This window comes from Gopherus flavomarginatus, chromosome 8 (assembly GCF_025201925.1).
Source record: "Gopherus flavomarginatus isolate rGopFla2 chromosome 8, rGopFla2.mat.asm, whole genome shotgun sequence".
Taxonomy (NCBI): domain Eukaryota; kingdom Metazoa; phylum Chordata; order Testudines; family Testudinidae; genus Gopherus; species Gopherus flavomarginatus.
This window is the reverse complement of record NC_066624.1, coordinates 62,672,591-62,930,884: the sequence shown is the minus strand read 5'-3', so window position 1 is coordinate 62,930,884 and position 258,294 is coordinate 62,672,591. Positions and strand designations below refer to the sequence as shown.

Below are 258,294 nucleotides of genomic sequence, written 5' to 3'. Positions count from 1 at the left end.
TCTACGCTGCCCATGGCATCATAGCCCCTCCCCAGCCTGCCCATTCGTCCTCCTGACCAGAGAGAACTGAGACATAATGCAGCAATTCACCTTGGACACCTGCACACTCCGAAACCCAGCTACTCGCTGCAAGAGAGAAAGCTGAGCCAGTACTGCCAAAGGAGACAGATGGGTGGCAGTGGACAACAAAACAACCATGTGTTGGCAATACAGTATGTACAGCCAATAGTTAAGGGCTGAGTTTGTGGAGAAGCGTCACATCACAGAGCAGGGGAGAAATAGTTCTTCTATGTGGAATCTTTCCAATGAGTCCAATAAACATTAGCTCCGGCTGTAAACGGTTCTGGTGCAACTGCCTTGGGAATATTCAGTTCTGTTCTTAGCTCTCATGAAGCATAAGAACTGAGAGTTTATTGTTATCATGGTTCTATGCACCTCTCTGGCTGATCTGGTGAAGGTCTTACTCCCAACTTGATGGCATTTCTCTATCCGAACGTCTGTCTATAATGTGGTAACTTTGGAACACCACATCCAATCAATGCCAAAATTTCAGAGAATGCTCTAAGCATAACTGGGCAGAGCTCAACTGATTTGTGGGGAAATTGGAAAAACAAAAGGGGGAGAAATGGGGCCCCTGCCATCTGATTAGCATAGCCACAACTGCAAATACCTGTGCAATTGTCTATAGATAAACTATGGCACCAACTGACACCTTCCAGCATAACACTATTCCCAATAGAGTTTCATCCCCCCAATAGCATTTATTACATTGATACTCTGAATGATTTATCACCCAGGTGGAAAGAAGATGATGGGGGAGCAAGGTGAGGAATGGAGCTGTGCACACAGCCCCTGGCCTAGGCAGGGAGGGAGAATGCAGGACCTCAGTATGGGGGGTGGGGGGAGGAGAGAATGAGGAGACACACAGACTAGGGTTGCCAGGTGTCCAGTTTTTGATCAGAAAGTCCAATCAAACAGGAACCTGTACAGTGTCCAGTCAGATGTACTGACCAGACACCAAAAGTCCGGTTACTGTAGGGGGGGTGGGGGTAGGAGGAGGTATGGATCATCAACCCACACCTGTCCCTGCTCAGCCAGGACCACCTCCTACCTGCATCTCATGAGCAGGCAGGCTTCGTGCCAGCAGCTGCAGTTCCCGTCCCAGCCCCAGAGCAGAGGGAGGCCAGCTGGTGGTGGGAGAGAGGTGGAGAGGAGGGAGCAGCAAGTGTCAGGGGAGGGGTGGAGAAGAGCGAGCAGGGGGCAGGGCATCCAGATAAGAGGCAGGGCAGGGGGAGGTTCCAGCATTCCTGCTGCAGTGTCCAGTTTTCAGAAATTAGAAAGTTGGCAACCCTAGACCCCCAGGCAAGAGGAAGGTTGGGGGGAGTTGCAGAGAGGTTGGAGGAAAAGGAGGGATGCAAGAAGCCCCTGGTATGTGCACTGGGCTCAGCTACACAAGCTAGGAAATGTGAGACCCCTGACTTAATAAAACAATAATATCAATAATAATCCTTACCAGAAAGATACTGGAAGTCAAAACCTAGTGAGGCTAACAGCAAGGAGCACAAACTCTAGCAGGTTAAGTGTTAAAGTATAATAAGGCAGGCCAAGAAAGAATTTAGGAAGCAACTTGCTAAAGATGCAAAAACTAACAGTAAGAATTTTTAAAATACATTAGAAGCAGGAAGTCTGCCAAACAAGCTGTGGGGGCACTAGATGACAAAGGTGCCAAAGAAGCACCCAGGGAAGGTAAAGACATAGCAGAGAAACTAAATTAATTCTTTGCATCAATCTTCACGGCACAGGATGTGGGGGAGGTCCCCACATCAGAGCTATTCTCTTCAGGTGACAAATCCCAAGTATTCTCTTACATTGATGTGCCAATAGAGGAGGTTTTAGAATAAACTGATAAATTAAACAGTAATAAGTCACCAGGGCCAGATGGTATTCACCCAAGAGTTCTGAAGGAATTCAGATATGAAACTGCAAAACTACTATGTGTTGTATGTAACCTATTACTGAAACTAGACTCTGTACCAGGTTACTGGATGATAGCTAAAGTAACATTAATTTTTAAAAAGGGCTCTAAAGGTGATCCTGGCAGTTATAGGCTGGTGACCCTAACTTCAGTACCTGGCAAATAGTTTGAAATTATAGAAAAGAACAGAATTGTCAGACACGTAGATGCACATGTTGCTGGGGAAGGGTCAGCACAGCTTTTACAAAAGGAAGTCATGCCTCACCAATCTATTCAATTTCTTTCAGGGTGTCAACAAGCACGTGGACAAGCGTGCTTCAGACGATATAGAGTAGTTGGATTCTCATGGATCAGTAACAGATTTTCACAATGGAGGGAGGTAAACAGTGGTGTCCTCCAAAAATCTGAACTGGAACCTGTGCTGTTCATTAATCACCTGGAAAAGCAGGTGAACTGTAAAGTGAAGTTTGCAGATGTTACAAAATTATTCAAGATAGTTAAATCCAAAGCTGACTGTGAAGAGTTACAAAGGGATCTCTCAAAATAATACATACAAAATGATGGGGTTTAAATTAGCTGTTACCACCAAGAAAGAGATCTTGGAGTCACCATGACTTCAGCTCAATGCACAGCAGCAGTCAAAAAAGCTAACGAATGTTAGGAATCTTTAGGAAAGTGATTGATAATAAGACAAAAAATATCATAATGCCACTATATACATCCATGACACGCCCACACCTGGAATACATTTTACGGGTCTCATTGCCCCATCTCAAAAAGGAAATAGTGGAACTGGAAAAGGCTCAGAGAAGGGCAACAAACATGATCAAGGGTATGGAATGGCTTCCACACAAGGAGAGACTAAAAAGATTAGGACTGTTGAGCTTAGAAAAGAGATGAATAAGAGGGATATGTTAGAGATCTATAAAATCGTGAATGGTGTAGGAAAAAGTGTTATTGCCTTTTCCGACAATATAAGAACCAGGAGTCACCCAGTGAAATTAAGAGGCAGCAGGTTTAATAAAAACAAAAGGAAATATTTTTCATACAACGCAACAGTTAAGCTTTGCAACGCGTTGCCAGGGGATGTTGTAATGACCAAAAGTATAACTGGATTAAAAAAAGAATTAGATAAATTCATGGTGGATAGATCCATCAATGGCTGTCAGCTAAGATGGTCAAGGGATGAAACCCCATGCTCTGGGTGTCCCTGAACTTCCAAATGCCAGAAGCTGGGACTGGATGGTGGGGATGGATCACTCAATAATTGCTCTATTCTGTACATTCCCTCTGAAGCATCTGGTACTGACCACTGTCAGAAAACAGGATACTGACTAGATGGACCATAGTCTGACCCAGTGGGGCCGTTCATATTCCTGTGTCATTAAACTAATTCAAAGGAAGCCTGGAGAGAGGTGTGAGAACACATAAGTTCAGAGCAGAGTAAGAGGAGAGCTCTGTGCTATGTGTGTCCAACCTTTCCTAGCAGAGGGGAGTTTGAAGCAATTGCTCTCCTACCTTGGGGCCCTGTGGGGGAATCCTGCAGAGATCTATGCCTTCACCCGTCCTGTTTCATGGGAATCTGTGGCTTTTGTGAGAGTCTGGTTTTGAAGTTTTTTTGTTGGAGTATTGTGACTTTGAGGTCTGTAATCGAATGACTCCAACAAGAAACTGCAGAACTGGAATTAATTTGCAAACTGGACACCATTAAATTAGGCTTGAATAAAGACTGGGAGTGGATGGGTCGTTACAGAAAGTAAAACTATTTCCTCACGCTAATTGTTTTTTTCCCCTGCTGTTACTCACACCTTCTTGTCAGCTGTTGGAAATGGGCCATCCTGATTATCACTACAAAAGTTTGTGTTTTTTTTCTCCTGCTGATAATAGCCCACCTTAACTGATTACTCTCGTTATAGTTAGCATGGCAACAGTCATTTTTTCATGTCCTCTGTGTAGATATATATATATATATATATATATATATATATCTTCCTACTGTATTTTCCACTGCATGTGTCCGATGAAGTGGGTTTTAGCCCATGAAAGCTTATGTTCAAATAAATTTGTTAGTCTCAAAGGTGCCACAAGTACTCCTGTTCTTTTTGCTGATACAGACTAACACGGCTGCTACTCTGAAACCAGTATCAGAGAGAGACCCTGCCCACTTATAGACTCTGTCCTACTTTTCTGCAGGATAGAAAACTTTCCATTCTTTTCTGTGTTTTTCCGTTCTTCTCAGTGGCTGAGAGCTACAGGCTAGCATTTAATTTCTTGAAAGATTTCAATTTGCTTAGAATGGGCTCTGTCCTCCACAACGCTCCGTCGCATTCTCCCATTTAAAGGCCCTTTCCCTGGCACCACTCTGTTCTGTGTGGTCACCAATGGCATGGGAGTCATCTCTGACTGAAGTTCTGGTATATTGCATCATGTAAATATTTTATAAGATTAACAGTAACAGAAGAGCAGTGCAATTAACAGCCACAAACAAGCTGGGCAGGGCGTACAAGGGTGCTCATTAAAACCATCAAACCTAATCTAAAGGGAACCACTGGGTTTGAGAGTGCTCAGCCCAAACTCCCGCACCAAAATCTGATAGTCTCGCTCTCTGACAAGAGGCAACCCAGTCCTAAACTAGCCTACAGGTCTCCTTCACCCCAGGGAAGCGAAGTCCTGGAGTGTTCCTGAAGAAAAAACTAGCAGAAAATAGGAACAACTAGGAACTTGTCTGCTCATGTTGTCAACACACTCCCCAAATGTAGAAAATAGCTACAACAGAAACACCGCAGCTTTGATCCAAACCTCACTGATACCTGTGGGAGTTTTTCCACTGACTTTAATTAACTTTGGATCAGACCATATGTGAACATCAATAAGATTGTTTTGAGACGTTGTTACAGTTCAGGGAAAGGAAAATCTAAGTGTAATTATTTTTAACATACTTTAGAAAAAATGGAAAGTACATTATTCCTAAACACCTAAGTCACACAAAGCCGAGGTCAAAGTGATCAGTAGTCTGCCTCTGTTGGCTATTATGAGAGATACCAGACTTGAAAGGCCATTATCCAGGGTTCTAATGAAAGGAAGCAACACAAAGAATTTTGGTATCAGGCACAAAGTTGGGAGGAACAGCCCTCAGCCCAGCTCATCATCTGTAGAGAGCATTTGGAAAATGATCACTTAGGCAAATCTTATTTATGCCTGAGTCTTCTATTAATTATTTTCTTTTATCATGGCTAGCAGTGAGTGTCTGGTCTAGTTATCTCCTCCAGGCTGAGCTGCGAGATCATGTGACTGCTCTGCTTCAATAAACGGGAATAAGCAGATTCCAAAAGTTCTTGCATTTTTTGAAGGGAAAAGTTGAATTGAATTTGCTGGCTTTTCCTGTGCTCCCAAAGAAACCTCCCACCCATCAGAACTCTCTGTACGCTGCTACCAGCAGGATTTTCCTCTGATCAGCTTTCCCTTACCATTCTGTGTGAAGCTTGCAATAATGCTGCTCCTTGTGCTGTCCCTGTTCTATGGATCAACAGAAAACTTCAGCTTACATGGCTGTTAAGCCAGCCCCCCATTCTGTGTGAAGCTGACAGCTTTATGGAGTTATGACGAACTCTCTCAGTATGTTTTAGGTAGTAAATTAAGATGGACAAATAAAAGGGCTCATAGGTAGAAAGAAGAGGGTTGGAGTTAGGGTAGGTGCTATTCATGGCAGCTAATGAGTGGAGTGTCTTGGGGCTCTCTGCTGGGAGCGGTATTTTAAATGATGTTGATCAGTGCCTTATAAACAAATGCAATATGTACAAATTATTAAATTTGCAAGGGACAGTAAAATAAGAATTGCAGTTAAGATATGAGAAATATAACTATTTTATAGTTTACACATCATATACTAGGCAAGCAGGGAAATCCATTTATTCATGACTGAATATCAGTGACATCATAACACAATTTTCTGAAGACTTTGTTAGCCATCGCTAACTTCAAGTGTTCAGCAGCTAACTTTGCAATGATCTTGCTGCACACTGTCCATCCATCTCCTTGCTGGTTGTCCTCTACTATGAAGTCCCTTCACAATTCCGTCAATAATAACTGTCTTAAGATTATTTCCAGCTATAGGCATAATGTGACTAAAGTATGTAAATTTGCATCTGTTGATTTCTGACATCAGGGGCTGCTTCTCTCCAGTAATATTCCAACATAGGCATTGGCCTTTTTTTCCATCCAGGAAATATGCAATATCTTCACCAGCACCGTATTTCAAAAGCTCCAGGTTTTTTTGTTGTCAGCAGCTCTAACTTCCTGTGATTCACATCCATAAATAGCTATGGAAAAAACTAGGCTTTGCATCAGTCCCATCTTCATACATTACAAGATGCCACAGTTTCCCCAAACTTCTTAAAGAAGGTCACAGCTGACTTAGCAATCCCTAGTCTTCTTCCAATTTCCTTTGAACAGCCTCCTTGGCTGGAGATATGTGATCCCAGATCATTAGATTCATCTACTGCTGCTACAGCTTATCCCTTAATTGTGACATCCACTTACACCCCGTTAAACGAAGCAGAAGTTAGCTAAGTGCCTAGATATGATGTGAGGCCCTGCAGTAAGCATAGTTTATGCCAACTGACAGCAGTGAGAATTGCACTCACATTTGACAATTGCCTTAGCTAAACTCTCATACAGAACAGAGCAATGACCTTCATTTGTCCAAACTTGAGGCTTCTGGGGAGCACCCCTTACAGCGGGGGCAGGGGGGAAGGGGAGGGACATATTGGAGGTGCTGAACTAGGCATCCCCTCCATACTGTACTGGGGGCACCCCATTCACCACCACCCCTGCCTCAGGCAGCACTTTTCCCCTATATTGGGGGCACCCCAACACCCCCATCCAGCTCCTCTCCCCCTATAATGGGGGAACCCCATACACTACCACCTCTGCACTGGGCAGCCCCTTCCTGCTTTACTAGTGGCACCCAAACACCCCCATCCCCTGCACCGGGCAGCCCCTCACCCCTGTAACTGGATGCACCCCAAAACCACCATCCCCTGCACCAGGCAGCCTCTCCCCCTCTAAAGGGACTGTGACACTTTCACCCCTCATCAGGGTATGGATGGGACAAGCCCAGACCAGCCTCACAGGAACAAAGGACACTGGCCCAGGCAGCAACAAAGGATCTGTTGGACTCTTGAGTGAGTCACCCCGCTTCCCTTGGTCAGTTTGGGACTACAGTGAGGTAATGCTCACCTGACTCTGAAGGGCAGGGGGCAAAGCCAAGAGGAAAGAAAGAACATGATAAAAAGGAGAGATGTTCGCTATCTTCTCTCTTTTCCACCTCCATCTACACACATCACCACCAAGGAACTGAAGCACTAATCAAAGGGGGAGCCTGGCTGAAGGGCAACCAGCCAGCCTGCGGTGAGATGCGTCTAAGTTTGTAAGGGCATTGAAGGTGTTAAGATCAGCTTAGAATGTGTTTTGCTTTTATTTCATTTAACCAAATCCAACTTGTTATGCTTTGACTTATAACCACTTAAAATCTATCTTTCATAGTTAATACAGATGTTTGTTTATTCTACCTGAAGCAGTGTGTTTGGTTTGAAGTGTGTCAGAGACTCCCCTTGGAATAACAAGCCTGGTACATGTCAATTTCTCTGTTAAATTGACAAACTCATATAAGCTTGCAGCATCCAGTGGACGTAACTGGACACTGCAAGATGGAGGTGCCTAGAGTTGAGTCTGTCACCGGATATATTGGCTACTGTCAGGCACTTGCAAGTAGCTGGGAGCAGCTGCCATGCCAGAGGCTGTGCGTGAACAGCCCAGGAGTGGGGGTTCTCACAGCAGAGCAGGGTAAGACTGGCTCCCAGAGTCAAGGATTTGCCTGACCTAGCAGCTCACCCATCCAGATAACACGAAGGGAAGGTCACAGGGGCACCCCAACATCCCCTGCACCAGACAGCCCCTCCCCCATATAATGGGGGCATCCCAAACCCTCCCACTCCCTGCACCAGGCAGCCCCTCCCTGTTACACTAGGGGACACCCACACGCCGCTATCCCCGCCTCGCAGCAGCCCCACCCACCCGTGGAGACAGCAGTAGCCCCGCCCCTAGAGATTAGCAGCGTTGGCCCCGCCCCTGGATACACTGGTTCTGGCCCGCGTCGCGAATGACCCTCTGCGGCCCCCGTCCCGGCAGTGGGCGGGACACCAGAGGCCGCGCAGCCGCTGCCAGCCCGGAGCCGGAAGCGGGGAGGCGTTGGGATGGCGGCGGCGCCCGGCCCCGCCCCTGGAGACGCGTCCGCCGCGTTGCCCCCGCCCCTGGAGACGCGGCGCGGCCGGGCCGGGGCTATGAAGCTGACGCGCAAGGTGGTGCTGGCCCGCGCCAAGGCCGCTGAGTTGGACAGTGTCCGCAAACTCAACTGCTGGTGAGGGACCGGCTCTGCCCCTCCCCCCCCCGGGACTGGGGACAGTGGGCTGAGCGGGTGGGGGCCCGTGGGCTGAGCGGGGGGTGGGGTAACGGGGTGGGGGCCCATGGGCTGAGCGGGGGGTGGAGTAACGGGGTGGGGGCCCATGGGCTGGGGACGGTGGGCTGAGCGGGGGGTGGGGTAACTCGGGAGGGGGGGCCCGTGGGCTGGGGAGGGGCACACAGGGTGGGGGAAGGCACAGGCCCATGGGCTGAAGGGTCATTCATTGCCCCTCCTGGTGTGTTGGCTGACCCTGAAGCCAGCAGACTCCACTAGCAGGGTGGCTGGCTGGTTATTCTGGGGCATTGCTGGAGAGGCCCAGCAGCAATCCCAACCATTCATGCTCTCTGCCAGGGTGGGGATGATTCAGTGTCCTGACCAAATGGGGTCTCATTCTGAACCCACGCTTGCCAGTGTTGTCAAACCCTTCCCATGGACCAGCCAGCCCCTCTCCCCAGGGCTACTTTGCACCCAAGGGGATAAAGTTTACCCAGCAATGTTTGTAAAACATGTTGAGGATAAACATGTGTAATACAATTGGCGTTATGGGAATGATCGCACTTGTTTGGCTGGCTACCAGTAGTTACTGATCCCAATTTGGCAATTATTTCCTCACAGAGTGCAAACCCAGGAGGATATACACATTTCCTTCACTCACACTGACATTCTTACCTATCTTCAATAGAATAGTTCAATAAATGTGTCATAAATTATATATGTTCAGTGTTAAGCTTGAGTATGTAATTGCTTACAAGTAAAATAATTGTAGTCTAGGAATTTTTGGGGTGAAGTTTGGTGGCCTGTGTTATACAGGAGGTCAGAGTAGCTGATCACAATGATCACTTCTGGCCTTGGAATTAGGAAGATATGAATTTAAAAAAAAATTCCGTAGCAATGTTGGCCATGTTTCCATCCTATCTAAAGAGACACACAACAGTCAGTTGAGGGAAACTGTTGCTTACCAGTGCAGGATAAGCAAAAGCCCAAATCATATATGTGAAATGAAAGGATTTACTGTCAGTGAAACTGACTGCTGCTCTGTAATTAAATAATCTTAGGTGCATTGATAGATCAGTAGATTAAAACAGAGGCTGAGGTGTGTCTTGCTTGTTTTTGTTTAAATTCAATCAATGACAGAAAAATGAAGCTTTAGCAAAATGTGAGCTGGACAGTGAAAATTCTCCTCTGGCTACACTAGATCAATTGCATCCTATTTTGTACTGTGGAGAGAGTGCATGTGCTCTCCTGAAAGTGCAGAATTACATATGAGGGCAGGTCTTATTTTGGACAGTCATAGTTTGTCAGACTCTCTAATCTGAGATTCAGATTTTCCTTGGACAAATTGCCTTTGAGGTTTTTAAATGTATTAGATTCCCAGCATAACAGCACAATGAGTAATCAAGAAATGCTTCCTTTGGCTGACAATGTGGCTGAATCGATATTGCTGAGAGAATTGAACCTTAACTTTAAATGTTCCTGACTTTGGGTATTTAATACAATTTAAAGATTAAGAGTTAAACATGGTCTTTAGCATTTAGAATTCTTGGGTTTCTATATCTGTGTTTAGTGTTGCCTTAGCTGGTGCAATTATCCCCACACATGAAATGAAACTCATACTTGGTTCAATGCATACTGCCCAAATATTGTATGTGGGGAAGGAGGGGAAAAGTGCCTCCTACATGGATTTCCTAAGAGTAATTAAACACAACCCCCGCTGAACTCTTTGGCCAGCTGCTGAGGATAGGAACAAATCATGATGAACTCAGCTTGGTCCTATCCACATCAGCTGATCAAACTGTATTATAAAATGATCTACAGAAAACAGTTTAAACATGGCTGTATGATCAGAACTGGCAGGATTCACACTTGCTGACATGACAGATGGTTCTGAATTGTCTTGGCAGTCTGGAAGGAAAGTATTTACCTTCCAGCCACATGTTATGCTCATAAGGAGTAGCTACTGAGTGTGTGGAAGCATAGTTTTATGCAGCTGAGACTACAGGGGAGAGTGGAAGCAATAAAACTGTCGTGCCCCATTTGGGCTTTTGCAGAATCTTTATTTAGTGCCTTATGGAATAAAGCACGATTTGAGCTTGCATCTTATGTGGTTGAAGGATGGTTGGGGTGGCAGAGATTCCTTAAGGGTCAGAATTGGGAGGAGGGACAGGAAATGTTGTGATACTTGGTATTCCCTGTTGCTCAAAAAAATGAAAAGACACCTCTGAGAATCCAGTTCTTTAAGATAACGTACATTTTAAAAACACACTCTTGCACTCAGCCATAGCTTTTTCCATACATTACATCTTTTCACTCGATGTATGGCCTCTCTTTAAAATATTTCTAAATTAATTCTCTGCTTTCTTGTCACTATTCAAAGTGGTTTATTTTTCTCTTGCAGGGGCAGCTGCCTCACAGATGTAAGTACTATTCTTGCAGTTCTTAAAATCACCCCTTCCCCAAACAAATCTCTAACATTTCCATAAAGTCAGGTATGAGTAAGACACATTCCTTGAGATCTAGGCCCTTTTTTGTTGGTAGAGCACTGGTCATTGATACAGTGCATAGCAAATTGCTGCCAAGTGTTGGGGTGGGCTCTGCTGCCTCACTTGGGAATGGAGGGAGCCAAGTATCCCTTTGATGTGCTTGGGAGTAAGAGAGCTTGCTAGTCTTACACCTCTCTACAGCTGTGAGAGCTTGAGGACTAATTTAGGGTACATCTACACTGCAATGGGAGCATGCTTCCTAGAATGGGTAGACCCACGTGCTAGCTCTGCTCGAGCTATCTCACTAAAAATAGCAGTGTGGCCATGGTGACTCAAGCTACTGGCCCAAGTACAAACCCTTCCAACATGCTGGGTCACCCTTGGGTGGCTAGCCCAGGCCACCACAGCCACATTGCTATTTTTAGCATGCTAGAGCTAGTGCGTGTCTGTCTACCCACACTCAGAAGCACCCTCCCGCCTGACATACCCTGAGGGTACAGATCCTCTCAGTTGGGAAGGTCATGTGCGAGGACAGCTGAGCCCTTTGTGTGGGTATTGGTGGGGGATCTGACAGCACCAAAAGCGTATCAGTACAGTGAATACTTGTCACATGTTCTGCGCATTTGGAGGAGAGGAACAGAACCATGTCTTATTTTCCATGCACAATATGAGCGTCTGATTATCTGTGTTTCTGGGCATGGTGGGAGAAGATGGAATAGATACTGGCTACACTGTGCTTGGGGACTGAAAAAGAGGAGTGGTTGGGTCCAGAAAAAACTCCCTTTGTACAATCAAGTTAGACTGATATTGACTTAAACCCATTAGAGTATCAAATCAACTAGCACATTAGTGGAGCTATATGAATAAGCACCTGATTATAGACTGACATCTTCAGAAAAAGTACAGTTCTTTATTGCGTCTTTCTCTGTCTAGATTTCAATATGCCGTGAACTACCAAACATTGAAGTGATCACATTCAGGTGGGTGTCAAACTACCAGCCTGAGAGCAGCAGCTGATAGAACAGAGGAAATCTGGTGTCATGCAGATGACAACAATCTTGCATTCTGCCTTTGGTACTTTACTCCTTACTGACCTTGTGACCATGCCTCTGCCTGCTTGATCTCCAGTACTGAGTCAGGCTGTGTTCCCTCGGGGACAGAGGTGCAGAGTGCATTTATTTCCAAGGCTATCTGAGTCTTTCCTGTAAATCTGTATTGAGGGGGTGGGAAGTGAGAATTCATTTTGGGAGGAAATAACTCTTGAGGTGCAGTGTAAAGCTTCATAGTCTCTGTGATGGGTTCAGTCGCAGAGATCATCTTGGGGCTGTCACCTGATGTGCTGAGATTATCTCTGAGCCTGTTTTTCCTGCCAGCTTTGGACTCCAGACCCTTGCCTTGTTGAACCAGACACACTAGCTGGTTGCAACACAGACCCAGGTCTGGTCCATGCCTCCAAAGCTGCAGACTTTAATCAAAAACTGCTTAGCAAGTCACCTATCTCCAGCACCCAGACAGCCAGCTCCCACTGGGATCCAAACCCCAAATAAATCTGTTTTACTCTGTATAAAGCTTATACAGGGTAAACTCATGCATTGTCCACCCTCTATAACACTGATAGTGAGAGATGCCCAGCTGTTTGCTCCCCCAGGTATTAATCACTTACTCTGGGTTAATTAATTTATTAAGTATAAAAAGTAGGATTTAAGTGGTTTCAAGTAATAACAGACAGAACAAAATAAGTCACCAAGTAAAATAAAGCAAAAACATGCAAGTCTAAGCCTAATACATTTAAAAAACTGAATACAGGTAAATCTCACCCTCGGAGATGTTCCAATAAGCTTCTTTCCCAGACTAGACTCCTTCCTAGTCTGGGCTCAATCCTTTCCCCTGTGGGCAGGCAGTGGCAGGGGGGCAGGTGAGCCAGCGGCTGAGGAGGTGAACGAGCAGGCAGTGGCGGGGGGCAGGTGAGCCAGCGGCTGAGGAGGTGAGCGGGGAGGCAGTGGCGGAGGGGCAGGTGAGCCAGCGGCTGAGGAGGTGAGCGGGCAGGCAGTGGCAGGGGGGCAGGTGAGCCAGTGGCTGAGGAGGTGAGCGGGCAGGCAGTGGCAGGGGGCAGGTGAGCCAGCGGCTGAGGAGGTGAGTGGGCAGGCAGTGGCACGGGGGTAGATGAGACAGTGGCGGGGGAGGAGGCGGCTGAGGAGGTGAGCCAGGGTAGGGGAGCTGAGGATGCAAGAGGGCGGGCAGTTTTTGGGGGGGGGGGGGCAGGTGAGCCGGTGGCAGGGGAGGGGGGCTGAGGAGGCGAGCGAGGAGTCAGTGGCTGACCTGTTCTTCTGATCTGATCTGGCTCCCAGCCCCTCTCCAAGGGTTGCAGCTGTCTGGAGGTGCTGCCTTCCACATTCACACCTCATTCATTCAACAGGGCAATTGATTACAAAGTTGGGGGAAGATCTTATTCTACTTCTAGCAAAAAGACAGTTTTCTTTTACCTTAATTATACTACCTTAGGGGCCCGCTATAACATATTACCAAGGTTCAATACCGCTGTTTCGATGGGGCAGCACTGAGGAAGGGTTTGTTTCCACGGGGCAGGTGACACTGGGGAGTGTTGTTTCAGGGGGGCTGGGTGGCGCTGGGGGGGGGGCGGTTCCATGGGCTGGGTGGTGCTGGGGAGGCTGTGTTTCAGAGGGGCTGGGTGGCGCTGGGGGTGGGGTCGTCAGGGCCAGGTGGGCTTCAGCCCTCAGCTGTTTTCTTTGAAGTAATATGGCCCTCGCTGCTTTACGAGTTGTGCAGGCCTGTTCTAAATGGAAAAGCACCAGGTTTAAGATGGATTCTAGGATTATGTGACATGGTCACATGTCCTGTGAGATCCTAGCCTTCATTCTTCCAGGGCTGGCCTGCAAGTAAACAAAGCCATTCACAACCAATTCTCCTAGTCAATGGGAGCCATCAAGATTCAAAGCCACCATTAATGGCCCACACTTTGCATGATTACAGTAGGACTTCAGAGTAATACTTCATATTTCTAGCTTCAGATAGAGGAATGATACATTCATACAAATAGGTTGAACACACTCAGTAGATTATAAGCACTGTAATGATATCTTACAAGAGACCTTTTGTATAAAGCATATTCCAGTTACATTATAGTCACACTCATAAGCATATTTCCATAAACATGGAGTGCAACATCACATTTTCCCTTATACCTAAATCCTATTCCATGTTCTTGACTGGGTTCTGTAGGTCTGCTGGCCCCACACGGTGTCATGAAACTTGTACCAGGTTGGAGAAGGTTTGTGTTGAAATTCTTCTGGATTCTCTCTCAGCTTCTTGTGGCACCTTGGAAAATAGATCTTGCAAAACTATACTGAAAAATCTGTGAAGCTTCTAAAATCTTAACCTTAAAGCCATTTGGTGTGTGGAGCATGCATGAACTGCTCTTGGGTGTGTATGAGGAACTTCTGCAGAAAGAGGATGTAACAACCAATAAATGGTTGTAGTGAGCAAGAGTGTTTACAGAATTAAGCGAGGAGCCAGGAGTCTGCTCATCTCTGTAACCCTATGCCCCTTTCACTTTTTCAAAAAGAAAAACCTCTTGGCATTTTAATTCAAAGTGCCTCGTTAACATTAGCTGCTTATTGCTGCTTTCCGCCTCTCCCACTGACATACCTGCTGCCTTCTTCAAAACAGGTCTCTGGCTCCTGCCAAATTAGCCCCTGCCTTTGGATCTCAGCCATACCTTGGAACAGTGGTGGGCAATCTGCGGCCTGCGGACCACATGTGGCCATTCAGGGTAATCCACTGGCGGGCTGCCAGACAGTTTTACATTGACCATCTGCAGGTATGGTTGCCCGCAGCTCCTAGTGGCCATGGTTCACCATTCCCAGCCAATGGGAGCTGCGGGAAGTGGCAGCGGCCAGCATGTCCTACAGCTGCCATTGGCCGGGAATGGCGAACCGTGGCCACTGGGAGCTGTGTGCGGCCATGCCAGCAGACGGTCAATGTAAACAAACTGTCTCGCAGCCTACCAGTGGATTACCCTGATGGATCTCAGGTTGCTCACCACTGCCTCGGAGTGTCTGCATAGCTCCACAGCCACCCCACTCAGTGCTTGGGCCCTGAAGCATTCCATGCATTGAAGATGCCTGCTGCCATGGCTCAGGGGAGAAGCTATAAAGAGAAATAAGCGCAGGATGAACATAGTTCCTTCTTGGAAACTGCTTTTCTCTTCCCCACTGACCTGTCCCTTGGAAGCAGGAGCCTGTGGAGCCCATCTCAGCCTCCATGCTCAGGAGTGCTGTCTCAGCAAAAGTGTATTTTCAAGACCAAGAGATGTGAGTGATGGTGCTAACATTAAAAGGAAAATACTGGAGGGAGAGGAGGGGAGGAGTTCCAGAAGCAGTGTGATGAAGTGAAGCGTTCAGAAGGGGAAAGCAAGCTGGCTATGTTTATGTGAACCTGTTTCTGCTAGCTGACTACTGGATAGTATTTTTAAGGCCCTAAAAGTAGCACAATTGGCCTCCCTCTGGTTGGTAAACTATTTTTTGTTACCAAATGTTATCTCAACCTATTTGTGTTTGGCAACTAGGCACCCAGAATGCACTGCACCACCTTGGAGGAGGCTTTCAGGCTCCCACTGTAGGGATGATGCAGAAACGGGGACTGAAGAGCTGCAGTGTTGCAGAAGTCCTGCTTCTGCCTGAAAATTATATTGAGGGTGGAGCTGGTAATTTTTAAGGCTAGAAACCAGAGACTCATTTCTGAGGTCTGTGTAATCTCTCTCCAGTGTGAACAGTATCTCCAGCCTGGAACCAATGAGTCAGTGCCAGAACCTGAGTGAGCTCTATCTGAGGAAGAACAGCATCCTGAGTCTGAGTGAGCTCTTCCATCTGAAAAGCCTGCCCCGGCTGAGGGTCCTGTGGTTGTCTGAGAATCCCTGCTGTGGTTCAGACCCCCACCACTACAGAATGACTGTGCTGCGCAACCTCCCCAACCTTCAGAAGCTTGACAATCAAGGTGGGAATCTCAGAATAGAGTCAGTGGTGGAAAGCTTCAGAAATACCAGGGTTCTGAACTGCCCTGACCCTTAGGGAGAGTCTTGGTTGGGTTTGTTGGAAATTCAATGTACACACCCTAGAACAGCTGAGTACTTTACGTAATAAAACTCTCTCTGTTGGCTCTTGTGTGGGAAAGGACAGCACAACAGTAATTCCCTCAGCAGTGCTCTGTGCAGAATGGCGCAGGTAGCTCTACCTATGTTTTCAGCCAGTGTTTTCAAACTGTCCTATCCTTTACGCTCTCTGCACAGCATAGTTAACAATACCACACAGGGAATTTGTGACCAATGTCTTCATAGTCATTATCTCAGATACTGTGCCACCAGCTAGTTTGTTACAGGACTCTCGTTTGCTCTTCCAAAACACAGATGCTGTAACTGGCTCTGCTCCCACCGTCAAAGAAAGTAGGACATGTTGTTCTGTTTGGTAAAGGGATTTTCTGCTGTCAAAACAAGACCTTATGCATCCCCACAGTCTCTGTCTGCAGATCCTGCTGCTGGGGAAAAAGGGGGGAGGGCTCCAAGAGACCCCTGTGAAACCTCTCCTTCAGTATCCCTTTTTATATGGAGGAGGTAGGACTGCCAGAGACTTCCCCCTTAGGCTTTGCTGCAGAAGAAAGGAGGAAATGATGACAGGCTGATAGATAGGGGGTTATCCCTTATATCCCTGCTCTCATACAAGCTGACTGTACATGCTGTCACGTGTGTAGTTCGTTATACTACTTGTTGCAGTAATACATTCCAAATTAGAACGATCTGTTTTCCATGGTGATAGAATTCCCTAGAGCATCAAACTGGGCTTCTAACATATGCTTGTATGTTTTTGGAAGCTGTGACAGAAGAAGAATTGTCACAGGCCCTGGTAGATGGGGAGGAGATCATTGCACCCCCAGCTAAGCGAGTTCTGGAGAATGGCTGCCCAGAGGCTAATGAATCAAGTACCACTGAGTGCACAACGGAGCCAAAGAGTGAACATCTGAATTTCACCCTGGAGGAGACAAAGTGAGGGTTCGGTTATTAATTGTTGGGATTCCTTTGCTAAACTTGTATGTCACATGGGGGATCCTATAAAAAATACTCCTGACAACCAACCCCAACATACCATGGGCCACAGCTGGTCAAATCCACATAGCACTGCTGAAGACAATGGAGCTGTGCTGATTTTACACTAGCTGAGAACCTGGCCTTGTGCATATGGAATAGGTCCTTCCAGAGGCTGCTTCCTATTTTGCAGTACATCAGCTATGTGTATGCATGAAAGGGGAGGGATCTTCATATTGAATTGTGAATTATGGTCTATCTCACTTACCCTTTTTAAATGTGCCACCTGTTATCCAAATGTGCAGTGTAGACTCAGGTCTGTGGTCCCAGTTAGCATCACTCGTCTAGTTCCAGCATTAGGAATTGGTTTCTGTCATTCCAGACAGTGCTGGGGGCAGGCTCTTTCTGGCCCTGGGTGCTCTCATATTTTGTGTACTGCCTTTTTTCCCCCACAGCAAGATTCGGGAGCAACTTGGCATGAAGCCTGTTCCCAGAGATAAATTTTCCTCCTTTTCACCCAGGGAGACTGATGGCAGCAGGAAGAAGAGGGTGAGTGTATTTAAAGACTAAAGTTGCTGCTTTATAATGTGTCAGGCAAATTTAAAGAATAAATCTCTGGATCCAGAAAATGCACAACTTTGTACTACCAGATTTGGGTGCACCCAAAGCTGCATAGAACTTTCCGGGTGGGAAGTGGGTGCTGGTCGCATGTCTTTGGGATAAGTGTCTTGCAGGCTGTTGATTTGTGGCAGAAGTGCTGTTGAGCTGTGGCTAGCTAGTCCCTGAGATCCATCCTTAGGCGTTGGGGGGAGCATACACTGGAGATTAGCCTGTGAATCTATGATACTGTTATGCCATTAATAAGAAAGGGGGTCAGAACTGATCCTGTTGGATAACCATAGGTTAATCTCTACTGTCAATTTAATAGCCATCTTTCGTATAGAAAATATGGCCTTGATTTTCCTCACCAGTTGTGGCCAGTGGGTGGCAATGCTACTCTATGGGAGTAAGTTTCACAGAGCACGTATCTGGCCTGGATGGGACTCAAGAGTGTGGCTTGGGCTCATTGCCGTCACCTCAGGGAATAAAGGAAGGTCAGAATGTGTTCTAGACCGGTCTTGGTCTATTTTGTTTCTCCCTCTGCAGTGGTACTTGTCCACAGAGCTGCAGATGTCTATTCTGCAGGCCTTGGATTTGGCACCCAAAGGCAGTGGCCTTCTCAGTAGAAGGGCACTGTCTTCCTACAGACAGGCAGAGGAGCAGGGAATTTAGAAGGGTGCAAAAAACAATCTAGTAACCGTTGAAAATCAGCCCCTAAATGACTCATCAGCTTTCTGGGTCAGAGTCTGTACCTCTGTAGTAGAAACAATGTCCGTCCTGTCTTGACAGAACAACATCCTCAATGCTATCCTGCTGCTCATGAAAGAGCTGGACACAGAGGGCCTGGAAATCATCCACCAAACAGTGGGGAAGAGACTCCAAGCCTTACAGAAGAAGGAGCTTCAGGAAGAGCGATAGTGCCCATTGCAGAATTCTCTAAAGCAGCCACTTTCTGGGGCCACAGAACCGGAACCAGACCGGCAGCACCAGTTCTGCCCACACGCACTTCAGGCTACAGTAAAATCCTGTCTAGAGCCTGCTGCACTTTACCTGGGGTGGACTGGGAGGGGATGGTACTGACCGTAGGAAGAAACCAACTCTTGTAACACATGACATCCCCCTTGGCTGTGCATGCCATGCCTGTGCTGGGAGCTTCTGAGCCAATCTTGCAGCATGCTTTCATCCCGCATAACAGGTTCTATTATGCTCATAACTCACATGGCTGAATCCATGCAGTCTAACTCGGTGCTCCCCTAGGACTCACAAGGGAGTCAGAAAAAGGTGATCTGGGGTAAAGCAACCGGTGAAGAAGGGAGGGGAAAGATAGCTGTGCTTGTGCTGATGAAAGGGAGCGGAGGACAGACCTGCCAAGCAGCTACAAATGCCATTGCTATTAGGCTTGTTCCAAGAGCGGCTTTATCAGAGTAATGCTTGGGCAAAGCCCTGTAGTTCCTTTCCTCTGCCTCTCTGGTAGTGTAGTATCACAGCAAGGGCTTATGCCATGCCTTCAAGAGTGGGAGGAGACTGAAAGCAACTTCTGCCAATAAAGATGAGGTTTCACAGAAACAGACTTCTGAACAGACGTCCTAAAAAGAATCACTAACTCTTAAATTTTTGGTGTGGTTTTGGAAGCTCAGTGTCAAACTGTTAGTTTATTTTCAACTCCTACCCTTTCTTAGTCAGCAGCTTCTTGTCCGGTCAAAGGGGTAAACTCCAAAAATTATCTTGTTGCAACTGAGCCTAAATTCAAGATTCCAGGTGGTAAATGACTCTCTCCTGTGTGCTGAAATTTCTCTGCTTTCTGACCATGGTAGCAATTGAGACAAAAACAAGCTGGGACTGTTTGCTGGGAGATCTGCCTAGACAGGAGGGTTGAACTGTTCTTTACGGACAAGGCTGAACTTCTTAAAAGTGTACAGAACCATTAAATGCTAAATAAAATGCTGTCCCTATTAGATGTAGTCTGTCAAATCATGTCTGGTGCTATTTAGGGTATTTGGAATACGGGTGATCAAAGTGAGTATGTTAAGCAGTACACATACTAACCTCACTCTGCATCTGTGAAGGGGAGAGGATCCAGGCAGCCTCAGCTGTGCCCTACCAACTTGGCTATGTAAATAGCTAACCCTGTTGTTGCAAATATCACATGCACCTATTACATCTGAGCTGCTTTGATTATTTCTCAAGGTTGGAGCAGAGAATCTGGGTATGTCTACGCTACATGATTATTCTGATTTTACATAAATCGGTTTTGTAAAACAGACTGTATAAAGTCGAGTACTCGCGGCCACACTAAGCACATTAATTCAGCGGTGTGCGTCCATGGTCCAAGGCTAGCGTCGATTTCCGGAGCGTTGCACTGTGGGTAGCTATTCCATAGCTATACCATAGTTCCTGCAGTCTCTCCCGCCCCTTGGAATTCTGGGTTGAGATCCCAATGGCTGATGGGGCAAAAGTCATTGTCGCGGGTGGTTCTGGGTAAATGTTGTCACTCATTCCTTCCTCCGGGAAAGCAACGGCAGACAATCATTTTGCGCCCTTTTTCCCTGGATTGCCCTGGCAGATGCCATAGCACGGCAACCATGGAGCCCATTCAGCTTTTTTTTTACTGTCACCGTATGTGTACTGGATGCTGCTGACAGAGGCGATATTGCAGCACTACACAGCAGCATTTATTTGCTTTTGCATGATAGCAGAGATGGTTATCAGTCGTTCTGTACGGTCTGCTGCCATTGTAAATTGGCAATGAGATGACGGCTGTCATTCTGTACCGTCTGCTGCTATCATGAGTGCCCCTGGCTGAGGTTGGCCGGGGGCGCAAAGGCAAAAATGGGAATGACTCCCCGAGTCAATCCCTCCTTTATGGTATCTAAAAATAGTCAGTCCTGCCTAGAATATGGGGCAAGCTTACTAGAGAACCAGTGTATCAGAGAACCAGAGAGCACAGCTGCTCTGTGTCAGATCCCGCAGAAATGATGAGCTGCATGCCATTCACGGGGGGTGCCCCTGCAGCAACCCCACCTGTTGCTTCCCTCCTCCCCAACCTTCCTGGACTACCGTGGCAGTGTCCCCTGCATTTGTGTCATGAAGTTATAAAGAATGCAACAATAAGAAACAGTGACTTGTTAGTGAGATAAAATGAGGGGGAGGCAGCCTCCAGCTGCTGTGATAGTCCAGGCAGAACATTAAGTGGTGTGGGGGAGAGGAGCCCCGCATCCCGCTGCTATGATAGTCCAGGCAGGACATTAAGCGGTGTGGAGGAGAGGAGCCCAGCATCCCACTGCTATGACAGTCCAGGCAGGACATTAAGCGGTGTGGAGGAGAGGAGCCCAGCATCCCACTGCTCTGATAGTCCAGGCAGTACAGAATCTTTTCTTTACACGTGAAAGGGAGGAGGCTGATTGAAGCTCAGCCCCCAGTTGCTATGATGAAGACAGTTACCAGCCGTTCTGTACCATCTACTGGGAATGACCAGGAATCATTCCTATTTTTACCTAGGCTCCCCCCCCCGGCTGACCTCACCTGAGGCCAGCCAGGGGTATTCAGCAGCTATCAAGCATATTGTACCGTCTGCCACCGGGGAGGGAAGAGGAGCAGATACTGCTCTTCACTGTGCAGCATCGCGTCTACCAGCAGCATTCAGTACACATAGGGTGACATTAAAAAAAAGTCAAGAAACGATTTTTTTCCCTTTTCTTTCACGTGGGGGAGGAGGGAGTACATTGACGAGCTATACCCTGAACCACGCCGGACAATGTGTTTGAACCTACAGGCATTGGGAGCTCAGCCAAGAATGCTAATACTTTTCGGAGACTGCTGTGGACTGTGGGATACCTGGAGTCCTCAGTACCCTCTCCCTCCCTCCATGAGCGTCCATTTGATTCTTTGGCTTTCCGTTATGCTTGTCACGCAGCACTGTGTAGCCTGGAGATTTTTTTCAAACGCTTTGGCATTTCATCTTCTATAACGGAGCTCTGATAGAACAGATTTGTCTCCCCATACAGCGATCAGATCCAGTATCTCCCGTATGGTCCATGCTGGAGCTCTTTTTGGATTTGGGACTGCATCGCCACCCGTGCTGATCAGAGCTTCATGCTGGGCAAACAGGAAATGAAATTCAGAAGTTCACAGGGCTTTTCCTGTTTACCTGGCCACTGCATCCGAGTTCAGATCGCTTTCCAGAGTGGTCACAGTGGTGCACTGTGGGATACTGCCCGGAGGCCAATACCATCGATTTGCGGCCACACTAACCCTAATCCGATATGGTAATACCGATTTTAGCGCTACTCCTTTCGTCGGGGAGAAGTACAGAAACTGATTTAAAGAGCCTTTATATCAATATAAAGGGCCTCGTAGTGTGGACGGGTGCAGCGTTAAATCGGTTTAATGCTGCTAAAATCGGTTTAAACCTGTAGTGTAGCAACCGGGGGTGAAAGTAACTTACTGGTAGGACTTATCAAAGGACTTACTGGATTCCAGAGTCCTGAGCAGGGGGTGTGGCCTCAGCCGGAAGAGGTGGGGCCTTTAGAGCCGGGCTCCGGCTGCAGTAGTAGTGGCTGGGAGCCCTGGGCTCTTCAAATCACTGCCAAAGCTACCAGCTGCAGAGGCAGCTGGGAGCCTTGGGGCTCTGGCCGCTGCTACCATGGCAGAGCCTAGGGACCTTTAAATTGCTGCTTGAGTCCTGCTTCTGGAGCCCTGGGGTAGCAGCGGTGGTGGGGGCTCCAGTGGTGATTTAAAGGGCCCGGGCTCCCAGCTGCCACTATTGCCTTGGGCCCTTTAAATCTCCGCTGGCTCCGGTAGTGGGCCTCTGGTGGCAATTTAAAGGACCCAGGGCTCCAGCCACTGCTGGAAGCCCCAGGCTTTTTAAATTGCTGGGCAGATCCTATGTACTGGCTCTTGCCAGTACCCTGTACTGGGGTGTACCAGCTTACTTTCGCCTCTGGCTGCAACTCAGTCTAATTGGCTGGCTGGAAGAAAGCTGAGGCTCTTTCTCTCCTCTAATGCAGAGCTCAAGGCTGCAGTTGTGTTCTACCTCGTGCCAGGGATGCTGCCCAATGGAGTGAGGGGCTGACTTAATATAATTTTTGTGTGTTCTTCCAAGTGCGATGTCAGCCCCAGCGCCACATGGGTACCCTCTCTTTGGGACACACAGCACAGGGTGCTGAACGGATTACAGACTAGCACGGGTGGGCAAACTTTTTGGCCTGAGGGTCACATCGAGTTTCATAAATTGTATGGAGAGCCGGTTAGGGGAGGGGGTCGTGGCCCAGCTCCGACCTCCTAGCTGCTCCCCCGCCAGGACTCCTGCCCCATCCAACCCCCCCATTCCTTGATGGTCCCCCAGGGACTCCTGCCCCATCCACACACTCCTGCTCCCTGTCCCCTGATCACCGCCAACCCCCAACCACCCCATCCAACCCCTTCTTTCATTTCTGATAGCTGCCCCGGGACCTCTGCCCCATCCACACACCCCTGCTCCCTGTCCCCTGACTGCCCCCTACTGCCCCATCTAATCCCCGCTCCTCCCTGACTGCGCCCCAAGGACCCCTGCCCCCATTCAACCTCCTATTCCCCCCGACCACCCTGAATCCTATCCACACCCCCACCTCCTGACTACCACCCCGAACTCCTCTGCTCTCTATCCAATCCCCCATGCTCCATGCCCCCTTACCATGCTGCCTGGAGCACTGGTGGCTGGGGGTGCTACAGCCGCACCACCCAGCTGGAGCCAGGTCATGCCATTGCCACCACCACGCAGCACAGAGACCGGGTCAGACCGGGCTCTGCAGCTGCGCTGCCCCAGGAGCTCATAGCCCCGCCACCCAGAGCATTGTGCCGGCGGTGGAGCGAGTGAGTTGCTGCAAAGGAGGGGCCAGAGGCTAGCCTCCTGGGCCAGGAGCCTGGGCAGGATGGTCAGCCCGTGGACCGTAGTTTTCCCACCCTGGACTAGCACAACACTTGCAATGTGAGCTTCACTAATACCACCCTGCTCCTCAGTGCCCCTCTCCACAGCAAGGTCGGGGACTACATACTGCATGGTTCCATTGGCCAGACCTCACCACAGTAGATGTAGCATGGATGTCCTTCCCTGTCATTGCCAGGCTTGGGGAGAGGATTCTGGTCCCTGGTGTCAGGGAGGTCCCTTGCACGTGGCCCATTAACCTGGCCTTTGTATAGGAAAACAGTGTTTGACTTTGCTAATCTAGGTCCAGATCCTCAAAAGGTATGTAGGGGCCTAATTCCCATTGATTTCAGTGGGGGTTCGGCCCCTAAATACCTTAAAGGATCTAAGGCTCTAGGCTTTTAGTCCACACTCCTGCACTCTGTTCTCAGGGTCCATTCCAAAGGCTCCAATCCCGTACTTCCATTTTTTCAGTGCTTTTTCCTGCAGAGCTGAACAGCATTTCTCAATCTCCTTCACAACTGTCCTGTAATCTGTGCAATTGAAATCAGTTCTGTTATTTCTCTCCCCACACTAGGAGAGTCTGAAACAGCTACAGGTCAGAACACATGAACCATAAAATGATGCTATCATCTTTTGTAATTCTCTAAGTAGCCAAAAAGATTAAATTCTCTTTTCTAATTACTGCTGTTCATAAATATATAATTGTCTGTTCTGTGGAGCCTAGTGTTAATGGTGCTTTTCAAAAAAGAAAATCCACAGCTCTGTAATAAAAACTTTCCAGCCAAGCCCACCCCTATACATTTCTACAATATCTATATTATGCAATGTGGTGCTTATTGCATAATACAACAATCCATACTTTAAAACTAAAAGAGCGTATCATGAGATTAAATTAAAATGCAAAGCCACTTTTTTTTTTTGAGACATTAGGGCAGAGGTGGACAAACTTTTTGGACTGAGGGCCACATCGGGGTGGGGAAATTGTATGCAGGGCCGGGGCAGGAGGTTAGGGTGCGGGAGGGAGTGCGGGGTGTGGGAGGGAGTGCATCCAAGGTTTGGCCACAGAGTTGCACTGGGAGTTCAAGTTTGGCTGATTATTTACCATAACCCTCAAATCTTTTTTGGAGTCGCTGCTTCCCAGAAGAGAGTCCCCCATCCTGTAAGCATCGCTGACATTCTTTGTTCCTAGATATATACAATGACAGTTAGCCGTATTTAAATGCATATTGATTGCACCCAGCTCACTAAGACATCCAGGTTGCTCTGTATGATTGACCTGTCCTTAACATTTCACTCCCCCAATTTTCATATCATTTGCAAATTCTATCAGTGACGAGCTTGTTTTCTTCTAGGCTATTGACAAAAAAGGTCACATAAGGTAGAGCCAAGAACCAAGCCCTATGAGACCTCGCAAGAAACACACTCACTTGATGATTCCCCATTTATAGTTACATTTTGAGACTAAGCAGTTAGACAGTCTTTAATCCATTTAATGCATGCATGTTGATTCTGTATTAATTTTTTAATTAAAATGTCTTACCATTCAAATCAAATGCTTTACAGAAGTCTAAGCACGTTACATCATGCGACGGACCCAAACCAGTGGGGTGTGGGAGTCTGGTAGAGGGCAAATATACTGGTCACTGGGTGAGTAGTTTTCTGTTCCCTGAGTGACCAGAGCAGGGGCTGCACTAGAGTAATCAGGAACTTGCTAGAACCAATTAAGGCAGATAGGCTGATTAGAACACCTGCAGCCAATCAAGGCAGGCTAATCAGGGCACCTGGGTTTAAAAAGGAGCTCTCTCCAGTCAGGTAGGGAGGAGCTAGAAGAAAGGAAGTGTGTGTGTGTGTGTGTGTGTGTGTGAGAGAGAGAGAGAGAGAGAGAGAGAGAGAGAGAGAGAGGAGCTGAGCTGAGCTGAGCTGAGCTGAGAATGAAAGGATGTGCTGCTGGAGGACTAAGGAGTTCAAGCCTTATCAGACACCAGGAGGAAGGTCCTCTGTTGAGGATAAAGAAGGTGTTTGGAGGAGGCCATGGGGAAGTAGCCCAAGGAGGTGTAGCTGTCATGCAGCTGTTACAAGAGGCACTGTAGACAGCTGCAATCCACAGGGCCCTAGGCTGGAACCCAGAGTAGAGAGCTGGCCCGGGTTCCCCCCAAACCTCCCAACTCCTGATGAGACACAGGAGGAGTTGATCCAGACTGTGGGGAAGATCACTGAGGTGAGCAAACCTGCCAATAAGTGCAGGACCCACCAAGGTAGAGGAGGAACTTTGTCACAGGTGTAAATAATTACATTCACAGTTTACCCGATTTGGGTGTGAAATCATACAGAAATGATATTAAAACATGGTTTCTTTTGGCAAAGAGATTTTCTTCATTTCGAACCCCTATATAATGACACTGGTATGGGGATTTGGTTGGGGAATGAAATCTACCACATGCCTCCACATATAGTGAAGGAGATATGTAGCCAGCCCTTTATCATCACATCAAAGGGTGGTCATGTATCTATTTTTTCTGTATAATGCTGTACTAATCTCCAACTGATAATCTTTGATTGAATAATTCCAACTGAACCTGGTACTCCACAATCTTGAGTCATCAGTAACTCAGACCTGCAATGCGGGCTAGAGATGTTGTCTACTATCCTCTTTGAAAATACCATCAGGTACTGAGTTGGGACTGGACTTCTTGCTCGCAGCCCAGAGATGGCAAACTTGGGGGAGCTGCTCCATACAAGCTCTACTGTGAGCATCCCCCTGACTCCATGAAGAGGAGACATGCATGTGAACTCGCCCCATTATCTTGAACTCTGGGGGAAGGGAATAAAAATTCCTGCCAAGAAAAAACTGCATCTTTTGGGCTGTTTGAACTCTGAAGGGCCAGAGAAGTTAAGCTGAAGCCAGAGAGCCTCCTGGGGCAGCCCTGAAAGACACTTTGAATCGATGGGTCATTACAACTCTGTCACTCATAGGATTTAGATGGTAACTCATTGGTGTGGATATCTTTGCTTTACCTGTAAATAACTCACATTTCTTTTTCCAGATGATTAACCCTTTATATAGTTTGCTACAGGATTGGCTACAGGTGTTCTCTTTGGTGTAGGATAGGATACCAATTGATCTGGGATAAGTGACTGGTCTCTTGGGATTGGAAGCAACCTGACTGTGGTGTGATTTTTGGTGTAAGTGATGTTTTATTACAAAGTCCAGTTTCCCTGGGCGGCAAGAGAGGCTGGACAGGCTAAGGGGACTGTCTGTGACTCCATGGGGAGACTTACGGAGTTCACATTTGTTGCTGGCTTGGTGAAATCTAGTGCTAGAACACACCATCTGAGGTCGGCAGTCTTGGTTGTGAGCCATACCAGGCAGCACTGAGCATCACAATGCCAACATTAGGCACTTTGAAAATCAGTGGGATCCAGAAAGCCTGAGTTAGGCACTGTACACTTGTGCCATCCCAGGGCACCCCTTCATGCCCTACACACTCTGCCTCAGTTTCTCTCTGAGGCCCCAGAAATGACTTACAGCAAAATGTGTTTAAAGTAATATTCCCTCTCTCTTGGGATCTGGTTTATTAAGCACCACCAACCCCCTGTGGGCACTGGCTGAAAGAGCAGAACCTTGTACCCCCACTCCCACCCCTACAAAACACCTAGTCCTGGCCCTTAAAGAAACAGTGGCCCAGGATGGCCCTATGCCATTCTTCTCCCAGACACTGACTACTCCCCTGGACCATCTTCCTCTTACCCAGTGCCTGCGTCGGTTCTTCCCAACCCCTGGAACTTGGCTCTCACCCTCCCTTAAAGGGCCAGGACCCTGCTAAAGCCACCCAGGTTCCCTGTAGAATGCATGGAGAGAGATGGACACCTGTGAATGGGATTCACACAGCCAGTACGCTTGGTAGGGAGCTGCCTAAGCCAGCCAATGGGAGATACCGCTAACAGTGTAAAAACACTGCTAGGGCTAGTGGTTGGGGCACTCACCTAGGAGACGGTGGACCCAGCGTCCAGTCTCCTGCTCCAAGGGTTATTTATTTATTTGCCTTCTCCTCTGGCTGGATTTGGAGCAGGGTCCAATCTGGCAGGTGTGCTCTGAGCAACCAAGCAGGGACTGTGTGGCTTTCAGCCACCACCCAGGATTTGGGCACCGAAATCCCTATCCAGAGCTGGGCCAGAATCTCCACTAAGACTTTCTCCAGCCAACTCAGAGCTCCGTCTGTGTCGCCCCCTATGTGGGGCCCATCCCCACAGCCTCCTTGGAGCTGTGCTCAGAGCAGCAGGCCTGTCCTAGGTCCCATTCTGTGTGCTTGTGCAGTGACAGCTGCAGTAGGAAGGATGCCAGATTGCTGAGCCCTGTAATATTTTTTTTCCTGTGCACTTCCAGAGAACAGGCTGTTGCTTCTGAATATCTGGTCTGGTCCCCATCAGAGCTTCCTGCCTGAGTGCTCTATTTATTTGGGATCTTGCCACATCTGTGGCCAGGACTTTATTTGGTGATCTGATCTATCCGTGAGAAGGAAAGTTGCTGGGTAATGTTTATTTGAGGTATCCCCACAAGTTTCTGGCCCAGATATGTTTTTCCAACCATAGGATGCATGTGTTATCTGCTCTCTAGGAGGAAGCAGAGCTCATCATTTCCTAGGAATGTATTTTGACATCCATGTGTATTTTTGCAAATTGTGAGGGTCAGAATTAAGGTGGGAGAGCAGTGAGCTGGGAGGACAATGGTGAGTGATGAAGGCGTCATTGGCATTTGGCCCAGAATCCTTCCCAGACTCCTTAGTGTTTCAGGATGTATAACGTTGTAAAGGTGAAAGCCAGCGTGCGGGTGTTTGCTGAACTCCACTGAAACACACTGTGATGTTATCTGATTAAAATATGTTCATATAGATCACTGTTGCAGCCACTGTTATATATTTGGAACAAATCTTGTATAAAATGTGGGATGTAAGATGTCTATGAAAAGGTTGATTTGCTGGTTATGATTATGCTATATGTATGCATGTATCATTTCTGTATTTAAAGTTATGAATATTGGCTCTATACCTCGATCTTAAATGTTTGCTCCTGGGGTAGCGCTCACAAGGTGGTTGGCCAGCACACCTTGGAGGAACTATCAGGGGCGGCTCCAGGCACCAGCACGCCAAGCGCATGCCTGGGGCGGCAAGCCACAGGGGGCGCTCTGCCGGTCGCTGTGAGGGTGGCAGGCAGGTTGCCTTCGGCTGCATGCCTGTGGAGGGTCCGCTGGTCCCGTGGCTTCAGCGGACCTCCCGCAGGCGTGCCGTTGAATCCGCGGGATCAGGGACCTCCCGCAGACAAGCCGCCAAAGGCAGCCTGCCTGCCGTGCTTGGGGTGGCAAAATACCTAGAGCTGCCCTTGGGGACTATTCAAACTGAGTGGCCCATCAAAAGACCATTTAACTGACAATGAACCATAAGAGACGCCTATTACACTTTATGGAATTTCCTGCTGTAACTAGGCAAAATGCATGGACATGTGACTCCAACCACCATCTTGTTACTAGAACAGGAGTACTTGTGGAACCTTAGAGACTAACAAATTTATTTCAGCATGAGCTTTCGTGAGCTACAGCTCACTTCTTCGGATGCATAGAATGGAACACACAGACAGGAGATATTTATACATATTGAGAACATGAAAAGGTGGAAGTATGCATACCAACAGGAAGAGTCTAATCAATTGAGATGAGCTATCATCAGCAGGAGGAAAAAACCTTTTGAAGTGATAATTAAGATGACCCATAGAAGGTGTGAGGAGAACTTAACATAGGGAATTAGATTCAATTAGTGTAATGACCCAACCATTCCCAGTCTCTGTTTAGGCCTGAGTTAATTGTATCTAATTTTCATATTAATTCGAGTTCAGCAGTCTCTCTTTGGAGTCTGTTTTTGAAGTTTTTTTGTTGCAAAATTGCCACCTTCAAGTCTGTCACTGAGTAGTTAGAGAGTTTGAAGTGTTCTCCCACTGGTTTTTGAATGTTATGATTCCTGATGTCAGATTTGTGTCCATTTATTCTTTTGTGTAGAGACTGTCCGGTTTGGCCAAAGTACATGGCAGAGGGGCATTGCTGGCACGATGGCATATATCACGTTGGTAGATGTGCAGGTGAACGAGCCCCTGATGGCCCCTGTACTTTTCCACAGTAAAAACAATGGGATTCTCTCCACATGGCAGGAGCTATAAAAGGCACTGGAAACACCTCCATTTTGCCTCTTTCCTGCCCAAAACTCTGGACTGTACTAATGGGAGCATTATAACCAATGGACTGAGGACCTTCCAATGATTTGGAAGCAACCAGAGACTTGACATAAGCCAGCAGTTTATTCCATCACTTCTACAAGCCTGAACCAAGAACTTTGTTATTAGTGGATGTAACTGATTCCTTTAACCGATTTAAGCTCTCATCTTTCTTTCTTTCTCTTTCTTCTTTAAACCTTTAGATTTTCAATACTAAAGGACTGGCATCATCGTGATTTTTGGGTAAGATTTGAGTTATATATTGACCTGGATATGTGGCTGGTCCTTTGGGATCAGGAGAAGCTTCTATTTAATGATACTGGTTGTAAAAAACCACTCACCTTAAATCTAGAGGTTTTGGTGGTGATAAGAACTGGAATGCCTCAGGAAACTGCTTTTATGACTTCTTGTTAATCAGTGTGGTGAAACAGAAGTTTACTTTTACATTAATTGAGATATCCTATCTTCTGGAGCTGGAAGGGACCTTTCCAGCCCCCTGCCTCCACTAGCAGGACCAAGTACTAATTTTTGCCCTAGGTGGCCCCCTCAAGGATTGAGCTCACAACCCTGGGTTTAAGCAGGCCAATGCTCAAACCACTGAGCTATCCCTGCTGGCTTAGTACAGCCTATGGGTGGGGACTAGCCACCTGTCTTGCAGTGTATCTGCCCTATTTCTCTGCAGTTTGTCCTGAATTTGGCATCCTCAGTTGTGGCCCACAAAGGCATGATTGCACACACTTGTAACCTTAACGCCTTAGAGCTCAAAACGCATCACAGATGGCGCAGAATCATTAGCTTCTGAGCTTGCATGGTCCTAGTGCCAGGGAACTAGCCTGGGAGGCAAGATGTGGTCTCTGGTCTCTGTTCTCTTCCAGTGATCTGCTCTAGGGCCTTGGAAGAGTCACAACTTCTCTGGACCTGTTTCCTCATGTGTGAAATGATGATCATTGTGATGCTGGCAGACCTGGTGCCAGCTCACACCAAAGCTCTGGACCAATTCATGTGTGTATTAGCATAGATCAGGGGTCTCAAAGTCCCGGCCTGCAGTTCATCTGCAGTCTGAGAACTGCCCCAGTGTGGCCCGCGGGGCTCCAGTGCCCCAAGCACCCCTGTGGCCAATGGGAAGCTGCAGGGGTGGTGCCTGGGGGAAGCAGTGCATGGAGGCCCCCCGGCCCACCCCACCTTGGAGCCCCAGGTAAGCACTGCACCCCCCCGATCCCCTCCCAGTCCCTGTATCCCCTCCCCACACCCCCCGAGTCCCCAAACTCCCTCCCAGAGCCCAACCTCTCACCCCTTCTGCACCCAAACTTCCTCCCAGAGTCTGCACCCTGTACCCCAATCCCCTACCCCAGACCTCCTCCCCCACCCAAACTCCCTCCCAGAACCTTAGGACATGTGGGAGGTGGAGTTTAGGGGAGCAGAATTTGGGGCAGGGGGGGTTCTTCTCGATGGCATGAGTGACATTGGCCCATTGGGAGGATTTGAGGACTGGCCCTGGCCCCAAGGTAAATTGAGTTTGAGATCCCTAGTGTAGATTAAAGCAGTTGTTAAGTGTATCAGAGTGTATTTGGTGTTTATTGAAAACTAATGGGATGTTACATGCATTTTCACTTAGCTGTATCCTGTTACGATGTAATAAATATTTAAATTGCGTGTACCCCTGTAACTAAATAACCCATCAAATGAGTAAGAAGCCTTATGGAATGCAAAGAACTTTAGCAGGGAAGTGCTAATTCTTGTGCATTTGAAGGCAAGTGGTCATTGTGTGCGATGATGAGAGATCGAAGACTCTACACATGTTCTCATCTCTCCACCAATCAAAGAGCCCACGCGAGTGGTGACCTGTCAGCTTGTTTTCTGGGTGAAGAAGTTGTAAGCATGGACTCAGGGAAAGTTCCTGGATCTCTGGACTCTTTGGACCCTTACAGGGAAGGGTACTCCGTGGTATGGGGCCTTGCCCATTATTCCTGGACAGCTGCACAGAGTGCTCAGAGCAGACACCTAGCACTGAGCAAAGGCCCACGGCAGGCTGCAGAGATGCCGTCTACGCACTGCGCATGCGGTTGACGCTTAGCCAAACCACAGCCTCGCCTGGGATTTCATGTTGCATCGCTGCCCTGCTTCCCACCGAGCCAGACACCATGCTGAGGCCTCGCTGGGTGGGGTTTCAGAATCTGGATGGACAAGAACACCACAGCACGGGGGCAGTGAACAAGTGACAGCAGGGGAGAGGGGCCTGTTTTCCAAATTAGCTCACCCCCTCTACAAGCTACAGCCCTTCTCTCTCCACTTCAGTGCCACGGGACTCCACCAACATGGAGAGCTGGGAGTTGTGCTCTCCCTCAGTCCAAGCCCCCATGGAGAAAAGCCATGCTGGTGCTCGGCCACATACGCAGGGGCGCAAGCACCTCTTTCCAGACACAGGTTTGGGTTCAGCGGGTTTTATCACTAGGAGACACAAGCAGCGTCACAGACAGCACAAGACACGGATTGCACAGAGAACACCGGGACACAGCACAGCCAGCGAAGGTTTGGCCACAGCCATGGTGACTACCCCCCAGCGTGCACTGGACATGGTGGCTCACAAGGAACATCAGCAAGGGCTGGGAAGGGAGCTTATCACCTCGGCCATGCTAGGAGCCTGTGTGGGAGACCACAGAAGCCAAGCACTCGTTTGAAACAATGTCTTCTGGGTGCTTGCTGCTCAGCACACAGCTGGGCTGGGCTGGCGCTCAGCGCCCAGAGAAGACTCCAGCTGCCAGGAAAAAATGCAATTTAGCAAGTGTCCCAACAGAGGAAGCGAGTGGGAACATGCAGGTGAAACACGTCTGCCAAGTTGGGAAGAACAGAAGGGGACTTTATTGGGTGCCTACATAATGGTCAGAGAAAGCCACTGGGACGCGCCTGTGGACAGCTGATGCTCATCCCTGGTCCCTTCAGTTCATTGCAGGTGACACTAACACCTTTTGGCCACGTGAGTGAACCATGAAGAATTCATCAGATGCTGAAGACATTAAGTAACGGGAACAAAATCCGAGTGTGAGCTAAAGGATCTGCCCTGCGCGGACTGGATGTGAGCACACGCCTCCCCCAGACACCAGTCTCCTGGGCCAATCTCTTCAAGTGGGACGAGCCCACCAGAAGAGCCTTACAGGGGCCTGGCTTGGGGCCCAGATCCTGAAGGGTCTTTAGACACCTACATCCCTCTGAAACCAGTGGGAGTTAGGCACCTCAATACCTTTGAGGGTCTGTCCACAGAGCTTGCTGAGAATCAGGCTCCTGTAAGGTGGCTCTAGCCAGACACCCAAAGCACTGATCACTGAACCATCGGTAGGCCTGGGATCCTGTAGCCCACACCCAGCAGGGGAGAGGCTGATCACAGACCTGCTCTGCAGGCCGGGTGGGAGAGAGGAGTGTCAACTAATCTCGGAGGTGGGTTGAAATCCCCAGAAAGCAGGAGATCCTGGGAGTCACGCTAGCCAGCGTGCCCAGCACAAGCACCTGGTAGCCCCCATCCTAGCACCGGGGACTGGGGTTCAGCTAACACTGTGTGGAAAGGCAATAGAGACATGGGGGAGGAGGGCACTACAGTGTTCCTGCAACTAGGGGGCAGTGCTAGAACCCCTTCTCGATGCTGAGGGTGCGCCGAGTGACGTGCTCCATCTTGCCAGAGATGTACTCAGTCAGGCTGATCTGGTAGTTGGCCAACATCTTCAGCATCAGGCGCAGATTGAGCCACCACTGTTCCTGCGGCAGCCTGTGCCTGTGGGGAGAGGGACAGAGATCAGCCCTGCAGGGAGCCGGCTTGCAGCAGTGAAGGGTCTAGCCCAAAGACTCGTGCTCCCGGCAGATGGACAAATCCTCCCACCCAGCCTTTCCAGCCCATGAGACGTGCTTTCCCCGCAGTGGAACAGATGGCTTTGCAAAGGGAAACTGGCCATGTCTTGGAAACCCCAGTAACCCCAGGCTTTGAAATGCACCAGGAGCCCGGCGGGTGGAAAGCAGGTTTTCTGAGGGAGTCAGACTGGGGAGATTAAACCAGGCTGAAAGGAAAAAGTGAGTTCTGCTCCTGAGCTGCAGCATCACCCAGCCAGTTCTGTCAAGATGCTTGGAACACTGCTGCCCTGGCCCATGTCTGCTTCAGGCCAACTCTGGTCCCTGCCACCAGCGCATGAGAGATGCATTGCTGATGGTTTGGCTGGCAGAGGCCCCGGCTCCCAAGCAGGAAGGCGCACTGGGAGACGGGAACCCCCCTTGCTCCCAGCCCAGTACTCACTCAAAATCGGTGACTTTCTTGAGCTCTGTCACGGGGCTGAAGGCCACCGTCTTCTTCCTGAGCCCGATCACGCAGGCTGAGTCTGCCGAGTTGGCGAAGACGCGCCCTGTGGGATCACAGGTGAGGCGTTAGCAGCAACATGGACATAGCCACGCAGGGTCCTGTGCCTCCCCTGCAGAGCGCTGACTAACCAGCAACACAGCTCAGCCTCGGCAAGGGGCTTCCAGAATGCAGGGGCCGGCTCGCTGCACCATCAGCTGGGGCTACCTCGTAATGAGCCACTCCAGGCCAGGACTGACTGAGCTGTGGGGCCTCTGCTCCCCTTTCACCTCTAGAGGCTATTTCTGCAGGCCACGGCTGGGGCAGATTGGGAAATAGCACAGGCACTTCCCCATGCTGAGTGGGTCCCACCGATCCCCAGGGCTGGTGGGGCCAGAGTGACCAGCCTGGCTCAGCCGCTGGACACGTGCCCGGGGACTGGGGGGCGGTGGAGAGAAGCCTGCCCAATGGACCCCAGGGGCTCAGTGTCAATGCCTTGGCAGGCAGAGCGTTCTCTGAGCCCAGGGCAAGCACTGCATCCTTGCCCACGTTCCCCGTGCTGCGACGCTCGACCTACCCTTGCGATAAGCCTCCTGCAGCTTCTCCGACATCCACAGCATGGCCTTCACCCCCAGCTTGGTGCCATAGTTACGGTCAAAGGGGGTCGGAGCTCCGCCCTGCAAACGGAGACGGGTGGCCCCACGGGGCACAGAATTAAGCCAAGAACAAAGGGAGCTTGTTTCACAGCTGTGGGGGGAGGCACTAGGCAGGGAGGGCAGTAGTGGCATCCACTTATCACTGTGTAACACAGGAAGCAGGTGCCCTGGAAATGGCCATCCACCTCTGGGCCATACACAGAGCATACAGCCCAGGCAGCTGCAGCACAGCATATGCTGCGCTTTCGAAGGAGTGCGGCCTGCAGAGCGACACTCAGACCGGCTAAGCACAGTGAGTGGAGGCCTCCGCACTGTCGTGAGTGCAGGAAGACAGTGAAAGCAAAGGAGTGGCAGGGCCTAGAGGTGACTAGGCCCCAGCCTCTCCTCCTGAGCTGAACAGGAGCCCATCTCTGGCCCTAGCTGCCTGCCCGGAGGGTTTCCAGCCCAGCCGGGGAAGCTGCCGCCTACCTGCTGGAGGTGTCCCAGGACGTTGATCCTGCAGTCGAAGATCCCTCTGCCCTCAGACGAGTACAGGTTGTAGAGGAACTCAGTGGTGTAATGTTCATGGCACTTCTCGTTGCTTGGAGGAAGGCAAAGGAGAGCGCATTAGTGGGTCTGCCTCCCGTGATTCAGCAGGCCATGGCGAGGGGCAGAGGATCCTACCCACAGCTTGCTGCGCCATGGGCAAAGCAGGCAGGGAGCTGCACAGTGCTTAGAACAGGGGTTGGCAACCTTTTGGAAGTGCTGTGCCAAGTCTTCATTTATTCACTCTAGTTTAAGGTTTCGCGTGCCAGTCATATATTTTAACGTTTTTAGCAGGTCTCTTTCAATAAGTCCATAATATATAACTAAACTATTGTTGCACGTAAAGTAAATAAGGTTTTTAAAATGTTTAAGAAGCTTCATTTAAAATGCAGAGCCCCCCCGAGGCCAGGACCTGGGCAGTGTGAGTGCCACTGAAAATCAGCTTGCATGCCACCTTTGGCACACGTGCCATAGGTTGCCTACCCCTAGCGTAGAACAATAATCTATTATCCCAAATCCCAGCACGACCTGGTCACCGCCACCCTCGGTCGGGCTGTCTCTGAAACCTTCCACAGTTACTAAAGCTTGGCAGGTCAACAGCCCAGTGCAGGAAATTCTCCCTGCCCTGCGTGCCAAGCCCTGACTTGGGGCCAAAGCCCTAGGCATTAGAGATGGAAAAGCTCAGTGAGATCTAGCCCTACCAGTTCCAGATTGCCCCGGCTGTGTGTCAGCCAGCTCTTTGTGGAGCCTTGCTTCAAACATCTCACGGGATGGGCCTGCCACCTCTGCCTAGCCAAAGAAATCGTCCTGCTTGGGAACTTTCCCTCCTGGAGGCTACATCTAATTCATCCCGTTCTTAGACAATCCTCTGGGCACCACTCTGAGGAACTTCTCCCCAGACTTCCACCCGCCAGGCACCGGAGCTGGTGAAACAGTCACTGCTCAGCTGTGCTAGATAGTGGCAGCTCCCCAAGGGTGGTCTCAGCCAGGACAGGCGAGACAGTCCCCGCACTGACCACACCGCACGGCACAGCCACATCTCACTTGCTGACCTCTACCACCCGCAGGTCTCACCCCTTGCTCCTGCGGTCCCGTTTCCTCTCCCTCATTCACATGCTTTCTCCCACACTAGTTCGTCCCAGTTATTTCCTGCTCAAGTTTCTAAGCACTGGGGGCTTCACTAGGCTGATTTGGGTTAAAACTGCCAGGTTTGGAAATAAAAGCGTCTGAAGGCCAGAGGTCAGAGCTTTTTATTGGCCCTCAAATAGCTAAAGCTGTCACAGCTCCCTAAAAACAGCCTGGTGCTTGGGGTGCTGCTCTGTGATGGGGCTGATTCCCAGCTCCAAGCTCATGTCTTCAAACTGGTTCATTTCAACTCTTTGTGGTTCAACCACAGCCGCACCAAGACCAATGTTCTCCACCATTGCATAAGTGATGGCTTCCCTTGAGAGTCCCTCCCCGATTCCTGTGTGCGTGTGTAGCCATGCAATGGGCAGCAGCCAGGCTGCCTGGAGGGTCAGGGCTGTGTCCTTCAGCCGGCACACTCCTGAACCCTCTACGCTCCACATGTGCATCCCATGGGGTACTCTCCTCAGCAGCAAAAGGGTTAAAACTACTGATCCCTCCCCCCAAGCAGGATTTAAGCAGGGCCACCCCCCTGCCCAGCTCTGCGGCAGCTCTCCAGCCTGGCGCTCAGGGTGCCGAGGGGGCTGGCTGGTGCCCCACGCAGTCTGGTTGTGGGCTGGAGCGTGGAAGCTGGGTTAGTTTCACAGTGGTGGTGCACCCTGCAGAGCTGCACTGCCACAGAGAGAAGAGCCCCGGGCTGACTCACCGGAGCACCAGGCCCCTCTGAATGTCAGTCTTCATCTTCTCAGTCAAGTGCTCAACGTTGGCCTACAAGACAGACATGGGGTGTGCTAGTACAGCACTCGGCACCATCCCACCACCCAGCACCTGCCCAGCCAGGGGCTTCCCACCCCAGAGAAGGCCCTTAGCCCCACTCTTGCCTTCCGTCCATTCAAACCTCCAGCGCAGGGCAACCCCTGCCCAGAAACACCCTTATCCAATCGGCATCATCTCCTCCTCCTCCCGGCAGGGCCCAAACAACGGCTGCAATGTGCTCTCAGGCAGGGAGAGGAAGCTGATCCAATGGGGGCATCGCCTCTGCCCGGTGCTAGTGCAGCCATGAACAAACCTTGGCTGGCCCCTGGGTATTGCCTGGGGGAAGGGAGTTACCAGGGCTCATTCCACTGCCTCCCTGGGTAAGCTGTATTGCTAGGGCCTCTGACGAATCATCTTCTCACCTCCCTGACAGCTCAGGCTCTTGAGACCTTTCACCCTCTGCATCAGAGGGACCCAGGGAACCTATGCTTGTAGCAGGAGGTGATACCATCCTCACGATGGGAGGTTACCACACCTGCCTCTACCACGGGGCCTTTGTGAATCCAGCGCTCAGATTCAGATCTGATGAGGCAGCCATTCGTTTTCCTCTGCTACCTCATGGTCCTTGGGCCCAGGGATCCCTATCAGACCCTCACAACCCCATGTCCAGCACCGTGTCCTTCCTCCCCCATCACATCTACAGCTGATGTCCTCACCGAATTCCCACTGGTCACCCCCACACTTAGATCTCCTCGGTCCAGTGAGTGAAGCAGAGATCACGGCTCTTTCTCTCCCAGGAACTATTCTGTGCTCTCTCTCCTCCCTTTAATTAATGGCGCTGCAAATTAATTACATGTACTACATCTGCCCCAAACACACTAAGGGAACGCTGGAGCAAAGCCACCTGCTGTATGCTCTTCCTGTTCCTGTACATATCGTGTGGCCACATCACGCCCACAGGGAAGGACAGGCTCTGCACAGAGCTGGGTGTATCTCCGCGGGAGCCAGAGAGCGAGCTCACCTTCAGGTCGTGAATGGTGAAAGGATCCTCGTAGACGTAGGCGGCGTCCGCTCCCACGGCGATGCCGGTCACTGTCGACAGGTAGCCGCAGTAACCCCCCATGGTCTCCACGATGAAGACGCGGCGCTTGGTGCCAGAGGCTGACTGCTTAATGCGGTCACAGCTCTGTGCCAAGGACAGAAGAGAGGGCTTGTTAGCACAGACGTCAGAATTGGAGCAAGTATGGGATCCCCACCCCTGGGTCATGGAGAGCTGGCAAGGAGAACCAGCCGTGGGTCAGAGCCATATCTGCTGTCATCCTGAGCAGATAAGCTCTCCTCCTCCAGTCTGGCAGCCGAGGATAGCTTGGCCTTTCACAACCCTTACAGCACCCCTGAAACACTAGACCTAACTTGCATGCACAACCCAGCAGGACAGGGTCCTTGATCCTCGGTTCCAGGCAGCGCTCTGCCACTCATCAGCAGATGTCTGCTCGGAGTCAGGGTAGCTCTGGGGTCCAAGCCCTGTGCTGGGGAGGTCCCCGCTGTCTGGCAGCCCATGGAACATGGCGGAAGCACTGCGCAGGGCCCAGGCCGAGCGGGAAGAGGAAGGGAGGGGAAGTGCCCCTTTGTCCCCTCCCCTTACTGTACATAACCTGGTGACACAGGCCTGGGTGGAGGAACCTTTCTGTGGTGGAAACTTTCTGGCTGACAGGGCCAGCATGGTTCCCAGGGCCAGGCCTCAGGTTGGGTTAGCTCTGAGCAGAGCGTATTGCCAGCGCGGGAAGGGAGGACAAGGTCCCACACAGCGATGGGAGGAGGAAGAGGCTGCTTCAGGGTGCAGGAGGCTGTCAAAGCTGGCCCCAGTAGGAGCCTGGGCTGCAAGGGGTGGGTCTCTGTGCTCTACGCGGCGAGTGAGCAAGTGCTCCCCAGACAGTGTGTAGAGGGGAGAGGGGGAGGATGGGGCTGTGTGGGTGACCCACGCTGGAAATGCAGAGGAGGGTGGGCAGCCAAAAGGCACTGCCTTCTTCCCCACATTTCCCTGTTCAAAAGGCGGCAAGTTATTGTGCTGATGGCTCCTAGCTGCACTGTGGAATTTGTCAGGGGGTGGGTGAGAGCGCCTGGAGCCAGGGGCCTGGATGCTGGGACTCACCCTGCAGGGGGATGCCCGACGCACTGGACCACAGAGTCATGCTTGCTCCCTCTCGGGCCCTGGCAGGGTTCCCTCCCCACTTTGAACTTTAGGGTACAGACGTGGGGACCCGCATGAAGACCCCCTAAGCTTATTTCTAGCAGCTTAGGTTAAAAACTCCCCAAGGCACAAATCCTTCCTTGTACCTTGGATTAGGTAATGCTGCCACCACCAAGTGATTTAAACAAACATTTAGGGAAGGCCACTTAGAGCCCTACCTTCCCCAAATATCCCCCCAAGTCCCTACATCCTTTTTCCTGGACAGGCTTGAGAATAATCCCCCAAGCTCCTACACCCCCTTTCCTGGGGAGGCTTGAGAATAATATCCTCACCAATTAGTACAGGTAAACATAGACCCAAACCTTTGGATATTAAAACAATGAAAAAATCAATCAGGTTCTTAAAAGAATTTTAATTAAAGAAAAGGTAAAAGAATCACCTCTGTAAAATCGGGATGGTAAGTACTTTACAGAATAACAAAAGACTCAAGAACACAGAGGATCTCCCCTCCAGGCAAAACCTTAAAGTTACAAAACCAGGTATAAACCTCCCTCTTAGACAAAGAAAATCACATGCCAAAATAAAAGTAAGCTAACACATTCCTTCCCTACTTACTAATACTAATGGAGTTGGATTGCCTGCTTTCTTGCTCTGTCTCTGGCAAGCACACAGAACAGACAGACAAAGAACAGACAGACAAAGCCTTTTCCCCCTCCCCAGATTTGAAAGTATCTTGTCCCCTTATTGGTCCTTTCAGGCAGGTGCCAGCTAGGTTACCTGAGCTTCTTAACCCTTTACAGGTAAAAGGATTGGGTGCCTCTGGCAGGAGGGATTTTATAGTATTGTATACAGGAAGGTTGTTACCCTTCCCTTTATATTTATGACAGGCCCAATGACGCTGGAAGCAGCAGCAGCCTAGCTACCAACCTCGGGCTCTGCAGATTGCAGTGCTGGTCCCGGGGTTATCTGGGTAACTACAAGCTAGGCACTGCGAAGCTCAAGACCCTTTGCAGATCCAGGCCTGTGATGGGAATGCATCTCCCAGCAGCGACATGTCTCCTGCTCACCTTTCAGGGAGCTTGTAGTCATGCCTCCCACCCACCCCCCGATCCCAGGCTTGCCTCACCTCCATGGCAGCATTGACAGCTGTGTCGCAGCCCAGGCTGAAGTCGGTCCCAGGCACGTTGTTACTGATGGTGGCCGGGATCACGCACATGATAATGCAGAGCTCCTCGTACTGACCTCGTGCCTCCACCAGCTGCAACACCCCCTCGTATGCCTGCAGGGGGCAGCACAAGTGGAAATGTAAGGACATGGCAGAGACTATAACCCACCCTCACCTTCACCCCCAGAGCAAGGCCAGTTTGATGCTCCGTGAATTGACATGCTTACAAGGGTGCTGGGGTTAGCAGAGACTCAGATCTCCTATCTACCCGCCAAAGCAGCAATGCGCATACAGCAGCCACAGGAGCTCCCCAACTGCCTGCTTCAGCGTTCCACAGGGTAAGGCCTTTGGGATACGGACTGTCGCTGTTCTGTGTGTGCTGCAACTAGCACAGCGGGGTCGTGGGCCATGGCTAGGGATCCTAGACACTACCACAATATCACTAATAAATAATAATAATAGTGCTGAGCTCAGCCACTGGCTTTCCCTGCTGAGCCTGCCAACGACTAATCCCAGTGCTAACACCAGCTCTGTAGGCCTTTGGGAAGATCACTCAACATCCCTTCCTAAAACATGGCTGCAGTGGCTTGGGGAACCTGTCAGCGTAGAACTGATTTTATGAACTCTCTGTATAACTATCTCTGTATATTGAATCAGCCATCTGCTAATGGGGTCTGTCACATTCCACCGAGACCTGGCTACAAGGTCATTAACCTTCCATTCAGGGGAAGCACCCTAGAACAAAGAGATGGCTGCAGCAGAGGAGACACCAGTTCCCCAGAATGGCTGCAGGAGGTGGGGTTGAAGCCATGGAAAATCCCCAGCAGAAATGAAGGAACAAAGACAAGTAGTGTTACGAGTTGCTGTTAAAAAGGAATATGCTCGCTGGGGGAAGTGGGACCTCCTGATGGCTGGAGAGCAACAAGGTAAAGGGAACTTATTTAAAGAGTCAGAAGAAACGCCATGTTCAGGAAGAGAAGACTGAGCTAGAGGAGAGCAATCCCAGAAGGCACGGACCAAAATCCAAGGAATGCTCAGAGTTAGGAGGACCCTGAGGGAGGGAGCGGCATACATCTCTATATCTCTTGTGCTTTGTCTATCAGCAAAGTGCGATTGGTTTAGAAATTCGTCTGCAAAGTCTCCATGCAACTTGCTTCAATTGTCATGTGTCCCTGAAGGGTTAAACTATAAACCTGAGTGTCCATTGGGGTGGAGCCCTAGGGAGGGTGTCCTTGAGTGACTGGGCTGTCTTGGGAAGCCAGCACTGGTCCTGGAGGCTCAAGACAGCTGGGCCACAGTGGCCTATTCCTTAGAAGTGGCATCAGAGTCTCGGCCTGAGAGGCCAGAGCCAGAGAAGGTGGGTCGAGCCTGCCTAGAACCAGACAGATCCAGCGTGTGGGTCCAAATACATCTCTGTGGAGGGGCCAGGACGGGGACAGGTTAGTAACACATACCTGCCTCACATGGGGGTTGTGGGGCTCCATCAGCTGCAGAGATTGTCAGTGCTATTCTTACGTATGACTGACAGGAGCAGTGACTGCTGCCATGACTCACACCCAGACTCCACGCACAGAGCGTAGGGGCAGAGCTTTACCCCAGCTGGTTTAGAAAGGAGGCTTGTGGGCCCCCTGAGGGGGAGAGAAGCATCCTGCATGCAGTGGCCTAGAGCAGGAGCTGGTGGAGCCTGCCAAGAGGGGGTGCCTTAAGCCAGGTTACAACAGCGCCCAGCGGACCCCAGGGCTCATGTCTCACCTCACGCCAGGTGCACTTTGCTAAGCACATGCTCCATCCAGCTTGAACGGGTTCAGCCTTTTGTGATCTTCTGACCCCAAGCAGGATAGCTGTGGTCCCTACCTCACAGCGTGAGGCTGGGGTGTACCCAGGCAGCTGCTGCACATGCACAGCATGTCCAGGGCCATATTGAGCACCCACATTTTGCAGTTTGGGATACACACAACATCACAGAAATGGGTCTGTGGCTAGAGCACTAGGCTAAAATGCAGGTTCTAGTCCCAGCTCTGCCACAGACTGTCCGTGTGACTTGGCCAAGGTGCTTAATCCATCTGGTCCTCAGTTCTCCATCTGCAACATGGGGCTAGAACACCCTTTGCCTGGTCTGTTCAGAACTGTAAGCCCTTTGAGGCGGAGACTGTCTCCTACCATCAGCATGTCTAGTGCCTAGCAGCAGGGCCCTGCTCTCAGCTGGAATACAAGTACAGTAGAACCTCAAAGACCCAAACACGAGAGTTATGGACTGAGTGGTCAACCGGACACCATGTGGAACCAGAAGAACATGATCAGGCAGAAGTGGAGACCAAAAAAAATGGCAAATACTGTACTGTGCCTGCACAGCACCTTAAAAGTAGGCACATCTGGGCTGCCTGTTCCCACCCTCACCCCACACATGGGCAGCCATTTACAGCTAGGAGGTGAAGATGCTGAGATTTGTAGGCACAGCACTGAGCCCCTGCTGGCAGCCTGAGCCGGCAAAGCAGGAATAGCACTGGAGTCTGTGCCCCTTTCCTGTAAGCTGTGGGTGCTAGTTTCATCCCCTCGGTCAGAAGGGGAACAAGCTTGCAAGCTCAGTTTGAGCCTAGGAAAGAAGCTGCTGCTGATGCTACAAGGAAGGCGCTGGGGCGGGAGCTGCTCTCTTGTGGCCAGAGCCTGGCCCGGAGTGTGAGCAGCTGGAGTCGGAGGCTGAGCGGCTGCCAACACACTGGGCTCTGGAGGAGCATCTCAGTTTTAAGGGGCCACAGTTGCACTGCACACTCACTGACACCAGGATGCCCAGGGTGCCTCACTCTTCACACTTGCAGCCAGGGGGCTAGAGCCAGCTGCCTGTCCCCACCCCCACATGCAGGGCAGCCGCTTACAGGTAGGAGGTGAAGACACCAGAGTTCCAAACAACCTCCATTCCCAAGGGGTCCGTAACTCTGAGGTTCTGCTGTCATACAAAATAATTCACCAGCCCCCTTTGCCCAACAGACGGTTGAAGGGGCTGGCAGCCTCACCCCACCTCAAAGCCTCCAACAACAAGGAGGCCGTGGATGTTGAATTTCCGCACGTTCTCCACGATCTTTTCCATGGAGGTCTTCGGAAGAGTTCTGTGAAGCGAAACAAGGAGGTGTCTGAGTGCAGAACATACCCCAGACACTACACTGGTTCTACAGCCGGGAGCTCGGCTGGCCACACCCAGGGAAGAACACACACTAGTGAGAAGGAACCCACTTCATCAAGGGACAGTCACCTGACATCTGAGCCCTGACTGGATGGCAAGAGAATTCCCTCCCTGCCACCCAGGCATTAGTGCTTAATGGCTATTAGCCAGGATGGTGTTCCTAGCCTGTTTGCCAAAGCTAGGAATGAGCGACAGGGAATGGATCACTTGATGATTACCTGTTCTGTTCATTCCCTCTGGGGCAACTGGCGTTGGCCACTGTCAGAAGACAGGATATTGGGCTAGATGGACCATTGGTCTGACTCACTGTGGCTGTTCTTATGTTCTGTTCAGGATGAACAGAGCCATGATAAGGTGAGAAACTTGTCTGGAAAGATGCTCTAGCTCAGCCACAAGATATGGGCTTGAAGCAGGTACCACTGGGTGGCGATCTCTGGCCTGTGTTATATGGGAGGTCACACTAGATCAGGGGTTGGCAACCTTTCAGAAGCGGTGTGCTGAGTCTTCAGTTATCCACTCTGATTGATTTAAGGTTTCACGTGCCAGTTATACATTTTAAGGTTTTTAAAGGGCCTCTTTCAATAAGTCTATAATATATAACTAAACTATTGTTGTATGTAAAGTAAATAAGGTTTTTAAAATGTTTAAGCAGCTTCATTTAAAATTAAACTAAAATGCAGAGCCCTCCGGACCGGTGGCCAGGCCCTGGGCAGTGTGAGTGCCACTGAAAATCAGCTCGCGTGCCGCCTTCAGCACCCATGTCATAGGTTGCCTACCCCTGACCTAGATGATCACAGCAGTCCCTTCTGGCCTTCACATCTATAACAGAGGTCTGCATAGGGCAGTGGTATCTGGCTATTGCCTGAGATGCCCTAGGAGAGAAAGTCTCTCTCACAAGAACATGAGCAGACAAACACACAACACACCCCTTCACTGGTCCCAGAGCATTAACTGCACTCTTAACACCCCAGGGAGCAGTGAGACCGCAGGGATTGTTAAACTCACCTGCTCCTAGTCTCCCAGGGATGCTAGCAGCTGCACTCACAGCTCGGTTTGTCTGGGCTGGGAGGACACCGATAAGGATGGCAGGGAAGCCAATCTGCCAGCTTACCGAAGGCTGTCCTGCCAGCCCCACCCTGCAAGTGGAGTGAGCTCGGCTCTGGACTCCAGTGCTGGGTAGTGCAGAAAGAGTGGGCCAGGTGAGTTTACTCTCTCACTTGTGTTATTTTCTAGGACACACTGGCAGCCAGGGAGAGGTCCGGCGACCATGCTGGGATGCACCAGAGCCACAGCCCAGTGAGAAGGTACTGGAGACTATCCTGGGGCCTGGGTCTCCGGCCGAGCTCTGCAGAGCTGCGGTGCTCCTAGCACTGAAGCAGACGCTCCTTGCCAGGCACAGCTCCGCGCAGGACTCAGGCAGGCTCCCCAGCTGTCACCCAAGAGCCCACATCATGCCGCGTGCCTGGGGAGCAGAGTGAAGACAGGAAGGAGGAGAGAAGCCTGGTGACCCAGCTAGGCCCAGGGATCTCAGGCCATTGCACCAGGACACCTGACAACTGAGCCTCAGGGTCTGATTTGCACCTTGTGCAAAAGGCATGGACAACACAGGCAGCCTGAGCAGGCAGCGTTTGCTCTCGTTCCACACAGGTACCTGCAGCTACCCTATGAATTCACAGCCGAGTCGAAGGGATGCACCCTGCAGCAGGATCCCAAGAGGCCAGCTGCTCCCCCGCCTCCCATTTTGGGGAAGTTTCCTTTTCACACGAGGCCTTTTCTCCTTTCAACAGCAATGGGAGATGTTGACTCCAGTGAACCCTGGAGTGAGCCCTAGGCTGCCGTGGGGCAACCCCAGGCGTGAGCTAGCAATGGCTCTGCAGCAGGCAGGCCAGTTCTAGACACAGGTTTTGCTTCAAGGAGATTAACGGGTGTTTGCTCAGAGTACGTGTGAGGCCAGCCCTACCTCAGTGGGTCACGGAGTTCCAGAAGCTTGCGCTTGGCCCTGTCTCTCTGCTCCTGCCCTGACACTTTTCTTTGTGCTTAGCAGCAAGCACTGCTCAGATTCACCCAGCCTGTCCGTGGCACTTACCGCTTGGTGCCCAGCATGGACCCGCCGCGTCCCAGCCAGCCTGCTACGTCGTGCCAGCCCACCTTGCGGATCTGCAAGGAGCAATGTCTTGGTTCATGCTGACGACAGCCTGAGACAACGGTCAGCAAATCCCCTGGCTCTGGGCAGTGAGATGATGGCACGTTTTGGAGGGGGCGCATGAGGATGGAATTCGGCTGTTTATGCTCTCCACGCTGGCTGAGCTCGGCCTGCCGATCTCACTGAACGGGGCCAGCTTACTGACGGCTTGGTGACATGGCAAATACTCGCCAGGGGTGTTAATACGAAGCCACCCGTATTAACACTAGGTAGGTTCCCCAGAGGTACATGCCGATGTCTGCCCCTAGCTGCCCCCAGCTGCAGTCAAACAGGAGAGGTGTACCTGCCCCTTCGACAAGCCTTCAAAGCCATCGTTCACCACGTAGACTGTGTGCCCCTGGGAGATCCCAATGCGCACTGCCGACCTGACAGCTGCATTCATGCCGGCCGCCGGGGCGCCAACGTTCAGAATCGCCAGGCTGAAGTGAGTCTGTCGGAAGGGAGACAAACAGCACCAGTCGGCGCAGACAGCCGCAGCAGGGAGAGCACATGTGTGCCTGGGGCACTGCCACACTACATGCCAGCCAGCCCCAGCCCAGGTGACCCCCAGCCACATCAGCTGGATGGCACCAGGGGCATTCTGTTCCATGACCCATGGGGGTTTGAGGCTCCAGGGATCACTGTGACCACAAGTTCTCTGGATCAGCCCTGTCACTGTGGGAAGGGGCGCTGCCCCCCAGCAGCCCCAGGAACCACTCAGCTGTGAGCCGGGGGTGCTGGGAGGGGCAGCCCACGCTTTCCTGCTGCAGCTGCTCACCAGCTCCCCACTGATGCGGGAAAGAGTGCAGAGTAGGTCTTGCTGCGCCACGGCCTGTTCTTTGCTGTTTGCGGGAGCCCTAGGGAGAGCAGGATCAGATACTGACAGGCTCTGCCTGTCCCTAGGGAGCCCCTAGCACATTTGGCTCCCCCTCCCTGGCCCAGCCCCCTCCAAGGACCACATGCTGCCAGGGACAGCCAGCATGCAGCTTCCCCACTAGGCCCCTGGCCACCTCCTTAGCGAGATCTCCATCCCTCTTAACAGGAGGGGTTTCCGTCACTGAAAAGCTACCTGAGCTAAGAGTGAACCTGGGCTCTGCCTCCTGATGCTTTTGGGGGATCTGGGTGCGCGACTGAGACCAGGTCTGTGTACGCATCCATGGGTGGGTGTGTTGGTGCACCTGGTGAGTGTTTTGGTGCACATAGGTGGGTGAGTCTGTGCATGCATGCAGGTGGGTCAGTGCACGCGGGTGGGTGCATTGGTGCGTGCGTGTGGACATGTTTGTGCAGGCGCATGGCAGTGTCCGTGTATGCATGGAGATGTATTGGTGCATGCGGGTGAGTGGACACCTTTTTTTAGTTTTTAATAACTTGCAGTCTATGCTAGATTAGACCCAAGAGCCCAAGCACTCTCTGCACCTTCTGCCCGCTCCCTCCTCGACTTACCTTTTCATGGGCTATTTTCTGGTGTGCCAGGAGCTTGTAAATGTTCCAGTTATTTTCAAAGCTCCTGGAAAGAAAACCACTCTCAATGATCCAGTCACCCCAGACCACAATCACATCGAACCCCCACCTGCAGGATCCACTCCAGAGTTAGCGATCAGCCCCAAGCCGGAGATCACAGATTTAAACAGGGAGGGGTCAGGGCCATGGACCTAGGAGAACAGCTCCAGGGTGTCTGTAGGAACTGGGTGTTCAGAGGGGAGGGGGGGAAAAGGGGGTAGAGCTATGCCAACATAGATCATAGATTATTAGTGTTGGAAGGGACCTCAGGAGATCATCTAGTCCAACCCCCTGCTCAAAGCAGGGCCAATCCCCACTCCAGCTCAGGGTGTAGCTAACGAAGAGTGAGCCCCGTATCTCGGCAAGTTGTGCGTCTGCATTCCCCAAGGAGGTAAAGGCTGGACAGTCGATGTCATTATGCTATCGTACTTCCAGAATTTAAACTAGTGTTTTCCATTGCTTGTGCATGAACATTGGACTACTTTGAATGTCTCTCTCTCCCAGATCCTAGTTAATTCGCCCATTTAGAGCAACCCCCTGCCAAGTTCATCTTTTTTTAAGGCAGTTTTGGTACGTTTTAGTACTCACAAAGCCTTGGGAAATGGCAAAAACATTTTCCTTTGGTTAAGTTAGTGTTAAACTCATCAGAATTCCAGGTTCCCGCCTTATGAACGAGATTTTAAGTCATGGTAGCTGAGTGAGAAGAACTTTGCTTTTGGGATTTTCTAACAGAAATGCTGAGTAGCTCCACGTGCAGATTTGATTGCATGGGATGTGCTACTAATTAACTGCCCGCCAAAATTTGCTAATGAGTGAAGGTTGCCGAGTGGTGCCTCATGCCCTTCCAGAATGATGAGCTGTGCCACACACACACACACACACTCTCTCTCTCTCTCTCTCTCTCTCTCTCTCCTCTGCCCCCAGGAGCTGGCAATAGCCAGTGCAAATGACACCCTCAGGCTCATGCGATGAGAAGCAGCCACGAAGAATGACCAAGAGAATCTTTCATTGTCTGTGTTGTGTTGCACAGATCTGAAATGCAGCATTTCTCTGCATGCCCCCCAGCGGCAGTCACTGTGCTAGCAGTAGCTGTAGTGAATGGAGGGGGAGCAGTTGGAGCAGCTGGCAGAGCTGTTGTGGTGACAGTGCACATGCACTGTGAGGATCAGGGCTGCCCTGAGCGCTGGGAGCTGCAGGGTGTGTCAGTGGCAGGGCACAGGGACTGCATCATGGGACTGCTGGCGCTCCACTGGCAGAGATGGCAGTGGTCTCTGGACTTAGCAAGGGGTCAGTGAAGGCAGTATCTCAGAAGGGCTCCTTGGGGCCAGGGCGAAAGGGAGGGAGCAGCAAGTTGGAGGGTTCTGTGGAGCAGGCTCAGGCCGGGGTAGGTGGCTCCTGTTCGCCGTGCCTGGCCTGAGCCTGAGAGTCGTCTCAGCAAAGCGAGGCTGTCTGTCTGTCCCCCGCAGGGCTCGTGGGCTGTGTCCCCTGCGTGTGCAGAGCACTGCTCCGGGGGCGGGCAGCAGGCTGGGACCACGCCGGTGGAGGTCAGGGGAGGCTGCAGTGCAGGGCTGGCGTCACTCTCACTTGCCAGCTGCTCTTTGCAGAGGCAGAGGGTTAGCTGCCCTCCAGAAGGGCCCCGCCCCACCAGGCAGCCGGAACCATGTTTACCGATGCTGCTGCAGTCCATTTCCTTGGCTTTCAAAACAACTTCTCAGCCCCTCCCCATGTCCCACGGCCCAGCTGTCCCTCTGCCCAGCCTCTGGTTCTGTAGCAGCAACTACCCAGCCCCACCGTGCCCTGGCTGCACATAGCGTTCTCACTGCCCTGTGCCATCTGCTTGTCGCCCCTGTCTCTGCCCCGCACAGCCTTCCTCTCTGTGGGCAGCAGGTGTTGGCTGGGAACCCACAGTGTGAGGGGCTGGGCAGAGGACATGGAAACAGCACAGGGACTAGCATGGAGCTGGGGGGGGGGGAATTTTGAAAGGGGGACAGAACTGAGGGGCAGGGATGTGGGGGAGTTGGGGAGAGAGCAATAAAACCTTCCCAACCTCACCCACTGCACAGCTCTGATCCCCCCTTCCCACCCCATTTCTCCCTGCACAGCTCCCACCCCCACCTTCCCTCCGCCTGCTCACTCCCTCAGTGCCACGAGAAGGGCCAGGACCAGCTGAAGGCAGGGAGGGGCGGAAGAGTGGAGATGCAGAGTCCCTGTCCCTGCTCTGGGCCTCATGCACATGCATTTCACTCCCTTGGGCGCATCAGTTTAGCTCTCACCCCCCTGCAGTTCCAAATTTCACCTCTCAGTAACTGTCAGCATCTCTCCCCCAAAGTGCCAGGGGTGCAGTGCATAAGCTGAGATCAATCCCAAGGAGTGAGATCGGTTTGGGGAGGATCAAAGCCATCGCCTGGGCACCAGATGTGCACAAAAAACGTTAGAAGAACCAGGTGTTTTTGTAAATACATGATTTCCTTGGGGGGCAGAGGGACTGCAGTTTGGAAACCCCTTGCTCAAATGACCCCAAATTTGCACCACTGACCCTATGCCACATCCCCATGAGGCACAGCAAGTTTCAAAGCAATCTGAGTGAGCATGTGCATTGTACAGTAGCTAGAATAGTCATCTTAAAAAAGTGAGTGACTCTCCACCGTAGCCATTGCAGAGCTGCTGCTCCGCCATAATCAGGGTGCCTCACCTTCCCCGGAGCTGGATTGCCTCTTCGAACCTCTTCTCATCCATCGCTTTCTGCACTTCCTTTGTCTGGGCGGGCGGGGGGAGAGAAAGTGATGGAGAAGTTTCAGTTAGAAAGAAAAACCCACGTAATTCAAGGGAAGTCAGCGAAACGTGAGACACGGTTGAAAATGAAATGACACTTGGCAGATTATCTCTTAGTAACCCCCGAGCCTGGCTAGGGGGCAAACAGGGCAGAACAAGGCCAGCAATGGATTCTCCCCCCACACACACAGACTCAGGCTGTGGATGACAGCAGAAGGGATGTACTGGGACTTTAAATCTCGAGATACAGGGGATCTGTGTACATCGGACTCCAACTGGCTAATGACACACAAAACCCCATCTGCGCATAGCTAGAACAGACCTCCAGATACGCAGATCTCTGGGGCCATCCTTCATTTCTTCTGGACTCTAGAGTGCTGTTTCTCCCTTGCCAATTGCTGTCATGTGCCACAGCAGAGTACAGTATAAAAGAGAGGGAGGCCAAACTGAGCAGTAGAACTTGTCCACCAGAGCTGCCCCATATACTCACCACCTGGACACACTCCATCAGGGGCAGGCGGACAGACTGGTTCCCGGAAAGGCTCACCACGCAGGCGGGCGTGTCAGGCGTGGCCTCCAGCAGCGCCATCACGGCCTCCATCCCCATCTTACTGCTCTGTGGAGGACACAGGAACCTTGCTAAGAGGGCTGATTCTCTAGTGCGGGCCTGCTGCTGCCACGTGCCCCGCTGCACGGCTCAGCCCACCTGTCACTGGCAGCCATGCTAGCGGGGAGCCTTGTACAGACACGCCAGTGGGAATCAGAGCATCACGCGGGCTTGGCTACACAAAACACACCACATGCTAAGGAGAGACTGAGCTGGTGAGGCACAAATGTACCTGACCACTGCCACTGAAAGATCCTGCAGACACCCACACGCCAAAGAAACTCCCAGGGAGTGAGCCCCTGCCCCACACATACACCAACGGAGACAGGTGCTGCTGCAACTCCTGCAGGGGTGGTTTTAATTCTGTGCTCGAGCACCAGACAGTACAGCTACATTTCCCACTTGTTAACTCATTTCCCCACACAGGTATCAAAGCCACGGGCGCCTGGACAAAGCTCCGGCATGGCCCCTCCGAGGGGGCAGGGAAGAGATGGGTGGATTCTGTGGCTCAGTACGTTTGTTTCTCTAATTTAGATGATTAGGATCCCAGCTCGTCACTAGGCTATTTAAGACTAGGACAGTTAGCAGTGGACTAGGAGGGGGCCGGTCTCTGTTCTGCACAACAGGGTCAAGTGCCAACGAATGCTGCACTGTATGTGACTCCAGGCATTCCCCCAAGCCTGTAAGTAAGTGCACCTTGCATCGGGAACCTTCCAGGGGCCCATTTCCTGCTCATCATGTTGGGATTTCACCATCCCAAATGCAGGCACACCAGCCCCGTCACTGCGATCACACAGGGCCTGCTTGCATGCAAATCCCCTCTCAGCCAAACCGACTGTACCTACCAGCACACGATCGAATGCCGAGGGGGTCCCGCCACGCTGCACGTGACCAAGGACGGTCACTCGGGTGTCAAAGCCGAGGCGCTGGACAACCAGCTGTTCAGCAGAGAAAAGAGAGCAGGTTTGTTACAGGTCAATGTACTTCCAGAGCCCCCCAGCAAAGAAGCACACGCCCAAGAGTGCGTCACTTACATCCTTCACGTAGCTGGAAGAGATGGGTTTGCCATTCCTGTCGATGGCGCCTTCAGCGATGATTATGATGTTGAGTCGGGACCCTCTGCTACGCGTCTGCCACAAGAGAAAGAAACAGCTAAACTTAACTGGAGTTGGCAGGAGCAGATAGACTGGCTCTGCTAGCTGTTCAGGGAGCCCATTGGTGCTCAGCACCGATCATTTGCTACCTTGCTGGGAGTAGGGAACCGCAGGTTCCTTGGTAAACTGATGGAGAGGATGCACTGTGGCTGTGTGTTTCTGTGTCCTCTGCTAAAACGCAGTGACATTCCTCACTCAAGTCTGGGAGATCTTTCAAAATCTTCTGCGGCCACTGCAGCTCAAGGCCAGAATCCCACTGCCCAGCAACGTGCTGCTGCACCCCAGGGACGCAGCACGGCGCTGCCTGGTCTGCAGAACTCTAGAAAGCAGCCCCCTCCTCCCCACAGAGCTCCATTAACTTCAATAGGGCCCTGCCTCTGTGGGATTGGGCCCTACCTGCCAGTCTTCTCTGGGCCTCCCAAGGCACGTTTCAGGTGGACTTGTGTTCAGTAGCATATTTTGTTTCATTAAAGAGACTGGCTCAACCCTCCACATCCTTTTTGTAGTGTGGGGCCCAAAACTGGACACAGTACTCCAGATGAGGCCTCACCAATGTCGAATAGAGGGGAATGATCACGTCTCTCTATTTGCTGGCAATGCCCCTACTTATACAGCCCAAAATGCCGTTAGCCTTCTTGGCAACAAGGGCACACTGTTGACTCATATCCAGCTTCTCGTTCACTGTAACCGCTAGGTCCTTCTCTGTAGAACTGCTGCCTAGCCACTCAGTCCCTAGTCTGTAGCAGTGCATGGGATTCTTCTGTCCTAAGTGCAGGACTCTGCACTTGTTCTTGCTGAATCTCATTAGATTTCTTTTGGCCCAATCTTCTAATTTGTCCAGGTCCCTCTGTATCCTATCCCTACCCTCCAGCGTATCTACCACTCCTCCCAGTTTAGTGTCATCTGCAAACTTGCTGAGGGTGCCGTCCATGCCATCCTCCAGATCATTAATGAAGATATTGAACAAAACCGGCCCCAGGACTGACCCTTGGGGCACTCCACTTGATACTGGCTGCCAACTAGACATGGAGCCATTGATCACTACCCATTGAGCCCGACAATCTAGCCAGCTTTCTATCTACCTTATAGTCCATTCATTCAGCCCATACTTCTTTAACTTGCCGGCAAGAATACTGTGGGAGACCGTATCAAAAGCTTTGCTAAAGTCAAGGAATAACACACCCACTGTTTTCCTCATCCACAGAGCCAGTTATCTCATCATAGAAGGCAATTAGGTTAGTCAGGCATGACTGCCCTTGGTGAATCCATGGTGATTGTTCCTGATCACTTTCCTCTCCTCTAAGTGCTTCAGAATTGATTCCTTGAGGACCTGTTCCATGATTTTTCCAGGTACTGAGGTGAGCCTGACTGGCCTGTAGTTCCCTGGATCCTCCTTCTTCCCTTTTTTAAAGATGGGCACTGCATTAGCCTTTTCCAGTCATCCAGGCCTCCCCCGATCGCCATAAGTTTTCAAAGATAATGGCCAATGGCTCTGCAAATCACATCCGCCAACTCCTTTAGCATCCTCTGATGCAGCGTAACCAGCCCCATGGACTTGTGCTTGTCCAGCTTTTCTAAATAGTCCTAAACCACTTCTTTCTCCACATAGGTTTGGTTACCTCCTCCCCATGCTGCGCTGCCCAGTGCAGAAGTCTGGGAGCTGACCTTGTTCATGAAGACAAGCAAAAAAAGCATTGAGTACATCAGCTTTTTCCACATCCTCTCTCACTAGGTTGCCTCCCTCATTCAGTACGGGGCCCAGAGAGGAGGGCACAAGAACGAGGCCAAGCCCAGAGCATGCCCACTTGTGGAAACCCTAAAGGGAGAAGCAGGGTGCTCGCCCCATCAATTGGCTCTGTCCGAAGACACTGTTACCATCACACTGTCTAACCCAAAACAATTACAGAAGCTGGTTTTCAAGGAAATGAGCCTGTAGTGGAAACTCTAGTGGAAAAGACAAGGGTTGTACACAACCATGTACATGTACATCATTGCATGTGACTTGGTGGAGTCCGGGTGGGCAGGCAGATCTGCTGGCATGAAGCAGAGCGCAGGATTGGGGCCCTAATACAGATGTGCACCCTATTGAGGGGTGCCCATTATAGAGTTAACAGAACAAATGACCAGAGATCACGGCTTGGTGAAGGACCAGTGAAGACAAAATATTAAGCATTTGAGTCAGCCTTGCCCACACGCTCCATGAGCATTCTTTCCAAGCACCTGAGCAGCCTTCTGGTTCCACAGTGGTTTTGAATTGAAATTTACCAGGTGTTTGGCTGAGAACATTCGACTGCTGATGCTAAGAATAGACTCCTGCTTTGAAATGGGGTGCGTCACTTCATTAAGATCCTTTTTGCCCAAGTGGCAGGACTAAGAGAAGGGCAGATAAAAAGGAGAGACCAAGGAAGAAGAGTAGAAGCTTGGAGTGGCATTTCTCCTTGGATTCCCTACCGAACCGAGCTCACTTCCCCAGCTGACAGAAGATGATTGCCGTGTCCCAAAGAGGACTCACCTCCCCAAGTCTCGCGCACATGAAATCCTCCCAGCCATCCTCAGGAGGGGCCTCTGGGATGAAAAGCCAGTCAGCACCCGAGGCCAAGGCAGACACCAGCGCCAAGTACCTAAGGAGGCAGACTCAGGTTAGCAGCCATGACTGTCATCCTGCCAACAACAGCACACAAAGGAGGTAAGAACCGTGTGGCTTGGGATCGAAACAAGTTCAGGCCTCTCATGACTTGGGAGTAAGCATGAGAGATCCTGTCCACACAACAGCACCTGACAGAGTTAGTGGCATGGTTGGCTTGCAGAATGCCTTGTGCCTGCACACACTATGGTTATGATGCTAGTAACCACAGAGGCTGGCAGCAGTCTCCTTTCCACCAGAGCAAACCACTGCCTGGTTCCCATTTGCCCCGGGGTGCATTGCTAATTAGGGACTTCTCTTGGCTGTTGTGCAGTGCATTCCACACAGCCCAGACCTCCCACTGCCCTCAGCACCACTTCCTCCCCTCCTACCCAAAACCCACTCTCTTCTCCTCCCGACATTGCCAGCAACCATGCCCACCACACGCCCCCAGTTCTCCCCCTCTCCCAGACAAACACCCTCGCCCTCCCACCTCCGAAGAGTGGGGGCCTCTCCTTACCCACAGTGTCTGCCCATCACCTCCAGCACAAAGGTCCGCTGGTGGCTGCAACGAGAGAATGAGGATTAGAATTTGGGGAGCAGTGTCTCTCTACTGCAAGGCTCCTTGGCCAGAGTCACGTTCAGTCACCAGAAGCCCCCCTCCATCGCATCCCCCAAGACTCTGTCAGAGGCGAGGGCTGTGCAGCGCCAGGAGCTCCGTGTTACTGTTCAGTACGGAGCTCTGGTGCTGGCCCTGCCGAGCTGGTACACCCTCCTGTATGTTCTGCGAGAGGGAGCCAGCCGCGAGGGACTCCCCGCTCACCTCTGGGCTGTGGTGGTGATCGCGTCGATCACCTCCATGATGCGATGCAGTGCTGAATCTGTGCCAATCGTCATGTCGGTGCCACAGAAATCATTGTCGATGGAGCCCACCAGGCCAACGATGTTCAAATGACAGTATTTCTTAGCCACCTCCTCGGTGATCTTACCTGGGGTTAAACACAGAGAGGCTGCAGCGATCAACTCCCGACTTTCCCCGCACCACAAGACACTGATCCGGCTGCGGGGCAGAATGGGCCCTGTTTATTGGCATGCAAAGCAAGCCGTTACTTTGACAATGCATGTTAAATCTAGGTATCCTTGTTCTGCTTGAACAGTGTGAATGGAAAACGCCATTGTCCTGAGTCTTCCAAGCCATTTGCTTCAGACAGCAGGAAGCAGCCATGCAGCTCCCAGCTGATCCACCAGAAAAGCAGATTTTACAAGTTGCAGAAAGGAGAGTCATATAAAAAAGGACCAGCCTAGAAACTGTGGTTAATTTCATGGTGATTTCCTCTGTTAGGCCTTTAAAGCCATCAAACCAGCTTCACGATCACACCCCACTTTCTTCCTGGATCAAATGGAGAGCTACATCCTGACTAACTCCTTTCTGATATAATTTCAAGACTTCAGGCTCACGTTCGTGATTTAGACTTCGCACCTAAGACCACGTGTACCTTTGCGCAGAGAAAGGCAGAACAAGAACCCACAGTTTGAAGCTGATGCCAGGCAAATTTAACAGTGAGGGAGATTCACCATTGGAACAGAGGGCCAAGGGACATCTGTCAATGTCCTCACATCCAGACTGGAGGCCTCCCTGGAGACGCTTTAGCCAAATACAAGTTATTGGGCTCAACGCACTGAGTAAATTGTAATGACCTGTGATGTACAGGAGGTCAGATTAACTGATCTGATGGTCCCTCTGGCTTTAAAATCTATGAATCTGATGACATCTCATGCCCAAGCTACCTCTCCTTTGGCTTTGGCCCTGGGGATTAGCACAGTGCTTGTATTACACTGCAGTTCAGACTGCAGCCTGTGCTGGCACGTACCGTCTTTGACCAGCTCCTCCAGCAGGCCACCCCATTCCGTCCGGAAGATGTTGGCCCCCGTCAGGCTGCCATCCCCCCCAATGACGCACAGGTTGGTGATGCCGTGCTGCACCAGGTTGCAGGCAGCCAGGAGGCGCCCCTCTCGTGTGGTGAAGGCTTTGCAGCGGGCACTGCCAATGATCGTGCCGCCCTACAAACAGCAGAACAAGGTGAGAGAGGAAACAAACGGCCTGCGCAGCTGATGGATGCAAGAGGCCAACTGGGTGAGACCGACCCTCAGAAGCACAAACTCTTGGGGCAAATCCACCTGGGAATCAGTCATGGGAAGCGTCCTGCCCCTACAGCTAAAGGATGGGGAAGGGTGAGCAGGTTACCTGTGGGTAGAAGCGAAGAAAGAGGGTGCAGAAACCTTATTCTGGCCCATGCCCCGGTAGGCCAAGATTCAACTGTACCCAGAGCTCTGGAGGGGTCCAACACCTGTGACTGCTAACATTGCACTGGCTGGAGGGGATGCGGTCTTCCAGCTGGTGGCAGGCTCTGGCCAGCTGTCCCCTCTGCTGCCCGCTGCAGCATGCACTAGCCAGGGGAAGATGTTGCTCTGCGTTTCCACCTGGCCTTCCCCAGAACCACCTGCCTTGAGCTAGCCTGTGCTGTGATGGCAAACTGCCACCCCTCCTCCCACTGCAGCAGCGTAGTTCAGGCAGGATCCATCCAACATTTCCGTTTCAAATCTACCCAGTCTCCTTTGGTCCCAGGGTAGAAAACAGCTGGGGCAGAGTTAACCAGCAACATAACGGTTCCACTTAAAACATGCCACCCACTGCCTCCCTGACCATGCCCCTCGCGTCCATTTGCTAGGATCTTGACTCTTCGCCGTCCAACGGAACAACACGGAGTGAGGGCGGCTGTCCTCCTGGGAGCCGGACTGAGCCAGCTGGGACAGGCCTCCCACAAACTCTTCACCAGGCCGCCAGGCCCACAGCTTTCATAGCCTCTTTGCAGCCTTTATATTTGTCTCAGGCACTTCCTCCAGCTCCGATTGCAAATCAAGCCCAAAAAAGTGGTCGCAACCTTCCTGCCCCAAAGGGTGCTAATGTGCCCCCACCCCTTTGCACCACTAACGGCCTGTTTCGCTGCCAGACGGCTCTCCTTTCGGAAGCAGACTCTCCAAAAGGTGCTGGCGAGAACAAACGCTCCCTTGGGCACTTGGTGGCTTGGCTCCTGGCCCATCCCCTGAGAGATTGCCCTGTTTTGTTCTGGGTCACAGCTCAGCATGCAAATTGCTTCTGGTTCATTTAGGGGCATGTTCCAGCAAGGAGCCTGCCTGTCTCTGGCTTGCACTTGCGCCTGGGGTTTGCTACAGTTTAGCTGATGTACCTTAATTAGCACTGTGAGGCCTAACTGCTGCTTTTATCCCCATGGATCCTGCTGCCTTGCTATGTACTCCCAACCCTGAGCATGGAGGAGAGTTAGGAGCTGGCCTGTTCTCCTCGTCACCCCACACTCACAGCTGCATAGACAGCAGCTCCTGGGTCAGTAGCACACCCCACACCCATAGCGGTAAAAACACTGGCACGTGCAAAACAGAGAAGGGCTTCGGAGAAGGAAAGCAAAGGAGGGAAGACAAGGGAGGCAGAGAGACAAAATGCCATGGATTTCAGGAGCTCGCTACCACGGTTGGCTTTACCGCTTTGGAAAGGCTTGGCGTCAACGCAGGGGGACATGCCAGGTCCCTCAGGCAGAAGTGGCAGGGACACCAATGTGACATCCCTACCCCTCTCCCCTGGAGCCAGGCTTCTGAGGTCACTCCCCACAGATGAGCGGGTGGCACTGCCAAGCGAAGCAAGGCGTGGCATGCTGAGTACCAGCGGCTGTGGAACAGCAGCACACAGACGGGAGTAGGGAGGGCATGCAGCACCAGAGCATTACCTGTGAGCAGGGAGACACACTGCTCAAATCAGGGAAGATGCTAGAGGGAGAGGGGAGAAACACAAGAGAATGGAATGAAAGGCTCAAGGAACTGAGGGATGCTCCCAAGTAGCCGGCATAGCTGGCTGGTTTCGGTCCTGGCTACACAGCAGTTACAGCTTTCTTGGGCGCCTGGTAGATCCAAGCTGGGAACCAATGGGGCTAGCACCCTATCTGGGTCAGTGACCCAAACTGGGACAGACAAAGCCAGTGTTTCCAAGGCAGAGCCCTCCCCTACCCCATTGAAGATCTTGCCCCTTAAACACAGGCTAAGACGGTATTTCTGTAAGAGACGAAGTCCCTGCTCCAGGACCCCCACTTCCCCAAAGTCTGTTACACCAGGTCCTGGCAGAACCAGGTTATTTGCAGGGTGTGTGTGGGGCTGAACCATGCTTTAGCCCAGGCCTCTGTGCTACGCAAAGAACCACGCTGACATGCCGTTGGGAAGCATTTTTGTGGCCTTGATTGGTTGTGTGTTTTCATGCTGCACAGCTGTGTTTAAATGTGGCTGTTTTTGTAGAGTAGGCGGGGCCTAGAAGGGGACCTAGCAAGGAGAAGCAATAGGGCTCAAAGGAGAGAAACCACTGGGAAGATACATCAAGCTGGTTGGTTTTGGAAGCATATCTGGGAGGGGATTGGATACTTGCTTGTTTCTGATGTTAGACATTCCAGTCCTTCTCTCCTGTGTTTCTAGCAGGGCTGTGACACCATGCCAGCAGCACCTGTTTAAATCTCCTTCAGCTGGATCCCCAGCCAGTGTAAATCAGCGCTCCCCACTGACTGCAGGGGAGACTGTCTGTGTGATTTCAACAGAGCCATGCTGATTTGTGCCTGCTAAGGATCTGGCCCTTTGGTTTGTTAAAGCCTATTGAACTCAAATGCCTCAGAAACCTGTGGGAGACAAGATGGCTTTAGGTGCCTTTATTAAAAATTCAACAACCTCTTGTTCACTGAAGGACCCAGAGAGCCTCAGTGCTCATGTGAGACCTCCAAGGAGACTTCCAGCAAACCAGGGTAAGCTCAGATGCGACAACCCAGATACTTCAAGGTAAAACCGCAAGCAAACACACAACTCAGAACCACATCTTTTACATGTCAGAAAGAACCAAGATAGAAACACAGACCAGAGTGCCTAAACCCAATTCATCTCCCATCAGCTGGTCCCCTTTAAGCTGGGGTCCCATCTACACTACAAGTACACTGTGAGGGGCAGAGTTTCCACTTTGCAATGTAGATGGGCCCTAACCTTGTGTTCACCATGAATCAGAATCTCGCTACGGCCCAGGTCTGTCCAAGCTTGCAGCCCAGTTCAGGGACACAGTTACATACAAGGTTAGGTCAGAGCAAACTGTGGCAGGGACAGTGGTATTGCTGACACAGCTGTCTTCACAGTGTAGGGTCAATGGGTCCTTAAAGAGCCAAGCATGTTTTTAACACAGTTTGGGGCTGTCTACACAGCTGACAACAAACCTGTGTTATCACACCGATCGACCACAACTCAGTGCACCAGTCCTCGATTAGTCTGGCTGTGCAGTCAAGACCAAAGCAGCTGCAGGACCTTGATGTGAGAAGCACAGACTGAGTGGGAAGGCAGGAGAGATGACTCATGTGAGGGGGAAGGAGATGTCTAAATCATATAATGAAGTCAAATCAACCCAAAGGCGTGTTTCAGTAGGACATGAATCACCGTTACCAAGAGGGACAGAGAAAGAAGACCTGCTCCCTGCCTCAGGGGCCTTGGGAAAGGGGCACGCACAGACATGGATGGAACGCACACGCAGTCATTTAGCAAGTTTAATGAAGTGTCACCCCTGAGATGGCCCCCTTCCTGCTCTCAGGAGGAAAAGGGCACAGCTAACACTGTTTATCCGGCCTTGCTATGCTGCCGGATGGCTTACACTGACTTCCCCTCCAGGGGAACAGCCTCTTTCCAAAAACACTTTCTCCACACTGTATCCTACTAGCAGAGAATGGAGCAGACACAGCGCTGTATAATCAATCACACTCTACTCCCAGCGTGCCCTGGGCCTGCAGCTGCAATCATTAGGGCAGGAAGAATAGCCTCTATCCCCAGGCTAAAGAGTGTGCCCTGGTGTTCAACATGTGCTAGATGGATCCAGCATCTAGACTCCATCGAACTGGACTAGAACATGGTTTAGCTTTGCCCAACATGACCGGCCAAACTGAGCTATAAAACCAAGCTCAGCAAACTCAGTGTGAGCCAAGTGTAGATGGGACTGTGGGGAACAAAGACTAGGATTTTATATGTTATTACTAAATCATTTCAGAAAACCCTCTCCAGCTCTCACTCCTGCAGACCGGAGGAAATTGCAACACTGGGCAGATGTGTCAGAGAAGCACATGAACTGCACAAGTTAAAAGGGAAGGACTGAGAGGCCTTTATACTCACAGAGGGCAGCGGCAAAATTGCTTACCAGCTGAATGATGTTCGAGACGCTCAGCCAGTTTGCTCGCTTAATGTTCTCTCCTCCTTCCACTAGCCCCTCATAACCCTGCAAACAGAAAAGCAAAGGAGCAGACGTGAAAGGACTGCCTCGCTGAAGCAGGGCCTGGCCAGCCAGCCAAAGCCCAGCAGCTCCTGTGCGGCTGATCACTGATCCATTTTGGCTACGCATCTCTCTGGGCCTGGGTGAGGGATCGGTGAGGCAGGCACCTCATGAGAGGGTGAGACTGTAAAACAGCTCCTTGGCAGGACCACAGGTAACCCTTGTGTGAGCCCCATAATGGCGACCGCACACTGGGGTTAGTGCAGAGCCTGCTAGGCGCGTCCAAGGCAGCAGGAAGGTAACTAGTGACTGACAGTTTGGGTTCAGGGCCTGGCGTCGGTTACTGGCAGTCAGAAATTCCTCCCTCAGTCACAGAGTATCTCCCTGTGCCCACTAAGGGCTGAAACAGACCAGGAGGGACATAGCTGGCCTCCCCTCTCCCGTTCCACCTCCGCGTCCCTGCCTTTCTCCCACAGGAGCGAATGGGGCATGGAAACCCTCACATCTCACTGTGTGGGGGGGGTAGGGTCGCCAACTTTGTAATGTTTAAAAACCAGACACTGCAGCAGGAGTGCTGGAACCTCCCCTGCCCTGCCCCACCCCACCTCTTCCCTGAGGCGCTGCCCCCCATTTGCTCCTATTCCCGTCTCTCTCTCACTCCGCCCCCTCCCCATTGCTTGCTGCTCTTTGCCTGTCCCCCAACTCTGCTCAGGAGAGATGGTTTCGCCTGTTGAGCCAGGACTGAGGGGCTGGGAGCTGCAGCTGCCTGATGCATGTAGAAGGCGATCCTGGCTGAGTAGGGGCTGGTGCAATGATGACCTGGCACCTTCCTGCCTCCCCCGCCCACAGTGACTGGACACTGTCAGGTCCCCTTTTTGACCAGACTTTCTGGTCAAAAACCAGGCACCTGGCCATCCTAGTGTGGCGAAAAGGGAGAAGTTAGCTTAGTTCAAACATTTAAAATAAAAAACTAAGAGCCAGATCCTCAGCCTGTTTAAAGCCAATGGAGTAAATGGCACTGTGCCACTTCACACCAGAAAAGGGCCTGGTTTCCATGGCCCTGCGGTGGGAGATGACTCTCATGAGCACCAGGAGGAGACCAGGAGCACTAACATTTTACTGCACAGAATCCACCCAAGCTAAAAGCTGCTATGAGATGCTTTGGCTGCTGGAGTGGCTGGAAGCAGCATGGAGCAGTCCCACGGAAGGAACTCGCACAGAAGGAACAGAACAAAGCTCGGGATGTCCCGAGAGTTCAAGTGGGGATCACACCCCACACCCTCCCATTGACCCTTACTGGGCAACAGCTGCAGGGGTGAATGGCTGTTAAAATTTCACTAGCTCTCCAAGCAGCGAGCATTTGTAATCCAGTTCCTTGTGGGGAGAGGAGGGGTGACTGGGATGGGACAGGGCTGAAAGAAGGCAAAGGGGAGGTTCTAAATTGCCTCCTCCCCAAAATAGCCAGCTGCTGTGTTTCATCCACTTTTACATACATTTGCTAGTACATGAGCTCAACAGCCCAGATCTGACTTTGTTCGTGGCTGGAGGAGTCCAAGGAAAAAGAGCAAGGATCATAACAACGAAGCGTGGTTAGATGTTGCTGCGTGTGTGTTTATTTAGGGTGCAATTTCAGCTTTGGCAGACAGCGGAGATAGCCGACCTTAATTAAACCGCCCACGTCAAGGTCACCAGTGAGGTTAGATGTTGGCTGCACATGTATTTATTTTGTGTATGGTTTTCACTGCAAGTCTGGGGCCAGCCCTTGTTGGCAAAGTGAGCTAGGACTGCACCTTCCATTTGTAACAGCACAGTGAGAAAACCCTCCATCCCCAGTGGCACACTAGCCACTGGGCCAATGGGGCCCATCCCCGGGGGCCCCACCCTGTCAACCCACTCAGCGCTCCTTCCAGGGAGTGGGGTCGGAGCACAGGGGCTTGCCTCTCTCCGTCTGCCGCCCCAGCGCTCCTGCCAGGGAACAGGGGAAGCCCCACGCCCTCTGCCCAGCAGGGGCATCAGGCAAAGGGGGTGGGGTGGCATGTCCCCGTGTCCAACCCCCTTTCCCTGGCAGGAGCGTGGGGGAATGGGGGGGTGGGGCGAGGCCCCCCAACTTGCTCTGGCCCATGGACCCACAAAAGCTTAATCTATCTCTGTCAATCGCGACTGGATGTGGCAGCACAACCCGGCTGCGCACCCAGGAGCAACTGTGCCAAGAACCTGGCAACTCTCTGAAGTCACCACAAATGAAGCTGAGCAAGACTATGGGAGTGAAAGGGGGAGGGGAGAGGGGACCCTTGAAAAGAAACGTCCATGATTGTAGGGATCATGATACCATCATGATACCAAGGAGCTGCCCAACAGCTCTGCCAATGAACCTGTCACGAGCTATAGCTAACCCGTCTATCCCAGTTTGGGGTTTCCCCCGGGAAGAAGCCACTAGTCACATCAACTTGACATTAACACACTGGAGACTAAGAGTCACGACTCCTGGGTTCCACCTAGGGCAAGTCCCTTCTCCTCTTTTGCCTCCAAGTAATCATTTGCAAAGCAGGGGTGCGATCATCCTTCCCTGTCACAGGCAGGCTCTGAGCAGAGGTCACTAGAGGTGAAAGGATGCTGCACTATCACAGCAGAACCAAGCCCCAGTTTATTTCCCCCTCCAAGTTCCATAGGTGGCACTTAGCCATTTACAGGACAAAGCTATACAATCTCTACCCCTTGAGAATGACAGAAAAAAATATTGAATCAAACCTCATAGATCAGGAAAACTTTTGCTCCAACGTATATTCCCATACGAGTCACGGCACGGACGGCAGCATTCATACCTGGAAAGGGAGTACAAAATAAACCACAGTCAATACTGAGCACTTGGGCATAGGGGCCACAAAACAGGGAATGGTCCTTATAGTCCTGAGTTTCAATATGGTTCAGGTTGCTATTGGATCAAAGCTTCCCAATTTACAATCTCGATAGCAATCACAAAGTTAGGGGAGTCAGAGTATAGGTTTATTACGATTTCTCACCATCAAAATGATGGACTAAGGCAATTCAACAACAGATACATACCTCAGGAGTAGGAAAGCTAGCCACACTTAATACAAGTAAGTAGCTTTCATGTACAAGAAAGTAACACATTATAAATAACCACTTCCTCATCTACAGCTAAACCAGACCCAATAGAATAAATAGGCTCACAGTACCTCAGTTCCCCCAGACTCCTCTTGCATTGTGATTATACAGATTACCAGGCCTTCCCTTCAACCTTGGGAAGAATTATAAACCTTGCCCTCAGAACCTTCTGTGTCTTTGACAGTGGGTGTTAGCTCTTGTATTGCCCAGCATGTGGCTAAACCTCTTGCCTGCCTGGCAGGGTTAAATAGAGAACCCCAGATGGCTTCTGGGAGAAAAAGAGAAGAGACTGAAATGAAGAGGAGGGGGGAAGGAAAGCAGAAATGAGAGAGAGAAGGAATAAACAAGAGGGGATGAGGAAGGAACCTGTGAAAGCTAAGGTGAGGAAGGAGAGAGACATGAGAGCAAAACCAAGGAAATGAGAAAGTAATTTTAGGAATAATGGGTTTTTGTTTTGTTTGGGGGGGGCAGGGTGTTTGCTTGTTTTTTGTTGTTTAGTTTCTTTCAGCTACTGCTATTAGACTGACAACCATAGCAAATTTCACCATAAAGCTTCTCACCTAAAGCTTTGCAATTCCTCCCCCATCTGAAAAGATGTGAGAGTGGGGAGTGCACCAGGCAGAAACTATCAAACCCATTTGTTACAACCAAAATTAAAGTGACCACCTGTGAAAGTGCTGGACTAGAAGGAGGGTGGATAAAAATCGGAGTTTTTTAAAAATTAGCTGTAAATGTGAAACATGTTTTGATAGGTATCCAAAACATGTAAGGTTGTTTTAGTACAAATAAACTTCACATGCTGTTGTGTGTGTTTAATTAAATTCCAGTCACCATCCTAATGCAGTTTGATGCAAATCATGCACAAAAAGTTAATTATCTAGTATAAGTATCTCACAGTCAGTTAACAGCCTTTCATCTTCAAGCAGTTGGCATCAACCTGATTTAGGCCAAAAGTCAGATGATCTGTAACCGCCTTACTATTTATTCCAGGCTCAGACAACTCCTGCTTAGAGACAGCCAAAGCAAGTGGTGCTTGTGAACGAACATCACAATGGACTAGGATGAGCCCTCCAGAATCATTTGACTTTTGACCTAAATCAGATTCATCGCCAAGCAGTTGGAGTCAAAGGCTGTTAACTGACTGTGAGATACTCCTCTCCATGGCTGGTTCCACACTAGGTTATCATATCTGACCATGATTAACGTTACGTAGTGTAGAGCAGGTTCCCCTTAACCCTGTTCCTTCACATCTATCCCTCTTTCCTGTTACTTATCACAGCGCTAGAACTGTTTGGTTCCTCCCATTCCCTATGTGTGCTCCTTTCAACCCAAGCCTATTTCAGGCCCTTGGAAGATAATGTAGCAAGTCTCATCTGTTTTCCCACTTGATTGGGCAATTTCAGTTTCAGATCCCACAGCAACTGCTCACATCAGGCAGTCCTGTGTTTGGCACTGCCACTTTATACCGAGCAAACTTCATTGTCTGTCCCTTGGGGTTAGAGTTCTGCCAATGGGAACAGGATGGCTAGCAGTTCTTTGAACAAACCTCTGTGTCCTGATGCTTCCTATGAAGATTCAGGCTGTATTAACTTTGGCTCAGAGGACCACACTGCCAAACAAGCCAGCCTTTCATTCATATTCATGATGGGCCAACTCCAGTGACATTGCCAGAGATTAATCTGACCCAATACATTTGTGTGTGTTAAAATGCATTAAAAACCACTTTTCTTTGTTAAAAAAATTAAGCCAGTCACTCAGAGCAAAAACACAACTGGCCAGGTGAATCCCTGCCCAGACACACAATCACGCTTTATCAAGGGGCAGGCCTTGAAAATGTACCTGGCATATACCAGCCAGAGGGCTTAGGCTACCAGCTATGGCAAAACACATTGGAGCTAGAAACGTTGTTTTTTTAAGTGACAGCTCAGATTCTGCAGAACCCCAGTGCTGCAGGAAATTGAACAAGAGGATTTCTCAGATATCTGCCAAAGGGGATCCTTCTAACCTTTGTTTAGAGGTGACATGCAAAAGCACTGCTCAAAGTTACAAGCTTGCCCACAAAGATGCCACAAGAAAGAAAAATGGAGATGGGGCTTTATGAAGAGAAGCAGTGCTATACTGTCAAACAACACCCGAGATTTACCACTGCCTTGCAATCCAGAGAAATGTGAGCTGCAGCCCTCCTGGGGCTCCTCGACACACAGAGTGCCATGCCAGCTACCCTGAGCAAAGGCAGATGGAAAAAAGGGTTAGAAATGGAACAGTTTGTTCACGCCTTAGCCCTGGTCTACATTACAGGGTTAGGTTGAATTTAGCCATGTTAGGTTGATTTTATAATGAATATGTCTATACAAGCAACCCTGTTGTGTCGACCTAAATGGCTCTTAACATATTTCTGTACTCTTCCTCGGCGAGGAGAGTAGTGCTAAAATCAGCTTTGCTGGGTCAAATTGGGGTAGTGCAGATGCAAATCAACGTTATTGGCCTCTGGAAGCTATCCGAGAGTGCTCCAATGTGACTGCTCTGGACAGCACTTTCAACTCCGATGCACTAGCCAGGTACACAGGAAAAGCCCCGGGAACTTTTGAATTTCATTTACTGTTTGGTCAGTGTGGCCAGCTCAGCAGCACAGGTGACCATGCAGTCCCCTCAGAATCACAAACGAGCTCCATCATGGAGCGAACGGGAGACACTGGATCTGATTGCTGTATGGGGAGAAGAATCTGTGCAGGCAGAACTCCGATCAAAAAGAAGAAATGATGATATATATGCCAAAAATCGCACAGGGCATGATGGATAGAGGCTACAACAGGGACACACAGCAGTGCCACGTGAAAGTCAAGGAGCTCAGGCAAGCCTACCAAAAGACAAAGGAAGCAAATGGTCCCTCTGGGTCAGAGCCCCAGACATGCCGCTTCTATGATCAGCTGCATGGCATTATAGGGGGGGACCCTACCACTACACCACCACTGTCTGTGGACACCTGCAAGGGGGGAGTCTCACGCAACATGGAGGAGGATTTTGTGGAGGAGGAAGTGGAGGAGGAGGAGAATGCGCAGCAGGCAAGCAGTGAATCCATTCTCCCCGGCAGCCAGGATCTCTTCATCACCCTGGAGCCAATACTTTCCCAAGGCGGGATCCCCAACCCTGAAGGCAGAGAAGGCCCCTCTGGTGAGTGCACATTTGTAACTACAGTACAGGGTTTCAAAGCAACAGTGTTTAATGTTTGATTTGCCCTGAAGACTTGGGATGCATTCATGGCCAGTACAGCTACAGGAAAAGTCCCTTAACATGTCTGGGGATGGAGTGGGAATCCTCCAGGATCATCTCCATGAAGCTCTCCTGGAGGTACTCTGAAAGCCTTTGCAGAAGGTTTCTAGGGAGGGCTGCCTTATTTCGTCCTCCACGGTAGGACACTTTACCATGCCAAGCCAGTAGCAAGTATTCTGGAATCATTGCAGCACAAAGCATGGCAGTGAATGGTCGTGGGTTTTGGTCGCATTCAAGCAACATTCGGTCTATATCTTTCTGTGTCAGCCTCAGGAAACTGATATCATTCATGGTCACTTGGTTGAAATAGGGGAATTTTTGTAAGGGAACAGTTAAAGGACCCCGTTCATGCTGGGCTGTCTGCCTTTGGCTAAAAGGGATCATCTCTGAGAATAGCCATGCGGCGGAGGGGGATCATCCCAAATAGTCACATGGAGAGGTGGGGGGAGGGGTGTGCTGCACATCCACCCAAAAACCACAGCCCCTCCTTTTAAATGGCAAACCTAACTGGCATTGGTTGCTATGGGAAAGGAGGGTGCTGCAGTTTGAAAACATTCCCACATATTATCAAGGTGTTAGAAGCCAAACCCGCATACCCTATGGCTTACCATAGCTGCCTGGAAACCGAATTCTGTTGCCCAGCATGTGTGATGTGTCACCATACCGGCAGGTGCTCAATATAAAAGGCAAAATGTGACCTTGTACCTAAAGGATATGTGCTGTCTGCTGTGAATTGCTTGATTCACTGTAAAAGAGTCTCCCTTTTGTTCTCAGAAATGTATCATCTTAAATTTTACTCTCCCTTTTTATCCCCCCATAGGCACAAATGTTTCTATGCTCCCCCTATCATCTCCGTCCCTGAGGTTATTGCAGATTAGAAGGCGACAAAAAACGCACCTCGCGATGACATGTTTTCCAAGCTCATGCAGTCCTCCCGCACTGATAGGGCACAGCTGAGTGAATGGAGGTATTCAGTGGCAGAGGCCAGGAAAGAATTAAGTGACCATGATAAGAAGAGGCAAGATGCAATGCTGAGGGTAATGGGGGAGCAAATGGACATGCTCAGGCGTCCAGTGGAGCTGCAGGAAAGGCAACAAGAGCACAGACTGCCGCTGCACCCATTGTATAACCGCCTGCCCTCCTCACCAAGTTCCATATCCTCCTCACCCAGATGCCCAAGAATGGGGGGGGGGGAGGAGCGAGGAGGCTCCAGGCACCCAGCCACTACACTGCAGAGGATGGCCCAAGCAATAGAAGCAACTGTCATTCAAACAGTTTTGATTTGTAGTGTGGCTACAATAAGCGATGTGGCCCTGTCCTTCCCTCCTCCCCCACCCCATTCGGGCTACCTTGTCAGTTATCTCCCCTTTTTTTTAATTAATAAAGAATGCATGGTTTCAAAACCATAGTGACTTTATTTCCTTTGTCAGCTGTGATCGAAGGGGGGAGGGTGGTTGGCTTACAGGGAGTTAAAATCAACAAAGGGAGCGGGTTCATATCAAGGAGAAACACACACAACTGTCACACTGTAGCCTGGCCAGGTTTTCAAAGCCTCTCTGATGTGCAGCGCACCTGCCTGTGCTCTTCTAATCGGTCTGGTGTCTGGCTGTTTAAAACTGGCAACCAGGCGATTTGCTTCAATCTCCAGCCCCGCCATAAATGTATCCTCCTTACTCTCACAGATATTATGGAGCACACAGCAAACAGTAATAACAATGGGAATATTGGTTGTGCTGAGGTCTAACCTAGTCAGCAAACAGCACCAGCGAGCTTTTAAACATCCAAAGGCACAGTCTACGCCCATTCTGCACTTGCTCAGCCTGCAGTTGAACTGCTCCTTACTACTGTCCAGGCTGCCTGTGTATGGCTTCATGAGCCATGGGAACAAGGAGTAGGCTGGGTCTCCAAGGATAACTATTGGCATCTCAACATCCTCAACAGTAATTTTCTGGTCTGGGAAGTAAATCTCTTCTTGCAGCTGCTCCAACAGCCCAGAGTTCCTAAAGATGCGAGCGTCATGTACCTTTCCCAGCCATCCCAGGTTGATGTCGGTGAAATATCCCTTGTGATCCACCAATGCTTGCTGCACCACTGAGAAGTACCCCTGGTGATTTATGTACTGGTTGGCAAGGTGGTCCAGTGCCAAGATAGGGATATTCATTCCGTCTATCGCCCCACCAGAGTTAGGGAGACCCATTGCAGCAAAGCCATCCACTATGACCTGCACATTTCCCAGAGTCACTATCCTTGATAGCAGCAGCTCAGTGATTGCACTGGCTACTTGAATCACAGCAGTCCCCACAGTAGATCTGCCCACTCCAAATTGATTCCCAACTGACCGGTAGCAGTCAGGTGTTGCAAGCTTCCACAGTGCTATCGCAACTTGCTTCTCAACCGTCAGGGCAGCTCTCATCTTGGTACTCCTGCACTTCAGGGTGGGGGAAAGTACCTCACAGAGTTCCAGGAAAGTGGCCTTATGCATACAAAAGTTTCGCAGCCACTGGGAATCATCCCATACCTGCAACACTATGCAGTCCCACCAGTCCGTGGTTCTTTGCTGGGCCCAGAATCAGCGTTCCACTCCATCAATCAGCCCCACTGCTGCCATGATGTCCCAATTGCCACAGCCCGTGCTTTCAGGAATATCTGTGTCCATGTCCTCATCACAATCGTCCTCATGCTGCCGCCTCTTAGCCAGGTTCTGCACATACTGCAGTATAACGCGTGAGGTGTTTACATTGCTTGCAACAGCAGCAGTGAGCTGAGCGGGCTCCAGGCAAAAGGTGTGAAATGATTGTCTGCAGTTTCTTTCACGGAGGGAGGGGAGAGTGACGACATGTACCCAAAACCACATGTGACAATGTTTTTGCCCCATCAGGCATTGGGGAGCTTAATCCAGAATTCCAACGGGCAACTGAGACTGTGGGAACTGTGGCATAGCTACCCACAGTGCACCGCTCCGTGAGTTGATGGTAGCCACAGTAGTGAGGAAGCACTCTGCTGACTTAATGCGCTTTGTGGGGACATACACAATTGACTGTATAAAATCGATTTCTAAAAATCGACTTCTATAAAATCGACCTTAGTTAGCTGTTCTTTGCGCTGTTACTGACTCTGGCAGCAAAACTAGGACATAAGCAGTTCAGACTATCGGAGAACACAGTGATGTCACATGAACATTAATGTTACAGTAGTACCTGAGGCCAACCGGATTGGGGCCTCATCATTCCAAGCACAAACACAGAAGTGACAGCCCATCCGCCCAGGAGTTTACAATCTAGGTGAATGAGACCGACAGACTAATGGATTAGGGTGGGGAAGAGAAGGTAAACAGCTTAAGTGCAGTTCTCAATTAATCAGGAACAGCAATAACAACTTGTCACCTGCCAGTGCCTAGCTGTTTTCAGGTCTTGTTAAAATGAAAATTCTAGAGCAGTGGTTTTCAACCTTTTTTCATTTGCAGACCCCTACAAATTTTCAAATGGAGGTCTGAGGATCCCCAGAGGTCTGTGGACCACAGGTTGAAAACCACTGGCTTAGTTACACAGGGCCAGATCTCGCAAACACTTACACATGTGAATGGCTTTACTACGTCTATTAACTTCTCCGGGGCTATTCATGTGAGTTGAGTTACTTACCTGCTAGTGTTTGCAGGACTGGATCCACTGTGCCTAACTACAGCTATGCACTGTACTTTCATCATTAACATGCTCTTTGCCCTGCCAGACAAACATCAATGAAGTAGGATTGAAGTTGCAAGAACAGATTGTGCAAGCACTTGTCTACAGGCCAGAGGAGTCTTAGAAAGATCTCCTTCAGGGCACAGCCATTCCCAGAATTCCAGCGAGGAGTCTTCTTGCACCTTAAAGATTAACAAATTTATGACAGCATAAGCTTTCGTGGGCTAATACATTTGTTAGTCTTTAAGGTGCCACAAGACTCCTTGTTGTTTTTGATGAAACAGACTAACATGGCTACCCTTCTGAAACTTGTCCCAGAATTCTGGCACTTAGCAGAATGTAAAGTTGACTTTTTAGCTAATCCTTGGACTGCAGCACATAAAACAAACTAATCCACATGAGACTTAAACAAGCTATCTACAGGTTTAGCCTATGGCTGAGAATGAAATGGCACAGAGGAAAAATACAGTAATCCCAGCCATGTGGATCTGAAAGAGAAAATGCATTGGCAGGATATCAGTAAGTGCTGGGCTGATGGCTAGGGCCCCAATTCAGGAAAGCATTTTAGCACATGCTCATAGACCTAACTTTAAATATGTGCTTAAGTGCTTCCCTGAATCGATATTTGGGGAAATGGGGTATTTTCTACCAGGTAGGCAGGCTCCTCCTTCTCTGGTTTCATTAGTCCAACACCCTACAACAAAGCTTAGCAAGGTTAATTTAGGCACCACCAGACCTCTGTTTTCCAACCTATCACTGCCATTGTCACTAGGGAAGAAGATGAATGTAAAAAGGGCTTGTGATATTTATAATAGTAGGAGGTGCATTATCTATACAATAAACGTGCTGAGTCAGATCCTCAGCTCATGTAAATCAGCATAACTTCATTGAAAACAAGGGATCTATTCTGATTTACAGGTTGAAGATCTGGCCCATAGTGCTCAACATGTTCATATTGCATGCAAATAAATTTTACTGCAACAGTAGGATTCAGAAATCGAGGCACAAAGAAGCCAAGAAATTATGAATTAAGGCAAGATTAGGAGATCTAAGGGCTTGGCTACATTGGAGAGTTGCAGCGCTGGTGGTGGGTTTACAGCACTGCAACTTACTCACCGTCCACACTTGCAAGGCACATACAGCGCTGCATCTCCCTGGCTGCAGCGCTGGCTGTACTCCTGCTCTGCCTGGGGTATAACGATTGCAGCGCTGGTGATGCAGCACTGCTCCGACAGCGTGGCCACCAAAAGCGCTGTAATTGGCCTCCAGAGGTATTCGGAGGTATCCCAGAATGCCTGTTCAGCCACTCTGCTCATCAGTTCGCACTCTACTGCCCTGGCCTCAGGTGACCTGCCCTTTAAACGCCCTGGGAATTTTAAAAATCCCCTTCCTGTTTGCTCAGCCAGGTGTGGAGTGCAATCAGTGAATCTTTCCAGGTGACCATGCCTCCACGAGCCAAACGAGCCCCAGCATGGAGCAATGGCGAGTTGCTGGACCTCATCAGTGTTTGGGGGGAGGAAGCTCTGCAGTCACAGCTGCGCTCCGCCGTAGGAATTATGATACCTATGAGCAGATATCAAGGGCCATGCTGGAAAGGGGCCATGACTGGGACGCGGTGCAGTGCAGGGTTAAAGTGAAGGAGCTGAGGAGTGCCTATTGCAAAGCCCACGAGGGAAACCGCCGCTCCGGTGCTGCCCCCACAACCTGCCATTTTTACAAGGAGCTGGACGCGATTCTTGGGGGTGACCTCACTGTCAATCCGATGACCATGATGGACACTTCAGAGCGGGGGGGAGGGGAGGACAGGAGGGGAGGGGGAGGAAACCGAGACTGAGGGTACTAGGGTGGGGGGAGACACCCCGGAGTCCCAGGAGGCATGCAGCCAGGAGCTCTTCTCAAGCCAGGAGGAAGGTAGCCAGTCGCAGCAGCCGGTACTTGGTGAAGGACAAACAGAGGAGCGGGTTCCTGGTAAGCAGCTTTTATTTTCAGGATGGAAATGTTTCGGGAGAGGAGGAGGGCTTAGGGCTGCATGCATGCATGCCTAGATGTGGAATAGCCCATTGATGTGGTCTATCAAGTCGCAGTAATCAGCCTCGGTAATCTCTTCAAAAGTTTCAGCCAGAGCGTGGGCAATGTGCTTGCGCAAGTTTATAGGGAGAGCCACGGTGGTCCTTGTCCCAGTCAGGCTAACATGTCCACGCCGCTGTGCCGCGAGGGGTGGAGGGACCATTGCTGCACACAGGCAAGCTGCGTAGGGGCAGGGCGGAATCTGCATTGCTGTAGAAGACCCTCCCCCTCTTCCCAGGTGATCCGCAGCAGCGAGATATCTTCCAGGATTAACTCCTGTGGAAAATGTTGGGAGACTGTTCAGTGTAGATGCCCCCTGCAGTAGTTTGCTTTCCCCAATGCACAGAAACCCCTGCACATCCCTGAAGCAATCAGTCCCCCTTACTCATCATTTCGTGGGTTATGTGCGCTCTGTTTGGTATGGGAAAAGTATGCTAAAGTGAAGACTGTAAACTCATTCACTGTGTGGGAATAACTGTCTGGGTGAGATTATAAACCATGCTGCCTCTGTTAACTGTTGCCATTTTTGCCTTTCAAAAAGTGTCCTTGACTACTCGACTGCCCGTATCATTGACTGCTCAGAGGCTACAAAACCTCAGGAAGAAGCCGCGAAAAAGCAAAGAAGACATGCTGAAAGTAGTTATGGATCACTCTGCCAGAGAGAGTGAAAAACTGCAGGACTGGAGGAAAAAACTGCAGGACTGGAGGGAAAGGGAAAGCAGGATCTGCCAGAGAAACACAGTGGCTAAGAAGAAAAGCACAAAGCAGCTGATAAGCATCCTGGCACGCCAAGAGGACTCTATCCAGTCACTCGTAGCCATGCAGGCAGAGCACTACCATGCCGGGACCCCCCTCATCCCAAAGCTCTTTCCCTTGTGCCCCAATGTCAGCTCCAAACCCCATTCCCCAGCATCCAGGTTCTTACCACCACCAGCTGCCCCCAACACCTGTACGTTCACCAACCAGCCCTGAGAACTACGACCTTACCCTCTGCACTCAACCCCTATCACCCTGCAGTATTTTCATCCTGAAGTACAGCAGTCATTGCACAGCACTTCAGACAGGACATATTCAAACCTGTGACTGTACAGTTCACCACCCCACCCCCCTGCCCTTTTAGGTTCCCAAAATGTTGTGTGTCTGTCAAGAAAGTGATTTTCTTTTCAATAAATGAATTCTTGGCTTTGAAAACAGTCTTTATTATTGCAGAAGTGAAAGATACCGTAGCCCAGGAAAGAAACAGGCACTGCAAATCAGCTAGGAAAAACAGATTCCTACTAACATTGTAACCACTGCACTTCACTCCCGTGCAAGGCACCAAACATTACTGATGGTTTTCAGCCTCAAATTCCTCCCTCAAGGCATCCCTAATCCTTGCAGCCCTGTGCTGGGCCTCTCTAGTAGCCCTGCTCTCTGGCTGTGCAAATTCAGCCTCCAGGCGTTGAACCTCGGAGGTCCATTCCTGACTGAATGTTTCACCCTTCCCTTCACAAATATTATGGAGAATACAGCACGCGGATATAACTGCAGGGATGCTGCTTCCCCCCAAGTCTAGCTTCCCGTACAGAGATCGCCAGCACCCTTTTAAACGGCCAAAAGCACACTCCACAGTCATTCGGCACCGGCTCAGCCTGTAGTTGAACCGGTTCTTGCTCCTGTCAAGCTTCCCTGTATACGGTTTCATGAGCCAAGGCATTAACGGGTAAACGGGGTCTCCAAGGATCACAATGGGCATTTCGACATCCCCTACTGTGATCTTCCGGTCTGGGAAAAAAGTCCCGGCCTGCATCTTCCTGAACAGGTCACTGTTCCGAAAGATGTGTGCATCAGGCACCTTTCCAGGCCAGCCTGTGTTAATGTCAATGAAATGCCCACAGTGATCCACAAGCACCTGGAGAACCATAGAGAAATACTCCTTCCGATTAATGTACTCAGATGCTAGGTGGGGTGGTGCTAGAATAGGGATATGCGTCCCATCTAGCGCCCCTCCACAGTTAGGGAAACCCATTTGTGCAAAGCCATCCACAATGTCCTGCACGTTCCCCAGAGTCACGGTTCTTCTTAGCAGGATGCGATTAATGGCCCTGCAAACTTGCATCAACACGATTCCAATGGTCGATTTTCCCACTCCAAACTGGTTCGCGACCCATCAGTAGCTGTCTGGAGTTGCCAGCTTCCAGACTGCGATAGCCACCCGCTTCTCCACTGGCAGGGCAGCTCTCAATCGCGTGTCCTTGCGCCGCAGGGTGGGGGCGAACTCAGCACACAGTCCCGTGAAAGTGGCTTTTCTCATCTGAAAGTTCTGCAGCCACTGCTTGTCATCCGAGACTTCCATGACGATGTGAACCCACCACTCAGTGCTTGTTTCCCGAGCCCAAAAGTGGCGTTCCACGGTGCTGAGCATTTCCGTGAATGCCACAAGCAATTTAGTGTCATACGCGTCAGGCGACTTGATATCATCGTCGGACTCCTCACTGTCACTTTGGAGCTGAAGGAATAGCTCAACTGCCAAACGTGATGTGCTGGCGAGACTCATCAGCATACTCCTCAGCAGCTCGGGCTCCATTTCCCACAGAAATCGCGCTGCACAGAAACCGTTGGGAGAGTCACAATGGCGCCAAACGTGGACAGAAAAACAGTGACTGCTGGGATGTGAAGCGATGCATCACGGGGCGTTGGGACAGGAAGTGGAATGACCCGCACCCTTCCGTCCCCTTCCCACAACCCACGGCGCCAAAATGGGACGAGGTGCTCTGTGGGATAGCTGCCCATAATGCACCACTCCCAACAACACTGCAAATGCTGCAAATGTGGCCACACTGCAGCGCTGGTAGCTGTCAGTGTGGCCACACTGCAGCATTTTCCCTACACAGCTGTACGAAGACAGCTTTAACTCCCAGCGCTGTACAGCTGCAAGTGTAGCCAAACCCTAAGTGTACAAAACTTTGCCAAATGATTACTAATAGGGGAACATGATAACTACAAGTATTTGAAGGATGTAAACAATAAGGAAAGAGGAATTGTTTGGGAGGGTTAATGTCATGAACGGATCCCCCGAGCTTCTCGCTGGGGAAAAGGAGAGCAGATTGCAGGAGAAGTGCAGGAGCTATACACCATGCCCTGGAGATTGCTAAGAGCCTGGCAGGGAAGACATTCCCAAAACCCCCAGCCAAGCTACATGTCCAACGAGGATGGTTACCAGTCCTACAGCAGCACCCAGGAGGACTAGTACGGATGCATGTTTTTCCAAGGGTATGTCTACACTACAAAATTAGGTCGATTTTATAGAAGTCAATTTTTAGAAATCCATTTTATACAGTTGATTGCGTATGTCCACACTAAGAACATTAAGTTGGCCGAGTGCATCCTCACTGCTGTGGCTAGCATCAACTTACGGAGCGGTGCACTGTGGGTAGCTATCGCACAGTTCCCACAGTCTCGGTTGTCCATTGGAATTCTGGGTTAAGCTCCCAATGCCTGATGGGGCAAAAACATTGCTGTGGGTGGCTTTGAGTACATGTCGTCAGTCGCCCCTCCCTCTGTGAAAGCAACAGCAGACAATAGTTTCGCCCCTTTTTTCCTGGATTACCTGTGCAGACACCATATCACGGCAAGCATAGCTCAGTTCACTGTCACCGCTGCTGTTGTGGGCAAGTCTACTGTGGGAGCTGCTGTGATCCAAGCAGCCAATGCAATCATTGATGTTCTGTTGTCAAGGGTAGGAGCATCATATTCCTGTCCTTTGTCACTGGTGAAGAAGTCTTGCAGCCGTACATTCCAGTCCAGTCGGCGCTATAACACCTCATAGCACTTCTGTGGTTGACACATGTAATAACTCCAGGGCTCTTGCTCTTTTGCCTTGGCCGAGGTACCTTGCCCTACCCAGACCACAAAGCATTCGACACAGAAGCACCTGCAGCAGCTGGCATTGCTACACAGCAGCAGCTCCTTACCTTCGCAGCATACGGTGCAGTAGGACTGCTAACCATTGTCATCCACCGCAACTCTGCTCTCCTGCTCTCCAGTGACGAGCTTGGGGGATCCATACTGGTCCTCCTGGGTGCTGCTGGCAGCAGACTTTGCAGTAGGACTGCTAACCGTCGTCATCCACCGCTTCCGCTGCAACTCTGCTCTTCTACGATGAGCTTGGGGGATCCGTACTAGTCCTCCTGGGTGCTGCTGTAGGACTGGTAACCATCCTCGTTGGACATGTAGCTTGGCTGGGGGTTTTGGGAATGTCTTCCCTGCCAGGCTCTTAGCAATCTCCAGGGCATGGTGTATAGCTCCTGCACTTCTCCTGCAATCTGCTCTCCTTTTCCCCAGCGAGAAGCTCGGGGGATCCGTTCATGAAGCCTGGACAGTAGTAAGGAGCAGACCAACTATAAGCTGAGCAAGTGCAGAATGGTGGTAGAATGTGCCTTTGGACATTTAAAAGCTCGCTGGCACTATTGGTCAGATTACAGCACAACCAACATTCCCATTGTTATTGCTGCTTGCTGTGTGCTCCATAATATTTGTGAGAGTAAGGGGGAGACATTTATGGCAGGGTGGGAGATTGAGGCAAATCACCTGGCATCCAATTTTGAGCAGCCAGACATCAGGGCGATTAGAAGAGCACAGTAAGGTGCGCTGTGTATCAAAGAGGCTTTGAAAACCAGTTTCATGACTGTCCAGGCTTTGGTGTGACAATAATGTGTGTTTCTCCTTGATGCAAACCCGCTCCCTTTGTTGATTTTAATTCCCTGTAAGCCAACCACCCTCCCCACTTCGAAATAAAGTAACTATTGTTTTGAAACCATGCATTTTTTCTTTATTAATTAGAAAAAAAATGAGAGAACAGACAAGGTAGACAGGTGGGATGGGGAAGAAGGGGAGGATAAGGCCAGTGATGAGCTGTCAAAATATTAACAATAGGTTCCCTCCTCCTCACCCCATGAGGGGGTTGTGCCCCCCTCCAGGAGGTCGTGCCCCATCCAACCCCCCATGTTCCTTGACGCCCCCCCCGGGACCCCTGACCCATCCATCCCCCTTCCCTGTCCCTTGACTGCCCCCTGCCACCCCATCCAACCCTTTCCCTCATTCCTGATGGCCCCCTGGGACCCCTACCCCATCCAACCACCCCTTCTCTCTGTCCCTGACTGCCCCCCACCACCTCATCCAACCCCTGCTCCTTCCTGACTGCCCCCCTGGGACCCTTGCCCCCATTCAATCCCCCTATTCCCTGCCCTCTGACCGCCCCGACCCCTATCCACTCCCCCCCACCCACTGAACTCCCCTGCCCTCTTCCAACACCCCCTCCCCGCTGCCTGCCCCCTTACCGCACTGCCTGGGGCCAGGGCTGGGTCCGCTCGGCTGGGATCAGGACCAGGAGCTGCGGGGCCCAAGACTCCCCGGTCCGGGCCGAGTCCACTTTGCTGGGACCGGGACCGGGAGCCATGGGGCCCGAGACTCCCCGGGCCGGGGCCAGGACCAGGAGCCACGCTGCGAGACTTCCTGGGCCGGGGCCGGGACTGGGAGCTGTGCCGCAAGGCCCAAGACTCCCTGGGCCGGGCCGGGACCGGGAGCCGCGACGCGGGGCCCGAGACTCCCCGAGCCGGGCCGGGATTGGGAGCTGTGCCGCGGGGCCCGAGACTCCCCGGGCCGGGCCGGAGCCGCTCGGCCACGACTGGTGCTGTGGGGCCCGAGCCGGGCCGGAGCCACTGGGGCCAAAGCCGGGGGTGCTTGGCCGGGACCGGGCTGGGGCGGCTCGGCTGGGGCAGGCCAGGGCCAAGGGGAGCCGGACACGGCTGCGCCGTGCCACATCACACCTCCCTGGAGCCCTCCTCGCACCCTCCAGCCCCAGCTTACCTGCCTGCTGCTGGTTTCAGGCTTCCCACGAACATCTGATTCGTGGGCAGCAGGGGAGAGGGAGGAGAAGGAGGGTGGAGTGTTCAGGGGAGGAGGGGGATGTGAGCTGGGGCTGGCGGTGGGGTGGACAGCTGCCCGCGCTTTTGTTAAATTTTAAAGCTTTTTTGGAACTGGTTGTCCTAGAACAACCGGTTCTAAAAGGGTGTCTAAATTTAACAACCGGTTCCTGTGAATACGTGTGAACCGATTCCAGCTCACCACTGGATAAGGTCACATTGCTTATTGTAGCCACACTAAAAACCAAGCTGTTTGAATGACAGCCTTCTGTTGCTTGGGCCATCCTCTGGAGTGGAGTGGCTGGGTGCCCGAAGCCTCCCCCCACCCTGCATTCTTGGGCATCTGGGTGAGGAGGCTATGGAACATGGGGAGAAGGGGAGGCGGTTATACAGTGAATGCAATAGGGGGCTGTGCTCTTGTTGGCTTTCCTGCAGCTCCAACAGACGCTTCATCATGTCCGTTTGCTCCACCGTTAGCCTCAGCATCGTGTCCTGCCTCCGCTCTTCGCGCTCACTTAATTCTTTCCAGGCCTCTGCCACTGAATACCTCCATGCATTAAGCTGTGCCCTATCAGTGCGGGAGGACTTCAAGAGCTCGGAAAACATGTCATTGTGAGTGTTTTTGCCTTCTAATCTGTGATAACCTCAGGCACGGAGATGATAGGGGAAGTGTAGAAACCTTCTACGCTCTACGATTCTGGAGGGGCTGCACAGTTGCCTGTGCTGCTGAGTTCGCCATGCTGACCAAACAGGAAATGAAATTCAAAAGTTCCCGGGGCTTTTCCTGTGTACTTGGCTAGTGCATCGTAGTTCAAAGAGCTGTCCAGAGTGGTCATAATGGAGCATTCTGGGATAGCTCCCGGAGGCCAATACCATCGATTTGCATCTGTATTACCCCAAATTCGACCCAGCAAAGTTGATTATAGCACTACTCTCCTCGCTGGGGAGGAGTACAGAAGTTGATTTTAAGAGCCCTTTAGGTCAACAGAACAGTGTTGGTTGTGTGGACGCATTCATTTTTAAATTGACCTAACACAGTTAAATTCGACCTAACCCCATAGTGTAGACAAGGCCCAAGGGACATAACTAGTAGTATTATGATGATCTATATAACACTGCTGGTGTGGATGGCCATTTTAGACAAGTGAGAAGACAAAGGTTTTGCCATAAAGTTTTACAATCTAACTTAGACAGATTACTCAATAAGAAATGACAACAGATTATGGAGGGAGGAGTCAACTGAAAACAAGGAGAAAAAATAAACATTTGCATAGTAACCCCATGTTTTCAGTTGCTGACAGTTTTCCAAAACTTTCACCTTTCAAGCTCAAGTTTTCCAGAATTGTTCTCTGTCACAAGGTGAAATTTCTGGAATGCCTGGGCACAACTGGTTCCACCCCTTTGGAGTGTGAGAATGAAAATATAAATGATACTGTCACCATTATAAAATCTGTTCTAGATCTTTATTTTAAACCACTTTAGTGCTCACAGGGCTGCGGTTGTGAAGATGGAATTGGCAGCCTAATATTCTCCTTATTTTAGAAATACCGTGTGTGGAGCAGCTGTTGTTATTACATGAGGATGCATGGGGCAGATACAGACACTAAAGCTCATTCTTCATTTTGGAAGGTGGGCATTGGACTGCAGAAGTCAGAGCTGACAGTAGCAGGCTGCAGATTTCCCATGCCCTTGCTGCTGTGTTAAACAATGTTTCTTTAAATCAAAGGAATCTATGCCTTAATAAGAACAGCACCCTGTGCTTATATCATTATAGACTCTTCTAAGGGGAGAGTTTAGATGGACTCTTGCCATTTCTTGATGTTTCAGTGCTTATTATTATTAATCACGGTTATGACAGTAGGGCCCAAGGACTAACCAAGACCAGTGCCCCATTGTGCTAGGCACTGAACAAACATAATACTAGACAGTCCCTATCCCAAAGAGCTGACAATTGAAATACACCAGACAGACACAGGGAAGGTGTAGCTCACGCAAGCAGAGTGGACAATGTGATGGCAGTAAATGGCATGTTAGTGCCCTGATTTTTTTTACCCATATATCAAAGGTGAACGGATTAAAAAAAAAAATAACAACCACCATTTAAGGCTCCTGAAGATTACATTTAAAAACAAAAAAGATACAATATAGGAACTCCGTTTCTTTACATCCTGACTGTAACTGAGCAGATCTTTCATTACTCTGAAATCTCTGCTATCAGTGTAAGCACTCAGTACTACAATCACCCTAATCACAGATTCAATAACTGTGCCATAAAGCGGTAATACACTGATCTCCTAGTAGGGACAGCTGTAGACTGTTCCCTTTATTTCCAATCCCTACTCAGTTTCACTGTAAGTCACTCCTGGGCCATCTGGTCTGGCTCACACACTTGACAACTATATAAGAGAAGCCAGCAGGGCAGCGTAACCCCACAATGGCCACTAGACGAACAGGCAGGCCACAGACAGGCAGTAGGCACAGCTGCCGGGGGCAATGGGGCAATGTGCCCCCTACGTTTCACCCTGCTGGGTTTCTGGCCCTCATGGCAGCTGTGGGGCTAATACAGCCCTATGGCAGAGCTGAGGGTCATTGGGGCGGGCTCTCAGAAGTGCTGAGTGCTCGCAGGTCCAGGTGCTCAGTCCATGTGACCAAGTGCAGGGCACCATGGCCACAGGCAAGGTCTGGGTGCTGCAACTGTGTCAGGGCAAGAGGGGATCCCCACCTGGCTCCCCTGCATTGCCCTGACCTCTGTGCCAGTGGCCAGGCCCTCTGCCCGGGCAGGGCCCCCAGCATGTCCCGCTCTGCCCTCCAGGACCCAGGCACTGTCATGCCACCTGGGCTGGGAAGGGCTCAGGGATCGACTGGCGATGTCTGGCCCCCACACGGGCTCTGCGATAGACCTCTCAGGGCTGCCCACCCGGCCATCGAGCGCTCTGGGGGCGATTACAGTGGCGCCCCCTTCTCCGCGAGGCTACTCCGCCTCTGGGATCTATTGCTCATGCCGTTCGCCATGACTCGAGGCACAGTCACCAACAGCACACGTGACTCGGGTTTGGGCACGTGCGAACCGAGACCCTCGACCCCCTCGGGGGAGGGGGGAAGCGCGCGAGGAGCGAGCCCGGGAGGCGCCCGTGCAGCCCCCTCCCCAGGGACGGGGGGGCGGATTGGGCGCAGCCCCGCGGGGAGGGGATGGGGGATGGGCTGGACGCAGCCCCCCCGGAGCGATGGCCTCACCTTGTGCGTCCCCCCCGCTGGTGAGCACCGCCAGGGCCATACCGGCCCCCGCCATCCGCAGCTTCTCCAGGTCCAGCGCCGCCGCCATCCCGCCAGCTCAGCTCGGGTAGCAGCGAGCCGAGCGCCGCCTCCCCGCGACCTTCAGCCTCGCTCCGCCCTGCCCGGGCCCCCGCCCCGCTGCTGCTGCTGCTGCTGCTTCTGCGGCCGGGACACCCGGCTTCTGGCAGCCCCGCGTGTGGAATCATCCCAGCCCCCGCCCCCATATAGAGACAGCCACGATCCCCCCCCCGGGCCACTGACACCCCCTCCCCAGCAACCCCCACCTGCCCCCGACACCCTGCCCCCATAGAGACAGCCCCGGCCACTGACACCCCCTGCAGTGACACCCCCTCCCCAGCAACCCCCTCCTGCCCCCGACACCCTGCCCCCATAGAGACAGCCACGATCCCCCCCCGGCCACTGACACCCCCTTGCACTGACACCCCCTCCCCAGCAGGTGCTTGGGGTGGCAACTCCAGAGCGGGGCGGCACTTTAAGGTATTAGGCGGAGGGTACCTCACTCCCACTGGGAGCTAAGGACCTCTCGCTGAATTGTCGCAGATCTCGTTTGCGATTGCGGCTTTTTTTTTTTTTTTTTTTTTTTTTGGCTGCTTGGGGCGGCAAAACCGCTGGAGCCAGCCCTGGTGACACCCCCTCCCCAGCAACCCCCATCTGCCCCCAACACCCCTATATAGAGACAGCCCTGGCCACTGACACCCCTCTGCAGTGACACCCCCTCCTCAGCAACCCCCACCTGCCCCTGACACTCTGCCCCCATATAGAGACAGCCCTCACCCCACCCCCTGGCCACTGACACCCCCCTGCACTGACATCCCTGCCCCACCAACCCCCACCTGCCACTGACCCCCATGTCTCCCACTTGCACCCCCACCCCAGCAAACTCCACCTGCTAATGATACCCCCGCCCCCATATAGAGGCAGTCCCAACCCCCCTGGCCACCCCTCTGCAATGACCCCTCAGCCCACACAAACCCTTGTTTTCCAACGATACCCAGCCCCACTTCAGATACATCCCAGCAACCTCCTGCTTCCCACTGACACCTCCCTGCAGTGATACCTCTGCCTCAGCAACCCCCCTGCATTCCAATGATACCCAGCCCCAGATACACCCCAGGAACCTCCTCCTGCCCCTCACTGACACTCCCCTGCAGAGACACTATGGCCCCAGCAAGCCCCACCTGTCCAGAGACACCCTGATCCCACCAACCCTCTCTCTGCCACTGACACCCAGTCCACCCTGGCCCCAGCAACCCCCAGTCCCGAGGTGCCCCAACCCAGTTCTTCTCCGTGCCAGTTACACCCAGCCCTTTTGCAGAGACACCTCGACCTCAGCAATCTGCTGCCTAGCAGTTATACCCAGTCTCAGACATTGTCCCCCTTACAGACCTGGGCCCAGTCAGTACCACCCCCAGCACTGCCACCATATCACCTGTGGGTGAGCGATTGAACAAAGCAATCACCGTGTTTGACTTCAGTCTTCAGCCTCAAAGAAACCCCCAACACTTTCACAAGAGGAGCCAGCCCCCAGCCTGCTCTGAACCTGCACTACACCCTGCTGGCCCTTCCCTCCCTTAGCCTGGGCCAGTCTCTCCCCCATGAGCATCTTCCCCCTTGGCATTTGCCCATGCCATTGGCTTCCTCAATCCCTCCTGTCTATTCCCCTGACTACTACTACCATCCCACTTGCCTCCTCCTCCTCCTCCTCACCATACATGCTGTCTGCTCTGCTCCTCTCCAGGGCCCCTTCAGTCCAGCTCCCCTGAAACAGCCCCCACCAAGGGCAACAGTCACCCTCTCCCAGTCAGGTCTCAAGGCCTCTTCCACTCCATCCACCACCTTCATCCTGGTCACACCCTCCATTCCCAATAGCCTTACCCAGAGGAGCTTTTGATATTTCTTGTGGTAACCTGGACTATGTCACATTGTCACCCTGTCCCTCTAGCACAGGGATGGGCAAACTTTTTGGCCTGAGGGCCACATTGGGGTTGCAAAACTATGGAGGACCAGGTAGGGAAGGCTGTGCTTCCCTGAACAACCTGGCCCCCACCCTCTATCTGCCCCTCCCACTTCCCACCCCCTGACTGCCCCCCATAACCTCTGACCCATCCAACCCTCCCCCCACTCCCTGTCCGCTCCCAGGACCCCCTCCCCAACTGTCTCCAGGGCCTCACCCCCACCCAACCCCCCCTGCTCCCTGTCCCCTGACTGCCCTGACCCCTATCCACACCCCTGCTCCCAGACAGGCCCCTGGGATCCCACGCCTATCCAACCCCCCTGTTCCCCGTCTCCTGACCCCTATCCACACGCTGCCTGACAGGCCCCCCAGGACTCCCACGCTTATGCAACCCCCTCTGTTCCCCATCCCCTGACTGCCCATCCCCCAAACCTCCGCCCCATCCAACCGCCCCCTGCTCCCTGTCCCCTGACTACCCTCTGAGACCCCCTGCCCCTTATCCAACCCTCCAGCCCCCTTACTATGCTGCACAGAGCAGCATGTCTGGCAGCCGCACTGCCTGGCCGGAGCTAGACACGCTGCCACTCTGCCGCCCAGAGCACTGTCCACGTGGCGGGGGATGGAGGACAGCAGGGGGGGCTAGCCTCCCTGGCCAGGAGCTCAAGGGCCAGGAAGGACGGGCAGGCCATAGTTTGCCACCTCTGCTCTAGCGAGCGGTAGACTGGCCCATTGGAGCTGGGTGTTAGCACCCAAAGACTGCCAGCCTTTCAGCCACACAAGCACTTTCCTCTTGACTATTCCTTGCAAATTAACAATAGGTGAATCCATGTCCCACTGAATCATTTCCCTGGGATATCCAGCTCCTGACACTGGCTACTCACAGAAATAGCACCATCCTCTGCCCCTGAGGTGCAGTGAACCCCAGTTTACCAGTGTTACCTTAAACCACCATTCCTCACACAGCACTTATGAGAACTTATAATAAAACAAGTAGGGCTGTCAAGTGATTAAAAAAATTAATCGTAATTGATTGCACTGTTAAACAATAATAGAATACCATTTGTTTAAATATTTTAGATGTTTTCTACATTTTCAAATATATTGATTACAATTACAACACAATACAAATTGTATAGTGCTCACTTTATATTATTTTTATTACAAATATTTGCACTGTAAAAAAGATAAATAATATTTTTCAATTCACCTGATACAAGTACTGTAGTGCAATCTCTTTATCATGTAAATTGAACTTACAAATGTAGAATTATGTACAAAAATGCATTCAAAACCAAAACAATGTAAAACTTTAGAGGCTATAAATTCACTCAGTCCTACTTCTTGTTCAGCCAGTCTCTGTGAGACAAACAAGCTTGTTTACATTTGCAGGAAATAATGCTACCTGCTTCTTGTTTGCAATGTCACCTGAAAGTGAGAACAGTCATTCGCATGGGACTGTTGTAGCCGATGTTGCAAGATATTTATGTGCCAGATGCGCCAAAGATTCATATGTCCCTTCATGCTTCAACCACCATTCCAGAAGACATGCGTCCATACTAATGATGGGTTCTGCTTGATAAGATCCAAAGCACTGCAGATCAATGCATGTTCATTTTCATCATCTGAGTCAGATGTCACCAGCAGAAGGTTGATTTTCTTTTTTGGTGGTTCAGGTTCTGTAGTTTCTGCATCAGAGTGGTGCTCTTTTAAGACTTCTGAAAGCATGCTCCACACCTCGTCCCTCTCAGATTTATGGAGTCACTTCAGATTCTTAAACCTTGGGCCTAGTGATGTAGCTATATTTAGAAATCTCACGAACAACATGTGCTAGATCATCATCCAAGACTGCTATAACATGAAATACATGGCAGAATGTGGGTAGAACAGAGCAGGAGCCATACAGTTCTCCCCCAAGGAATTCAGTCATAAATTTAATTAACTCTTTTTTTTTTTAATAAGTGTCATCAGCATGGAAGTATGTCTGGAATGGTGGTCGAAGCCTGAAGGAGCATACGAATGTTATATCAATGGCAGTAGAAGGGATGCAGTGCAGGTGACATCATTTCAGATTCAGGGTGAACCCATGATCTTCCTCGAGGATGGGCAAGCATACCAACATCTTGGCATGGTCACGGGTTTCCACGTCCAGCAGACACCTGAAGATATCATCACGGAGATCCTATGAGATGTGGGCAGGATTGACTCCTCCCTACTGGCACTGTGGCAGTAGATCAACACCTTGATCTTCCCGTATCTCATTCATCATGAGGGGATCTGCAGTGATGAAGGCACCTCTTAACAAGGCAGACAACACCATCAGGCAGCTAGTGAAGAAGTAAATGTTTCTTCCCCAGAGAGCCAGCAATGAACAGGTGTACATTAGGGGGGAGGGATAGCTCAGTGGTTTGAGTATTGGCCAGCTAAACCCAGGGTTGTAAGTTCAGTCCTTGAGGGGCCACTTAGGGATCTGGGGCAAAATCAGTACTTGATCCTGCTAGTGAAGGCAGGGGGCTGGACTCAATGACCATTCAGGGTCCCTTCTAGTTCTAGGAGATGTGTATATCTCCATTATTTTCTTAGGTTGGATATTAGGAAAAACTTTTTCACTCAGAGAGTGGTGAAGCACTGGAATGGGTTACCTTGGGAAGTGGTGGAATCTCCTTCCTTAGAAGTTTTTAAGGTCAGGTTTGACAAAGCCCTGGCTGGGATGATTTAGTTGGGAATTGGTCCTGCTTTGAGCAGGGGATTGGACTAGATGACCTCCTGAGGTCCCTTCCAACCCTGATATTCTAAGATTCTATGATTCTACATCTCGCACAGGCAGTGCAGCACCAATGTCCCTTGTATGAGTGATCTCTGTGACATTGCGGTGATCAGTCCTGCCTTCCATCTTCTGACGTGCCCTGATGCCATAGTGAGGAACATTGCAGAAAGTGCTTTGTAGGATGTCTTCAAGAAGCAAATTGCAAGGACCCCTCCAACCAAGATGTTGCCACCTACCTGAGTAGCTCATTGGAAGGCAAATTTGGAAGAGACGGAGAAGACTTTACTTCGCTCTGGACTCATGCCTACAATGCTAATCGACAACTGGAGATGTGTATAAGCTGCCACTGGATGTGGTGTGAGGAATGCCAGGAGTTAGGAGTCCTGGTACCACAGGTAAAGAATGCAGAGCACACAGTGTCACTCTGAGAGTTAGAACCATGCTGGAGAGGACCCTGAAGAATTCCCTCTGCTGCCTATATGTGGAAAATCTGAAATGGAAGCTGGACCAGGGCAAGGCATTTGAGGTTATGTGCAAGTGGGATTCCAGCAACCACTTCCTCCCCGGGGGCAGCTTCACCTGATTTGCTGACTGGAGGTTCATCAACAGAGCCCAGCTCAACTGCGTTCCGCTGAATGAGCTGTCCACCATGGAAATCTGGACAAGTGATGCAGGAAGTGCGGCTATGTCAATGAGACCCTACCCCACGTCCTGTGTAGCTGCAAGCCCCATTCCAGAGCCTGGCAGCTGTAACACAATGCTAACCAAGATCGCCTAGTCAGAGCCATTCCACCACCCGTAGGGAAGGTGGCTGTGAATTCCACCATCCCTGTAACCAACAGCCAACTGCAACCAGACATTGTCATTACCAACAAGGACCAGAAGATCATGATGGTGGACATCACAGTGCCCTTCAAGAACAGGTTCCTGGCCTTCCATGATGCCTGAGCTCAAAAGGTGGAGAAATTAGTTGAAACAATAGTAAATTAGTTGAAACAATAGTAAAGAATAAAATTTTCAGACACATAGAAGTAAATAAATTGTTGGGCAAAAGTCAACATGGTTTCTGTAAAGGGAAATCATGTCTTACTAATCTATTAGAGTTCTTTGAAGGGGTCAACAAACGTGGCAAGGGGGATCCAATGGACATAGTGTACTTAGATTTCCAGAAAGCCTTTGACAAGGTCCATCACTAAAGGCTCTTACGTAAATTAAGTTGTCATGGGATAAGAGGGAAGATCCTGTCATGGATTGACAGGATGGTTAAAAGATTGACAGGATGGTTAAAAGACAGAGAACAAAGGGTAGGAATAAATGGTAAATTTTCAGAATGGAGAGGGGAAACTAGTGGTGTTCCCCAAGGGTCAGTCCTAGAACCAATCCTATTCAACTTATTCATAAATGATCTGGAGAAAGGGATAAACAGTGAGGTAGCAAAGTTTGCAGATGATACTAAACTGCTCGAGATAGTTAAGACCAAAGCAGATTGTGAAGAACTTCAAAAAGATCTCACGAAACTAAGTGATTGGGCAACAAAATGGCAAATGAAATTTAAGGTGGATAAATGTAAAGTAATGCACATTGGAAAAAATAACCCCAACTATACATACAATATGATGGAGGCTAATTTAGCTACAACTAATGAGGAAGAAGATCTTGGAGTCATCGTGGATAGTTCTCTGAAGACGTCCATGCAGTGTGCAGCAGCAGTCAAAAAAGCAAACAGAATGTTTGGAATCATTCAAAAAGGGATAGAGAATAGACGGAGAATATCTTATTGCCCTTGTATAAATCCATGGTACATCCACATCTTGAATACTGTGTACAGATGTGATCTCCTCACCTAAAAAAAGATATACTGGCATTAGAAAAGGTTCAGAGAAGGGAAACTAAAATGATTAGGGATTTGGAACAGGTCCCATATGAGGATAGATTAAAGAGGCTAGGCTTTTTCAGCTTGGAAAAGAGGAAACTAAGGGGGGATATGATAGAAGTATATAAAATCATGCGTGGTGTGGAGAAAGTGAATAAGGAAAAATTATTTACTTGTTCCCATAATATAAGAACTAGGGGCCAGCAAATGAAATTAATGGGCAGCAGGTTTAAAACAAATAAAAGGAAGTTCTTCACACAGCACACAGTCAACCTGTGGAACTCCTTGCCTGAGGAGGTTGTGAAGGTTAGGATTATAACAGGGTTTAAAAGAGAACTAGATAAATTCATGGAGGTTAAGTCCATTAATGGCTATTTGCCAGGATGGATAAGGAATGGTGTTCCTAGCCTCTGTTTGTCAGAGGGTGGAGATGGATGGCAGGAGACAGATCACTTGATCATTACCTGTTAGGTTCACTCCCTCTGGGATACCTTGGCATTGGTCACTGTCAGTAGACAGGATACTGGGCTGGATGGACTTTTGGTCTGACCTAGTATGGCCATTCTTATGTTCTTATGAGAAATATGCCCCTCTGGCCAAAACCTTGAGAGCTAAGGGTTACCAGGTTCAGACACACGTGCTTATGGTTGGAGCCCTGGGCACATGGGACCCCAGTGACAAGTGTTGAGAGAATGCAGAATCGGTCAGCGCTACGCTTGGCTGATGCGGCAATTCATGGTGTCGGAGGCCATCAGGTGGTCGAGAGACTTCTACATAGAACACATCACCGGACATGGGTAACACCAGGAGAGATGAGCTGAAGTGGGGATGAGAAGCACAGTCAGGAAAGTAACTGAAATATTTTCCTCATGGATTGTATTTTCGAAAAGGACAACCAACTTTAAATTCTCAATTACTGAGGGACAATCTTCACTCATTGATATATTTGCTTTCCATAACCAACTCTCTGTATAACTTTTCACGAGTGATGTACCCAAATACTTGGATGCTAATATCTAAACCAGGGGTTTCAAAGTCCTGGCCTGCAGGCCATTTGTGGCCTGAGAATGTCCCCAATGTGGCCCTCAGGGCTCCAGCCATTTGGAGGCCTAGTCTATCCTCTGGCCCTGCCTGCCACCCCCAGGCACTCCCCCACCCCCCGGGGAACCCCCAGGTGATTTTAAATGGCTCAGGGCCCTGCCCACCACCGGCAGCACAACGGAGATGAACAGCTTCTTGCATGCTCACTCCACGTGGCTGCCAGTCTCTCCCTGCTGCCCTGGGGCAGGGTGGGGCTGTACCTCCATGTGCTGCCCCCGCCCTGAGCACCCCTGTGGCCAATGGGAAGCTGTGGGGGTGGTGCCTCGGGGCAGCAGCATGCTGAACCCCTTCTCACCTGCCCCGTCTTGGAGCCCCAGGTAAGTGCTGCATCCCCCTACCTCCTCCCCACACACCCCCTCCTGCCCCCAAACTCCCTCCCAGAGCCTGCAGCCCCTCCCCCTTCCCACACACCCCATCCACCCTCAAACTCCCTTGCAGAGCCTGCACCCCTCCCCCTCGTCCCTCCCAGAGCCTGCAACCCCACCTACTCCTCCTGCACCTCCACCCCCTGCCCCAGCCCAGAGCCTGCACCTCAGACCCGTTCCCCACCCAAACTCCCTCCTAGAGCCCAGCCTCTCACCCCTTCTGCACCCAAATTCCCTCCCAGAGCCTGCACCCCAATCCTCTACCCCAGACCTCCTCCCCCACCCAAACTCCCTTCCAGATCCTTAGGCAGGTGGGGGTGGAGTTTTGGGGGATGGGTTCTGGGCAGCATTTATCTCTCATAAGTGTGAACAAACTCATTTGTCTTAGTGATTGGCTGAACAAGAAGTGGGACTGAATGGACTTGTAGGCTCTAAAGTTTTACATTGTTTTGTTTTTGAATGTAGTTATGTAACTAACAAAATCTACATTCATAAGTTGTGCTTTCATGATAAAGAGATCGCATTACAGTACTTGTATGAGGTGAATTGAAAAATACTATTTCTTTTGCATTGATTTCAGTGGGTCAGCTGACACTGCCCTTTACTGACATAGTGATTAAAAACAAATCCTGCCAAATCTAGTTGTACTGAAGCAGTCTTTTTTCTTTATCAATAGACAGGGCCACCCCTGTCTGTTGTAATTAGGGAGACCAGATAGAAAGTGTGAAAAATTGGGATGGGGGTTGGGGGTAATAGGCGCCTATATAAGACAAAGCACTGAATATCGGAACTGTCCCTATAAAATCAGGACATCTGGTCACCTTGGTTGTAATATTCCTTGTTGACCTCCAAGGGTTTTGATTGTTTGCAGTTGTCTTTGATGGTTTTCCATTGATGGTTCTAGGATGGACATTGCCAGATAACTGAGCCTGGCATTACAGTGCTGGTTGACCAGGGAGGGGTGGCCACGCCCTCTGCATAAATAGGCTGTCACTGAGTAATATTGCTGTCTGGTGTCTCCTTTTAACCTTAAGACCATTGGGGCACAATTTCAATATAGTTAAATTATTCCTTAAAAGACCTTAAATATCACCTGTACGCACATCGCACCAGGATTATGAACATCCATAAGCTGCAAGTGTTCAGTAGAGACCTGAGCTGTTACCCTTGCTGGGCCATTCCTTGTATGCAATGGATTTGACATAGCGAGTTTGTCAGGTCTGAGGCAGGCATTGTTTGCAAAGAGCAAGGGATCCACTGACAAAGGGGCCTTTGTGGCACAGAGCTGGCAGATACTTTTCGGGATGAGGCCAACCCCTCTACCCCACCAGCCTGTGGAGACTTGTTCCTCCTGCAGGAGCTCATTGGATCATCAGCCATTAACCAAAGCGCAAGAGGACTGTCTAGACTCATGGGGATCAGCTTCTAGCGATGAGGGGTTGTGAAGTACCCTGCTGTGAAACTGTGGTGTGAGGAGCAGTCGTGTGAGGTAGGGAGCCCCAAGGCTTGCTGTGGGAATCCCAGTGAGCTTCCAAAGGCCCACAGGGAAGCCAATAAAACTTTTAAGGTCTGTAGAAGGAGTAAAATCCCCCCACTCCACTGCTAACCCATCACCCTTTCTTCACTGCCCTGGCCCATTCTCCTCTTCTCCCTGCTGTCTCCCCTTCCTCCCTTTTCCGCTGTCCCCACACTCTGCTGCCACCCTCCATGCCCTAAAGCTCCACTCTCTTCCTTCCCAGTAGGGCACTTGGGACATGGGTGAAGCAGGAGAGCAGGCATGCCCTCTCTCTGATCCGGCAAAGGAGCATTAGCAGAATTCCTAATGGTGCTGAACACACTTTTCTTAAAGCATCCTAGTTTACCAACAATCCATCTGGTGAATGTCAGTGTTTGGGGAAAATTCTCCTCTTCCCATGGAGAGGCCTCTGCGAGGGGTCAGTTTAAATGCTGAATTCCCTTTTTGTGGGGTATGGGCCGCCAACCACAGATCTCCAGAGTCCTCTATCCTGGGCCATTCGCTCTAGCTGGTTCCAGGTATAGCCCATTTTTTTGCTATCAGCCTGAAGGTCACGTCGCCAGGTGTTTCTTGGACGGCCTCTTTTCCGCTTGCCTTGGGGGTTCCACCGCAGTGCCTGTCTGGTGATGTTAGTTGGCTGCTTACGTAGTGTATGTCCTATCCAACCCCACCTTCTCCTTCTGATTTCTTCCTCTGCTGGGAGTGAGTGAGTGACTCAATGGATGATCTGTTTTACAACAGCTGTTGAGCATTGTCCCGCTGTCTGGAGTGGCTGACGACCCTGAGTGCCACTCCCAGGGCATATTGTCAGAAAGCAGGGCACGAACCCTGAACTGGCGGTGTGTTCTAGAGTTAGATTTCACCAACCCAGTAACAAGAGTGAACTCAAGCGCTATAACAGCCTTAACACGGAGTCACAGACAGTCCCCTTGGACACTCTGATTTATCTTGCCCCCCAGGCAAGCCTGCCTTTGTGATAGATGGTCTCTTACACCATCAGAACAATATTCAAGTTACTCCCAGTCCTAAAGGGCCAGTCACTTACCCCAGCAAGTCAATTGCACCCTAGATCTCTTACCAAACTAAACGCTTGTAGGCAATCCTATAATAAACTAACTAAAGATTCATTAACTAGGAAAAGAATTGAGAGTTATTTACAAGGTTAAAGCAGGTGAAGATCCACACACAAATGAGATAGTCTCAGGTTCCGAAAGATGATAGCAGCTGCTATAATACACATGCTTTATATGTCCTTTGCACTCAATCGGGTGCAAGGTAAACAGCTCAGAACTCCTTGCTTATGCTTAGAAACTCTTGCCCCTCAGAGTTCAAGCAGCACAGGAATAAAGTTTCTTCTGGTCAGGCATTTTTATTGCCTTCCCCCAGAGTTCAAACTGAAAGAACAAGCGACAGAGCCCATCTCCTTTTCATGTGAGCGGGGCAGGCAATCGACAAAAGTCTTTGTCCTTTGATGTTGCACAAAAGCTGTTCATAATGTCTAAACACTAAATGTGTTCTTATCAACTTAACATCTAGTTAACAACACTAACACATAGGTGAACCAGACTGGTTTCCAGCTATACATTTGTCAGTGCTCAGTGAGGCCTAGGAGCATTGGCATGAACAGGCCCCTGGTCTGCCAGGGTCACAAGCAAATTCTGATATCAGTCCTGTATTCAAAATCTTAATCACTTTTAAAATTAATTTAAGCAACTAATCTTTGTTCTGGGGCACTAGATCTCTGCTAGGTGAATTGTCCAAGCTATGGGTCACAGTCATGGTGCTGGCTCGCACCTCTGTCCCCTTCCTGGTCTCTGTGCACACCCCTTACCAGTCTGAGAGTGGAAATTTCCAATTCTCCCACTCTCAGACTGGGAGCTGAGTACCCCGTTTCTGGAGGAGCGTTGACTAGTGCACTCCACAGTGGCTGTGTGTGACATAGCAGCTATTTCTTTTCTAGTGCCCCCTGCTGGTCAATCTGGCCCCATGTTGTTCCACCTCTTCTCATGATTCAGCCCTCCATCCAAGTCATGTTTTAGTGCCCCCCTTTCCGGCGGAACAGAGAGTCCAACAAACAACAAGGCTTGAGCCCAGGGCCGGCTCTGGCTTTTTTGCCACCCCAAGCAAAAAAAAATAAAAATGGGGGGGGGGGTGGCTGGAGCGGCAAAGCAGAGGAAAAAACAAACAAACAAACAAACAAAACCTGCGGCACAGCCAGAGCGGCAAAGCAGGAGAAAAAAACAAACAAAAAAGCCACAAACATGGCGCAGCTGGCAAAGCAGGGGAAAAAAAACAAAACAAAAAAACCCTAGAGGGCGGCTGGAGCCAGGGTGCAGGGGGACTCCCTGTGCAGCAGAGTGCATGCCCGGTCTAATGGAGGGGAGGGGGAGGGAGTGGGAGGCAGAGAGAGAAGGGGGGCTGCCAGGGCTTCAGCAGGGTGCTCGCCATGAGGACCCTTCCACCATGCCGCCTGCCTGGTGGGCTCAGCGCCGCTCCGGTCGGCTGGGAGGGAAGGACAAGGGCTGCCCTGCCGAGTTTGCTGCAGGGCGCTCCCCTCCTCCAACCCCTACGGGGTGGCCAGATTGGGGAGCCAAAACAAAAACAAAACCCGGCCATGCCACCCTAGGATTGGGCAGAATGCTGCCCCATAGAATCTGCGGCCCCAAGCAGAAGCTTGCTCAGCTGGTGCCTGGAGCTGGCCCTGCTTCAGCCCCAACTCTGGGCCCTGTGTTTCTTGCACCCTCTTGTGGCAGGGCTTTCAAATATCCAGATCCCCTTATATCATGAGGCTTCACTCCACCTTCCCAGTGGCTGGTAGGGAAACCCAGGCTCTCCCATTACACTAGGTTCCAGTCCAGGGACCCTAGGACAAGCAGCCATGGTCTGCTCCATAAGACACCTTGCAGCTGATTTCCTGGACTCTCTCCTACCATTAGCCTTTCTTTAGGCCTCTCCCCAGCCTCTTTCTGGGGTTTTTGTGACAAACAACATCTGCCAGGGCTCCTCGCCAGAGTAGATCTGGTTCCTGACCCTGTGTCAGGCAGAGGCAACTCCAGGCACCAGCAAGCCAAGTGTGTGCCTGGAGTGGCAAGCCACGGGGGGCACTCTGCCGGTTGTCACGAGGGCGGCAGGCAGTTTGCCTTTGGCTGTATGCCTACGGAGGGTCCGCTGGTCCCGCAGTTTCAGCAGACCTCCCGCAGGCATGCTGCTGAATCCGCGGGACAGGGGACCTCCCACAGGCAAGCCGCCAAAGGCAGCTTGCCTGCTGTGTTTGGGGTGGCAAAATACCTAGAGCAGCCCCTGGTGCCAGGGTCAGCCACAGGAGTTTGCTCCAATCCTGTGTCTTGCAGGCTTCTTCCTCCTCATTCAGGAGACTTCCTGCTCCCCACCCAGCCCATCATTCCCTGATACCTCTCTCCCTGCAGCCCCCTTCATCTCATCAACATCTTCTTCTTGGGTTCGTGGTGCAGTTACTCACTTCCTGAGTCTCTGGCCACCATTCACTGGACTCTGTAGTTATGACTTACATTCCCCTACCTTTCCCAGTATTCTTAAAGAACTGCAGAATAGCTTTTTTAATTGGGGCCCATTTTCCTTGTACAGTAAAACCTGCCTTAGTGACCACCTCTGAAGAGAGACCACCTCTCAGGAGTGACTACTTGCAGAGGCCACAGAACTTTTTCCCCTATCATTTGTCTGTGAAGAAACTCTGAAGAGCGACCACCTTGCATTTGCGACCAGTGACCATATTTTCTTTCTTCCTTCAGAGCCGGATGCCTGGCCAGCAGCTGCCACTCTCTGCTCTGCCTTCAGAGATGGATGCTTGGAAAGCAGTGGCTGCTTGCTGGGTGCCCTGCTCTTAAGATAGCACAGCTGCCGGCAGCAGTGCAGAAGTAAGGGTGGCATGGCATTTCCACCCTTACTTCTCTGCTGCAGCTGGCCATGGCGCTGCCTTCAGAACTGGGCACCCGGCTAGCAGATTCCGCTTTCTGGCTGCCCAGATTTGAAGGCAGCAAACCTTTGAAGAGAGACAATCATTTACAAGTGACCACTTTTGCTAACTCCAGTGAGTGGTCACTCTTGGCAGGTTTTAATGTATTTGGGAGAGGTGATGCAAAGAAATGTTTGTTACTCCAAGGCTTCTGCATTTTCTATATACAAATATCTCCTTTCACTGAGACAAGCTTTACAATTCCACAAGAGATGATCTATTGTTTCCTGGACCATACATGTTTTGCATAGCCAATCTTTACTTTTGTTTATTAGCAATAGATTATTATTAAATTCACATTTACCTGTTAAAATTCTGATCAGAGTCACTTCCCTCTTCCCCTCCGGGCCTTGGCTCATATCAATATTTTCAACCCTTGGGCGTGCTTCACAGAATTTATCCCCTTCATTTCATGTGCCCACATTCTTCCCATATCTTTCTTAGCTCATTTTTGATTAAGTCTTTCAATTCCAGTTTGCTTAAGGGGATCTCTAGGTCAGCTTGTACCGTACATGCTAAATGGCATTTTTTGCCTCTTAGTCTGCCAATTTGTTGCCAGCTATCTCAACATGCTGTGGGATCCGTGTTATTACTATGGTCACATGCCAGCCAACTGGGCCATTTTGGTCATTAGCAGTCATATTTCATTACGTGTATCATTTCTGCTGTCAGACTTGCCATTGTATGGTGCCTGCCTCCCTGATAAGGAATTGGAAAAGGTGGCCAGGTCAGCTGGCTGCACATCTAAGGCCCAAGTTAGTGCCAGCAATATTCCTGTACGCTCAGTCATAATGACAGACATAAAGTTAGTTAGTGCCTGAATGTGAGCACTCAGAAAGCTACCTTTCTGCCTGTTCCTTCCTCTCTGGAGCCACCTGTGTACTGTTGGCAACTGCATCCCAATTTATCACAGATATATTGGGTTTTTCTATTGTGTATATTTATCATTTTTCTCCTTTTGTTTATTTGATTATATAATTTTATGTCTCTCTCTGGAGCAGGGTGACGGGGAGGGAAGGCAGGGAGGAGTTCTAGTGAAAGAGTATTTTCCCACAGCTACTTTAAGTCTTTCTTTTCATTGAGATTTATCCACTTCTTTACCATACTTGCATAAGGAATGCTGAGTTTTTGTCCTGACCGGTCTCTGCTTAATTCCTGTCAGTCGGTGTATATTAGTTTAGGGTTATCTTCAATAATCCCTAGTATACTGGGCCAGAAGGGGAACTCTAGGCATTTCATTCTAAGAGTGATAGACATTTCTCTAGCTCAGGGGTAGGCAACCTATGGCACGGGTGCCGAAGGCGGCATGTGAGCTGATTTTCAGTGACACTCACACTGCCTGGGTCCTGACCGCCGGTCTGGGGGGCTCTGTATTTTAATTTAATTTTAAATGAAGCTTCTCAAACATTTTAAAAACCTTATTTACTTTACATATAACAATAATTTAGTTATATATTATACACATATAGAAAGAGACCTTCTAAAAATGTTAAAATGTATTCCTGGCACGCGAAACCTTAAATTAAAGTGAATAAATGAAAACTCTGCACACTACTTCTGAAAGGTTGCCGACCCCTACTCTAGCTGCTATCTGCAGTACACAGAGAGGCATAGTAATGAAGGCTATGCTCTGTATGCCTGTGCTTGGATACAGTCTAGTTTTCTCAGGTTTGTTTTCCATGCTGACCTAAAGGCCTAGCAGCCATACTCAATTACAGGTTGGGTTAGCGCTCTATATAGCATTATCACCCTTTTCTTATCTGCGCCCCAGGAGGTTCCAGAGCAGGGCCAGCTCCAGCTTTTTTGCCACCCCAAGTGGCAAAGCGGAAAAAAAAAAAAGAGGATAAAGCCAATCGGCGGCCCTTCGGTGACAGCTCAATCGGGCCACTCCATTCTTCAGCTGCAGTTCAGTGGCGGGTCCTTCGCTCCCTCTCTTCCTCTTCGGCAGCACTTTGGAAGCAGCTCAAAGAGGAGGAGACGGACTGACGGACCCGTAGCTAAATTGCCGCCAAAGACCTGGATGTGCCGCCCTTTCCCATTGGCCGCTCCAAGCACGTACTTCCTTTGCTGGTGCCTGGAGCCGGCCCTGTTCCAGAGATACTTTTACGTAACTTGATTCTTCCTTTGCACTTATTTATAATATTTTCAGTAAGATCCCTCCATGTGAGCTTGTTATCAAATATCTCATCTAAAAATTTGTCCTTTTTTTGCTATACTTATCTGCGGTCAAATATGTATGTATGGTAGATAGATAGATGGATAGATTTTACCTCTTTTGAATCATCTGTGTTGTGAAGATCTTTCCCTTAGTTTTGTCAGTGGAGAACTTGAAGCCCCACCTGTTTCCCCGTTCTGTACTCTGAAATCCATCCTTGTTGCTTTCGATGGCACTTTGAAGGTTTCTGCTTTTCATCCATATGCTACAGTCATTAGCAAATCATGAGATGCCTATTCCTGTACACATCTTCTTTGGAAGGTCATTTGTCATGATGACAAAAAGGGTGGGGCTAATCATACTCCCCTGTGGAGTTCTCTTGGTCACAGAATAGATGGTGCAAAAGCTTTCCCCCACATGGCGTTGTATAACTCTTTTGCTCAGAAAAAGAACGAGGTGTTCCTGTGGCACCTTAGAGACTAACACATTGATTTGAGCATAAGCTTTTGTGGGCTAAAACCCTCTTCATCGGATGCATGCAGTGGAAAATACAGTAGGAAGATATGTATATACACAGAGAACATGAAACAATGGGTGTTGCCATACCAACTATAATGAGAGTAATCAATTAAGGTGGGCTATTATCTCAGGTGCCACAGGTACTCCTCGTTCTTTTTGGGGATGGGGGAATGCGAGGGCCGCGGAGAAGAGAAGGGGCAGCATTAGGTTGGGGTCTCAGGGGGAGGGGGCAGTGTGGGGAGGCAGGACCATGGTTCTAGCGCAAGTGTCCCCCCCCCAAGCCTTTTAGGGCACTTCCGCTGCTCCTGCCAAACAAGTGATGTCATTGCCAATTACTGACTTCAGCTAAAACACAGCTTGAGACAACTTCTAGCACCTCAACTGCTAGAAGAGGGCCTCATCCTCCCTGAATGAACTAACCTCGTTATCTCTAGACTGATTCTTGCTTGCATATATATACCTGCCCCTGGAAATTTCCACTACATGCATCTGATGAAGTGGGTATTCACCCATGAAAGCTCATGCTCCAATATGTCTGTTAGTCTATAAGGTGCCACAGGACTCTTTTCAACTTGAGACAGTTCACCCTTATTTCCAGTCTTAATCTAGAGCAGATTTACAGCCCCCTTTTTGCCCAAGATGGCCTTTCCGCCCTGTCTCTTCCTGCTGATCAACAGCTTTTCTCTAGCCCCTGGGGTCACGCCGGCCCTGGTTTTGGAGAGAACACTGCTAGTGAGGTGGGAAGGGCATTGTTGGCGCTTTTTAAGACAGAGTCTTTTTGTCTTTTTTAAAATCATCTGCAGCCACCCCTATTGGTCAGATCCTTTCTTTTTAGAAACCATCACTTATTTCATTCCTTCCTCTTTGAACCAGACATCTTCCCTGCTTCCTTCCTTCTGATGCATAACTCATTATTTTCTAGGCCTTCCTTCTACTTGCTAGTCGGGGTCCTGCCTTACAACACAGAAATTTCCTTAGCCAAACATAAGCCATCTCTAAGTCTTTAATTTCCTCTTTCTTCTACACCACGGATGCCACTTTATGTAAAAGTCTCTCTCTCCAAAACATATCGTAGGTTTTTTCAAAGTGCAGAAAGGTTACTATCAGGTAATCTTTGCTTCTCCAGCTTTCCGTGCTCCTGTCTCTATCTGCACAATGTTATCAGTCGTGCTCCTATCTCTTCTGAACCCATTTTGCTCCGATTTCTCATTACGTGTGCTGCTAATCTCACCATCACCAGTTTTTCCATCATTTGACGACAGCATGCAGGGAGGGCAGTTGGTCGGGATGCCTGAGGTGTGGAGTGCACCTGGAGCAGGTGCGTTAGCTTCAGTGCCCTGCCTCGATTCCAGGGGAGTTAATTACATGCTGCTGCACAGCTAGGTGCCTCTGGCAATTTCAGTTGGAGCAGTGCAGAGCTTCCGTGACTAAAGCCAAAGCCAGGTGAAACTCATGTAGCATCAGATCCGAACACGCAGGTGAAACTAGCCACGCTTCATGCAGAGCAGCGTGAGGTCCACAAATCTCTTGGCTGGGTCTGGGAAGGCAGGGTAGTTTCAGGCCTGGGTCTACAGTTTTGCAGGTAACAGGCTTCTGGGCCAATGACTGGCTGAGCCTCCCTTTAAGCGGGGCAGTATACCAAATGACCATGCAGTAGGCAGCTGATCTGTGCAATCTGTCACTGGCAGTCACAACCTTGGGTCCGGAGGCAGGGATGGATGGAGGGCACAGGGCTTGCTCCATCCTGGAGCTGTTCCTGTTTCTAAAGTGGGGTGAAAGGCCACATCTGCGACTAACCGTGATAGCAGCCAGGAGGCCTGACTGAACCTCCACGCAGTAGAAGCAGGCTTGAAAATTCATTATTTGAGGCTGGCGATTATTATTTTACCTAATCACCAGGCCAAAGATGATTATTAAAGATGCAGTATGAGATCAACAAAAAGAACTCGCAGCAAAAGGCCCACAGTGCCTTGATACAAGAGACATCCCTTTCAAGTGGCTGTGGCTGCCGTTAGGGGAGTGGGGGAGGCAGTTGTATAGATTGTCCCATGCTGGAGTGTGTGTGTGTGAGGGGGGAGAAGCACCCAGGTCCCACCCCTGCAGGGTCAAAGCCCAGTGGGAAGCCAGGGCATAAGCAGTTATTAACAAGGATTCACATGGACTGGAGTGGGTCCGAGGCCCAGGCTTGTGCTGGCTACCAAGATGGCAGAGCCAAGGGAGCAGGTTGCCAGGGAGCATCAGAACACGTGCCCTCGCAGGCCCTGATTAAAGTCTGAGGTGGGAGTTGTTGCCGACACAGAGGGTGCCCGGGGCAAGCAACAGTGGTTCGTTGCCCAGAGTGCATAGCGCCAATGAACACACACCAGGGTGGAGAAGCAAGCAAAGTTTATTTGAGATCTCAAAGCAGTGCAAGGAGACGAACGCCTCAAATCATGCACCCCTACACAAGTGGCATTTCCCTTTTTATAAGTTTTTTTTCTCTTTCTTCTTTCTTCCCCGCCCCCGCTTCTTCCCCCCTGTAGCAGTTACGTAAGCGCAGGTGCATTAAGTAATCTTGGCCGCAGCAGCTCGTTAGTAAGTTTTCCTTCTGCAAGTTATCTTGTCCTTCTGCTAAAGGTGCACAGGCCTTATCACTACTGCTTTAGACCGGTTTTAGCTGTGCTGCAACTGATAACTTACTGTTACACATTTAATTTCACAGCTGCTAGCTTTCTAGATCAAGTAGAGTTCAACATGGAGGAGCTTTGGTTCACTGAGGCCTAGATTTATGCCTAGTGACACCAACAGAGTGTTAAGGGCTGATGGATGGTTTGATGTCGTGAATGATGCTCAGCGGGGCCCTGGGGGCAGTGGACGGAGATTGCTCCCACAGCACATGCCCAGTGCGAAGGGCACCAGACACAATGCCACCCAGCTCCCCTTCTTTACGGGCTTGCTTCTCAAGCCTTTATCTACAGCAGGATAATTGCCCGCATCCAATAGCTGGAGGGCAGCAGGAGGTCCAGAGGGATTCACACAGAGTGGCTCAAGACATGCAGCATTCAGCACTGCCTCCAGGAGCAAGAGGCAGCTGCATCTCCATCACTGGGTGTGACATGATCTGATTAAAATATGAACATTGTTGCAACCACTGTTATATATTTGCAGCAAATATTGTACAAAGGTTGTCGAGTGAGGTGTCTATGAAAAGGCTATCATTTGCTGGTTATGATTATGCTATCAGCATGCATGTATCATTTTTGTATGTGAAGTTATAAGTATTGGAATATCCACCAGCTTTATGGGGATTGTGTGCCCCATTCTTTGCAGTTCACACTAATTGAGTTACCACAGTTATCCCCCACTGGGACACCGGTCACAGCCAGATATGCCATGTAAGATATCTGCAAAAATGTTATATTTTGCCAGATATGATAATCTTGTTGATATGTTTGTATCACTTTTGTATTACGAGTTATAGATAGGCATGTGTCATAAACAGATAGCTAAGGGTTAATGTCTCTTTCACCTGAAGCACCTGACCAGAGGACCAATCAGGAAACCGGATTTTTTCAACTTTGGGTGGAGGGAATTTAGTGTCTGAGTCTTTTGTCTGTCTGCCTGCTTTCTCTGAGCTTTGGAGAAGTAGTTTCTACTTTCTAGTCTTCTGTTTCTAAGTGTAAGGACAAAGAGATCAGATAGTAAGTTATATGGTTTCTTTTCTTTGGTATTTGCATGAATATAAGTGCTGGAGTGCTTTGATTTGTATTCTTTTTGAATAAGGCTGTTTATTCAATATTCTTTTAAGCAATTGACCCTGTGTTGTATCATCTTAATACAGAGAGACCATTTGTATGTATTTTTCTTTCTTTTTATATAAAGCTTTCTTTTAAGACCTGTTGGAGTTTTTCTTTACTTCAGGAAAATTGAGTCTGTACTCACCAGGGAATTGGTGGGAGGAAGAAATCGGGGAGATCTGTGTGTTGGATTTGCTAGCCTGATTTTGCATTCCCTCTGGGGGAATAGGAAAGTACTTTTTGTTTCCAGGATTGGGAACAGAGAGGGGGAATCACTCTGTTTGGATTCACAGAGCTTGTGTCTGTGTATCTCTCCAGGAGCACCTGGAGGGGGGAAGGGAAAAAGGATTATTTCCCTCTGTTTTGAGACTCAAGGGATTTGGGTCTTGGGGTCCCCAGGGAAGGTTTTTCAGGGGGACCAGAGTGCCCCAAAACACTCTAATTTTTTGGGTGGTGGCAGCAGGTACCAGGTCCAAGCTGGTAACTAAGCTTGGAGGTTTTCATGCTAACCCCCATATTTTGGACGCTAAGGTCCAAATCTGGGACTAAGGTTATGACAGCATGTCTGTCTGTATTTCAACAGTTTGGCATCAGCACTGCCTGGCCTGCTTGATGGCCCGTTAAGGACCATCAGCCACATAACTGACCCATTGAGAGAAGGCAGATACACCTTATAACTCAGCAAGGCATGCAGGGACCTGCCTATGGACAGAACTCTAGGCTTCCAAGCCATGTGCTGGGCAGCTTGTGTTTGAAAGAAAGGAAGCAGATGCCACACGGCAAGAGATTATAAAAGGCAGCTGCATCTTTATTTTGTCTTCAATCCTCCTTCTTACCTCTGAAGGAACTTTGCTACAAACTGAAGCTCTGAACAAAGGACTGAATAATCCATCCAAGCTGGGGATGTACTCCAAAGGCTTGAAGTAAACCAGCAGTTTATTCCATCACTTCTACAAGCCTGAACCAAGAACTTTGCCATTACTGGATGTAGTTGTTTCCTTTAACCAATTTTAACTCTCATCTTTCTTTCCTTCTTTCCTTCTTCTTTCTTCTTCCTTCTTCTGCGTGATTTTATGGTAAGATCAGAGTTTTAAATTGACCTGGGTGTGAGGTTGGTACTTTGGGATCAGAAGAACCTATTATTTGATGAGATGGGTGTGAGGAACTGGGAATGTTTTCTCTGAGTACTGTGTTGGTGCCTCAGTGACCCCATGGCAGTTCTTAAGTATCTGGCAGAGCAAAGGGCCAGTGCACCTAAATGCCTGATGCTCTGTCTCCTAGCAACTGATGGCCTGGGCCCCTCCTCTGCAAAGGTGCCAGCTGAAGGTGTTGGAGTCAAAGGGATCAGGTGACCTCCTGGCCCGGGAAAGGGGCTGAGGAGAGAGGAGGGGCTGGGAGGGGTTGTTAGTCTGGAGCTGGCTGGGGTTGAGTGAAGTGCAGACCTGAGGGTCTGGCTCACTGACCCCCAGAATGGACCCAGCCGAGGGGTCCGGTTCGCTGTATCTACAAGCTCTGTTTTAGACCCTGTTCCTGTCATCGAATAAACCTCTGTGTTACTGGCTGGCTAAGAGTCACGTCTGACTGCAAAGTGGGGGTGCAGGACCCGGTGGCTTCCCCAGGACCCCGCTGGGGTGGACTCGCTGTGGGAAGCGCACGGAGGGGCAGAGGATGCTGAATGCTCCAAGGAGAGACCCAGGAGGTGAAGCCGTGTGAGCTTCTTGCCCTGAACAAGTCTGCTCCAAGGGAGAGGAGGCTCCCCAAAGTCCTGACTGGCTTGGTGGGGTGCAGTTCCAGAGCATTGCCCGGTGACTCCGTGACAACGGGTTGTAAAGAACAACTCATCTCTGAATCCAGTGTTTTTGGTGGTGATACACTGCTACCTCGATATAACGCCACCCAATATAACATGAACTGGGATATAACGTGGTAAAGCAGTCTTCCAGGGAGTGCGGGGGGCTGTGCACTCCGGTGGATCAAAGCAAGTTCAATATAACACCGTTTCACCTATAACACAGTAAGATTTTTTGGCTCCCAAGGACAGTGTTATATCGAGGTAGAGGTGTATAAGAACTGGAATGCCTAAGGAAACTGCCTTTATGTTTTCTTGTTAGCCAGTGTGGTGAAACAGGAGTTTATTTTTGTGGCTGGTTTGGTATATCTTCTAAAAGGATTGTTGTCAGATGCTACCGGTGTGGTGCTCTGCTCTGTTCAATGTTGATATCACTCGGCTGCGATCGTGTGTTCCCTCTGTGTGCTGTCCCAGCTCTGCGCAGATAGCTGACACAGCAGATCTTGAGAAACCCCCCAATGACCACAGAGTCCAGTAAGGTACGAAGGCTCGTCGGCCAGGTTTATTGTCAAACGAAGCGCAATGATAGTTCCCCTAGATTGTTACTCTAGTAAAAGGCATTCTACTAATATGTGCCCCCTGGCAATGGACTCAGCTCAGTCAGTGGCGGGACTTTCCACTGCCCCCTCGGCTGGACAAAGACACCGCCCAGGGATGCATTCTTATACACAGGTACAAACAAGTTACACATCACTCCTGACGTATTGAGATGCAACCCTTCCATGTAGCAAGGTACAACCCCTCTACGTAGTAAGGTACCGCCTCTCACCTTGTACGTGTTGGTTCAAACAAAACAACTCTATCCATCATATTACCCTTTTGGCCCTGTTATTGGGATGGGTCAGCCTGTTCCTTGTTATCTGTGTGGAATGTTTAAGTATGTGAATGTTCTGATCTCTAGTGTTCAGTACCTTTTAGGTACGTAACTTCTTGCAGCATCAGCCCTTTCCTTGCCAGCTTGCGTGAGCAGGGCCTGCCTCTGGCTCAGAGCTTCACTTTGCTTTATGTTAGCAAAGTCTTGATCATTACTTTAGTTCAGGCCTCAGGCCTCATACCGGGCCTTTGATACCACGGTTTATATCTTAGAGCCTCCTCTTACTACAAGGATAACCACCAATTTTGGGTTGTTTGCCCTATTTCTCAGCAGTTTGTCCCGAATTTGGCATTCTCAGTTATGACCTACTAAGGCATGGTTACACCGTGTCTGATGGGGCAAGCCAAGCAGCGCCTTGGCATTGGCCGAGCCTTATCTAACTGCCAAGTGTCTGTGATGGGTGGGATGAGGGCTTTGCGCCAATCTCGGATGCTGGCCCAGGACTCCTCGATGAGGCAACCCCTTCATCGTGGCAGATGAAATGGCAGCTGCAGGTGTCCAGCCTGAGGATGGGCATATTCCAACTCCTGCCTTCAAACAGGGCTGGAGAGCTGAATGGGGGAGGGGATACATCTGCTTTGAATGTTTTGGGGTTGGTCATACTGCCACTACATGTCTGTCTGTTAGGGGTTCCCTTTGGTTGCTTTGCTTTGCCAGGATTCCTTCATACAGCTCTTCCTGCTGGGGCTCAGCATTGCCACATGGGGCTGGACTTGGTCTGAAAAAAGTGGAGGTGACCACCATTTTCTACAGATATGAAAGAGATAGCACATCTGTTCTGCCCCTGCCCCTGCTCCCTGTCTGTTCTGCACCCACATCTGTCCTGCCCCCCAGCAACCCATCAGTTCTGCACTCCCATCCATTCTGCCCCCCAGCAACCCATCAGTTCTGCACTCCCATCCGTTCTGCCCCCCAGCTTCCCATTAGTTCTGCACCCACATCCGTTCTGCCCTTGTGACGCTCAGATCCCCAGGAAAACACCGAGCCCCTCCCCACGATGTTCATTCTTGTAAAATGAATGTGGGTATCCAATGCAAAGTTTCTCATGCTGGGTGTCTTTGGAAGGCTCATGATGCACTGAGCATGGTTGTTATAGTGATGTTATAGTAATTATTACAACAATCTTATGTTATAGGTTATAATTTCATGTATATAGTTATGAGGCTGAAAATGTATCCTCATGGCTCAAAGCACGCCAGGCAAATACTCTCTAGGAACAGAGAGGCAGTTCACACCTCATCAGGGCAGGTATGGGACAAACCCAGCCCAGCCTCACAGGAACAAAGGACAATGGCCTAGGCAGCAACAAACGAGGGAGTCAGCCCCCTTTCTTTAGTCAGTTTGGAACTGCGATGAGGTAATGCTCACTTGACTCTGAAGGGCACGGGGCAAAGCCAAGAGGGAAGAAAGGACATGATAAAAGGGAGAGACATTTGCCATGTTCTTTTTCTCTCTTCCACCTACATCTACAGACACCACCACACCAAGTGACTGAAGCACTGCTCAAAGGGGAGAGCCTGGCTGAGGGCAACCAGCCAGCCTGTGGTGAGAAGCATCTAAGTTTGTAAGGGCATTGAAGGTGTTAAGATCAGCTTAGAATGCGTTTTGCTTTTATTTCATTTGACCAAATCCAACTTGTTATGCTTTGACTTATAACCACTTAAAATCTATCTTTCATAGTTAATACAGATGTTTGTCTATTCTACCTGAAGCAGTGTGTTTGGTTTGAAGTATGTCAGAGACTCCTCTTGGGATAACAAGCCTGGTACATGTCAATTTCTTTGCTAAATTGACAAACTCATATAAGCTTGCAGCATCCAATGGGCATAACTGCACACTGCAAGATGGAGGTTCCTAGGGTTGTGTCTGGGACCAAAGATATTGGGTAGTACCATTCACTTGCAAGTAGCTGGGAGCAGCTTACATGCCAGAGGCTGTGTGTGAACAGCCCAGGAGTGGGGGTTCTCATGGCAGAGCAGGGTAAGCCTGGCTCTCAGAGTCAAGGATTGGAGTGACCTAGCAGATCACCCATCCAGATAACACCAGAGGAGAATGTCACAGCCCCCAGCTCCCCATCAGTTCTGCACCCACATCTGTCCTGCCCTCAACTCCCCATCAGTTCTGCACTCACATCTGTTCTGCCCCCCAGCTCCCCATCAGCGCTGCTCACACATCTGTCCTGCCACAAGCACCACATCAATTCTGCACCCCCTCTGGCACCACCTCTACTCCTCCTGCCATTCTTACCCTTCACCTTGCAGGCCTGGGGGGTGGGTCTTTGGCAGGGTCTCCTCCCCTTGCAGGTTGTGGGGGGTCAGTGGGGAAAGCAGCCACTCAAAGGGTTGAAATGTGGCTCCTCAGCTGGCTGGAGTCATAGAAATGTTATTTGCAGGATCTTTGTCCCCTGGGAACCTGGCGAGCTTGAAGCAGAGGTAGTAGAACCTGCCCTGGACGCCTCCATTCCCCAGCCATGGAGACAGCTCTATTGCTAATCCCAGGCATTCCCAAAGAACTAATCAGGCTTCAAAAGTCATGAGACTGGCTTCAAAATAATAAACATTATCTCCCCCAAAATATCCCAAGCCCCTTCACTCCCTTTCCTGAGGAGGCTTGAGAATAATATCCTCACCAATTGGTACAGGTGAACACAGACCCAAACCCTTGGATCTTAAGAACAATGAAAAATCAATCAGGTTCTTAAAAGAAGAATATTCATTAAAGAAAAAGCAAAAGAATCACCTCTGTAAAATCAGGATGGTAAGTACTTTACAGAATAACAAAAGACGCAAGGACACAGAGGATCTCCCCTCCAGGCAAAACCTTAAAGTTGCAAAAATAGAGATAAACCTCTCTATTAGCATAGGGAAATTCACAAGCTGTAACAAAAATTAATCTAACACATTTCTTTTCTGCTATTACTTCCTATTTCTGCAAGACTAGATGCTTAGTTCAGATATACTTAAGAAGATGGAATTTCCCTGCCTGGTTTCTTGGCTGACACCAAGAGACCCAGACCAAAACCTTCCCCTACAGACTTGAAAGTATCTTCGCCTCTTACTGGTCCTTTTCTTCAGGTTCCACCCAGGTTATCTGAGCTTCTTAACCCTTTACAGGTAAAAGAGGAATTAACCCTTTACAGGGTAAAGAGGTTTTATGCTACCCTTAGCTGCATGTTTATGTCAGAGGGCTAGAAACTTAGCTTTTGTAACTGAAAGCTGAGGCTGGCTCCCTCTGACCCGCCAGTGCTGGGAAGTCTAGCCCCAGGCAAGGGGCTGCTGGAGTGGTGGGGCGGGCAGGGGATCCCCATGGAGGTCACAGCTGAATGGGAGCCAGGGAAAGCGAGGCCAGAAAATCAGTCATGCTGCAGGCCCAGCTGCAATGACACATCTTGGAAGAGCTCTGAGCAGGCGCCGCCCATGGCACAGCAGAGGGCAATGGGCCAGCCAACAGCAGGATCACCAGGGAGAGAAGTGAGCCCAGGGCACATCCCAGTCCTCACCGATTGCTTCTCATCTTGTAGCCCACTGGGAGTGACGCGTTGTCCCTTCTGTGCCAGAGGGGTGAGCAATGTAATGCCTGGCCCAGGCCAGAGAGAAGACAGGGGCCCACAGGGAGCTGAGCAGCTGTGCTGAGGGCCAGCCATTGCCTGACAAGGCAGAGAGGGGCTGGGCTGCTCCAGGGGGTGACTCCTGAGCCAGCCAGCTCTGTGGTGCTCCGCACAGAGCCAGAGCATGGCCAGGATTCAAGCACGGAGCAGGCTTCTTTGTCCTCTCTGGAGAAGGCCATCCAGGGATCACTGTGCAGTTCATAGCCAGCCTGTGTGCTCACCCCGTGCCTCATATCCCCTTGGAGGGTCCACAGCCATTCTAGAAAGGGGAAACTGAGGCACAGAAGTGAGTGACTTGCCGAAGATCACTCAAGGAGTCAGTAGCTCTGGTGGGCATAGAACCCAGGACTGCTGCCTGCTAGTCCCCCTGCTCTAACCCATTAGTCCACACTCTCCATCACAGCTTGGAGCAGAACCCAGGAGTCCTGCCTCTGTCCATCACCCCAGTGTGAGCCTGGGAGTGAAATCCAGGAGTCCTGACTCCCAGCCCACTGTTCAGCCTATCAGAGCTTGGCCTGGCAGCTAGGGTTAACAAACACTCCCCTCTGCGGGGGAAGCTGCTGGGTGGGAGCTGGTACATCATATTTGCTGGGGCTCCATTTCACTCATTACATATGTTCAGGGGGGTCTCCAGAGCTCAGGGCCCCGGAATACTTCCTCCCCCCCGCACATCAGCCGTGGGTGTGTGAGCTGCAGTGCCCAGCCCAGCTGCGTTGTGGGGACAGCAGAGGGGAGCCAGGTCCTGGGCTGGCAGAGAAGGGGTGTCAGCAGCTGCGGAAATGGAACAGAGCTGCAATAACAGAGCTGGACTAACATTCCCGCCCTCTTCCTCCCTGCCAGCCCCAGCTCCCTCCCACAGCTCTGACTGCTCCACAGCACTGCCCCGACATTCACATCCCCTGCACTATTCGGCACAGAAGCTTGAGACACAGGGCCCCTGCCATTGCTCTGCCAGGCTCCGGGACCCCCCCATCTCCTCCACCAAGGGCACCAGGCTAGAACTGAGCAGTGACTGGGCCCCCCAGCCAGCTTGTGAGAATGCTGCTACTTCTGCTCCTTGTCGGTGTTCTCTGCCACCAGGGAGATGGGGCAGGTAAGAGGGGTCCCCAGCACCCCTATGCAGGGCTCTTGCACCCTGGGGGAGCTGCAGAGCCACCCAGTCCTGAGCGGCTCTGAGGGCTTGGCCATGGAGACAACCCCTCGCTCTGATCAGCCCAGCTGAGAGAGAGAGAGTGTGATTCCCAGCGATGTGGCCAAGGGATGGGATGGGGTCTACTCTCAGGCCAGGGTTTCCCTGCAGACACTGTAACAACCCCCATCCCCCTCCAGCCCCTGTGACACAGGGAAGTGGCAGGTCCCTTCACAGCTTAAATGCTTTTCCTGCACTCGAAGCACCACAGGAAAGGCTGGTGCCGGCCAGTCTGAAACGGCCCCCGCAAGGAGATACCAGCGGTGCTAGCATGACTGAGGGACTGGCAGTGCTGGGGGAGGTGGGCAGGGAAGCCCTGCGATGAGTGGAGCAAGGCAGGGAAATCCCAGCATCTGCTGAACCCTCCTGCAGGAATTACCTGTGGGCTTCTCTTTCCCATGCATGGCTGAGTGCGGGGGAGCCCGAGCAGCTGGCCAGTGCTCCAGCAGGTGAGGCTGGGGGCTTGCTGCAGTGATGGAGGAATGCCTCCGGCCCCCTGGGAGGGAGGTCCTTGTGTGACAGGAAGCCCAAAGTCAGTGGTCAGGGGGATGTGGGTGGCCAGTGTCCTCCGACTTTCTGATTCTCTGGGTGTCTGTCCCTCCCAGCCCTGCACACGTTCACCATGATTCAGCTCGCCCACCTTCCGAACAGCAACACCATTGAATTTTTGGGGAACGCCACTCTGAACGGGGTACTGACCCACAGCCTGCAGGGCTTCAATGCCAGCCAGCTGCTCCCGCTGGAGCCCCCAACGCAGTGGCAGGCGATGGAACGCAGCCTGCAGACTTACTTACACGCCTTCCATATGTTGGTGCAGGTGATCGCCAAGGAGAGGAAAGTGCAGTGTGAGTACTAGAGCGGGAGCGGCGCTTGAGGGCATGGGCCCCTCTGACACCTGGTGCTGGTGATATGGTTCGGGGGGTGGCAGCAAAGTGGAAGAAACAGAGTTTGCATCAGCTGGATGGCACAGGGGGGCATGCATGGTGTTTGCTACCCATAGATGGGTCAGCCAGGCAGGGTGCTGCGCTGCCCCCCCCCACCCACCGAGCACTGTGTATAATGTGGGGGCAAGGAGGTGGAGGTGCAGCAGGGGAGAGGGTGTTTTGTTTTACCAGGATTGCTAGGAGAATGTTTTTCAACTAAGTGTTTTTGGTTGAAAAAATGCATTGGCTTTGAGCCAACTCAATCCCCATTGAAACAATCTTTTCCCTTGCATTGTTTGATTCCACAAGCAAATTGGTTATGGTTCAGATTGAACCCGATTTTTTGTCACATTTTTCAGTTTGGCCCCATTCCCTGCTCAGCCTCCCACTGCCATAGCCTATCAATAGCAGTGACTTAGACCTTGGCCAAAAGGAAACAGTGAGGCAGCCCAGAGTCAAGTCTCTGTGAGCGAGCGGTGTGTGCGTCTCCTGGCTTCAGACTGCGCCCACTCGGCGAACAAAATGGCAGCTGCCACCCAGCTTTCCCAGGAACTCTGAGAGTACCACGAAAGGAGAACAGAGACACATCAGTTACCTGGCAGTGTGTGGCACCGGCTGGGGTAGGGAAGCAGAGAGAGTAGGTGTGGGGGCGTGGAGATAGCAGTGGGGAATGGGAAGGGAAGGAGGAGGGTAGGGGGATCAGGCCAAGGGAGAGAAAAGGGGTAAAGGAAAGCGAGTGGGGGACAGGTCTGGGGAGCACAAAGGGAGTGGGGGTAGAATCAGGGGAAAGAAGTGAGGGGACGGGAAGATGGGGCTGAGCCCAGGGAGCAGATAGAAGTGAGGAGGAGGATGCTGACTGCCCCCCATCTGCCGGAGGGTTGCTCTGGCAAAACAAGGAGGGGTTGGGGTGCCCTCCTGACCCCTGCACCTGGGCCATGCCAGCCTGACCCCTCTGGCTCTGCCCCCTCACAGACCCCCTGAACTTGCACTGCAAGCTGGGCTGCCAGCTTTCCCCTGATGGCGCCTCCCACAGCTTCTACGAGGTGGCACTCAATGGAGATGACTTCCTGAGCTTCCGAGCGGCCAATGCCAGCTGGGTGCTACCGGGGCACAAGGAGGAGGACAAGCTGGCCACATTCGCCCATGGCCAGGTGAGCCGGTACCCAGAGACCACTTCCAAGCTGCAGTCCTTCCTGGAGACAACGTGTGTGGAGTTTGTGAGGCGGCACAGCATGATGGATGGCGCCAGGACCGGTACGTGAGGGGGGATCAGTGGGCATGGGTTTCCCAGGGGTGCTGCATAGGGACAGCACTGCAGCCTAGCAATCCCTGCGCCAGCCCATGCTGGCACCAGGACCCTCTGCCCAGCAGCAGGAATATGAACCCCCTATGACACTGGAAGGGGGGGAAACATGGGAATGGAACCTGGATCAGTCCCATGCACCAGGCCTGGCCCCCACTGTGCACGGCCCCTGAGAGCAAAGCCCGGCTCTGAGCCCATTCCTCTTGTCTTGCAGAAGGACAGCACAGGCGCTCGCACACCCCTCTGGCGCTGGGCATCACCTTGGGAGCCTTCGCCCTGGCAGCTTTGGCCGTAGGAGTCTTCCTCTGCACAGGAGGGTGGAGTAGTGGCACTAGAGGAGGCCACGCCCCAGCCAGCCCTCACAGTACGGAGTGTGGGGGGGCTCGGCAGCTGTCACCCCCTGGCAAGGGAAAGGGAACGCTGCTCAGTCCCCACAGCTGATCAGCTCTGCATGTGGATCACCGCCCCTAAAGTACCAGCTCCCCTGCTATGTGCCAGACATGGGGCGACACTCATCCACAGCTCCCACCACATCCTGTTCTTGTAGTTACCCCCAGCCCCAGCCAGTAGCCATCCGGTTGCCCTCTCCCATTCCTCGCCTGTCCCTATAGGGGAACCCAGGGCCCCGAGCAGTGACTCAGATACCAAGGAGCTCTCCTAGGGCCACAGCAGGATTGGGCCCTTTGCCCATCCTTGGGGGGCTTTGCTCAGCCCTGGTTTGGAATGTTCCCAGCGAGGGCCTCAGTCCTTCTGGGGTGGGGGATGTGGTTGGAGATGTGTAGAGGACCTTTGCATGGTCTGGGGTGAGGCCTGTTCCATTGACACACAGATTTCTGGCAGAGGAGCTGCCCGTTTTGGGCCAGAAATGGGGAGGGTGGCATGGCATGGGGGTATCTCAGCACGCAGGCCAGTTGAGGCTGAGCTGCGAAGGAGCAGGTCTGACCATGCCAGAGAGGAAGCCAACATACTCCCAGGGGCAAACCTGGCATCACCCAGGCAGGTGGGGCAAGCTCAGGCACTAGCGCTGGGCAAATATGGGGCAGCTGGAACATCAGCCAGCCTCTCCCTTTTGTGGCGGGGCAGAGCCATGCCTGACTCATCAGCAAAGCCTCATAGATGCTCCCAGTGCTTCTCCTTTGATTGGGCGAGGGCACGGGGAGGGGGCGGGTGGTTGCAACCAGTGGCACTGGATGTGGCCACCTGGGTGCCGGTGTGCCTGGGCCCTGGTGCTGTTGGCGATCAGCCTGGTCAGGGATGGTTTAGTCTGTGCTCTATTAGCCTAAATCTGGTGCTGTGCATCGGGAGGGGGCTGTGTGAACAGCTAACAAGCTCTTGGCACTGCCTGGGGATGACCCTGAGTCAGCTCAGGAGCCCACCTGCTCCCTTGCCAGCCAGAGAGTGGTTCTGCCACACAATGAGAGGATTCAGTTGTTTGGAAGAACCACATTGAGGCAATGCAGCTCAGTGAACCAGCTGGATGAAGACATGCAGGATTCCATATTCCCAGGGGTCAAAAAACAGAGTTGCCAACCCTTCATGATTGGCCTGGAGTCTCCAAGAATGAAAGATGAATCTAATTAAAGACTATGTCACGTAAAGAAACCTCCAGGAATATGTCCAACCAAAATTGGCAACCTTAAAAGGCATGAGTCAGGCTGCAAAAAAGGCACAGGATCTAAAACTCTAATAAATGCTGGATTTGTTTGACTTGTCATCTCATTTCTCTAAGGGATGTGCATGCGGTCATGTTTTCAAGTGGGTCCCTGCAATCACGTGACCTTGAAAATTCTGTTTTTAAATGAAGACTGGGCTCTCCTGCAATCTCTGGATTCCAGAGTTGAAGAGGGGGGTTAGGAAAAACACCAGGTCTTGCAAGGCTACCACTGAAACCATAAGACTTGGCAACGTAGGGGTTCTACGTTTCTTACACTGCAGTTGCTTTAGCAGTGATTCAAAAAAAGAGAGGAGTGACTCCTTTGGGAAATGTAAATGTGCCTGCCAAGATTTAAAATACAATAGGAGCACCATGTCCCAGTTTGTTCCCAATTCATTGCACAGTTTGGACAATTCAGTTTTATGGGACTAGTTCATTCTTTCCACCTACCCTCCAGCTTGAGGGTGGCAGGGGATTTGTAATGGTAGGGGAATAGCAGCCCATGTACCCACACTTTGGTACACTTGTCTGATGAAAGCTGGTACATTATCAGAGTCAATACTGTGTGGTAAACTCCATTTAGGAAAGATTTCTATTATTAACATTTTTGCAGCTACCAGACTACTCTCTTTCCACCCATTCCCTGAAGCTATCTACAATTACAAACATCCATCTATTCTTCTGAGGTGTGGTGGGCAAAGGTCCCACAAAATCCACCTGCAAGTGCTGTAAGGGACCCTTTAAAGCCTGATGCATTAATTCCCCTCGCCTTTTCCTTCTAGCAGGCTCTTGTTTTGCACATGTTAAACAATTATGAATATGGACATTCAAATCCTCTTTCATTCCAGGCCACCAGCCCATCTTTTACAGTTTCTCTAATGCCTCTTCTAATTTCAGGTGTCCCCCCACAACAGAACCATGTATCCATCCCAAAGGAAGGTATTGCATTTGTTAAATTGCTAAAACCCATTCATTGTTTGGTTTTGCTATAATTAAGCTTTGTTCTTTTTTTCAATGGAATGCCCCGCCACTTTGAGAGGCATTCTACACTCCGTGGCTGTACCAACTCAACTTTTGCCTGAATGTCCTGTAATAATAGCAACCCTTCCTGGTTGTTTTTTGTTCTTGTTTTGCTTGTGCCTGGGTGGTTACTGCCAATGGCACAGCTTCCAATATTGTACTGGGGATCGCCGCTTCCTTTGCAAGCTTATCTGCCTCTTCATTTCCCCGTTGTAATGGACATTTCCTTTAAGTGATTTTATTTTAACCAGTCTCAACTTATTAAAATTGGCTACCAATTCTTCCATTTGTTGCCTAAGGATCTTGTGTTTAATTTCAGATCCATTGATTCCTGTAAAAGTCATAGTTTTCCACCATGAAAGATAAATGGTGGTACCTTTATAAACATAATCTAATGCGAATCAGTTCCAATAATTATTTCAGTTTTTAATTCTCTCCAACACTTCTACAACTGCTGCCGCATCTGCAGACTGTGTTCCTCCCTTCTTTAGCTTGTATTGAAAGCATTTAAGTATTTGCCCATCTCCTGTGTCTGAATCCTGTAATTCACTTTCCTTCTTTATAATATAAGCTACCATCCACAAGACAGATTGTTTTCCCAATTACCTGTTCAACCGGAGTTGTCGTAAAGACAGCGTGCACTTTAGATTCCTCCTGGGGCTCACAAACAGGTTCCTGACCAGTTAGGGTCAGACTCCAGACAGATATTTCAGGTTCTTTCGGGGTGAGCAATTGGACATTTTCTGTCATGACAGCAAAAGACCCATTGGATAGCCTTATCCGCTCACATACCCTTTGGATAAATTTTCCTGACTTAGTAGTTTTCCCAGAGCATGATGGCTTTTAACAATTACTTTACTTGCCCCGATAATTCCCTGGGCTTTCTGTAGTGTCCAGTAAGCAGAAAGAGCAGTTTGCTCAGATTCCCAGTTAGCTTTCTGGAACTGTCAGTCCTCTGCTATAAAATACGCAACAAGTCTTTGGTGGGGACAGCCAAAGCAGATGCTTCCATTAACCCCCTTTTCAAGCTTTCCCATGAACTAGTTGCTTCTTCTGTCCAGATCCATTGCAGCCTTTTAAGCACCTCATACAAGGGTTCTGCCTTTTCTGCATATCCCACCATAAATTCTCAGCGAAAGTTAGTGAGCCCCCAACAGGACTGTGAGGATTTAGTATCCACTGGCATTGGAAGGTTGCACTTCACTCTCTCCTTATCTACTGATCTTCCCCCTGCACGCCGAGTCTATTTCCCAGATACTGCATTTCTCTCTGTTTGATCTGGGCTTTAAAAGGGTTACATTTCAAGGTGTGTGCTTAGCAGCAACCCCGTAAGTGCTGCACTAACCCTTCATGCTCTTCTTCAGTTTTACTTACTATCAAGATCTCATCCACCTACTGAACTCTCTTTCCTCTTTGCAACAATCCTCCTTTTCCCAACATACTCCTCCCAGCAGCATGGAATATCATGGGTCCATCGCAGTACCCCATAGGCAAAACAGTCCAGCAATACTGAGTGCCCTGGAACACAATGTTGCAGCGGGTGGGTAGCACTGGTGGCAGAGATAAACTGCACATGGAAACAGGCTTCCCTGTAGGACAGTGAAAAAGCCTGAGGTGAAATCTGTCAGAAATGGGTCTAACATACTGTCCCTGAGCATGGGCAAAACCTGTCTTGAATGAACAACCCTCCGCATCTCCCAGGAAAAGAGGTAACAGTTTCTGGTGAAATGAGGTTTGCACTGCCTGAGTCCAGTGGAAGAAGAGGCACTTAAAAGTTGTGGGACGATTAACTCAGATCGTGTTGAGAGCCCATTGTCTGATGTGGATTTTTTTAAACTATGGATTGGAAGGCTTGGGGTTGGTATTTTATTTAGTCCTCTTTGGTTTCAGAGCTGCTGTGAAGGGGACTGGAGTTCAGGATAACACCCACTACCAGGCCTGGCTAAGGTCGTTCCTGGAAAATTTGGGCCAACCAACAAAATGCCCAAACCCTGGTTACCACAGAAGTTAGCAAGGGGTGGCAGTGGTGGGGGTCCTGCACCTTGAATTCTTCCTGCCTCTCTGACTTACCAGTCTTTCAGAGAGACTCCTGGATGCTGTATTTCGCCCCACTCAGAACAGGAAAAACCCAGCCAAGGAGCTCTGGCTTCCAGCTTCCAAAGTGTCAGCTCCTGCTGCTGAATTTCTGCCCAACAGGTCCAGGCTGCCAGTGCTGGTGCTGGCATTATGCAGCTAGGCCCTGTGCAGGAGCATGCAGCAGCTCAGAAGCCCTGGCCCTGCCAGGGGGCACTGAGAAGAAGAAAAAAATCAGTGCACACAATGGAGAAAGTGCCTGCTTGGAAACAGAGTGGGAGAGGGCCAGTGGAACTGCCTGCTGCTTCCAGTGGAGGGGTCTCACAGGGGAATTAGTGAGGTTGGCAGGTCTCTGCATAGCTCCACCATCTGTCACTATACCGTGCACTAGACCTCAGAGTGTGGCCACCAACTTTTGCAGGTGGCCACACTGACACTTTCCTGAAATACTTAATTAACTTTAGGAAAAACCAAATAAATATGCTCATATACACATCCACATCATTGTAATTATTTAAGTAGGTTTGTCTTTTTTGCAGACTCAATAATAAAAAACATGCTTTGAAAAGTGACAGGCGTGTGTTCGTTAATATCACTTTTCACAGCACACTTATTAGCTAGCTGGGAGGCTGTGATAAGTGATACAAACAAACATACAAGTATCACCTATCACAGCCTCCCAGCTAGCTAGTAAGTTTGCTGGGAAAAGTGATACTTGTATGTTTGTTAATATCACTTTTCTCAGCAAGCCCCAGGACAAATTAAGCCCTGGAAGGGGTGGGGGGGAGAGAAGGCAATGGGGGCCCAGGGTGATGGATGTGTGTGGGGAGCCTGCATGGCTGAAGCCAGGAGTCAGCATATGCTGCTGTGTGGTCAGAGCTAGGGGCTGTGCAGCTGAAGCCAGGTGTTGGGAAGCAGCCGGCAGCAGGGGTCAGCACCCAGGGCTGGCTCCCAACACATAGCAGCAGGAGCCTGGGACCAGTGGACAGAGCCAGGGGGTGCCCGAAGTCCCACAGTCTGGCTCCTAAAGTCCCGCTGGGCTGAAGCCCAAGCCTTGCCCCCAAGGTAGACTGAGAGCTCACTTTGGTCCTGGAACATTGTGCTCCACCTGTCTCTGGAGGCACTGCAGGGCAGCGCAGTCCAGGGGAGGGGGAAAAGGTGGACACTTTGCCCTCCTTTCTGCCCCATCACTGCCCAGGAGGCTGTTGTGGCCACATAAAAAGCCCCTGGTGGCCACATTTGAGAAATGTTGCACTACAGAGAACAAAAACAGAGTTGCCTCTATGAGTGGAAGATGGTGAGGAAAAACCTAGTTTTAACAGATCCCAGAGCAGCAGAGTGAAATGCTAACACCACAGAGGGGACTGGGGAGCAGCAGGACAGGGGAGAGGGGCACTGAGCTCCTCCCAAGCGCTTTATGTTTGTGCTATTCAGGATATATTTAAGAAAACTAAACTTGAATCCTCCCAACTCTTCTGCCTCTAGCAACAAGCCCCCAAAGTCTCACAAAGGGCTACAGTGCAGAGAGGGGTGGAGGGTGTTGGCTTTTCAGGGGAAAGGAAAGCAGCACTGCAGAAGTGTGCACGCATGCATGTATGTTCTGCTCTGCTGCTCGGTCTCTGCCATGCTCCCAAAGTAAGGGTCAGCACTACCCCCAGCAGAGCAGAGCAGAGCAAAGGAGGGGGAGTTGCCCACAGGTGGGAATAGCTGGCTGCCATTTCTCACCCTTTGCCTGCACGGAATGAAGTACCACACAGCCAGTTTCTCCATCAGGATGTGCTTCAAGGCTTTTTCAGCTATGGCTTCCCAGTGTGCTGGAACACACAGTGGCACACCCCCATGGACAGCCTCACAGAGGACACCAGAAAAGGCCTGAGAAACCTATCCCAGCCCAGCAGCACAGTCCTCCTCTCCAGCTAAGAGGCTGAAGAGCTGTTGCCTGTATTACCTGTCAGATGTAGCACAGCTTGTATGTCACACACCTATTTTCATTAGGACAGAGCCTTCTTTAGAGACCAAGTGCTTGCAGCTACAATAGAGCCAGTTCTACCTAGCTGCATAGCCAGTCAATTGCTATTAAACTTTGAGCAGTTGTATTACAGTGCTCCCTGCTGCACCTGTTCTCTTGGAAGACTAAGTACAGGAGATACTGCACTATTCCAGCCAAGCCTGTGCGTGCAAGGAGATGGGGGAGATAAGAATTCCTAACACAGAGTTCTAGATCAGGCACAGGAAGAGATGGGTTATTTTTTTTAGAGCTCTATAAAGTGAAGAAAGGGCAAAGTGATAGCTGATATTTTCAAAAGCCAGACTCAGTTCTGGCTTTAAATTTTGTGTGAATGTTGCGGGCAAAAGACTATTTTTGGCATTAAGAGAGACAGAAGAGGCCATCTTCACCACCACCTCCAGAATTCCATCCAATGGCTCTATAGCCACTCCCAAGGCCCTCACGCAGTTCCCTTCTAATAGAAACTGACCTCTTTCAGGGGAGTTGTGTGTTCTGAAAGAATACAGCCCATTAGGCTCTGTGGGGAGGGGCTGAGAATGAAAGGAAAGTTAGGGGAAGATCAACGTGAGAGACACAGAGAAACGAGGAAAATACATTGAGAGGGTCAAGAAAAGTAACATCAAAATATATTTAAAAACCAGAATTTCCAATTTGCACTGAGTTTAACACCCCCACCCCCGCCCCATGCCCATTTTCTTTCCTCAGGGGCTTTTCTCATTGCTCCACTACCGGGAACTCTATAGGCAGCACCAGTTATGCCCTGAAAAAGGAAATATTTTCCTTAAGCCATCTGACCACCTTCACCATTTGCAGAAATCTGCTTGAACCATCGCTCCACCCTCCCTCCGTTTTGTTCTACAATGGGCAGAAGAAGACTGCAGATAAATATCACTGATTTCACTTTTCATTTGCAATCAAGTCCAATCTGTTGTGTTAGTATCCCTGCAGTCCATTGTACACCTTCTGCACAGATCCTTGTTTCAACAGCTGTTTGAGACCTATGAGAGAAAAGGAATAGTTACCACACCGCATGGAAGACCCCCACAATATTTACATATCTGACTTGCCACAGAAGCTACTTGGACACCCCAGCTGGCACATCTAAGCAATGGAATACAAACATCTGGCAGTCCCACTGTCTCACTGGACAGCTAAACAGAAGGGCTGTACACGTCCATTTCAGCTAATCCTGCACTCTCACAAAGAGAGGTGGCGCTAAGTGGATAATGCTGTTATATTAAAACCTTCTTACACATCCTCCCACAACACAGGATAGGCTGAAACACAAAAGGGCTGGGACCCAATGAGAAAGTCACCTCTGCTACAAACTAAGCAAGGTAGCAGATGGGGGTGGGGTGTACACAAAAAAGAGGCAGCTAGAGAAGATGCTCAAGATTCTCCCACACATACTACTTAACACACCACATCCTACTGGCCTGGGAGAAAAGTTGAGCCCAAGATACATTCTCTGGCCTCCTGTGTTGCTAGAGCAATCCACTCAACACGTAAAGAAAACAGTCTAGCATTTTACTGGGTAATATCGATACCACACTTAATAAAGCCCTGTTTAAAACTATTTCAATGGATTATTTTGATGTCTTCCGATGTCCTGTCTATATCCATGTCTTGTCTGAAAGTGAGGGCTGGGATCTGATTGGCTGGCATGAGGTGTCAGATGCACTGGTTAGCACTCACAACACAATATCCCACCTACTTGGGTCACTGTATTAAGGGAAAGACAGACCCACTCGCATCTCCTCCACTTAGTGGCCTAGGCTGCAAGACATGGGTGGGAGCGGGACAGACAGGAAAGAGTGCGTACAGTTCTGCTGGTCTGAAGCGCAGCTTCCTGGCATGAAAGCAGCAGAAATGCTACTTCACTTAGACTTTTAACCCTGTGGAGTGCTGCACGTTGCTTGCTCCCCTCTGAACATTCCAGACTGCTCCTTCAGCTGCATGGGCGTTAAAGCTCCAAAACAGTAATAAAGCCAATTCAGAGAGAAGCAATGTAAGTATAGAGCTCAGGTGTAAGCACAGGAACCCTCTAGAATGTCATCTCTGGCCGGCAGGTGACAGAGAATCTGGTCAAAGGGACATCAGAGAAGCAGAACAAGGAGATTGTTTTCCTGTCTTTAGAGAGACCCTCTGGCAGGATTCTCACTGCTGGAGCAAAAGAAGCTCATGAGATGCCTCAAAAGAAGGTGCACTTAACATTACAAACAGCAGGGCCAGCGGCCAAGAATGAGAAAAGGAAGGAATTTTTTCCCTCGCTAGATAAACAGAAAAGTACAGGACTAAATATTTCTTGAATATTTAGGCAGTACAGCTGCCATTCAGACAGTCAATTTATGTCGTTGATCCCCTAATAACTCCAGTAGCCCATGGGAGACATGGGTTGATCTTCTGACACCCTCCAGAGTGGTGTCCATTTTCAGTCATCTGAGAACACAGAGCCCCAGCAAGTGCAATTACGCTTCACCTACCTCCACACATCTGGCTCAACCATGCAGCACTGACACCAGCCCAAAAGACACAGCATTTGTAGTGCTGTTTCCTCCAACAAATCAAACCCTGTGGTGGTAGGGAAGTATCCTAGAGTTCCTATGAGCAGAGAGATCCAGCCTGCACAGTCAACCACCCTCGCTGAAGGACAGGAGAAATGCCACTGAGTGCTCTGTGGCAGCCTTGCATAGGACAGCGTCTAGACAAGGTTTCCAAGCACAATTGGTAACCAAAAAGCACCACCACTCCACCTGCTTTGTGAAAGTAGAATGAATTATAATGTAAAAATAGAAAGGATTAAAGAAATGTTGTATGTACCTTTAAGCAAAAGAGCTGAAATGTTAAAATACAGATGTCAGGAAAAGGAACATTAAGACATAAACAATGAGTCCACTTAAGCTAATGGTGAAACATTAGCCGGAGATTGGTAAAAGTTAGCAAGGAAATTAACTATGTATGTCTAGCCTCCCGTGAACTTGTCAGTTCTGCTCCCTTTGTTATCTTGTCAAATTTGCGCCCTTTTTATCTGTATAAATTAAGGTAGGGTAGGTCTTGCATGGTGCTCACATTATCTGGGTGTCATTAGCAGAGCGCTGTGCTAATAAACAGAGTGGTCTGACAAACTGAGCCTGATTTTGACAGCTTCTAGACTAGTGCACTAATACAGGAGAGGGAAATCCAGGGCTCTTGATGGAGACCTAATGGCCCCTCCTCCCTTCATCTCTTTAGTGAAGGCTCCACCTCCTTAGATGGGCTGGAATGCAATTGCACTGCCTTCAAGTGCTATATGTGAGATGGGGGCTGACACTTGGAGGATCTCTTTGCTTTGGGGGGGAAGATGTGCCATGCATTCTAGATGGGAACTGCCCTACAAGACTTTGTGGCAGGCAGCAGAGTGTGCACTAGTACCAAGTCTCAGCACCCAGTCTTCATTGACTCAGGATTCATTCTGCAGGGCATTTTGCATCACCCTTGTACCAAACCCACAGAATCTCTCTCTCCAGGAGGGGTTGGATTGAATTCCCATCCCTATGCTTTTTAAGTGCCCTGTGCATTGTGACCCAGTCCTGGTCAGGGACATCACTCTATTACACTGACAGAGCAGTCTTTCTTCCTCCTCTGACACATACGTCAAAGAGAAAGAGGGGCCCTGAAAGCCCAGCACAGATCAGAGCAAGCAACAATGCACTGGAGACAAGGCTTCTGGAGAAAACAGCAAGACACCTGGACAGAGAGCCAAAGCTGCAGCACACACCCAAAAAAGTGATGGAGAGCTTTTAAAATCAGGACTGAAAGGAAGCTGGTGCTGCAGCTGTCAGGAGCCCCCTCACTGACTAATCAAGAAGGAAGCAACTAGAATATTCTGAAGGCAGCATTTCTACACTCTGATGGTGGCATACGACACCACTAAGGGGCTGGCTTCCACTCTACAAATTCTGGGAGATGTAGTTCTGCCATTCTTACACTAGGAGGCAGATACCCAGGAGGGAGACTCCTGGCAGATAGTGTCTTCGGAAAATGTGTGTGGTGGCCTTGAGCAAGCCCAAAGGTAGTCCAGATGCTTCTCTGTAAGTGGAAGTGGGAGAAGAGAGAGTCTCTCCATGAGCATCCATACTTAACTGTGCCAGGATCCAATTCCTTCTCCTCTTAGTGGCAGAACTTGGTTTCCATCATCCTGCTAGAGGGATATGTGGAAAAGAAGCTCCTGTTTGCTGCTGCCTGGAGTACAGGAGCAACGCCTACCGCAGATGCTGGGGGAGAGGGTGGTGGGGAGGTTCTTCTAATAGTGGTTCAGAAGTTGTGAAGAAGTAGGGGCTAAAGATGAAGCTTCTCTGTCCTGCCCCCAGCTTTATGAGAGCTACCTGCCCTGTCAATTGCAACCCTCAATTTAGCTCAGACATTCACCCTCTAAAGAGGATTAAGTTGCAGCAAACTACGTCCACTTTACTCCTGTGTGAGAGCATCACAGGGGTAGGGGTTAATGGGCTATACTTTATGCATGTCGATTTCATAGCGTTAGCTGATTTTCCTTAACTTTCCTGAGCATTCCTGCGTAGACTTGGCCTATGTGCTCAGGGTAAGGAGAGGTGGGGAGAAAGCATCTATTTCCTGATGCAGCGGAGCAGCTTCCACCTTAACATCAGAGCAATATCCAACTCCAAAGAGAAGTGGAGGCAGATGCTGGGAAACTGTGCTGTTAAGTCTGAGATACCATTCTAACAAGGGTGAAGCCCGTGCAGGGCTAAGACCAGTTCTAACCCACCTCCAACAAGGGTGCAATCGGTCCCTTGGATGGGAGCTTTGAAGCAGCTCCAGATTTGTCAAAGCTATACAAATATCAGACCAGTGGTCCATCTAATCTAATCTGGTAGCCTTCCAAGTACAGCAACTGAAACAAGATGCTTCACAGGAAAGAACAAATTGCCCACAGTGCACCTAGCTAATTATATTATGCTGTATGCAGCAGCGGGGAAGAGAATTCCTTCCTGATCCCTGCAGGCGGTTATCTTAAATCACATGACAAAGCTCTATCATTGTTCAGAAAATGCAGAGATGTTGTGATAGGTTTTTAAAGCACAAACCTTCCCGCTGTTCATCTGTCAGCTGCTCTTTGGGGAAGTCCACATCAAAAGTAACGATTAGTGAGCCTTTGATGTTGTTGTTATCGAAGTTTGGAAGGCCTTCTCCTTTTTTCCACAGTTTGGCCCCAGGTTTTGTGATTTTATCTCGGGAAACATGAACCTACAAAGCAAGGAAAATTTGAGAAGTGTGTTAGTATCCTGTTATCCTAAATTTCCTTTACGGCAATACTAGAAAGGCACGCTCAATACTGAATCTGCCACAAAGCCAGTAATATTCAGTACCAGGACATGTAAGCGCACTGACACAGAACTTAGGATAACATATGCCAGCACATATCCCCTACCCTGCAGGCTAACCAGGTACTGTGCCCTCACTTGCAGCCTCTGGCGCAGACTCCAGATAGTCAAAATGGGTCTTTTTTTAATCTTTGAATGAGACAAGATTGTCTACGGCCCACAGCTGCAACCAGGAGTGGACAAGTCCCTGTAGGACACAGGGAATTCATTACTGAAATAATTTTGCTTCTAGAGAACATGAAAGTAAACTCTTGCCTCACCTTGTGCCCATCTAAATGGGCAATATCCATTTCAAAGCCTATCAGTGCCTCGACCAGCGAGATAGTGACGTTTGTATACAAATCATCTCCTCTTCTTTCGAAGACTGGGTGCCTGTGAACAGAACATAGGAACTTGACCCACTGACCTCTCTTCCCACCTTTACTGCAAAAGTCAGGACTAGTGCTGAGCAAAATTGTTTTGGGAAATAGTAAAGTCACAGAAATATGCATTTTTACGGCACTGAAACAATGAATGAGTTCAGGCTGAATTCAACAAATGGCTTTGGCTGAAAAAGAACTGAGAATAAAAATGTCAAAGATGTTGTTTCGATTTGACATTTGAAATGTTTCCTTTCAACCTGAACAAAGCTTTTCAATTTTTCGTTTTGGCTAGAAAAATTCAAAAGGAACCGATTTTGTTTTTTTAATATTTCCATTCAGGCACAGAACTGAAAAGTCAATTATTCAGGACCTCTAGGTTACTTGCTTCCCTCCATGAAAAGGCTTGGAGAATTCACATAAATCTCAGAAGAACGGAGAAGACATTCGTAAGTCTGATTCAGCTTCCTTTTTCTGTGCTAGAGGATGTGCATTACTAAGAATCTTTCCCTGTGAACTGAAAGAAGTGGAGAGATGTGATAGGCACACTCCAGCCCCTGCATACTCCAAGTGTCCCCCTGCAGTGTCCAGCCCCATATCCATTGGACACTCATGGAATTACCAGGCCTGCTGGTCCCAAAGGAACAGTTCACTGTTGCTTACTACTTACACCTTAGAACACAGCTCCATGTAACATACAACAGAGAAAGCAAGTGTAACCAAGGCTGGTAGAAGGCACAGTGGGGCTGTAGACAGGCTGCTGGGGTCAGAGCTGCCGACCCAGGGCTGTCTAGCACATAGAAACTCAGGGTGCGACCTGCATGCAGGTAGCTGCTTGTGAGCATTCCAGGCTGGGAGCTACAGCGGTAAAGCATTGTAAGGCAGCCAGGGTTGCAGGGCAAGCGGTGACACAACCTCTCACTGGTCTGGACTGCACTCCGCACTGTCTCATACATACCTAACTTCTCACATATTTTTCATACATATATCTCACAATGGTTATAATGACCAATGCGACACTGGTTTTCAGTATATTCTCTAGTGAACGAGTATGTAGATCACAGATGAGGGGATCCCTGTAATCCTTATGCACCTCTTTGCCCTTTCACAGTTGGCACAAAGAGGGATCTGGGACACAAGAGCTGTGTCAAACAGTCCCACATGACTCATCCAGCAGCTTCCTTTTTCCTGTTCTAGCGACGTGTAGTACTAAGGACTTTTCCATTCACAGGGCAAGAAGTGGACAGGAGTGCCAAAGTATCATGTGATTCATCCAGCAGCTACCATCTAATCTTAGATTTTGGGCCAAACAAAACAAAAGGGAAGCATCCTCTGAATAGCTGCAATAATCTCAAAGTATTCCAACTCCTTTAACATATGACACTCTGTTCTGCAGAGTCCTGCCTCCAGCTCTCCATCAAAACCATCAGAGGACTAGCTCTCTCGCCTCACTGATGCTGCTGATGGGTAACAGAAGTGCCATTTGAACTGCAAAATTGATACCAAAGACACTGGTAAATTTTCTGTCTAGTATAATAATAACTGTAGATATACCAATCTCCTAGAACTGGAAGGGACTTTGAAAGGTCATTGAGTCCAGCTCCTTGCCTTCACTAGCAGGACCAAGTATTGATTTATGCCCCAGATCCCTAAGTGGCCCCTTCAGGGATTGAACTCATAACCCCAGGTTTAGCGGGCCAATGCTCAAACCACTGAGCTATCCCTCCAGGAGATAAGTAGGTTAGCCAGGCAGGTTACTTACTTGAGAACTTTTATTCTGAAGCGTAAGTCACCTGGCTCCCCGTCTACATGAGGTTCACCTGTGGAAGTAGGTTAGAAATGGTGTGTTAAACTAAGTCATCAATTGGTGCTTCACCAGCAATTAGTCAGCTTGTCTGACATCAGAGAGACTCAGCTCACTAGATGGCTTGGTCTTGTATCCTTCTTCTAAACTGAAAAAAATCCACACCATTTTTACGAAGGACTCCCTACCTATATGCAACTTCATAGATGGAAGACCCCAGGCTTTTGGAGTCATGTCTCAGTGAACACTGTAGCACGAAATTAGTGCAGAAGACTCACCTACAGAATGTGTGTGTGACAGATATGGCAATGTCCTGTCACATCCTTAGGACACTTCATTGAATAAAGTTTAAATATCTTTGAGGTCCATTGTATTAAATGAATGATTTATGTATTACTGTGGTTGTCAGCTGCAACTATATGCAACCTCTCTGGATTGGGCGGGGGGGAAGGAGAAGGAGGAGGGGGAAGAGAGCAGACAGATGTGAGACCTTGAAATTCAGAGGACTATATTAAAAATGTGCCAGATGAATGGACATGGAGGGACAATAAATGTTAAGTGGATTTCCTGGGGAATACCTAGGGAGAGGTTGATGCAAATTCCTCCCATCAGGTTATGTGAAAACTCAGCCTTCTGAAGCTACGCCCTGAGGAGCAGGTCATTGTCTGCCGATTACCTGTTCCCAGAGATGAGATCAAAGACCTGAACTGTACAAAAACAGCTGAACTGCTCAGACTGGGTTCTGGTTCTGAATCTGAGAGCTATTAACGTGTAATCACAGAGACAACCCAGTTGTGGGTATTAAAGGACTGACACCTACCAGAGCCAGAGGCTGGAATTGGGGTGATTCCTGGTAAGCTTTTTAGCATCTGGGTAGGTTCTTTTATTGTTTTGGTGTTGTCTCTGTAATACTTCCACCTTAACAATAAATGTGCTTGCTTAGAAAGAGCTGTGTGATAGCTTATAACCACGGGGAACAGAATAGTCATAACCTCTGGAGAGAAAGCAAAGCGCAGACGCTGGTCTTTTGGGCAGTCTGGCTTGCTGCAGACATCACAGTGTAGACTGGGAACTGTGCAGCCTTGAAGATCCCTCAGTCAGGAGGGAGTGAGATGCAGGCCTCTGCCCTATACAGATGACTTTTGAGAAGCTGGAAACCACTAAGTGGGTGCTGTTGAGGGACCACACTGGAGGAGCACAGGAGCCACTGCCATGAACTGTGACAATGTGGATTATCCAAAACTTACACAGCTATAGTTGAGATACTGTGTAGCACTACACTCACAATGATGACTAAAGGCAACCAAAGGTTTATTGGGACATGAAGTCATGATACTAGTTAATTCTGTTAAATGGCTAGAAGAAGAATTTTTGCATAACGGAGACTTGCTGACAAAGCAGGTTGTAAGCAGAAACTGGGTCTGTTTCTGAAGCATGTACCTTTCCGCCCCCATGGAACGTCAAGGGTGAGCTCAGGCATAGGGTACAGTGATATAGGATTTAGCATTCTGCTCTGTTTTCCCTTTTGGCTTCCTGCTTTCACTCTGTCAGATCTGAACAAGTGACAATGGATAAAGACTCCGCATGCTTGGGCCAGGGGACTTGTGTACACACTTCAAATAGAGCTGAGCATTATGGCAGACATATGTCACAGGTCCTCTTTCTGATAGGAATTCTTTCCCTTTCTGTTGCCAGATGTCTAATATAAAAGCAAGGGGGCTGAACTCTAAGCAGGGCATTACTAAAATTGACTGTAGGGTGCAGTCTCTAGATTGAGAGAATCCATAGGACAAAACAACTGCTTAAAAAGGGGCAAGTTCAAAACAATGCCCCATGGCAAGTACTGAGATTCCTTAAAGCTGCCCTCTTCATAATCATCCTAGCGTTACCAAAGCTGATCTCTATGGTGGTAGTGCCATACCTTCCCCGATGAAGGGGTATTCCATGCCATCCCTCACGCCTGGCTCTATCTCTACCTCTAGTGTTCGCTCTTCATTCACAAGCCTGGGGAGATAAAGAGAAACAAAGTAGAAGAGTGGATGCTGTGCTCAGCAAGAAGGCAGGTTTTATTCATTTTATTGGACTAGCGCAGGCTACTCCCACAGTGGACTGCTGCTTTTCTCCTGCTGCTTCTATCATTTACTGCACACTACCCATAGTGGAGGGCAAAAGGTGTCTCTTGCTCTGTCTCCACTGGTGAACGTTTATAGACAGAAAAGAGTGAAGCTACTGAAACCATCCCAAGATCCCACGTACACCACTACTGCAGCAATCCCCACCTTCACATATCCCAATGGGGAAGTGTACTCCTGTTCTATTTTAGTCCCTTTCATAGCAGTGCAGAATGACCTCTTTAGACAGGTGTAAAGTCAAGGAGAGTGGAGCTAAAAATGCAAATTAAAAAACCTTTCACCTAATCCAGCTTCTCATTCCTGCCACGACTTCTAAGTATATGATAAAACCAGCTCTCTTTACCAATAAGCCACCCCGCCACGTCGATCATACTGGTCACACATGCATGTCCTTCCCCCATCTAGTGGCCAGTTGTGATTAGCTATCCATATCGCAGTACAAGGCAGAAACTCAACACTTACTTGACATTAGGACACTCATCACAGACAACTTCTTGAGTCATCTGGAAACGCCCCGGGCCTAGCTGGGTGGTCCTCATCTCCTGCCGGCAGTTGCATTTCCGTTTGCCAGGAGCCTGCCTGGCTACTGGCTTGTTCCTAACAACCTGCAAGAAACACATCCAGCAGTTTCATATCAACCAGTAACACTGTATAATGATCTTGAGGCTTTGCAAATAGAATGGTTCCTTCAAGAAACATATTCCAGACAATAAGCTCCAAGATATCTGTGCTGCACCCAAAACAATAATTGCCTTTGATCTTGGAAATGCCTTCCTAAATACAGTCTTCAATTCACTACCTGAGAACCCACGGTGTCACTGTTATAGGCATGTTCTTTTTAAGCCTGCTTCCGAATGCTTATCCACCTTTCTAAATAAAAAAAGGTAACATTAGGCTGAAACATCTGATGCTTTTGATGAATTATTTTGGGAAGCTGGCTAAAATTCCATTCCTTTTACAGTACCTAGGAAAGAGTTTTTTCTCTAAAGATATTTTTAGATTTTTTTTTTTCATATTCACATCTCTGAACAAACTTATTTTAAAGATTTAAATCTGGCTGAGGCACTCGTCACTGAAGACAACACCTGAAGACTGCAAGCTGTGCAAGTGCAGTACATGATGATTCTTCTTTTTAACAGGGGTATGCCATAGTGCTAAGCTCCCAGCTTTATTTCAAAACATGTCTTTATACCTGTTTTTTTACTGGGTTAAAGGTCTAACAGGATTTCTGTGTCCAGATTCAAGTACTTCTGATGTGCTTTTGTGTCCATTGCCATATTATTTGGATGGGAAATCAAATAATGTTTTACACTGAAGAACCCGAGGAAATGAAACATGAAAACTGTTAATACAATGTTGAGATTCAGGAAATTAAAGTTATAGTTCCTAAATCTACCACAATTTGGCTCTATTTTACATATTAAGGTAAACAGTTCGTATATAATATGGTATATTGCTATTTACACACACTGGGTATATCTACACTGCAGCTGGAAGGTGTGATCATAGTATGTGTAATCTAGGTAGACCAAAGGTAGTTTGAGTAACATTAGCAGTGAAGACAGCCATGCCCACCCAAGGCACTTCAATGGCTAGCTTGGGTACATCGACATGTGCTGCAATCATACCTGACAGCAGTGTAGACACACATACCCTTTAAGTTAATGGTTGATTGCTTTGGGAAACATAATTTTCAGTTGCCTGATTTACACACTTGAACCCTCAACTATAATGCTCGATTAATACAGCTTTTTTGCTTTTAATTCAGTACTGGGGATTGCCAGCATTAGAGACATAACTAGTTAAATGAAAGCACTGTATATTTGCTAAACACAGAATGTTAGACGTCTGTTGTGACGGAGATGATTGGCCATGTAAAAATTCAGTTAGATTAATATGGTGGCAACTACTTTGCTTAAAGAGGCAGTGTTTGATATGAGAGGACCTGACTTCAAGCGACTAAATAAGCTTACATCTTGTTTAATGTTTCATCTCTTTGCTGCAGCTTTCTATTGGGTTTCAAAGTGACCTACTTGAAAACATCCCCTTCCCTACAGTGCTTTTGGTTCCCAGAACAGTATCAGGTACTTGGCAGCAACAGAAGGATGTAAAGCATAAGAAATTCCAGCATCGCCTCTCACCCATGTCTGTTTTGTACCTCACCCCTCCTCAGACACACTGTTAGGAAGTAACCCATTTCCATTTCTTTCTAAGAATGCACTATTCCCACCAACAGTTAGGCCAGCAGTCACCAGCAAGCTCAAGGGTTCAATAGGGAGGCTCCTAGAAATAGACCGTTACACTTACTTCCACAAAGTTTCCTGAATACACTTCCTCCAGTGTAACTTCCAGGTCCACAATGATGTCACTTCCCCGTGGAATATTCCTGTCTTGCTGACGAGGACTTCCTCCAAACATGAAACCAAAGTCACCAAAGAAGCTACGGAGTAATGGACATTCATTAATTCTGGAAGAAGTTTAAGTTCACTCCAGCTATGTGGCTTCATAAACAGGATCTCTGTTAGAACACAGAGATCGAATGCAGCAATAGGCTTCCTTGAAGCCTCTTCTCACCACTATATAAGATGCACTGTATAGCAAATTGAACATTGTCAAACCAAATGCTTATTCTTGGCCGATATTCCTTCAAATACAAGTTGCATGCTTTCAAAGACAAACACAAATCAGTTATTTTGGGAGAGATTTCCTTATTTAAAGTCATCACAGCTAGGAATAAATTTTTGGCACCACATCTAAGGTACATGGTCCCAATAACCATAGTATCTGAGTTCTTCGCAGTCTAATATATTTATCTCCTGTGAAGCAGGAAGCACTATTAATCTCATTTACAGATGGAGACTGAAGCACTGAGAGGCTACGTGACTTGCATCCTCACAAAGGAAGCCTGTGGTGAAGTAGGAAATTGAACCCAGGTCTTCTAAATCCTAGGCTAGAGCCCTAGGACATCCTTTTATGCAGTACCAATGTTCAGACAAGGACACTATTTGAGGGTGGACACTGAGGGGTCTTCTTGAGGAATGTGTCAACTGGCTTCAAGGGAATCCAGCCCTAGCAGACAGAGTGTTTAGTGGAGGAAGAAACAGAAACCAAGCATGGCCTTTCTTTTTATTCAGCCAGAGTAGTCAATAGGGGCTGCTCTCATCCTTCAAGCAGACCACACCAGCAGATACTGACACCCTAAATGACAACTGTAGCAAAGATATCTTTATCAGAAATGAATAATCCACAGGTTTACCCTGAAGCAAGAGGTGTTGTTTGAAGTGCTGGTGAATGAAGAGGTCAGATTTTGCTGTACTTAAACCAGTAAAAAACGGGAAAAGATACTGTACAGTTTTCCTTAAAAAAACCAAACAAACAAACCCCAAACCATTATCTGTGGCAGTGTAATAAACATCAGGCACACCCCAGAGGATGCAAGGAAGATTCTGCATAATTAATGCAATTACAATCTATTATACATCACTCACACTAGCAAATCTGCCAAGTGAACAATGCTGGTTTGTGGGGGAGAGAGAACAAACATGGTCTTCATGCCCATTACTCAGTGGAAGAAGGGGTGGGATGTGTGTGAAAGCAGCAGCTAGGATATGAGCGTTGAATACACACTGTTGATTCATTTATCTTTGACCAGGGAAAAATTAGGAGATTGAGGCTACTAATAACAAAGCATCTGGTCAGTGCTGGAGTCCGTGAAGTAGTATTGGTGTTTTTATATTATGGACAAAATTAGTCTTCCCTGCCTGCAGAGTAGTTTGCTTGGATGAAAGCTTACTGTGAGAAGATGTCTCCATGGGAACCCTGGTGACCATCTTTCAATCCCTCCTCGCCATATGTGTCGTACTGCTTTCTCTTCTCCTCGTCTGAGAGCACCTGGAAGGGCAGAGTATGTGGGCAATAAACACTAGTGCTTAAGTGAACTAGGTTATTTAGACAAGGCTTTTGAAATGAACCCTGCTGTTATTCCTAAACGAGGAACAAGAGACTATGGAGGCACCGAGAGAAGACTGTATTATGGTGGTACTGGTCGTGACTCCACAATTACCATTAAGTGAAAAGTTTTCAGTTTAACGAGAGCTATAAACTTTTATTTTGTGTTCATCTAATTGAAACAGGAAAAGCCAAGACACAATATAATTCAACACTATTTCAAATTCTTCACAGTGGTCCAATGGAAAACGAATTTATAGAACCATAAGAGTCCAAAAATATAGCCCTTTCGGCAGAAGTGTCACCCTTCTTTGTAAACCACACTGCTGCTCCTCCTGTTCCTTGCTCCAGTATCAGTCATACAGAAAGAGCATTTGTCTAGAGAACATTTTATAATCTTTAGCCAAAATCTCAAGTTTGAGCACCAATGTGAAGCCACCAAATATGATGATAAATCTGCCGTGGCACAAACACTGGCACTCATTCCAGGACAACATGGAGAGGCGAAGGAGGGGAGGGAAAAGGGAGCATGAGACCAGTGACCTCAGCTGTGCTAAGCTGGAATAACTTCCCAAATTCATGGAATGTGTGACAATCAGATGTGCTGATCCGTTGATCCAAAAGCATGTGAGGTGGCTGTTAAAGTTTTGCATCAGAGTGGGACTTTGAAGAAGCTGGGATACATACAGCTTTTGGGTATCTGTTGGAGATGGAAGCAAAAGCCTTATAGAGTACTGGAGTGCGTTATTGTCTGTTATACTCAATATGAAGTTGAAAAGGAAGGCACCAGTATTTCCTCAACTTCATATTTCCATGCTTTTCAGGTTTCAAGGCGGTAGCATACACCCTGATGCAACCTTAACTGCCACTAAATGTAGCTTTTGTTTGCTAACTTATCTTGATATTAGAACAATTACCAGCAGCTATAGCTGGGCTGTTAAACAAATAAATCTTCACTACACCTGTTGGAGCACATCTGAGCATTGGCCTGCTAAACCCAGGGTTGTGAGTTCAATCCTTGAGGGGGCCATTTGGGGATTTAGTTGGGGATTGGTCCTGCTTTGAGCAAGAAGTTGGACTAGATGACCTCCTGAGGTCCCTTCCAACCCTAAGGACCTTGAGCTGCATGAAATATAACTTTCCAAAATAACAGGGAGTCCAGTGGCACCTTAAAGACTAACAGATTTATTTGGGTATAAGCTTTTGTGGGTAAAAAACCCACTTCTTTAGATTCATGGAGTGAAAAATCACAGATACAGGCATAAATTTACCGGCACATGAAGAGAAGGGAGCGTACAAGTGGAGAACCAGTGCTGAAGGTCAATTCAGTCAGATTGGATGTGGCCCACTCCCAATAATTGATGAGGAGGTGTCAATACCAAGAGAAGGAAAACTGTTTTTATAGTGAGCCAGCCACTCCCAGTCCCTATTCAAGACCAAATTAATGGTGTTAAGTTTGTAATTAAATTGCACCTCTGCAGTTTCTCTTTGAAGTCTGTTTTTGAAGTTTTTTTTTTGTTGAAGGATGAAGTTTAAATCTGTTATTGAATGTCCAGGGAGACTGAAGTGTTCTCCTACTGGCTTTTGTATGTTACCATTTCTGATGTCTGATTTGCATACATTTATTCTTTTACATAGAGACTGTCTTGTTTGGCCAATGTACGTGGCATTGCTGGCACATGATGGCATATATCACATTAGTAGATGTGCCCCTGCTGAATGAGCCCCTGATGGTGTGGCTCATGTGGCTGAGTTCTCTGATGGTGTCGCTAGAGTAGATATGGGGACAGAGTAGGCAACGGGGTTTGTTACAGGGATTGGTTCTTGGGTTAGTGTTTTTGTGGTGTGGTGTGTAGTTGCTGGTGAGTATTTGCTTCAGGTTGGGGAGCTGTCTGTAAGTGAGGACTGGCTTGCCTCCCAAAGTCCATGAGAGCGAGGGATCATTTTTGTGGATACAGACTAACACAGATACCCCTCTGATACTCTCCAAAATAGAAACCTTCCAGACTGGAGTGTTCCATGCTTTGTCTGCCCAGAGCTGAAATAGTTTGTAAAGTTGGAACACTACTGCTTAAGCTGTTTTAAATTAGGGGGAGCAGGCAAGAATCACACCTTTCCTACAATTTTATTTTTTTAAGACATCACTATAGTAAAAACGGCTGGTACATGAAAAATGGCAAGGCCATACGTCTCAATGAGGGCTACTGCTTTGCGTGATTTTCTTTTAATTAAATAGGAGATTTTCAAATGATCCTTATTCTACATGTACAGTGAGGGAAGATGGGCTGTGCATACATGCACAGCTTACAAGTATACGTTGCTTGGTTGAAGGCACTTACAACAAGGTTCGATGCGAGTGAGTTTGTAAATTCTGTATGCCATTCAGATGTCCCCACGTTACCTTTTGGAAACACCCACAAGAAACACTGCACTGATGCAATACTAAGATTGCACAGTCAGAAAGTGCAAGAACTAAGAGCCCAACAGCAACATTAAATCTGCTGCATTGCATATATAACATTTTCTAATTTTAGTTCTGCAAAAATATTTAAGAACCCAATGGACATGTAAGAGTTAATACTGGTGATGGAACCTGAATTTTTATGTTTCCTTAATGGGATTTAGTTGTGTCATGGTACCTTAAAGCAATATCGTCAACTTGAAATCTAGTCAACTTAAAAAAGAAATTAATGAGTTTAATGTTTCAAAGACTACATGTGCCCTGAGTCTCCCTGCTGATTTTTGTGATTTTACAATCACAATTTCCCCATTTTTTAAAAGCTATTGTGTCAGAGATGCACAGAAAGAGGTAAAACAGTAAAATGAACTATACAAAGTGGCGTCAAAAAGTGTCAGGACCCACATCCTGCAAAGTCTTACACATGCTAGTAATCCCGTTGATTTTAAATTGGACTAGACATGAACGTAAAGCTAAGCATGTGCATAAGTTTTCAGAGATCTGGAACTTTAAGTTGGAAAGAAAACAGGTAAATATTTTTCACATAGAAGAAGTGGTGAATTTCACTATTTCCTGTTTGCAAGAGAGACAGAAAACCCCCCCACTTCCCTGAACAATTTAAGGATTTCCATTCAAAGTGAGTATATAGTTTGCTTTAAAAGAGGTCCAAACTCAGCAAGACTAGTAGTAAACTTCCCTATATTATCTGACTGAAAGTTACATCATCTCCTTTCATGCACTCATAACTATGTACTTGTGCAACAGTGCTTCTACAGTGAGGAAAGCACCAGATGTGCAATGGCTACAGTTGCAGATCTTAATCAGGGTATGTCTACACTACGGGATTATTCTGATTTTACATAAACTGGTTTTATAAAACAGATTGTATAAAGTCGAGTGCACGCGGCCATGCTAAGCACATTAATTCTGCGATGTGCATCCATGGTCCGAGGCTAGCGTCGATTTCCAGAGCGTTGCACTGTGGGTAGCTATTCCGTAGCTATCCCATAGTTCCAGCAGTCTCCCCCGCCCCTTAGAATTCTGGGTTAAGAGCCCAGTGGCTGATGGGGCAAAAATCATAGTCGCGGGTGGTTCTGGGTAAATGTTGTCAGTCATTCCTTCCTCTGGGAAAGCAAAGGCAGACAATCATTTCACGCCCTTTTTCCCTGGATTGCCCTGGCAGACGCCATAGCACGGCCCATGGAGCCCATTCAGTTTTTTTTTTTGTTTTTTTTGTTTTTTTGTTTTTTTTTTTACAGTCTCTGTCTGTGTACTGGATGCCGCGGACAGAGGCGATACTCCAGCGCTACACAGCAGCATTCATTTGCTTTTGAATGATAGCAGAGACGGTTACCAGTCGTTCTGTACCGTCTGCTGCCAGTGTAATTTGGCAATGAGATGACGGTTATCTGTCCTTCTGTGCTGTCTGCTGCTATCATGGGTGCCCCTGGCTGAGATCAGCCAGGGGCGCAAAAGCAAAACTGGGAATGACTCCCCGAATCAATCCCTTCTTTATGGTTTCTAAAAATAGAGTCAGTCCTGCCTAGAATTTGGGGCAAGTGTACTAGAGAAGCAGTGTATCAGAGAGCACAGCTGCTCCGTGTCAGATCCCGCAGAAATGATGAGTTACATGCCATTCACGGGGGATGCCCCTGCAACAACCCCACTCGTTGCTTCCCTCCTCCCCCAACCTTCCTGGGCTACCGTGGCAGTGTCCCCCGCATTTGTGTCATGAAGTTATAAAGAATGAAGGAATAAGAAACAGTGACTTGTTAGTGAGATAAAATGAGGGGGAGGCAGCCTCCCAGTGCTATGACAGTCCAGGCAGGACATTAAGCGGTGCGGGGGAGAGGAGCCCAGCATGCCGCTGCTATGATAGTCCAGGCAGGACAGAATCTTTTCTTTACACAGGAAAGGGAGGGGGCTGATGGAGCTCAGCCCCCAGTAGCTATGATGAAGACGGTTACCAGCCGTTCTGTCCCATCTACTGGGAATGACCAGGAATCATTCCTATTTTTTCCCAGGCGCCCCGAGGCCAGCCAGGGGTATTCAGCAATTATCAAGCATGTACCGTCTGCCACCAGGGAGGGGAGAGGAGCGGATACTGCTCTTCACTGCTGCAGCATCACGTCTACCAGAAGCATTCAGCAGACATAGGGTGACACTGAAAGAAGTCAAGAAACGATTTCTTTCCCTTTTCTTTCACATGGGGGGGGGAGGAGGGGGAGTAAATTGACGATCTATTCCCTGAACCATGCCGGACAATGTGTTTGAACCTACAGGCATTGGGAGCTCAGCCAAGAATGCAAATACTTTTCGGAAACTGCTGGGGACTGTGGGATAGCTGGAGTCCTCAGTACCCTCTCCCTCCCTCCATGAGCATCCATTTGAGTCTCTGGCTTCCCGTTACGCTTGTCACGCAGCACTGTGTTGCCTGGAGATTTTTTTTTTCAAACGCTTTGGCATTTCGTCTTCTGTAACGGAGCTCTGATTGAACAGATTTGTCTCCCCATACAGCGATCAAATCCAGTATCTCCCGTATGGTCCATGCTGGAGCTCTTTTTGGATTTGGGACTGCATTGCCACCCGTGCTGATCAGAGCTCCACGCTGGGCAAACAGGAAATGAAAATCAAAATTTAGCGGGGCTTTTCCTGTTTACTTGGCCACTGCATCCGAGTTCAGATTGCTGTCCAGAGTGGTCACAGTGGTGCACTGTGGGAGACCGCCCGGAGGCCAATACCATCGATTTGCGGCCACACTAACCCTAATCCGATACGGTAATACCGATTTTAGCGCTACTCCTCTTGTCGGGGAGGAGTACAGAAACCGATTTAAAAGAGCCTTTTATATATCGATATAAAGTGCCTCATAGTGTGGACGGGTACAGCGTTAAATCAGTTTAATGCTGCTAAAATCGATTTAAATGCATAGTGTAGACCAGGCCTCTGTTGCACAGCATTAGGGCCACCATTAAACCACTGCAGAAGAATAAGTGTGATCCGTATCTGTTCTCCAGCACGGTATCTACTCCAGAAGTTTTACAGACATACATACCCCAAATAAATAGATTCTTACACCTAAATAATCTGCCAGCCCAGGACAGCTGCTCACTCCGCCTCTACCTGAAAATTACTGTCAGTTCCTCCTCAGTGACCTCTCTCTGTTCCCTTGAGGCTTGAATGGAAAGCGATAGAGAAACAGCACCAACCACATTGGAGCACAGGAGGAAGAGGAAGGACAGCAGCTGGATAGTCTCTAGACAGTCACCTAAGATATGAGTGTCCAGCCTGCATTAATTTGCGGTGTATCCAATATTAAATATGGGGGAGTAATACGAATGTGAGGGTTGCATAAAGTGCATTTGGGATGGCAGGGCCCATCTCTCCTTCTCCCTGGAATGCCACAAAAGGCCCAGGCAGCTAGCCCTTCACTAAACTCTTCAGTGGCCTGGGAAGGCCGCCCTCCCCCTCCACTTCACGCCCTTCTCCTGGGCCACCAACAGCCAAAAAGAGGAATACCTGTGTTGTCCCACTATAAGTGCCAGACAATAATTTTTAAGGATGTTCTCTCACTCCGTGAATTAAATACAGATTTCAAAATGGGTTTAATAGATGTGAAAGCCAGAAGGGACCATTATGATCATCTAGTCTGACCTACTATGTAGCACAGTGCACAGAATTTCAGCCAGTAATTAAGCCTGAATCAAGCCCATATTTTGTGGCTGAAGTGGTGCATATTTTTAGAAAGACATCCAGTCAACGTAAAGGCTTTAAAAGTGAGAAAGCACCATATTTGTTGATAATTAACCACTGAAACATCTTGCCTTCACTATGTCTAACCCGAGTTAATCTAATTTTAGTTTTCAGCCAGGGGATTTTGTCAATACTTCTGTCTCCCAGATTAGTGAAACAGATCTCCCCAACTAGGTACTTATATACACCACAATCAAATAATCTCAATGTTCTCTTTAAATTTCTTAAGTCAATTAACTCACATAGTGAGAACACCCTTAAACCAGTTTAAGACTGAAAACATTAATTGTGCCATAAGCAATAGATAACAAAAGCCAGGTATCACAGAGTTTGGTCATTTGTCACATATTTTGACAACTTCCATTACACACTGGCAGGTCTGAAGACTTAGAAGTATGCTTCAGCTCCAGACTTAAGGACAACCAGGAATCAAATTTCAGACCTATATCCTACTAGCCTAGGAACAAATGCTAGGGATGGGAGAGGGCCGAGGAACTACAAATAACTTTAAATGATTTATTTCAGGTACAACTATGAAATCCCAGAATAGCATATCCTGTCTGAAGATTCCAAAAGAATGCATAGAGATGCCTATTTTATTAATCATGCACTAGCTTCCCTTCCCCAGCGAGAGAACTTTACACCAAAGTTTTGGTGCTTTGAAAGAATAAGCTATTGTTTTCCAGAAAAGAAAATTTAGTCACTGCTGTCCTCATACATCCTGAGCATCCACAGCAATCAAGCTGCCTTTGGTCTCAGAAAGCCAACCACTGTAATATCTCCTGCAAAATGAAACATGTTCAGATCCCTATATAGGAATCTGCAAACTCCACCAAAGGAAACATTCCCTCTCTCCCACAACATGCAAGAGAGGATAACTTAACTCTGAAAATTAGAAAATTGGAATCCAAAAATTGGCCTGTGACCACTGCTAGAAACCTTAGAGCAGGCCTGCACAACTCCCCAACCAGCGCCGCCCAGCCCCGCCGAAACAACTCTCCACCCAGCACTCGTGTAAGCAATCAGGACTCACTCCAGCAATGCCTCCTGCTGGTCTCAGGAATTAGCTCATCCAGCTATTGGAGTGCCCTATGGAGGCTGATGTCCTGCTGCTGCTGGCCCCTTGTCCCTCCCAGACCATGGTGCCCTTTGATCTGGGGTGCTGCTTGCTGTGTCCCTCCTAGTCAGTCCCCCACCCACCACTCACCTCCTCCTTCCTCTGCCAGGAACCCCCATGTCCGCCCCTAGAACCCCTGCTGGCTCACTGCTCGCCTCTTTGCCCACCCCCCGCTTGCCCACCTGCTCGTCTCCGACTCAGCGCCTCCCCCCACCTCCCCCCAAGTATAAAGCCTCATTCAAAGACCCAGTGGTCACTATATTACTGCATACAGCAGTCAATCAATGCAGTTGTAGATAAATCTCTGCATTATGCATTTTTGAATAATCTTTATATGACTTTGTATTGAACCTTGGTAATATGTTATAGTGGGTGCCTGAGGATGTAATGGGCCAGTGTAGCCACTCCATAGTTCAGACTGATCCTAACTTACAACTAAGACCCATTTTTAACTTCCCTGTAACTTCTCCAAAAAATTACCAGATCCCCTGAGCTCTCCTAGGCCAGGTAGGATTTGTCTGAGAGGTTTGGTAACCTTCAGAAAAGGGCTTTTGCAATTAAGGTATTTCACAAATATCCATCACTCCCTTTCTGAACACTTTCCTAGCTTCCTACCCCCAAAATGGCTTGGCCCCAAACACCAGGTGTTTGGCTGAGTCGGATGGGGGCCTCTGAGCGTTACTGAGGGATCACAAAAACCTGTGTCATGTTTATAATATTGACTCTGTAAATTATTTAAACTGCCCTTCTGCTAAACCCTGGCTCTGCAGCAAAGTCTGCTCTGCAGAGGAAGAGATAAGGCCCAGGATTGGGTGCGATGTCACTAGGATTCTTGGCAGCAGGGCTGGGGGGATGGAGAGAAACAGGGAAGAATGATATGATTGTTGGGTTGGATCCCTGAACTGCTCCTTTCTAGACTGTCCTGCCTTTTGGTTTTTAGGGAAGCTATCGAGTATTTCTAAGTGAGATTTGTTGATGGGCTAACTGGGCTCCTCTAAAATTTGCAGCTTAACTCTTCAGCTAATGAAGTGGTTCAGATTCATGTGCAGTATGTCATAGTTCTCTCTTCTCTAACGTGAGGATGGACATTTGATTTGATCTTATCCTCACTTTGTGTTTGCACTGCTGGGAACAGACTCAGGTGCACAGGTTCTCAAAGTGTGGTGGGATTGAGTCCAGAGAGCTGGGTGTGTGCACATGGAGTCAGCTTCTTCTGACTGTGAGACAAAAAGAAGCTAAATATACATTTAAGGGTTCTCCTAGCGTGGCTTTTCCATGGAAGCAATTCCTGCAGTGACAACAGCCACATGAACGCCTGATCCAAACACAGCAGCCTGTCTGTTCCTGGGATTAGCAGTGATTCCCCCCAGAAGCTGTCAAGCCTTAATGACCCAATTTTCTTTACCACCCTGGGGCAGTTACTTGAACATTTGGGACCATCAGGGCATTCTGCCAATTCCCTCTCCCAACTGCCCCCCCACTACTGCCCCCCACCCACTTGCCTCCTCAGCCACCCCTCCCTCACCTCTGGCTCACCTGCCGCCCCCCCCCCCCCCGCTCACCTATTCAGCTGCCTGTTAACAACATAAAAACCTCCCTCTCCCAATTGCCCCACGACCACTGCCCCCCGCCAGCTTGACTCCTTAGCTGCGCCCCTCTTCCCCGCCGCCAGCTCACCTGCCCCCCCCGCTCGCCTCCTCAGCCCCCCCTCCAGCTCACTTGCCCCCCCGCTCGACTCCTCAGACACCCTCCCCCACCACCAGCTCACTTGCCTGGACTCTTACCTTCTGCCGCTGCCCCCGCCTCCTGCCACTGGCTCACTCTCCAGAGTCCAGCCTGACACTGGCCCCTTCACCACTCCGCCCACCTGCCGGCCAGCCATCTGGCCATTGGCTTGCCTACTCACCCCATGCGGGCCGCACAGTGAGCCCACATACTCACTCCCCCACGGGCCACACAGTGAGCCCCTACGGGCTGCATGTTGTGCAGGCCTGCCTTAGAGTGACAGCAATCAGGTTAACACACACCAGACTCTTTATGATTTTTTGCTATCACCTCCATTGCAGTTTCCAGTTATTAAACCTGTCTGACTTTTCACTTTTGTTACAGCAATGCATTACCAACAGTGCAATGTAACTATTGCTGACTCCTCCTGATTAATGCCAGCTCCAAGGACATCACTGGGAAAGAGCACTTGTTCACCCCTCACCAAAATGATGAGATGGGCAGAGATGCCAACAATACAGGAAAACCATGTTTGTGTTAGTACTGGGAGCAGATACCTGATTAACTCACTGACCTCATATGCAGCACCCAGATCCTGGAACTTTTCTTGTGCTCGTGGATCGTCAGGGTTTCGGTCCGGATGAAGTTGCAAAGCCAGTTTCCGATAGGCCTTTTTAATGTCTTTTACTGATGCACTGCGGGATACCCCCAGAATCTTATAGAAATCCCTCCTGAGAAATACAGAGCAAAATAAGCATCTAGTTGTGACCTGTGTCACATAGAACTATTCCACATGTGCTGCACATCTATCACTCATATGACACCACCACCACTGCAGCATCCAAACTACTCAAACAATAATGAATGCATCTTCCCTGCACACCTGAGAGTTTCAATAAGTACTATTAACACCCTTTTACACAGTAGGAATTGAAGCACAGAGACATTCAATGACTGGCTCAAGATAACGTGTGCATGTGGGCTGATGGTGACACGGGGTGCGTGTGTGTGTGTCTGTAATGGGATAGTCAGAGGCTTTGGAAGTTTGGAAGATGGGAGGACCAGGATAGTTGGGGGCTGTGTACGGGGGATGGGCAGAGGCCAGGTGTGGGAGCAAGGGTCTGGGATTGTCAGGGGCTGTGTGTAGAGGATGGATGGGAGACCAGACGTGGGAGCAGGGGAGTCAGAATAGTTGGGGTCTGGGCAGGGGCAAAGTGTGGGGGATGAGCTAGTTGGAGGCTAGGGAGGAGGAGATAGGGGCCAGAATAGTCGGGGGCTGTGTGTGGGGCTTGGGGGGCCAGGATAGTCCGAGACTGGGCGGGGGCCAGGTGTGGGGGATGGGATAGTCGGAGGCTGTGTTGGGGGTGGGTGGGGGCCCAGTTTGGGGAATGGCGCCCAGGATAGTGGGGGGCGGGGAATGGGCGGTGGCCGGAACGGACAGGGGCTGTGTGTGTGTGTGGGGGGGGTGGAATGGCCGGAGGCCGGGTGCGGGGAATGGCGCCCGGAATAGACCGGGGCGGAGGAAGGAGGAGGAGGAGGAGGAGGATAGGCGGAGGTTGGTCGCTGCTTGGGGTGGGCGGGGTGAGTGTGAGCGGAGGAGGGGAATGGCGTGGGAGGAAACCGGGGAGACCCACGACGAGAGGGGGCTGGTCGCTGCTGAAGGGCTCGGAGTCGGCCTGAGGGATCGCGCCCCCTTACGAGGAGCGGACCTAGGCCCCCTCAGGCCGCGCTCCCCGGAATCCCCGCCCACCGCGCCGCACTCACCCGGCGCTGGCCTCCCCGAGGAGGTAGAGCAGCAGCAGGCAGAGGCGGCCGAGCGAGCGCGGGGCCATGACGGCGGCGAGGCCTCACTCCCCGCCGAGCCTGCACGGGGCCGGGACACGGCTCGCTTCGCCTGGCGGGGGAGGGGGCGGTCTTCGGCCGGGTCCTGCAGCGGCGGAGACTCAGACGCCGGTAACCATAGATATGAAACAGAGCCCGGCGAAGAGAGCGGGCCAATCAGACTGTGTCACAGCACGGGACCCCAGTGACACCTCACCAATCACAGTTACACACTTCATCAACCTCCCGGCCGGACTGGCCAATCACATCCCTCTACATCAGCAGTGAGCCCCCTGACCAATCGCTGCTAACTGCATCACCTACCCCAGTGTCCAATCAGAATGCCAGTAAGGACAGTGACATCACCATGAGAAACCAATTAGAAGGGAACTCTCAGAGAGTGCCGGTCTGCAGGGTAGCCAATCACAGGCTGCTCGTGCCTCCCGGCCAATCACGGAGCGGATAATACGCCCGACTCCACGTTCCTCAAACGCACCAATCAGAACCTCGTTACTGTGACGGAAAGCGCAGGCGCTGCTATGTCCCAGGGCCCCTGTGTCCCCGCCCTCTGCTCCCCCCGGGCATTGGTAGGGTCATACCAATCACTGATACGGGTAATATGTAAATCAGGGGGGCGGAGCAGCGCGAGACGCCAGGCCGGCTGCAGCTCGGGCGGACGTTTGTTGTGCCGGGGCGCTGAGGCGTTACCTTGCCTGAAGCAGGGGCTAGCCCGCGAGGAAGAACAGAAAAGGCACGTGGGGCTTACGGGTATGGGACAGAGCCTGTCCCGCTGGTGGTCCGGAAGGGGACTGGGTGGGGCACGTCTAGCCAATAGCTCGCTGGTGTTGGTGGGGACTAGCTAGGCAACGTCTCGCGGGTCTGCTGGTAGCGGCGGGTCAGTGCGCATGCGTGGTTGCTACGTGTGGCTGGGGAGGGAGCGGGGATTCAAACGCTGCGCGGAGCGGAGATCCCGGGCCCTGCCTAGGGGCAGGTGAGCGCAGGCTCGGGGCGCGGCGGCCGGGGTTCCGCCTCGGGGGGAGGGGCAGGCTCCCTTGGAGCTTCTTTGGCCCGGCCAGCCGCCGCCCCGAGGGCAGCCCCTCCTGGGGCTCCCTGCCCGGGCCGGCTTCCCTGTGAGGCGGGAGGACGGGAATCATTCTCGTCTCAGGCCCGGCCCTGAGTGCGGGGGTTGGTGGTGCGTGGCCTGGGCTTCCTTTGTAGCGCTCACGGCTGTCCCCAGCAGGCCGGAGCTCTTGGGAGTGGGTTATAAACACGTTAATTCGGGTTGCCCCCCGTGGCAGAGGCTTTCCAAGCATGGTACCGTTGTTGATCGTTTGTGGCCTGGTCGGGCCTGTGACCCCCAAGCCTGGCCCGGGCCCCCTGCACTAGATGCTGTACAAACTCGGTACTAAATGCTAGCCCTTGTCCCAAATTGCTCATTCTGGCCTTGGTGCAAATGTGCTGAGTGTTTTCGGATCAATGTCTGGTGTTTTGTTTTGTTTTGTTTGTCAGATCTGCAGGGAAGGCAGTTCACCCCTAGTTGTGGAGTCCTCAGAGCTGGTTAAAATGGATCAGTCCATGGTGCATCTCTGGGTGAAAACGGAACCCTTCATAGTGGGGGCTTTGCAGATCCCCCCTCCATCCAAGTTCAGTATGCATTATCTCCGGAAGATGTCCACGTATGTCCGGATGCGGGCCAGCGAGGGTTGTTACCCACGCCTTTTCTGGCCTATGTGGCGGCACATTGCCTGTGGGAAGCTGCAATTAGCCAAGGATTTGGCCTGGCTATACTTTGAGATATTTGACAGTCTAGTGGAACGGACTCCAGAGGAACGTCTGGAATGGGCAGAGGTGGTGTCTAGCTGCACGTCAGAAGAGGAGCTAGAGAAGCAGAGGAATAAGGCATGTAATATAATGTTGTAATCTTTCTCTAGTGAATAGTTTTAGGCACTGGAGCATGGGTTATGCCAATCCAGGTTGTATGGTTAGGGCCTTTTACTACTCATGCACAGTCATTTGGGATCACATCCAGGCTTTTGATCTGAAATGTTGTACAGTCACAACTCCAGCAGCCTTTTTCTCACACTCTTCATGGCAGTGAAGCCCTAATCCGGTGGTCCCCAACGCAGTGCCCGTGGAGGCATCTTAATGCGCCTGCGTCCTGGCCCCTGGGAGAGCATCTGCCGAATTTCAGCAGCATTTCGGCGGGGACGCCTCTTGATGATGCCGCTTGTCGCCAACAAATGACATCATCGAGAGGCGTCGCCCCTGAATTTCATCTGGGACACCTCTCGATGACGTCGCTTATCGACAGCAAGCGACGTCGAGAGGCGTCACCGCCAAAATACTGTCGAAATTCGGCTGCATTTCATTGAGTGCTCCACCGCTGCAGTGGTCCTTCGTCTGGCACCTGCCAGACGAAAAGGTTGGGGACCACTGCCCTAATCATTCTGCTAACTGCATGTGAATGCAGATCACGCTACCATTCAAGTTGTTAGTTGTTTTCTGTTTGACTGAGGTAAATACCAGCAACCATATCTGCCCTTCAGAGCCACATTGCTACTTTTCCACTTTAAAAGACAAGGTAGCATTACAGAACAAATGCTGTTCAGCAAGATTGCATATGGTTGGTATAACTAAAAGACACCTTTCTAGAGTAAAACATTTGACATAAAAATAACAGGGTCTTGCTTAAACTCTCAAAAGCAGAGAAATCCCAAGTGTGGTTTATTCCTAACACACTACTGTTTTTCTACACAACATAGGAAGATATGCACAAAGGAGACTTCTGTAAAGGTGACCTGCAAACAATTTCAATTAGCCTAGTCCTTTTTTGCTGCTTTATGATGTATAAAATAGATTTGAACATCTACATTTTTTTCTCTGTTTCACTTTATCAGGATTGTCAGCTTATTTTTTCCACTGGTTTTGCTGGCTGACTTGTAGGGAGAAGGGGGAAAAAAAAAGAGAGGTCGCAGAATGTATGTTCTCCTACAAAGGGTGGGACCATTCAGAAAAGTCATCCTTTAACGTGTTAGTTGGTCTTACAGAAATGAGATTTAAACAGTCTGATTTAAAAATCCACTCCTGTTTTTCTTGCCTCTTGCAACGTCATTTTGCTTATTCTCTAGTCATTGTAAGGCTAGACAGGACCTGAATTTTTAATGGGGCATGGTGGAAAGCAGAAGAAAACTTTTGTCGTCTGGCACAAGTCCAACATTTTTCCTTTGCATGTCACTGTTAAAGAACTCTTTCCACACTTTTTGATAAACTTTAAACACTTTCAATATTTGTTGATTGGTGGCCTTTGTGGAAGGGTCTGGATCATTTTTTATCCTTGTGGGAGGAACCTGACCTCACTTCCTTTGGTCTGTACTGGAAAAGCCAGTGGTCTTCTGAAATTGTAATGCTGTTCTCTGACAAACTCGTGTGTGGTGCAAAGAGGCATGCTAAGGAGTGCACATATAAAAGATCCACATGATAGTCCTGAAATCAATTGAGCTTAAACAGCAAGCTCCCTAAGCCAGGAGTACCCATCCATTAATCATTTGCACTGGCCCTTTGGGTCTTGTGTTCATCCACACAGTCTTTGCACTGTTATCTAGTGGGGCTTTGGTAGTGCTTGCAGTAGTCAAGGTTGCAAAACAGGTTTGTTTTATGACCACCTTTTTGCACACTGATCTTTGAAATGTACATCATGTAGGGGGCACGATTTGAACACAGGTCTGCCATTTGAAGTAGAGGGTGGAAAAACTATATCCATTTGAAAACCATTCTAGCACACTCATTAAAGACTATACTTAGTTGTTTTTTTTTCTTAATTTGACACTTGATAGTGGCCGTTTTTCATTGGAGGGCCTAGTGCATTTGTTTGATGGTGTCCCAAACTGAGCCCAAGGAGAAGCGTTTTTAGGAAATTATGGGCAAGTAGAAAAAAGGTTTGAGAATGAGTGTTTTCCCAAGGTTACCAGTGGCATTTGCAGTGGCAAATATTGTGATGTAGACAGTGAGAGAGGCTGAGTTTTTTGCATAGTGTAACGTGGCTACCAGTGAGGCTTGTAAAGAAGGGGTGTAGAGTTAAAAACAAAGAAACGGAAACCCCACAGAAACCAAGCAAGCACCTGTCAAGCCCATAATCTAGTGTGTGTGTAAGCTAGAGCTTTCTTGAGGCTTGTTTAATAGCTGATAGTAACACCACACACCTATTTGTGTAGGGGAGCCACAGTCAGTTGTGATATTGTAGCTACCCTGTTGTCTACTTTCTAAAAGAATAGACTCTTCGGTTGAATTATTGCATGCATTAGTCCATGTTCTGGTATGTGTTAACATTGTGTTCCCCTCTTGGCCAGCTGTCAGTAGACACTCTGCAGTTCCTGCTGTTCTTGTACATTCAGCAGCTAAACAAGATTTCCTTGCGGACATCTTTGATTGGAGAAGAGTGGCCAAGTCCCAGGGACAAATCTCAGTCTGCCAACCTGACTGGAAAATCCACCTGTCAAAATAAGGTATTGTTTGTAACTCTGTCCCCACAGAGGTTACTATGAGGGAGGGGCTGCAAAACCTTTACCTTAAAGTGGGGGTGGGGAGTAGATCTGCTTTGTGGGAGAAGTGAACTCCTGCCTGAGGCTTGTGTATGCACGCAGGGGTGCACTTAATCAATTGAGCTAAATAATAAATGAGATGGTTACTGTAACATTAATTTTCAAAAATCTAACCTGCCCATAAAAACTTGCAGCAGACTGAACTTTCACATGCGCTCTCAATCTGTGATAGGTTTTTAAAAATTTCCCCCCTAATCTTTGCCCTATAAATTAGAGGAGTGTAACAAAGCAGAAAATATTCATTTATTTCAGAGGCTGCTCCTCCATAATTACAGGTTCAGGTTTCTAGGGTAGCCATTCTTAGAACAATGTCTAAATAAGTTACACAGAGCTGTGAGAAATAGATTAGTTAGTAAAATATAATCAAATGTAGGTGAATAAGTCTTGTATTTCACATTCAGAAGTATCTGAAGTTAGGCAGGTAAGCCAGTCCTGCTGCACTACCATATTAGAAAGTGACTTATAAACTGAGGACAGCACAATAGAGACACTTAGCTGACCCACACGTTGAAAAAAGGCCAGTTGCTAGTGTCAGCAGGATTTTTGTCAGAGGTGACATCAATACCATACATGTTGTAGTGTCACGTGGAACAAGAACTGTTGAACTGCAACTCAAGAGCATCTGAAACTAAGAATAGAGGTTAGCGGACTTTAAACACAGACTCATAATAGACAGGAGTGGAAAAGTGCTTATCCAGGGCTTTGTGCTGAATGGTCCTCTTTACACATACTGTTCAGGGCATTCAGCATCATTCTATAGTCGATGATTTTTGTTAACTGCAGTTCAAGTTCAAAACTAGACTGACCCATCTTGTGAAGCTTCATGAGTAGATAATGGATCTGTCATATTTATTTCAGAAGCTTCATTCCCCCACAGGGTGGGGGATTATATTCATTGTACTTATCCTTTTGTGAACTATTGAGGAAATGCCCCTGCTTGACGCTAACTTTCTAGATGTCTGGAATGGGCACTCCAGGTGACTGTAACTCCTTGGTGTGGTCCAGTGATGCCTGTCCAGCGTAAGCTGATGTCTGTTAGAGTTTTCATCATTGGCTGTCTCATATTCTGGTCTTCCCTTGCTATGGAGACCTTCAGCACTTGAACTTTAATGATCCTTTGAGATGAATGTTTGATGGGATTTTTCCTCATAATGGATTATCTGAGGTTTTTTCTCACAACTCCTCCTGAGTTAGTACTTGATTGTATCTATTCTAAGCATCCAGCTTCAATAGGAACCATAATTGCCTTTATGGAGGCTTAGACTGTCAGGTGTTCATTACAGTTCATTCCCACCCTCATTTCCAAGCACCTGTGTGCTGAACCTTTTCATGAAGAGTGGAGTGGGAATCCATTTCCTTCTCTCACTCTAACTAATATAGTGACTGGTTGGTCATGGCCACAGCAAGTAGAACTACTGAACCTCTTCCACTCTGAAGATGGCTAGTGGATCCAGTGTCTTTTATTTGCTGGGGGAGTCTGTTGTGGGGGTAAGAGAAGGCCTGCAGAATTAATGGTTCGGGGGAAGAGTCTGTATTCTACTTCTACTGATTTCTCCATTTAGAGCTGCTGTGGGTGGGATCTGAGCAGGATGCAATGGATATTGCATTGGGAAAGTGTCTCAGCCCAGTAAGAGCGCCTCTGTTTGTTTTTGTTTTGATTTCTAAGAACTGGAATGATTACACCCACCAAGCGTTTGTGCAGAACCACCTTTTGGATCTGCTGGAACTGCTACTGGACCCGGACCAGCTCTCAGCCTCTTCCCATTCCACTCACGGTAGCCTGGTCTCCCCTGAAGCTGTTCGAGCTCTCAGCTTTCTCATTGAGGGGACTGTGAACAAAACCAGGACTGTCCATCCTCTTCATGAGCTTGCTCTCTGGCAGCCCTTGCATGTGAAGAACGGCTACTCGAAGATTACGAAAGCCTTCTCTTTCCCCAAGCTAGAGGTCTGGCTGAGGGCCTGCCTGACTGGGAGCCCGTTTGGGACATCTGCCTGCCTCAAGTCTGGGAAGAAACTTGCGTGGGCACAGCAAGGTATTTGAAAGCCTTGGCTTTGCTCTTTAGTTTTAGGATCAACTTTCCACTCTCCTCTGTTCCTGTTGATCAGGAGTCTGGTTTGTGGGCATTGGTGCTCTCCTGCCTGTCTTCTGGTTTACAGGAGAGAAGCGGGAGTTCACAGCTGAAAGAGCTGGTCATGTAAAATGCTTTCACTTCCTGTTTCCAAACTCTCCTATTTAACACTCATTACTCCCTCTCTGTTCTCTAGCTTGCATGTGTCCCCCCTCCCTGCTTCAAGTTGATATCCAGATATTGTGTGGTGTATATTGGCTGTTGCTAGCAGGCTTTCTTATTCTTAAAAATACATATTTGTTTGGAAGGTGCATTCTGCTGCATAGTGAACGTTAATGGCCAAGAAAGCAAACAATTGATTGCACAAGCTAAACCCAGGGTTAGGTGGAATTGCTGTATAAGCTGCTCCATATAGCTCTGTCAATGTGATTCAGTCCTGACTAATGTTACTACTCTTCTGTTCCTAAGTGGGGACTGACAGATGAATGGAGTGGTCCTCTAGCTGTTCAGGTACTTTCATGGCCTCAGCCACTGTTGCATCTGAGTATCTCACAAACATTAGTGAATTTACCTTCAAACACTCCTCTGAGGTGGGTCAGTATTATTACTCCCGTTTGACAAATGGGAATTGAGGCACAGTGTAGATTAAGTGACTTGCCCAGGGTTGCAGAGGGCAGTCTGTGGAAGTATCTGCACTGCAGCTGGGAGGTGTGACTGCAGCACATGTTGACGTACCTAAGCTATCTTTGATCTGTCTGTGGGCGTCAGAATGAAGACTCCTGATCTCCTTTAACATGCGATTATAGGTTTTCAAAGAGAGAAAACTAGTCTTATTCCATTCCATCAGACAGAATGAAAGAACATCCTGTGGTAACAAGTGCCCTGAGGGCTGTATACCTACAGGGAGCACACCACTTGGTAAGAATGCATTGGAACAGACATGCTCCTATTCCATCAGCACAGTGGTGCAAATTTACAGACTGCTGTAATTCTCAATTTGGCAGAAAGAGCCCTTATGTTCAGCAGGAATTTTGCAAAGAGAGTTGGGATCTAAATCCCAAGCATCAGGGTGACTGTTTTTTTGATGGGCTATTTACTCTGTGGCTGCCTGGTGAAATATGATGTCATGGTCTGCCTGCTTAGGAAATATGTTCAGACTTCTTTGTGCTAATGTATGTAACTTTTGCCTTGCAGTTGAAGGAACAACCAAGAGAGCAAAGATTGCCTGCAATGCCCATATGGTTCCTGAAGTTCACCGCATGGTGGTGATGAGCCAAGTCTACAAACAGACACTGGCCAAGAGCTCGGATACCCTGGTAGGTGCTCATGTGAAGATCCATCGCTGCAATGAGTCCTTCATATATCTGCTCTCCCCTTTACGGTGAGTTTACATTATCCTGGGGGATGCAGTGAAATGTCTTTGGATGGGTTGCATTGATATTTCCTGGTTCCCATTAGACATGGCAATCCCACTTGAACAGTGTGTGGCCTTGTCCTGTTCTTGGGCATCCTGGCTTACTTGTGATCTTTCTCTCTTTCAGATCTGTGACCATTGAGAAGTGCAGGAATAGCACTTTTGTCCTGGGCCCTGTGCAGACAGCCATTCACCTCCACAGCTGTGATAATGTCAAAGTTATTGGCATCTGCTACCGTCTGTCTATCTCTTCTACAACAGGCTGCACCTTCAACATTCTCACGCCTACACACCCTCTCATTCTCTTGGGTAACCAAGCAGTAACTTTTGCCCCTTATCACACCCATTACCCAATGCTTGAGGACCACATGGCCCGGATGGGCCTGGCTACAGTGCCTAACTACTGGGACAGTCCAATGCTTGTGTGCAAAGAGAACAGTGATGCCAGTGTCTTCCGACTCTTACCCCCCAATGAGTTTTATACCTTTGTTATTCCTTTTGAGATGGAAGGAGACACGACAGAAACGCCTGGGGGGCTGCCATATGCATACCAGAAGGCACTGAGTCAACGAGAGCAGAAGATACAAGTTTGGCAAAAAACTGTGAAGGAGGCAGGACTAACCAAGTGAGTATTGGCTTCCTCCAGAAGGCGAGGAATGTATATTCAATGCTCTGAAACTCAACTTGTCCATACAGGTACAAATCTTTGACTTGACATTACTGAACAAAAATGCCCTTGCATGAGGTCTGTTTATCTAGTCCACTGGTCTCCAACCTTTTTATACCTAAGATCACTTTTTGAATTTAAGGGCACCCCAGGATCTACCCTGCCCCTTCTCTGAAGCCCTGCTCTGCTCACTCCATCCCCCGCCTCCGCCCCGTTGATTGCTGTCCTCCCACCCTCACTCACTTTCACCAGGTTGGGGTAGGGGTTGGGGTTTGGGAGGGGGTGAGGAATGCAAGCTCTGGGAGGGAGTTTGGGTGCAGGAGGGAGTATGGGGTGCTGGCTCAGAGCTGGGGGTTTCGGGTGAAGCAGGGGGTATGGGGTGTTGGCTCTGGGCGGGGGGGAAGGGTGTGGGCTCCCGCCGGGCCGCACTCTACCTCAGGCAGCTCCCGGTCTGTGGTGCAGTGAGGCTAAGGGCAAGCTCCCTGCCTGCCCTGGTCCCATGCTGCTCCCAGAAGGGGCCAACACGCCCCTGTGGCCCCACGCGTTGCCCTTCTCTGAAGGCACCGCCTCTGCAGCTCCCATTGGCTACAGTGCCCTGTTACTGGCCAGTGGGGGCAGTGCTTGCAGGTAGGAGTGGCATGCGGCCGGGGCAGGCAGAGAGCCTGCCTTAGCAGCTGTCTCATTGCACTGCCAGACTTTTAGCGATCGCGATCAACTGGGAGAGTGTCCATAATCGAGCAGTCAATCATGATAGACTGGTGACCACTGATCTAGTCTGTGTTTTATGCATGAGTGCACTGTGAGTGTGAGGCGCTGGTAGCGTTTGGTATCCACTTTTGTATTGAAAACTCCTCCCACCTTATTCTGTTTGAAGGAAATCATGTGTGTGTGTGTTACAAGCTCACAAAATACAGGAAAAATTGTGCAAAGATTTTATGAAATGAAAGAACATGCATATTATAGGGTTTACTCTGTGTATTAACTCCTCAAACACAAAATGAGAAGCTTGTAGTTCTGTAAGTAAAACATGTTAACACAGTCAAGTCTCCAGTCTACTTTTGTAGCTGATTTTGCATACTATACTAATCTACACTTTTACCAACTTATTGCTTTTTCAGCACCTAGCCTGTTAAGTTTTGAATAAATTAAAACATATTCTTTTGATGCCAAACTGGCTGGATAGGAGTGCAGGACTCCAGATATTGATCGTTCTGAATTTAGCTGGTCCTGTCTTCATGATTTTACTCTTGGTATCATTTTGATGCAAACAAACTGCAACGAACTGTCTTCCAATGTTGATAATTGCAAAGTAATGCAAATTGGAAAACATAATCCCAATTATACATATAAAATGATAAGGTCTAAATTAGCTAGTACCACTCAAGAAAGAGATCTTGGAGTCATTGTGGATAGTTCTCTGAAAACATCCACTCAATATGCAGCGGCAGTCAAAAAAACAAACAATGTTGGGAATCATTAAGAAGGGGATCGATAATAAGAAAGAAAATATCATATTGCCTCTATACAAATCCATGGTACACCCACATCTTGAATACTGCGTGCAGATGTTGTTGCCCCATCGCAAAAAAGATATATTGGAAAAGGTTCAGAAAAGGGCAACAAAAATTCTTGGATATGGAACATTTGCCGTATGAGGAGAGATTAAAAAGATTGGGATTTTTCAGCTTGGAAAAGAGATGACTAAGGGGGGATATGATAGAGATCTGTAAAATCATGACTAGCATGGAGAAAGTAAATAAGGAAGTGTTATTTACTCTTTCTCATAATACAAAAACTAGGGGCCATCAAATGAAATTAATAGGCAGCAGGTTTAAAACAAACTGAAGTATTTCTTCACACAACGCACAGCCAGCCTGTGGAACTCCTTGCCAAAGGATGTTGTGAAGGACAAGACTATAACAGAGTTCAAAAAAGAACTAGGTAAATTCATGAAGGATAGGCAGAGATGATGTCCCTAGCCTCTGTTTGCCAGAAATTGGGAATGGATGATGAGATGGATCACTTGATGATTACCTGTTCTGTTCATACCCTTGGAAGACAGGATACTGGGCTAGATGGACCTTTGGTCTGACCCAGTATGTCCATTCTTACGTTCTTATAACCTCCTTCACAAACCCACAAAAAGGGAGAACTCTGGTCTTCAGTTTTAAAGGATAGAAGAGAAGGAAGCAACAATAGCTTGTGTTTCAGCTGTTTTTTGTTTCCCTGTTCTGGGCTCAGCCTGTGGCTTCTATATTTGGGGGTCAGTAAGCCAAGTCATGGAGAGAATCCATAGCTTCTCTGAATTGTTTAATTTTGGATAGTCTCAGTCCTCAGTTTAGTTAGATGAAGCCAGAGTTCCAATGATAAATCACAGACCAATGATACTACTCAGTCTCAAGTCCTTCCAGACCACCTTCTTTTATTTAGGGCCTGAAGAGTCCCTTGTCTTTGAGCAAGGTGCTCTTTGCACTCAGTGCAGATTTCAAGACTTGAATAGATTTGAAAATAGCATTGGTTATCTGACAGTCTTCTGGTTCAGAATTTCTATTTCACTATATTATATCTGTCTATCTTGAATCCTGACTCCTCCAGTGTGTATGTGTGTGTGTCTTGTGTAAAGGCAGAACTTCAGACGTGAGTGATTTAATACCATTACGTGAAGTGTTGGGAAGTAGCATGGGGTTAATGTGTCACTCTCTCCTCTGGAGATTACTATTTACATCTTGCCTGGATTACAAATGGCAGACATGTATAGACTTAAGTTTTATGTGATGTAGGTTTTTTGTTAAGGTCACAGGACGTGGGCAATAAACAATAAATCATTGAAACCAGAGCTCCATCGCCTGAGGCTGAAGTCGCAGAGGTCACATAAAGTCACTGAATCCCTTACCTCCGTGACAGACTCGTAGCCTTAAGTATGTATAATTGCCTGTCTTGTGCTCTGAGAATCCTAGGGCAGAAGTCCTACAGAGCAGAGGTATAGTAACAGCAGTGTGGGAAAGTCTGCGTGGCTTATTTCAACCCCAGCAGTCTCTCTCTCTCACGGATATTCTAACTAATAGTTTTTATTAGGTGAATTCAGTCTTTCCCGTGTGGGCAATATGAGAAGCAAATCCAATGGCTTTGTTAGGCATGATAAGCGTAGATCTGTTGCTTGTTTCGGTGAAGATGGAAAAGGCTACTCATTTGAGTAGCCAAGGAGAGATGTTTGGAAGTGTGGTGTGAATGCTTACAAGACTGTATTTCACTTGCTACATTGCTGATGTCCTGGTGGGTTTCAGAGATCAGAGGAAGCAGTTCCAGGTGCTGGTGGAGAACAAATTCTATGAATGGCTAATTCACACAGGACATCGTCAGCAGCTGGACAGCCTCGTGCCTCCTGCAGCAGGCTCCAAGCAAGCAGCAGGATAGGTTGCTCTTCTTTAACAGAAGGAAAGGAAGGGTGAGTACTGAGACAGTTTCTCTCCTGCTACATGATAGAGAAATTGTCATACTACTTTACATACATTTGTATGCATGTGGTAGCCAGATGGAAACAATGAGTGCGAAATTGTGTCTGTGGGCTTCCTCCCAACAGCTTTAGATCTGGCTTTGGTTTTCAGTTTGGAGCCAAAACCTTCTCTGAGCGTCTGTCTGCTCCCTCGTGCACTCCAATTCTTCCTTCCGTCCCCATGGCCTTTCTGGCTGAAGAGCTCTGTATGGATCTCTGATTTCAGTTTCTGACAGAATAATTTTGAAATGAGGTTGAAGTGCTTCACTTTTATGTCTCTGGTCTGTGTATAGTATCTGTCTGACAAACCAGCCTGCATGTATCTGCATAGACACGATGTGCACTTCAGGTATAGTCTGAAACCAAATCAGTTAGAACAGCCTAGTTGTTCTGATGCCCTTACTTGTCCTCTTCTCCTGCCACTCACCAGGCACCTGAGGGCTTGTCTACTCGGGGGTTTAATCCACAGTAGCTCGAGTCAGACTAGTATGAAAATGCCTGTACACTCACAATGTAATTCATTAGAGCGCAGTTATACTGCAAATTCTGGAATCTTCTTTCAAAGTGTATTGTGTTTGATGCAAATTGAGTTAGTGCAGTTGATTGTGTGGACACGGTGCTGCCGTGCAGTACTGCGGCTGTTATTCAGCTGGTATCCCACATTTCTGTGCATGTATCCATTACTGATCTGTCTGTTTATCTGTGCACCTTCCACTACTCTGGGATCAAGTTGACTGGATGTTCCTTCCCCCGTTTAAAAATTGTCATGGGAACAGAGTTTGCCCATTTGCTCCTGGGTTCAAATATACTGGCGCTCCTTCATGCTCCGGCAGCCTTTAAAACATGCCTTAAGCACCCACTTGGAGCCTTGCTGTGCCCCAGATCTCATTGCCTGCTGGGGGTCAGTGCAGCAAGTTCTTGTGGCCAGCCACCAGATGAAGGATCTCTTTTTGGACATTGCTAAGTTGGGGTCCATAAGGGGCCACAACCAGGATGCTGACCAGTGTGGGATAAAGAGTAAACAGCTCAGGAGGACTTAGATTAAAGCCAGGAGTGCCAGGAAAAGGTCCAACAGTGGAACTGTATCCTACCTATTTCTTGAGGAGCTAGATGGGCTTTTGATCAATTACATCATTACCAAGCCTGAGGAGCTTGTGGACCCTGATACTCCTGCTGTAGACTTCAGACAAGTGGCAAGAGTCATCAGAAGAGGAATATGAGGGCAGTGAGGGACTCTCCCCAGAGAGTCAGGATCTCCGCCAGAATCAAGATCCTGATTCCTGACATATGAGTGAGCCAGAAACCAGGCTGAGACTGCGAGGCAGATTACATGCCCTTCATAGGATTTATCTTTACAATGTATTATTGTAATATGACACCACTGTGCTAGCTTCTGATCCAAGTGCCCCATGGCCACAGCCTTTTTTGGCGGGTGAGAGCTGGGAGCCTTTCCGAGTCCCCAGCACCTGCCTCCCTTTCTTAGCCTATGTTTTCAAAATGACGTCTACTCCAGCCGAGCAATTGGCTTCTGTCTCAGGTGAAAACCTCGACCATCAACTCTTTACAAGCATTTCCCACTTAGGACATGTATCCATCTATCTTATTTTCTTTTCTCCTTTCTGCATCCTGTCTGGCAGATGCGAGCTCCCTCTTCCCCCCCCCCCACCCCCAAACTCCTGTCCATCTGCTCAAAATAGTGGCTGGCAGCATGGCACAGCTGCAATCTCCACTCCAGGGGTAGGCAACCTATGGCATGTGCGCTGAAGGTGGCACGTGAGCTGATTTTCAGTGGCACTCACACTGCCCAGGTCCTGGCCACCGTTCCGGGGGGCTCTGCATTTTAATTTAATTTTAAATGAAGCTTCTTACACATTTTAAAAACCTTATTTACTTTACATACAGCAATAGTTTAAGACTATATTATAGATTTATAGAACGAGACCTTCTAAAAAGGTTAAAATGTATTACTGGCACGTGAAACCTTAAATTAGAGTGAATAAATGAAGACTTGGCACACCACTTCTGAAAGGTTGCCGACCCCTGCAACTCCCTCTCTCACTCCCTTGCCCCCCTCCCACAGCATGTTCGAATAATGAAAACACTCAGTTGTGCAACTTTGAGCCATTTGAGACAGTGGCTCTGGGCAAAGGGGTTTGGTTGGTAGTCTCAGATGACATGGGCATTGCATGCCTGTAAAGCTTCCTGCTATAAACATGCATTCATACATGGAAAGAGGTCAGCCTTATGGATAGCATTCAGCTTTTAATGTCTTTCCACAGACTTACATAGAGAATTGGAGCAGTTTATGCTTCGAACAGTCAGTGCAGAACCTGATCTGTTTTTCTCTGCACTTTCAGCTTGTCTGCAGGGGAGATAAAGTAGAATCAGAGAAATTGCTTGATTCCCACCCCCCCCGCACTTTATCTGGGATAGGTGCACAGTCATTGCCCTGGCATGCCCTCTACTCCTCCTGCCACGCTTCTGGGGAACCGGCTTGGTGAAGAACTTCACAGTGTATCTCACTGGTCTGCCTTCTGCCATTGTTTAATAAGACCATTCTCTGTCACCTAATCACCTGCCTCAGTGTAACATCACTGAGAGTCAGGACACAGATTACTATCCTGCTCATTCCATATGCGCCCCACTAACTCCTCTGACACTGTAGAAACAACTCCAAGGTGCAGCCAAATTGCAAAGCCAGAGTCGGAATATAATTCCCAATCCCACCCCCAGTCTCTGAGGCACAGCTGCAACTCAAGCCAATCTAGCCCTCCTGAGCACACACCACCTACTGGCTGTGAGGGCACACCAAGACAAGAAGAATCTCAGGGGTGGTGGGGTGGGAATGAGAGAGACACATTAAAAAAGATATCCTAGCCTGTCTGGAATACCACTAACATCCACCTGGCTAGGTTTTTTCCCTACTCCCTCAGCAGTGGCACCTGCAGTGGCCAGAACTTCAAGGATGGGGGCTTTATCCATGGCTGATGGGGAAGAAACAGAATTTGGGATCAAATAGCAGGGTTTCATTGTAGACCGTCTCCCCCCAAATAAAAAGAAACCGGTGAAGAGCTGGTAGTTGTATTTGAGGTCAGAGATGGAAGAAGACAGGGAGCTATTGAACAAGATTGTTGAAGTGGCTAGAAACAGCGTCACAGTGGCTAGGGAGAGCGTTGCCATGGCAAAAGGCACTGTGGAGGAAGAAAGACAAATGCGTAGGTCGCTCAAGGACGTTGTACAAGCTCAGAATGCTCTGCTGCAGTGCATGCTGCGAGTGGGCACGCAGACAATCCAATGCCCTTAGCCAGGACCCAGCCATGTTCTTCTTCGAGTGATTGCTCACATTGATTCCAGTTAGGTGCGCGCAGTTGTCGGAGAGTTTTTCCCTTAGGAACACCCATCGGGTCAGCTGTGGAGCCCCCGGAGCGGTGCCTTCATGGTGCTCAATATATGACCCTGCCGACCCAGCACCTCCTCAGTTTTTTCTTACTGCCAGTGACGGTTGTTGGAACTATGGCGTCTTACTCAGCAAGTTCTTCCATGTTTCCCTACTTTTTGTTTGTTTGTTTGTTCTCTGTACATATTAGTTAGTGTAATTGTTAGTTAGTATTAGTAGTTAGCAGTTGGGATGGGGGGGTTAATCCTCTGTCCGGACTGTTTTTTCTTGGCAGGGCTCACATACCCAAGTCCTAGGGGTTCAAGCCCTGCAGCAAACCCATGCCAATGAGTGACCCCCACAACGCTTGTCTAAAGTGTCTGGGGGAGGCTCACCAAGCCGGTTGGTGCAGGATTTGCAAGGGGTTTCACTTCAGAACCCAAAAGGAGTGAGACTTTCACCTCAAGCAGCTCCTTATGGAGATGGCACGTAGACCTCAGCCTCTGCCAGCGCGGCAGGACCTGGCGCCGAGCTCACAGTGCATAGCGCCCTGGCGGCAGTGGTGGAAGCGGCACCCTGGACGGACTCTGGCAGAGACCCGCAGCACCCCCGCTCCAAAACTGGTGGGATCAACCCAGCACTGCCCCCACTCCCCAGTGCAGAAATGGCACCAGAAGCAGCTCTCTGTCCCAGCGGTCCACCCCTCTGGAGCCGGCTAATGGGGTGCATCCTCACAAGGCGCACCCAGTGCTGACATATGCAGAGACGGCACCATCGACTTTCCCCCCGCAAAGGGACCATCGAGTCTGGTGCCGTTGGACTCCCCAGCCCAGGTCATCAAGGAGGTAGAGCTACCATCCACCTCGGACACCTTTGAGACCATGAGGGACCTCATCGCCATGACAGTGCCCAGGTCACCCACTCCTTGCACCAAGCCTCCAGTACCACATCGTATGGCACTGTTTCGAGGCAAACCAGCTATGCTTCAGCCCTTGGCACCGCTGATAAAGTCCCGGTGCTGCTCTAGGTTGTGCCAGCTCTCCTGCTCACAACATCAATCCATGTATCAGTCCCCATTACGCAGCAGGTCCTGGTCCCGACACCACTTAGTGACTCCGCACAGCTCCAGATCGTGGCAGTACTCTCCAGCCCTTGAGATGAAGGATGCATATTTCCATATAGCAATTCGTCCCGCACGTTGGCATATCCTACGCTTCATGGTCAACCACAAGCATTACCAATTCACTGTCTGTCCTACCATTAGGCCTCTCAGCAGCCCCCCAAGCATTCACCAAGTGCATGCTGGTCGTGGTTGCTTTCCTCCATCAACAGCCAGTGCAGGTATACCCCTACCTCGATGAATGGCCGCTCAGGGGCCACACCAAGGGACAGGTGCAGTCCCAAATCCGTTTGGTCAGATACATGTTTGAGCTGTCCCTACATAGCAAGATCAAGGAACTGAGGGCAGTGTGCCTATCCTGCCAGGCCTTTCAGGCCCGACTACAAGGCCAATGCTTAGCAGTTCTACCGGCATGTTTTACATCAACAAGCAAGGGGAAGTCTGTTCTGCTACGCTATGCAAGGAGGCCCTGCGGCTGTGGGAGTTCTGCATAGCCCACTCTATTCACCTGGAAGCATCCTTTCTACTAGGAGTTCAGAACACGCTGTCGGACCACCTCAGCAGGTCCTTCCGCACTCACAAGTGGTCTGTCCAGCTGGATGTCATACACCTCATTTTCCAAAGGTGCAGGTTTCCCCAGGTCAGCCTGTTTGCCACCTGATGCAACAGGAAGTGCCTACTGTTCTGCTCCTTCCACGGTCACAGCCCAGGCTCCCTCAGATGTCTTCCTGCTACTCTGGAGACGTCACCGGCTCTATGCCTTTCCCCCGTTCCCTCTCGTGCACGAGGTCCAGCTCAAGGTCTGCAGGGAGGGGGTCTTGGCAAAACTGGTACACTACCCTACTGGAGCGGTCAGTGGACACACCGGTCACATTACCTCTCCTCCCCAACTTACTCAGAGCTACAGTCGCCTCTGTCACCCTGACCTACAGTCCCTCCACCTCACAGCTTGGAAGCTTCATGGCTGAACCCCATGGAACTTCTGTGCTCAGAACAAGTAAGGAAGGTCCTTGTTGGCCGCAGGAAGCCCTCCACTAGAGCCACGTATCTGGCAAAGTGGAAGAGATTCTCGTGCTGGTGTGACCAGTGTCACAACCCCTCTAGAGGCGCTGGTACCCCGCATCTTGGAGTACCTCCTACCCCTGAAACAGCAAGGCCTGCTGTCATCCTCCATAAAGGTATACCTCGCTGTTATCTTGGCCTTCCACCCAAGAGCGTTTGGTCGATCCATCTTCGCCAACCTTATTGTTGGTCACTTCCTCAAAGGTCTGGGCTGCCTACATCCCCAGATCAGGCAGCCTGTCCCTGCACAGGACCTTAACCTGGTCCTCTCCAGGCTCACGAGGCCTCCATTTGAACCTCTGGCAACCTGCTCCCTCCTGTATCTGTCATGGAAAGTAGCTTTTCTGGTCTCTATTACGTTTGCGAGGAGGGTGTCTGATCTAAAGGCCTTCACCTCTGACCTACCTTACACAGTTTTCCACAGGGATAAGGTGCAACTCAGGCCACACCTGGCCTGTCTCTCCAAGGTGGTATTGCACTTCCACACCAACCACGACACTTTCCTGCCTGTCTTTTACCCTAAGCCTCATGCCAGTAACTGCAAGCAGAGACTGCACTCCCTCCTGCTAAGCTGTTTAGAAAATCGAACCAGTTCATAGTGGTGGTGAACTGGATGAAAGGACTCCTGGTCTCATCTCAAAGAATATCCTCCCGGATCACGTCCTGCATCCGCACGTGCTATGAACTGGCCAGAGTGCCGATCTTGGCTCTCACAGCATACTCCACTGGGGCCCAGGCCTTGTCAAGCAGCATTCTTGGCCCAGGTCCTGATGCAAGAAATCTGCAGGGCAGCGACTGGCCCAAGCTCAGGGCAGCGAGAGCAATTGCACCTGGGAACGCAGCACTTTTGAACCATCCAGTCCCCCTGATAACTTTGAGCCCTGCCATTCAACACCAGACGCCCCAAGAACAAGAGGCAACTATGAAGCGTGTATTCAGCCCTTGTTGTAGTCTGCTGTCCACTGCACTGTCACTTTAAAGCTTTGCTTCATTGTTTAATTAAAGCTTCATTTCTGCTGGTTTAAAAATCCATTCAGAAAGAGTCAGCGATGCACTTTATGCAGGCAGTCTATTCATTTTGACTAAGTCAGAGGTTTTTACAAAAGGGTAAAGGCACAGACAAAATAAAATAAGGATTGCCACATCTACCACCAATCAAAGGGACTGCACAGCTCACAGTCCTTTCCCAGTTGGGATAACGGCTGGATGTATAGCTGCACATTTTCAGGTCTGAAACTCCAGGAGCCATAGACATCCCTGACAGTACTGCACTGGCTGTTTTCCATTTTCCATTGGACATTTTGCTGGCTGCTCAAACCCCTGAGCAAATCTCCGCACCCCAGCCTCCAACCCATCAGAAAGGCTTTCTCACTTACTATCTCAAATATTGTGCAAAATATAATATGCAGCATGTTTTTTTTTCCCTTTAGCTTCTAACCTATTCCACACAGTGCCAGTTTCCTTGCAGACAGCCAAATGCACACTCTGCTGTCATTCTGCAGCTACTGAGGCGATAGGATCGTGAACCAGGGCAGCAGCAGCAGAGTCTCCCACGATAACTGGAGCAATTTCCACATCATTAATGTCCAGAATGATGCTGGGGGCAAATTCTTCTTTATTCATTCAGATAATTAGAGTTGAAAGAGCCTAGCATTGTGGGCCTTTCCAGGCCACCCTATGTTTGTGAATCTGCCACGGTGGTCAACCAGCCCTTGGAACACCATGGAGAAATATCCCTCTGGTTATACACTCTGAGCCATGGTGCGGGAGACAAGCAATTGGCATGTGGGTCTCATCAATTGCCTCAATGTTATTTGGGAACCCCACATGTGCAAAGCCATCAACTTTCTCCTGAATATTACAAATTGGCTGGTTATGGATCAGTAGCATTTGGAGGTGACCAGCTTGCACATGGCATTGGTGACCAGCATCTCTATGGGTCTGGGCACTGCATGTTGGTATGCTGCCACTGCAGCTCTGGGGCTATCTCAAAAAAGATAGCTCTTGCCATCTTGAAATTCTTTCATCACTGCTGGTTGTCCCAGGTCTATGGAACAGTCCTTTCCCACCAATCCCCACTGGTTTCCCAAGCCCTGAAAAGGTGTTGCACAGTGTGACCCTGCTCCAGCAACAGCTCTGGTAGTAGCAGTTGCTCTGTATCTTCCTTGTCTTCCTCATCGTCATCTTTGTCATTGTTCCTCCACCACTGCCCAACCTGCTGCTGAAGGAGCTGCTGCTGGAGGTGCCACATCCACTCGGTAATGTGGTGGCTTTGTCTTTGGATTCTGCCCAAGTTGCTCAGCTTTGAGAGCTGAACTACATCCCGAACAGCCTCTTCCTGTGTGCAGTTGCCAGCATAGTGGTGTGGAGCATTGCTGGGTCCATGCTGGCTGACAGCAATTTGCAAACGGCACTCGCCTCTCCAGAAAGAGAGGAATGATGGGCTGGAGAGAGCTGAAGCATGAAATTTTTGAATTTACTCCAAGTCCTGGAATTTCACTGGCTTCTATGCATCCCACTGCATGCAGCGAGAGCAACTCCAGCATTTACACTGCTTAGCATTGACGCAAAGGACCATGGGATACCCTCTGAGAGTGCCAGGCACTTAGTGCGCAGCAAGCCCCTGCCATGTGGACACAAAGACGCAGACTGAAAGCAAGCACAGCCAGCCCATGTGTACACTATTAGTGCAGCTTGCGTTAATTATTGTGTTAATATTGTGTATTAATTCTGTGGATTAATCCCTCTGTAGACAAGCCCTTAGTGGCCACTTCCTTCAAGCCTCAAAGAATTCTTTCTCATATAATCTTTTGAATTTCCTAATGGTCATGCACAAGGAGCCAAACAGTTGCCCCTGGTATGGGTACAATCACCACACATCAAAGGGTGAGGAATAGTTTGCTAAGTCAAACTGATCATGCTCTGGGTTTTTCTCTAGTAAGCTGTTGGCCTGGGGAGGGGAAGTCACTGAATTGTTAGTGATTGCATCGTTGGAGTGAAGTTGTGCTTTGTTACAGCGTTGTGAAGATGGATGGTGACAAGCCGACACTGGTTTCCAGTGAATACTTTGGGGCCATGCTGGTTAGACACTCCTGTGGTGTTGCAAAATTAATTAGGATATCTGGACCTTGGCATCAGCATGAGCTGGACTTTTTTTTTTTCTGTCCTGTTCAAGACATCACTGCATCACCTTGCTCATTTCCAGGACTTGGGGTACATCAACTCTCCAGCCGGCTTCAGGTGGAAACCAGATGAAGGATTATGTGGTAAGGAAAGGTGATGCAAAGACAAGCCTGCACCTTGCTGTGGGCCTTTTAGGCAGGGTGGGTGCCTAGTTAAAATTCTGGGCATGTATGTATCCTGCGAAGGCATTCACGCTGGTGTGACGCTGGCTGCAGGGACGCGGGGCTGTTGTATATACCTGTCTGTGGAGGAGCTTGTTGCTCTCTTTCATAAATGAAAAGAAAATGTTTGATTTATTTTTTTTCCCGTCTTCAGTGTGTAAAATGAACTCGAGGTGTTTTTCTATGTGGAGATGGAGTTAGCACTTAAAGGATGAAGTTTCATGAAATTGCCTTGTTCTTTTTCTTTGCCTCCTCCTTGCTTCTATGAAATGTCAATAAATGGAATTTTAAGCCAAGTCAAGCATGTTTCCTAGGAAAAGATTTCTCAATAATGAGGTGGCCAAGGATTGAGGGGGCTCAGACCCCCAGATCTGAGCACCCTAGCTCAGCTCAGTGGGTGAAGCTCTGCCTCTGGCAGTTCCAAGGCTGGCTTGGTACAGAGCTGCCTGGCTGCCAAGTAGCAGGACAAGCAGAGAGAGTCGCCAGAGGCAGCAGCAAGAGGGGTGTGCCAGGCCCCCGCATGGTGCGGAGTCCCTCCTGAGTGCAGCCATGCCCAGTGCTGGTGTGGTGGGGGCAAGGCCTTCTCTGCTGTTGACTGGGAGCAGATCTGGCTCTGGGGTTGGTGCCCCACAGGGAGGGAGGGAGTGAGAGGGAAGGAGCTGCAGAGAAAGGAGCCAGAGAGGGTGGAGGGTCCCAGAGCCTGGGCTCCAGCCTGAGCTTGAATGTCTACGCTGCAATTTTTAGCTCCTCAGCCGATGCCCCTCAAGTTCGAGCCAGCTGATCTAGGGCATGAGCAGGGCTCATGGGGTACATCTGATTGACTAGTTCACAATTAGTGAGGCAAGCTGCTGCGTGGTTGATTACATGCAGCATAGTGAGATGTTTACCCAACTGGCAAATGAGAAACAGAGAAACCAAATATGTGGAGCACAAGGAAAATAACGGGATCTGATGCTCTAGCCTCGACATCTTCTGGAACTATGCATGCATGAGTCAGCATTTCCAGCAGGCTCCTAGAGCCAGTAAGGGGGAGGGAGAAGGGGATTGAGGTATGGTCTGAGGAGAGACAGTGGGGCCACATGCTTCATTAGTATAGCTCCATTGACTTCAGTGGAGGAGTGATGTCTGATTGACAGCAGCTGGTGATGTAGTCTTCTGGCGTTCAGCCAAAACTTCTGGCCATCAGTGGGTGTCATAAATATAAAGGGAAGGGTAACAACCGTTTATGTAGGCAGTAACATAAATCCCTCCTGGCCAGAGATACAGAATCACTTACCTGTAAGGGGTTAATCAGTTCAGTTAACCTAGTTGTGTTTGTTTTGCGTGAGTAACAAGTGAAGGTAAGACTTGGACGTGGCTCTTCGAGGTGTGGGACAAACCCAGCTACACCCTCGGGTTACTACCCAATCCAAAGTGGATGATGATGAATCTGTCTTGCACGTTTGCAGGATGATGATAAAAATCTAATTTGGGAGCACACCCTCATAGTGTTGTAATGTCACAATTTTGCCCCCCACAGGACAACTTACTCATGCAAACTCCTCTTCCCCCATCCCTTGCTCCCCGCCACCAACCCCCTCACAAGTGGATGTCTGTCCTAGGCCCAGGGAAGACATGGAGATGTTGGCTCTGACGTTCACCTACCCAGCATTTAAATAGGGGATGTGGGATAGCAAAAGGGAATCCAGTTCTGGGATTAATATACCGAGCCACTGTAACATCCTTCAGTGGGAGCTGAGTCCTAGGCTGGATGCTGGGATCTTCACAAACAGCTCTTGGATTAATGGTGGTGAGTAGCCTCACATCTAGCAGAAAACCAGTGTGTATAAGCCACGAACCCTGATGCTTAAAGGATTAGGCAGGAAGGATAATAGGATGCCATTGGGCGGATATCTAGTTCAACCTATTGGCCTCAGGATGCCTCTGGAGTTGGCAGGATTTAAAGGTGTGCTGGTGTAGACACCAGTATGTGGAATCATTGGGATGAAATGGATCTGTTCTGACAGACTTGAAATAACAGCTAAGTGGGTCAGGCACTGCTTGCCAAATTCATCTGCTGTCTTTGTCTCTCTAAGCCTTTGGAGTGGTGCCGGCAATAGCTGGAGAGGTGTTTATAACAGAGTGACTTCTGGGGTCACAGATATCTACACCCCTGTGTTCCCTGCTTTGTGCTCCGCCTTGATTGTGGTAAGTATTTACCTAGCCCAGTGCATCGAGTCAGTCTTGTGGTTGAATCACAGTTGATCTTAGTTCTGTCCCTGACACTGATATGGACTTCCTTTGGGACTGTGGACACCTCACTTAATCCCTCTGTGCTTCACGTTCCTCATCGTAAAATAGGGATAAAAATCTCTCCCTTGGGTATGTCTGTTAATGTTCTTAACAGCAGTTTGAGCCCCTCAGATGGAAGGTTTATGACAGTGCTATAGACGGAGGGTGCAATAGAAATAAAAACTAAGTCTTATCTAGAGTTTCCTAGATCTCAGAGCACTCTACATAGGTCAATATCGCTATCCCCATTTTATAGATAGAGAAACTGAGGCACAGAAAGACGTGACTGGCCTAAGATCACCCAGCAGACTAGCAGAGCCAGGTTATAGAATGTAGGTCTACTGAGTCCCAGTCCAATGCACTATCCGTTAGGCTACACTGCCCGGTTCAGTGTTATCACTGCTGCACAGACATTCCTGTTACTTGCTTTCAGATAGTGTCCTCTAAGCAGAGGCCATTCTCTCCGGCTCTCTTCCCATCCTTCTGCTGAGCATGTGTTTATGAAACCTGTCACCACTGCACCCTGCAACAGTTGGAAAATGTCCTCTCACAAGTCTTGGTCCCTTTTTACAGAGGGGCGCAGGGCCTGAGATTCTTGGATTCTAGTCCATCAATCTTTTTTTAGCATGTTCAAAGCAGAGAGAGCAGCCAAACTGTGTCATCGCCCCAGGCAGGGGGCTTCTTAGTTGGAATGTTTTTGGCCGAGTTTTGGTGTTCTGACTCAGCAGACCATTCAGCTCTGATGTTGCAACAGCCAAAAAATAAAGGGCACAGCAAAGCCTCCCTTTATTCCCTAATCCTGTTTGCTTTTCTAGAAACAATCCCTAGCCATAGAATCACTGACTCAATTCTTGGATCCCATTCTCATGACAAAGCGAATGTCTGGTACAAAAGGAGCCTTATAAAAAGAGGCCCCCAGATTCTGGGTCTTTGCAGTTGCTTCTGGAATTCCTGCAGCAGTTGGGGTGTAGTGCCTAGAACGGAAAATGTCCAAAACAGGAATCAGGGTAAGTTTGTGTGTGTATCTTTCCGAGGGGAAGAGATGCAACTTAGGAAGCTGCTCTTGTTTACAAACATGGCAGAAGTGCAGAAAGAGCTTAGGGTAATGGAGCAGAATTTTGCACAGTGGTAGGAGAGTCTGTTATTTCTCTGAAAGAAGATCAATGAATAAAAAGCAAGTGTTTCAAAAATGCACGTGACTTTTCCACTGGGGACAGGAGCTTTTCAAACCGAAAGCTTGCTCAGGTTGATAAAATGACTATTTAAAATACAGGGCTGTATTTTGAGTGACAGAGACAGTTTCTCCTCCCTTTTCCTTCAGACTGGATATTTCTCTTTCTGCTACAGTACATCAGGAGAGCGGAGGTGGGAGGCAAATGCTGTGGCTGTTGGGGAGACTTTCAAATGTGCCTAGTGCCTCATGCTCTCCTCGGTGTCTTACTGGGGAAGGTTGCTGTGCCATGAAGAGCGTGGCAAGCTTGTGGGAAGATGCTCTGTCTGTCTGCAAAGCATCTGAATTCCAAAGCTAGCAGCCAGCACCAGTGTATGCTCCATAGTTAGGCTGTCGAGGAGAAAGTACAGCGTGACTGCTGGGATGCTGATGCCTGACTCTGATCACAGGTGGGGGGAGACCAGTTGTGTGAAGTGTATCATACTACCAAAGAGGGCACTGCCCAGACACCTGAGGTTCTTCAGGGTATGTTTACCCCAGCGTTTTGGAGTGAGCCTCCGAGCCTAGGGTGACAGACTTGGGCTAGCAGGGCTTGTGCGAGCACTCTAAAAATACCTGTGCAGACAGTGCTTTGAAGGTGCCGCTCGGGCTTTAGCTAGGGCTCAGAAGCCCACATCCTTCCCTAGCCTTCAGAGCCTGAACTGTGGCTTCAGAGTGCTGTCTACACCACTATTTCTAGAGCATGAGCACTAAAACGGGCACAATGACACTGCACAGGCTGCCATGCAAAATATTCTTGACATCCGCTCCTGTCTCCGAGTCCCATCGCAGCATGAGAACGGGGTCCTGCAGGCAGGCAGAGACCTGCCCCACTATCAGGTGGGCACCAGGGTCTGCTCATGTAGAACTTACTTCACTCCTGGGACCTAAGCTCTTCTAAGCAGGGGGAAAGGTGCTTTGTCTGACAGCTGGTGGTGTTGGGGCTGAGCCTGTTGGTGGACAGTAACTGACTAAAAATCACTCGCTGCTTCACTAACTTCTTTTCTTGTTGCTGATGTAACTTAAATTGTGGGGAGCAGGAGGCTCTAGTGCCCTCCGAGAGGCAGGATGGCCCAGTGGTTAGGGCACTAGCCTAGGACTTGGGAGACCTGCTGTGCCACAGACTTGCTGTGTGACCTTGGGCAAGTCACTTAGCCTCTCTCTGCCTCAGCTCAGCACCTGTATAATAGTGACGCCAGCACTACCCTGCCTCATGAGCTGTTGTTACTGATTGTAAGGAGCTCAGATGCTATGGTAATGGGGCCCACACAAGCACATATTATCCCAAATGCATTATGTGCTGTGGAGCCCCTACCTTGGCATTCTGGCAGTTAATGGGGTAGAGTTACACTAGGGGGTTGGTTGGTTGACTGAGGGGTTGGAATGTCACATGTGATGGCTATTTCAGGCTGGTGCACTCCAAGCACTGTGTGGGTTGTCAGGCCATTGCAGAGATGGGCCAGGACTTTAGAACTGCAATCCAGAATTCACCAGTCACTTCCCTGCAGGTTAGAGCTGAGCCATCCCACTTGAACTAAGGATCTGTGCCCACCTGCAGTGAAGTCTGTGTGTGTGAACGGAGCTTAGTGGAGGGCTGGTGGGGAGGAGCATGTTCCTTACACATTCCCATGAGCTCTTCTCACTAAGGCTAGACATACTGATCCTTATTGTTAGTCCATTCTTTGCTCTGTGGACATAAACTTCAGGGGTTCAGTTCTTTCTGTGGTCATGTTTGAAGGGGGACGGGAAGCAGCCTGCAAACAGGAGCAGCAAATTGTTCTCTGTGCCTACAAAACTTCGATTTGCTTGGTTAAAGCAAATTGGGGATGGGGGAGGGAAGTCAAATGTATTTTACAAATTTTACTTTTGAACCTTTTTTCCAGTGGTAAAATAAAATGGTCATATTATGGCATCATAACTTCAGAAGTGGAAACAGGCTGCTGTATGTTCTAAGAACTATGAAAGGGAAAATCATGCAGTTAATAGTTAAGGCCCAATCATGCAAACATTCACATGCTTAGTTTTAAAGCACGCAAGTAGCTCTCTCACACAGTATTTGGAGGCGGGACTTTCAAGCCTAAATGTCTTTACCTCTGTTACTAACCATCCCTGAAATAATTAAAATGACGAGATGTGAACCAGACTAGCCTTTTCCCTCTTGATGGTTTGTTTACTTTTCGCATTTCTCTTAGTGTGGCCAATGAAAACAGGCAGTTTCATTCATCAAAATGAGAACAGAACTGTGGTGTTTGGGTTGCAAACAGCAGTGCCAGCCTGGTCGCTCTTGTTACAAAACTGGCCTTCCTTTGGGCTGCTCACTCTTCTAGGGACTATTGATGGGTATGAGGCTTCACAGAATTGGGCCCACAGCAAGCAATTTAAACTAAAGCAACCTTCTCCCCCCACCCGAGTTTTTTTTTTATTGCCTCTTTCTTTGAATGTCATTCAAACCATTCTAATAATATTAGGTTTTGTCATTTCTTCCCACGGCAGTCCCTTTAACTGCTCACAGTTAATGATGCACCAAGGCAGTAGCTAAGGAGTCAGCCTTGTTAAAATGGTATGGTTGCAACTAATGCATGCTTGCTTCAGTGACAGCACTTGCAGTTCGCACCCCTTCAGCCTGCCTCTTCGCTGCTTTTGCCCAAGAACCATTGACTGAGCCGTCCTCATCTGTTTGGAAGAAGGAACCTCCCCTCTCTCTGCTTTGCTTGTGTTTCAGATCACTTTCTACGAAGACAAGCATTTCCAGGGCCGTCGCTATGAGTGTGACAGTGACTGCCCTGATTTTCACACCTACCTAAGCCGCTGCAACTCCATCCAAGTGGACGGGGGTGCCTGGGTTGTCTATGAGCGGCCTAACTTTGCAGGGAACATGTATGTTCTGACCCATGGCGAGTACCCCGAGTACCAGCGCTGGATGGGCCTTAATGACCGCCTCAGCTCATGCAAAGCCATTCACTTAGTAAGTCTGACCTTCCATTCCTCTCCCCAGCCTCCCCCAAAGCACACGTGTTGCTGCTCCTCGGTAACACAATGGATGGGATAGTCCCAGATATACTTGAGAACAAGGTTAAGAGAATCCCAGCAGGTCACATGGGACAATTTCTGCATCATCAGAAGGTTGCAATCTGAGGGGCAAGTGAACAAACCACAGCCCTGAGAAGGCAGAGAGAGTAAGAAAACCTTCCCAGGAAAGCTGCAGTGTTTTCATGTAGAACATGGCTGTAGTTGTATTGAAACGCTCCTGCAACTTAGCCTAACCAACAACAGGAAAATGCTCTGAGCTTCCCCTTGGCCCGGCGAAGTGGGGCAAAGAAATTTGATGTCAACAGATAAGAGAAACTCCCTCACTGATTTCAATGAGAAAAGCAGTTTGCTTTGGGCAGGTTGTAGGTAAGTTTCAGTGGGTACCTCTACCGATTGGGGTGTCAGCGTAGTTTTGTTTGGAAATAAGGTTGCTGCAGTTTGCTTCTAGGCAGCTGGGGTTTGGAATTTATACAGGGGAGGTAGTTACTCTGTGCCCTGCTTTCCTGAGTTTGCTCCTCTTCCTTGCAGACACAGTTTGCAGCAACTGGCGTGTACACATAGTGACATTTCCCTAAGCACCTATGTCAGTTAGGGCCACAAGACCCCTGGGAATTCCCATCCCTGGGATTTGTGCTCCCCACTCAGATGCTCAGGAGAATCTCCCCTGCATGGCCTGTGCCAGCCTGAATTTGTCTGAACCTCTGTAGCTTGTTTCCTACTCTGCTTCCCGCTAGAACCGATCTCCTGGTCATTCAGTTTCAGTGCAGCTGGCACTAGAGAGAGGAGATGGCTGCCAGGCAGTGGCTCAGCCCGCAGCCCCTAGTGGTGGGGTGTAGGTAAGGGAATGGTTCCCAAGGAGCACTCTGCTGGTGAGGACTTGCAGGTGCCTGCCTGTGCATAAATCCCACACTCCATCTGCCTAGTTAAAGTTAATTGAAAACAAAACTACTTGCCCCCTCTTCCCTGGGATTCAACATATGGTTGGAGAAGCGAGACAGTGTGCTGCCTGCTTTTCCCATTGACTCAACTGGACACAGGCTCCATCCTGTTCAGTCAGACTTCCAGCTGCTTCACGGTATGTGTGCAGCCTGCGTGGAAGGAGCTCACTGTCTGCAGCAGGGGCTGGGAAGGACAGTGAGGATGTGAAATAAAGCCAATTGCGTTTTGATACAAGACCTGTAGTAGAGGGCAGAGTCCTCTTTGCCACATGCTGGCAGCAGAAAGGAGCAGTGAAGTGGGTGAGAACAACCCCAACTCATGGAGGGCTGTTCTTGCTTCTCAGGATCATTAGCAGAGCATGGGGAGCAGCCCTGAGCCAGATCGATCCCTCAACTGCCCAAGACTAGAGAGCGCAAAAGGGGACTTTTAAGCCTCGTATAACCTCAGGACCTGCCCCAAGTGCAGGACCATTGGATCTAAGATTTCTCATTCTGCCATGGTCGCAAATCGCTCCATCCAAGCATTTCAGTAGCTCCTGCCAGCACTCGCAGGGCATGGGGCCTGGCCTTCGGAAATACTGGCTGTGTACCTGCTGCGCTGAGGAATCCCTGCTTACCTGCTCTTACACAGGAGTGGGTGTGAGCTCTGTCCTGCAGCTGGTGCTGGCACCAGGTCACCCTGTGGGCAACCTGCTGAGTGAGCAAGGGGCAGCGAACACTCAATAGTGGTGCGAAAGAAACAGCTGATGCATAAGGTGGATGGGAAGGCGCGTTCCCTTCCAAAAGTTTAGAGGAAGGTAAGGTGGGGTAGGCTGGCAGGGTGTGACAGGGTAACCAAGGCGTGTTCCCCTGAGTACAGGCAAATGGGACCCTGAGAGAAGGGCAGGCAGTTTTCCCAGAGCATCCCCCTTCCTTAATCTACGCTGGGAGTTCCGGTGGCTATCAAAGGAGAACACAGTGCTTGGCTGGCTTTTTTTGCCCTTCTTTTAAAGGAAGGCTTTGCCGCTTGTGCTCAGCCTGCCAGCGTGAGGAACCTGGTGCCATGACTAGGCTGTGAAGAGCAGGGAAGCTTTCATCCACTGCTGGCATTCATGTGACCCTCTCCACTGGCAGGGAATAAAAGCCAGGTGCATCAAAAGCACAGGCCAAAGCTGATTTTGAAAGGGACGCAGCTCAGCAGTGTTTCAATGATGGTATACAGCATCCCTTTGCATTGTCCTGCATGTGTTGGTTGGAAATGTATTTATCTGGTCAAATGCTTTTGTAGCTTTGTAGTGCAGCTGCCTCATGATCTGTTAAGTATGGAATAAACAGCCCTAAAAATGCAGGTCACGTGGAAGGAGAGGGGGCTAAGTCTCAGTGTAATGCTGGAGGCAATCAGTGTGCTTAACAGTGATGCCCTGTGGCAACCAAGGGGTGTAAACTAAGAGGGGATAAACCAGTGTCCAGCCAGCTAGTGCCCAGAGCACTGCCCCTACCAGAGGAGGGAAATCCAACCCATTAAATACTGCATGCCTCCATATTCTAGAGCCAGGACTGGGGCATGAGCAGCTGCTCCAGCATCCTCCAGCCAGAGCATACTGTCCCATAGGGGGCTCTGGAACAGCTGGGTGAGCCCCAGAGGACACTACCTCCCCTGCCACTGGTCTCAAAGAGCTGCCCCTTCTGGTTGCTTTACAGTGGTGGAGCCCTGCTGATATTCTATAATTAAACAGTGAGTGGAAGTATTTAACTTGTAATTCTGACTATTAATCCAGTCAGCTGGTGCCTGGTTTAGAGGCTTTCGCCTCCCCTGCTGCCTTCACCAGCAGCCAAGGCCTCGTAGTGGTATGTGACTGCCTTCAGCTGTGATCAGTGCTTGAAAGAGCCAACTGATGGGGGCACTCAGCTAGGGGGTCATTAGATGAATGTGAGCTATGGGAAGCTTCCCCATGTGGGCATGGGACTCCAGCTCATCCAAGGCAGCAGTGAAGCGTTCCTTTCTGGTGTGGAGGGCAAGAGGAACAAGCTGCCCTGAGGCGAGGCAGTTCATCTCCCCATGGGAAACGGTGGCATTCAGCTTGGAGCTGGTGGTGGTAATAAACCAGGGAGGGAGGGAGGGATGAGTGGGCCAGGCTCCATGGGAAGCTGCAGATTAACACCCTTGCAGCGCTTATGGCTGTTCAATGCTTGAAATCTCAGCAAATATAACGTCTTGCACATGTGAAATGTGAGTACAGACTGTCACCATCTCATTGACCCCTTACGGCCCTGGGGCTCACTGCAGCTCCAGTTCTGAAAGCAACCGAAGGGTTAAAGCAGTGGGAATCAGTTTAAAACACTGAAGTGCAGCCTGCCAAAGTGCATCTCATCTGTCACCAGCAGTGCCCTGGCCTCTCCCCACTTGAGCCTGGGTTTGCCCTACCCGGCCCCATATCCAGTCTTTTCCACCCAGGGATCCTAATACTGCATAGCAGGATGGCAGCATCTGACACCATCTGGAGATGGGCCAGTGACTACATGAGGTGTAAAGTGGGGGAGAATCAGACCTCTGAGCCTGCAGGGCCTGCTCAAGTGTTAATGCCCCTGGGCAGTGGAGGAGCCAATACTGGTACAGCAAAAAAAAAAAATCCAAACAGGTTGGGGGAGCCTAAGGGCACCTTGAGGTGCAACAAACTAACCCAGGTGAACTGGAAAGCCAGCCGATTGTTTTGGTCAGGCCTGTCCTTTTATACATCTGGGAGCTACCTCTTCCCCCAACCCCCACCTCTCCTAGTCACTATGTTCCCATCATCAGTGCATTCCCCAGGGTTGGGGGGAGAGGGGAGGTTTCTTGCCTCTCAAGCGTAATGAGGCCCCTTTAATTGTCCACCTGTGATGCTCATAAACAGCACAGTCCCATGCAAACCCAGGGTCTCTATGGCCAGTGGCCTCCTTCAGCCTCCATCCAAAGCCAATGAGACCAGAAGGATCTTACACAGGAGTGCAATGAGCGAGGGGTTTTGTGGCATAACAGCTAATGCTACTCAGAGTTCTGGGAGGGAAACAGAACCTCCTGCTCCACTGTGTAAATCAATCCCTAGCTACCAGGGGTTAGGATGAAACCTTGAGAGGTAGATTACCGTACATCTGCCTGTTGTGGGGTCCTTTATCTTCCTCTGGAGCATCTGGCAATTGCCAGAGGCAGGATCCTGAATGAGCTGGACTCAGGTGCGAGCCAGCCCGGCAGTTCCTATGCTCCCTGTGTATAGTGAGAAAAAGCCTGAACTGTGCTGCTGTGCCCAGCAATGTGTGATTCTCTATCTCCTGTTCCAGTCCAGTGGAAGCCAGCACCGCATTCAGATCTTTGAGAAGGGGGACTTTGGTGGCCAGATGTACGAATCTACAGAGGACTGCCCTTCAGTCATGGACGAGTTCCACATCCGGGAAATCCATGCCTGCAAAGTGCTGGAGGGGGCCTGGGTATTCTATGAACACCCCAACTTCCGGGGCAGGCAGTACCTCTTGGAGAAGGGGGAGTACCGCAAGCCCGTTGACTGGGGGGCTGTGTCCCCCACTGTCCAGTCCTTCCGCTGCATTGCAGAGTGAGGGGTGGGGCAGCTCCCCCTTTGCTAGGGAAATTGCGTGGAGTCTGTGAATAAAGCAAGTGGCTGATGCAGTGCTGCCTGTCCTGCTTATTTCCACTCCGGTTGTCGGGCCCCGGCTGACTGCACCCCACAGCCACCCCTCACTCACACTAAGGGCTAGACCTTTGTTACCATTCGCCCTCCCTGCCCTGTGCCAGCTCCTCCCCTCCCCATGGCACCAGTGCTCCCCTCCCCACCCTGTTAGGGTTGCCAGGTCCAGCTTTCAAACAGAACGCCGGGTCTAAAAGGGACCCTGGTGGCTCCAGTCAGCACTGCTGACCAGGCTGTTAAAAGTCCGGTCATTGATGCAGCGGGGCTAAGGCAGGCTCCTTGCCTGCTCTGGCTGCATGCAGCTCCTGGAAGCAGCCAGCATGTCCCTGTGGCCCTTAGGCAGAGAGACAGCCAGGAAGCTCAGCGTGCTGCCCCTGCCTCAAGCACCAGCTCCACAGCTCCCATTGTCTGGGAATTGCAGCCAATGGGAGCTGCCACATGAGCACCATGCAGAGCTGACTGGGCACGCCTCTGCCTAGAAGCCAGATATGCCAGACGCTTCCAGGAGCGGTGCAGGGCTAGGGCAGGCAGGGAGCCTGCCTTAGCCCTGCTGTGCTGCCAACTGGGAACCGCCTGAGGTAAGCGCTGCCTGGCCAGAGCCTTCAACCCAACCCCCTTGCCTCAGACTGGAACCCTCTCCTGCACCCTAACTCCCTCCCAGACCCTGCACCTCCACCTGCAACCCAACCCCCTGCCCCAGGTTGGAACCCGCACCCAAACTCCCTCCTGGAGCCTGCACCTTGCCCCCACTCCCAGACTCTGCCCCCCAGCCCCCTGCCCTGGTCCTGACCCCTCCTCCTGCACTCCAAACCCCTCGGCCACAGCCTGGAGCCCCCTCCTGCACCCCAAATCTCTTATCCCTGGCCCTACCCCAGAGCCTGCACCCCCATCCACAGCCATCACCCCCTCCCGCACCCCAAACCCCTGCCTCAGCCCAGTGAAAGTGATTGAGGGTGGGTGAGAGCAAGTGATGGAGGGAGGGGGCTGGAGTGAGTAAGAATGGGGCCTCAGAGAAGGGGCAGGGCAGGGGGTGGGGCAAGGGTGTTCGGTTTTGTGCAATTAGAAAGTTGGCAACCCTACGCCCTGTGCTAGCCTCTCCCCTTCCCATGGCACCAGTGCTCCCCTCCCTGCCCTGTGCCAGTCCCTACCTTTCCCAGCCCCTGCCTGGCTAGCCCTGCTGGGAGCCCTGGCCCCCAGTGCCCCAGGCTTGATTCTCCATGGCCATGCACCTTGGGGTGGCCTTTGGGGGCCTGTGTATTCAGTTCCTGGCCTCAGTCACCTACCCTGCTTCCAAAGAGCGGTGACTGGTCACCTACCAAAGGTGGTAGCATGTGGGGCCATGTGCCTGTCGTGCCAGCCTCCCCCAGCACTGTGCACTGTCCCGCCAGCAGATACCTGCTGGGATTGGGCCCTCACCACAGCGCCAGCCATGCTAAAGCAGAGAGCTGCCCACAGGGGACAGAGATGTGTGGAGGAACTAGGAAAGGGAAGTCGAGGTGAACCCAAGAAAGGGAGAGCACGAGGGGAAGGATCCCAATAAGGGATAGAGAGCTGCCGCCCCACTTCCTGCTGGGGCAGCCAGGGAGTTTTGGTAGCTCAGCCTCTTTGTGACCAAGAGATGCCTTGTGCCTGCTTTTCAGAACACTCCCAGCTCCGTGCAGACGTGGCTGCTGCTCACCGGAGCAGGAGGGAGGGAGACTCAGCTGAGAGACAGGCTCCAGGGAGAGCCAGACAGAGGTGGGGTTGGGGAAACAGGCACAGGGGCTGGGGAAAGAGGAAGAAAAGAGAGATGAAGGCGAGAGAGCAAATGGGTGAGAGAAACGAACGATATGGGAAGAGGAAGGAAGGAAGAAATGGGGGGATGGCAGGAAAAGGACATAACTCAGGTGGAAGCAAGGGCCTGCCTGCGCAGAGCCTGGGATGGGAAATCATTTGTATGGCTCATGGTTAATGGTCCATGTTCCAATGGTGTCGAAAGGCCCCAAACGAAATCAGGGCCCATCGTGCTGGGTGCCGCACTTACATGCACTGGGAGAATCTCACCCCCAATAAGCGTACAGTGTAGGCCCTGCCTCTGCCGACTGCTGGAGCACCTATCTCTGACCTCCAGGGGTGCCCCGGACCAAATGGGCCTGCTCGCGTCGTCAAAGCTGAGCACGTGCCCTCCATCTCTGTAGGCCTGGGGCCATGTACTTACTTTGCAGCCTGTGCAGCCAGAGTTGCCGGCGACACTCACATTCGCTTGACAGCATTTTGTCTTTCCACCCTTTGGGGGTGGCACAGAAATATTCTCAGCCTACAGCAGCCGTGCGGGTAAGGCTGACCCCAGTGAATGCCTTCACGGGGGAAGAGTGAATTGTTCCTTGGAAGGTAAATAAACTCAATAGCCCCCGAGGGACCATTCTCAGATGCAGCAGGTTTTCCCCAGCCAGAGGGTCCAGCTTTCCCTAGTTCCTGGTCTTGGCATCTCCTGAAGAGGTGTGTTTTCTCGCTGTGCCACCAGGTGTCAGGCTGGCTCTGCTGTGCCCACCACCACTGGTGTAATCATTCACATTTCCTGGGCAACGCATCAGCATGCAGAACATGACAAATGTCCATTTTGCAGGGCATGTTCTCTGCACAGGACTCTGGGGAGCCAGCAAGTTTTTTGCATATCAAGCAAGGGGACCAGGGACTTTGGATAATGACATTTGCTGCTTAAATAGAGCCCCTCCCAGCAATGGCCCTGCAGTCTCGTCCAGGTTGATAGATGAGGTTATTATGTGGCAGTGAGGCAGGTTAAGTGATGCTTGTCAGGTGCAGCAGGGATACAGCCCCCTGTGAGTACATCAGTAATTGGGGGTGGGGCGTGTGGGAAAGGGTCCTGCTCCAGAGGAGAGGGGCTCTGCTGCAGCACAGACAGGAAAGCAGGGGGGTCAGGGTGGGGGCTGCATGCCCTGGTTGTAAGGGACTAGATATAAGAGGAAGGGCCCAGTGGGCAAGTTTAACTGCGGAAGGAGGCCTGTGGCATGGCCCCGGCTGTGGGCACAATGTGTTTAGAGAGGTGGCTGTGGGGAGAAGCCACTGCAGCTGGAAAAGCAATCGTCTTCCCAAAGCAGCTACAGTCTCTTCCCCCACCTGGACAGCAAGGAAGCTGAAGAAACCCCTCCTCCCTGTCCTGAAGCAGGAGTGTACAGGGCTTCCTCCGGCTCACATGTCCTGACCAGCTAGGCCCAAGTCGTGTAATCCACTGCCCTTAGCCTTAACCCAGAGCGCTGGAAGCAGAGGGGGCCCAGTGGCTGCTGAGCTCTGTGGGCTGCTCTTTGCCAGGTGCATGGACAATTCCTGCGGATCGCCCCCAGGGAAGGGTGGCACATTCCCCGTCCCACCGGCACAGTCCGTTACTGCTTTCCTCCTTTGCACTCAGTGTGTTCCTAATCAGCCTCATTTCTCCTCCTCTTTCCATTTCTCTGTCCCCTTCTCCCCCGTGTTGTCTCCTCCTTTCACACTATCGGCCCTTCAGTCCACTCTTCCCCATCAGCCCCCTTCTTCTCTCCCCTTTCATTCTCTTCCCATCCTGTACTCCTTTGCTCTCACCCTCCTCTGTCACCACTGCCCGCCCACAGGCCGTGCATACTTCCCTTGGAGCCGGCAATCTCCCTCACAGGACAAGAAACACAGTTAGAGCAGCCCTGGTCCCTTCGCTTCTAATCTGCCCAGCCAGTCTCATGGCTCTTTGCAGGTGAGGGTGGAGCTCTGCCTTGTGTAGAAAGGGAACCATTGTGTGCATGCGGTGGAGCACACCTTCCTCTTCACCAACACCCCAGGACAAGTGGGGGTTGCGGGTCCAGAAAGGCAGCGTGGCCCTATAGTGGAGCACTGTGCTGTCCATTCCATGCACACCCGCCTCTAGGCACAGGATGCCCTGCCATGCACACAGTGCAATCCCCTTCCCATGCACTCAGCAGGGTCCAGCCTGTACACATGCTGTATCCTCAACACACACATAGTGCAGCTGGCTTCCTGTGCACACAGGTGGCAGCTTTCAATACCTTTGTTGGGGCTCCCCTCCCCAGTGTGTTCCCACAACCTGATGTCCCTCATCCTGGCATAACAGCAACCACTGAGGCAGATTTCAGGATATCTTAGGGACGATTAGATCATCTAGTCCAGGGGTGGGCAAACTACGGTCCACGGGCTGGATCCAGCCCGTCAGGGCTTTGGATCCGACCTGCGGGATTGCCAGCCCCATGGCCCAGCACAGCTAAGGCAGGCTCCCTGCCTGCCCTGGCCCTGCACCGCTCCCAGAAGCGACCAGTACCATGTCCCTGTGGCCTATAGGGGAGGCAGAGGGCTCTGTGTGCTGCCCTCGCCTGCAGGCACTGCCCTCAGCAGCTCCCATAGACTGGGAACAGGGAACTGCGGCCAATGGGAGCTTGGGAGGAGGTAACCACAGGCGAGGGCAGCGCACGGAGCCCTTTGCTCCCCCCCCAGGGGCCAGGGGATGTGGTGCCGGCTGCTTCCAGGAGCGGTGCAGAGCGAGGGCAGGGAGGGAGCCAGCCTTAGCCCCGCTGTGCACTGCTGCTACCCCGGAGGTGCACAAGGTAAGTGGCACTGGGCTGGAGCCTGCACCCTGAACCCCTCCTGCACCCCACACTCCAACCTGCTGCCTTGAGCTCCCGACGCATCCTGCACCCCTCCTGCACCTCAGCCCTCTGTCCTGAGCCCGCAACCCCCTGCCCTGAGCCCCCTCATACATCCTGCACCTCTCCTGCACCCCAACCCCTTGCCCTGAGCCCCTTCCTGCACACCACACCCCCTCCTACACCCCGCACTCCCTCCTGCACCCCAACCTCCTTCCCAGCCCTACATTCATAGCCCTGCATGCAATTTCCCCACCCAGATGTGGCCCTCAGGCCAAAAAGTTTGGCCACCCCTGATCTAGTCTGACCTCCCGCACATCACAGGTCATTGCATTCCACCCCAAGCACCCCTGGATTGAGCCCAATGATTGAGTTCATTGTAGCAAGGAGGTGTGGCCTCTTTTGGAGATTGAGAGGTAGGAACAGCCGAACGCACCCTGGTGGGTGGAACCTGGAAGGCCTTGTCCATCCCTCCGAATGCAGAGGGGCAGGACAGGAACAGGAAATACAAAAGGCCGTCCCTGCAGCTCAGCTGAGCTGGAGCTGCTGAAGGAGCAAGTTGCTTCCAACCTGCTGCTGGAGCAGGAGCCTGCAGAAGACCTCTGCTGTCCTGAGGACTTACTAGAGCTGCCAGACATGCCTGATGCTGAGGAGCTGCTGGGATTGCCAATGGTGATGTACCCCAGGGAGATGGAGGATGACCCTGGGACTCAGGTACACCCTGAGGGGAGGGGAGGAAGTAGCTCAGGGATGGCTGACTCTAGTCTGGCTGTGTTGCTGCCTGAACACAGGTCAGCATGTTGTGGCTGGATTCCCTGCTGACCCAGTGGTGGAACTCTCTGCCTTGGGCTGGGACCCGGTGGGCCCGGGTCCCCCTAACCTTTGCCACCCCACCCCTGAGGTGGCAGCTGCCCCACCATAGGCCAGGAGGCCTGTGTTAGTCTATCTTCTACCAGAGCTAGGATGCTAGATCAGTCACTGCTATGCCCTGCCTGAGGGCAGGAGCCTTAGACTTCTCCGGTACTGTGCCCTGCCCGAAGGCCTGGGCCCCGATGGCAGATACATGCTTGGCCCTGCTGAGAGAGCCTGAGCTCTAGAGACAGCTGATTTCCCCCTTTTATAGATTACCCTTCTGAGTGTGTGACAGCGAGGAGGTGTGGCCTCCCTTGGAGATTGACAGGGAGGGATGGCCACACACACCTACTTTGACTAAAGCATTTCAATCCTCAGGAGACTAATGTGTGCACTGCAGGCAGAGACCTTATGAGTTTGCAAATCAACAGAAATATATATTTTTAAAAGTGGTGTGTCCTCTTGTTTTCCCCCTTTGATTACTGAGGGAAAGACCTGTCTTTTTAGATTTGTCAATCACCTACCATGCTTGGGGTGGGGGGCACCATTCAAATAGAGCTGGGCAAAAGATTTTGGAATCAGAAATCTGCACTGAAATTCTGAAATTGGAAACAAAGAAAAAAGACTTTGGCAAAGTTTGCACAGATTTCCCCCTCCCCTTTCATTTTTCCACCAGTTGCTGAGCTGGTCAAAATTTTGACTTGAAATGTCCCATTTCAAAATTGAAAGGGGGAAAAAAAATTGTAATCCTCCTCCCTGTTTAAAACAGCAGGCTTAATCCAGTGACCATATCAATAACAGAGCATTATTAGGCACATTTTTCATGTGGCGCAACTAAAGAAAAGTTCAGTGAACTGGCTGAGAGGCAGTGTTGTCTAGCAGGTTAAGCACTGGCTGTTTAATCTTCAGACCTGCAGTCAGCTCTCAGATCTGGCCCTTATTTGGTGTGATTTAGTTTTTGTTTTTTTTAGCATCTCTGACCAGTGTTCATGGTGATGGTGCTGAACGCTGTGCAGGGCAAATCGATAAGATTGCCAGTTTTGGTTGGACATATTCCTGGAGGCTTCATCACCTGACAACATCTTAATTCCTGGAGACTCCAGTGCAATCCTGGGGGCTGGCAGCCCTATACATGGGAGCGTCACACTTAGCTCTGTGCAAGTGGCTTATTCTTCCTGGGCCTCAGTCACCCTGTGTCTGAAAAGAGGCCAGCCAGCCATTTTCTCTTCTGTAGAGCATTGGAGCATGTACAAATGAACAAGTGCAAAGTAGCACACTTATGCCCATTTCACAGATAGAGAACTGGGAACCAGGAGAGCTGAGAGGTGGCTGGGTGGATTTGAGTGTAACCCTTCTGCCAGGTGCTAAGGCTAAGGCCAGCCACGAGGGCTGGTTCGAAATGTGTAGGGGTCCTTCTTGAAAAATAGATAAAACATCTCACGTAGGGCTGTCAATTAATCATAGTTAACTCACGCAATTAACTAAAAAAAAAAATTGTGATTAAAAAAAATCAACTGTGGTTAATCACAGTTTTAATCGCACTGTTAAACAATAGAATACCAACTGACATTTATTAAATATTTTTGGATGTTTTTCTGCATTTTCAAACATAGTGATTTCAATTACAACACCGTATACAAAATAGACAATGTTCACTTTATATTGTTTTCTATTACAAATATTTGCACTGTAAAAATGGCAAACAAAAGAAATAGTATTTTTCAATTCACCTCATACAAGTACTGTAGTGCAATCTCTTTATCATGAAAGTGCAATTTACAAATGTAGATTTTTTTTTTTTACATAACTGCACTCAAAAACAAAACAGTGTAAAACTTTAGAGCCTAGAAGTCCACTCAGTCCTACTTCTTGTTCAGCCAATCGCTCAGACAAAAAAGTTTGTTTACATTTATGGGAGATAATGCTGCCCGCTTCTTGATTACAATGTCACCTAAAAACAAGAACAAGCGTTAGCATGGTGCTTTTGTAGCCAGCATTACAAGGTCTTTACATGCCAGATTTGCAAAAATTTGTATGCCCCTTCACGCTTCAGCCACCATTCCAGAGGACATACTTCCATGCTGATGATGCTTGTTATTTAATGCATTAATTAAATTTGTGATTAAACTCCTTGTATGTCTCCTACTGACTTTGCCTGCATTTTGCCATATATTTCATGTTATAGCAGTCTTGGATGATGACCCAGCACATGTATGTTTTAAGAACACTTAACACCAATGTGAGATTTCTAAAGATAGCTACAGCACTTGACCCAAGGTTAAGAATCTGAAGTGCCTTCCAAAATCTGAGAGGGACGAGGTGTGAAGCATGCTTTCAGAAGTCTTAAAAGAGCAACACTCTGATGTGGAAACTACAGAACCTGAACCACCAAAAAAGAAAATCAACCTTCTGCTGGTGGTATCTGACTGACACAGATGATGAAAATGAACATGCGTTGGTCCACACTGCTTTGGATAGTTATTGAGCAGAACCCATTATAAGCATGGACACATGTCCTCTCGAATGGTGGTTGAAGCATGCAGGGACATGTGAATCTTTAGTGCATCTGGCACATAGATATCTTGTGATGCTGGCTACAAAAAGTGCCATGCAAATGCCTGTTCTTACTTTCAGGTGACATTGTAAACAAGAAGCGAGCAGCATTATCTCTTGCAAATTGTAATCAAACTTGTTTGCCTGAGCGATTGGCTGAACAAGAAGTAGGACTGAGTGGATTTGTAGGTTCTAAAGTTTTACGTTGTTTTATTTTTGAATGCATTTATTTTTCTGTACATAATTTTTAATTTGTAAGTTCAACTGTCATGATAGAAATTGCACTACAGTACTTCTATGAGGTGAACTGAAAAATACGATTTCTTGGTTTTTTTATCGTGCATTTCTTGTAATCAAAAATAAATATAAAGAGAGTACTGTACACTTTGTATTCTGTGTTGTAATTGAAATCAGTATATTTTAAAATGTAGAAAACATCCCAAACTATTTAAAAAAATAATTGCGATTAATCGCACTGTTAAACAATAGAGTACCATTTATTTAATCATTTGACAGCCCCAATCTCACACTGGCTTTGGGGAATAAAAATACAATTTTCCTGGTCATCTCTGCTGGCAGTTCCCTCCCCCACACATCTTGCAAGCATTCAAAGTCCTTTGTGCATATGGGGCACCGGAATATTCTTTGTTTAGGGACAAAGGTGAACACTCCAAAGAACTGTGGAGGAAACCCTTCATCTATAGGTATGAAACTGAGCAACCCAGATTCCTCCAGGAGGGGTTTGGTCATAGCATTGAGACAGGTGGAAAACTGTCCAGAATGCTACCTCATTACAAACTTCCCTCCACCCAATCAAAATCCTCAACCACTGACCCAGTCAATCTGCCCAGGTGGGCAAGGGGCATCTCTAGTCTGCCCCAGTCCTGACAGAATGGCTCCACTAGGGCCTATTCTGAGGTGCAGCTGGCTGGGCCAGTTCAGAGATTTCAGGTCTACATCCAACAGTCCAAAGCGCTGGAAAGTTGGCTCAGTATCACAGAGGCCAGATCTGCTCCATCCTGCCAGCCCCACTAGGCCTGGATGACAGCAGCTCTTGTCCAGTTGAACTTTGCTGTAGAGATCTTCATATTGTGCATAGTGCAGGATTTTCTGCTGGGGGAACAAGCAGCAGCTCCTTGACCCCAAGTCAAAGCCCTTTCCCTTCACTGAGCCCAAACTTTGTTAGCCAGCCAAAGTCTGTTTCTTGTAAGCCCCTTGCCCAGTGCACATCCTGCACAACTGCTATACGTTGGGCCAGAGGGAGACTGGGCCCGAGAGAGAGAGCAACTTTCAGGGCACTCAGCTGGGATGGGAGAGAACTGGGGTCATCTCCTTGCTCCAATATGTAATTATCTATGCAAAGTGGATGAGCACCAACAGGAGAGACTGAGGGTGTCCTTCCCCTCAGCAGAGCCAGTAGCTTGGTGCTAGTGCACTCACATGGGAGTGGCAGACCTGGGGTCATGTCGCTGATCCACATCAGGCAGAGTGGGGCTTCACAGCTGGGGCTCCCGCGAGCGCCGTCACCACTGGGCTATCAGGTTTCTAACCTGTGTTGCGTCATGCCTAAATAAGTCTGAAGGCCTGCTCTGAGCACTCCTACTGGATCAGGCCCCGCTGCTGAGACAGGGAGGGGAACACTGGGTTGGAGAATGCCTTTGGAGCTCTCGCACATGCCCGCTAGCTGTGGGGTGGCATCAGGACTTTGACACCTTCGTGAACACCCACCAGCGGAAACGTAGGCACCTCTGGGAAGTTGGGCTCCGGGGCTAGGCAGCAGCTGAGTGGGCTTTTGAGAGGGTCAGTGGCACCTGAATATTGGACTTAGGTGCTGAAAGAGGCAGTTAGGTGCCTCCACACCCATAGGCGCTGACTTTGTGGGTGCTCCAGGGCTGGAGAACCCACGGAAAAAAATTGGTAGGTGCTCAGCACCCACCGGCAGTGCCCCGCCCCATCCCACTGCTCCAGCTCACCTCCGCATCCACCTCCTTCTCCTCTGCAAGCGTGTCACCGCATCCTGCTTCTCCCCCCTCTCTCCCAGTGCTTGCGCCGTGAAACAGCTGATTCGCGGGGCAGGGAGGGAGCGGGAGGATGGGGAATGCAGCATGCTGGAAGAAGAGGCGGGACCGGGGCGGAAATTTGGGGAAGGAATCCAAAGGGGCAGGGAGGAGGCGGAGTTAGGGAGGGGACTTTGGGATGGGGTTGGAATGGGGGTGGGGTCAGGGGTGAGGAAAGGGTGGAGTTGGGGCAGAGAAAGGGGCAGGGGCCACGGGCACCCACCAGCTCCAGAGAAAGTTGGCGCCTATGTACATACCTAGCCCCAGAATCCTTTTCAAATCCAGATGGGCTGTTTTTCTAAAAGCTCTGCTCTAGGAATTATTTTGGGACAGGTCTCTGACCCGTGTCATACAGGAGGTCAGATGAGATAATCACAACAGTCCCTTCTAGGAATCTCTTCCCTGTGACTCTGGACAATCAGCAATACTGTTTTAGCTTCCCACACACAATTTACCTCTGTCCTTTCATCACCCAAATGTGGACATTGCAGATCATACTTTAGTTTTTTTTTGAGTTGTGATATTTAGTGGTTGTTTTCAGACTTGAGAACGAGCTGTGGGACACATTTTCAAGCCCAGTTTTCAGCTAAGTAATCACAGAGCATTGAAACTGTTTGAACAGGGGGCTGAGAAAGTGATGTGTGTACAGAGTTCTTTAAAAGCTTGCTCTTTTGGTGCTTGACCTACTTACAGATAATAGTCCATGATGTAAATGTTGCATTGCTAACTGATGACATGAATGATTATTAAAAGAACAGCTCACGTGGAAATGTAGTAATGTGTTAATATTTTAAAGGCCTAAACACTAGTTTGAAAACTGGGCTTTCTCTGCAGCAAAAGAAACCAGTCATTTCTACTCTTTAGCCCCAAACAGTACCAGAAATGAGCGGCCAAATCAGAGCAGATGATGCAGATCTTCATAATATGCCCCTTCCTCTCCTTTCTTTCATGCTTAGGTGAGCAGCCAGATAATTAACAGTGTTGTCACTAAAAGTACTATCACTGGCAGCTGAGTTAGCGGCTGTTGAGATGGAAGGGACAGCTCGCAGCTCAGAGCAATAGTTTCAGGCTCCCTGCAAACTCAGCAGACATAACTACATCCATTACCTTTGTTTCATAATTTGGAGGTTTCCTTTGCAACCGATATAGCTGGAGACATACTTTATTAAAAATGAAAGGGAAGACTCTGGAAAACAATTGAAAGGTCTATTTGTGTCTCCCAGTCTTGGCTAGATATTTTCACCCATCAATAAGGTGGGCCCCACACGTTGGGAAACATGGCATCTGGCACTGCAGAGTGCATGGGTTTTAAAATTCCCCTAGCAAATAATATATATATATACCCCCTCCTTAAAGAAACACCTCGTTATCCTAACATGACTGTGGGTGTTCTCAGTGTCCATACCAAATATCTAATTCTTTCACTTATCCTGTTAGGCTCTTGGCCCAGATGGAATCTGGTGGCAATGAGTTCCAGAGGTTACTTGGGCACTGTGCAAAAAAGTATTTCCTTGTATCAGTTTTAAATGAGTTGCCTTTAACTTTCATTGTGTCCTTGTAGTAAAAGAAAGGGTACATAGCAGAGCCCAACCTGCTTGTTTTTATTAGATCTCATCCATATAGGGATTTTTAAAAAATTTAAATTCACATTGATGCAGTTCTACCAGACTAATCCCCTCATTTAGATGCTTTTATTCTGGTACAAGACTGGATTTTTTTTTTAATTTGGTTGAGCTCATGTTGCATGGGAAGGGATTTAGGCTAAACCAGTGGATTTCAACCTTTTTTTTATTTGCAGACACCTAAAAAATGTTGAATAGAGATGTGGACCCCTTTCAAAATCGTAGACATAGTCTGTGGAGCCCTTGGGGCCCATGGACCAGAGCTTGGAAACCACTGGGCTACACCAAGAGTCACGCTTATACCAGAAGAGAGTCCACATCATCATGGAAGTTTATACTGATATAACAATAACTGGGTAATTACAAGCCCATATTCTCCTTTCTAAATTAGCCAGTCCCAATCTTCCTACTTTCTCCATATGGGAATTATTCCAGAGCTCTCAGTTTTGGCTCCTGTCTTTTCACCCCCTTTTGTGCCATATCCTTTTTGAGAAGAGCTGATCACAGTATTCCAGATGCGGGCGTCCCACTGGTTGATATGATGATGGCAGCTCATTGTCCTACATGACACTAACAGTGTATGTTTAAGACATCATAAAAGAGCCATGGATTTACAGCATTAAAAATCAGTGCAAATCCAAGCTGGAATTTTGGTTTATCAGTGATAGACGCCAGCTCCTCCAGTGGGGACGGGGGTGATTCTGTTTGACTTCCTTGCTCCTTCACTGTGACCTTGCTCAGAGCACAAGAGGGACAGACCAATATATTCTCATGTGTTTGAGTCTGACTTTTGGTTGTTAGCCCGACTTCTTCTCCTGGGACGGATTAACCTTTTGTAGGCCCTGGAGCATAGACTGTGGCCCCGCCCACTGCTCCACTCCGAGGCCCTGCCCCCGCTCGGCCTCTTCCCCCTAAGGCTCTGCCTGCTATTTGCATGGATGGGGATGGGACAAAGAGGAGCAAGCCGCAGGTGGGCGGGGAGGAAGAGGGCAGAGGAGTGAGCAGCGTGCAAGGCAGGGAGGGGGCAGAGAGTAGTGAGTGACAGGCAGGGCCTCGGTGGGAAGAGGCTGAGCGGGGGCAGGGCCAGGGCCCAGGTGCCAGGGGCCCTTCTGAGTATGGGCCCGGCCCCACGGTGCCATTGTAAGTGTGGTACTGCGCTGCTCTCAGGACAGTAAGGAGTGCCGTGGGGGTTGCGCAGGGGAGGCGTCACAGTCGCGTCTCTCACTGCCGGACTGGAACCTCTACCTGCTCTTTCTGGGGATTAGCTAGAGGCTGACGCCCCCTGTCCACAGCTTGCACCCCATCACTGCATCTCTGCCATCCACCTGCAGCCCCTCTTGCAGCCTCAGGAACCATGTCACTGTCTGTGTCCACCCTCCCAGGGGAGTTTAGCTCCTAATCCTGCCGCTTCCCCAGTGATGACTGTAGTCAGTTATCCTGCCACTTGCCCAGTGGTCAGTGTGTGGGGATCCAGGTCAGGGACCCTGTGGATTGCAGCCTCCTGCGGCACCTCAAATTCCTCTGACCATTGCTATGTCTTCCTGGGCCACTTTCCCATGGCTCCAGCACCTTCCTCAGGGCATGCAACTATCCGTTCCCAACAGCCAGTCAGGACCTCCTCTCACTCCCCTAGTCTCTGCCTGCAGTAGCTCTGTCCAAGGTGCCACAGGTCTCAGCCTACTAAAGACACAGTCATCACTTCTTGAGCTCCAGACAGTGACTGACTGCTTCTGGCCCTGCAGCTCTTTTTATATGGGCCTGCTGGGTCCTGATTGGCTGCTCCTTACAGCCCTTCTCCTATTGGCTGCTTTCTGCACAGCCTCCCTAGGGCTTTATTAACCCCTTCTCTGCTAGTAGGGGGTGGACACCCCATCACTTGAAGGAGCACCCCCTTCTGGCCAAGATAGGAATCAACACTGTAGCTGTTGGCAGCCTTGTGCTGGAGGATTGCTGCAACTGGAGGCGGGAGAGGGAGAAGGACTTGGTACAAATCCAGTGGGATGTCTCATCTTTTCTCCATGTTTGAGAGCCCTTCTGAGAGGCTAGGAGCAGAGATGTGGATGTTAAATGCCCCTAGACGGAACCCCATGCTCAGGAGAGAGAACGTTCCAAGGGTGTTGTTCTACACTGCAAACAAGCCAGCTTGAGCCACTCCGTGGTTCTGCTGATCGGGGCAGAGCAGCCAGGACCGTGGCAATCTGTTCCAACAGGCTAATGACAGTCTGTAACAAGCCACCCCTATAACACCCAAGAGCTGCTCCCTGTCACGCACGCCGAACGATCTGAGATTCTTGCATGGCTGAGTGGGAATGTGGTGAGTCTGATTCCAGTGTGCAAACCATTTGCTTGCCTGATCCACTTGCCCTTACGTTAACATTTCCTTCACATGTCCTTTTATTGGAGTGCTTGGTCTGCCCACCACCAAAATGCAATTATCAGAATGCCTGCCCTGCACGCGCTCCCCTGAATGGCTCTTGCCCTCTGGTGAATTTTGCATTGTGCCCCTCATGTTGGCAACTCATACCAAGAACAAAAAAATGTGCTCCGTTTTTTTTGGTTATTATTTTATTTTAGATTACTTTTTCCACTGGGGGCTCCCTTGTCAAGGCTGCCCACAGAACAGAGTGCATATGTATATGAGCCACAGACCGAGGGAAAGCAAGCAAGCAGGCAATCCAAACCTGGGCTGCTGATGCCTTCACTTGACAGCTCATTTCCATTTTTCAGTATCAGGGGGTCTGTTCCAATAATTGGCATGCAGATTGTGTCTGATGGGCCTGTTATACAGAAGAAAGGAATCTGCTAGTTAGAATAAGCCAACCCCAGGCTGATGGATGGGGCATAAGGAGGTCATTTCAAAAGAGAATATGTATATATTCGGTGTGTGTGTGTGAGTGTGTGCGTGCATATATATATATATGCATGCACATGTGTGCGTGCACACACACACACACACATATAGATATTTCACATTTCATATCCTCTCCCCCTCCTACTTTCTTTATCCTGCAAAGTCTAATCTAGCATATTTCATTGAGATGAATCCTTCCCTGTTTCTCTCTCTCTCTTTCCTTTTTTCCCTTTAAGGGATATTTTTGACAGAACCCACTCTTGGCTTTAATAATAAGATGGTGGGGGCATTGCAGAAATTAAAGTGGTGCCATGGTTCATTAACAGCTTGGGATCATCCAGAACTGGCCCACGTGTTTAATTACACTTCCGGAATTAATTGGCATGAGGCATTTCTCTCTTCCATCGTCCTTAATCCACTGGGCATGTGAGACGTTCTGATAGCCTGGCAGAAATCATAACACATCTTTGCGGCCTCTGTTTGGTCTAAATTGTTATTGTTCCTATGTGTTATTAAATGATAATTCTCATTGGCTTAGGTCATGTATATGTCAGCCTCAGGCATCAACTCTTTTCCCCTTGGAACACAGCTGGAATGTCTCCCCTTCTCCCCCTCACCCCCGGGCTATACATATGTGCAATAGCCAGATACTAGAACAAACCGAGCTATTTCATGGAGGCTCCATGCAGTGCCTGCGTGCAGTGTGCACATTACTACAGCTAAAATTCACACTAGAATGCTGATCATCTCCAGCTACACCATCACATCCATAAAGGGTTAATCTCAGGAGTTGCTAGGAAACAACATCTTGTTTTCAAGATCACTGATCAGCCAGTGAAAATTGTTCCAATGGTTTGATCTTGCATGCTATTAGCTGAGTGAGTTGTCACTCAATATTCCCTTGGAGGGCAGAGAACTTTAGGAAGTGAGAGTAGACTTTGTTTCCAGCAAAGAGTCCTGTGGCACCTTATAGACATCTGTTAGTCTATAAGGTGCCACAGGACTCTTTGCTGCTTTCATAGATCCAGACTAACATGGCTACCCCTCTGATTCTTGAGTTTGTTTCCTTCACTCAGCTGAATAGAAATTGTTGAACCCTCAGTCCCAACCTGGAGCTCCAGCATTTACACTGCATTATGTAGGCTCAAGTCCAACTACCCATATCCCAGACTTCCTATCGCCCTCCCCAAAAGTGGCCACTCTAGCCCTTGGTTCATGATGCAGTGTGGGAAAGCTTGACTAACCACCAAACTGGACTGTCCAGCGGACAAAGAAAGTTGGCCTGTGGGATTGTGGGATACTTTTGGTGGACTCCCAGAGCGTTAAGTCCAGTGGGGCTGCATCTACACTGCAAAGCAATTGGGCTTGAACCCTGGGTCCTGGCTTGACTCAGGCTCGGACCTTTTTGGGGTCCTGCGGCACTGGGTACAAGCCCTGGGTTAGAGTGATTTGTGTGTAGATGGAACATAGGTTAGGCTTGAACCTGAGTTCAAACCCCGGGCTTACGTTGCAGTGTAGATGTGTTCCGGTCAGTGACTAATTTGGTTATTTTGATGGCTGCCTAACTTATGTGAAAGCAAAGGTAGTCACTCCACTGAACAATTCAGCACAATGCACACCTCTGATTTCTCAGCAGCACACACCAAAGTACAACCTGAACCTGGCCCTCTGATATTTAGGAGAACAATAACAGACTTGTTAAGTACATGTCTGTCTGCTGGTAATATGCCATACCCTTGGTGGTGGGGAAGGTTTTCATGGCATGATTGGGATTAATTGCATTACCTCTGTACTAGTGACAAAAGTCACACAATCAAATCTTGTGAAATAAGTGTTAGTAAAACCTTTCCACCCTGCCCCATCACCCTGCCATTCTGTCCAGGCCATGCATTTTGCAGTATGTTTGACATGACGGGGATTCTTAAATTAAGACTAGCCCTCTCTAAAACTGCTTCACTTACATGGCAGAGAAGAATAACTCCCACCATTGCAGCCTCCTCTGGGTGAAGTTCTCTGCCATGTGCTATGCAGGAAATCAGGCTGGATGGTCATAATGGGCCCTTTTGACCTTCACATGGGATAGCATACTGGTACTTCTCATCTCTCCATTTGTAAGGTCAGATTACCTTAATACCTGGAGTTTAACTGCTCTGTTCTCCAAAAGGACCAACTATAATTACATTGCAAATGGCCTGACATAGCTGTTGTGTAAACAAGCCGTTCTATGCCTAACCCTCGGCTTCATGGCTTAAGCCAATCTCTGGCTATTTGAGATCAGGATGGGACCTAATGTGGGAGGCAAACTGTCCCACTTCTGCCATCGCAGGGTTCCTACACCTTCCTCGGATGCATCTGGTCCTGGCCCACTCTCAGCGATGGGAGACTGAGTTAGATAAACCTCAGGTCTGGTCCATTATGGCAACTCCTATGATCCTAAGAACACTGTGATGTCTTTTAATTGAGCAGGGCTACAAATATGTTTTTACCATTAAAAGGGATGCAGGGGGCTCCTGCCTTCCCAGCTCCCATTTCTAGTCCTGATTGTGAGACCCCAGCCTTGAAACCTGTCACTGCTCCAGGACTATTGCCTGTCCTAAATCTTAGGCCAATGTAATGTGTCTGCGTATGTGCGTGTGTGAAATTTTACTGCCATTAAGAGCAGATTCCCATCTCCCCCTGGAACACACAGCATTGATTCTAGCTCTGAAAGGTCGGAGACATCAGCCCTTAGAATTGTGACATTCTCAGAACAGAGAAAAACAATTTTACATCATTCTCAGACGTTGTTACGGCTCCATCTGAGCCCTGTGCAGTTGGACTCGTTATAACAAAAGAAGCCTGACTATACAGGTAGTGGGATACAAAAAATAGTCTTAATAACACTTTTAAAAACTCTGAAACCCTGTGAATTTTTTTGTGCACCGCAGGCAGTACGTATAGTGTATAGAGTGTGGGGAGAGTGGAGTAGAAGTGTGATGGATTCTCATTTGTGACAATTAGCATAACTGAGAACATGGCTAATTCCAGACTCAGGACAAAGTGCTTGTCCAACACCTCCCCACCTCGTAGATATAAATAGAGATGGCATTCATGTCTCAAAATGCAGCACCATGGGATCAATGAGCCTTTAGACTTCTGGCCACCTCATCTTCCCTGCCCGCTAATCTGCTTCCACCGGGACTACGGATCACCTACTAAACATCTCAACAGCCACAAAGAGCTGCCATTTAAACAAAGAAGTCTCACAAAACAGTTCCTTTTTGCTCCCAAATCTGGAATTTCCCTATAAACCACACATTGCTCTGAGTCCCAGTATGGGCAATATTCAGTCCTGGACCAGGGACAGATTTGTGATTGGCAGGAGGTCAAACTAGGCCACCGGGTTCTAGCCTTAACACCTGTGAATCTCACTGGCAACCTGTCAGGTTTAGAAACGTCAGCTGCATATTCCCATTTATACTGTGACATTGTTATGAATATAAGCGCTCTTGGACATCAGCTGTAGTGGTTTTTATGGCTCCCTCTAAGCCCTGTGCAGTTGGACTCATGGTAAGTAAGGCCTCGATCCTACAAGCTATTCCCTGTGAGCAGAAACCTATACCATGCAGATCCTCACTGACATCCAGGGGCCTCTGTGCCACCACAAGGTTGTGCCTATACAGAACAGCTTGTAGAATCGGGGCCAAAAGTGGATCCCAAACACTGTCCCAGCCTATTTTTGTTAGAACCCTCGTAAATGAGTTTTCCGGTAATATGTGGGGCCCATGCAGGAGGGAATGGGATGGTAAATAGGTATGATCAGCCCTTGTGATTACCTGCGTAAAATAAAAATAATGAAACAAAGAAATCCTGTTTCTGAGACTACAATAAATCACTGCCATTGTGTTCTCCCAGTTCTTAAAAGAAACTGGTCTCCACTCACTCCTCTTCCCCCTCCCCTGTCTCACCTTGGATTCAGCACTAAAAAACTGTAAAAGACGTTAATAAGACAGCAGGAGCTTTATGCCAGAGGGTATGAGTGATACGGTTGGAAATGAAGAATATTCCTCTGAATGTTGTCAATTTGTTACTTCTCATGGCTGGTGGCAGCTCAGCAAGGGGCATGGTTATCTCTGAGCCAGAGCATCATAGCTCTGGGTTTCTGCCTGGACTGTTAGATATTGCTTCGTGGCCCCAGTGGGACATTCACAATTTCTTTTTCCTTGAGAACCTTTAAACAGTTATCAGGTCCTAGCTGCCTGCCTGCACCTACCAGATGGCACCGGTCAGTAACATAGTGCTCGTGAGAATGGTCTGAACGCCTGGCCTAAAGGTGAGCACATGGCCAACAGGGCCAGAACATGGGCATGCTTATGGGGGTAAGCTCATGGCTGGATTGTCTGCTCCATGGACAGCTCTCTGATCCCTGGTATTGGTTGCCCTTATTAATTAGACTCCTCTGAAATCTCTGGAGAGGGGGAATATTTCCACAGCTAAGGCTTGCTTAGGCTCCTTGATATCTCAGGTATTTAGGGCAATGAGCTACAGAACTTTCTCTTTTGGGGGTCTGTCCCCAACCTTCCCCTGACTGGACGGGACCGCTCAGTTCCTTTGTGTCACCAGCAAGCAGAGGCCTTTCTCAACCTGTTTTTCCTTCTCCTCTCCCTTTCAGGGTGCATGCTGTTAGCAATAGCATAGTCAGGTTTGCTGCTGTTCTGTTGTCTCCCTCTACCGGGCAGTTGCAGATGTCAGGGTCTTGCTGGTCGGTGTATCGTTGGAGAAGAAATAATTGATGTGGAATCTGGATATTTACTTGACTATAAAAGCAGCAAAGAGTCCTGTGGTACCTTATAGTCTAACAGACGTTTTGGAGCATGAGCTTTCGTGGGTGAATACCCACTTCGTCAGATGCATGTGACATGCATCTGACGAAGTGGGTATTCACCCACGAAAGCTCATGCTCCAAAACGTCTGTTAGTCTATAAGGTGCCACAGGACTCTTTGCTGCTTTTACAGATCCAGACTAACACGGCTACCCCTCTGATACTTGACTATGACTCTCTTTTCAGTGGAAGCCAGTGCAGATCCTGGGGGAACTGTAGCCTGTGTTGTTAAGCAGACAGTACCTGAAATGATGCAAAACTTGGCAGATTTATGGATTGGATTAAAAGCTGTTTGGATTGAAGACAATGTTGTATCACTTTCTCCATCCGTATTTGCCAATGCTACACTATTTAACTCAAATGCTTAATAAATAAACGGGAGAAAGGAAGTCTGTGTTAAACATTCAGTACTTTCAATGCAGCAGTGACAGGCCTGTTCTAGGGCTGGTCTACACTGTGGAGCGGAGGAGGGGATAGATCTAAGATACACAACTTCAGCTATGTGAATAGCGTAGCTGAAGTCGAAGTATCTTAGATCGATTTACCTCTCGTCCTCACGGCGCGAGATTGACATCCGCGGCTCCCCCTGTCGACTCCGCTACCGCCATTCGCGCTGGTGGAGTTCCAAAGTCGATGGGAGCGCTTTTGGGGATCGATATTGTGACAGACCCAGACCAGTGGGGTTAAGGAGTCTGGTAGAGAGCAAATATACTGGTCACTGAATGAGTAGTTTTCTGTTCCCTGAGTGACCAGAGCAGGCACTGCACTAGAGTAATCAGGAACCTGCTAGAACCAATTAAGGCAGACAGGCTGATTAGATCACCTGCAGCCAATCAAGGCAGGCTAATCAGGGCACCTGGGTTTAAAAAGGAGCTCACTCCAGTCAGGGAGGGGAGAGCCAGAGGAGAGGAAGTGCGTGTGAGGAGCTGGGAGCAAGAGGCACAAGGAGCTGAGAGTGAGAGGGTTTGCTGCTGGAGGACTAAGGAGTACAAGCCTTATCAGACACCAGGAGGATAAAGAAAAGAAGGTGTTTGGAGGAGGCCATGGGGAAGTAGCCCAGGGAGTTGTAGCTGTCATGCAGCTGTTACAAGAGGCACTATAGACAGCTGCAATCCACAGGGCCCTGGGCTGAAACGCGGAGTAGAGGGTGGGCCTGGGTTCCCCCCAAACCTCCCAACTCCTGATCAGACACAAGAGCAGTTGATCCAGACTGTGGGGAAGATCACTGAGGTGAGCAAATCTGCCAATAAGCGCAGGACCCACTAAGGTAGAGGAGGAACTTTGTTACAATATATATCATGTCTAGATGAGACTCGATATATCAATCCCCGAGAAATCGATCGCTACCCGCCGATACAGCGGGTAGTCCAGACGTCCCCCTGAGGCTCCCAACAAGTCCTCCAGCAAAACCCAAGGAGACCAGATTTGATATTGCTGATATTTTGAAAGTCCAAAGGAGGCAGATGGCATTACATAATGACAACCAACCAACCCAAACGAACAGCCTTACTCCCAAACCTCAAACCATCAATGCTATCTACACCATAGAGGCGCACAGCTCTCTGTAACCCCTACAATAATGCTCTGCCTTGTCTACATGAGGGCTCTGAGAGATGCTGGTAGTGGACCTCGTGGGAGTGCTGAAGGTGCAGTGCATCATTACTAGCCAGGCACTTTTGTCCCAGGGCCACACTTGTGCTGTGCGGCACAGCTGCCATTTCACTACCTTCTGAGTAACTAGCCCACGGTACGTGGCACCCCTCCCTGAAGCCCCAGGAGTGCCAGATCCATGCTGTACTTCAGCACTTGGCTCACTAGGTGGAGAGCTGTGTTGGGCCCAGATCTGGGATCCCACGGTGGTGGGACCGAATCATTCTCCAGGCTACTGGGTCACCTTGGGCAAGTCACATCTCTTTCCGTGCACGTGTGAACTGAGGCTAACAGTGCTGCCCTCCTTTGCAAAGCATGGTGAGATCCACTGATGAACTGCACTTGGGGAAAGCTCGACATCCATCATTCAGTCCAGAAGCAGGATTGTTCTTTACCTCTGCAGGGACCTCACCCTCCCACTGCAGCACCAAGCCACTCAGCTGGCAAAGAGAGTGGCAGTTATTGGGGGGGGGGACCCTGGTGACCAGTCAGTTGGGCACCGGTTTGGGGCTGAGGTGTCTGGGGGAGGCTGCTGTTGTAAGTGCCCGGCATTAACTTGAGATTTACATCATGTATGTGTTAGATGTATACAAGAGCTAAAAAGGGCACTTACGGTACCATGTCATTGCTGAGTCAATGTCTAAGGCCTGGTCTACACTGGGGGGGGGAAGAGGGGGGATTGACCTAAAATACACAACTTCAGCTACGAGAATAGCATAGCTGAAGTCGACGTATCCTATTTTGACTTACCTCGCATCCTTGCGGCGCAGGATCTACGGCTGCCACTCCACCGACGACTTTGCTTCCGCCTCTTGCTGAGCTGGAGTTCAGCAGTCAACAGGAGAGCGATTGGGGATCGATTTATCGCGTCTACACTACACGCGATAAATTGATCCCCAATAGATTGATCGCTACCCACCGATCTGGCAGGTAGTGTAGACGTACCCTAAGAAGTGACTAAGTCCTAGCCAGGAGAGAGAGAGGGAGATACTTCACATCTCACAGTTTGATGGCCCGAGAGTCAGAGTCTCTTTCCTACAGCAAGGGCAAATCCTAAGGAACCCTTAGGGTACTGCAGTAAAAGTTATGGCCCCTTCACAGGACTGAAACATTCACAACAGTTGCCTGGGTACCTCTGACAGAGCAAGCCAGAGCATTACACTAAAAGAGGGTTGCCAGCTTTCTAATTTCTGAAAACCGGACACTATAGCAGGAGCACTGGAAGCTCCCCCTGCTCTGCTTCTTCCCCCAAGGCCCTGCCCTATCTCTGCCTCTTCAGAGAATATTGAAGAGGCCTCAGCAGGTCATCTAGTCCACCCACCTGCTCAAAGCAGGACCAATCCCCAACTAAATCATCCCAGCCAAGGCTTTGTCAAACCGGGCCTTAAAACCAATAAGGATGGAGATTCCATCACCTCCTTAGGTAACCCGTTCCAGTGCTTCACCACCCTCCTAGTGAAATAGTGTTTCCTAATATCCAGCCTTGACCTCCTCCACTGCAACTTGAGACCATTGCTCCTTGTTCTGTCATCTGCTACCACTGAGAACAGCCGAGCTCCATCCTCTCTGGAATCCCCCTTCAAGCAGTGGAAGGCTGCTATCAAATCCCCCATCATAGACTCATAGATTCTAGGGTCAGAAGGGACCAATGTGATCATCTAGTCCGACCCATCCACTTCTATAACAAACCCCTAACCTATGTCTGAGTTATTGAAGTCTTCAAATTGTGGTTTGAAGACCTCAAGCTGAAGAGGTCTTCAAGCTGCATCACTGCATCACTGTTCTCTTCTGCAGATTAAATAAGCCCAGTTCCCTCAGCCTCTCCTTGTAAGTCATGTGCCCCAGCTCCCCGATAATTTTCGTTGCCCTCCGCTGGACTCTCTCCAATTTGTCCACATCCTTTCTGTAGTGAGGGACCCAAAACTGGACACAATACTCCAGATATGGCCTCACCTGTGATGAATAGAGGGGAATAATCATTTCCCTCAGTCTGCTAGCAATGCTCCTACTAATGCAGCCCAATATAACGTTAGCCTTCTTGGCAACAAGGGCACACTGTTGACTCATATCCAGCTTCTCATCCACTGTAATCCCCAGGTCCTTTTCTGCAGGACTGCCGCTTATCCAGTTGGTCCCCAGACTGTAGCAGTGCATGGTATTCTTCCGTCCTAAGTGCAGGACTCCGCACTTGTCCATGTTGAACCTCATCAGATTTCTTTTGGCCCAATCCTTCAATTTGTCGAGGTCACTCTGGATCCAATCCCTACCTTCCAGTCTAACTACCTCTCTCCGCAGCATAGTGTCATCCGCAAACTTGCTGAGGGTGCAATCCATCCCATCATCCAGATCATAAATGAATATACTGAACAAAACTGGCCCCACGACCAACCCTGGGGCACTCCACTAGATACTGGCTGCCAACTAGATATTGAGCCATTGAACACTACCTGTTGAGCCCAACGACCTAGTCAGCTTTCTATCCTTATAGTCCAGAGATAGGCAACCTATGGCATGGGTGCCAAAGGCGGCACGCAAGCTGATTTTCAGTGGCACTCACACTGCCCGGGTCCTTGTCACGGGTCTGGGGGGCTCTGCATTTTAATTTAATTTTAAATGAAGCTTCTTAAACATTTAAAAAACCTTATTTACTTTACATACAGCAATAGTTTAGTTATATATTATAGACTTATAGAAAGAGACCTTCTAAAAACATTAAAATGTATGACTGGCACATGAAACCTTAAATTAGAGTGAATAAATGAAGACTTGGCACACCACTTATGAAAGGTTGCTGACCCCTGTTATAGTCCATTCATCCAATCCATACTTCTTTAACTTTCTGGCAAGAATACTGTGGGAGACTGTATAAAAAGCTTTGCTAAAGTTCACTGCTTTCCCCATATCCACAGAGCCAGTTATTTCATCATAGAAGGTAATATAGGTTGGTCAGGCATGACTTGCCCTTGGTGAATCCATGTTGACTGTTCCTGATCACCTTCCTCTCCTCCAAGTGCTTCAAAATGGATTCCTTGAGGACCTGCTCTATGATTTTTCAGGGGACTGAGGTAAGGCTAACCAGTCTGTAGTTTCCCACATTCTCCTTCTTCCCTTTTTTAAAAATGGGCACTATATTTGCCTTTTTCCAATCATTTGGGACCTCCCCCGATTGCCACAAGTTTTCAGAGGTAATAGCCAATGGCTCTACAATCACATCAGCCAACTCCTTCAGCACCCTCGGATGCATTAGATCCGGACCCATGGACTTGTGCATATCCAGCTTTTCTAAATAGTCCTTATCTGTTCTTTCACCACTGAGGGCTGCTCACCTCCTCCCCATACTGTGCTCCCCAATGCAGCAGTCTGGAAGCTGACCTTGTCTGTGAAGACCAAGGCAAAAAAAACATTAAGTACTTCAGCTTTTTCCATCTGTCACTAGGTTGTCTCCCCCATTCAGTAAGGGTCCCACACTTTCCCTGATCGTCTTCTTGTTAACATACCTGTAGAAACCCTTCTTATTACCCGGCACATCCCTTGCTAGCTGCAACTCCAATTGTGCTTTGGCCTTTCTGATTATACCCCTGCATGCTCGAGCAATATTTTTATACTCCTTCCAAGTCATCTGTCCAAGTTTCCACTTCCTTTTTGTGTTTAAACTCACCGAAGATGTCTCTGTTAAGCCTAGCTGGTCACCTGCCATATTTGCTCTTCTTTCTGCACATCGGGATGGTTTGTTCCTGCGCCCTCAATAAGCCTTCTTTAAAATACAGCCAGCTCTTCTGGACTCCTTTCCCTCTCATGTTCACCTCCCAGGGGATCCTGCCCTGCCTGTTCCCCCGAGGCCCCACCCTCTGCTGCGTCTCGTCCCCCAAGGCCACACCCCTCACTTGCTCCTCTCCACCCCTCCCCCATCACTTGCTTTCTCCTCTCCCCTTTCTTTGTCACTTGATCCTCTCCACCTCCCTCCCTGCCCCAGCTGGGCTCCCTCTGCTCCAGGGCTGGGATGGGAGCTTCACCCCCTTATGTGGCGCCTGCTGCCTACCTGTCCATGAGATGCAAGTAGGAGGTGGCCCCAGCTGAACAGGGGCTGGCAGGAGTTGATGACCTGGCACCTCTCCCCACCCTCACCCACGGTAATTGGACATTTGGTGTCTGGTCAGTACATCTGACTGGACACTGCACAGGTCCCCTTTAGACTGGACTTTCCGGTTGAAAAGCAGACACCTGGCAACCCTATGCTAAAACCAACAAGCTGACTGCTTCTCGGGACCTCTAAAAAGCAATGTGTCAGTCTCCACGAACTAGTACCTCAGCCTCGGATTTCTAAGGGTATTAAGGCGCTGCTGCCGGTCTCATTTTCAAAAGGGATTTAGGCACTTAGGCTAAATCCCATGGTCTCCCAAGTGCCTAAATCCCTTTTGAAAAGGCAATTTCTGCTCCCAAAAATCCCGGACGTTACCTGTTGTTTAAAAATCTGCCCGGACAGAGGGTGGAGAATCAAAAAAGAGGCACAGTCTGGGAAAATCTGGATGTAAGGGAACCCTAAATAGATTGAGCTCCTTGAGTCTATCGCTGTCAGGCAGGTTTTCTATTCCTTTAATCATTCTCGTGGCTCTTCTCTGAACCCCTCTCCAATTTATCAACATCCTTCTTGAACTGTGGACACTAGAACTGGACATAGGATTTCAGAAGTGGTCACCCCAGTGCCAAATGCAGAGGTACAATAACTTCTCTGCTCCTACTCGAGTTTCCCCCATTTATTCATCCCAGGATTGCATTAGCCTTTTGCTCACAAGGCCACACTGGGAGATCATGTTCATCTGATTATCCATGTGATGGGATTCATCTGGCCCTTCATAGCCCCATTGCTGGCGGGTCTGTGGTCCTGCTAAGCTTACCCCGGGAAAGGAGCAGAAGAGATGGGTCCTCCAGGCCTGCCTAGAGAGCTCTTGTGGAATCAGCCAATTAGAGCCCAGCAGCTCTGAGTGCTCTAACCCTGAGCTAAGGGGAGAAGTGACCTTAGCCCTGAGAAGGCAACAAGGCTCCTTTAGAAGTCCAAGAGATGGGCTGGATTTAAAGGACCCAGAGCTGGGGCTGAAGACCTGGTGAGGGCAGTTTGGTGATCTTTTTGCTACTCTGGTAGGGGTCTATATTGACTGTGTGACCCGGCTGGAGGGCTGAGCTAGTGAAGACTTGCCTAGTGAGGCTGGCAAACTACAGGAGGTGCCAGGAGCAGGAAAAAGATTGCAATACTGCACCCAGCTGCTAGGAGGCACTTAAGGTGAATGCCACCCTGTTACAATCCACGACAACCTCCAAATCTTTCAGAGTCACTACTTCCCAAGATAGTCCCCCATCCTGTACATAAGTTTGTTCCTAGATGTACACATTTACATATAACTGTATTAAAACACATATCTTGCTTGAACTGTTTCTACTCAGAGAAAGAACTAAGACAGGAATAGGGTGTCAAAGTGACTCATGCAAGCAGGGGACAGCAGACAAAACCCAACTGTCCCTTCAAGAATGTCACTGCTTGCCCAGAATTGCTGAAGTAGCTAAATTAGGGACAGCATTAGGGTGAAGAGGGTTTAAGATTGTGCTTTGGTAAATGTTATGTTTCCTGGAGTACACACAAGGGAGTTAGATAAAAACGTAAATACTCTAGCTAAAAGGTTGTACTGTAACGCTACTTTCATTTTTAGAATTCAGAATGATAACACATAAGAACCTCCCAACAGAGTGAGACAAAACAGGCTGCTCCCTAAGTTCAGAGGCACCACTCACTCCACCTGACTGTAGGCTGGCTCTCTGCAGACTGCTGGCAAGGCCTTTATTATAAGTTTTGCCAATTTTGCTTGGACGTATTCCTGGAGGTTTCATTATATGACATAATCTTTAATTAATGATTAATCTTTCATTCCTGGAGACTCCAGGACAATCCTGGAGGCGTGGCAACCCTATTTATTGCACACTTCCCTACAAAACACTCAGCCTGCAGACAGAACCAGGAAAGCTCCCTGAAGTTTAAAGTGACAACACAGTTTTCAATACACCACAGCAAACCTTTCTACCTTCTCTAGCAGAAAGTGGGCTGTTCTGCAGGTGGTTACTCTTTGCTTCCTGTCCTCTTGTGCAGCAGTGAAGGAAGAGTGTCGCTCCTCGCCTGGCAGTGAAGTGGGGAAGTGTCAAGTGAGCTGGATGTGTGTGTTTCTGTTCCATTTATTCTTTCACGACTGTTTTTTAAAGCAAAGCTTGCAAAGGAAGACCCAGCTGGGGCAGTTGAAATTGCTCCTAGCGACTGCATTTCACATGTCCTGCTACCTTTTATCACATTTGCCGCCATATTCGACTAGGGTTTGTGAGTAGCCCTATGCTACAGTGGCTCAGATCCCGCTTCATAAAGTCTAGCACAGTAGTATGCTCCATTCAAAGGTGAGACTCAGTGGGCAGCTGGGTTGGCTGGGCACCAACTCCTATTTCAATTGCCATTCCTGCCTCGCCTGGTCCTCCTCCTCCTCCTCCAATTGCTGTTCTATTCACCATTGAATCTGTGGATCCAGGTTCTTATGGACACCTGGCCCCCTCCAGTCAGGACTCAGATGAAGATTTCTGTGTGATCTGTGGTAATCTGCAATTAGTTGGATGAGTCTTGGGGCCTTCTGAGGCTTGCAGCTTATGGGGTTTCCTTGTAGCCTACTGTAAGGCTGTGAGCAATGGCTACAGATCTGAGTCCCCACCCAGGTTCCCTGTAAGCTGTGTGGCCACATGGCTGTAAAGCTGCCTTTTAAGCTCTGTGCAGGGGCTCAGCGCTGCAGCGGGGAGAGATACCTGTCCCCCAGCATGGATGTGCCGTGGCCGGGGGAGAGGCGCCCCTTTCTGCCAGCCCCAGCGCAGATTTGTTGTGGCCAGGCACCCCTCCCCACTGATCCACTTGGACTTACTGCAGCTGGGGAAGAAGTGCCCCTCCCCCAGCCCCAACACGGACCTGCCCCAGACTTGCTGTGGCTGGGAGAGAGGAGCCCCTCCCTCGGCCTGGTCCAGGGCTGCTGGAACTGCTGCAGCTGGGGAGAGGCACCTCTCCTCCTTCCCCGAGCTGCTGTGGTGAGAGAGGGCTGGGAGGAGTTCTCTCTCCCCACCACATCCCTGGGAGAGATTGCATCCCTAACCCCTCATCCCCAGCCCCACCCCAGCGCTTGCACCCCTAGCACTCCAACCCTCTGCCTGAACCTCTCATCCCCAGCCCCATCCCAGAGCCTTCACCCCTAGCCGGAGCCCTCACCCCCCTGCACTCCAACCCTCTGCTCCAGTCCTGAGCCCCCTCCCACACTCCAAGCCCCTTGGCCCCACCCCCACCACACATCACCTCCATATTGGTGCACATAACAAAATTCATTCCGCACATGGATGTAAAAAATTAGAGGGAACACTGGCCTCCTCCCAGGAGACTCAAAGCCCCAAAGAATTCTGTTCAGGCATAACTCCTTTTTATAAGGGGGGGTGATCAATCAGAAATGAAACCATGTGACTTAGGAGACCAGTTAAAGAACAGGGAACATGGTGAGCTCAGAGGGACAATTATTTACAGTGGGGAGAGGGGAGTTTGATGGGATTTTAACCAAACAATTCAACACTGATCCGTGATTGAATTTCAGTCCAGGGATTCAAATAAATTCCAGGCAGGCTCTTATTCTGTCTTTGCATAGAATTCCAAATGGCTTAAAATAGTTGAAAAGGCCTTTTGGCTTTTGAAGATTTCCATGGCAGGATCCGTGAATCACCATTTGTCTTTTAAATTCATCTCCTCAGGTTCCCACCGCCTGCCTGCTTTTCCATGGCGAGCTCTGGGCCATGAAATTGCACACCAGCCTAGAAGATGATAGAGGTATCTTTCTCCAGAGTTAGCCTTTACAGGGAATAAAACTGAGGTGTTAGGCAATTACCAAAAGAAGAGGTGATGGAGCAGCTTGGAAAACTGTCCTGCAATAAATCAGTCTGGGGTGAACCAGGAAGCAGTGAGGGAAAGTCAGAAGGAAGGACCAGCCAGGCACTTTGGTTTTCTTGCAGCTCTACAGAAGAGACATTTTTTGGCTGCTCTTGCATCCTGATGGGCTGTAGTTGTATGTTGTAGTGTTCTGTGGCAGGGCTCCACTTGGTGGCACTGCTGCCCTTCTCTTCCCCTGGTAAAGATGGAGCCAGAACAGGTCATATGTTAGACATGGGTAGCAACCTATGACACGGCACGCGAGCTGATTTTCCATGGCACTCACACTGCCTGGGTCCTGGCCACCGGTCCAGAGGGCTCTGCATTTTAATTTAATTTTAAATGAAGCTCCTTAAACATTTTAAAAACCTTATTTACTTTACATACTACAATAGTTTAGTTATATATTATGGACTTACAGAAAGAGACCTTCTAAAAAGGTTAAAATGTATGACTGGCACGCGGAACCTTAAATTAGAGTGAATAATGAAGACTCAACACCGCACTTCTGAAAGGTTGCCGACCCCTGTGTTAGGAGAACAGTAAAGCTAAATTCTGGACAATAATTAAATCTGAGTGAACATTAGTTTGAATAATATTGAATCACTTAGATCTAAAGCCCTCCTTTTGCCTGGATTGTCAAAGCCTAGGCATGCTGGTGAGATAGTGCCAGGGTGGACATGAGGACCAACTGTAGTGTGAGTTTCCAGTGAAGTTTGGCAGGTAGGTGGTAGTGAGAAGTTGCATTGACATCTGGCAACTGAATTCCTGATCTCCAGAGAGCATTCCGTCACCTGCGTCACCCTCTCCACCTGCCTGGTTCTCCACAACTCAGTCATGTCTAGCAACTTTACAGTGGGGAGATGCTCTGGTTGCAGCCGCTGGCAGCCAGCCTTTGGACCATCTGTGCCTGGGGACACCCGCAGAGTAGACAGGTCAATCTGACATGAGCTGTGATTAGCACTGATGCAATATGGCTTGGTGTCAAGCAAGGCTAAGTGCTACTGGTACCTTTTCCTGTCTATACTAGGTGGTAGCACTGGTTTAGCCACACCAATGGCAGAGCATCAATGTCTGAAAGCCCAGAAAAGACAAGGCCTTAGATATTCCCACAGATCCTTCTCCAAGTCCAAGCAGCAGAGGTGCAAATGAATACAGCTTTTTCTGCAATTAAACGTGTGTGTATTTTTTCCATTTTTTTGAGGAGAGGGACACTTTATATCATTATAGTCATGTCTGCAATTTTTTAAGAACACTATTTCCTATGGAATCTGTACTAAAATATCCTTTTAATTGTTATTATTTTTCCATTCTTTCTTTTGGAACATCATTTCACTAACAGAGTTGTTCATTACAGCAATTTGTGTGATTTTTCCATCAGAAAATGCACAGGGATTGCAGACAAGGTCAGACATGAGGTCTCTCTAGTGCAGTAGCATAGCTCAGACAGTGGTTAATAGCGGATGCTTCCAAAGGAGATGAAAGAAACCCAGTACAGGCCAACACTAGAATAACCCACCCGGTGGGGAAGGTTTCTCCTAAGCCCAGGCAGTTGTTAGTTGACTTATGCCCTGAAGCATGAAGGTTTACATCCTTTATAAATTTTTTTATCTCATCTAATGTAATGGTCAGTGATCTATATAAATGTCAAATCCAAACAAGCTCTTGGTGGCAGTAATATCATGTGGCAATGAGTTCCTCTGGCTAGCTATGCATTATGGAAGAACTGTTTCCTTTTATCAGTTTCAATGGCATCACCTTTCAGTTTCATTGATTGTCTCCCTTTGGTTTTCTGAGAAAGGTAAACAGTTATGTTCTCTACACCATTCGTTATTTTATACATCTCCTGTATAAACGGAAAGGTCCTAATCTTCATCTCTCCTTCTGGAAGGGGATCTTCCCATGCCTTGGATCATTATATTGGACTATTTCAGGACCTCCACTCTTTCTGCTAGACCCAGTTGGAGAGGGAGGCAACTAGAATTCCAGGCGAGGGAGTACCATTTATTTCTATAATATCAGGGCTATTGTCTAGCCCATGCTTTATGCAGCCTCCTTGCTTTGTCTGTTGCATTACACAGAAGTTTTCACTGAGGAGCTCAGATGTCTTTCCTGAGTCGATGCTGTAGTTTTAGAATCCATTAAGTTGTAGAATCCATCCACTGGATATGTGTAAAAGTGGTAGTATCTAATAAGTATACATAGAGATAGATGAGCCTGACCCCACTGAAGTCAAAGGAGATACATCAACTTACACTGGCTGAGGATGAATCTGGCTTTACATGTTGAATGGGAGGGAGGCAAGTGGCGGGCGGTGTCAGAGGGTTAGTGGGACATTTAAGGACCTACAGTGAGTCCACCTGCCTCCTAGGCCTTTGACATCCTGCCTCGTGGGCACAGCAGGTTCTCTGGAGACCAGATCTTCGTGGTGTCCTGACCCTTGTACTCCTCAGCCCTGTTGCCTGTGCTGGCTCCTTTATTCCATAGTCCATTGCCCTGTTGCTCTCCTATCAAACACTGCTACCTCCTTAGAAATGACAACTGGGGGATGGAGAAGAGTGGATTCGGCACAGAGGGTAAGCACTGAGGGGGTCAAGGTGGAGGTGACCAGGATGGAGTGTGGAAGGGCATATATTGAGGAGGCTCAGGGCTGGCACATGGGGAGTATGAGAGGTGTAGACAGACTGCAGAGAAAGAGCAGGGATGCATACATGGGGGTACAGGGGATGGGTGCTCCCATTTAATGCCGACTAACATGAGGGAAAGTCCTATCCAAAGTCCACAAAGCCAGTTCTCAGAGCCAGACTTAGACCCCTACCCTTACCTCCAACCCTGGGCCCAATTCCAGTTGGCAGAGATCAGCAGTTCTGCACTGAAACCACAGACCATCTCTGCTGAAGTTCATGGATCTCCAGATTTCCAGCAGCCGGGGGTCTGGGCCTAAAGGGCATCCCTGTAAGAGCCACCCCTGTCAACATTACCACCCTCCTATCTCTGGGCTCTAATCCTCTTCTTTACTCTTTCCTACAGCCAGCTCCAGACACTTCTTGTCTCTGCGCACTTTCCCTAGAGACAAACTGTACCTTTCTTTTCTACTGGAAACACCAATTACTGGCTGCTTCCTGTTGGAGACTTCTCAGGAGTTCTCTCTTGTGCCTTTCTGCTAGCTGTAGCTTAAAATCAACATGTCTCAAAGTCAGATGGATTTCCACGAATGAGGAGTTTGGCTGGGTAGCAGGTGGGTTGGTGTACGTTGGTACTGGCAGTGCATGCGGTGCGGTGACCCTTGGCATAGGAACATGCTTGTGGAGATAAGTAACGTGTCCAGCCCCACCCATTGCAAGCAGAGGGAGGGCTGGACACAATGCCATTGAGCAGCTGGATGGCGAAGTAAGTCAAAACACGCTAACAAACTGACACACCAATTTGCCCGTCTCGCAAAGCACACAGCTAGCAGTGCACCCCCAATGTGTATGCAGAGGCTGGAATGCCCCCTTAGCTGTCCCCATCGAGCAATGCTTACTGGAAATGCCAGGGGCCAGTGTGCAGGATTCCCAGTGCTTGCAGCTGGCAGTTAATTTCTGGCTGTCTGTGTGTCTTTCACTGCACCTTTCCTAGCCATGGAGTCTCAGGACCTCCGACCCAGCCACCATCCTGCCTTCTCACAGGCTGTCTCAGCCAGCCATGGAGTCAGGACCGAAATCACTTTGCCCAGGGAGAGCATTAGGACAGTGGCTGTAACACTGGGGTCACCCGTCCCACCTTGCAGAATCTTCAGCAGTCCCTGCCCCAGGGATGGAGCTGTCGGCTGCCCTCCTGCTATCATCTCCCTGGAGAGCACCCTACCTTCCCAGGCAGTGCAAATCCTTCCTGGCAGGTAGGAAAAAATCCAGTGATGGCAGAGTGACCACTGGAGAGTGGTGGAGGCTAAGCCCTGAGGGGGACATGGGATGGGGTGCAAGTGGGCAGGAGGGCATGGCAGGAGTATGACAGACTGGAGGCAAGGAGGCTCCAGGGGAGGGGAGGACAAGAGGAGTGCATGGAGGAGCATGACTAGGGAAAGGAGCATGGCCTGCTACAGGCTCTGCAGGCCTTAGAAGAGTTAACAGGGGCGCACTGATGGTCTGGTCATGAGCTGGCTCGTTCTATCCGGAAGATGGCTTAGGCCTTGTAAGCACACCCCGACAGCCTGATGTTCATGGCAGAAGCCCAGACACTCCCCATGTCTGCTTTTACCCCTGAATCTAGCGCAGGAGGCTGTCTCCAGCATCACCCCAGGGATGCTGGGTGAGTGGAGACCCCTTGTGAGTCCCCTTTCCTCTCTGTTTGAACTAGAGCAGATCTCTTAGAAAAACACCTGATCAGGATTTACAAATTGCCAGTGAGGGAGTTGCCCCTCCCCCCGGTAAATTATTTCAATGCTTAATTGTCACCATAAAAACATACACCTTTTCTCCAGTCGTATCTGTCTAACTTCACCTTCCAGCCACTGGATCTTATACTCTTTTCTGCTAGCTTGAAGGGGCCATTATCAAAAATTCGTTCCCCGTGTAGATATTGATAGACCAAAATAACGTCACTTCTTGACCTGCTCTTTATTCAGCTGAGTGGATTGCGCTCGTCGACATCTATTCTCATTCTTTAGCTGTTCTTCTGGCTCTCCTCTGAACCCGCTCCCATTTGTCAGCATCCTGCCTGAACTGTGGGCACCAGAGCTGGACACAGGACTCCAGCAACCGTAGCATTTGGGCCAAACAGAGGTAAAATAACCTCTCTAGACCTACTCAAGGTTCCCTTGTTTACGAATTCAAGGATCACAGTATGATGTTTAATAGTGTATGGAGGGGACAGTAAAAATGGCCGCTGCAGTTCCGGACTCTGTATGGAAACCCTACACCGTGGGACAGGGCCATTTCAAAGTACTTGTTGGGATTGCATTCTGTTTCAGGCCCCTCCATGCCAGCAGCATGGCAGCAAATTGGAGGGAGGAGTTCAGAGAAGATGAAGGGGCAGGTGGGACTCATTGAGGGGGAAAAGGAAAAGAACAAAAATATCTTTGGCCCGGTTAACCGCTGAGTGCAGGCCACGTGACAGCTGTCTGCTAGGCACGGGGTGTGTGAGTGCCAAGGAAACAGATCATTGAGGGTGCTCCGGAGGGAAGGGGAATAATGGAATGAAAGAGAGCAAAGGGAAATGTGCTCTTAATGCAGCCCACATTCCCATTTATTCTATAACATTATCAATTTACATTTGGATTATTATTACTTATCCAAACCGTGGAGCGGCGCGGCCAGCTAGCTCCTAATGGGGAAATGTTACACGCAACTTATTAACGAACAATGCATCATTAAGGGGGGAGAGCTTCAAAGGCTCATAAATGCATTTCAAAGGACACAATACACATAGAACCTGCAATTGTATATCTGGGGGACATGACAAAATTTGTAACGAGGAATAGACTGGGTTCAGTGTAATTAACTAATTCTTGATCAAAGGGGTTTAAGAACGGAATGGTCAGGGGATTCAGTTGTGGATTTCCTAATGAACTGGTGTATGCCTGAGCTGTTGGACATATTTTCTTACGAAAAAACAGAGCAGCAGATCTGGCCTATAGTTTCTAGGGAGATGAAGAGAGCTAAGCCCAGGGAAAGAGCATCCCAAACAGAATGTGGCTGTCAAGAAGCACAGAACCACATGCTGTTTGGGAGAGAGGGGGCCTAATCTTAGAATATCAGGGTTGGAAGGGACCCCAGGAGGTCATCTAGTCCAACCCGCTGCTCAAAGCAGGACCAATCCCCAGACAGATTTTTACTCCAGTTCCCTAAATGGCCCCCTCAAGGATTGAACTCTCAACCCTGGATTTAGCAGGCCAATGCTCGATGACACGAAGCCTTATCTATATTTCTGGTTAGCGCTACATCACAAGTGTCAGCCTAAGGTAGAGAAGGGGCAACGGCAGGTGAGTTCTGCTTACATACATCTGTTCCCAGTGGTGTTTGGCTGTGTGCGGCGAACATTGTTGGAAAGGTAGTGGTAGCATCCTGTACCATGTCAGTCTTGATTACCTGTGTGTCAAATCCTCCACCAAGCAGCTGTCTTGTGAGGCACTGGTACAGTTCCAAGTGCAATGGGGCCCTGCTCTCAACTGGGGCACCCAGACACAAGCATAATACAAACAGTCAAAGAGAGCATGTGGGCTGAGATCACAAAATCCCTGAGGGGGAAATGGCTTGAATTATTTCCTCATGAATACAGCAGGTTTAACTAACAGCAGAAGCCACCAGGGCCAGTTTACACTGCTGTAAAGAGCTCATGGTCTATAGGTACATGGGGCGGGAGCGGATACAGATACAGAGGTGAGGTGATTTGGAGGTGAATTGGAGGATTGGGCTGAAAGAAATCTGATGAGGTTCAATAAGGACAAGTGCAGAGTCCTGCCCTTAGGACAGAAGAATCCCATGCACCACTACAGGCTGGGGACTGACTGGCTAAGCAGCAGTTCTGCAGAAAAGGACCTGGGGATTACAGTGGATGAGAAGCTGGATACGAGTCAGTAGTGTGCCCTTGTTGCCAAGAAGGCCAATGGCATATTGGGCTGTGTCATAAACAGATAGCTAAGGGTTAATGTCTCTTTCACCTGGAAAGGAGTAACCTGAAACACCTGACCAGAGGACCAATCAGAAAACAAGACTTTTTCAAATCTGGATGGAGGGAAGTTTGTGTGTGAGTCCGTTGTTCTGGGGTTCTGCCTGTACTCCCTCTCGGCTATGGGAAGGATTTTCTATCTCCTGGCTTTCTAATCTTCTGTTTCCAAGTTGTGAGTACAAAAAGATAAGACAGTGGTTTATATGTTTTTTTTTTTGTATTTACATGTGTGTAGTTGCTGGAGTGTTTGAATTGTATTCTTTTTAAATAAGGCTGTTTATTCATATTTCTTTTAAGCAATTGACCCTGTATTTGTCACCTTAATACAGAGAGACCATTTTTATGTACTTTTTCTTTCTTTTTATATAAAGCTTTCTTTTTAAGACCTGTTGGAGTTTTTCTTTAGTGGGGAACTCCAGGGAATTGAGTCTGTAGCTCACCAGGGAGTTGGTGGGAGGAAGAAGTCAGGGGGAAATCTCTGTGTGTTAGATTTACTAGCCTGACTTTGCATTCCCTCTGGGTGAAGGAGGGGTGGAAGAGAGATTAGATATCCTGGTGCTTGTGTTTTCCAGGACTGGAGACTGGGAGGGTGGAGTCTCTCTGTTTAGATTCATGGAGCTTGCTTCTATGTATCTCTCCAGGAACCCAGGGGGGGAACACCTGGAAGGGAGAAGGGAAGGGAAATGGTTTATTCCCCTTTGTTGTGAGACTCAAGGAATTTGGGTCTTGGGGTCCCCAGGGAAGGTTTTTTGGGGGACCAGAGTGCCCCAAAACACTCTAATTTTTTTGGTGGTGGCAGCTCTACCAGGTCAAAGCTGGTAACTAAGCTTGGAGGTTTTCATGCTAACCCCCATATTTTGGACGCTAAGGTCCAAATCTGGGAATAGGTTATGACAGGCTGTATTAGCAGGAGCATTGCCAGCGGATTGAGGGAAGTGATTATTCCCCTCTATTCGGCACTGATGAGGCCACATCTGGAGTATTGCATTCAGTTATGGGTCCCCACTACAGAAAGGATGTGGACAAACTGGTGCGAGTCCAGCAGAGGGCAACAAAAATGATCAGGGGTATGTGGCATATGACTTACGAGGAGAGGCTGAAGGAACTGGATTTGTTTAGTTTGCAGAAGAGAAGAGTGATGGGGGATTTGATAGCAGCCTTCCACTACTTGAAGGGAGGTTCCAGAGAGGATGGAGCTAGGCTGTTCTCAATGGTGGCAGATGACAGAACAAGGAGCAATGGTCTCAAGTTGCAGTGGGGAGGTCTAGGTTGGATATTAGGAAACACTATTTCACAAGGAGGGTGGTGAAGCACTGGAATGTGTTACCTAGGGAGGTGGTGGAATCTTCATCCTTAGAGGTTTTTAAAGCCTGGCTTGACAAAGCCCTGGCTGGGAAGATTTAGTTGATGTTGGCCCTGCTTTGAGCAGGGAGTTGGACTAGATGACCTTCTGTGATCTCTTCCAACCCTAATCTTTATGATTCTATGACTTGTTCAAGGTCCAACAGCCGGATTGAGGCAGAACTAGGATCCTCTGCCTCCACATCTTCGCCTTTTGTTATGTGGGGAGAAAAGTCTTGAATGATAATACCTCCCTTCCCTTGTAATTCCTCCTGCTCTCAGCTCTGCCATGCTGCTAATACGGTTCCAGAGCTGAGAGGATATGGAGACACAGTATATTAGCTCTTCTTACACTGGGTCAGGTCCTTACTTGGCCAGGTCCTTGGCTGCCTCAGAATAGGGAGAAAAAGGTGGCTTTAAGAAACCCAGTAGTTCAGACTCATCAGGTAAGTCTGCCCTGTTGCAGACCTGTACTGGCCCTACTTATACGTTAACATACCACATCACCTTTCACTCTGTGCTGGTATACACAATATGGAGGATGTGCAATGTGGCCCTGGGTAATGTTGTTACAGTGTAAGAATTTGAATTGTGTGACTTTCAGAGGTGGAATTTTTGTTGCATTCCCATTTGTTCCTGGAGGTGATATATATTCATTATTAAAAAAAACCTGCATTAACAGAATATTAAGATTGTGCATAAAAGTCAGGAAACGCCCAAATTATGGTGTGGAGTATGGTTTACTCTAATTACATGATCACATATATTTCTGAAATAGTACAGTTAACATCATAACATTGTCTTCTACCCACTTTAGCCCATCTTGTAATATTTTACACTCTTTCAGTCTGTCTTGCATTAGCTGAATGCTTCTAACACTCTACTATCTGACACAGATATTTTTGCGTTGTTGCCTTCACTCTAATTGCTCCTTCAAGGTGCTGAGCAGTCTGGCCAGGATCCAGCAAAGCACCTAAGAACAGGAATAGCCTCTCTGATATCAGTGAGCCCAGAGGTTCAGGGCAATGGAGAATCAGGCCCACTTACTTTGGCTTTATGTAGCGAGCATTGTGCCTGACTTCTTCTGCCATCTCCCACTGGAATATTCATAAAGACTTGTGCAAAATCTTGCCCCAAGAAAAGGCTATAGTGCTGTCAGGTCTTATCCTGAATTCACAAGCAATCAGAATTGGGTTTTTAGTTAAAAATATAATTGTTCTTTGTCTATGAAAGGGGCATCTTCTAGTCCTGCAGTAGTTTCTTCTACGGCAGAAAGTTGGTTTGCTCACTTTACAAAGGAAAATGTATTATGAATTTTCCCTTCATTCCTCTCCTTTTTTTTCTCCACGTTTAACAACTGATTTGTGTGTTGCATGAAAGTTACACAGTTCTTTAGATGCATTCGTTATTTTATTTTCTTTCATTCAAAAATATGTCAGTAATCTTTTTGTTAACATGAAAGATAAAGGATTAGTAATGCAAGATGCAGTTTTCTTGTAACCTTCTTGAAAGCAGACTATAGTTTCTTATCTGGCGCTAACATTCATTTTCCTGAAATGAGAAAAAAAAGACTTCTTAAAACGAAATAAACTATATTCGATTCAGACAAGCATTGCTAGCAGAGAAATGTATTGCAGCTAGCAGAATTGAACAGCAAAGCAGAAGTCCTTCTTTCCCAGCAGTGGATAATTTTTAAACAAAATATATAAAATTTTGCATATAAAATACAATTGCAAAAAGAAAAGGACCGTGACCAAGTCCAGCATTGATCATAAACTAAATATTACAAGACGTGACTGTCCAGTTAATTCCACCAACCACTTGAATCCAACAAAGCATGCGAAAAATAAAAACCACAATGAGATATGACTGTGCTTGGCTGGTGAGTCTGAAATAGCACTGCAACAAGGAGATCCAGAACCTAGACCTGACTTCCAGCTAACTAGTCTGGGACAGACTGGAAGACTAGGAGGCAATGGAGAAATTATCCTGGATGTAACTCCATTGATTTCATTAGACTGACATAAAAAATGAATTCAACCTAATAGATTCATCTCTAGGGGCATGGCATATTTCATTAACCCCTTGTACGCACTGTGGAGGTTCTACCTACTGTATAGGGTAGTATCCTATGGAAGATCAAGTGGCACATGATATGAATTATTTTAAACTAGACATATCAACCTCCCCACCCCCCAAAAGCAACATTTCAGATTTGCCCACCAAGTGAACTATTGCCCAGCTCCTCAAATGTGCCTAAATATCTTTTGAGGAATTGGGCCTACTTGTTCAACAAAAGCCTTCTGCTATGCTGGTGGGAAAGTGACCATTACATGCCTGAAGGAAGGGGATGGGGTATATAGACCTGTTCTTTTCATCTTTGAATGGGCCACAATTTATACTAAGGTTCCATTTTTAAATGGTTTAAAATAAATGATTAGTTAATTGTTCTAGGTTGTCCTAGAGTCCAACAGGTTGTTGGTAGTTAGGGTTTACAACCATCTAAAACATTTTTTGACTGATGTGCATATAACTATAACACATGCTACCCATTTCTGTAACATGCTTATAACATCTATTAACCTGTATAAACTATATATAAATGGAACTTAATCTAAAGCATGACCTTAGTATGTCTAGGCCAAATTCTCAGTATAAATTGTATTGACTTCCTTTTCATAATGAAGTATGTTTTTATAGCTTAAGTCTTTAAAAAGTCTCCCAGGAGGAGTGGGAGCTGGAATGAAGGTCTGGAACTGGAGGAGCTAGAGGGATGTGAGCCATGGCCCCAGAAGGACTGCAGGACCTGGCAGGGCCAGGGGAAAGTGCAGAGTGTAGGCACTCTGAGAAGAGGGTAGAGGGGAATCCTGGGAACACAGGATAACTGGAAGGTGACATGGGTCCCTGGGGATGAAAGTCCAGCTGCCTGTGCCTGCTCCCCCCAATTCCCCTGTACGCGTGGTGGCACATTGCAGTAGGGCTTACAGAGCGGGGGTTGATGGAAGACTGCCTTTGAAGTACTACTAAAGCATCTACATTCTGCAGTCTCTGAGAGGAGGACATCACTGGAACATGGCTGAAGCTGATAAAAGGGTGAAGCCTGCTGACTCAGCCCCCGTGCAAGCAGCTGATCCCACTGTTCTGTTTGTGTATACATCATCTAACAATGAGAAAGTCTTGAGTCATAGATGGTCTCCTTCACTCCACTCACACATTTCAATCTTTAGAATTGCAGCACACCACTCAACTGAAGGAGAACAGAGACGATTGGTTGAATTACCGTCAATGTCACTAAGACAAAACAGTGCTTCGGAATGTCCCGACTCTGATTATGGTCATATCAATGAGATGCAATGGTCACTACTAATTTTGCTTAATTATACATCTCATTTCTTCAATGTAGCTTTTTTACAAGTAGCAATGAAAATGTATGAGAGAGAGAATTTTTGGCTCAAGGAATTTTGGATAGGTAGCTAGGAGGTCTCCTGAACTGTTATAATCTCAGGCTGAATCCATCTAAAAAAGGGAGTTATTCAAAAATGTTTCTTTTGAAAAAATTATTACGTTTTTAATCAGCACAATCTTATAGAAAATTCAGTCAGCCCAAAGAAGACTAAATATGCTAAAATTGGAACCTACATTCTAAATGTAATATGAGTGTAAAATCCAAGGATTACTGTAATTTCAAATCTCTACACATCTTAAATTTCAACATCATTTGGGAGCCTTCATAATAGTCATCCTCAGAATACTGTGACCACTACAGATATTTTATTCAGAATTGCTTGATTAATCTGTACAAATCTATGCCAGCATTGAGCTTTTTACAAACTATCACAAATATTAATTCAAGTATTTGATATTTCAGAATTTGCAGTTTGAGAGGTGAGATTGGTCAACTAATTCACATGGTATTTGTGTATTCTCTGATTGGATGACCTAACCTTTCTATAAATTCTACTTGAGCCAAATTTCATTGAGTCATGAAACAAATTAAATTGCTTGATCAAAGAAGGATCTGAGCTCCTTCAAACTCAGTTCTTAGGCTAGTACTAATAACTCATTGGCAGTTTATACAGCCAGTCAAAAAAAAGCAGTTGGTTCCAGAAAATCTGGAGCATTCTCATAAAGGAAAAGTTGATATTAAAAGAGCCCACTTGCAGAGTTACCTTGAAATCAAGCAACCTTTTTTTGGAATTTGCTATGAAAGACCAAGGAGCTAACACCCCTCCTCCATTTGTCTCATTTTGGCCTATTCAGAAATCATCTTCATTGTAGATTTCATATAGTTTTCCTGAGTATGCACACACAGATGCCATTTTCCATATTCCTTCAGTCTGACCCCCTAGTTAGAGCTGCTGCAAACTCCAAAGAACACAAGGTGTGATCTAGTGAATAGGGCCCACGACTCAAAGGACATTGGTTCTAGTCCCAACTCTTCCTGCTTGCTGTGAGATTTTGCACAAGTTGCTTCCTGCCTCTGTTCCCTTGTTTATCTTGTCTATTTGGGGTCTGGACTGTTTCTCCAGCCCTTAGAACAGTGATAGAATGTGTGTATAGGAGGAATAAACAGAGATCGAAGTGGGGAAACGGAAAAAGAAAAGCTAGGAGGCCCAAGTGAGAAGAAAGGACCAGGAAGTGGGGCTATAAGCATTAGTACAATGGCCACCATAACTGTGAGCTTTTCCCAGGGTCTCTAGGCACTATCAGTCTAAAGTAAACAACTTACATTTCATGGGGGCTTAATTCTCTTTGTAGGCAAGATGGAATTAAAACAAACATTGACAGTGAGCCCAGAGTAGTCCTCATGGCAATGCGGCTCTTCCTAGCTAAAAGCAGACCCAGGAATAAACAAAAGGGAAGCCATTCATCCTGAAAGAGGTTAGCTGTACCTATCCTGCCAGAGAATGGCAAGAAACCCTGTTGCCTCAATTTCAACTCTCTACAGGAGCAAGGGGAGAGCAGTCATTGTGGACTAATTATTTGTTTTTTAAAAATGTGATGGTTTTTAAAGGGTTAAATAGGACTTACATAAAAAGTGTTGGGTTTAAATTGCAATTAACTAATGGGTCCTCAAGATGCAAAACAAGGTGCTTTTCCCCCAGCAGGTGGATTTGGTTAATGCTGATTTAGCATAATAAGGAGCTTGCATTCTCATCTTTGTTTATAACCTAATTTGCTGTGGATACTTTGTTTTGCTCCTGAGAAATTTGATATTTTCTGTTACCCAGAGAAAGAATAATTTCCTTGGATTGCATTCTGCTCTGTCCTCTGCACTGGACAATTTAAATGAGATTCTAGTTTTTCTGGCTGAAATCTTTGGCTATGGACTTTAATGGGTCCCCTCGTCCTGTGCTAACAGAGGTGTGATTGCATTTAAGGAAAAGTGTGTGTTCATCTCAAAGAAAAATCCCCCAAACCCAATCTCCCCCCCCGCCACGTGGGCACACATGCGATTTTAAGATTTTATATATTTCATAAGCTTTTATGCCTGTAAAAGAGAAGTGAATTTGTAGAGAGTTGAGCTGTACTTCAGAGCTAGGAAGTAATTCAGGGTGAAGCCTGTATTAATCTCAGGTGAGAGATATTTAAATTCAGGCAACCAGTGAGAATATCAAATGGGGAACTCTTTACAAAAATTTCAAATTGTAATATGCAAAGCTTAAAGAAAAGCAACCCCAAGGGAACAGCTTTCCTCTAGAACATTTTGTTCCAAACGTCATCTCTTTGCCATTACTTTTTTTTATTTCAAAAACCCTCCCTTTGCCATTTTATATTTTTAAATTAAATCTTTCCATTTTTAAAATGAATTTTTTTATTGCTGCGGGACTGCGAGGGGGGAGGGGATGCAGGCACTGGGGTGTGGAGAACGGCACCTGGGTCGGAACTTCAGCTAGCACAGAAGTAATAGGCAGCACTGGGGAAACAAAGAATAATTTCTGCCGCCGGGGCTGCCCCAGCCTGTCTTTGGAGCATAGGCCAACAGTGATGCAAATGGCAAGCTGGAGATATCAAGGGCCACCCAATCTGTTTCAGGAACGAACCTCACCAGGCTGTCTGTCAGGACTGGACCGGCCAGCTTTCACCCAAAGCCACTAAAACATGCCACCTCAGTCCAGCACCCAGCATTACCACCCCCAGTTACCAAGCTGGGGACACAGCACACTGTCCACCAACGGGCCCGTAAATTGCCTTTTTCTTTCCTTCTGATCGTCCTTTCAGGTCAGAGTCAGGCTGCCAGTAGCCCTGCAGACACCTGAGCCGCCGAAGCTGCTTGCTAATACCCTCAATTGCCCATGAGTGGCATGAGCAGAGCCACTCAGTGAGATCCCCTGCCACTGTAACAGCACCCCATAAACTGAAGGGCAGCGGTCAAGCAAGGGGGCTTAACTTTACCCCAGCTCGTGGGACCCGGAGCGGTTAAACACCAGGATGAACCCCCCTGGGAACAGCTCACATTGCTCCACCACCTGTCTATGTAGCACAGACCCCCATGGCTGTGAATTGTGGGGCGGGTGAGCATAGGATGGGTGTTATGGCCCACACACCATGCTGCAGTATGGGCAGAGGCCAGTGGGGTTCAGGGGCTGCCGGGTGAGGCCGCTTTGGATGGAGCAAGCACTTGGATCACAACAGCAAGTTGTGGAGGGAGGGGAGAAAAGGTGGACAACTGAAACCGGAGCCAACAGGCTGGATCCCTCCTGCTGGGACATGGGAGAGAGAAGCAGACCATGGCACTAGTCACAGAAGCAGAGACCCCTGGAGACCCTTCAGTGACAGGGGCTCCCCTGCTGGCTGCAGAGCATCCAGGCTGTCCCCCCGCAACCAAAGCAACAACCCCCCAATTGCGCCTGCCCTCTCATGGGACAGGGTGCCGAGGAGCACTCCCAGAGGCACTCTCCTTGGTGTCCAGCACTTATCTTCATCAGCCTCCTCTCCACTGGGTGACCAACAGCCAAAATAGGGAACAATGGGGCTTGGAAGTGGAACTGTCACCATCTTATAGAACTGTAGACATGTCCAGCTGGAAGGGACTTTGAGAGGTCATCCAGTCCAGCCCCCTGTGCGGCAGCAGGACCAGCCCCGGCCAGTGGTGATGGGCATTCCACAGCAAGGACTTGTCCAACAGCAGGGGCTGAACCAGGGACCTCCAGAGCTGAGAGCAGGAGTTGCTACAAAGCCAGGTGTTCTAGCTGGGAGCTGTAACAATCACATCCTAAGTGGACCTGCTGAGCCTGTAACCCCTGCTGGCCGGTAGGTTACAGCAGCACTGACAGATTGGATGGCGTGTAACTGCAGAACTGGTTGTTAAGGATGATTTCTCGCCAGCTGGAGTAAATGAACCAGCTTTGCAATTTGAGAAGAGGTGTACAGCGGTGACCGGTGACAATGCTGCTGTGGGCAGTGCCAGTGCCTGGGAACAGACCCACACTGAGCAAATCCAGTCTGTAATCACACTTCACAATAGTGTGAAAAAATCCAAGGAAATAGCCCCACCCCACATAGCCAAACTGGGTATAAATCAGGGGGCTGTAAATATGCAACCCCCTCAGTTGAGGTGGTTGGGAAAATTATTGAGACAGTATTTGTGCGGTGGTGCAAGAAGAACAGAAATGTTTTGGTTGCAAGCTATGACAACTCCCTCGGGTAATGCTGCCAGACAGAGGGGGCACAGGAGAACGCGGAGCAAATGTGGCATTCTGGAATTTGGGAGCCTGAGAGTAATTGCATCCCCCCAAAAAACAAAGTGCAAAATGCTCCTGTGCTTTGGGAGTTAGCGAGAAAGGTTCCTCTCCTTTGCAAATGGGTGACCTTGGTGTGTGAACAGGGGAACAAAGTTGGTGGGTTTAATAGAAGCTTCTTCCCCTTTTGGCATGGGCACATTCTTACTGTTCTCCACTCAGTTCATGGTCATTGTAGCAGACAAAACCCATAAGCCACATACCTTTAATTCTGTTTCCCAGAATCCGTGATGAGACCAGCACTGGCTCTAACCTGCTGCACCTGAACTATTTGTTCTTACGCTGACAGTGCTCCAGAAGCAGCATTCAGACTCTGATGCATGCAGTCACCCACCTTCTGCCCAGCCCTGTGCCCAAGCTAGGATTGGGGCTGGCCGGGCAGGAGCAGTCGCTCTATCCCACTGCAGGAGCAGTCCTCTGGCATGTTAGTGCACCTGTGTGGGATCTGGGGCTTTGTACCCTCTCTCAGATTCCTGTCTGTCTGGAATAAGCAGAGTCTCTGCCCTCATTTCAGTAGGGGATTCCTCCCAGTAACATGCCAGACAATGAATCTACCAGACCCCAGCACTGGGCACCTGCACCCTATGCAGCTCCCTGATGTCCAGCTCCCCTGCCAGTGCCTGTCTCCCGAGACCTGCCAACTCATGACATGTTCCTGGTTACTATGGCAGCATGTCTGTGACGGTGCATCACGAGAGCTCTGACCCTTGATAGATTGTAGCTTCTGACTGCTCCTGTAGGAGGCCTCAGTGCTGGTGGGAGGTGACCTGAAGGGACTGGGGGGGCAGCCTATGGCATTTGGTACTGACTGGGCACTGGGAAATGGCTCTCACTCTCTCAGGCCTGGGGCCCTTATCCTACTGGGCACCGCTCCTGCGATTGGCCCTTGTTGAATGTCTTCTGGAGATGGCAGTAGCAACAGTGTGATTTCCCCTGGGTCCATGCATCCATCCATTCCCTGAGGCTCTCTGCAGGGGTTCTGGCTGGCTTGGGTCAGGCCCCCCAGATCCTGACTGGCTGGTGTGTGGCCAGACTGCTTCAGCCATGGTTGTCTGGCATGTGGGAAAATAGCTGGCCCTTGGAGTCCTTGCAAAGCAGCTGGGCTGGGGTGGCCTATGGTGAGGTTGCCATGGGTGCAGTTTGAGGTACAGCATGTTTGTACTGGCTGCTGGTGCTTGCACCTGGATGGGTCCCATTCATATTTCCAAGGAGGACATTTTTCTGGGTCATCCCTCTCACTTTGCCAGGCCCAGTGGCCTCAGGCCCGGGTTGTAGTCTCCTTTTAGTGCCATGTCCCTACATCTCGTGGCTTTATGGGTGCAGTCAGAGGTTAGCCTTGAGCTGTGAAGCTCAGCTATGAGGTCAGGTTGGCAGCGATATGCCCCAGTGCTCGACTGTGGCTGGGAGCTAAGCAGGGGCTGAGGGAATGGAGGCATGTCCTGCCTGACCACATTAGACCTTTGCTGTACTTCTGGATGGTGGAAAGGTCTGGCTGCTGGCCTGATGCCCAGCTTTTGGCGTAGGTGGGGAGGGATGAAGCCACTAAACCTCTGTGTGGACACACTGATTCAAATGTAAAGTGGCCTTAATTTGATTTAGTTTAATTCCCTTCCAAAGTCTCCCACACAGCCTTTATACCTAGATGTATATTTTTGATTGACTTCCACAGGGGCTAGCAGCAGGGTTTGAACCCACTTTTCTGCACCACAGGACAGACTTTTCCCTGTATAAGCTACAGGCCTAACAGATGTGGATGGGACTGTGATTGTTGACATGGCTCACAGCTGGCAACACTCCTGAGGCATTGATGCCCCTCACACAGGCCAGGATGTGGGAGGGGATGGGCTGGCAGGTCAGTTGGGTGAGCCAATACCGGAGGATTGATCAATAGTTCTTGCGGCTGGTATTAGCCATGGGAAGTAGGCTCTCAAGCTTTCTGTGAGAGCCCCAGGGCTGCCTGATTGAAGCTGAGTGATGCTATGTGTGACAGGTTCGGTGAGAGAGACTCCCTTGGGACTGCCATCTGATGTGCTGAAATTACCTCTGAGCCTGGTTTCCTTGCCAGCTTGGGACTCCAGAACCCTGCCTTGTTGAGCCAGACACGCCAGTCTGCTGCAACATAGACCCAGGGTCTGGGCCATGCCCCCAAAGCTGCAGACTTTAACTGAAAACCACTCAGCAGGTATTCCTGTCTCCAGAACCCAGATATCCAGCTCCCAATGGGATCCAAACCCCAAATAAATCCGTTTTATTCTGTATAAAGCTTATACAGGGTAAACTCATGAATTTTCCGCCCTCCATAACACTGATAGAGAGAGATGCACAGCTGTTTGCTCCTCCAGGTAATAATCACTTACTCTCGGTTTAATAATAAACAAAAGTGATTAAGAATAAAAAGTAGGATTTAAGTGGTTTCAAGTAATAACAGACAGAACAAAGTAAGATACCACCAATAATGGCCCACAGTTTGCATAATTACAATAGGACCTCAGAGTTTAACTTCATATTTCTAGTTTTAGATACAAGAATGATACATACATGCAAATATGATGAACACACTCAAAAGATTATAAGCTTTTTAATGATACCTTACAAGAGACCTTTTGCATAAAGCATATTCCAGTTACATTATATTCACATTCCAAACATATTTTCATAAAGCATATGGAGTGCAATGTCACACTATGTTCCAAGTGTTTATGAAACCGATCAAGTCAGAAAACCTTGTTCATTTTGTGGGTGATTTTCTGCGCTTTTCACTCTGACTTCTGGGGCGAGGTGACCTTCCACTAAGTCAGGAACCTTTGACGTTTACCTATCACTACGTTTTTCACTTTCCGAGACCTAGCTTCACTGTTTTGTTTCTCTCTTGCAACAGTTTGGCATCCCTCACACATACTGCAGTACCATGAATTCACTTAGCTAGGTGCTGATTAAGAATATGCCATCAGTTACTGCAACAGAAATAGAAGTCTGGCCTCAGGTCCTGACAGGTAAATAAAGGAGGAATGTATTGTATAGTGAGGATTCATATGTTATTTCTTTTAATCAGGAGTGGGAAGTCAGACAGGAATGGGTACAAGCAAGGCTCTTCTCAGTGCCAGAGAAGGAGAGATAGTTACTTTAGTGATGAAGCTGTTTCCTTATTCTAATAAAGTCCCTTGTTCAGTGTTAGAAGAAACATCTCTTTCTGTGATTCTTTATCATGGCACGTTTTTCAGCTATTTTGTACTTTGAAGTCGTTAAATAGGCTCTGTTATTGATTTGTGATTGAAACAGCTTGTTAATTTATTGCTGAGGGTGTGGGAAATCAACGTAATAAATGTGCATGGTATGTTCTGTATTATAACACACCCACACAGGGGAGCATTTATTCATATGTGAGCCCCATATTTATATCAACCCCCAAGCTGAAAACCAGCTCCCAGGTCAGTGAACATGGTGACAGATGACATGCTATTATCAGCTCTGTCAATTAATTAAACGATACATTATGCTTATGAGGATGAAATACAGAGACACTCTAGATTAAGTGTCTCAATTAAGTCTTCAATTTAGATTTAATAAGTGAGTTATAATATGTTAATAAAAGATCAATTAGTTGTTGAAAGAGCATTGATCCAGGTACAATAAATACATCAGGGAGACATCAAGCTGATATTGAAGTAACTGGAGATTGCATGAACAACACATGTACAATTAGGTTTTTAATATAGTAAAACTGTAATGAATGCTGGCACATTTCACTGACATTAACTGGAAAGTATAGGAAAGCTGTGATGTCTCTTACGACATGTCCACATAACAGTCCACATTTCTGAGGTGGATTCAAGTCTTCCCACCTGGAAAGCGATAGATCTTCTCGCAGATATATTTTGGTAAAGTCGAGGCAAATGTGTGTGACAGAACTTAAAATGTTTGTAATGATAAAGCTTGGCCAGCTTTTATTCTATATCAAATATATCTGAAATATATTTGAAATGAATGACATCAGCAGGTGTAAATCAGCATAGTTCCATTGACCTTAAGAAATTTTCCCAGGAGTTCCATAGCCGCCTTCCTCTGGGATTCCTGAAACTTCTTTATCTGAAGCAGCTGAGACTGTAATTCTTAGAGACAGGAGACTGGGCTAAATGGGAGCTTGGTCTGATCTAATATAGTAATTTCTATACTCTTATGGAGCTGCCCGGCATTATACCAGCTGAGGATCTCACTCTATATTTCACCAAAGCATAAATGTGAAATGTCACAAAAACCAGATAATTTTGTAACATTTTAAATATCATTTATAGATTCTATATTTATAGATATAGACTGTCTGAGTAAAATTTTAACCTAGCATGGCATGAATCTATAGGAAATATTTGTGCTTTCTCTAGGTAAACCTAGCTCGGTAATTCTTGTAAACCTAGATGATGTTGGGGAGGGTAGTCCATTTTTCTTTTAATAGGGACATTTTTAGGGAAAACTGTAAGTTATAAATGGCATCTGAGCCTCCAACTCACATTTTCCCATATGCGCATAAGCATTCCTCTGCAGTGAATCCAGCTGAATATGGATGACATCACTACGTAGAGCCATCCTTTCAAGAACAGACAACTGGGTTTTTAAAGCGGCGACCTACAGCATACAAATGATGGGTTTAAAGGAAATAAAAAAGATGATTTGAATAGCATACATTTATAGAATAAAAGATTCCCCTCTCCATTTCTCCATTTCTAATATCTTTCCAAGAGGCAGGCGCTGTGTATTCGAAAAGAAATTAAACCACTCCTCCTAAATACGGGCCAGGCAGTAACAATGGCAGAGTTAAGAAGGTTAGAAGACTTAGTTGTCCCAGAAATATGTCGTTGATTTGAAATGAGCGGGAAACACAGATAATATAAGAAAGAGAGGGAGGAAGAATAACAAAACCACAAGAGGAAAAATGCCAAGAGATTGAAAAAGAAAAGGAAAACCCCTTTTTATTTGTTGTTTCATTAGGTTGAATCTGATTTTATAGTCTCTAAAAGAGCCTAAACTATAATCTCCTTTGGTGTAATGTGTGCGTTAAGAAAATGTGTCAGCAGCAATTCTTCTATACTCTACAGCAGCATTAAAAAAATGAGCAGGGATATTCATGCAGAGCAGCAAAGGAAACAAACAGGCCCATATTGCAAGCCTGGGTTCTCATTTAAGATTTGGGGTTTTAAAACTTTTTATTAACATTTTTAGGGCCCCATTGCAGTACATGATAAGATGCATGGTAGAGGCTCAAAGTTAGCACACTAAGCCCACTTCTGCTTTTACATTGAAAAGGAAGGTGAGGTGAGACTAAACAAGAGCAAGAAAGTCTTGGAATATCTGTCTGTCTAGCTTAGAGTTTTCTAGATTAGTATATTATGTATTGCACTAGCGCCTAGAGGTCCCAGCTGAGCCCAGGGCCCATTGTGAGAGGCACTGTACAGACACATGGCAAGAGACAGTCCCTGCCCCAAATTGCTTACATTCTGAAAAGACCACACAGACAATCACACAACCAGCATGGATTCACCAAGGGCAGGTCATGCCTCACTAAACTAATTGCCTTCTATGACGAGATAAATGGCTTTGTGGATGAGGGGAAAACAGTGGTCGTGTTATTTCTTGACTTTAACAAAGCTTTTCGTACAGTCTCTCACAGTATTCTTGCCGGCAAGTTAAAGAACTATGGGCTGAATTAATGGACTATAAGGTGGATAGAAAGTTGGCTAGATTGTCGGGCTCAATGGGTAGTGATCAATGGCTCCATGTCTAGCTGGCAGCCGGTATCAAGTGGAGTGCCCCAAGGGTCGGTCCTGGGGCCAGTTTTGTTCAATATCTTCATTAATGATCTGGAGGATGGCGTGGACTGCACCCTCAGCAAGTTTGCAGATGACACTAAACTGGGAGGAGTGGTAGATATGCTGGAGGGTAGGGATAGGATACAGAGGGACCTAGACAAATTAGAGGATTGGGCCAAAAGAAATCTGATGAGGTTCAACAAGGACAAGTGCAGAGTCCTGCACTTAGGACAGAAGAATCCCATGCACTGCTACAGACTAGGGACCGAATGGCTAGGCAGCAGTTCTACAGAGAAGGACCTACAGGTTAAAGTAGACAAGAAGCTGGATATGAGTTGACAATGTGCCCTTGTTGCCAAGAAGACTAATGGTATTTTGGGCTGTATAAGTAGGGGCATTGCCAGCAGATCGAGCAACGTGATCATTCCCCTCTATTCAACATTGGTGAGGCCTCGTCTGGAATACTGTATCCAGCATTGGGCTCCAGACTACAAGAAGGATGTGGAAAAATTGGAAAGAGTCCAGTGGAGAGCAACAAAAATGATTAGGGGGCTGGAGCACATGACTTATGAGGAGAGGCTGAGGGAACTGGGATTGTTTAGTCTGCAGAAGGGAAGAATGGGGGGGATTTTATAGTTGCTTTTAACTACCTGAAAGGGGGTTCCAAAGAGGATGGCTCTAGATTGTTCTCAGTGGTACCAGATGACAGAACAAGGAGTAATGGTCTCAAGTTGCAGTGGGGGAGGTTTAGGCTGGATATTAGGAACAACTTTTTCACTAGGTGGGTGGTGAAGCACTGGAATGGGTTACCTAGGGAGGTGGTGGAATCTCCTTCCTTAGAGGTTTTTAAGGTCAGGCTTGACAAAGCCCTGGGTGGGATGATTTAGTTGGGGATTGGTCCTGCTTTGAGCAGGGGGTTGGACGAGATGACCTCCGGAGGTCCCTTCCAACCCTGATATTCTATGATTCTATGTAAATGAGCTGATGTAATGTTAACATGGGAGTAGCTATGTAAATGAGTTTGGGTAAAGGTGTGCATGTGGCCATGTAATAGATGATGTTGGATGGGCATATTTATGTAAATGAACTGATGTAATGTTGCTATGGGTGAGGCAATATAAATGAGATCAGGTGATGCCAGTATGGGAGTGGCTGTGTAAATAAGATGATATGACATTGGTAGGGGAGTGGCTATAACAGAGTCTATTTCAAGCTCATACCTGACAACATCTTCTGACACAAAAAGTAGAACTAAAATGTACTTACATTCTCGTAGCTGGATATGCAGCAGAATTACAGCACCTGCTGGGGGCCGGGTAGCTGCATGATCCTCTCCCTTGATGAGGACTGACTGTGGTGTCCAGGGGTCTGGTAAGCACATAATAACTCAAGTCCCACTAGGCTGCGGGCAGGAAGTTAGTGTGGGAGATCCCAGTGGCCCAGGTAGCTGGCGCTGAGGGAAGATGTCTGGCTGTTGTGGAGAAGGGAACCTGGTGGCGCATGGTAGAGATAAGTACACATGTTCATCCTTAACAGTGGTATTTCCTGTCTCCCAAACCTTTCCCTCTGTCTTCTTGACAGCACATGTTCCTAGAGGTGAGCACCTCTATTATTGGGTACTCAAACTGAGACACTCTTAACGGGTCCTGATTCTCAAAAGGCAGGTGTCAGCGCTGTCTATTAATCAAGACCCTTTACATTGTCTCTGATTGGGCACCCAAAAATGGTGCCCCTCCTGCCTGACCCATGAGTCACTTTTGAAAACCTTGGCAGTATTTGGTGTGGTGCTTTAGAGATGTGTAGGTATTAGGGAGCAGGACAACCTCTCTGCTCGTCTGGTTACGGGAGAGAAAGGTCCCTGTCTGACGAGCAAACATGGTGCATTACAATGGGTTTGTGTGGTACCAGGAGAACAGCTCAGCCCCTGACTCTGAGTTCCGATCAAGGAGTTAGTTTGGCCTAGAAAAACACAAGCCACTGTTACATGGAGCAGGTTCTGATTCAGTGGCCCCAGAAGAAAACACTTGGATGGGGTGGAGGAGAAAAGAGGAATCTTCAGTGAGTTTAGAGAGACACAACAGTGATTCCCCATAGAATCCTTTGGGGTCATTAGTGCTTTGGCTGATTCCCCATAGAATCCTTTGGGGTCATTAGTGCTTTGGCTGAGCACTAAGGCCATAAGGGGAACCCACAATTGTACCCAAACCATGCCCTTATTATCCTGTGTTATTTACTTTCTAGCAGTTACAATAGGAGACTGGACTCTCCTCGGCTGTCTTAACAGCCAGGATGAGACACTGGAAGCAGCTGATAATGGCTGACCTAATAACAGAACCAGTCTGGGAGCCTCGGTCACTGAGTTTATCCCACCCTGTTTTAGAAAATGAGTCTCGGCAGCTGACAATGATGATTTACAACAGCGTCAGAGCAGAATCAGGCCCTTTATTTCTTGTTTCTGGGACGGCATGTGCCTCATTTCCCTGGGTCTAATCAGGAGGCAGAACGCTGCTGGCCGAGCATTGCTCGCTGGAACCAGCTGCCTGGGGCTTGAGTCCCAAGGGGATGGCCTGTCTCCTTAGACCAGAGGAAGTCAAGGTCTGAAGCTGCCTTCGCACTTGCAGAGAGCTGCACACCACCAGGGGTTTCCTTGTCGCAGTTCTTCTCTCGACAGTTATTGATCCTCTTCCATCCAAAGCACGTGGCCGGGGTGGGAATTCCTGTGCTGAGAGAGGTTCTGTGCTCCTCTGCCTAGTGCATGATTCATTTCTCTGATCACGTTTCTCAGGCACAGCGACAAACTGCACAGCGCCGAGGGACTGAAAGTGTAGAACGTGGCATGCCCCGAGCTACCCAGTAGGGTGGGGCAGACCTGAGGGTCCAGCCTTTGAGTTCAATGGTGAAATTTTACTTGGGTTCCCTGGGACAGGATCCGATCCCAAGGGAGTAGGATGGAAGGGGGTGATGGGCAAGCGCACTGAGAAATAAGGACTCTATCCAATTCCCATTGAAGTCAATGGGTCTTTCCATCAATTTCCAGCTTCCATTGATTTCCACTGGAGCTGTGGTTGCTCAGCACTTCTCAGATTCAAGCCCCAGGCCAAGATAATAGGAATTATTAAAGAAGAGCTTAGAAGTGTATAAATGACAAAGTGTTTGGGCTGGGGACTGTCTTTCATTGGGTGTGTATAGTGCCTCGTACAACAGGGACATGATCCCTGATTGGGGTCATTAAGCACAAGCCTGATTTAAATATTATTAATATTATTTTATTAATAATCACGTTTCTTCTGGTAATGTCTGTGGGCTAGCCAGGAATGGGGCTCTGCAGTGCTAGGTGCTGTACAGACACAGAGTAGCACATAGACCCTGCCGTGAAGAGCTAGATAGATCAGAGAGATGCAAGGGGTGGAACGCACCAGCAGAGCGAACAATGGGATGGCAGCAACAGCAGGCTAGTGTTGTGACATTATTTATTTATTGGATTTTGCAGGTTGGCCCCCCCAAAAGTGATGTGCCTCCAAACCCAGGGCCATTGTTGACAACGTTGGCCCAGTACTTCCGTGCTTCCTTCACCTTGGTTTGAGCTGTCCATGCCAAGCATCCCAACCCAGGCTGCTCGCTGATAACATCTCCTCCCTCCAACTAAGATGTTTGGTTGGTCTGTGTCTGTGGCGTCTCTCTGGGGACATTTTATAGCAGAGATTGATTGATTTAAATGATGACTAGCTTTGTATGTGAGGATTTTGTAATCTTTGCTATTTATCTTTGGAATAATTGCTACTGTTTGTCACAATTTCAAGGGAGCCATAAAAATAAAGCAACTAGAGAACAAAACCCAGGGTAACTTGATCTGCTAGCAGTCAGCTGTTTCCCACCAGCATGCTCCACCTCTGCGTGCTACTAGAGGTGACAGCTGCAGCTCCCCAGGAGCCGTGGATGTTGGGGAGGGATGGACACGCCTGGAAAGCAGTTCAGAAACAGGTCACCCAAGGTCCATGCAAATTGCTCAGGGCTTCTGGGCTGTCCCCTGAGACATGCACAGACCTCCATGGAGCAGGGCGTTCTTGGGGCCAAGCAGTTCCTGGTGGGCTGGCGGGGGAGGGGGTTTGCTGATCCACTCTGCACAATCCAAAGAGAAGTCTACACTCCCATGTGTGGGAATAGCCCACCCAGGGGACCATATGGGGTTCAGATTGATCTCTCAGCTACTGTAGTTAGATAATTCGCTGTGTGCTGGAATATTCACTGATAGCAAGTGCTAAGGCGTGGTGTGGTGAGTCTTGTGGACTGCTGTCCAGATGTGTCTGTCATAACAGAAATTCTCCCCGGCTTGCACTCTGAGCAGGTTGGTGTATTAAGCAAACCACATGGTAGGAGAGAAAATGGGCCAGATGCTTGGCTCTGGGTACTTGAGGGAGAGCAGAGATTGTGCCCTGGGAGCAGCTGGGCAGAGATGGGTGGCACTCTGGCTTCCCCAGAGCTGGTTGCTCCGGCATGCGGCATCCCATAAAGGACTGTGCAAACTTTTCCCCTCCCCCCATGCAAGCGGGGAGTCCCGGGAAGAGGGGTGGTTCAGAGTAAGGAGCAGAGCAGCATCACACTGCCCAGGGCAGTGCCAGAGCCCCAGAATGCCCCTCACCGCTCCCCAGCACCCCAAGGGATTTACTGTGGGGCCAGTACTCTTGCCTCCCCATGGGGCTGCTGGTAGGGAGAGTGCAGCCCTGTGCAGCTCTGCCTGCTCATTGGAGCAGACCTGCAAGGAGTGAAGCCACACACACTAGATGCGCAGCCAAGGGCCAGGCAGCACTGGACTCCTGAGGGCTACTAGATCAGCTGCTGCAATGAGAAGAGCTGCTGAAGGGCTAGTGGCTTGGCCCTCAGTATGATGAGTCTAGGGTGACCAGATGTCCCGATTCGATAGGGACAGTCCCAGTATTCGGGGTTTTTTCTTATATAGGCACCTGTTACCCCCCCACCCCCATCTCCATCCCAATTCTTCACACTTGCTATCTGCTGACCCTAGATGAGTCACATAACTGCACCATCCTAGGAAGGCATGGTGCCTCAGAAAACCCCCTCTTGGAGCGCTTGTTTGTGTGTAGGAGAGTGGTGGGGAGGGGAATATGCTGCACCAGCCTGTTACATGTCACCATATTCCCCCCTTGCAGCTCGTGGTGTGCTCCTTCCTCTCCCTGGCCTTTGATCACAGAGGGGGTGGGGTATTGGACACGCTATCCCATCCCTGCCTGGACCGAAGAGCTGGGTAGGGTGTTGTTGGCTGCATGCAAAAGCTGAGGCTGTCAGTTCTGACAAACATTTTCCAGTGTGTCTACTGGGGGGCTGATCTGGCCACCTGCGGTAGCAGTCGGTCATGAGAGCAATCCTGGAAACTCACCTGGGTGAGAGTGAGTGATGCAGGGCCAGCTCGTGAACTTGCATGTGAAGAGCAGGGCTTCTTATTTATCATGGGAGGCCACCTGGATGGCCCTGCTGAGCAGCTTTCAGACCCAATAGCACAAAGTGGGGGGTCGAGGATGCTACAGACCAGATCAGGCCCTTAAACCTCTTGAAGGATCAGGTCCATCAAGGAGTCCCTCTAGCCCTGACCCAGTGCCCACTGCAGCCTGCCGAGACTGACTAGGCATTCTAGCTGATGCCAGCCTTAACTTACAGCTGGAGATACCAGCGAGATAGGGGCCTAAGTCCCATTTTACAGTTAAATAAGCAAACAGCAGCTTGAAACCCTCTAGAGCAAAACCCTATAGATTCTGAGGAGGGGAGCAGTCCAGGTTAAGTGATTCTAAGCATGTGTTAATAATCCCGTGATTCATTACAACAGGCTCAAACAAAGTCAACTTCCATGCTTGGATGTGAAAACTGGAAACCCAGCACAGGTGCAGATGGGCATTTCAGTGCCATCCAAACCAAATCCCTCTGGAAACTGCTAGGTATCAAATAGAACGAACAGACAATAAGTGCTGAGATTCACCAGAGAGTGCCACAGCCCCTTCTCTTCAACGTGATCCAGAAAGGAAGATGGAAGTATCTGGGACGTGGGCTGAGACTGAAGCCAGAGCATCCGCCATGGCAGGTGTGCTATTGAGCAGCTGGAGGAACCCACAACTGGGGCTGACCAAAATAATTCTCCATTGAACTGTACTCCTAGAGGAAGAACATTTGGATGTAACAACACGGAAGATACGCAGAGAGTGGCCCAGGATAAACAGGTGTGGCAGAGCTTGCTTGTGCCCCCAGCGATGTCTGATCAAGGGAAGGATTAGGGCTCTGACTGAGAACAATTCTGCCCAGGTTTAAGATCCATACATTTAGCCCACTATGAGCTGCCTTTCACAGCTATTTAAAAGGTAAGCCGGCACTGGACATACTCTTCAATGTCTTCAAATAATTAAGACTCCTAATTGCTATTTCACCCTCTAATTGCCCACAGTTTGAGCTAATCAGAGAGGCTGCCATTTCACCCCACACTCCCAAAATTATCCTCAGAAAGGAATTCTGAATCATTTCCAGCAGGGCTGTATCAGACAAACCCCAGTTTTCATGGATCCACAGTCTGATTCATAGATTTAAGCCAGAAGGGACCACTAGGATCATCTAGTCTGACCTCCTCCATCACGGTACAGGCCAGAGACCTTCTCCCTGTGATTCCTGCAGCTAGCCCAATAACTTGTATTTGAGCAGCAACATTTCTTGTACAAAGACATCTGTGACAGATCTGGCAATTTCCTGCAATGTCTTTGAAGATCTTACTGTATTAAATGTATGTATCAAGGATGTGGGCCAGGGATTGTATGTAATTCCATGAGGGAGGATGACCGCAGCCCACCCAGGCCAGAAACTAAGAACAGTGGGGCAAATTCACTCAAGTTGTATCCCCTCCAAAGAGGCACCATCTCCTGTGAAGGCTCACATATACTGGTTCAAGCTGGATTCTCTAGCCATCAACAAACACTGCAAGGATTTTGGGATAAATAGCCTGAGTTTAAACTGACTCAGGGCTGGCTTTCTGACTCAGTAAATGGACAGACCCTTCCATCCAAGGGGGGCCCAATCCTTCCTGGGAAGGGCTGGAAGAACTGACACCAGCCAGAGCCCTCATGGAGATGGGTTGGAACCGGTGATCCATGGGAAGCTTCTTAGCATGCATGTAAGATCTTTTATTTTTTTTAATATGTTTTCTCTGTAAAGCTTTCACCTTAAGAACCAATGGGATTGCTTAGAAAGATCTGTGCCATGACTTCTCAGTGTGGGCAGTTAGGCTGTGTATCACCTCTAAGGAGGAAGCAAAGCAGGCCTGCTTAGGCAGTCTGATGTGCTGGGGAACTCAGTGTTGGCAGGGAACTTTGCAACTTGGAAAAACCCTGGTCAGCAGGGAGAGAGACATGAGTCTCTGCTCCAGAGAGATGACAGCTGAGGAGCGCGGAGCCTAGAATGGGTGGCCTGTCTGGACAAAGGATGGTGTAATATAGGTGCAGTTGCCTTGAGCTGTAGCAAAATCCAGTCTGGATTTAAAGACTTCAGGCACCGGGAAATCCATCACATCTTTGGGAAAGTTGTTTCATCCTCAGGATTTAAAATTTGCACCTTATTTCCAGTTTGAAGTTGTCAAGCTTCAACCCGCAGCCACTAGATGAGCGATTTCACTGGTAAAGAATAATGAGGAAAATTTTGTCTCAGCTCCCCATAATATAAACAGAAACGATCTTGTGTTACCAACAGGAGCAAACTGAATAACACCAAGTGAAGCCCAGGAGTCCATGTTTTTGCATTTATACCCTCCATTTATTCTGTTAGTGGAATGCAATCCCCAGTAACAACTCCGCTGGGATTGGTGCAAACAACCCTGTTTCCACATGCTGCTTTGCCAAAGCATGAGCAGCTGGAAACCGATTGGAGTTGCTACAGTTTCCCTGCTGCCCGCTAGGGGCTGCTGCTGCATTTGCAGAGTGGCCAGCAGCTGCCAGTAGTCCCTGAGCTCTACACTCGCAGACCAGAAGAGCCCTGCACCAGTAGCAGGGAGAGAACTGGGTGGGCTGGCCAGAGCAGGGACAGCAGCAAGGAAGAAAGAGCAGCTTCTCTTGAAGGATGGAGCTTGGTGGCAGGGGCTGTTGGTGTATGCCCTGCGGGGAAAGAGAGGGAACCCCCCCCAGCAATTCCTCACCTTTACGTCCCCCCCCATTTTCAAATGCCTGGCAGAACAGATGAGCCTTGGGGGAAGGGCTGAATGTGACTGGATTTGGACAGGGGGTGTGAAGCAAATTCCAAACAAAGAAAGGTGACGGTTAACCTGTGCCCAGGGCAGATGAAGGTTGCATGGCATAGATGTTTACAGGTTCTTCCTGTTGTCTGCGTAAGAGCCATTCAAGAGCTGCCATTTCTAAGCAGTTGTTATACCAGCCTCAGATCTTCAGAAATGAAGAAGGCTTCCACATAGGCAAAAAAAGCCATTTGGCTCCAAGTTCAGCACAGAGGAAACAGTTTCTGAGGCTTGGAAAGGCCTAATTTTACCCTGCCAGCCCTAACTAGATACTAAAGGAATATCCCCATTGAAAAACCCCACATCTCTCTGAAACCATTCTCAGTAGGGCAGTCCCAGAGCATGTATCAACAAATCAGGGGCTTTGCTGTACCACCAGTGGTCCTCACTTCTTTTATGCTTGCCTTAAATAAACATGGAGAGAATCTATTGCATTTTACAGAGTTTTTTTCCCTCTAATGAGTCATTCATAACCATAGATCGGTGGAGGATAGTTTACTATTATGGCCATTGTTAATTCCATACAGGAAGAATGTTTCCCACTCAGTTTTCCATGAGGAGTGAAAGTTATCTAGGCTGTTTTCCTCATTGGTAACACTGTCAGAGAGGGCCTGTCAGATTCACCAGTGCTTTCCAGGATTTTTCACAGATATGGTGATTCCAGAACAACCAAAGCATTAAGACCAAACTGCTGCTCCAGTAAATGGTTTAGCTGTAGATGCTACCAAGAGCATGAATCCTGGAGACAGGACCCTGTGACAGGGTTGGGATTCACCACCGCAGCACCTCCCACTGGTTACCTGTGGGAATTAACTCAGTTCATGGGGAGCACCCTCCGCTGGTGGTGTCCTGTCCATCGTCTGTTTCTCACTGATGTCTGGACCCGTGTTGCTCCCCGCTCGGCGGCATCCTCTTCAGGCCACTCCGAGAGGGAGTGAGGGACCCGCCGCCGAACAGCCAGATATGCTGCCCCTCTCCATTGGCCACCCCAAGCACCTGCTTGCTGAGGTGGTGCCGGCCATGTCCTCATCCCCTTCCGGGCGGGGGACTTGGGGGGTGGGTTAGCAACAGTCCTTGCACTGGCCCCAGTGGCCAACCACAAACTCTAAAGTCTAGCCACTTGTCTCAGGGGCCAGTTTCAGTTTGTTTCAGCCATCCTACTGCATGGCCAGGTGCAGTACAAGGGGGAAGGGAGAGACTCAGGCCCACCCACTACTCTGGGTCGGAACCCTTTTAGTGGCAGCCTTCCTTCCCTCTCCTTGTCCATCTGTCCCTGGGCCACTTCCCCTTTGTCCCCTTTGCACCAGCTAGGCCCTTCCCTCAGGGCCTGCAGCCTGGCAGGTAGTGGCTGGGGTTCCTTTCTACTCCCCCAAGCCTGTCCAGCATTGCACTATCCCAGGTGCTGGTCTCTTGCTAGTCTCTTCCCCCATGAAGGTCTGGGACAGACTTCCCCCTGTTTTTCTGGGCAACCTTTATAGAGGGGTAAGCTGAGCCCTGATTGGCTGTCTCCAATCTCGGCCCTCATTGGCTCTCAGTAAGCCCTTTCCTGATTGGCTGCCGGCCTGCGCAGCTTCTCTGGCCTACTCTAGCCACTTCTCACACAGGGGTGGGGCAGCTGCCCCACCACAGACCTCAATATTTCAAATGTGTCTGTTTGACAATTAGGGAGACATTTCCAAAAGCCGTAAGTGACTTAGACACCCAAGTCACACTGAAAATAACTGGAACCCAAGCATCTAAGTCACATAGAGGCTTTTGAAAATTTTATCCTTCAGCATTTAGGTCCAGCTCCTCAAAAGGATTTAGGTGCCTCAATTCCATTGGTTTCAATAGGATGTCGGTGCCTAAATACTTTGAGACTCTGGCTCTTAAGGACTGATCCTATGCATGCTGAAATCAATGACAAAGCTCTCAGTTTCATGGAGGAGGATCAGACCCTGAAGGTGTATTTGCCAGGACAAATAGTAAATAGAATAAGAGGCCTTGTCCAAGGGAACATATAACATGCTAGTTCTCTGGCAGATTTCAGAGTGGTAGCCTTTTTAGTCTGTATCAGCAAACTGATCAGGGATTTACAGACTTCTTGTAAGAGATTGGTGTCTGCTTGGTCCAAGGGAAGAATTCACACAATTCCTAAATGTTATAACTAAATTCCACCTATTCCCAAATGTTCATCTTTCAGCAAATACTCCAGCTCTTGCAGCCTGATGTAGTGTGACCAGTGAATAAGTCCTTGGAATGGGTAACCTGTCCCACTGCATCAGCCAAACCCACCCACAGAAGCGTGATCCCAATATCATTATACAGAGAAACCATTAGAGCATAAAACATACCTGGCTCCTCCAGAAGGGCGCTGGTTATGTATAGCCCACAAAGCTAGGACTACAAGTATGGCTCCCACGATGGACTGCATTTCCCAGCATGCCATGCTCCCTTCAATCACAAAGAGAGGCCTGCAGGGAAGTAAAAAGATCCAGACTTGTCCCTCATGACTGACCAGGGAGAGGTATTCCAGCTCACTGTGCAGATCCCCAGGTCTGGGCACCTCAGCGTGGCATTCTTTATACACCACAGGCCTTCCCTGAATCCATCTCTGCCCCCTCAGTGCAACGGCTGCCTCTCCCGCTCACAGAGGCATTCTGCTAAACAAGCTTCTTCTTGTCTTATTTTAACCTGTGCCCTCCTCAGCACAGGGACTGTCCATTACTGTGTACGTAGAGCACCTAGCACAAGGGGGCCCTGATCCTTGGGATGCTACTGAGATAAAGACTAATGATAACCTGGAGCGGGTCCAGTCTAGCCCTCAAGGCTTCCCCTCTGCACATGGGATGCACTGGAATGTATTGTGATCCTACTGGGAAGCCAAGCCTCGCAGACGGGGTGGTGTTTGTCGCTCTCAAGCTTCTTAGGGCACAGCTGGTATATGGGGTGAGGAAAGAAGCTGTTGCAGAGCTGTAAGAGCCTGAAGGGTTCCCTGGCACAGCTGTTAGGGTTTAGCAGAGGGATGGTGCCAGTTCGGTGCTAGTGTTCTCAGCCAGTCCAGTGCAGGGAGCCGCCCAGGAGTTACTCAAAGCACTGCACCTCTGCAAAAACACCAAGCCCCATGGTGTGAGATGCCCAGAGGGCAGCTAGGCTTCATTGGATACTATAGACATTTCACGAGACCGCCAAGCTGGCGGTGCTCCTACATGCCCTGTTACGAGGGCTCTCCAACTGCAGGGCTGTACAGAAGGGTCCTCTGAATGCTTGAAGTCTGCCCTAGTGAAGGCACTGGGACTGGCCTATCCCCTTCAAACTACAAACAGGTGCCAGTGGCTTGGGGCTGCACTCTCTAGGATGCGTGGGAGAGGGTGATCATGTATGCCAACCAGGGATTGAAACAGAACATTGTGACGAGCATCACAGCTCCGCAGGGCTTGTAGAGAGGGTGAGGTAGCAAATCACTTGGCCTCTGCACTAGACAGACACCAACGGGGAGGAAGAGGGCTGTGTGGGGAGAAGGTCTGTTCCAATTTCTGTGGGGTGAGGTGGGATTATGTAGGGAGGTCTGACAGGAGTCTCCACAGGCTTGGGTAGCTTGGATAGACATCCAGGCATTCATCCTTTCAGAGTGTCACTGGAATAGACTCCAGTCATTCTGCTCTTGTCTCATCCTGACTTTGTATCCATACTGTCAGTGTTAAATCTGGTTTGCGGCGCTCTGCACAGGAGATCCCTGAATAGCCCCCCCTCTGGCTAATCACAAACTGGGGGCTAAACTAAGGTTGGATCTGTTATTGCAGGAGCAGTGCTCAGCTTAAGGAGTTCCTAAGCCTGCCCAGCTGGACGCTCCTGAGGGGCTCCCCAGCATCAGTCCTGCATTGCTCCAATGCAATCTCTCATTGAAATCAGCTGCTATTCTGGGAAGTAGCTAATGTGGTTTGCTGTGATGAAGTCTAGGGGTGATCCTGGGAATTACAGACCAGTGAGCCCTCAGTACCAGGGAAACCAGTTGAAATAACCACTAAAAAAAAATTTGACGTCACCTAGATAATCCTGACTGGGTTGAACCAGCCTGGCTCCTGCACAGGAAAATTGCACCTCACTAATCTATTAGAAATCTTTGTGCCTGTCAATAAAACAATGGATCAAGGCCATAACAGATGCTATTTATTTGGCCTGTATTTTGGATTTGTGCTTTGGATGTGGGAATGAAGGCAGTTAGGGAGTGGATTAGGGATGAAGAGGATGCTTTTTTAATTCAAAGGTCAGCACTCAAAGGGGGGAGCATCTTGAAAGGTAATATCGGTGGAGAGGGAAGGCAGACGTTCATGGAGTAGCTGGGGGGATTGTCTATTTGGGGTAGTGGATGTGTTGGGGGCAGGGTTTCCAGATGGTGGGTGGCTGGATACTTGTTTATATTAGTACCCCTCTCTCTTCTGCTCTCTTACTTGTGGACCAAATTCCAAGCAGGTATAATTGGCGCGGCACAGCAGAGAACAGAGTGGAGCCAGTTCACACCGGCAGAGATCTGGCCTGGTATTTGTATTATATGGCTGAGTGGGCAGAGAGTGGGGAGAATAAGTTAAATAGCAGTCTGGCCATTGAGAGGGAACCTCTAGCGGAGCTGGCTCTGTACTGGGGAAAGTTTGACCTGGAGCGTGAGCTTGAAGGAGAGCCACAGCAAGGGCTAGGGAATTTGTTGGGTCCCATGGCTCTACTCATGGTCCACAGTGTAACATGCCAGCCCTAGGGGAGCAGTGGGATTACAATGGCTAATTGTGGGATTGAGAGTGGGTTTGTTAACTCAGGCAGTGAGTGATTCTGGGGGAGGGGGCTGGCTAGTTACACGGAGTATCTCTCTCCCACCTCTCTTCTCTTCCTCTGCGGTTCCCAGCCTGATGTCAGGATGTCACCCCAGGAAGGTTGATGCCCCAGGCAATTTGGCTCCAAATGACTCTATCAATGGCCTAGTGGGACAGTAAAATGATCAGTGGTCCTTGAGCATCGATAGCTCCTGCATGCGCTCTTCTCCAGCTGTGCTCTCATAGCTCAGCCTGGCTTACACATCACCTGGGAGAGATGCGGCCAGTAGGAGGACCCTGAGGCTGCTAGTGGCGTGAGACTTGTGCTAAGGCTGAATGATTGAAAGACTGCATGAATGCTCATGCGGTAGCTGGGTGAGATCAAAGAAAGGTCTGTGTTTCCACCTTTTGCCTCTGCCGAATCCCATGCAGCAGAAGCGCTCCAGTGGTGGCATACTGGTGATTCGGGGCCGCCAGCATCTGGGACAGAGTTGAGTTTTTCTTGGTGTGAGGGGTTTGCATGTAAAATTGTGGATGAGCTGGCTCCAGTGTGGACAACGCTCTGCTTTGGTACATCCAGAAGGCCAGGCTATTTGCCCTGTGCTTTATGCTGGACCAGTCTGCTGGCAAAGGAGCTTTATATCAATGTTGTGGCCCCAAATCTTGGCGCTGGCTGTCTGGTGGCTGGGCCAATCCCCAACATAAGCTGATTCAGGGCTGAAGGTCCCAGGAACTGTTTCAGCAGCCAGGGTAGATGGCGCGCAAATGCATTCCAACCATGTCCTCTTCCCCCAGGAGCCAGGAGGGCGTTGCCTGGAGTGCTATGCATAGAGGTGACACCAGCGATTCATTATTATTGCAGCAATGCCTAGAGGTGCTTCGCTTTGTCATCCATTTGCTAGGCACTGTGCAAACACATAACCAACAGACACCTCCTTACCAAAGGCAAATCGAGTCGGGACAGGATCCTTCTTGCTGGGGTTTTAGAGAGGCATCAGGTGCTTTGGGCCATCATCTGTTGGTTGGATTCCTATCACTGTGGCTGGTCAATGCTGGACTGTGGACACTGGGTCCCTTGCCATTGCCTCCCTAGGCTCAAGGAGGCACTGGCTAGCTCCTCACTACAGAGAACAATGCTCGGTGTTGACAATCTCGCCAGCATGGGCTATGGAGAAGTGGCGGTGATGTAGTTCTGGTGCTACCTTGGCATCTCAGGCTCCCTCGCCCCATCCATCTTTTTCTAGGCCTGGGTGTGGGAAGGAAGAGATCTGGTGGTATTTGCTGTTCTCCTAGGAGTGATGGATGAGGGTCATGTGTGCATGCTGGTTCTTAGCCCTATGCACTGCCTTCGGTAATGCAGCCATGAGCTGTGACTGACACCCTGGGCTCAGAGCAGGGGTAGCTGGGCTTGCTCTGCAAGGTCTCTGCTCCTGTTTGACTGGCTGCCATTGCTGCAGGATCCCCTAATTTACTTCACACGCATATGGAGCTGTTGGGAGGGCTGATAAGGGGACAGGAGCGACGATGTCTTTGCCAGGCAATGATACCCATGTCTGTGGTGCTCTCCCATTCAAGGCTGCTGATGCAGCAAAATGGCTGGCTCAGGGTAAGATAGGGTTGGACCAGGGCTGGCCGGCCAAGGCTCAGTCTGGGTAAGACCGAGAGAATGTTGGGAGATTAAAAAAACAGACCAACCAATATTCTATCAACACCCCTGGTCAAAGTGTAGCCATGATTTCATGTGAAGCCAGAATGGACCACTGTGATCATCTGATCTGGCCTCCTGCCTAACACAGGCCAGAGCACTTCATTCAGGGATTCCTAGATCAAGGCCAAGCACTCGAGATGGGACCACAGCATTCCTCATGACAGATTAGAGGTTTGGCTAGACCTGAGGCCACCCCAGGGTGTTTGGTAGCAGCTTTAGCTCTGAATGCACATTGTCATCTGCATGTTGGGGAAAACTGCGATGGTTTTGAGTAGTCCTGGCCCTTTCTATGCATGTTTTAGAGATGATGGGGGATGGGAATGCCTTTGTTCAATGATCACAGTGCTGGGCAAGGAAAACTGCCTTTATTTTGTCCACACGTGTTGTCAGGCAGCTGCACCTATTGGCTCTAGATTTTTGTGTGCTGGGGAAGGAGGAGAAGCAGGTAGGGAGTTTTTCTGAAAGAAGCTGTAGTTAGGATTGGCTGGGTGTCTCCCTGGAGGGGGCAAAGTGACTAACTTTCACCTTGTGCATTGTTTGGTAGCAAGGGAGTTCATTAAAGAGAAATAACCATGGGGGGTTCCCTCTGGGGCAAAGTATTTTAGCAAAAGGAGCCAAACCCAGCCCCTGCAAATGAGGTCAATATTGTTCCAAGTGGAAATGTGGACTGGTGTTAGGGCTGGGCTGTTGAATTGAGACCAGTCAAGTGCAGACTGGTATATTTCTTAGACTGGAAACTAGCTGTGTCTGAAGAAGGGGGAAGGGCAGGTGTGTGAATCTTCCTTCAACCATGCACGCACGCAGAACTGCTGCAATAGCTGCACTTCTGCCAACAGAAACTTAGAGAGAGAGAGAGAGAGAGAGCATACTTATCAAGTGGCTTGGACCGTAGCCGATTTGAAATATTACTAACCTTGCATTTTCAAATTTGATGCACAACAACCAAGATGCTAATACTTTCCTTAGTTTAGAAAAAAAAATCCTTTCACCCATCTCTTCTAGCCGAAGATTAGGAGAGAAGCTTTAAGAAGCTTTAAAAAAAAAAATCAACTTCTGAGCAGCGGAAAAAATGGTTTGTGATTCAGGGGCTCCGGGCAATTCATCATGGAAATTGGGTTTCTTAGCGACATCATGTGAATCCTTTCGGCCCTGTCAACTTTTTAATACATTACATTGAGAATGTAAATCGTGTTGGTGAGGGGAAAAGAAGAGGGGGAAAAAAAGAGAGAGAAAAAAAAGAAAGCTTCCTCATTTTGGGTTTAGAGGGGAGGATGCTCAAGGCCTGTAATTCATATTAACTGAATAATAAAAAAGCCCTCTATAAATATACAGATATGTATATATACCTAGGAAGGGAGGGGGCAGGGAAGTGAATGAGACAGAACAAAATTGAAATTATTTTATCCTTTTGAAAGGGGAGTGTTCGAAAGAGGGGCTCTGCACAGGTATTTTTATTTTCTTTAGTTTTTGATTATTTGATTGGATTCCTTTTACTGTCTATTCCGTCAAAGAACAGTGCAAAACGAGCTTTTCGGAGATGCCTGAAGCCAGAGAAAAGAGAACAGGAACCGACATGATGGGCGTTCTGACACTAGGACCCATGTATGGTTTGCCCATTACTGGTTTCTTTTGTGGGGGTGCATCTCTTATTTGGATTATCTCCACGAACCCATTGGGGCCTGTGGAAGGGGAACACAGAAAGGCGGGGGCATGGCTGCTAAAGGCTAATGTCGGGTTGTGTGCTGGCAAAGGGCTTGGATAGGGATATCTTGTGGAGCGCTGGGATGGGTACTGTCGGGATTCCTGTGGAGCCAGATAAACGGGAATTCTCCCTCGGTGCTTTGATGGTGTAACCTGCGGTTAAGTTTCCTCTCCGAAGGTAAAATTCGCCCCAGTGGTAGCATCAGGCCTATGTGGCATTTAAGCCTTCAAAATAGGGCTTAGTCAATGCATTGGCCTTATGCTGGCTCTGCACAGGGGGGATGTTCACCCATAATGCTCTTACTACAGCCAGTTGCTTTCTGCTCCTTACCTCTGTGCTTTGAACTACTGCTTTATTCCCAATGTTAGAAAGATGGGACTGATGGGCATTTTAGAAAAGAATGGGCCAAAGCACAGAAGAATTTTGAAGGGGTCTCATCCCATGCTCCAGTTTTGTGATGCATTGTGGCATATTTGACAATAGGGGAGGCCACTCTGAAATTAAAAGCCAAGGAAGAAAAGAAAAACAGAGAATGAAAATGGCTTCTTTAAGCCATGAGACTGGATTTTGCTATGACAAGGTTGGGTGTGGTTCTGCACATGCTAAGAATAGCTAGGAGAGTTTCTGCAAGCACATGACACAGAGGAAAGCAGAAAAAGGCTGCGATCGCCATGGTGGCTAGATCACACCTGGGAAAACTTGGGGAAATTGAGTTTATTTTCCTATTAATGTATTAAGTGGTGCAAACCTCTATGGATTTGCCATCTTAAAATATTGCAGTGATTCTGAGTGATGCCCTCACATGGGCTATTGTGCCCAAGGTTCAGAGACAGGCTACTGCGGTCGGATCTGTTGTGCCAGGATCGGAGTCCTGACTCATCTTAGGACCCATATGTAAATCTGTGCTAGAGATCATCCTCAAATTGAGGGATTGCCGATGCTGCTGAGAAGAATGATTCAGAGGCCTGGAAAAATTCCATATGGACAGAGATGTCAAAGACTGGGACTGTTGATCTTAGAGAGGACTCAGTAAGAGGGAACATGGTGGAGGAGTACACAATAATGAATGGCTGATTCACTTTATCCTTTCCTGTGACAGAAGGACTAGGGGGCATTCAATGAAAATGGAACCTGGCAAATTTCATCCGATAAAACAAAATATCTACATAAGAATGGCCATACTGGGTCAGACCAAAGATCCATCCAGCCCAGTATCCTGTCTTCTAACAGTGGCCAATGCCAGGTGCCCCAGAGGGACTGAACAGAACAGGTGATCATCAAGTGATTCATTCCCTGTCACCCGTTCCCAGCTTCTGACAAGCAGAGGCTAGGGACACTGTCCCTGCCCATCCTGTCTAATAGCCATTGATGGACCTATCCTCCATGAATTTATCTAGTTCTTTTTTGAACCCTGTTATAGTCTTGGCCTTCACAACATCCTCTGGCAAGGAGTTCCACAGATTGACTGTGTGTTGTGTGAAGAAAATTTCCTTTTGTTTGTTTTAAACCTGCTGCCTATTAATTTCATTTGGTGACCCCCTAGTTCTTGTGTTATGAGGAGTAAACAGCACTCCCTTATTTACTTTCTCTGTCATGATTTTATAGACCTTTATCATATCTTCTCTTAGCAGTCTCTTTTCCAAGCTGAAAAGTCCCAGTCTTATTAATCTCTCCTCATACGGCAGCCATTCCATACCCCTAATAATTTTTGTTCCCCTTTTCTGAACCTTTTCCAAGTTCAATATATCTTTTTTGAGATGAGATGACCACATCTGCACGCAGTATTCAAGATGTGGGCGTACCATGGATTTATATAGAGGCAGTATATTTTCTGTCTTATTATCTATCCCTTTCTTAATGATTCCCAACATTCTGTTTGCTTTTTTGACTGCTACTGCACATTGAGTGGATGTTTTCAGAGAACTATCCACAATGACTCCAAGATCTTTCTTGAGTGGTAACAGCTAATGTAGACCCCATCATTTTATATGTATAGTTGGGATTACATTTGCCAGTGTGCATTACTTTGCATTTATCAATATTAAATTTCATCTGTCATTTTGTTGCCTAGTCACCCAGTTTTGAGAGATCCTTTGGTAGTTCTTCTCAGTCTGCGGCGCCTTAACTATCTTGAGTAGTTTTGTGTCATTTGCAAATTTTGCCATCTCACTGTTTACCCTTTTTTCCAGATCATTTATGAATATGTTAATTAGGACTAGGCCCAGTACAGACCCCTTGGAGAAAACCACTATTTACCTCTCTCCATTCTGAAAATTGACCATTTATTCCTACCCTTTGTTTCCTATCTTTTAACCAGTTACCAATCTATGAGAGAATTTTCCCTGTTATCCCATGACTGCTTACTTTGCTTAAGAGTCTTTGGTGAGGGACCTTGTCAAAGGCTTTCTGAAAATCTAAATACAATATATTCACTGGACCCCCCTTGTCCACATGCTTGTTGAACTCTTCAAAGAATTCTAGTAGATTGGTGAAGCATGATTTCCTTTTACAAAAACCATGCTGACTAATCCCAAACAAATTATGTTAATCTATGTGTCTGAAAATTTTGTTCTCTACTATGGTTTCAGTTTGTCCAGTACTGAAGTCAGGCTTACCAGCCTGTAATTGCTGAGGTCTCCTCTGGAGCTCTTTTTAAAAATTGGCATCACATTAGCTATCCTCCAGTCATTTGGTACAGAAGTTGATTTAAATGATAGGTTACAGATGACAGTTAGTAGTCCTGCAATTTCACACTTGAGTTCCTTCAGAACTCTTGAGTGAATACCATCTGGCCCTGGTGATTTATTACTGTTTAGTTTATCAATTTGTTCCACAACCTCCTTTAATGATATCTCAATCTGGGACAGTTCCTCAGATTTGTCATCTAAAAAGATTGGCTCAGGTTTGGGAATCTCCCTCATATCCTCTGCGTCTGTGGAACTCATTGACACAAGATATGTGACATGTGAGAACAAGAATTTAACAGGTTTCAAAAAAGGGTGGGACTTTTATATGGATAACAGGAGCATACATATTTATTCTAATGTAACCCTTATGCCCATCTGAGTTGGCAGCAACAAGGGCCAGGTTCAGTATCTAGGGGTTCCATTTCAATAACACAATGCAAAACCGGTTGGAGCCCCCACTCAATGACCTGGGACAATTACATACCACCCCTCAAGCACCTCTAACAGGCAATGCTTCCCCTCTTTCAAGCACGAAGTCTGAGTGTAGCAAAATCCTTGTAATAAAGGAGGGAAACAATGTGGCATTATGAGGGGGAAACACCACAAACAGGATTCATAACACAAACCATGAGCAAAAGACCCACCCCCAAGTAAGTTTGGCAGTATCCTTTTCCCCTCAGGGTCTTAAGTCCAGCAACCCTAAAAATCACCCAAAGTCCCAAATGTCCAACACCTCAAAAGTCTCTGTTCCTGGTCAGTGCAGCCCCAGAGTTCAAAAGTTTATCTGCAAAGTTTTGCCTCCCAGCCTGGGGGGGGAGTGGGGCACAGCAGTTTTAAGGGGCACCTTACATGGTCCAAGGCCGACTGCCCCACTGCTCCATGGGGTTCTGCTGCAGCCTTCACCACAAGCCACTCCACAAACTGCTGTGCTTCACCAGCTGCTCAGCAACATATCTGCAGCCTCTGCCCACAGGACTCAGTGATTTTAGCTCTTCAACAATTTCAGCTTGTAGTAAGGTAGCCTCAATGCTGGTGCACCAGTTTCCCCACAGTGAATTCAGCTCAGCAGTCTGTAACTAGACTCCAAATAGAACTAAAATTAGCTCTTATATTCCACAGTAGGGGGATCAGAGTGGTGTTTCAGGCTCTCAAGAGGGGCCCATACCATCAGGCACAAATACCTATCCCCAGTCACTCTCAATTCGCTGGGTTTTGGAATCCATGTCCCTTGTCTAGCGAGTGCTACTTAGTTGTGGGTGAGTCCCTCTGTAATAGAACAGTTTCATTGTCCTTGATTCACATAATCAAGGTAACAACACTTTATTCTTCCTGCCCCAATAACAGAGAAACTGGGGATCCCACAGCAGCCCAAGTGACCATTTGGGCTGCTGTGGGCTCATGCTAGGCGAGGTGAGTGTGCCCATGCAAACAAGATCAGCCCCTGAATTTCTGTTCCACAACTCACCACAATTCACTGCCAGGTGTCAGGATAGAGCTCAGCCTGACACTGGTTACACTAATAAGGATTTAAAAAACAAAATTCAGTTTTGGGAATAGATTCATAGACTAAAGGTCAGAAGGGACCATTATGATCATCTAGTCTGACCTTCTGCACAATGCAGGCCACAAATCTCCCCCACCCACTCCTGTAACAAACCCCTGACCTATGTCTGAGCTACTGAATTGTGATTTAAAGACCTCAAGGTGTAAGGGCTCTAAAGCCTCATGCTTCAGGGCATGAACCAATATCTAACTAATGGGGGCCAGAAAGGAACTTTAGGGTATCACAACTGTCTTCTGCAGGGTTTCTTGCACTTTCCTCTGAAGCAGCTGGTACTGTCTGATCAGAACACTGGCAAGATGGACCATTATTGTGTTCCACCTTCTGGCAACTCTGTAACCAGAAAATCAAGCTCCAATGAATACCTTAACCAGAAGGGGTCAAACTGACCATTTGTTAAGGTGCTAGTAAGGCCCTGAGCTGTGCCAACAATTTCCCAGCAACTAGAGTGAAGATGAGAAAGACAGAAACTGCACTTCCTTTTCTCTTTCCCTTGTGCACATGTCTGTTTTGTCTTGTCTTTGAGATAGGAATGGACTTCAACATCAGCATCAATCCAACAGCAACGAGCTCTACTTGACTCTTTTCCCACTGACCACTTTTAACCTTTGATGACCCCCAACCCTCACTTACTGTGTAATGATATAGTATAAAGCAAGGGTTTTAGTATATTTACTATTACCTTTGGGTATGTCTACACTGCTGTGTAATCCCAGGATTTGAACTCAGGCTCAAGCCTAACCCCCCTTTTGTCAACACAGACCCTAGGTTTGTTAACCTAGGTAGGGCTCGAGCACCTACACTCATTTGTAACCCCAGGTTAGGAATTGCTGAACCCTGGATCTCCACCATCTACTCTGCATCATGTGGGCCCAAGTTCAACCACCTTTACCCCAGACTTCTTAGCATCCTCCCAAAATGTGGCTGCTCTAGCCATTTGTTCATGATGCAGTGTGGGAAAGCTTGACTGTCCATCAAAGTTGACTGTCTAGAGGAAAAAGAAAGCTGGCCTATGGGATACTTTTGGCAGACTCCCAGAGCACAAGTCTAGTGGATCTGCATCTACATTGCAAAGCAATAGGGCTTGAACACTGGATCCTGGCATGGCTCAGGCTTGGACCATCCACCCTTTTGGGATCCTGGGTGCAAGACCTGAGTTAGAGTGATTTGTGTATAGACAGAAGGGAAGTTAGGCTTGAACCTGAGTTCAAACCCTGGGCTTACATTGCAGTGTGGACATACCCTCTGAGTCCCAGTTCTGCCTCAGATGGGAGGGATTTGGCTTCCAGCTGGGTGCTCAGGATCACCGCTATTGTTCTGTGCCAGCAAATGGTTTTGCTGGGTTTGATAGGAGCTATCCTTTCTTTTGCATTGACCATGCCTCCTCGTGCAGCGTCTGAGTAAGTCCTTGAATACTAGTGTAAAACTAAAAGCCTTTCCTTGCTATGAAGTGTGATTTATTAAGTGCAATTTAAATCTGTCATAAATACAAAACGCCCTAAAAACCAGAAGCATCAGCCTTAAACAGCATTTACATTTGGGTTCAGAATCTCCAGTGTTTCTTTTCCTTTTTCATACTGACTCGCATTAGACTTCCAGCTGCACCTGTGCAATTCAGAGTCGCATCAGGGGAATTGAGAGCAGAAATTGGCCATTTGATTTTTATCAGCAAATTTGCAGTTAACTACACAGTAAAAGTACACAGGTTAGTGTGTACAGTACAGGTAGGAACACAGGTACAAGGTACTTGGCAGTTCTATAAGAATGTTCGCAGGTACTGTATGTGGTGCACCGTTGGTATACACCAGGGTATACACAGGTATTTGGTACTAGCTAGTTATTAACTGGTAGGTCCAAAAGTAGCTTGTGTAGTCCTTTCATATCCAGGAAGGTAGGTACATGCCTATTTAGAGCAGAATTATTCTGCTCCGATATGCATTCAGGTATTATGTATTCAGAGAGCGACAGTTTCGATACATTACTATGATTGATCCAGCACCACAGGGTGTGCATGGCACTTTACAAATAGATACCTCATGGCAGGATCCACCCTTCCAGGCCTTAGTCCTGCAATGAGTGTTGTGCTGGTGGATCTGTGTACCCACGCAGAACCCTAAGGCTATCAGTGGGGCTCTGTACAGCCAGTGGGGATCATCTCACGTGGAGCTAGCTCTTTGGGGCCCGAATTAGTAATTACACAGCAAGGGCTGATGATGCACAAAGGCTGGGAGAGGGGAAAGCGTGTTGCAGTAGTGAGAAAGGGTACAATATGCTTATTCTTACATGCCCATCTTGTGAGGACCCTTTTGGTATTTTTTTAATCAATTAATCTAGCTTATTCAAACATGGGGAGAGCTGTGGAGGGAGGTCCGGGGCAGTGCTCCATCAGCTGAAAGGAGTGAATTTTGAGGAGGGATTTGAAGGAAGAGCTTTGTGGCATGCAGGGTGTGGGAGAATGACTCAGGAGTGGTGTGAAGAAAGGGGTGGAGACGCTTGTTGCAGGAGGGGCATTTGGGTGATGTGAACTGGCCAAGATTCGGGAGTGTGGAGAGCCATCGGAAACAATGAAAGGTGTGAGATGCAAAAGGAGCAATAAGGGCTCAGTCCTGAAAGGTGAAATAGAAATAAGCAGCTCTCTCCAAGAACCTCACTAGAGCGACACATGAAGCACTTAAGAACATCAGCAGGCAGCGCAGCAAGCTAACTGGTATTCTGTGTGTGCATAGACATACCCTTAAATGGGGATCTACACCTAATAAAGGTGTAATTGCCATGCTCCGTTCCCATCTAAACAGCACAGATGCATTGCTTTCTTGGTTTTGTTGGGGGATTGTGGTTTAATGAGAGATGATTCACATTTTTTTTATGAAAACTCTTTCCTCTGACTAAAAATATTGTTAGTTGTGTATGAGCTAACCTGGAACCCCAATTACCACCTGTAAGTGATGTACCCTGTACCTAATGTACCCATTCAGGCAGTGAGTCAAGTGGCAATCTGCCTGCGACTGAATGCATCATATGTTTCAAAGATGCCTTTGCCAGTGTTTTCTCCATTGGTAAGCAGGCCGTTCGAAAGGAAGTGAATGGAGATGCAAAGAACAGAAGGAGATTGCTCTCCATGTGAGGTAATCAGAAGCCAAGAATCTGAACTCACTCAGGGTATGTCTACACTTTAATTAAAACTCCATGGCTGACCTGTGTCAGCTGATGTGGGCTCTCAGGGCTTGGGCTAAGGGGTTATAGACTCATAGACTCTAGGACTGGAAGGGACCTCGAGAGGTCATCGAGTCCAGTCCCCTGCCCTCATGGCAGGACCAAATACTGTCTAGACCATCTCTAATAGACATTTATCTAACCTACTCTTAAATATCTCCAGAGATGGAGATTCCACAATTTCCCTAGGCAATCTATTCCAGTGTTTAACTACCCTGACAGTTAGGAACTTTTTCCTAATGTCCAACCTAAATCTCCCTTGCTGCAGTTTAAGCCCATTGCTTCTTGTTCTATCATTGGAGGCTAAGGTGAACAAGTTTTCTCCCTCCTCCTGATGACACCCTTTTAGATACCTGAAAACTGCTATCATGTCCTTCAGCCTTTCTTCATAGGTCATGTTCTCAAGACCTTTAATCATTCTTGTTGCTCTTCTCTGGACCCTCTCCAATTTCTCCACATCTTTCTTGAAATGTGGTGCCCAGAACTGGACACAATACTCCAGTTGAGGCCTAACCAGCACAGAGTAAAGCGGAAGAATGACTTCTCGTGTCTTGTTTACAACACACCTGTTAATGCATCCCAGAATCACGTTTGCTTTTTTTGCAACAGTATCACACTGTTGACTCATATTAAGCTTGTGGTCCACTATGACCCCTAGATCTCTTTCTGCCATACTCCTTCCTAGACAGTCTCTTCCCATTCTGTATGTGTGAAACTGATTGTTCCTTCCTAAGTGGAGCACTTTGCATTTATCTTTATTGAACTTCATCCTGTTTACCTCCTTACCATCCTGTTGTTTAATTTCAATGCAGACATCTGGCTCAGGCTGGAGCCTGGGCTCTGGGACCATCCCCCTCGCAGCATTTCCTACACCCAAGATCACACAAGGATCATTTTATAGTAATAACAGTGAAGTCATGGGACTTGTCTACATTACGGGCTAAATCTGCGCCACTTCAATTGATGCAGCAGGTGTTGATTTAGCAGGTCTGGTCAAGATGCAATAAGTCAACAGGAGAGCATCTCCCATTGACATAGCATGGTGTAGACACCGCATTAAGTCAATGTAAATTACGTCAACTTATGTTACATAACTTATGTAGCTTAAGTAGCATAACTTAGACCAACTTCCATCGCTAGTGAATAAGACTAGGAGGCCATGGAAATAGAGCAACTGTTCAAGCACATGCACTGTAAATGGCCCTTTATCAAACTGAGCTTTTTTAAGTTTGCCCATCAATGACATTAGTCAAGATGCTTTGATTTAGAAATTGGGCTGATGGTTTCTTAAAAGGTTTCCCGTATTTCCTAATTCCAGCTGGGACGGACATCCTACAGTGCAAGAAGAGCGTTTGGGGCAGTATTTTTGTTCTGCATGCAAACTGGTGGGTTTACTCAACAGAAAACAAAGCCACCTTAGTGTAAGCGAGGGAATGGTCCTGCTATTGTGGGGAACTTTCCTAGCTTATACACTACTGTGGTGAAATGGGCTAGTGAAAGGATCTCAGTCCTCACTCCTATTCCCTTTACCCCGAGGCCTGCCTGACCTCAAGGGCTCCCCTCGCACCCATTGTAATCCCAACAAGTCTGGGCCTGGGATTACTTGGGGGCTCGACCCCCAACTTTATTGTGGTCACTTAGGGCAGGGGCTATAGTGTCCCCACTCTGGGGTGCTTTCTCTGCACTGGACACTTCCCTGACCACTGATCATTACATACAGTTCAAAGCAAATACAGTTTATTAAACAGCAAACAATTTTTTAAAAAAGGGAAAAAGTGGGAAAGGTTAAAGGAAAACACGTCACCCTGCTCTGTGGCACAGGAGCATTGCAAACAGTGTCTCTGGAACGTAAGGGAAGTTCAATCTGTTCTTCACAAGTTCCAGGCCCCTTCTCAGGCCCTGGCTGTGCTGCAGGGATGCTGTGGGTCAGACACGTGCTCTGGCAGTGGCCACACGCTCTCAGGCTCTAGGTGGCAGGACCCTTCTTCCCAGCGTCGCGTCCACCCCATCGGGGTTACAATCCCCCTCCAAGTCTGGCCTGGCAGGCCTCTTGGCTGGGGGCATCACTCTGTGCTGGGCCCACTGCCCAGGGTCTCCCTCGCTCTCCCCAGCTGCTCATTGCACCTGGCTCCGGACTGCTCCAGCCCCAGCTCCAGATCCAGCTCCAGCTCCACTCTGCCTCAGCATGGCTGCTGCTGCTCTGCCTCCAGCTCCCTGGGCTGCTTCTCTAGCCCCTCTGGCACTGGTTGCTGCAGCCTTGCTCCCAGGGCAGCTCTGCTCTCTCAGCTGCTTCTGTGGCTCTGTCCCTCTGTTTGCTACAGCTCTGCTCCCAGGACAGGTTTGCTCTGTGGGCTGCTTCTGTGACTCTGCTCCCAGCGCTGCCCTGCTTCCTGGGCTGCTTTCCTGGCCTCTCTGGATCTAGCACAGCTCTGCTCCCAGCTCAGCTTGGGCCTCTGCTTTCTCCTTAGCTCAGCCCCACGCTGTCTGACCCAGGCAATTCCAGCTCACATGAGGAATGGGACTCTCCTGGCCTCCTGACTCCTTGATTAGCCTGCCTGCTCTGTCAATCAGGCTGACCTGGAGCATTGGCCTCTCTCCATTGTTCCTGGGGACTGTCAGTCTTAGGGTCCTGATTTCCCATCGACCCTTCCCCTTTTGGTACTGGGAGCTAGCCAACCAAAACACCCCCACTGAGTGTTAGTAAGGGGACAACAGTCCTTTTACATTAGCAAAGTCTCTCCCTAAAAATAAAAATATGTTCTTGAGGGTTAAGAAGCAGTTTCTACAATAAGAACTTTAAACAGATCAACATAGCCTCAAAAGGTACAGAAAATGCCTTCAGTCTGGAGTTTAACCCAGTTCGTTGGGTGCAAAGCCTGATCTTCTCCAAAAACTTTCTCTCACTCCTATGTCTGGAATAGACCTCCACTCTTAGCTACTGAGCAAGAGATGGGGGAATTCAGCTGGAGTTAATCATCTCTTTGCAGGGAAGAAGAGAATTCTCTTGCACCTGTCTCATGCTGTTTCATAGTTTCATATATTTCAAGGGAGAAGGGTCATTAGATCAGATAGTCTGACCTCCTGTGTAACCCAGGCCATAGCATTTCATGCGATTCCCTCTGTATTCAGCCCTGTATCTTGTGTTTGGTTAACGCATCTTCCAGAAAGGCCTCCATTCTGGATTGGAAGGCATCAAGAGATGGAGAAGCCACCACTTCCTGTGGTAGTTTGTTCCAATGGTCAGGAAAATGATCTTGGAGTCATCGTGGATAGTTCTCTGAAGATGTCCACACTGTGTGCAGAGGTGGTCAAAAAAGCAAACAGGATGTTAGGAATCATTAAAAAGGGGATAGAGAATAAGACTGAGGATATATTATTGCCCTTATATAAATCAATGGTACGCCCACATCTAGAATACTGCATACAGATGTGGTCTCCTCATCTCAAAAAAGATATACTGGCATTAGAAAAGGTTCAGAAAAGGGCAACTAAAATTATTAGGGGTTTGGGTTTGGAGAGGGTCCCATATGAGGAAAGATTAAAGAGGCTAGGACTCTTCAGCTTGGAAAAGAGGAGACTAAGGGGGGATATGATAGAGGTATATAAAATCATGAGTGATGTGGAGAAAGTGGATAAGGAAAAGTTATTTACTTATTCCCAAAATACAAGAACTAGGGATCACCAAATGAAATTAATAGGCAGCAGGTTTAAAACAAATAAAAGGAAGTTCTTCACACAGCGCACAGTCAACCTGTGGAACTCCTTACCTGAGGAGGTTGTGAAGGCTGAGACTATAGCAATGTTTAAAAGAGAACTGGATACATTCATGGTGGTTAAGTCCATAAATGGCTATTAGCCAGGATGGATAAGGAATGGTGTCCCTAGCCTCTGTTCGTCAGAGGGTGGAAATGGATGGCAGGAGAGAGATCACTTGACCATTGCCTGTTCTGTTCACTCCCTCTGGGGCATCTGGCATTGGCCACTGTCGGTAGACAGGATTTTGGGCTAGAGGGACTTTTGGTCTGACCCGGTACGGCCTTTCTTATGTTCTTAATAGTTAATAACCCTTGCTGTTAAAAACAATGGTGCCTTATTTCTGCTTTGAATTTGTCTAGTGTTTACTTCTAGCCACTGGTTCTTGTTCTGCAAGGTGAAAGAGCCCTTAGGTCCCTGAACATGCTGCTTCTGGTCCTCACTGTAACTAGGAAATGCAGACATAAGAGTTGGGTGGGAGATGTGGAGACGAAACACTAGGCAGGATGTTTAAAAGCTACTGAAGAGCTCAGGACCTGGAAAGTCTCTGGGACTTTGGTGGGATTGGGACTTGGGAGCCAATCAGCTAAACTTTCAAATTTCAAACTAGCCTTATGCTTCAATCCTGCAACTGCTTCCACTTGGGTAGTCTCTTAGCCCTGACCTCTCTTGGCCCTGCATCAGTTCCAGGATTGGGACCTTAGTTCCAGTGTGAGTTCTGGGCAAAGTTTCAGGCCAGTTGTTTTTCACTGAACCAATTCTTTCATCCCTAATTGCCATCTGCTTAGATCTTGGAAATGAATTACAAGGACAGTACAATCCATAATAAATTTTGTGTGTGTGTGTGTGTGTGTGTGTGTGTGTGTATATATATATATATATATATATATATATATATATATATATATATATATAATTGGTAGTCATTTAGCTTCGAGTCATATTCCCAAGTGAAATAAACAAAAGGCTAATTGCTTTTGGATTTTAATTACCAGTAAAATACCCAGGTTCATTATATGGGTGATATTTTATAGGTGGCTAAAGGACACCATTTGGTAAATGACAAATTCTCAGCTGACAACTGCAATGCTTAAACCAAAGTAATTTGGTGCGATAGGATTCCAAAGACAGAATTCGCATTCATTTGCTAAATCCCTGATTTTTTTTGTAGAATGTAATTTCAAGACTCAACTGCCTCCTAAATATGATGTAATTAAACATTCCTAAAAACATGTTTTTTAAAAGCCTCTGACAAATAGCTGTGGAAGGACTTTATAATCCAATGTGTTCTAAAATGTCTTTTGAATTTCCTTGAACAGTTACATTTCTGTTTTAGCACTGATGGCTTCTTAGAATCCTATTAAATGCATAATCTTAAAAGGATTCTTCACACAAAATGACTCATTCAACCCTTACAAAAATATCCTGTCTCATATCTACCTATCTTTTAAGGCACTGATCCCACAAATGCTTCTATATGCACATAACTTCACTCATGTGAGCAGTTTCATTGACTTGAAGGAGTTTCTTACTCCCTTTCTAATTTAAAAAAAAACCAAACTAAAAACCAAAACCTCTCTCTTTTCCATCTGAACTGTCTCATTTGCAATCTCTTGGTACCAGATCATTTTGGGGGAAAAGTCTGTAAAAATTCAAACCAGGAATTTTTGAGAGCTTGTGAAAAAAGGAACCTTGTTCACTTTTGGTAAAGTCCTCTAACTTTTTTTAACGTATCAAGAACTATTAGGGGTAGAAACTCAGATTTATTTCATTCTTTTGAGCTCACTGGGATCTAGAACATCTGAATATTTTTGCGAAGGTTGGATAGCTAATTCCACTGCTGTTCATTTGAAACCTCTTGACTCTGGAGAAATCCTTGAGTTAGATGAGGAGTTTGTGAACCTCTTCATGAAGCAGGTTGTATAGAATTTGTAAATTTCGTAAAGCAAGAAGTTGAGTTCAAGGAAATATGAAGCTCTGCAGACACCACCCCTGGAATTTATACACACTGCAATTTTGATTCAGGCTATTAGAAATTCTGTAGCTGTAACATGAAGCTCTTTTGTATTGTAAAACCCAATTGGCAGGTAAAGAAGGGGCAGAATCTTGGAGCCCCCTGGCAAGAAGAGGAATGTGGAGCTAACGGAGTTCCCATGTTTCAAACTCAGGAGCTGGAGGGCTTGGATAAAGTCAGGAGAGAGAGAGACTTTGCATTTTGCTTAGAGTCTGTGCCAGTTGCTGGAGAGAAAAGGAGGCAAAGAATTGTTTCTTGGGATAAAGTAGAAATGCCCAAAACTTCTGCAGAAGGAAAGGTGCTTACATGTTGGTTTGTTGTTGCAGGTGTTCAGGCAAAGAGGACTGCTGTCCATTATTGTAAATGAAAAGATTACGCTAGGAAAATGCCCTTACTCCATGTCACTGATTTCTCATCCAAATGGAAACTGACATGCAAACGCCCTACGTACTGCTGGGCCCCCCGGGAAACAATATGCTTGACTTTGATCCTCCTCTAACTGTGCCAGAACTAAATCTACCCACCTGAAATTGATTGGAGAATTTGGGATCAAATTTCTAATTAACTGACAGGTTTTTTAAGTGCCGGAGCTAGAGAAATGAGAGGTTTTTTCTCACTCTTTCAAAATTCTTCCAGCCTTTTGTGGAATGGCATAACTCAAAGATATGCAGTGGTGTTGTATCCATGTCGGTCCCAGGATATTGGAGACACAAGATCTATGAGGTAACATCTGTTATTGGACCAACTTCTGGTGGTGAGAGGGACAAGCTTTTGAGCTGCACTGAGCTCTTCTTCACCAGAAGCTGGTCCCACATTTCGTCTCTCTGATAAGTCTCTGATGAGTTGGCATGGCTTGGCTGAGGCTTCATGTCTGTTTATTCTGCTGGTAATGGCAAAGACTGGTGCCTTTCACTCACTTTTTTTTGGGAGGGGGGAGGGAAGGGAATTGGGTGCAGACTGTTGTAGAGATTAATATGCAGTTCTCTGGCCTGGGCTGTACAGGAGGTCAGACTAGATGATCACTGTGGTCCCTTCTGGCCTTGGAATTTATGAATTTTCACCTGCTCACAGATGAACACGGGGCTGCGTTTGCTGTGCGCTTTGTAACGCTTGCATGGGCCCTCAGTGATTTCTCTTCCCACGAACAGAGATCTCATGCTAGACTCTGTCCCCTGCTCCAGTGTCTCCCTCATGCATTCTGCCACTGATCTCATCAGAGTGAAGCCTTTGGGACCCATTTCCAATCCAGGAACAGAGGCAGGAGCTGGGAAACACCTAAAATGTTCTGTAAGGGTTTAAAAAAACATAGTTGTTTGTATGTCTCCAAAGTTGGAGGGTCCCTATCGCTCATCTCCCAATAACTGGGCGGCGTTGGTGGAGCGAAAAGCGCTGATCCTCACATGCCCTCACTGCTCCAAAAGAGAGAGACATTTAAACTGACAGCTCCTAATAGGCAGATGGGAAGGAGGGTAATTATATCAATGTCTGCCATTAGGCTCGGTGGTTATTGCACTGGAAAGCTGTCAAATACCTTAGGATCTATGGATTCATCACCCGAGCAAATGCATCACAGGCTGGAATGTGTCAGCAGTCACTAGATGGCAATCACGCACCCTCTGAGTGTGCTAAGTGCCTCTGCAGGCACCCCAGGCCTCAGCTCCAAGGGGGTGACCATGGTGATTCTCTTTCATGACTCTGGGGAGGGAGCCATCATGTTTGCCCCCGGTGTTGCATTGCCTCGTGGCTCATGCCTTACTTGCCACAAGCGACCTGGGAAAATGTATCTTTTCAAAACACTCGCTTTTGCCTACAAAGGGTCAGTAGAAAGCTTGTGGGTGCTGGGATTGTAAACATTCTTTTGCTCTGGGAAGCTGGGAAAGGCAGCATGGCAGATGCTTCCGCAATTTGGAGACTTTCCCCACTGCCATGTTGAAGTTTATTAACTATGGGCACTGAAATATGGACTAGACGTAAATCTGAATCCTGTGCTCAGCCCTGGTATTCATCCCTTACCCACCTTTTTGCTCTTCTTGGTTACCTCCATGCTGCTTTATGAGAGAGACTCTCAGAAACTATGGAGATGGGGGCCATATAGACCTTAGATCAGTGGTTCTCAACCTGTGGCCCAATTAACACACAGCTGAGGCCCATGTGACATCCTCAGGGGTCATACAGGTTGTATATATATTGTGTGGATGAGGCCCACATAACACATAGAGAGCTGCGTATGTGGTCCACAATGGTAAATAAGTTGAGAAGCACTGCCCTAGACAGAGTTCAAAGCTTTCAAGACCAGGAGATGCACTGAATACTGCTTTGGCTATTAAAGTGCTGGGTATGGGTTTTGGAATCAGCAGCATCTGGTCTCTAGCCAGATAATAGGATTCAAAATGTAGATCTGGTCTGGGGAACTGAAATATTCTGAAAATCTGGCAGAAGACCTCATAACTGTGCTCCTCTCCTGCTGAAAGAATGTATTTCTGTGAAACCGATCATATGTCAGCTCCTGGGATAATAAAGTTAGTTTTGGTGTGTGTGTGTGTTTGTGTGC

At 48.9% G+C, this 258,294-nt stretch overlaps 6 protein-coding genes across 17 annotated transcripts; 4 read left to right on the top strand and 2 right to left on the bottom strand.

Moving 5' to 3' along the window:
- The first annotated feature begins 8,228 nt into the window (after positions 1-8,228).
- Positions 8,229-19,564, top strand: CFAP410 (cilia and flagella associated protein 410). Its single transcript, XM_050965661.1, has 7 exons — positions 8,229-8,393; positions 10,831-10,849; positions 11,849-11,895; positions 15,699-15,928; positions 16,799-16,970; positions 17,465-17,558; positions 18,399-19,564. The coding sequence occupies exons 1-7, from the start codon at positions 8,230-8,232 to the stop codon at positions 18,525-18,527; spliced, it is 855 nt and encodes a 284-aa protein (XP_050821618.1). The 5' UTR covers position 8,229; the 3' UTR covers positions 18,528-19,564.
- An 11,764-nt stretch (positions 19,565-31,328) lies between these two features.
- PFKL (phosphofructokinase, liver type) lies at positions 31,329-82,293 on the bottom strand. The gene is made up of 22 exons (XM_050965412.1): positions 82,148-82,293; positions 63,616-63,689; positions 60,796-60,873; positions 56,393-56,582; positions 55,345-55,510; positions 55,042-55,086; positions 54,411-54,519; positions 51,779-51,874; positions 51,590-51,682; positions 50,628-50,753; positions 50,058-50,122; positions 47,309-47,372; positions 46,170-46,316; positions 45,770-45,840; positions 43,522-43,609; positions 40,467-40,619; positions 38,171-38,335; positions 37,100-37,161; positions 35,212-35,323; positions 34,665-34,764; positions 34,049-34,154; positions 31,329-33,535 (listed from the first exon to the last, which is right to left on the bottom strand). Exons 1-22 carry the CDS (start codon positions 82,233-82,235, stop codon positions 33,388-33,390), a joined length of 2,346 nt encoding a protein of 781 aa, XP_050821369.1. The 5' UTR covers positions 82,236-82,293; the 3' UTR covers positions 31,329-33,387.
- A 27,054-nt stretch (positions 82,294-109,347) lies between these two features.
- On the top strand, positions 109,348-117,285 carry PROCR (protein C receptor). 3 transcript variants are annotated; one of them, XM_050965669.1, is made up of 5 exons: positions 109,348-109,644; positions 110,346-110,585; positions 111,636-111,917; positions 112,181-112,330; positions 116,531-117,285. In XM_050965669.1, the coding sequence occupies exons 1-5, from the start codon at positions 109,590-109,592 to the stop codon at positions 116,539-116,541; spliced, it is 738 nt and encodes a 245-aa protein (XP_050821626.1). In that variant the 5' UTR covers positions 109,348-109,589; the 3' UTR covers positions 116,542-117,285. The 3 variants fall into 3 exon arrangements, with proteins under 3 accessions (XP_050821626.1, XP_050821625.1, XP_050821627.1); XM_050965668.1 differs by lacking the exon at positions 116,531-117,285 and having other exon boundaries at positions 109,357-109,644; positions 112,181-113,673; XM_050965670.1 differs by lacking the exons at positions 109,348-109,644; positions 116,531-117,285 and adding an exon at positions 109,825-110,189 and having other exon boundaries at positions 112,181-113,673.
- A 2,045-nt stretch (positions 117,286-119,330) lies between these two features.
- On the bottom strand, positions 119,331-143,434 carry DNAJB11 (DnaJ heat shock protein family (Hsp40) member B11). The gene is made up of 10 exons (XM_050965620.1): positions 143,163-143,434; positions 141,973-142,129; positions 132,191-132,288; positions 130,705-130,837; positions 128,860-129,002; positions 128,187-128,269; positions 126,224-126,281; positions 124,363-124,474; positions 123,806-123,965; positions 119,331-119,719 (listed from the first exon to the last, which is right to left on the bottom strand). The coding sequence occupies exons 1-10, from the start codon at positions 143,228-143,230 to the stop codon at positions 119,655-119,657; spliced, it is 1,077 nt and encodes a 358-aa protein (XP_050821577.1). The 5' UTR covers positions 143,231-143,434; the 3' UTR covers positions 119,331-119,654.
- A 444-nt stretch (positions 143,435-143,878) lies between these two features.
- On the top strand, positions 143,879-175,181 carry TBCCD1 (TBCC domain containing 1). 9 transcript variants are annotated; one of them, XM_050965499.1, is made up of 8 exons: positions 143,879-143,987; positions 144,729-145,118; positions 147,566-147,721; positions 149,484-149,850; positions 151,081-151,267; positions 151,428-151,925; positions 155,252-155,412; positions 164,036-164,658. In XM_050965499.1, the coding sequence occupies exons 2-7, from the start codon at positions 144,783-144,785 to the stop codon at positions 155,379-155,381; spliced, it is 1,674 nt and encodes a 557-aa protein (XP_050821456.1). In that variant the 5' UTR covers positions 143,879-143,987; positions 144,729-144,782; the 3' UTR covers positions 155,382-155,412; positions 164,036-164,658. The 9 variants fall into 9 exon arrangements, with proteins under 9 accessions (XP_050821456.1, XP_050821457.1, XP_050821458.1 ...); XM_050965500.1 differs by having other exon boundaries at positions 143,882-143,970; XM_050965501.1 differs by lacking the exon at positions 143,879-143,987 and adding an exon at positions 144,178-144,210.
- On the top strand, positions 164,201-175,448 carry CRYGS (crystallin gamma S). 2 transcript variants are annotated; one of them, XM_050965714.1, is made up of 4 exons: positions 165,039-166,151; positions 166,438-167,640; positions 170,566-170,808; positions 175,106-175,448. In XM_050965714.1, the coding sequence occupies exons 2-4, from the start codon at positions 167,620-167,622 to the stop codon at positions 175,376-175,378; spliced, it is 537 nt and encodes a 178-aa protein (XP_050821671.1). In that variant the 5' UTR covers positions 165,039-166,151; positions 166,438-167,619; the 3' UTR covers positions 175,379-175,448. The 2 variants fall into 2 exon arrangements, with proteins under 2 accessions (XP_050821672.1, XP_050821671.1); XM_050965715.1 differs by lacking the exons at positions 165,039-166,151; positions 166,438-167,640 and adding an exon at positions 164,201-164,284.
- The last annotated feature ends 82,846 nt before the right edge of the window (positions 175,449-258,294 follow it).

Excerpts from the sequence above, each read along its gene's own strand:
- CFAP410 (XM_050965661.1), top strand. The coding sequence starts at position 8,230 with ATGGCGGCGGCGCCCGGCCCCGCCCCTGGAGACGCGTCCGCCGCGTTG. Across the intron at positions 11,896-15,698 it reads ATTGAAGTGATCACATTCAG|TGTGAACAGTATCTCCAGCC; the intron begins GTGGGTGTCAAA and ends ATCTCTCTCCAG. Across the intron at positions 17,559-18,398 it reads ATGGCAGCAGGAAGAAGAGG|AACAACATCCTCAATGCTAT; the intron begins GTGAGTGTATTT and ends CTGTCTTGACAG.
- PFKL (XM_050965412.1), bottom strand. The coding sequence starts at position 82,235 with ATGGCGGCGGCGCTGGACCTGGAGAAGCTGCGGATGGCGGGGGCCGGT. Across the intron at positions 50,123-50,627 it reads TGATGGAGTGTGTCCAGGTG|ACAAAGGAAGTGCAGAAAGC; the intron begins GTGAGTATATGG and ends CCGCCCGCCCAG. Across the intron at positions 34,765-35,211 it reads TCCTGGGACACCTCCAGCAG|GGCGGAGCTCCGACCCCCTT; the intron begins GTAGGCGGCAGC and ends CTCCGTTTGCAG.
- PROCR (XM_050965668.1), top strand. The coding sequence starts at position 109,590 with ATGCTGCTACTTCTGCTCCTTGTCGGTGTTCTCTGCCACCAGGGAGAT. Across the intron at positions 109,645-110,345 it reads CCACCAGGGAGATGGGGCAG|CCCTGCACACGTTCACCATG; the intron begins GTAAGAGGGGTC and ends TGTCCCTCCCAG. Across the intron at positions 111,918-112,180 it reads GATGGATGGCGCCAGGACCG|AAGGACAGCACAGGCGCTCG; the intron begins GTACGTGAGGGG and ends CTTGTCTTGCAG.
- DNAJB11 (XM_050965620.1), bottom strand. The coding sequence starts at position 143,230 with ATGGCCCCGCGCTCGCTCGGCCGCCTCTGCCTGCTGCTGCTCTACCTC. Across the intron at positions 132,289-141,972 it reads ATCTGGGTGCTGCATATGAG|GTGCTCTCAGACGAGGAGAA; the intron begins GTCAGTGAGTTA and ends CTGCCCTTCCAG. Across the intron at positions 130,838-132,190 it reads CATGGAGACATCTTCTCACA|CTTCTTTGGTGACTTTGGTT; the intron begins GTAAGCTTTCAT and ends ATTACTCCGTAG.
- TBCCD1 (XM_050965498.1), top strand. The coding sequence starts at position 144,696 with ATGTCTGGTGTTTTGTTTTGTTTTGTTTGTCAGATCTGCAGGGAAGGC. Across the intron at positions 147,722-149,483 it reads AATCCACCTGTCAAAATAAG|AACTGGAATGATTACACCCA; the intron begins GTATTGTTTGTA and ends TTGATTTCTAAG. Across the intron at positions 151,926-155,251 it reads AAGGAGGCAGGACTAACCAA|AGATCAGAGGAAGCAGTTCC; the intron begins GTGAGTATTGGC and ends GGTGGGTTTCAG.
- CRYGS (XM_050965714.1), top strand. The coding sequence starts at position 167,620 with ATGTCCAAAACAGGAATCAGG. Across the intron at positions 167,641-170,565 it reads TGTCCAAAACAGGAATCAGG|ATCACTTTCTACGAAGACAA; the intron begins GTAAGTTTGTGT and ends CTTGTGTTTCAG. Across the intron at positions 170,809-175,105 it reads CATGCAAAGCCATTCACTTA|TCCAGTGGAAGCCAGCACCG; the intron begins GTAAGTCTGACC and ends CTCCTGTTCCAG.